Genomic DNA, 267,097 nt, shown 5'->3' with positions numbered 1-267,097 from the left:
GGGGTGGGGGTCTGTAATAGGTATCATCCAGTTTCTTATTATTAGTTTCTCTTTGTCTTCTGTGTCTCTGTGTGTTTATACAACTAGTAGTTTTCATCTCTCATGTCAGGTGGTTAATTTAAATAAAGATCCACCATCTTGTCCACCTGGCCCAATTAACCTATTTTATCAAAAAAAAAAGAAGCCCAATTAACCTAACGTTTGAATTCTACAAAATTTTAGACTTGACCAAGACCAAAGCAACCCTACCTGGACATTTGAAGTGTGGTTCTTTAATTGAGTGCCCACCAATTAACTAGCAGTGACATGTTATACTTTGAAAGAATTTGTTTAGATCTTTAGGGTTTAGAGTAGGATTGGGCCGGGTTTTTTAAAACCCCAACTCAATCCTGAGGCCCCTTAAGTGGCCTCTGGTCTTGCCCGACATTGACTTTAGAATTTAGTGTTTATTAAGGTTGCCAACTAAGTCACTTAATAGACACAAAACACACAACGAGCTGGTCCAGCCTAGACTCGAATCAGAATGGACCACCTTTTTCCCTAAATCATGGTTGGGTCAGGGTTGTGGGCTCGATAACCCAATCCATCCAAAACCTGACCACACCAAAAAACAACCAGAGCCTAGAATATTAGTAGGATTTGAAACCTTAATCTGGGTTCCACTTTGGTTACTTTGGTAAGCTATGGGTGTATCTGTCGATCCGCATTGATGTTGTCTATGTCTAATATCAATAATTGCACGATCTGGGATTTCAGTGGAATAGTTTTTGTTGAAAGTAAAACTGTTTAAATAGTAGATTTTTAATCAAAATTAAGGACAAAACCATCCCATATGGACCAAAACCTTGAGCCAAACACACCGTGAGAAGCAGAATTGGGGAGCCGGATCGAGTTGCATGAAAACCAGAATGAACCGGCGACCAAGTCACAGGTGGGTTGGTGGTTGACTGATTTCAGCTTGACGGGGAAGATTAAAAGACTTTTTTGGTATGATTGATTGGGATTTGGGAGAGAGAAATTTTGATTTATTGATCCCTTAGACTTTGTGCTTCTTGCCGGTCCTGTTTCCTTCAATTCTCTCTCTCTCTCTCTCTCTCTCTCTCTCTCACTCTCTCTCACAGAGATGCCCCAACCGTCACCTGTGTTTTTCTCATCAATGACTGGGCAAATATTTAATATTGCCATTGTATGGGAGGAATTATTTGAAAGAGAGAGAGAGAGAACGCGTGCAAAATGCCAAGTCAATCCATATCGGTTATAACTAATAACCAATACGATCTTCGATACCAAAATTGATATTGATACCTATAATTTTGATTGTCTCGGCAAAGATTGCCATTGGATAGGAGGAATTATTTGAGAGAGAGAGAGACAGAGAATGCGCACGAAATGCCAAGTCAATCTATATCAGTTATGATTAATATGATCATAAATACCAATAGCTTTTACTGGTGAGGGTAGGGGGAGTCTGTCAGTCGGTTTGATCTAGTTTCGATCGGATTGAATTGGTTTTAGTGTGAGAATGGGTGAATCCAAAACTAAATCAACAAAGAAAGGTTTGATTTCAATTCGATTTGATATATTAGTTTCTGTCTGATTTTCAATGTTTGATTAGTTTAATGCAGTCTGATTTTTCAGTTGATTCCATAATACTCCAGTCTGAAACCAAACCATAAAACCTCGATTAGGTTTGATTTGAGATTTTTCAATTGATTTGGTCCGATTTCACTGGTTTGGACTAGGTTATGACACCCTTGGGAAAGGAAGATTGAACCTGATCTCATCAGGTACGTGATGATGTTAGTTTCAGTTACACTCTTAAACTAGTGCCCAAACACAGATGCCACCTACTTGTGTTTGGCTGGGTTAGGTTGGCCCATCCCAGATCCAATTTAAAACCAGATAACTCAACCAATTGGTCCTCTATATTACCAACAACCATTACATATTGGCTGGTCTTTTACTCTTCTTTCTTTCTTTTTCTTATTATACACAAGAAAAAAAGAAAAAGTTTTCCACCACCCACAATGAATGAAACACTCAAACCCTAACGGTCATAATTAATCCCCTTTCGTATTGTACTTATTTGATAATGCCTCCCAATGTTACCTAATACCCTTTTCATGCCATATGAGGTTCTTTCTTGGTTCTTGGTGAAGAAATTCTTCATTCACCATGAATCAACAAAATGTGATACAAAACTATTTGTTTTATGAGAAATGATTTTATAAACAAATGGCTTAGAGAGCACATTAATTAGGTGTGATGGAATAATTTTGCCCATAAGATGGGAACGAGATAATTTCATATGAGAGAGAGAATATGCCAGCGTAGTAGCGTACCCTCCTGGCGGCTCAAAAAACATTTTTCCTCTATTTATATTTTTAATTGTTAGTGACCTAGATGGACTTTAGTGACTATTTGTTAACCTAATAAAAGGGGGGGGGGGGAAAGGACTAGATTTTCCCTTTGAAAGCTCATTCTAGTGGGTCAGCTTCATCTGAGCACCCTATGTCGGGATGTGATTCATTTATAGGTCAATCTTTACATCAAAAATTAAATACGCCTATAACCAATAGGTGATTTAATTAATTATGGATGGGTGAATATTAGGATGCATTAACATATATGGGAGAGTATTTGATTGGATTTTGAATAGGAAATTTGACACGCTACAATTTATCCAACTAAATGGTGGATCTTCTTGATAATCTGACTAAGACGTGATAGAACTTTTGCCTTGTTTTTAATTAAGTCGAGGGATATACCATTTGTTGTCCTTGTAATTTAAGGTTTGAAAGAACAAATCTACAACTTTTTGTCTGTGTTTTGGCTAGGGTTAATTATTTCTTAATTAATACTCCTGATTCAATCGAAGTTTTTGTTAGGTTTGTACATTTGGTCCTAATTTGTAGGTTTATTAGATTAAATGAAAACCGAAAGGGAAAAAAAATGTTGTTTGGTCGCGTAGCTGGTAGCTCTTGCGCCTAGATACAGGTGTGTGTGGGATTACCTTCCAACCCCTCCTGCATGTCCAACTAATAAAAAACTACATGTTCTAAAATTGAAATTAAATCATTTAACAATCAACTTTGAATGACACATTGACACCCCAATTTGTTTACTCTTCTCAACCATTAGGAGGTCTAAAAAAGGTGTACCAAGTGCACGAGGCTCCCGTCATTACAACTTACAAGGTTTGGGAAGGGTGATTATATACGCAACCTTATCTTTGCTTTGCAGAGAGGCTGTTTAGGGGAGGATCATTATGTAGGTGGTCTTATCACTACTTTGCAAAGAGGCATTCACTCCTTGAAATGTTAATAAAAATAGAGTCATTACTCGGTGTCGGTCTTGCCAATGCAGGAGTCTTGGGATGGATTGAGTTTGGAGTTTGGAGTTTGTCGTAGCCATTGATATTCTTATACAAAGTAGCCAATGTTAAAAAAACAATGCCCAAAAATAGGATTTGCAGAAGAAAACGAAAATAGAAGAGAAGAAACAAACGCACAAACACACAATACAGAGATTTTACGTGGTTCACCCCCAAGAAGGTAGGCTACATCCACGGCCGGCAATAAAACTTGGTTTCACTACTTCTCTGAAGAATATTACAAACGCTCAAATCTCACCTCCTTTCTCAACAAGATAAGGACACTTAATAGAAAAACCTTAACCTAAAAAAATACAAAAACACCCCTAGAAACCCAAAAATCCCACATGGTCAAGGTCGCACCTAAACCTAACATATGTCAATATACATATCAAATTGAAGATCTCGACATTGTATGCACTTTTTAGGCCATCCAAAAGCGTTTTAAGGCCGAAAAGGCCCTCTTCAGATTTCCCATAGCACTTTCTAAACTGAAAGTAGACTTCACCAATAACAACCAACCTCTAGACTCGGATTCAAACAATTCTTTCTTAGAATCCCTAACCTTTTTACTATTGCTTTAAGAACAATTAATAAAACACTATGAACACCTAAAATAGAGGGAAGGGATTTGTGTAGGATCGCTTTCAGCATCAAAGGTTTCAAGTACGACTGTACATCGTGCATGACCGTACATTAAACGTTTTGCCAATAAATAGATGTTTCTAAAATAGTTTTTTTTTTCTCGAGAATTTTCCCCCCCTAAATAGTTCGAGGGATAGAAGAAGGGTGAAGGAACTCTTGCCGTAAAACTTAATATTTTTTCAGGTCCCACGGAGGCCTGATCAATTGATATCTGCCCAAATTGGCCATTAGCTAGGCCTAGATTGTCCTTTGCAATTGTCACAAGTCAATTTCATGGGGAACCATGACTTTGACTCTAATTTTCTTCCACACACCGCGGAGGGAGTGGGTGGGGTGGGGTGGGGTGGGGTGGGGGGGAGAGAGAGAGAAAGCTTTATCCCCTCCCGATCCCTGCCCTGCTCAGTTCCCCCAGTCCTTATAATAAAGGGGGTATAATGACTACTCTATCTTTGCCCAAACATTGTGTTTGGGTGGGGTCCACCCCCCTTTATTACAGGCACTGGAGAATTAGGCCGGACAGAAAACTGCAGTACATAATTTTTCAAAGCGCAACCCAGTCCAACCTCGGCTTTTAGTTTGCCAGCCGGCCCAGCCTCATTGTGCACGTGTGGGTTTGTCACAACCAATGGAAGAATATTTACAGGCCTGAAAGACTTATATAGATATATCTGATCCAAATGTTGGTTTGGGCCGGCCTTACAAAAATGGCCTTTTTTCTACCATTCTCCCATATAGCCCAACATATGAAAAAAACCAAGCAATATGTTGGTCGTAGGATAAATTATCCCAAAATAACTAGGGAGATTATCAGGCCTTATAGACGAGGCTGGTTACGCTGCATGTGCAGTTAGTACTTGACACCTGTCTTACTCACTACCATCAAACGTTTACAAAGACGCATTTCCTGAAGTGAAAGAGACAAGTGTTGAGTGTTAACCGTTAACCATACGAGCGACTACGTCTGACTCCTCGTAGACCTTGGGTTGAACCCGAGTGTCCAATTGGTTGGACTTTGAACAATAGTTGTTCAATTTCAAATATGGGAAATGTTCTCTTGGGGTTGGGGGTGGGTCACGCCCAGACATAATGGGGGCGAAATGATCGTTGGCACCCCCATGAAAGATGGAAATCTTATATCCTAAGATGCAAATGTATACAATCTCATTGGTTTCCATGTGTGCGTAGTCCCTACGTTCCCGCACAAAGACTTGCATTTTGTTTTCGCAAAGGAGAGAATGGAAAGCTAAGTTTATCAATTGTTCACTAATTTGAGCCATATGGTAGGATGATGTAGTGATCTAACAGCTGGTTAAATCCCAACATTGGATCGACCAGTAAGCAAAAGATTTGATGTTGGGCTTAGCCCGATGATTAATTGGTCGATAATGGTGTTTGGTTGTAGTCTGATTGGACTAATTGGCATTGTTAATCGACAGCTAATAATTTTTTATTTTATTTTATTTTTTTTGTGACACAACAGCTAACAATTTGGTTAGCCAGTTTCGATCTATTAGCTTGAATTCCCTAACTTATTTATGGCGTGTTAGCATTTATGAAAATAAAAAAGACATGTGAATGTCTCTCAGATGTAAGTTCACCAACACGTACGTGCAGATGATCCATTAGGAGTTTAAAATCCTGGTCCCGATTAAGACCGATCCGGATATCGATTCCGGACGTGGAATTGTGGTATTAGAAGAGAGACGTTACTCCTCTCTCCCCGCGTCTTCTCGATTTCCTTCCATTTGGCCCAACAAGCTATTCCACGTGTTCGTCACTCACTAGTGAAATGACTAAAAATTCTCCATAACCCTTGACCAATTTATCACCTATCACAATCTGTATTGAGGCTATATTAGTCTTTCAAAACCACAGAATCAGCTTGTTTTTTTTTTTTGATAGAAACAGAATCAGCTTGTTTAGCACTCATCACTGCGTACTTTAGCAAAACTTTCCCTCTGCATCTATTTCGCCATTAAAATTTAGCTTCGTTTGCCTTCTTCTATTTTATGCCTCTCCTTCTACATTCATTTAATTTTATACTAATTTGGGTATTCTTATTAATTCATAACCTGTTCTTCTCTTCTCTGCAACAAAAAATATAGAAGATAGCGACTAAAGCTGGAACAGAATAATTCCCACATACACCTATCAATCAATCATAGGAAGAACCATGGCTCCTTCGAACACGACGACGTCAACATCGGAGAAGATCTTCTCCTTCAAAGGTTCCATTACCAAACGCACGGAGGCGACAAGATGCCCGCCCTTATTTCCGCCTCATAAGAAATATAAGTCCTTGAAGGAGATAATGGAGATGGCACCGTACGCAGTGATTGAAAGAGATTACAGTAATGTCGGGTGCGAGGAGTGTGGGTCCGATGAACGAGCTGAGGTTATGCTTCTTTGTGATAAATGCGACAAGGGATTCCATATGTTCTGCTTGAGACCCATTGTTGTTCGGATTCCCACTGGCCCTTGGTTTTGCCCTGCCTGTTCTGGCCACACTCGATTACGAAGTAGGGATTTGTTTTTGTTTTTTTTCCCCTTCACTTTCCCTCCCCCCTTCTCTTCTAAGTTGCCATTTTCCTTTGTTCGTGCATGTCTATGTGGGTCTCATCGATTGGTTAAGTCATGAACGATGAATGGTAATGGGTGTTAGAATGTATTTGTTGGTTTTAGGATTTCCGCTGAAGCAGACAAAGATTGTCGATTTCTTCCAGATTCAAAAGCGCTCTGATACTCCTGATAAATGTGCTTCTCCTCAAGGCAAGTACACTCTTTTTATATTTTTTTCAATCATAGGCAATCTTCCTTGAGCTTAAGAGAAGGGGGTTCATGTTGGGCCATGGCCTTTCCCATTGTTAACATGCTGTCCAATTTTGGGAGGACATTCACAGAGATGGGGTGCCGGGTAAGACTGTAGCAGAAATGACAAGCAAGCAGATAACACCTACGTTTAATTACCCACAAGGGTCATAAGACTTGAGTAGTAAATCTGAAGTGGAAGGAAGCACTTTTAGAGTGCCATATTCCTATGACCAATGAATATTAAATAGAGACAATTTAAGAGAAACTTCTATTAAACTGTTACAAAATTAAGTCCATCATTGCTTTCTAGTGTAGAATTTTGGGCAATCTGCATTATCAAAGAATGAACATAATCTGGTTTAGAAGCATGTTTAGGAATCAGTTAAGAGCATCCAAGCTAACCTAGGAGTGGATGCAATGGTGGACAAGATAACTAGGTGTTAATTGAAATTGTGAACCTAGAACTCTTCCAGTTAAGATTTCTCTACCACTGGTTGCAGGCTGAATTGGATTCAATTCATATGGTAAAAAAGGTTTTGAAATTTGATGCATCAATTGAAGATAAAACACCCAAATAGGATTATAAAAATCAATGCTCATTAGGGACATGAGTAATTTTTGAATCATTGTTTGCTTTTAATTTAGGATGTACAATTTTGTCTTCAAAATAGTTGTCACGGCATCTAGGCAACCCAAGGTGTTGAAGTGGGCTTGGACGCAAGGCGACAAGGTGCCCGTCTAGGCAACCAAAGTGACCCTAGTTGTCAAGGCGCCTGGACACCAAGGCACCTGCCTAGGCAATGCCTTGACAACTGTGGTCTTCAACATCTTACTTTAATGCCAAACTTTGTGCTGTTCATTTTGAACTTTTTTACTTGCATTTTGCAGTTGCAATTATTTCATGAACAGAGTTCTTTCTTCGTCTTGCTTGATTGCAGATACTAGGAAGCGTAGGAAGCGTTGTAAAACGATAGTGATGTATAAGAAAAGGAGGAGACTATTGCCATTTCATCCGACAGAAGATCCTAAGCGCATGCTACAACAAATGGCTTCCCTTGCTACTGCTTTAACAGCACTGCACATGGAGTTCAGCAATGACCTAACTTACATGCCTGGCATGGTCCCAAGGTCTGCAAATCAGGCCAGTTTTGAGAAGGGTGGCATGCAGGTTCACACATAAATCTTTTCCTTACAAATTCTCTTTTTGGTTATAGGAACATTGTATTGGAGTTTAAGTGTGTTGTACCGGTTCTCCTATTAGGTTCTTTGTAAGGAAGACATAGAAACCTTAGAGCATTGCAGAGCCATGTGCAGAAGAGGAGAATGGCCTCCACTTGTAGTAGCCTTTGATTCATGCGAAGGGTATTTGCAATTTGAATTTCTTGTCTTTGGTGGATTTGCTGGCTTCTATGCTTGTTCTAACTTAAATAAATGTTTAATATTTTGGTGTAGTTACACAGTGGAGGCCGACAGTCACATAAAAGATATGACATTGATCACAGAATACACAGGTGACATTGATTACATTAAGAACCGGGAACATGATGATTGTGATAGTATGATGACCCTCCTTTTAGCAGAAAACCCATCTAATAGTCTTGTTATCTGCCCTGATAAACGGGGAAACATTGCTCGTTTCATCAATGGCATCAACAACCATACTCCGTAAGTCTCTCCACTGTATGTAGTGGTATATAATATATTTCTTTTTGGTAGCATTTTTTTTTCCAACAGAGTTGTTCAATCCAGTGGTGCCTTAAAGCGTCTCTTCATTGCAGGGAGGGCATGAAGAAGCAGAATCTTAAATGTGTGAGGTATAATGTGAATGGTGAATGCCGTGTCCTACTGGTTGCCATTCGTGATATTGCTAAGGGGGAGAGACTATACTACAATTACAATGGATATGAGTATGAATATCCAACTCACCATTTTGTTTGAGTTTCTCTATAACTCCAGTCATTATATCAAAGGAGTCTATGGAATTGATAAGAATAAGGTAGTATAAATCTGGATCATCCACTAGGATTGATTTGGACAATGGTATCTGATTCTTAAATGGCTTACTCATTGTTGTGCTGAAACCAGCTTTCTTTCCTTTGCTGATTATATTTTACCAGGACACATTGAATATGTCACAAATATAACAACTCATTCTTGGCCATGACAGAGTAGGACTGACTAGAGGAGTTTGAGTTTTCTTCAGCACCAGTAAATGAAAGAATGACAATTATTTATCTTTCTTCCTTCTATGAAATTTTGTTCCTTTTGTCTTTTCCATGACGTAGTTGTCAATTTGAGAAATATTTTGTCAAATTGCACCCATGAACTTGCTTCCAAAATTACATTTTCCATTAAAAGCATTGCTTTCCCTTTTGCTTGTCCCATATTTCTGCAGCTCCACCAATTTGGACACTAAATTTGACCTCCCACAATAGAATTAGAGTTTGATACATGGCTCTCTACTATCTAGATGGATATTACTGTGGCAGAGATCCAATGTCAGAGCACATAGGATTCTCATTCTAAACATGCTAAAATTCAGATTCTTATTGGAGCTCTATTAGGTAAAAGTTCTTGTTTTCTCTAGTTCAAGTTTTCAATGAGCTGCAAAATCATTTTTATCTTATTATAACTATTTATTTCTTGTGCCACTTCCTGAATGTTCTGGGAAATTACTGATCAAGCTTTTATTCATCTCTATTTTCTCCCTTCAGAATGTGTTCTAGACCCAAAATCTATTCCTAGAATGCATACCATACACAGCCTTAATTGTACTTGTCCATATGATTTGCTTTCATCTTACACTTTTTTTTATGAAGATATTATAAGATCCACTAAATCAATATGTATTATTTGTGAAGGTGCTAGCTGCTTCAGCTAGTAAAGTCTGTGGCATCTTTTTGCCAAATCCTGGGAACAAGTGCCTCTTCACCTTACCACACATAAAAACTGTATATCTAGTGAGTCTTCACTTTAGCTCCTTGGCTGTACATTGCTGACCTAAAAAAATGAAACAAACAAGTAACTGACCAAGCTGCTAAAGTAGCTAATTTTTAATGAATTTCATCAATCTAATTGCTCCTATTGGAAGTCCATCAATTCCGAATATCCAATGAAAGTTAAAACTATTTATCCATTTATAGTTGTCCTCCAGTTAAATTAATGGAATTGTCAAAATTGAAATGATAAACAGTTCATGGGTCATTAGTAGACCAATTAGTAGCAAACCCAAGTATAAAAGGGGGCTTATAGTGAAGGCTACTACTCTTACTACATCATCACATATGATACTAGCTAGCAAGTTCTGAGAACCAATTAGTAGCAAACCCAAGTTGAAAATGAATAGTTCAAGGGCCTTTTTTCCAACATGAAGTCGATATACAATTATGTAGTACAACAGCCAATTAACACTTCAATGTAAAGGTTTCAGGCACAGATACAATTTCTATAATGCAGAAGGATGATCTAGTTATTTTTAACTATAGGACTGATGAGGAATTCTCTAGATAGGATGCCCTAAATAATGGACTCATACTCAAATATAGTGGCCATCAAGGTTTTAAAAAGACCTAGAACCCAAAATGAAATATTTAAAAAAAAAAAATCTCTTTTTATTTAAAAAAATTATTTCTAGCAAAATTTGGGCTGATTTTTTTTCAAGATTTGGGATGAAATTTGACAATATATATGGAATTTTTATATATTTTTCTTATATTATATTTATACCTTATTTATTAGATGAAGTACAAAATAAAAAAGGAATGGAAAACAAAGTACAGGAAAATTAAAAGAAAAAAAAAGTGTCAAAATTATGAAATCTGAAATATTTCCAAATTTTCAGTATTTCAATTTTGGCCCTTCAATCAAAACATAGGCTATTATGAAATTTTAACAATTTAAAACCTTGGTAGCAATCTCAACTAGGCACTCTCATTTGTAGGGCTCTTTGCTTATTTGGGAATGGCTTTTGTTTCTAGTATTCCTAGGAAGACAATCAAACACAGTTTAAGTGTAATCTTTCAATTAATGATCACAAAACATGACATAAACTCCAAGTGGGTTCATTAACTGTGGTGAAGAATCTTGTCCAATAAAAAGGCACTGTGAGAGCATTTTCTTGGTGGATGAGGAACCTGCACATCTTGTCTGAAGGGCAGGATTTAAAGAATCAGATCGGAATCGGCTGAGGTCGATCCCGATTCCCCAAGATCTTGATTGGGTTGATTCTGTATGAAAAAAATCCTAGATGCTTGGAATATATTGATTCTGGACTGATCCAGGGCCATTCCGATATGAATCGGACTGAAATTAGTCAGGACTTGGGACCGATCTGGATCCCAATTCCGGGTTTTTAAACCATGGTAAAGAGAGTAGGAGTAGTCGGACCATGGTTCAAGGTATCAGTATTGGTATCCTTGGTCACTAATACCGTAGTAATGGTATCAGTATAAGGGAGGGTAAAATGGTCCAAAAACAAAGGTATCGATATTTTGAGGGGCAAAATGGTTTAATCCGGCCAAATACAGTCGATCAGTGTCGGTATCGGTATCGTCCAAGACCAGTACGGGTTCTGATACTAACACCTAAGACCTTGGGTCTGACCCACCTACTTCAGATGATCAGGAGCCCTAAGAAATGCTTTAAAAAATGCTGCATGAGCTGCTCTTTCCTCATGGGCTTACCCATGGGTCTCAATTTTGAGAAACCCTTTTCCCGTGGGCCTATTCATAGGCTGCAAGTAATGGGCTACACTTGATGGACAAAAACGAAAAAAGAGGATTTGTTAGGCAACACAGACATATTAGTTTCAGCTGCTGGGGGATGGCACTGGGTACACTTGCAGTCTGCCACCTCTCTCTCTCCTCACATGAAATGACTTTTCTGCCCCTTGTTTACAAAACCATTCAATTGCCCCTCATTGGTGCGTTCCCTAATGCTGCTTGTTCAAAGAACCTTCTTCCTTGGTAAAATTACCCAAGCAAAATGGTTAAGGGTGTTAAAGTTTAGTTCAAACCAGTTGCATCGATTGAAACTGATCGATCCAGCATGGATCAAATTAAATCCTAATTGTTTTGGTTTTGGATTGGGGTTGAATAGAATCGGTAGAAATCGAAATCAAATTAAACTGATTGAATATGCATCGACTGAAACTGAAAAACGGACTAAACCAGATAAAAAATCGAGACTAGATATAGATAGATACTAACCTGATAACAAACGGAAAACCAAAAAGGAAAAAATAAATAAATAGTGACCCGATTACAATGAAACCGATTCAGTTCGATGAAACTGGACTGAATCTACGATTGACATTCATACGCATGGTTATTAAACACAGTATCTGTATCCGTATCCATATCGATCTGATTCATTATCAGAAATTCACTTATTAATCTGAAAAATCCATTTATTGGGTATGTGACAGAATATCAGTCTGGTATGTGTTTGAGAACGATGGACCCACGGCCCACGGCCCACCCATAACAAACCCCCTCCCCCCCCCTGCGGCGGGGCGGGGGTTGGTTTTGGTCGGGCCATTTTCCTGGTTCACTTCCTAGTCGGGCTCTGGACCAATTGCTTGAGCAACGTGTGGTTCACATTAATTTGGGAAGGAAAAATCAATAGTGAGATGGCTACGGTAATCCATAAAAATAGACAATACAATCCATCTTTATCAAATGGGCCCACCATGTCTGCCACATGGTAGACCATGAATGTCACAGTGAGAGAGAGAGAGAGAGTCTAACAATGGGATAGTGTTTCAGTTTATTACGCTGAAATGTTGAACAAATAATCTTGATTCAGGAGGTAATAATAACATTGGAGGGTGAGTGTTGAGTTGAGGAGGAGACGGTTGGAGTGTCTTCAGTTACTTCGTCATGCTTATGTTTGGAACGAAGCATATAAACAGCAAAGTTAATTTGAGACGTATGTAGAAGAAGCTACTTACTTACTGATGAGTCATGAGTGAGTGATGGAAAGGCATGGGCATGGCCCTCTCTCTCTCTCTCTCTCTCTTTTTTTCTCCTTAGCCAAACCCTACTACGTACTGCTTGAGGTGTTCTGATTACTTCTCAGAAGCTTCAAACAGGACACAACAACACAATCATACAACCTCACGAAAACGACGGATGCAGAACAGAACAGAACACAGAACAGAACAGGACAGAACTCACATGTTTTTGATGATTTATTAGTATTTTGGGTTTCATCATCGATCGAAAGCTAACAACCCCTACTGCTTGAGGTGTACGTACGTTGTTGTTCTCGCACTTCTCTCACAAAGCTAGCTTCTTTACACAGGACAAAACTCAATCATGAAACCTCCTCACGAAAACGACACACAACCTACAGGATTAAGAATTAATCTGGGTTTTCATCGAAACCTAACAACCATCCACACACATAGCTGGCCTTACCAAATATATATATATATATATATAGATCTTATCTACTCTCTCTCTCTTCATTAGTTCTTCTTAATTTGTTAATTAGAGTGTAGGCAGGCAAATGGGTGGACGGGAATGACAATTCTCTTCTCTTCTTTTCAGTATATAAACAATGGTCGAGTCTCTATCTCTTATTCCCTTATTACTCCTCTCGTCCAATCCCTTCCTCTCATTCAATATGGAGGATATCTATCTGGTAATGGGGTTTCTTCTACACTCATTAATTTGTTGGGTTTAGGCCATCTTTGGATGCGAGACCTAATCAAACTTACCCATGTTTAGTTGTTCGATCAAAAAATCGAAACTCTTAGCTAATCCGATAACATGAAGGTAGGGATCCATCTCCCTCATGGTTCAAAGTATTTGTACCACATCGGCATGCATGTACATCAGTATTGTTGGAGCCTGATACCAATACGATCTGTATTGTATTGATATGATATCATGCTGGTTTGACTCCGGCTCAACTACCCACGAGAGTCCTCTCCCCTTGGATCTCACACCATCCATGCGATATGGGTCCCATCTCCGACTCGGTATGGTATAGTTATATCCTTACTTCGGACTCTATCTACCTTTCCATCTTCTTAATTAGGACATAGGCACATCTATAAGAATTAGATGTTGATACGTCACAAATCTACCAGTCAATGAGAGGCTGACGCGTGTATCAGGGACGAGGTGAGGTCGTGCAGAATGAGCATGAGCTATCCCTGTCTAGAAGAGCGAGATCGAACGCATACACGAGACCCCAAAGATCGTGGGCACGGGGCCGGGCACGATCGAGCGACGAGAAGTCGTTAGACCAAGCCGTCCTAAAAGTACGACCAAACCGGGACCATGACCACCCTATGCAGGGCGAGGACGACCCGTATACTACACTTCACAAAAAAGGAGCACGATTGCCAGACAGGCCTTGATGGCCCGAGATTATTGCTCATACGCCGCCTAATAAGACGTGAGGGGTTAAAAGGATTAACCTTATCCCTATAATCACTCCTAAATTATCTCACTCCATGCCTCGGACTCTCCTTTCCTAATAGAGCACGACTCTACCCTTAAAGCTTCGCTCATCGCCTATAAATAGTTGGGTAAACCGTACTCCTTCCATGATCATCTGAATTCTACTGTTCTTATCTGTTGCTAAAGAGTACTGACTTAGGCATCAGAGTGGAGAAATCAGCTCAGCCCGACCATGTCTTGCTAATTCTATATTGCAGGAACAGCTTGCTCCAGCCCTAGTTCTTGACGCAACAGATGTATAAATGTCACATGGGCATTGTACGTTGACGGCATTTTAAGAAGGAACATTTTGTTGACTTACCTAGTTTTGCCACATATGGTAGGGTGATTTGGCAATTCTGGCACTTGAAATGTAGGAATGGTCTTGATTGGTTATCTACCATTTTTTTTTTTTCTGTTAAAGGCTAGCAAAAATATATTAGAAAAGAAGAAAGACAATACAGAATTAACATCTAGGCATTACCCAGACGCAGAAATTATAATTACAAAAAGAATAAACTGGAATATGCAATAAAAAAAATTTTAAAAAAATTTCATACACAATTTCAATCATATACTAAGTAATTTAAAAAAAAAAATTTCAATCTTAATATGCAATAAAAGTTTAAATTGATTACAAAATTAGTATTAGTAATGATGGAGTTGACATTTTCCTTTGTTAATTAGTGACCTCTAACCTATGGTAAACATGGTAACACCTTGGACAGATGTTTTGAGAATTGGATTGAACCAGCTTAGGCCGATTCTGATTCTCCATGATCTGGCTCAGACTGATCTTATATGTTTTTTTTTTTTCATGAAAGTGTAATCACAGTTTAGGGTTGTAAATGGATAACCGAAAATCCGAATTTGATCAGCATCCGTATCCGTTTCGGAGCATCCGAATTTGTTTAGAGATATCCGGAAAAAAATCCCAATACTTAAATAATGATCTTGAGGGTTTTTGAAGATTCAACAGGTTCTAGAATATGAGGAAAAGAGAATAATGATCTAAAGCTGTGGGTTGAGAGTGAATTGTATCCACTAGGGGGAGGAAGGTTCGGGTTACACAAGGCAAAGATGTAAACCGATGGTCGAAAATCCGAATTCGATTCACATACGAATCCATCCGAATCCGTTTAGAGGTGTCCGAATTCAACCAAGAAATATCCGAATCCGATTATATCCGAGCCGAATCCGATCCATCTACAGGCCTAAATCACACAAACCGACTGATCTTATATGTTAAAACCCTAGATGCATGGAATATACCGATTCTGAGGCCGATTCAGATCGGAATGAAAGGAGACCAATCCAGGCTCTAATTCCGGATTTTTAAACCCTGCTTTAGACATCACCATAAGAAAGAAATTAAAAAAAAAAAAAAAAAAAAAAAGAGGGTGGTTGGGGACTTGGTGGTGGGAACGAGAACTTGCCCCCAATGTGGGTGGTCCAGGTTTCCTATTGAACCCAACCCTAACCATAACCCGAACTACTTAGGGAGGTCAGTTCGGTCAATTGGCTTCTTTAATCAGTGCCCGGTCTAATTAGTATTGGTCCCATGAGGCCAAGACTAGAGCAGACCAAATATTTAATTGGTCCAATGTCTTAGGACCAAGATAAATTATTAATAGGTTCGGCCAAATCTGATTCTTAAATGGTCCCAGTTAAACAGTACTTAATTGATCCCCAAATCCAAAAGTGAGTAATTTTTCAGCCCATATATGCGGACCTATACTCGACCAATGGAAAATTTGGACTAAAGTCTTAGAAATTTAAGACCCATAGACCCAATGATACATTACGACATCACCTAAGAGAGTGAATATTTGACTAGTCCTAATCAATCCTATTATTTAGTTTGATTTGATTTTGATTCCAAGGTTGTGCTTGATGAGTGCTTGACCGGTACCGATCGACAGACCAACCGTTTATAGTTTGATCAACTTGTTTATGAGCCCATTAATAGCCCAATTAACCCATTTAAAGATTGATTATGACCCTGATTATGGACCGATATGCCTAGTCTACGAAGCTTGATTACCTAAACATTATCGCAACGGACTAACTGTGCAAGGCTTGAAATTGGTGGGGACCGATTAGGCCCAATTGAAACCAACCAGATACACTCCTAGTTGGCTAGATATGAACATGTAACCAGACTCGCGAGTCATCATTACACTCCTACCCCTATTAAAGAAATTGAAATTACCCTTGCCTAATGTGATTCTAATCCTAATGGTTAAGGCTTAGGACAGAAACCAGAAGAATTAATAATCAGTCGATTTTTTCTTTTTTGGGTAAAAATAATCAGTCGATTTCGATTTGGTTGGGTGGCGTCGGCCAAATTACACGGATTCGGGCCCGCATTTTCACTCCTAAACCCGCCCCACGGTCCGAAGACTACGAACCGTAGGAAGGCGCGAACTATGGGAACGTTGACGTTGACACCTAAGAGGGACGAAGTTCGAGGTGACGAGTAGCCACTAACTCACTACACTACTGGCTTACACGCCCGGCACGTACATCTTCCCAATTCCATTGCGACCTTTTCGTTCGTTGGATTATTAAACACGTGCTCTGCTACTTGAGCCCGTGTATCACGGTAACCTTTCTCTCTCTCTCTCTCTCTCTCCTTTCATTTGTAAAATTACTATAGTACCCCTCACATAACCTATATATCCAAAACATAGTAATGAATTTACAATGTTACCCAGTGTATATCCCACTGCAGCATTGTTATACTCCACAGACATGATCTGGACCCTACGAGAAGCTGATCGGGGTCTGAACCTGAAACAGAGTAGGTAGGTAGTAGAACTTGAAGAGGCCGGCTCAGGTTCATGTTCTCGTGCGCCTGGATGCGATCCAAATGGAATCGAGAGGAGTGGATTCCATCTGGATGACAACCTGAGCCTAGTCCCATTGGGAGGTAGTTTTGTCATTTTGGTAAGGCGAGTGAATGCATGAAAGAAGCCTATACGATCTAGACACGTATCAAATATGGAGTCCACCCTTTGGTTGCCTTTTATACCACACTATAACAGTATAACCCCACACCTCCCTCCCTCTTTTTTTCTCTCTCTCCGTCTTTCCCTTTCTTCAGTTCTTCGATCTCCATCTTCTTCTTGGTGAAATCGATCAGTTCATCGATCTTAATGTTCACAACAGGAGCAGGTGAGAAGTTGCTGCAATGCCCATCAAGACCCATGGTGATGGACCGAAGATGGAAGACCAGTGCGGAGATAGCTCCGAATTGCCCTCGCTGCGCCTCCCCCAACACCAAATTCTGCTACTATAACAACTATAGCCTCTCCCAACCTCGTTACTTCTGCAAAGGCTGTCGAAGGTACTGGACCAAAGGTGGTTCTCTCCGTAACGTACCCGTTGGCGGCGGTTGCCGTAAGAATCGCCGCTCCACCAAGTCTGCCACCAGGATTTCTCCGGTGAAAGACTCTGTTTCCTTCACGTTCTGTCGCTCACTCACCACTTCTAGCTCTACTAATTCTAATTCTAATTCGTATCTCTCCGATGGAAGACTAGGAAATCCCACGATGGTTCCACATCCAACCACTACTACGGATACTACTAGTTCTCACAGTACTGCCACTGCCACTGAAGCTTCGAATATTGATCTTGCGGTAGTGTTCGCCAAGTTCTTGAATCAGAATCAGAACTCTTGTTTGGATCCAGGGCTATCTGCAGAATTCCCTGGTGATGATCAGGTGGTGGAGGTGCATTCGCCTTTTAGCTTAACGGGGTCCTCTTACGACCTTCCAAGTCATGAATCCGTGCAACCCATTCAATTCCCAGAAGAACAATTATTAGCCCATCAGGAAGTTCACTTGACGGGAGATTTCGAATTCGGATTGAAGGACCAAACATGCAGGAGTCCGCAGTTCATAGATTCTGCTCCCAACTGTTACGGATTAGAAACAATATTAAGCAACGAATTCGATCAGGGCATGGCTTTATGGTCGGAAATTGCTCCGGCAGCGGCGTTGTTACAGAATTGTTCATGGCAGACGTCGCAGGTACAAGGACTGGATTCCATAGTCCCGTCACCTACAGATCATCATAATTTTGCGTGGCATCCTAATTTACCATTCAACAACGATCATTGGAGTTCCTTTGATCTGTCGAGCTCTGCTGTTTTCTCATCAAGGCCTTAATTGTGTCAAATCTAAAGACTACTCTAAACATTCAGATATTTCATTTTTTTCTTATTGATCTTACCAATTACTACTTACTGTACCGTGGGCCGGAAAAGAAAAAAACTTTGAATCTCCATGTAAGAGAGAGAGAGAGAGAGAGAGAGAGAGAGAGAGAGAGAGAGACAGATGATCTACTTTGTAATGGAAAAAAATATACTGATCTTAATAGAAAATGATAATAAAACCCATCACGGCAACTGTACGTTTCATTGCTCATCCATCATCTCCTCTTGTAGATTTCATAAACTATTGAAGAAGATCTTTGGTCAAATCATCAAAAGTCTTCTCTTCCACTATTCATTTTATTTAGTGTTTATTTTCTTTTTAATTTTAGTAACGAGTTTCACTAGTGGCATCATGGTAATTTTGAGGATTGAGTAAGCAAATGGGTTTTATCATTTATGGAAGTGAGACGTGACAGTTGAGGTCCAAGAGTAAGATCCACAGAGAGGGATGTGCGTAGGATAAGAGGTTACGCATATCATGTGCACCTTAGGCTCTCATTAGTGATTTTCATGCCAAAAATAAACAACTGGTGGGACCCAAGTGAGAGCGGTGCAATTCGCGCCCAAATACTCAATTAGATGCAGCTCCGAGTTAACCACATCCAATTATTGGCATACCCCTCGAATGCTTTTTAGCAGTTGGAGAGAGAGAGTGTGTGCACGTATGAGGTGTGATAAAACGGTATTGTATATAGGAGAGCCGAGGGCAGCATGACAAGATATGCATAGAGATGAGGTGCTAGCGCACCGCTGCACCCTGCCCTGGCGCCTTAGATAACCTTTTACCTAAACGGACAAGTGCATTACAGGCAACACATGTAAACTTCATATGTCTTAATCCAATCATGATTTAAAAAAAGGAAAATTTACACATACCCCCCTGAGGTTTGACGAAAGGATATTTTTATCCCCCAGGTTTGGAAAATTCTGCGTACCGCCTTGAGGTTTGTAAACAGTAACAAATAAGCCCATTCTGTCAATTCATACCTAAAGGTGTTAAAAGCATGGGATGAAATGACAAAATTACCCTTGCCAAAAAATAAAAAAACCTACAACCCATCTTCCCCAAATCGATTGGGGAAGATGAGTTGCAGGTTTGAAACTCCAAAGATCCCACTCAAAACGAAGAAATACAGTTTCCCTTCTCGTCCTCGTCCTCTTCCCCTTCCCTCTGCGCCTCGTCCAATGCCCTCTCTATGGCCGGACACCTGCACCCTGTCGTCCACCCGCCTCAGTTCTCTACAGCAGTCATCCAGTGACTCTTCTTCGTACTCATGGCCACTTCTGTACAGCACCCACCCTCTTCCTCCTCCTTGTCCTTGCCCTCCTCCTCTCTATAGGTATCGCTGGCAACTTCACGTAGAAAACAACAAAAACAAAATCTTGGATTCAGATTCCGATTTCAAATTCAAAATTAAGCAATGATTTTCGGTGGATTTTTTTTTTTTTTTTTTTAAAAAGAAAGAAACCTCTGGCGGCAACGCAACTCCTCACGGCACCTCCCTCTGCAGCAGTCTTCCAGTGACAGTCCAGAATTTTAAGTATAGTTGTAATAGGGAACCCGAAAATTGAACTGCCAATCTTCTTTTGTTTAGATAAAAAATTTCAAGTATAGATCAAAAAGAGAGCTTTCGATCAGTCAATCTTCTTTTGCAAAGGGGTTTTGAAGAAAACTTGGTTTTTTCCCTTTTCGGATGAGAAGCAAGGAAGAGGGGGGAGAGAGAGAGGAGTTCAAACATTAAATAACAGAGAAACTATAAGCAAAGAAAGATGCTGAAGAAGGGAGAGAGATCTTCCGCAAATCAACCTTTTTCCCATCTGCTTCCTCTTCAGCTCTACCTTTCAGCAACGATTTCATACCCTCTCAACCTCCAATCATGGCTGCCAACCCACCTCTGCCTTCCGTTCCAGTCAAATCGCCGGCACCTGAATCCATAAGCCACCCAACCCTCTTCTCCTTCCGTTTCTGAAATCCCAAATACGAGACTCATAATCACCAATTACAAAATTGAATCAATTCTAAGCAAAGCCGTAGCTTGTTGAGTTCAATATGAGAAAGCCCTAGAATTGCCCCTTTGAAAAGGAATTCTGAAGTGAGAGTTCGAAGCACGTCATGTGGTGTGATACCATCGACGATTTGAACATTTGCATCCGCAAGGTTTCTCAAGAATCAAAACAAAAATTGAACTGAAATAAACAAAAACTAGAAGCTAAGAGAATCCGACAAAACAAGAAATTGCGGGGATTTCTAACATGTTTAATGGAGAAAAAGGTAGAGAAAGGAGAGACGGGCGCCAGAGTGTTTTCAAAATCTGAGGTCTTCTGTCTCCGGTGAGGCTGCATCTCAGAAGGGGTAGGGAACCATTGTGGCGATGGAGTAACGGTGACAAGGTCAGGGCAAGCCGAGGTAGTTAGGAGATTGGGTTCGAGGAGGTGAGGAGGTTGGTTCGAGCCAAGGTGTTCGTCGGAGCGTCAAACGGCATTTGATATTCAGAGACAAAAGACAACCGAACTAATCCGGCAAGAGTGGGATGGCATCGACGCCGGTGAACGAGTTGTAAGTTTTTTGGGGAAGATGAGTAGAGGTTTTTTTTTTTTATAAGGGTAATTTTGTCATTTCATCCCATATTTTTAACACCGTTAGTCATAAATTGACGGAACGGGCTTATTTGTTACTGTTTGCAAACCTCAGGGGGGTATGCAGAATTTTCCAAACCTGGGGGGTAAAAATATCCTTTCGTCAAACCTCAGGGGGGTATGTGTAAATTACCCTTAAAAAAATTGTACCCTATTTTGAAATCAATTAAACTTCTCTTATACCTCTACCAAGATTACAAGTTTTGTGTACAAGGTTCCAATCCAAAAGTTTAAAGGACACTCGAGAGATCTCTTCAAATATATGAAGGCACAACAGACCATAACAAACGAATGTGAAACTCCCAACATCTCACATTTCCTCTCACATGTAGCTTCGACATTAAATATAAATAAAAAAACTTAGAGAAGATAACAAAGGGATTAGGATTTTGATAATATGTGAGAGGTACAATCTAAAATCTTATTGACATTAGGTGGAGAGTAATCGTGTTAGTATACAAAGGCTCCAAGGACTTGAAACAAAGAGACGTGGAACCATAACCCTCTAACTCCTAACATCTCACACTTTTGAATAAAAAAAACTCCAAAAAACCACTAGACCTATGTACATCATTACTTCTTCTTCCTTATTCCAATTTCAAAAATCCATTTCTGACTTTATTTAAATTGAAATCGATGGAAGCTGATGCCGTGAATTCTGATTCGGGTCTTTACACCTTGATTCAAAATAGCTAAATATTTGAGAGTATTGAATTAACTTTTAAGAGAATCTAAGGTGACTCTCTTAGTGCATGCATGTTTCCCAACAAGTTGATGCACATTTAAATCTAATAATGGTGAAGGGTTCACCGTAATCCAAAATCTCATGGACACCATTGCTTCCCCAATTAATTGAAGGTCTGAAATACCCTTGTTTATTTTGTAATATTCATAACCATCACAATGATGGCCATGGTGAAAGAATACCTCCTTGGCTATGGCCTATGGGTGAAGAACAGTATTAAAAAAAATATAAATAACTTGAGGAGCTACAAATATATTATAGAAAATAATTGAAAACCACGTGGCAGACCCTCCCAAACCAAACTCCCATTAAAAAAAGAAGAAGAAGAAGAAAGGTCACAAGTGACTTACTCCTTGTGTACGTGTAGAATATGACACGCAGGGGCAAGTAATTAGTCATTTTAAGATCCAAATTGGGGAAGTAGTGAGAATCATGCCAATTAGCTTTGAAGCTGCATGTGGATGCTATTAGAAACCAGCAGGGATTTTGGGTGGGGGTAGGTAGGCTGAATTGAATTGGTTGATGGTCCCCCCCCCCCCCTCCCTCCCTCCTGATTGATCTAAGCACATTGACGTTTCAGTTGGAAACTCGTCAAACACTTCATCACTGCTTGGATCGTGTTTTTGTTGGTTTTTGTGGTTTTTGGTTTGTGTCATGCAACAATCCAACAACTACCATCGTATAGTTAGCAATAGTTTTAGTGCACGGTATCGGATTGGGTATCAGTCACCTTCAAAATCGATATGATATCAATATAGATTAACTTGCATTAGACAAGTTTGCCATTGATTTTTCTATAAATTGAAGTTTTGATTATTTTACCCCTGCTCTGTAGCGTTTCACTGCTATGGTATGGTACCGGTACTGATACCGATACCTCAAAAACCATGATAGTTAGTCGTATTCGACCTTAAATCCCAGAGGCTTATGACTTTCCCAATTAGGGGCCTCAATCACTTGGTTCTTAATGGTTTGGTTGGATTGAACCAGTTTTTGGCATATACTGGGACAAGCTGAAGTCCAACCATTAAGGTGAAATCGGTTTTACATGATTCGGTTCGATCGGTTTTGGTTCAATTAGGGTGAGTTGTTTCCAAATTTCAAGAAGCTCTCTTTTATCACTCATTGGTTGGATAAGGAATAATGAATCAGAAACTTCTGATTCTTGCCTTGTCAATCATTAATTTCAGAGGAGTTGGGGTGGGTTTGTGACTTTGGATTTCATCAGTTCTTAATGTTAATTAGTCTAATAATATTAAAACACTAGTCAATTAGGAAACTGATTACACCATGCTCACGTTGTTTCTAGATGATTAGTATTTACTAAATATGTATGATGTTAATCCTTGACGTAAATCAGCTTCGCACTCTTACCAACTTAGGAAACAAGCTGGCATGGGCATGGCATGCAAGTGGCTTCATATTGAAACTGCTGACCTTCTATGTATGTATATAGATAGCCAAATAGAATGGATTGATGGGGACACCTTTTTTTGGTTTTTCCCTTGGTGGGGCCCAAGGTCTAAGGTATTGTTATCTATATCAGTGTCGGCCGATACTGATATTGATATCAATTTGGATTGATTGTGTCATGTCGTTTTGGGCCTCTTCTATATATCGATACCCCATTGCTATTGTATTTGTATCAAATTTTGACAATATCTATGTAGCAGCCGATACGATATCGATACTTTAACCCGTGGTGGGGCTTTGAGAGAGAGAGAGAGAGAGAATGAAGGCGTGTTTAGGGCCTTGAGAATTGAAGAGACCTCAAGGCTCCAAGTGGTTGTTAGGCTGGCGGTAACACCATATTAGAAAGAGAGAGAGTGTGTGACATCATCAGCGGGCCTTTGTGCACTTGGCTCGCCCACTGATTAAATTAATTAAGTACAAATAATTAATTTAATCTATTATTAGTTAATTGTGAGATTAAGGGCCCCCCCGAGTGCCAATGAGTGACTGGCTGAAACCCATGCATAAATGCATGACATTAACCGAACCCAATCAACTAAGGTCGAGCGTGAGTGAGTGGGACCCAGGTTTAAAATTTAATTCAATTCAATTTTATCTCAACTAAATAGGGATTCTGATCATCTACTGTCGGGCAGGTAACAGCCATTGTACTACCTCCACCCAAATTGGGGGCGTAATGACCACCCTATCAATTGCTCAGAACCATGTTCGGGTGGGGTCGACACCCAGGTCTGGGTATAGGCAATCATGTATTGGAGATACTTTAAATTAGATTTATTTTGTTTGTTCTTTATTTTATTTTTGTTAGTTTTACCATTCATTCATCTCAATATCTTCATTTCAACTATATTAAAATTGAAATCAGCTTGATACAGTTAGTTTTTTTTTTATTTTTTAGAGGCGCAAAAGCTCTTCGGAGGTAAATTTAACTAGCCCTATAACCAATACATTCTTTGCCCTATAAACATGATAGAAGCAACAAAACTCGAAATTGTTTGAAGGATCTTTATATCCTCAATAACTGTGGATAGATATTCCAACAATAGGAAAACACTGGTGGGGGCATCAAGCACCTAATCAATGTGAGGTAGTTAGAATGAAAAACAATATGACCGATCCATATTAGTATCGATTTCGACATCGAATATTAATGTTGGCGATGATCGATACCAATCGAATACCGTATACTATAACAGTATAACCATATTTATGATTTATGATTCATGATTCATAGTTTATGATTGATGATTTATAAATCTCACCGTGAAAACCGTTTTGAGACTAGACTACTAGTGAACCCTAGAACTCTAGAACTGAGAAGGTCGACGACATCTAATAAAAATGTAAATCAGACGGTAATCTCAATTCTCAACAACAACAAAATTAAATGGATCAAGACATCAACTAATCACATATCACATGGGTTGTTTGCGGTTTGCGTACGTAATTGAACACGCGATCGATGCTGAATCCTCGAGATCAGATCAGATCAGATGGTCCTCTTTTTATTTTGGGAATTGGGACCACTTTAAATATGAAACGTGTGATTTGGATTTTTCCAGATCCCCTCAATCCATCCATTCCATTCCATTGTAGAGACTCACTACTACTTAGAGAGCTCATGACACGGCACAAGGTGGACGTTATTAATTCTTTCTTGGGAGAATGTTCTCTGTCTGGGAGTGTGGCTTATGCCAGCACTCCCATGAGTCTATCTCCTCTCCATTTGAAAAGATACCTCTACCCCCTTATTTTGAGGAGGAGAGAGATAGACACATGGGAGTGTTGGCGTAGGCCACACTCCCGAACAGAAAACTACTTGCCTTCTTACTTTTACATGTCCTATTTATATAGTATTAAAATCCTCTACAGTACCAGCAGTCCACATTCGGCGGGACAGCAAAGGCCATTGTGTCATGTGGGCCAACTGACCTCTGCTGTGCCGTCGGATGTGCATCGTCGCCCCGTCGATACTGTAGAGTATCTTGGTCCATTTATATATGGGAAGCAATTTTTTGCTTGGGAGTTTGCTCTACGCCAGCACTCCTATGTGTCTATCTCTCTCCTCCTCAAAAGAATAGAAATGTCTTTTCATATAAGGAGAGAGATAGACTAATGGGAGTGCTGACATAGGCCACACTCCCACACAAAGTTCTTTTTCCCTTAATTCTTCACCATCTAGAAGAAAAAAAAATGATTCCTCCTATAAATCCTAAATGGTATATTGAAAGCGACTCATCACACGGTTGGAATCATTCTCATGATATTACTCCCCATCCCTAAAAGAGAACACCAACGTTGGGTTCATGGATTGGAGTGGTTGGTTTGGCTCTTTTGGGGTTTAATTCTTGCGGAAGAGAATGGAGGTGTGGGGTCCACTAATGCATTCTTACTTTCTATTCTATTTTTAGGAAAAAAGAATGATAACCGGTACTGTGTGGGCGTGTATCTGCATCCAGACAGTTCAGTGCAAATAGACCGCTGCATCCCTGAACCTTTTCACCTTTCCAGGGGATGTGGCGTGGTCTTTTCGCCCTAGGCTATGTTTGGGCACAGGTACACACCCACACACAGAACCGGTTATCGTTCTTTCTTCCTTATTTTTATTATGCATTCCAAGAATATATACCAAACACAACTTAGGAGAATAAGAAAAACATAGATTTAGCTTAGAATGAACGGATTATAGCTTTGCATATTAGGATAATTAATGGATAATTTATTTTGGTTGGAACTGAAGATTTCAAAGTCGAACCAACCCTAGAAAGACTTCAGAATTTTGAAACCAAAATCAAATTGATTTGTTTTGATTCGATCTCGATTCTAAATTGAAACCCTTAATTGGATTGAAATGGGAATAATAATTAGGACCTGTGTAATTGGGTATGGGAGTTGATAATGACAAATGAGTTTAATTACATGATGACATCACCAGTAAAGAAGTAACGGGTGACCTGTGTAATTGGATTAGTCTTTTTTCTTTGTTTTTTGATATCTTTTGGATTTCTTACATAAACTCCTCAATTTTAAGTAGTACTTTTTTAAAGAATGGGATTTTCAGTCACTATCCCACCCTCAGGCTTCAACCCTATGCGGGGTTTTGAATGCAATAATACAAAGGTACTTATAAGGTTAGCAATTTGCCACGTAATCCCTTATACAGCTATTGATATCCAGATGGTCTACGATTAGCTAGGGGCAAAACAACTTGCTTATTCTTTTCCATGCATTTACTTGAAAGGAGGGGAGGGAGGCTATGGTGAAAAGAGAATCTCTTCAACCATGGATTGGATCTAACCCTCTGATTGGACCCGGAAAAAGGTATTTTCAACTTAGCCCTGGCATAACGGTTAAGTTACACATTTGCCACTATCAGGTTGCAGATTCAAAATATGGAAACGACCCCTCCACGAGTCTGAAGTTAAGACTGCATACATTTGCCTCTCCCAGAGCGGGAGCATCATGCACAGGATACTCTTTACAATAAGAGGCAGTAGTTAATTAATGCTGAACTCAGAGTCCGATCTTAGCATCACATCACAAATAATGGGTGAAGAGAAAGTAAAGGAAAACTTAATCCTAATATATATGTTGTTTTGTCTAATAAGCTACAAGCACTTCAAACTTCTTAAAAAATTGATTTAATTAAAAATTTTCCCCTAGTAAGATTCTAAGACTAAAAAGTATTAGGATCGTCTCCAGGGAGCCTAGCGCCCAGGGGGTATCCAACTGTTGAGCTGTGCCGCACACATCTCGATGCACCCTGGGCGTGCTGGGCTCCCTGGAGACGAGCTAAATTCTAGGTATTAACATAAAGATGCAGAACATTACAAATTGCCATTACATATATAGCCCATAAGCGACAAAGCCCATATGGATAGCCTAACACATTCGAAGTTCATTCTCCAAAGGCCCGAGTTCTATTCTGGCCGGTTATAGTATAGCTTTAAGCCACTGATCTATGAGTTCATCAAGTTTAATCACTGGGCATGTTTGAGACAGCTTATCAAACTTCTGCTTCTGGAACCCAAAAGCCAAGAAGCTGGGCATAGAGCTTATGAACTTGTGGGGCTGGACTTGGAGGCAGTAAAGATTCCAATGCACAGAATGTTATTGATCACACTTTTGATTGTATCCAAAAGCCCAGCTCTGGTTCTAAAAACAGAAGCTCGATAAGCTAAGCCAAACATGCATAATTGCACATAGGGGTGTTACTTTCCAGCCCAAACCAGTCGGTTTTGGAAACTCGAACCGAATCTTTCAGTTTGGTTTAGGTTTTAGGTTTTTATGAAAATGCTATAAATGATCTTAATCGGATCAATCGAAACTGAAACCGAATTGAAACCAACAAAGTTTTGGTAAAAAAATTCCATTCTGTTCAAGACATAAGAAAAACCAAAACCTAAAAGGTAAGAATGATTAGAACCGATTAAGCTACCAGCCAGCAAAACTGATTCAGCCTGATCGAAACCGACCAATTGCTGCTCAGTGTAGTGCCACTCAAAGGTGATCAATTGCTGCTTATGTCTATTGGGGTTGCGGGGGGGGGGGGGGGAATCAGTTTTGCTGGCCGGTAGCTTAATAGGGAGGATTTCTTCTAGAAGAAACCCTCCCTAGGTCCCGGTTCATGGTTCCTTTCACTTCACATAAGTCACCAATCATTAGAGAATGAGGTCTTCAAGACTTTAGACGAGAGGCAACTTCGTGCACACATTAACTAGTGAGTGGTGAAGGGCAACAACAATCCTTCACACGAAAATGACGGGCTAGCTGTTGCTATTGATGACCAAAGAAAGGCAACCCTGCAAATCCCCAGTCCAATAGTGCATCTAAGAGGGCCTCTCTCCCTCTCTCTCTCTTTCTCACTGGCTTCTTATCTAATTTACAGCAAAAACTTTTTGAATCACAATATTTTGCGATTTCAACATAAAATTTTCATGTTTATCATTTCTTCGCTGTAATACTAATTGATAGGATCTCATTGGTAAGTGTTATTTAATTGTTTTACTATCTCATCAAATCTGCCCGGCTAAAGACTTCAACGCTCTAATTTTACATGAAAATTTTCCTAACTTTAGAGTGCGCTTGTTTGTATTTTATGTTCAACGTTAAACCAAACAGTAAAAATACTTATTGGTAAGTAGTTTTCAGGAAAAATTTTCTTTTCCATCATTTCACATTGCCAACCAATAATACACATCATCTCTCTTCCCTGAAACTCTCTGACACGCTTCCTTCCCTCCCAGACCATGTGGGCCCACTTGCATACGAATCTAGATATACTCCTTCCTGTGCACCCATTGGCTTGGTGTGGGTGGTGCTAGTATGTATAGATCCCTCCCACTTTTTCTTAATTTCAGAGTGAGAAAGAGAGATGTTTTTTATGCTTTTTTCATAGAAGAATCATGAACAGGTTGTATCGACACAACAATCCAAATGAACTTTATGCAGAATCTCCTGGGACCACCACCATTTGCGGGCCTTGCATGACCTACCTTCCATCACCTGCTCATTCCATTCTACCACTTATTATAGATCTTCTGCTAGACATCCCAATCTAAGGGACTTGACATCTAATCTCTTTTGAGCTCTCAGATTTTGAGTTGTCATTTCATTTTCTTCAATCTTTCTGTTTATTTTCTTCTTAGCTGGGTATCTCTCTAGCTTTTCCACCTCAATCCACTACTCAGCTCTCACTTGAGCAAAACTATGAGATCCTGTATATGAGTTGACAAGAGTTCTCTTGGTAAGGGTCATCTCCTTCCTCACCGTTTCTGTTCACACAATTATCTAATCGCATCATCAAGGTTGGGAGTTGGGACCCCTAAAGGATAAGAAGAACATGACAGTGGGCAAACATTATGGGTTCCACTGCAATTGTATGCTTTCTCCAGCACTTACATTGGTTGCATCACAGCTCCTCATGGATTAAGACCTAAGAAATAAGGCAGCAAAGCAGTGAAGAGGCAAGGAGTATATAGTTTGGACAAAGTACAAACACTAACCTTCATGCCACCTAATTTCCACAGCAAAAAAGCATAAGTTATCATTTAAGAAGAATATGAATCTTGGCTTTGGATTGGCTGGCAGGTTCATGCATGAGGAAGGACAAGGGCTTACTGAATCACAGATGAGGAATGGCCCAGCCATATTGGGTACAAATTATTAAATCCATCAAAATCTCCACTGTATTTACATGAACAGAAAGAGCACTTGTAGTTGTCTACCCCATAATAAAAAGCAACTTTTCATAAGAAAAGGATTTTGAGGCTTTCTCTAACCAGAATTACATATAAGAAAAGGATTTATTTTCTGTGGTGCCATTTAATTTGTCCTCTCATAATGCATTGGAATTTTCACTACCAATCACTTGGAAACTTCATGAAGAGCTTTGACACCACCTGCTCTTCTGATTATGGGGTTTAAATGGTCTATAATCTGAAGCCCACCGTTTTGATTGATTGATTGATGTCTTTTGTTTTTACAACCCAAAGTACAGGAGAATTACATGAAATTGACCTGATTAGATGATCCCCTCAAACATGCATCTTTGCAGATTTCATCCTTACTGGAGCATTGTTTTGGTTTGTATGAATAACACAAAGAATGTGAATGGTTATTTTCCTCTAATTAGGTTGATATATAGATTAGAAATTAAATCTCACCGGAATAACCAGTTCAGAAGGGGTCCCAAGTCCCAACATGTGCACATGTACTGCAATATCTTTACATCTAAATCTTTTCAGTTGTCCCTCTCAAAGTCAGGATTATGGAATTTCCACCATCCACAAGAATGTCACAGATTGGACCCATTTCATAACCCAATTAAGTGAGGATATCTGCAAATTAACTAGGTCCCATGCCCCTACAAGTATGATAGATCTGTCACACCGTGCCAACCAAATATTACCAGTAAAGACCATATTTTCAATAACATTGAGGATCACAGTTTACTGTCTTCATCCAATTATTTATCAGTTTCTAGGGGATCAAAACCCCTAGAAATCAATCAATAGGGTTGATCAAAACCAAATCATTAACTTTTATCAGATCATTACCTAGGACCTTTCAAGACAATGTAATTCATTGGATGAAAGTGTTAGGGTTCCACATGAAAGAAGCGATCCCAAATCGGATGTGAGTAGCCCCATGTGAAGGTTTATAAGAACTTCGGAACCCTCTCCTTAATTGGTAACTTTTAAGGATAAGTTCTACCCAAGTCCTATCTCAGTTCCCACGTATGCTCCCGCGTAGATGGAAAGATCGTTTGGGTTTCACACAAAACCAATGATCCCACATCAGATGTGAGTAGGATGATATGATCAGAAAGTTAATCCAATCTGAAAATAATGCACCACATTTCCTGCAATACTACATCCAGAATACCAGTGTATGTGGTTCTCATGCTACACAAACAAAACAAGAACAACAGACAACCCAAGTGCATTATCAGCATATTTATAAAATAACTTCAAAGAACACAGCCTTTTCCTCACCAACATGAATTTCAACTGCAATCTTAAGTCTCTTCATCAGTATCATTCAGTACTCAGTAATTCTCTGCATTAGAGCAATAAATGAAGTTGGACAAAAAAATGAAAAAGAAAAAGGGAAAAAACTATAAATGAATCTGTCTCTCCTGCACCTAAAATTCAACCTATTTATTTGAGCCCCACTTAAACCAGATATGTTCTGTAATTCTAGAGGAAACCAAGTTCTATTCGATAACTTATTACCCATGCAGATGAAAACATTCTGAACGACTTTGAGGGACTGATTTTGCTATAACTACTTCACATCCCATTGCTCATGTTAGAGAAAACATCCAAAAATTAGAAGTGAGGGACTGGTTTTGCCATAACTACTAACAGTACGTACTACCATAATACCAACCCCATTATGTTCAGAAATCTAGTCTATTCATTATTCTTTGTTCTAAACATTGCTGCCTATCTTCCCATCTCTGCTTTAAACCATGAAGGTCTGTCCCTCCTTTCATGGCTCTCAACCTTCAATTCCTCCTCCTCTTCTTCTTTCTTTTCTTCTTGGAACTCAACCCACCAAGATCCATGCAAGTGGGCTTATATTAAATGTTCCACAGAAGGTTTTGTAGTAGAAATCGCAATCAAGTCTGTCAACCTCCCTACCAGATTCCCCACTGAGCTCCTTTCCTTTAACTCCCTCACCACCCTTGTCCTCTCAAATGGAAATCTCACTGGAGAAATCCCAGCATCAATTGCAAATCTATCTTTGCTGACCACTCTTGATCTCAGCTTCAATACTTTCAATGGAAAAATCCCTTCTGATATTGGAAAATTGTCCAAACTACAACTGTTATCATTGAATTCCAATTCATTTGAAAGTGAGATTCCCCCTGAAATTGGCAACTGTTCAAAACTTCAGCAACTTGAACTCTTTGACAACCGGCTCACAGGACGAATTCCAGCAGAATTATGCCATTTATCAGGTCTGGAAATCCTTCGGGCAGGTGGGAATCATGGAATTTATGGAGAAATTCCAACGGAGATTTCAAACTGTAAAGGCCTAATGTTTCTTGGACTTGCAGATACTGGGGTTTCTGGGCAGATTCCATATGGTATAGGAGAACTGAAGAATCTCAGAACTCTTTCAGTCTACACAGCAAACCTCTCCGGTGAGATCCCACCAGAAATTGACAACTGCTCAGCTTTAGAAAATCTGTTTTTATATGAAAACCAATTAGTTGGTCAGATTCCTGCCGAATTAGGCCAGTTGAAATTTTTGAAAAGGATCTTGTTATGGGCAAACAATCTAAATGGGAATATACCAGTAGCTCTTGCAAACTGTTCATATTTGACAGTTATCGACCTCTCTTTGAATTCACTCAATGGTGAACTTCCTCCACTTTCTAGTTTGGTTGCATTAGAGGGGCTCTTGCTGTCTGATAACAACATTTCTGGTAACATACCTCCATTTATTGGCAACTTCTCCAACATGAAACAACTTGAATTGGATAACAACAGGTTCTCCGGTGAGATTCCAGCTGAAATTGGGCAGCTGAAGGAATTGTCTCTGTTTTATGCATGGCAGAATCAGCTCAAGGGAAACATTCCATTTGAATTAGGCAGTTGTGAGAAACTTCAAGCGTTAGATCTTTCCCATAATTTCCTATCTGGACCAGTTCCAATGTCTTTATTCAATCTGAAGAATTTAACACAGATTTTGATGATATCCAATGAATTGTCTGGTGAGATCCCAGCAACAATAGGCAGCTGCACCAGCCTAATCCGTGTACGCCTGGGATCAAACCAATTTTCAGGTCAAATTCCAGCCGCCATTGGCCTTTTAAGTCATTTGAGTTTTCTTGAGTTGTCAGAGAATCAATTCTCTGGAGAAATTCCTCCGGAAATTGGAAACTGCACTCAGCTAGAAATGGTTGATTTGCATGAAAATAAACTTGAAGGCATGATTCCCACTTCTATTGAATCTCTTAGAAATCTCAACATTTTAGATCTTTCAATGAATAGAATATCAGGATCCATTCCAGAGAACATGGGAAACCTTACTTTGTTGAATAAACTAGTTTTATGTGGAAACTGCATTACTGGTTCAATACCAAAGTCCTTGGGTCTCTGTAAGGATCTACAGTTGTTGGATATGAGCATCAACAGAATCACAGGTTCAATCCCAAATGAACTAGGTAGCTTGCAGGGATTAGATATCCTATTGAATTTGAGTTGGAATTCTCTGTCGGGCCCAATTCCAGAAGAATTTTCAAATCTTTCAAGGCTTGCAAGCTTAGATCTCTCTCACAACATGTTGACAGGAAGTCTAAGGGTATTGGGTACGCTTGAAAATCTTGTTTCCTTGGATCTCTCGTACAATAAACTCTCCGGCCATCTTCCCGATACAAAGTTTTTCAGAGAGCTCCCCACCACCTTTCTTTGCGGTAATGAAGATCTCTGCATCAATGGAAATGAATGCAAAGCTAAAAAGAACCTCTACACCAGAAATTTACTTCTTCGTGTTCTGCTCAGTACTATGGCAGTTGTTGTTATCATAATCTTTGGAGTCTTAATGGTTATCCGAACTCATAGAGCAGAGGTCAGGAGAGATGAGGAAGAATACAATGAATCGGACTGGGAGTTCACCCCTTTTCAGAAGCTGAACTTCTCCATCGATGATGTTGTTACACGGTTGTCAGATTCCAACATCATTGGAAAAGGCTACTCTGGTGTGGTTTACCGTGTTGAGATTCAAACGGGTCAGCTGATTGCAGTGAAAAAGCTATGGCATGTCGATAATGGAGATTTTCCAGAGAGGGACTCATTCTCTACGGAGGTCCAGACTCTTGGATCAATCAGGCACAAGAACATAGTGAGACTTCTGGGTTGCTGTACTAAAGGGAAAACTAGATTGCTCTTGTTTGATTACATCAGTAATGGGAGTTTGGCTGGATTGCTTCATGAGAAGAAGGTATATCTAAACTGGGATTCAAGATACAATATCATAATGGATGCAGCCCAAGGTCTGTCCTATCTTCACCATGACTGTGTCCCCTCAATTGTTCATCGTGATATCAAATCCAATAACATTTTGGTCGGGCCACAATTTGAAGCTTATCTTGCAGATTTTGGCCTTGCAAGGCTTGTAGATCCCTCAGATCATTCAAGAAATTCCTGCACCGTAGCAGGTTCTTATGGGTACATTGCGCCTGGTATATAAAGCCACTTCATTTCTTTCCTCATATGCTATTCCTGAGATTAGTATTTGCATATAACTATTGTTTGTTTTACCTAAATGCAGAGTATGGATACAGCTTGAGGATCACAGAGAAAAGTGATGTTTACAGCTATGGTGTGGTTCTTCTAGAGGTCTTAACTGGAATGGAGCCAACTGACCATCAGATACCTGATGGTACCGACATTGTCAGTTGGGTTCGAAGGGTACTTGAAGAAACAGAAGTAGAAGCTGCATCCATTCTTGATCAGCAACTTCAATGCCGGTCAGGTACTCAGATCCAACAAATGCTTCAAGTGCTTGGTGTGGCTCTCTTATGTGTGAACCCTTGCCCAGTTGAGCGACCCACCATGAAAGATGTAACAGCTCTGCTTAAGGAGATCAGGGATGAAACTGAGGACTTCACTAAAACAAATTTTGTGGGCAAGCAAGTGGCTGGCAAACCCAAAGCAGCAGTCCACTGTACTAGTTTTTCTAGATCATCAGAACCGCTTATCAGTTCATCTTCCTTGTTTCTTTGCCCAAAAGATGTATCTGGAGCGGATTGACTTCTTCTCATTGACATGTATAGATCTTCTTTTTGAAATAGGACTATTAAATTCCATTTTGGTTCTAATAATTCTGTATTTGCTTCAGCCTATTTGGCATTGGTGTAGCTTCTGCTTCCCTAATGATTATTTTCACTTCTTATGGTTTCTTTCTTACTCGTTTATTGATTTTTTTTAATCAATAAGGTTTCTCTGATTTTCAAAAACAGAGGAGGAAAGATCTAACCTGTAGATAATTAAATAAATTTCTATTTCACATTGAAAGAGATTCCTAAAGAACTAAAAAAGAGCGTCCCCAGTGCACAAAGCTCCCAAAACTGCAAAGTCTTGGGGGGGGGGGGTAAATGTACGCAACCTTACCCCCTGCTTCGCAGAAGAGGCTATTTCCAAGTTTTGAACCCACAACCCACAGGTTGCAATAGCACAATTTAACTATTGCGCCAAGGCTCGCACAGAATCCTAAAGAACAAAGATTGATAATATCTCCTCAATATTTGAAATCCTCAAACAAACTTAAGCTGTAATCTTAGCAACTCCACATCCACCCATCCTTCTCTCTCAATTGTAATTTGATCAAAAGACCCATTGAACAGCAGAAAGCAACATAAACGCCAAGTTGTTTGCCTTATCATCAAGGTCTTGTAATGGCTCAAAAGAACAAAACTGCAACAGTGAATGAGACTTCATTAGCCTAGCAGCTTTCACACTGGTCCCCCGCCACAGGCAATGGATGGTGATCCAACCTTGGTTGGCATGAATCACATAGAACATACACTCATGGGAAACAAATGGGACTACTTCCCAATAACACCCCAACTAAGACAGAAGAAAACAACTCTCAATCTTCATATTATCCAAGTGATACATTTTCTCTGGTCATGTAATACAGACCATCTCAGGCCCCACAGATGGTCCTCTTCCTTCAATCAGACTATAATCCCTGAGAATGCAATACAACATCAGGTAAACTTCTTTAGGAACTCCTACTATGAACCCTGTTTTCTCTGAAACCAGTAATTGCAACATTCAGTTCTTAACATGCTAAAACTACAAGATTAATATTGCATTCTATTCTTGGATTAGATGGATATCCATATGTCCTGGAGGTCCTAGCTCCAATTCTCCTTGCCCTAAAACAGGCAATGATATTTATTTTAAGACCCATAAATATCACAGTTCCCTTGATCATTCATCATTTTGAGTTCTTGATTCGAGGGTTACTGGATATTGTAAGATTGAACAGAAGGACTTTTGAAATTTTTATTTTTTTTTATTTTTTTTGAAATATGGCTTTCCCAAATCCAGGAGTAGAAGAAACTTCAGTTTCCACAGAATAACTGCAAAGCTCAGCATGTCAACTTGCTTCAAGCAACTACTATCTATTGGCTCAGAAACATCACAGATTCACAGTAACTTATTTGAAGACCAAGTGATATGCAACTCTTCTGATAAGAAAATATTTACCAAATAAATTAGCATTAATTGTTGTCAATTTTGTTATCAAGGCAGATAACACATCACTTCAAAGTTGCAGGTCAAGGCATAATAAATCCTCACTATTTCTAAATCATGAGGGACTCCCAAGCACAAGCCAAACTTGAAATCACCCATCAAAATTCACCATTCTTTTTCTCGCCCTTTGCATTTCTATAATCGGATAACGAAACCTATCCAAAAAACAAAAACAAAAAAACAAAAAAAAAAAAATGGGATAACGAAGAGTACATAAAAATTCAGATCTGGTTCTTACACAGTACCAAATATCATTTAAGATGGTAAATACATTTACAAAAAGAGGCATTGGAGCACAGGAATCTTCTCACACTGTTAAACAAGATGAGATTTTACACTATCCTTTCAGATTCACCATCTGAAGAATTACTGGAACATTCAGCAATTACAATTAAATTATAATAGATTAAAGGAATTAATTTGGAAAGAGTCCAGAGAAGGAATATACGAGAAAATCTGTACATAAAAAGAAGACTCACCTCAAAAAGCACAATTTTTTTTTTGTCTCTGAGGTTGTGATAATGGATAAGAAGATGAAACAAGTTGTTACAGTTTACAGGCTTTTTTTAATCTGGAATGGATGCCGTTTTATACTGCACTTCTCTACACTTTACAAGGGAATAAGATATGGACCTTCTTGTAATGGGTACAGAATTATTACTTGGTCGTGACTCGTGACTCGTGACTCAATCATCAAACTGCCTGCCTGCCTGCCTGCCCATGGACCTTGACTGGGCTTTACATATGAACTTGTGGCCCATTGTCTTTTGGTCCTTGTTCAACTCTTATGCGCGCGGCGTTAGGATCCTCAAACTCAACCCTCCCTCTATCACTCTGTGTCAAGCTTCATTTTTTGGCCATGGTTTTAAAAAACGGTAACAGATCGGGCGTATTGGCTGATCCATATCGGTATTGGCCATGCCCAATCCAGGTATCCTAATTAAGGGATAAATCTGTCCAAAAATATATATATATATTTTTTATTGTTGAAACTGAGGATAAAACTGTGTGATTCGAGCCAATACAGCCAATCCATATCTCAATACCATTTTTTTAAAGGGTACCATGTTTTAACTGGCCATACGAATGGGTGATATGATCAATCCCAATTCTTATATGTGTGAAGCTGGAATCTATGGATATGATCAAATCCCAATTACGATCTTCTTCGAATCCGAAATTCAGAATTGATTGAAGCCCATCTCGTATTTGATTCTGGGTTTTGACAGGATCGAGCTGTCTAGACATGATAAGGCATGCAATGACTGCCTTACCCTCACTTGGGCAAGGCATTTGGGCAGGGATAAGATGGTCATTACACGCCTCATCATGTCTAGGTAGCTCAATCCGGCCGAACAGGATCCAAATTGATTTTTAAACTTTGTGCTTGATAAGCTTAACTGTAGTAATTGGGTGGTTTCAGTCCTTGATGTGCCGACGGGGCTTGGATTAGTTTGAGTTTAGTAAGATCCACGGTCCTAGTCCAGCCTAGTCTCATAGTCTGTATGGGGTAGGTTGGAACCAAACGTGAAAGACCATCCAGAAGTCAAAATGTGACATAAGACACAGCAAATGGTTTGAAGTCGTCAGAAGATAAGGAGGAGGAGTTGGGTTGTGTTTGGTAATGCATACCAAACACAGCCTTAGGATAATCGCCCCATCCTTCTTTTAACTGCACTTTAGTATGTATGACCTAGTGTATTAAATCCCATATATAGTAAAACCATAGCTTTGTCAACTAAATTGGATATTAATGTTAATTTTCCTTATCCTCCAATCATCATCTTTACCCTGGAGTTATCCAAAAAAATAAAAATAATGGTTTATCCCTAGAAACTCCAAACCCCCCTCCCCCCTCCCACCTCCCACTTCCCACTCCCAATCTTTGGCCCTCCATTAGACTTTGCAGGAAATGGTTTCAAGAGCTCAGAATGATAAAATCATATCCAATAAGAACGATCTTAGAGGTACCTTCTTATGTCTGATCAGTACATGTTTTGGTGGAACTATATATTCTCAAATCTAAGAGATATAGTTTGTTAGTTATTTAGATATATATATATATATATATATATATATATATATACTAATAACCGATAACGAGTGGACAACTAAAATTAACTGCAAAGTACTGTAGAGGTCAAATATCAGGTCCCAATCAATCAACTAAAATTAACTGCAAAGTACTGTAAATGCAAATTTAATTTAATCGAAAGTTTTAATTAGATTCTTATTCTTTTTTCCTCCTTCAATTCCTTTATTAGGTGATTAATTTCAGAATGTAAAGGTAGGGTAGATACCCTTTTGTAACCTATGTCGTACGTAGGAGATCGATATATAATTAAGAAGAGGAAGAAGACTTGATCAGAGACAGGCCAGCCAAATGAAGAGGAAAAGGGAAGGGTTTGATGAGAAGAAGGGGATAATTAGGTCTGCCATTGAAGAGCTTTCCTCGGTTGTCATAGTTAAACCTGGCATTCATCATCAAGATACAACCCTCATCATCCCTTCCAAACCCTTTCTCTCCACCTGCAACTTGCTTCTTCTTCAACTTCTTGGTACGGGTTGCTCTCTGTCTCTGCAGTACTAATACCCACCAATGAAGATGAATGCATGGTGATGCTTCTTCGATCTGTTCCTTTTGCAGATAAGATCGGGCCAACCATGGTGGTATTGATACAAGACGTACACCAGAATATTCAGGTAATTTAAGATAAAAGGCAATTCAAAGACAAACCTAACTAAACTAATTATTAACCAAAAAGTTTTATTATTAATTTGGAACAAACTTTTTTACATTTTCCTTTTTTCCTTTTTTCCTTTTTTCCTGTGAAAGGTCGGATTAGGCAGTGTTAGGTTAGGTAGCCCGGCCGGCCAGGAAGCTTCTTTGTTATATGTTTATTCGTTACTGCTCCATCTACAGAGATTGGAGAAGCTGCGTGAATCAGAACCTTCAATCTATTCGAATTTGGTTCAAGTTTTGAAGAAAGAGGATAGCGAGGGTACTGCAAGAAAGCCTACCAGTTCTTCAAGAGTCTTGGTATGGCTCACTAGGTACCTCTTTATCTCTCTCTCTCTTCTTTGAGAACAAAGTAATTAATTATAGAGATCGAGGTTTCATGAGTCTCATAAAACATGATCGACTTGCTTCATTCATTGCTTGTTACTTAATTAGGTCCATGGACTTCGCAGTAGCTTTGTTAGACAAGTTAATTAACAAAAGATCCAAACCAGCCCATTGAGCAAGTGGTAGAGTCTTCTTATGATATTGCACTCAAACCATGGCACGGTTGGATTGCCTCAGCTGCTTATAGAGTAATTAATAAAACCTGCATCTTTCCTCCCCCTCCCCCTTTTCTTTTGTTATAGTTAGTTGGGTTGATGTTCTCTGTGCTGCACCCAGAGGCCCCAGACACATGAGTCTGCCATTTAGAAGGGCAGGGTGGTCATTTTGCCCACCCCCATGTGTCTGGGCACAGCCTGCATCCCGGCACAGAGAACATTTGGCCTAGTTACAATTAAGGCATCCAGTACTAATAGAGGAGGATGACCTAGCCTGTTACTCTTCCAACATGCATGACAGCTGAGTTGGCAACACGTTCTTCACATGTTGGAGATGACATGGCCAAGAATGGGGATAGATATCCCTAATAACTTCCTGTAGTAACTAAGATATATAATATCTCTCTCTATATATTTTTATTATAGGTAGCTCTCAAGTTGATCCCTAATAGAGAAGCCTTCATTTCCTTACTCATGGCTGAAGATGATGAAGACTATGACAAGCTAAAGGAAGATGTACAGTTCTTGGTTTCATTGCTTTTGCCACTTTTAGATGGCATTCACTCTGTGCTGGTGAGCTAATTAATTACAAAATACATCCCATCATCTCTTCTTGTTAATTTGATAGAAAGAAAGAGAGAAAGAAAGAAAGAAAAAAAGATGTAAAACTCACTTCAATTCGTTTCAATTTGTTTATCAATCTTTTCTTTTCTTTTCTTTATTTTTTGCAGAGAACCTTTCACTTGGACAAGTTAAAATCCACCTAAGTACTAGAGAACACATAAGAAAACGATTTGTATTTTCTTTCTCCAACATAGTTAGTTTGCATGTACAAATTAAGTGTTAATTTTGATTACTCTCGAGTATTACTTGATAGAATAACTCATGTGGAACAGTCATGGAGATCAATGAGCATACAATAAATCCAGGGGTGTTCTTGACGTACCTGGATCCATGGTTGTGAAAGCCAAACTCTTGACGATCTCTGTCACACAAGATCTGCGTTGGTCTGCTCTATCCTCTTCCACTCAACTTTTGATTTTCTCAGAGATGTCACTTAATAGGCCAGTGACAACTATTTATAGTGGTGAGGGCAGGGACCAACCCTGCATAAAAACTAAGGTTTCCTTCCCATTAAGGAAACAATACTTTAGATCCATACATAGTAACTAGACTCATATCATTAAGGTAGCTCCCATCAACACAACTAAACCGATTTTGTTAAAATAAAGTGGGACTATACCAGCCCACCTTATGGAAATCTTACACTACATACTCTTCAGTCTATTTATGTACATATACATATGTTTTTCTTAATTTACTAGTAAATTTGTAACTTCCAAGTGTGCGAAGATCTCAACCTCCGTCTCATTAAACCAATCCAAATGCTCATTATTGCTTTTGTCCATGAGATCAACTAGCTATTCTCAAAATTAAGAGGACTTCCAATGTGACATGCAAACTGCGTTGAGGCATGTGGGGGGTACAATCTCTTGTATTCCGTCACTTGCATAAGTGGATTGATTCTAAAGGACAGTTAAGAGGCCGAGGGCTCCAAGGTTGGACCGTAAAAGATGCCGAACGCAAATTCAAATTTAAAGAGAAAGATCCCAAACAGGGGCCCATAGCAACAGACATCTCTCATGGTGGTTGTTTGAAGAGATGAAGTGGTGGTAATGCAGGTCCAAACTGACAGTACTGAGTGTGGCGGGTTGAAGAGCGGCAGACAAGAGGTTGGATTTTCTGGCGCAGAGATGCGGTTCCCCATATTCATGGCTTTGATATATGTTATAATGCTTTACCCAAAAAAAAAATATATGTTATAATGTAAATAGTTGCATGTATATTTCATTACATTGAAGGGTATAAATACACAAGAGTATCATCTAATATTGCATTAATATATCTAAACTGGGAAACCAATACATACTTGAAAAATAGAATATTCACATAATATCAAATACACATTTAAAACTTGACAAATTGCCCCTTGTCTTATACCGAAGAGTATTTTAAGTTGAGGATATAAAAGGATTTTCAAAAATAATTTGAAAGCAATTTATCGTTATGTTGGTTATTTTCTTATACATTTTTTTTAGTAGACATGTGAGATTATCATATTTACCTTCGTTAAAAAAAAATAAATAAATAAAAAAACTTATTGTATTGTAATAAGGTTAATAAAAGTAAGATTACAAATTATTTGACACCTTATGGGAAAATGTGGATTCTTTAATGGTCTTTCGTTTTGAACTACACAAAGCTGAATTCAAGTGAGATTGATTGGATAGTTACACCCCTTGGAGTGCATGTTAAGTTTGCGGCTTTATATCAATCATATGACTCATCATATATTAAAAATAAATAATTATTATATTTTCCAATCGTTGTCGGTCAGTTTTGGGTTTGATCTTCTATTGCCGCCTGCTTGTCCTGAGAATGTGCTTCCTCACATAGGTAGGGGCGCAATGACGGCCCCTACCCCACTCGGGCAGTGGGTAGGGCGATCATTGCGCCCCTGCCTGTGCGAGGAAGTAGGCCCGCAGAACGAGCAAGCAATAGTAGAGGATCCAAATTGAAAATGAATAGTTTTGATTTAGATTATTTATTCAGCCCAACTTTTGACATCGTTAATATTGTTAGGAGAAATGGATTGTTACGCTGATAGGTTAGGTAGAGACACTACCCACTTGTAGCATTATAGAAATACTAATCTCACAAAAATTTGTGATGTCGTATCCCAATCATATGTCAAGTAATTATTTACTGGGAAAAAGTTGTCTGAACTGCTAGGGAAGGATACATAGCACTCTCTCTCTCTCTCATGAATAACCTTGCTGCCCTCCTATATATGAAACCATTCTGTCACATTTCATTGGTGTGTCTCTATGTTGCTTCTTCAGAGAACCATCTCCATTATTTTTTTTGGAGAAAAAACGCCACCCAGTCACGCCAGACACGGTGCCCTGACACAGGAGACATGCGAAAATGACTACCACACCCTGGTAATTTTTGTGGTTTCAAGGGGTGCAACGATCATTTCGTGCGTCCATGTTCAGGGTGTAGGGGCAATGTAAGTTGTGCAACCGGGCGTAGGGGTGATTCTAGTATTTAGTTTGGTTTCGACTCTAATTTATATAAATGTGATTTTTTTTTATCTGATAATATATTAGTATTGTAAAATCACATTTATTAATGCCGCATATCCAAGTTATTAGTATTATAAAATTATATTCACTAATACAAGTTAGAAAATAGCCTCTTTCTAAAATAAGGATACGCATATTATGACAATATGGCCCTTCCCGGACCACGGTTTTTTTACTCGGTCTGGTTTTGTTTTGATTTCGGTTTTCAATTTTAGTTATAATTTGACACTCCTTATCTAGAGGGGTATTTCTGTCAGTAGAGAGGACCATAATTGTCCTTCATATTCCAATCCTACAGTTGAAAAATCGACAGCAACGCTGCTCACTTTTTTTTTTAAACCATTATCCATTCATTTCTGTTTAACTTGATATTGTGCTTTGTTTATGCCTCCTTGAACTGTAGATGGAGTGTAGGAGTTCAGGCTATCACCTTTGGGGATCGAAAGTCTCGATATTCTACCATGGACTCAGTAATGCGTCAAATAAGTTTATTTTTCTTTTTCAAAGATTTTTAATGCTGTTTTCTATACTGTTCTTACCCTTTGGTTTTCTTGTTCATGCTTTCTGCCATGATTGTAGCTTCTGGAGATTCACAAACTCCGTAGATTTGAGTTTTACCTTAATGTTTTGTGTCATGTATCTAATTCCCAACTATCGAAAGCCTTATTTGGCTACCGCTGCTATACTGCTACTGAAGTCCTCAATGAATTGTTCTTCCAATTAAATCAACAAATTATTTTACTCTTGGTATAAATTTCTGTTTTGTTCTTCCTTTTTATCTTGGAATCCTGCTTTCTGGACTACTAAACCTGTTTTCATGGTTCAGAAACTGAAGTTTGACACCCACCCCAGTCGTTATTTGATGATTGCAACCAGTGGAGGCGTAAATCAACAAAGGACTGGAGTAAGATTCCTGAGTTTTCAGATCTTTGTTAAAAAAGATGTTGATCACTGTATCTATCAAAGATTGTAATTTTTTGTTCATTTCAATGAAAATTACTATATTACCTATCATGCTTCATTAGCTTTAGGGTATGGTTGTGAGTGCTTCAAAAGTATGCCTCCTTTTCTTTGTTAAGGAACCCAGCATGGTTTCAGTCTCTACTCTTAAATCTTTAGAAAATCTACTATACTATCCAACACTGCACTAGGTATCTGACCATCTCTTTTGGTTTCTGACATAAAAGAGCTTAAAGAGACATAAATAATGACTGATTAGTTTCTGAGTTTATTATTGTTCTTTACAAGTAAAAGAAGCAATATATCAGCTTCAGATCAAAACCATTGTTTGCCAACACCAAAGATAACTATTGATGCTCTTTTCTGGTTATTGTTGGGTCTTTGCATGTGAACTTGCTGGTTTTCTTGACCAAAATTCAGTTTTTTAGTCTTACAACTAGTAGAAATTTCCTGTCATTGGAAGATGCACATAGCTAATGTTTTTCCACTCTGTTCAAGTTGATCTGAATGAATGATCTCACGAAATGAAAATTTTAAGTTTCACCCATTATGGAGAAGGAAAATAATTTATTTAGACTCAACTCAGCTCAATTCTACTAAGGCTTTTCCCAACTAAATGGGATTCAATACATGAAACCTGGTTCACTATTCAACCCTGTTTACAACCATAATTTATTGTTGATCCTAAAGGCTTTCATATCCTTTTTCACTATTTCTCCCTTGGTAATCTTTAGCCTACCCCTAGTTTTGCTTCTCTAATTTGCACACTTCAATCATCCTTACCTGTGCATTCAATGGCGTAAAGTAGTATCCTTAGACCTGCTCCTAAATTAATCTAAAAAATGGTATTCTAACATCAACTAGTTGTGTTTGGTAAGAATTCTCTTTGTTGATGAGGTGCCTTTCGCCGAATTCATTCTCCATGAGAAATTTGAACAAAATAGAATTGAGGAATGCTAGGGATATACACACTTACATAAACCTACACACCACATACACAAATAATATATAAATGTAGTACATTGCTTTTGAAGCTCCTTTTTTACTCTAGCCACTACAACTGCTTTGTACCAGAGCAATGCCCCAAACGGTAAAAGGTTGAATGTAGCGTCCAGAGCAAAGTAGTGGAGTGTCAATATTGCCACCCTAAATTTTTATGAAATTATATTTGAATGAGGAATAGGAAAGGAATTCTGTCTGGTTGTTCTTCTTACACTCTTAACCAAATCAATGCCCTGGTTATATTCCAATAGCAGTAAGCTTTAATCTTATCTGATAGGGAGCGAAAACAGTTGGTAAGGTTCAAAACAGAGCTGTGGGTTCTAAACATACCCAGAACAGTCGCATTGATCTCCTTGCAAAACACAAAATGAATGCTATCAAGGCCCTTCAGAGCTACTTTCCCGGCAAATGTGCCTTTATCCACATGAGAAAACTGCCAACCAAGAAAAGCTCCCTTCTCTCATTCTGCAAGTCCAATGACTCTGGTTCTGAATCTTCGCCACCTGAAGGAGATCTAAAAAAACAGGAATTGTTGGCCAAAATTGCTATGCTTCAAACCCAGAAGGTCCGACTCACTGACTATTTAGATGAGCGGTCTGCTTATCTAACCCAATTTGCCGAAGATGCTAATGCTGAATTTGATGAGATTGGAGAAAATGCGCTCAAGGAACTTGATGAAGCAGGGGCCAGGGTTTGTTTCTCATCATTTTCTAATAGTGTTTGTTTCTCTAATTTTCTGTTGATGAGTTGGCCTTCCATTTGTGATTGGCAGATAATGGAAAATCTAGAGAGCCGGGCGCAGGCATTTGAGGAAAGCACAGAGTTTAATAAACAGGAGATTGAGAAAAATGACAGGGAGTTAGTGGAGTTCGAAGGTCAAATAGAGGAGGGTCGCAATGAAGGCCTCTTCTTCAAGAACCTGGGGGAGAGGGCTCCTGGAGAGCAAGCTAAAGCTAAAGAGGAAATTGAGAAGATTAAAGAAGTTAATAAAGAGAGTGCCGGATCAAAAGTTAGGAGGAACATTTACCTTGCTTTAATCGGCTTGCTTAGCATTGGGATTGCTAATGCCTTGATCTCTTCTTCACCTGATTGGCGAAAAGTTGCTATTTTGGGGGTTATTCTAGTGGCATTGTTGTCTCAATTCATATATGAGCGGACAATTCAAAAATAGAAGGGAGATAGGAAGAACTAAAATGAGGGTGAGAACTGTGAAGAAACTAGAAGCACTCCCTTATGTTTCTGCTAGATTGTTAAAGACAGCAGGACCATCATTAGTGAATTAGAGTGCGATCCAAGAAAAAGCTTGAGTTAATTCGTACTCTTTTGGGTATTCGCCATACATTAAGCCACTTTGCTTTTGTCTAATCAAAATCCGACCTTGGTGATGACTCTGTAGTTATGAATAACCATGAAACCACCATGTTGTATAGTTAATCAATTTTTACTGTTATATTGACAGAAAGGAAGGAGGGAACATAGAAGGCATACTTGGATGTTTTCATGTATTCATTTTGGCACATTCTGTGGTTGCCATCCTGCAATTTCAAATCACTTAATAGTTTCTGTCAATAGACTCGCAGGCTAACAAAATGCCATTGGGAACTACTAGTAGATCTAAGCCCATGAGAGCCTTTTGAACACTTTATGAACACCCAAGGTACTTTGTTCTCCAGCTGAAAAACAGAAAATAAATACTTGGTTCACTGTAAGCAGTCATTTAAACTAAAACAACACTAGGAGTTTCTTTTTCTTCCACCCTGGCCCCTTAGCTGGATTTCTCATTATTACTCTCTCCTACTGAACGACTGTCTGAAATTCCATTTCTACTGTTCTTAACTTTTAGAGTCTCATCCAACCATTGAAAGTGGTGGATGAGAGATTCTTCCTTCACTGTGGGTGAAGAAAAAGAAAGAAAGAAAAAAAAAAAAACCATTATGTTGGGCAAGTTAATCTGGATTGAACCTAGTGATCCACAGCCGGTTTTTGAACATTGGCTGAAACAATACACATTCCATTCAAACCCAACCCGAACTGGAATCTGGGTTTAGTGGATCACTAGGTTTCTAACAGACTCTGGGGTCATAGATCTCATGCAACATACCTCACCATATCCAATAGAATTAGCCATTTCTATACTCAGTAGGCAGGCACCAAGACCAAGGTTGGGTCCAGTTTGACCCAGGTCCCAGGCCAAGTCAAGAACGGATCCTGTCAGGTCACAGGTGTGCCCTGGATAACAGGATCACACAGACACATCAGCAAGGTATGGTAAGGGAGAGGGAACACAAATTTGATAAGGGTATTTTTGTACGGAAGACACTGCCCAGGTGGGGTCCCAAGTCCCAACCCCACACTAGGATTTGTACGGCCAGAGAACCTGAGAGGATAATTTTCCCTTCCGGCTGTTCTCAAAAAGATTCGAATCGAATGGTTTTCGCACAGTTTTCTCCAAGTTACTATACGCCCAGAGTCTATTTCATCATGCCCAGCGTATTTCCCACTTCCCAGACATCTCGTAGGCCCTCTTTCGTAATTGGAAACCCTTCCCTACCAAACTACCGCCCAATCTCTCTCTTTCTCTGTGCTCGAGCCTGTGTGTCTGTGTTGGTACGGTAACCAAAGTGATCCCTCTGGGTCGAAACTCGAAAGGCTGGTAATCGATCTTCTTCCACAGTATGCTGATTTTATTGATATATTTATATGTTTTTGGTCTGTAAGTGAAGATTCTATCTTAAACTTTAGGTGCTTCCTTTTGTTTTTTCCCATCCTTGGAGAGAAATAAATTATCTGTTGGCTCCTAAACTGGGTCTAAAAGGATTAGTTTAGACAGACTGGTAGATTCTGATTCCATCTGTAATTCGTGGATATGAGACTGGGTTTTGATGTTTGATGGACTGGTTTTCCAACTGGGTTTTTTTTTTGATAAAAATGCTCCTGAGTATTTGCTTCACATGTTGTCCTGGGTTTTGTTCAATTCAATGTGTGATCTTCATTTCTTTCTTTTGGTTATAGGATTATTAAATCCTCCCCCCCCCCCCCTGGGTAATTAAAATGATGTGTTTAATAACATAATGTGATTATATGGTTGAAATAAGACTTAGCTCCATACATCCCCTGACTTTAGGGTGCAGCTGGTGCTTAAACCTCTCTTAATCTGATCAATGACGTTGGTTCATCACACTAAAGCTATTGGCTGACAATCATTTGGAAAAAGCTCATCTTGCTTGGGGATTGGAGACACTTAGAAATATAACAATCATAGTCATTAGTGTTACATGTACTGAAAATGCTTGTGGATAATGCACGTTGCTTCACCTTTAAACATGTTCTCTTGTTCTTGGAAGAACCCAAAGAAAAACTTTTTGAGCTCGGGACCTTTGTCACTACTAAGTTTAAGAACTGCTCACTTTTTTCTCTTGGGAGTTGGGACAACCTTTTAAGCTGCACAAACCATTCCTCATTAATAAAAGCCAAATTCAAGTCTAAGAAATATGTTTACCCCAATGATCATTCATGTAATGGCTGGAAATGCAATTCACTTTACCCTTCTGAATTGTGAAAATGTGCTCCTGCTGAGTATAGAAAATGTAGTGCCATATATAAGTTATTAAGCTTTGATTTATGATATTAAAGTTTCTGTTTCTATGGAGGCTCACTCTCATGGAATTATTTTGCACCATATGGGAGGAGATGAATAATATGCTTTTTCGGGATGTAAAGCGGCCACTCTGGGAGGATTTCTGATATATTATCATGGTTTGGGTAGCATGTTGGTGATGCAGATCGTATACGGATCAAGAAGAGGAAAGGGTATGGTGCATCATTGAACCAATTATTACCCAAACCAGGACATGCATGAGATTGTGGTTATTTTATAATATTAATATTTTTTGTATGGAATTATTAGATAGGATTGGTAGATTACGTAGGGGATTTGAAAGTTACCAGTTTCCTTTTCCTTGATTGATTTAGTTTCCTATTATGGGTAAAGTTGTTATTAATTCCTATTTTTAGGGGTCTTTATTTTATTTTATTTTTTTGGTTAACTGGAGGTATCCGGCCTTTGGCCGACTAATTCCCCCAGGGCTAGTGCACGACCCTGCAACACACACGAACCGGAAGATACTGGGGGCCCCATGTTCACCAGGGAGTTTCCCCTCAGGCGGGTGGCCCCAAGGGGGGAGGCGGAGTCGAACTCAGGACCTTCAGCTTCCTTAGGTCTCGCCCCTTGCCAACTGCGCTGCCCCTTGGGGTTGGGGTCTTTATTTTTCTTTATATATGATTGTAAATCCAAGGCTACGCAGAGAGAAAATTTAGGTGGATTGAGTTTGTTAAGAGAGTTGCCTGTGTGGCATGATCCGTGGTGGCTGTGTTTCCCTTCTTTCTCCCTGTGATGTGATCCTCTTTCCTCTGGTTCCTTCCCCATCTCAGCCCCTAAGAATACTGTTCATCGTGCTCTGTTTTTGGTGGTACCCCAGCCCCTAAAGTTTATTTCAAACTCCCTCATCCTTGGTTTTTTCTTCTTGGTATTTGAGGGTTTACTTACCTACTATAAGGCAACCCAGCCTGCGCAATCTGACTTCAAAAACCAGTGTGGATTGTGAAGAGCAAATCAAAGTGCAGAACTGGTTCCCTTTTGTTCCGTCAGAGCTGTTTGCTGAGGTTAAATACTCTTATTGTCTAATCTTTGGACCTGCTAAGGCAAACTTTCCCTCCATATTCTTAACCAATATTCCCTATATTCCATAAATACCCCCTAATCTTTACCTTGTTCCAGTCCCCCCCCCCTCCCCCAACCCCACCTCTTTTATTAGTTCCCTCCAAGAAGTTTCTTACAGTTACATACTCAACTTCAGTCCTATTTGCTTGTTGGTCCTAAATTTTGTAGTATTTATGGAACTGCCATTTTTTCTTTAAAATTGAGTTATTAATTATTCTTGTAGGCCCAAAGCAAACCATTTTTAAAGGTTCTGGTTCCCAGATTGCATCAGTTGTGCTGGTATTGATAACAGCTTCAATTGCATCAGTTGGACTGCTATTCATGAAAGTTTCCATGATATTCCTTTCGTATTAGGGAGTAGGATGGGGGAGGTTGTTGGATCACACCCACATGCGGATGTTGTCCGACACAAGTGACAAGTGGCCTCCTCTCCCTTCACTAGGTCAACCTCCATCAAGCTCAACTATGGTGGAAATGATAGGGCTGGACCTGCAGGAGTTGGGGGAGTAATTTTTGGACCATGAGATCAATATTATCTTGGTTATGTCTTTCCCACTGGGTATGGCAGACTTTAAAACAGCAGAAATGAAGTAATTGATTCTAGAATGATCTATCTATTCAACTCCAAGAGTGACCCAACTTGATGGTTCAACGGGACTCTGCCTTGGTTATAAAATGAATGATCTGGAATGAGACTATCCCTTAGTGACTTCCACATCCAATCAAATGGGAAAGGCATTTGTGTTTCCAAAGAAGCAACTTGTTCATTTGGAAACCAAGATCACCCAAAAAAAATAGCAGATTCATTGGTAAAGGAACAGTGGTGATGGGATTTACTCTAACAGTATTATAGAGATCAGAAGGCTTACAAAACCAGCATGAGCACCCTGATAAACCCCAAATTACAAGTCTGATCAGCCCCATATAGGTCTCCTTATGAGCTTCAATAACTCACAAATTGATCTCAATCCAATGATGGGATGGAAAGATATTGTAAGAAAACCAAATTAGCAGTAGGTTTCAGAATTAGCAACCTAGCAGTAACTTCACATCAGCACAGCTATTTATTCCCAAACTAATAACATAACACCCACTCAACAGGAGCATTAACACATATTAGATTCAATGTAAACCAATGGGCAAAATTGAAGTTACAGCACAGACCAGAAATAGCGACTAATGAACTTCTAACAGCAGCAGCCGATTGGCTTCAGAGATGGGGTTGAAAACAAAATTGCACTCAAAGGAAGGGGGTACTGTCCTCTTAAATCACTTCAGAAAAACAGGAATGGGCTGGGTTGCCGGTAATGACTCTTGTTCAAAACAGAAACTAATCCTAACATTAAATCTAATCTTTAAAAAAAATAAAAATAGAAACAACTCTAAATAGAAACTACCTAATATGCAATACTGAAATAGAAACCATGAAAAGAAAGATCATCTAAGAACCCAATCCTCTATTATGCTATCACCAACAGGCCCCACAAAGGATCTCCTAGAGTAGAGTTTAAACCACCACGCATGCACTAGGTAATTAATGTAGTAATGGGCCTAGACCTGGCCCACAAGAAGGGACCAGTCGAAGAGGGCCTAGACAGGCAGGCTGGGTCTGATAGGGCTGGTTGTAAGATAACTGGACCATTCTCCCTTACTCCTCAATCGGCCTACATCAAGTGGATAGGAACCTTGTAGGTATTGTTGGTATATTGTAATAAGGTCTACCTTATCACTTTGTGTATTTTAGGGGTTTACTTATTGTTTTGTATCAATCCCTTTGGGGTTTTACGTATGTTTATGGCCTTAGACTATTAAAATGACAACCATCATGTATCCAAAATAGAAATTTTATTTTCTGTTTTCTATCAAAATAGAAAAATTTGTGGAAAAAGTTCCCTTCACTGCGCAGTCATGAGGGAATCTCTTGATTGTAGACCTAGTTGTGCCACGGGCAAGAGTGATGTGGCAAATCGGACCATTGGATAGCTAGGAACTGGTTTGGATTGACCTTGTGTAAAATTTCACTATGATTCAATCATATATCCTCCCATGTATTGGCATAATGCCCTTGTATGTTCAGCCATCCATTCTTTCCAGTAAGTTTCATTTTGTAATTGCATTTTTCAGAGCTTTATTTTGCCACTAGGGCAACTACTTTTGGGTTGAAACTTGACATGTAAGCAGGGACCTTGGGGTTTATCTGTGCACAAAATCTCAGCCCCATCCGACCTGCCACGTGACAGATATTTGTGACATCCTTGAATTCCTTAGTGGATATGCCATTATCTGGGTTGCATTTCCTCCAATTTTTATTGGGTTCATTCATTACGAAAGATTTGGTTCTTATGAACTTATAAAATTGTTCAACCTGGCTTTAATGGGGAATTTGCTGATAGTGGGATGGATTCTTCTAGATAAGGTCTCATGAGAACATATGTCATTGTTATCTTTTCCATTAATGGATTAAGTAGTTGGTTATGTAGACTAGATCTTGGTGTAAAGCTAGAGGCAGTTATCTTGTCAGTTGTGATACCTTGGAATTACAATTGGAACTAGAGCATGATATTTACCAATTGTTTGAAGTACAATGGTTGTTCTTGTCTTTTAACTTAGATGATTTGATTTTTTGGGCCTTTATTTATTTATTTTTAACAAGCTTGTTTTGTCTTGCAGATGGAGATTGTTTCTCTTAATAGTGAGCCATTGTCTGAGGATGAGAGCAATGAGCCTGGGATAAAAAGAGATTGTGCAACACCAGATTCTGGTGGTCAAAAAGGTGGAACACTAGGGAATAAGGAGTTTGTGCCACCTTTTGTGGGAATGGAGTTTGATTCCTATGATGATGTTTACAATTTCTACAATTGCTATGCTAAGGAACTGGGATTTGGCATCAGAGTAAAGAGTTCATGGTTTAGAGAAAAGAATAAAGATAAGTATGCTGCAGTACTTTGTTGTAGTAGAGAAGGTTTTAAAAAGAAGCGAGAAACATACAACTTAAGGCCTGAAACAAGAACTGGCTGCCCAGCAATGTTGAGGGTTAAATTAATGGACTCTGAAAAGTGGAAAGTGATGGAAGTTAGTCTTGAGCACAACCATTTAATCACTCCTGCCAGTGTGCAATTCTATAAATCACATAAGAGTACAGGTACTGGAACTAAAAGAAAATCGCGTTCAGATAGTGAGGCTGAAATACAAGTAAATAAGTTGTTGCAAACATTCACCCTAGACGTGTGGAATCATGAAAACGTAAGTTTTGATGAAAGAGATGCCTTGCGATTCTTGGATCAGGATGTGAAACTGAAGATTAGGGAAGGAGATGCAAAAAGCATTTTGAATTTCTTTTGTCGCATGCAATTGATGAGTCCAAACTTTTTTTATTTGATGGATCTCAACAATGAAGGAAATGTGAGGAATGTTTTCTGGGCTGATTCTAGGTCTCGATCTGCCTATCATTACTTTAGTGATGTTGTTGCAGTTGACACCACCTATTTGGCAAATAGATATGAGATACCATTAGTGGCATTTGTTGGGGTAAATCACCATGGACAATTTATTTTATTAGGTTGTGGTTTGCTTGCAGGTGAGACAGTAGAGTCATATTATTGGTTGTTGAAGGCATGGGTTACCTGCATGCTAGGGCGCACACCATCTGTTATAGTCACGGACCATTGTAGGGCCATACAAAGAGCAATTGATGTGATATTCCCAAGAACCCATCATCATATTTCTTTCTGGCACATTATGCAAAAAGTTCCAGAGAAACTGAAAGAATTGTGTGAATATGAATCAATTAGAAGTGCATTTAACAGAGCAGTTTACGATTCTTTGAGAGTAAATGAATTTGAAACAGCTTGGGGGGATACAATCCAGAGATATGTGATTGGGAATCATGAATGGATTCAGATGTTGCATGAAGATCGCCAAAGATGGGCTCCAGCCTATTCAAAAGATGTGTTTCTTGCCGGTATGTCCACTACCCAACGAAACGAGAGCATGCATGCATTTTTTGATGGACTTGTGAATAGACAGACTTCTTTGAAAGAGTTCCTCGACAAGTATGACTTAGCTATGCAGAAGAAGCTTCAGAAAGAAGCCAGAGCAGATTTTGAGTCAATACATTTCAATCCTGTCTTAAAGACAAAATGTTGTTTTGAATCACAGCTCTCAAAAGTGTATACAAGTGAAATTTTTAAGAAGTTCCAGGTTGAAGTTGAGGAGATGTTCTCGTGTTTTAATACAACACAAGTTCATGTTGATGGTCCAGTTACAGTGTACATTGTTAAAGAACGTGTTGATGGTGAGGGAGGTAGGAGGGAGATTAGGGATTATGAAGTTTTATATAGTGCAGCTGAAGTAGAAGTTCGTTGCATTTGCAACTTGTTCAACTTTAAAGGTTATCTTTGTAGACATGCTCTCACTGTCCTTAACTATAATGGTGTAGTGGAGATTCCTTCTCAGTATATTCTTCCGCGATGGAGAAAGGATTTGAAGCACATGCATGTTCCAGATTATGGGTCCAACAGTATTGATGCCAATAGCTCATTGCAATGGTGTGAGCATTTGTATAAACGTGCCATGCAAGTTCTGGATGAAGGGTTGAGATCTAAAGAACATTGCAGAGTTGCTCTGCAATCTTTAGAGGAGTTGTTGGACAGGATTCGTCAATTATAGCCCTATTGAGGCAAGGATTCCCAGTATAACAAAACCGGCAGGATTAAATTCTGAAATCTGCAACCATTGCAAGCTGTTCATTTGGAAGCAAAAGAAATTGAGGACAAGCCCATGAAACAAGGTTCTGTAAGAGCATTTGAAGGCCTAAATACTGGTGCTGTACTTTTACATTAATTTCACTACAAACTGTGCTATATTTGTGTCTGATATTTTCCAATCTATGTTTCATAGTTGTAAAAGAAAGAGGCTTAAAGAGCACATTGGTTTTGCTGTGGACCACTGTGCTGAGGTATCACCAAATCTTGGGAACCTCATTGGCAGATGAGAGGCATCATTATGACTGGTTAGAAGTCTAAAATGCTTTGCAATTTTTTTTATGTACTTTTAATAACTCTGTAATTGCATAGTATGCAATCAGCACCCAACTAAATTAACAATTGGATCTAGCTTTTAAAAATTTAATGGGGTTTCAAAAATTGTTATGCTGTTATTTAGTCAGTAACTCCATGAATGGAAAGGTTTTTTTCTTCTGGAGGTAGGTCTTACCAATAATATATTTGTTTTGTTTTTTGGTCATAATTACCTGACTTGCCTAGGAACCTTCTTTTCAGCCTCCCCTCCCCCTCCTCTTCTTCTTTCAAGAAAATCTTTGGTTATGTAATCCTTAACCTGGTGTAGACTTTGGGCTGTGTCTGGATGGTATTTCTGAATGAGACCTGGACTTCACCCCATTGAGCCGAATCCTGTTTGTTCAAGACAACCTATCTAAACTGACCTTCCTCCCCTCTGAATGGGGGCTTTGGTTCAGATTGGTTTGTCCCATTGTTGTTTCTAATTAATATTGTGTTTGTGATATTGCTTGGGTTTAGGTTGTTTTCGTTATTCTTTACACTGGAATATGACCTGCATCAGAGAAACTCACACGTGTGACCTATCCTGCACGGTCAGCTTGAACCTGAAGCTATCCTGGTGGGTTCACTGTGATGTAGCACCACATATTTTGGATTTTTTTTTTAATACTAAGTTGCCCATGTTTGTCTTGATTATATTTTTGTGCTTGAAGGTTGTTAACAACTGCATGTTTTCTAAATAGAAATCCTTCTATTTTTCCATTTTTTGCAGCCAGTGAACATAAAATTAGGAATTAGGGTTCCAAACAGGGATAAGCAAGGGACTGAATTAAGGACATAATGAAGAGCAGATATTTAGAGCAAACCAGAAACAGTGAAATTAATTTAAGGGTCTAAATGTGAAAATCAATAGTAATAAATTCCAGGTCAGATTAGGTTGAAATTATGGTAAACTGGTCTAGACAGGTTACTAAACCTTGAAGTGAAACCCAGACTGATTTATGATTTGTCAGTCCATTAAAGGCTGTGGTAGTGATGGGAATAAATTAAAAGGTGAAAATTCAAGAAACAGGGAAATATGGTACTGAATATTTAGGAAGACAGAATGAAAATTGAACAGAATATGATGGTCTGGTACCTGTGGAAATAATATAGCAGAATAAGAGAGATATGGAAGAAGAAGGGGGGCAGTCGAGTAGAAGAGAAAACAACTAAGCAGAACATAGATAGAAGTGGAACAAGTAAATATAAAAAGGGTAAAGTACACGTACCCCCCTATAATGCACCCAATATTCCTCGTACCCCCCTAAGCGGCTCAATATTCCACGTATCACCTTCAATATTCCACGTACCACCCCTGCTTTACGCCCCAAATGCCAGATAGGTCCAATCCGTTAAATACCACCATTAGATGCCAAAATTTTGACCATTTTACCCTTTGCTCCATTTTCTTAAATCTGAAAAGACTTAATTACCCTTACTTATTTGTTGCCCTAAACTAATTGAAAATGACCATTTTACCCTTTGTTTTATTTTTATAAATGAAAAGACCTAATTGCCCTCATTTATGTATTACCCTAACCTAATTTGAAAAGACTATTTTACCCCTAAATACTTGTTCCTAAAAACCCCAAAATGCCCTCATCTTCCCCAAATCATCATCTTCTTTTACATACCCACCACCACCACCACCACCACCGCCGCCACCGCCACCACCACCACTGCCACCCAACTCGACAATTGACAATCGACAATCGATAATCGCCGGTGCCTACGCCACCGCCGCCGCTGCCGCCGTGAACTGAAGGGAACCCTTTTTTGAATAAAATCTGGAACCCTGCAAGCCTGCTTCTCCTCGATCCGACACTTGCAACAACCGATCACTGAGACGAAGAACACCTTTGCTGAGAAGATGAATGGAGACCCACGTTCGATTGCAGAAATTTCAAGTAAGAGCGACTGAGGTTTATTACAGACATATTAATACTTAAAATAAAAAAGGGGTGAAGAATATGAGAGAAGGGAGAAGATGGGATGATGGAGTTCTGGTTATGGGATTGGGGTAATCAAAGAGAAAATAAAAAAGGTTTCCGGTGTTGGATTTGGGTTTGGTTGAGTGGAAAGAGAAAAGAGATGGGTGGGGTTTGATATGAAATAAAAACTAGAAAATAGGAATTGAAGATAATGAAGTGGGTTCGGTGGAGATTAGAAGAGGGATTTCATCTCTCGGAGATGGGTTTTTAGATGGAGAAGGGAGAATAGGGTATTGGAGATTGGGGTTTAAAGATGGGAAAACAAAAAACAAATGGATTTGGTAGGGTCTCAGAAATGCAATGGAGATGGTAAGAAAAGAAATCAAAATAAAAGGAGGAGAAGTGGAGAAGAAGAAGACGATGTCGGACGAGAGTCTTCTACCCCGGCTCAGGGAAGCTTCAAGCTTTCTCGTCTCAGTGCTCCTTTTTTCTTTTACTCCCTCACTCTGCTGCTCTCTGTTTCTCTCATTTGTCTTAGAACCCAAAGCCAATGGTGGGTGGTGGCGGTGGCGGTGGTGGTGGTGGGTATGTAAAAGAAGATGATGATTTGGGGAAGATGAGGGCATTTTGGGGTTTTTAGGAACAAATATTTAGGGGTAAAATAGTCTTTTCAAATTAGGTTAGGGTAATACATAAATGAGGGCAATTAGGTCTTTTCATTTATAAAAAATAAAACAAAGGGTAAAATGGTCATTTTCAATTAGTTTAGGGCAACAAATAAGTGAGGGTAATTAAGTCTTTTCAGATTTAAGAAAATGGAGCAAAGGGTAAAATGATCAAAATTTTGGCATCTAACGGTGGTATTTAACGGATTGGACCTATCTGGCATTTGGGGTGTAAAGCAGGGGTGGTACGTGGAATATTGAGCCGCTTAGGGGGGTACGAGGAATATTGGGTGCATTATAGGGGGGTACATGTACTTTACCCATATAAAAAAGAGACCAAAAGATAACCAGAAAAACCTGATTTCTGATAGTAATGCTTCCTGGGTCCTGCAAAACTAGTACCCTGTGATAGCAGTAGCAAGAGAGAGAAAATAGGAAAAGACGGGGAAGCCAATAGGAAGAAGAGGAGGAGAAAAAGAAGAGAGAATAGGAGAAGAAATAGGATACAAAATGATGCAAAAAGTAAGCAGTTCCAGCAGGGGAAAGAGAAGAAAACAGTTTTGTTAACATACAACAAAGTATAGGGATTTTGTGAACCTGTCCTCTTTTTCTGGGGAAGTTTGGAATCCTTAAGTGATATCCGCATGAGTCTATTTCAAAAGTCTTGGTTGCTAATATTCCCTTTAGCACTCGTGAAGACTGAAGGTTGATTTTAACCAGCCAAACATTGAGGATTTTGCATAGCCATCCTTTTATTTGGAAATCTGACAAGCTTTAGGGAAATACATCCATGTGAATTAACATTTCCTTAATCAGGGAGGTCTGTCTTTCTGTTTGACTGGTTATAATGGAAAATTATTTATAAAATCTGCTACTTGTTCATTCTGTTATGGTAGAACCCAAGGGCTTGTTATCTTTCTTGCTATGTGTACCAGAAGTTTGAAACATTTTCATTTGACGTCATAGTCCTTTTTTGTCCATGTAGGAACAAGACTTTTTATGTTATTTATATGTAGTTGCAATGTTAGATCTTGTTGGAATCCATTTATGCTGTGTTTGGTGTGTGAAATGAGAAGCAAAACAATATATTTTGCATTTTGTCTTAGCTAGCATTGTTTAGAATTTGGGTAGCTGAGCTTGTTCCACCCAGGCTTAACCAAAGTCTGAGAAGGAGCACTGACAATCTTCGCAGCACTTTCTAAGGAGTCCTATTTTTTTTTGGCAGATCTAGCATGGCATAAATCTAGTTACACAATGGTGAATGACCAAGTCTTGATGAAATCTTGGATATCTCCTTTGTCAGATTATTCTCCATTACTGTAAGCCTTTTGATTAAACATGAGTTTCAGGTGGCAGACAAATGAAGTTTTAACCACCTCCTGGACTACATTGCAATTGCATTTCCCAATGATCAATATGGACTTTTGATGCTCTGTTGTTGAGAAGAAGACCTGCATTTAGGAAGCTGACAAACAATTCATTTGTATTGGGTGCACAGGTCCATCCATTTAAACCTTCCCTAATGTTCATTTTCTGTCTTATCCGGCGTTCAGATACTCTTTAAAAGATTTGGAACCAAGATCTGGCTGGAGGACAGTGTCCGTAGATTGAACTAGTCTATAATTTTTGGGTTGTAAGTTGTAACAGCTTTATGTACCTATCTGCAACTGCGAGTTATGGTTTAGGCTTTTGCAGCTATAATTGGGAACATGGAATTTTCAGTGCAACATAAATTACCTTGCAAAGGTAGCAATTCAGAATGTAAGGCTGCGATTGGTATACATTCTTGGATCACATTGTGTCAATAACAACACATTCTCAAATGTCAAAGTGTTTTTTGTTATAAATTCCTGTTCACAGATGTTCTCAGATATTGGAATGCGTGCAAGAATGAGGCCCATTTTGGAATTTGATTTTTATCCATTCTGCGTTCATGTTCTGTCAGTCTCGTGTTCTATCTCGGATTCTCGGTCCTGTGGTTGAGGAAGTCCAATATAAGTCAAGTGCAAGGATCAGCTCTTGGCAGTACCATTAGCAAGCGTATGAACACCATGAAGACTTGGATCCTCTCAGAGGCCATGTAAAGGGTTGTTCCAAAGTTAATGCCACGGTGCCACTGTGGTGGTGCTTTTCAAACCATCACAACCAACCCAATATGCCCAATAGTTGAAGTCTTGATTGATGCCAGATTTCACTGATAATTGTATTTTCCTCCCCTTTTTTGGGGGGTTAAATACACGTACCCACCAAAATGCATTCAATATTCTTCATGCCCCTTAAGTGTCTGACAAGTCTACCCGCACCCTCTCAAATTTCCATGTAACACCCCTACTTTAACCTCCTAAAGTTATTTAAGTCTACACCGTTAATTTTAGGTGTGGATCTGAAATTGAAGAATATAATATACAATTATACCTTTGCTAGGATATAATTACCAAAATACCTTCATCTTTTGCAAATCTCATCTTACCTAAATCTCATCTTCCCCAAATCTCCCCTTTTTGAAACATCTCTCAAAACCCATATGCCTAAATACCCTTAGATAGAGACTTACCGCCCGCAGCTGCAATCGATTAAGAACCGGAGAAGAAGCAGAGGGCAGGGGCTAGGGTTTTGCTCTCTAATGGCTACCACTTAGAACGAACTGTTAGCTCATCTAAACTATTCTAAACCACCGGACTCCCAGATTCATGTTGAGGATGAAACCTCTTGAACAGAACGGAAACTACCAAACGAAGAAAAAACACAGAACTAATTGAATGACGAAACAATAGATATCGAAAATAAAACAAAAATCCAGATTTTGAGTTCCATAGCAAATTCGACAGCCGCTGAGACTTATATGTAACTGCAGCTCTCTCAGCTCCATCGACAGTCCAGTTCATCCATGTGCTTCACTATCTGGTTCGCCAATGACGGAAGAGCTGCAAGGGTTTCTGATGAAGTGCAGCCCAAAATCCCAATCGCCGTAGCATTAGGAGACTCGCTGCTGCAATCGTTGCCCGCACGGAGGAAGAATGAAATCGAGGTAAAGTTGGAAACCTAAACTCCAGAAAAGAAAGTGTCGATGGTCGATGGGTCTTGGGAAGAGATAGGTTTTGGTTGGGTTTTGTTTACAGGATTTAACAGATGGGTTTTGGGAAGTGGGAAGGTTGAAGTGACGATGAGATTTTTGGTTAGTGGAAGGGAATAGAGGAGTGGAAGAGGAGTTAAATGGGGTTTTATGATTCGGTGGTCATGGATAGAGATGGAAAGAAATGGGTTCAGAAAACGGGAAAGAAATGGAGATGGAAGTGAAGAGAGGGTAATGATTTTCGCTTGGGGAGTATGAAATAGAGAATGGGGTTGGGTGGTTTCGGCTATTGCAGGTCCAGATTGAGCTTAAAGGATAAAAACGATAAAATAAAATGAAGAAGAAGAAGAGGTGCAGCGGCTAGTCATCCCCGGCTCAGGGAAGTCTTGGCTTTGTTGTCAAATCGGATTGTTCAAAGAGGGGCTGGGTAAAAACAAATGGATTTGCAGGTTTGGGGAAGATGAGTTGCAGGTTAAACCAATTGGGGAAGATGAGGGTTGGGCAAAAAGCCTTTTCAAACTATCCCTTGTAATTTGGTCAATAAAATAAAAATTTTAGCATTTAACGGCTAAATGGTGGTACGTGGAATTTTGAGGGTACGTGTGTACTTGTTAGAACCGGGGCATGAGGAATATTGAGTGGATTTTAGAGTAATATGTATGGGAAATTATCAACGACCCCCCCTCAGTTGGACCGTGGAATTAATGCCACCCCATTAAGTGCCTATGTATCAATTTGGGCCCAAAAACAAATGTGGTTAACTGTGTGTAATGGAAATGACTAAATTACCCTCTACACTAAAATATTAAAAAACAAATGATAAAATAGAAAAAAGGGTTGGGGTTTTCAAGGGTGTCTTTTGGACCATTGGATCTGAACAAATAAATCTTAAGTGTTGATTTGGAATAAAACATAAATTTGGGAATCCACTCTTCCTCTCGAAACCCCATTCCCTCCCTGACCTGCATTGCACTCCGGCAGCTTTCGTCCCCAACTCCATGCCTCTGTCGTATTTACCCTCCAATAAATCAGTAGCCATTTGTTTGTCTGGGTATAAATAATAAAAAAAATCTACGAAGGCAGTCATGGCTGCTATTAAGGGACAGGGAGACTGGCAATGGTGGCTGCCGGGGTGAGGTCGTCCTCCCTCCTGTGACCTGTGATCGCTTTAATAAAAAAAACCTGCAGAAAAGGACAGCAGGGTGATTGGTTAAAGGGCAGTGACAGAGATGGTCGCCGGAGTGAATATCTCTCTCCGGTAACCTGTAACTGTTTAGATTTTAAAAAAAAAAAAAAAAAAAAAAAAACTGGGCAGCCAGGCTGCCATAACCGTGATGCTCTCATGGGCCAGCCCCAGCTGGACTTCCCCTTTACTAGTTTTGTTGCGGTCGCCGGCCTCTCCGGTAACCTATAGATTTGAAAAAAACAAAAACAAATTCTGCAAGTCACAGGGTGGGTTAGGTAATCGAATTTGGAAGAATGGGCATTTTTTTTGGGTTGTTTTTCCGGCAAATGGACACCGATCGAAGTTTCATTGTTGTTTGCCGTGGTTTTTGAAAACCGGAGCACCGTCGGGTGAAGCCGCAGTTGGCGGCGATTTAACTCCAAAGTATCAGGCACAAGTGTTGATTCCCATCTTTCCATTTCTTCCATGTTGAATCAAACCCTAAACGATTTTAAGATGAATGTGGAAAAAAAAAAAATAGAGAAATCAGAAGAGAGCAGAGGGAAACCCTTCTTCTTGGTTCGATTCAATTTCTTCTTCCTTTCGATCAAAGGCGAGCATGAGTCCTTGGGAAGATCCATTTGAATTTTTTTTACCTAAATCTGAATCCATTTGCAGGTTTGGGAAGATGAGTTGGAGGTTTGGGGGAAACGATTTGAGGAAGATAGAGGGCATTTTGGTCAAATGACTTGGTTCACTTGTTTTAAGGAGAAGGGCAAAATAGTCTTTTAAAAAAATCTAACCTGCTCACATCACTAATTAATCCCATATTGATATATTGGGACTTAATGGGATGGCATTAAGTCCACAGTCCAACAGAGGGGGTGTCGCCAAAAATTTCCCTTATTTTTAGACATTGTATTTTCCTTCCTAATTGGTACCATTCTCTCCTTGATGTTTTCTGTGGAGAGCGCTTGTACTTTCTTCAATTTTTCACAAGATGTCTTCCATAAATAGACATGTTTGCGGCAAAAAAAAAAAATATCCATAAACAGGTACTCAGGGCTTACCATCTCAATTGTTTCTTCCATTGCCTTAGATTGACCTAAGTTGGTTAGAACAGTGAAGGCCTTCTTGTGGAACGACTCTTTATGATGAACTTGATAAAACTGTTCTTGGTAAATTTGGAGGCCGGAACTCGAGGCTTAGCTTCTACTTCATATTTTATAGGAACTATAGGAATGCACCTGCAGGAACATGGTTGCAGCCAAATTTTTTCGGCTATAAGTTACTGTATAAAATTCCAAAGTAAACCCCATATCTTAAAATGGAAAATAAGAAAAAGGGGTTGAACTCAAATTGACACTTTAAAAGTAAGAAACTCGCTCCCCCTAATAGTGTAGAAATAGCATTTCTATGGATGGTTTGGTTTGGAAGTACATGTGATGCAGCACCGTTATGGATGCAGAACGCATGGAGAATATGTGGGGACTAATGAAATGCATCGATCGAAGATGGTCAAGTAACATTCATAAATGGTGTTTAGCCATAGAACTGATGGTCTGGTGTGATCGCCTTAACTGCTTTCAGTTATGTGCTAGCTAGGTAGATAGGGTCTTGTTGTGTTCAAATCTTTTTCCTTAACAGAAATACTTTTGTAATTCATTTCGACATGGCACTATTCATAATTTGTAGATAACAATATTTCTTGCTCGCCATCCATAAGACGAATTCCTACATTCCTTTCAAGAAAGGGCAACCAAGAGATGAATTTGGTGAGGTGTCGTCAGATTCAAATCCCTCTAAAATAGGACCTTTGAGAAGACCAGCAAGCAATTCTCCAGCATCATAGAAGAATTCCAGCTTCTCTATTCGCATTGATTCATCAACCTAAAGACACAGATCACCCATATGATTATATTCATGTAAGAAGTTCTCCACCCTATTAACACAATCAGTTAACACAAACAGCTAGTGAGGTTTAATTTCAAAGGTGGAACAAGTTAAGGAGAAGGGATATATGTACCTCAACAATGCTTACTCCATACAATTCTACTTTCACACCAGTAGGAGAATGGCCTTTGAAAGGACCCTCCATGTAACCCCAGTGTCTGAACTTGTAGGCAATCACTGGAGGACCCGAATACACCTGAAGGATTTCCAAGGCAAAACCACGAGGGAATGTTGTTCTGAATGCCTCTTCAGATGACTCAGGTGTTTCAGATTCAGTTGATGGGTCATAGCACGTAAACGGTCTGCTAAGGAGGTTTGCAATAAAGCATTATACCCACCAATTTTTCCAACCTCCTCCACAGACATGGGTCTCCCTCCTGGATTTAATCACCAATATATATTTCAAATGTTTACAAATCCATTAGTGAGTTAGATAGGATTTGAAACTTAAAAGAGAGAAGTTACGAATTGGTTTTGTTATTAGTTAATACATACCATTGATGCTAAGCCTAAACTTTTGACTGTTAATTGTTTTGTAATCATCTGCGCAAGCCTTATGGAAGAGCTTCATTTCAAATGTCTTAACTAGATTTTGCACTATCTCTTCAATGGATCCACTAGGCCACTCCTACAAGAACAAGCCAAATAGTGTCAGAACTGGGAGATCATCTCTCTCCCATGTCCTAAGCAAGACCACTAATGAACGGTAAGTGGAAATTAAACTAGAATTGATATTCACTCTTCAGACTCACAGACCAAAAACCAATGGAGAGGAAAACTGAGATGGTGAAGAAATGGAAGTTATCACCTTAGATCTGTCTTCTTCAAAGAGCTTGTTGACAACATCATACTTAGGAGGAGCACCAAATCTCCATGTAGTGTTCTTCTCTCCTTCCCCATAAATATGGGACCTGTACTTATCTCCCATCACCCCCACTGCCTCAGTACCATCTGAGGAGTCCATCTTTCAATTGATGAAATCTCAGAAAGAGAGAGAGAGAATGTGAATGACACACTCTCTTATGAAAATTGGCTCTAACATTCATCTACAGTAATGCAATAATTGGGGTGACAGTCACACTATATCCTTAATCCTTATCTGCCACTTCTCAAAGTCTCACTGGATCTCGTTATCACACCACTTACGTATGTCGGCTCTTTTTTTCTTCCTCTATGAAACGAATCCATCCAGAATCTACACTCCACACACTATAACGAGTAATAAGCAACTCTTTCTCGTCCAAAAAAAATGAGATATAGTAATGGACTGGCAGCAGTGCAGCTGGTAAGGTTCATGTTTGATGGAATAGATGTATCACCTAGTTTCTGGAATATAAAAAGTCCTTACCACCCAATTTCCAGATTAATTAGATAGGGTTAGGTAGGCGAATGTATCACCAAGATTACGACTCGGGAATTTTTTTGGATTTTGTAAATTGATTTGATTGTGACTCGTCAATTTTCATATGATCACCCTTATATCATTAGTGGACTGTAGAGTAGGTTTTTTTTTTTTTTTTTTTTTTTTGGGTGTCTTTTGCGTATAAAATTCTGGATTTTCCAGCTCCTCTCCCCAGCGCCTAGGGAGTGCACAGTGAGACATCCAATGGCGCTGGGCACACAAACCTGTGTGCTGCTGGATCAGGATCATCTCCAAGGAGCAGGGAACACCCAGGGAGTTGCCAGCCATTGGCCTGTGCCACACACATCCTTAGGCGTGCGCCGAGATGTGTGCGGCACAACTCAACTGCTGGATGCCCCCTAGCAGCACCCTAGGCGCACGCCTCCCTGGATCGTTAATAGATAGATCCGCAGAATATCAAATTTGATATCCAGTACAGGAGCTGAACTTGGACTATATTGCTGGAAGAAACAAGGACAGAGGCCAATATTAGGGCAAGAGAGCTCCCATAGGAAGAGCATTTTCCCAAATTGAAAGTGTACTATCTACACAAAAACTAAAATGAGGTATGTCAGTAATTGTACACTTTCAAGGCTTCTATACATTTTCTGAGTAAAAAAAAAAAATTGGCATTGGCTTCCCATCAACTTCAAACCTAAGAAACAGCATGCAGTGTCATCAGAAATTTTTGCATGAAACGCATTGAAAAGCTATGAGAACATATAGAAACAGAACCCACCTCCATTAAATGTTGACGCCATTGAGAATACTGTGAAAGGCATGCAAATATATCCCTTCATATCTCATTGCTGCAATCAAATTTTATGATGATAGCTAGGAACTTCATCTACCTTCTTGATATGATAAACCTGTGGCTTTGTATTTGCTGTCTCTCTTACCACCGGCCAAGCCACTGCCACTGATACTACCAGCTTCAAGAAGAGAATCATGGACTTCTGAAAATTCCCTGGTCCATGAATTCAAGGGTATAAGGTAACTATCATCCCTAGAGTTCCTTTTCCTTCTTGATATGATAAACCTGTGGCTTTGTATTTGCTGTCTCTCTTACCACCGCCAAGCCACTGCCACTGATACTACCAGCTTCAAGAAGAGAATCATGGACTTCTGAAAATTCCCTGGTCCATGAATTCAAGGGTATAAGGTAACTATCATCCCTAGAGTTCCTTTTCCTTCTTGATATGATAAACCTGTGGCTTTGTATTTGCTGTCTCTCTTACCACCGGCCAAGCCACTGCCACTGATACTACCAGCTTCAAGAAGAGAATCATGGACTTCTGAAAATTCCCTGGTCCATGAATTCAAGGGTATAAGGTAACTATCATCCCTAGAGTTCCTTTTTGCTCCTCATGCCGCTTGACATTTTCGGATATCTGATGAAAGGTTTCATTTATTTTTGCAATTCCTCGTTCAACTGGTTCCACTACATGGGAAACAGTATACTTCATGTTGTCAACAATCTACAGTCACATAAAAAATAAAAAAGAGATCAGTACTTTTTGTTATCATGAGCAGTAAAACTCTCATTATTATAAAAGAGAGCGAGAAAATGAAGAAAATACATTAGTAAAGTAGAAAAAGAAACAATGATATGAATTACTCATCACCACATAAGTCATGTACCCACTAGCAAGAGGAGGATTAACTAAAAGAACCAATCTATGAGGAATATTGATTCAGCATCACCAAATGAAATTTCAGTTTCCACCGAATGCTTCTGATTTATAACTCGTGACCAAAAACCTGCAGTCTAGGTTTAAAATTTATGTCAATAAATATTCAGATCAAATCAACTAGGACATATCCCAGCCCAAGCAAGAGAAAATAATTAATCTAATGGAATTTGAGAAATTCAATAACAACTGTTAAGGAAGATGACGTATATGCATCATAATAGCCTGGAGAAATTAGAAAAAATATTACCACAGAAAGGAATTCATCATGACAAAGCCCTTTTCCCTCTCTATTTTAACAAAAAACAGTTCAAGAACCAGCTGATATGGTTCACAAATTTCATACCATTCAATATCTCAAAGAAAGTCAACACATAGCATCTTTTAACTGGACCATGTGGGGCCATTCATTCATAAACACGCACAGCCAAGTCATGCAGCAATCTGTTTTGTTTTCAGGGAAACTTCCTTTTTATTTTTTTGGGATAAATACTCAAAAAATATATATATATGTATCAATTATGCCAAAAGATACCCCAAGACAACCAACTTCCGTTATCTTGGTTTCATTAACTAAAAGGGATCAGAGACTGAAGTGGAATTTGCCCTTGAATTATAGACTAGCAAATGACAATGAGATTCTGGAGTTGTATGGATGACTCCTACTCAAAACTGAAGAAAACATTTATCCTAACCAAGGATAAACTAGACACCATAGTTTGAATTGTGGCCATAACCTAGTCGTTAGGAGCAATACAGAGAGATATCAGCCACATATTTCATGGAGCAGAATGTGGAACAATCCTCACTCAAAAAAAAAGAAGAATGCACATAGTCCAAGGTGAAGATTTTGAGGTGAATATGTGGCAGGATAATGAAAGAACAAATTATGCATTAAGAAACTTAAAGCAGCTTCATTATGAGAACAGGTGCAGGGAAAGACATTTAAGACAGCCCAATCATGTACAGCAAAGCCCAAGGAATACACCAGTGTCAATGAGAGATCAAGTGCAAGTTACTGCTTTGAAAGGATAAATGGAAGCCCAAAAACTATGGGTTCAGAAAGAACTTGATAAGTATGATTTAGCCAAAGAAAACCCCTGAATATTGTGGTGTGTCAGAACAATATTAATGTAGCCACAAAAGACTCTCAACATAGTTGTCTGATAGTCTCATAGATTAGTCTGTAGATAACTTGTTTAGTTTCTTGGAAATTCAAACTACAAAAGGCAGTCATGTATAAATATCAGTCAGAAAAAGAAGAAAAAAAAATTGAATACAACAAAAAGTTTAGAACAAAAGATTCACAGAGTTTTAAATAATACTATATCTGGCAGCAAAAGAATTAGAATCATAAACGTATAAGCATACATTTATTCATAGCTTATTTTGTATCATAAATGAATCCAAGATATACGAGACATCCAATTCTACAGTACTTCTGTGCTATTTCCTATCATTACAACAGAAAACATACAAATACTACAATAGTATGCCATGTAGATCCAAGTTTAACCTGGGGTGATGGGATTGAAAATAATACAGGATGCTAAATTAGCATTCCGACCAGATTAGTAAACATCGATTATTTGCAAAACCAGAATCTAATTAACATCAAAAGAAGTTTGATCCGAGTCCGACACAGTTCAATGTAAAGTATCAAACCCTTCCAGATGTCGAACATAATAAGAATCTGTAGGCTATAACTTATCAGTTGTACGCTAAAAAGGTCAAACAAAAGATAAATTAAACACAAGAAGAAAAAAATGTACACCAATCTCTGTGGTACATGATCAGTTTATATTGGGCTACATTGACTGACTTGACAATTGATTCTAATGCAAACAGAAGGTAAATGTTTCAGTATAGCCTAAATACAAGGGACAAACTTACTTGCACAAAGCGTAATTGTATTGAACTCTTTACAAGCGAGATAAAAGATTTTGGTACCAACCTAGGTTTCGACCAGACAGAACCGAAATTTGGTCGAAACCTGGTATTTTGGGGTAATACTCGACATGTGATAGGCTGGTCAAAACTACCAAAATTTGTCGAAACTGATCGTAACCAATCAAAACCTGGTATGTTTTAAACTCCCTGGAAATCTCGTCTTGGACTCCTGCGAGAAACCAAGATTTGTTTCCATGTTTACAAGCCAACATTCTAATGCCATTTACTAGGCAGAGATCCACGAGGAACAGAGATTTGGGGATTTACAAAAGCAAGCAAAAACCATTACTAATAGAGTATAGCTATTATTAAGTACTTGCATTTATCAAGTTGCACCAATCCTAGTAAGATACCTGATCTTTAGTCTTTATGTAAAGTAGCACTGACTAAGTGATTTTGATATAATGCCAGTCTGAATCACCTCTAATTTGGAAATTCATACTGGCACTGATAAAATTGGTCAACTTCCAGTAATACCCATTGGGATTTAATGGTGTAACTCTCTCAGTAGCGAGATACAGCATATCCTCTACTGTTCAGTTTAGCCATCAAAAAACATCCGGAGTTTTAACAAATAAGAAGTCAAAAGGGTTGAAATAGAAGGAAACAGGAAAATACAATCGAAAAACATAATACAAGTTACAACAGCTCTCATTCACATGACCTTCAAGAGTGAGAATGAAATAGATATCCGGCTAAGTGGGTCAATGCTTAACAACTGAATGCATTAACTATACAATCACACAGTTTATGGAGCTACCAAACGGAAATTCATTGCATTCCTAATCGAAGAAACAATCATAAAGGGATGGATGAGAATTTGCGACATATTGGTCCACAAATCCCTAAATGTAGTTCTCACGCAACTCTAGAATAAATCAAAGCAAGCAGAACCGAAGATGCCAAACCCTAGAAAATCAACCACAGTTGCAAAAAATGAAGTGCCGCCCACGAGTCCTCCCTAATCAAGGATCCGAAGAAAGAAAGAACAATAGACCGGGATAATAACGAAGAAGGGAAGAAACAAATTACGAGCACATTATACAAAAGAGCAAAATTATTACCTGTTTTCTGATTTTATTTTAGAGAAAAAGAGGAGCGCGACTGGAGAAACCAAAACGAAAACACCAACTGAATTTTTTTCGCTTCGACGGTTGGAATAGATATTACGGAATTTTTAAATTCTTAAGATATCGCGCTTTTCCACGTCAGCATCATCCGGCTCCTCCCTATGGAGGCTAACGCCCAGGATGTGCTTAGGGGGCTTCGAAGGGTTGGGTCGTGCTGCACATATCTCGATGTATATCTAGGGATATATGCAGGACAACCCAACGGCATTGGCTGGATGCTCCCTGAACGTGTTGGGCTCCCTGGATAGGAGCTCAATTCCGTGTTCTTGTCGCCTGTGGGATCCAACCGATTATGAAAGTTGTGCGTTGTCACTTACTCTAGAAGTCGAAATTGAAATCCAACTCAATTTGTCGACGTGTGCGCCAAGCCCTATGGTAGTATAGTATAACTGTAACAATTTGCCAGTAACATCTTCTAGTCAATTCGTTTCATAATTCACAGTAAGTTTTTCTGTGCAAATCATAATTTATATGGAATTTTTTATAAATCATATATTATTGACCAAGTTTCCCTTTATCCATGGTGATCCTTTGATCAATGGACTAGAGAGGGCAGGAATAGGTATCGACAGAGTATTTTGGAATATACAAAAACCTTAGAAGGGATTTGAATGGTGGGTGAACCGTCCTCCATGGGTGAAAGAAAACTTTATCCATAAATTATTGTATTTTATTAATATATTTTTTCATATTTTCAATGAAAATATATAATTGGAAATTCTATTAACTTTAAAAGAGATGGAACTATTATGTTCAAGGTCATAACCTTGATTAGTTTTGTGTTTTTTTTTTTGTAAGCCTTGATTAGGGTTTCCAAATTCAAGTACAAATGTGAAGTAAACTTCAGAAATAGAAATTCAAACCTGTGGGTGTGTTTGCATAAATGAAATCCTATTAATCTAGGGCATAAGGGTTTATCAAAAAACAAAAAAATCTAGGGCATAAGGGCAATGATCTAATGGGTAGTTGTCGTGACCCTTTTCATAGCCGCATAGGCATTCGATGGGTATTTTATCTTAATACATGCGAGCAGACATTAAATATGTTAGGTTCATGGTTCCAAGTACTGGTATTCTATTGGCCGATATGTACCATTATCACTGGTATTCGATACAATACATTATCGATACGGGTTGAAAGTATCAACCAAAAAATGACTCTTTTTGAATATGCTCAATATGGGGCTGATAAGGCCTGAATCATATCGTATCAATATCGATATCAGCAATAACAACTTATACGACCATCGATACTGATACTTATAAGTTAAAGAGCATCCAAATCAATATAGCCTATGATATTATTATTTTATAATGAAAAATGTAACTTGTGAGTTGTGTGTTAGGGATAAGATCCTCAAACACAATTTAATTGAAGAAAGTTTTACAGCAATTCAAGGTTAAAAGAGAGAATAATTATCACCTCCAATTCGCTATCCGTTTTAATTTTCTTCAATTCCTCACGTAGGAGCGGAAATGACCCCCCTACCCCCACATTGGGCAATGTATTCGGGCAGGGATAGGGTGGTCATTTTTGCTCCTATGTGAAGAAATTGGAGGAAATTGAAACGGGTAACGAATTGGAAGGGATAACGATTCGAAAAGAGAACCTATTCATCCAAAGTGATTTGAGGTTATGATTAGGCTTTGAAAAAATTGAATTTTATCATTAATTTTCATCTTTGACACTCAAACCTTGTGTCATAGTATTCTGAACGTATCCTTTGTTCACTCCCTCAGGGAAGCCAATTCTATAGCAGATAATTTGGCATCGTTGGGTGCTGTTACTCAACAGAACATGTTCTGGAGGGGACCCCCTCCTCCTTGTATTTTTCTTTCTCTGTTTGCTGATTTGCCTGGAATTTCTTTCCAACGGTAATAAAGTTTCGTTACCAAAAAACAAATTTTAATTTTCATCTTCGAAAATCTGAAATATCTATTCTCAATCTAATTTGAGTGTCAGGTCCCATAAATTAAGTTCTTTCAGCGTGGGTTAAGGGAAACACGGTCTTTTTAATTGATAATGGATTGCTAGACAAGTTTGGTCATTGTCGATCACTATTCCCCCCCCCCCCCCTCTCTCTCTCTCTCTCTCTCTCCACACCAAAAATAAAAAATAAAAAAAAAATCTAGTTGTGAGGAATTGGACAACACCAGTGTCCACATTCTTTTTACAAGTGTTAGATACCAGACTAGGCTTAAATTATAGAGAAATGTACATGGAACCCAGGATCAGCCATCCAGAGGATCCCTACATTGGAGACTTGGAGTGGACTTTATGAAATCTAAAGTTCTTGAGAAAACCCAATGAAAAGGGGGGTTACCTTGTGATGCAAGTGCATTGAGGGATACTGTAACGGGTCCAAACCTTCCTAATGAGCTATCTTACCAAGTACTGATTGGCCATAAAGGAGAGTGTTGGCTATAATATTCATGGTAAAGTATCTCTAAGCGGCTGCGAAAAGTACAAAAGCACCTTTTCTTTCTATCTCTCTACTTTTCATATAAAATGACCTTTCTACCCCCACTTATGAAACCCTTCTGTCACTCTTCATTTGTTTACTCCCTCTGCCCCAATGCTCATAATCATACCACTGAGCTAATCAATCGAATAGATGTGCACATGTTAATTATATAGTTTACAAATAAAGTTAGTTACACTTTTGCATATGAATATCGAACGGTCATAATTGTAACATCATTATTTCTAATGACACAACTGTATGTTTAGATTTGATAAGTTCCATGATATGCATAAATTAGGGATTTAAAAAAAGAAAAGAAAAAGAGAGGGTTCCTTGAACAAACGGCATGAGAGAGCACAATAATAAAATATAACAAAACGATATCATACATAGAAGGACAATGGAGGTTATTTCACAAAAAGATAAAAGAGATATACAAAGATACCATTATCCCCTACCCAGCGGCTGAGAGAACCTTTCCCATCAAGGAGAAAGACAAATACACTGAACTCATGGCTTGATATATTTTCCAAACCTAAGGACCCACTCTTACGACTTAATCTACCGTCTCACAAACGCCTCCCAGGAAGTGGGGCCTACATGTTTACCTTAAAAACAAAAGTGAGGCCTACATTTGTGACGTTGACATACTATAGAACCGCCACTATTCTAGACAATACTCAGTATGTAAGTTTAATTGCTCAATGTTTATCAGCTTTGGCCTAGAAAATATGGGTCGATCTAGTGGATCAAACCATAACTTGATTATGTGGACCGCCAAATCAGAAAACTTTACAGGATTCCCACCCAGGCCCAATAATCATTTCTAATCTTACCTATCCTTCTCTTTTTTCTTTTCCTTTTTACCAATTGGAAATTCTCATAACTTAGGGATGTCAAAAGTTGGCCCGCACGGGTAGACCCACTCACCCAGGTTGAATCTATTGGTTGAAGACCAGGACTAACCCAACCGATTACAATTTGTCAAGCTCAAGCATCAATCGATTACTAATTGGGCAATTCTAGTGCAAGTAGTGGCCCAATAGTCATTAGACCATTGTACGTAACACCAATAATTTTCCCAATAATAATAATAGTGGATTCTTTCGGGCTCAAGTACAATGGAAAGTGACATTTTCAGAAATCACAATTCAAATCTTAGTCATCCATTTTTATTTTTTATTTAATCTAAACTCTTTGTTCCTGTTCAGAGTTGAGAGAGCTGACAATAATATCGAAAGTACTAATACACAGGCATAGACATACAAGGAATGCATGCCAATACAATGAGGAATATTTGATTGAATTAGACTTTAAAATTTGACATGTAGCTAATCCTGATCATGTCATATTTATCCAATTGTAAGAATGGATACATCATCTATCCACTTGGCAAAATAAAATGTCTTATGACGTTTGAATAAATTTTATTTTTTATCAAAACACTATCATGATTTATTTAAGAGAGACTCGATTAGAAGAAAAAAAATTCTATCAAGAAAGAGGTACAAACAAAGGGAAAGAAGGGGGAGGGAACAAACCATCGTACATGCAACAAGAACAAGCTTGACACCCTTACAACAAAAAAGTGAACTACAAAATTAAGACTACAAAGAACAAAGACAAACGAAACAAAACTAAACTGTTCATCTACTAAAGTGCGAGTAGCTCAATTAATCATTGAGGGTCCATGATTCAAGAAAGTGATAAACACTGAAAGTGCATTTTATGAGCAAAACAAACACCATCGTTTGGATAAGTGATAAACACTGAAAGTGCATTTTAAGAGCAAAACAAACACCATCGTTTGGATAAATAATAAACTCTTGTAGTAATAAAAATTCGCATAATAATAATAGGGAGAAAGAACGTCACAAACTCACCCTAGACATGCTGCCCCTACATCCTATCACAGGAGTGCAAGGATGGCATGCGCTGCGTGTTATACCCGCACCCCGGATCATTAATTAATTATTATTTCTTCCCCGTGACGTGTGGTTATCACGCCACGCGTCTTGGTGAGTACTGTTCTCACCGGTGGTCAAACCCGCTTACAAATTATTGATCATGATACGGCTTACCATTGACTCACCATGGCAATGGAAAAGTAAGTTCTAGCTCAAGTCTTATTAATTATTCTTCCCTGGTAACCTCAAGTGCGGTCCGGGCTTGAACCGCCGAGCTATTTCATGAGAGAAGGGAATAATTTAAGTTCGGGTCCCATGTACCTTTAGGAAGTACATTGGGGACTTATACCCATCTCTTATGAACCCATCTAAGAATGGGCTTTTCCCTAATTAAGGTTGTGGGCAGGCCCATTTAACTCTATTTGACCCAAAGATGGGTTAACCCATTCCTGTACCCTAAATAAGACCATGGGTCAACCCATTAAGCCCTCTTGACCCATTTAACTTGGGTGACCCATTTAACTTAAACTACCCATTTAGCCTAATGACCCATTTATCTTGGATCCATCCATTTAGCTATTTGACCCATTTAACTTAGAGGATCCAAGGTCCATTTTCTTTAAATAAGACAAAGGGGGGGGGGGGGGAGAAGCATTCATTTCATTTCTTCTCCCATCTAACCTAAATCGTGGAGGAGAGAAAGAGGAGAGAAAGGAGAAAGAAGAAAGAAAGAAGAAGGAAGGAGAGAAGGAGGAAGAAGGGTGGAGAAACTTGGTTGGAGGTTGGAAGAGCACTTCTTGGAGCCTCAACATGGAGCCTTCTATATTGGGGGTAGGTAAGCCATTCAATCCCATCTCTTTTCTTCTATTTTGGGTTTTGGGGTTTGGGAAATGGGAGAAATTCGACCTAGGGTTCTCTTGGAACCTAAGGAATCGATGGAACCTCTAAACCTAGACTATGGTGGAGTTATTTCACTCCATTACAAGCCCTAAGCCTAAGTAATCCCTTTCCATTTAAGAAATTTAAGGTTTCTACCATATTATGTCCTAATTTAGGTTCTCTTTGTTTTCTCTTAAATCCATGGGATTACATGGACCTAATGAGGTCTTAGAACCCTAATGGACCTAGGAGGAAGTTTTTTGAAGCCTCCCTACCTTTAAACCCCTTGGAAAATGAATCCCTAGGGAGAAACCCTTCAATTTTCGGTTCGCAGTATGTGGTTTTACACTCGGATTCGTTAAACCACATCTCGCATCCGACCTTGACTAAAACTATCCTAAGCCCCTGGTTAGCTAGGATTTACATGTGGTTTCGCACTGCAAGAAACCACTCGAAATTACCTTCCCGAGAAGGATTCTGTGAAGGTCGGATTTACACTCGGTTTCGCTTCAAACCACATCCGCATCCGACCTTGACCAAAATTGTCCCGAGCCCCTGTGAAGGTCGGATTTACACTCGGTTTCAGTTTTTTGAAACCACATCCGCATCCGACCTTGACTAAAACTGTCCCAACCCCTGGCTTCCTAGGATTTACATGTGGTTGCGAATTTGGGCATGAAACCACTCCTGCAACCACTTTGTTTCTGGAACCTCATACTTAAGTGTTTGTGGGAGACCTTTGGGGATCCTTTCCTTTCGCTCGCTTAACCTTATTCCACTCTTTGTATAGGTTAATATATTCACTTTTGTGGTTTATTGCTTGATCGAGGCGACAACCGATAATCTTGGTGCTTGGCGATACGTTGTGAGTGGGTTTGGTTGTTTGGGCTTGATATTATTATTGCATTGTATATTATGTCATCATTATAAATTATTAAGCATGCTTGCGCATATTGCATACTTTTATATATGAATGTTATGATGTTAATTGGAGATGCTTTACTTTGATGGGTCTCTTGCGGTGGTGGGTGCGGTGGGTGCCAGTGCGAAACCCCGATAAAATATATATTTATGAAGAAATTATGTTGAATGTCATGTTGAATCGTATGCGCCGTGCCGTCTAGTAACCGGGCATTAAACTAGATGAAAAGTTGATGCGCCTGGATTACCTCTCGGGACGATAGGACTTGCATGTAGTCGTGGCTAGGATTTTTACACCCTTATGCTACGACCCTTACCAACAGGGGTTTAGGTGTTGGGTAATCAGACACCGGATTCTCGTGGAGGTGGGAGAGGCCACATGGTAGTATTGGTTATCGTGGGTCCGCCACCGAGTGGTCTTGGAGGCTTCGATCGGGCGTAGGTCCCACGTGACAATTGAGGTTTCATTGTGGCGATAAGTTAAGTGACCCACAGTGTCTCTCGAGTTGTCACAAAGCATATGCCATTGACTTAGTTGTTTGTTAGGTGGAAAAATGGACTTAACATGTGCATGCATCATTGGACTATGTGAATTGCGTGTTTGTGCATCCCCATCCCCTCACCGCTCATGGAGCTAACCCCTCGTGTACACAATTTTTAGATTATGATGCAGTACGGAGGAGCCTAAGTCGCTGTTAGAGGAACATGGCAACGGGTGTCTTTGTGACAATTGCGCCTACGGGCCGTGAAAATTCTAGGACTTGTTCCCCTTTGTTTATTTTAGGGCGTAGGCCCATGTATAAACATTTATCGTTATATCCTTGTTGATCATTATTGGATGGTAATGAAAAAATGGATTAACTACAGTATTTATCATCTAGACTTTGATCATTTTGTAACTATTGATTTTATACGCTCGCAAAACTATTGATCATTTGGAATGTAATATTTTCCTTTCCGCACTCCGATATTATATTGTTTTAATATTAGTTATGATCGTAGCGTTGGGACACCGTGTCGCTGATCCTGGCAGCTTTAGTAGGATGACAAGCGTCGTCCTAGTCACCCCTTATAATGTATTTTATCCCTTGTCCGGGATGGGGCGTGACAGTGTGGTATCGGAGCAATGATGCTCGCCGACTCACGCCTTCGCGGACTCTTGATTTACTCTCCACAATTAGGTTCTAAACTAAAAATCTTCAAGAACATAAATGATTGTGTGCGACATAGGAGAAGACTGGTTGTGGTGAAACAAAAACTTAGAAGATAATAGGCAACATGGCACTTAGGACTTGAACCATAGGTCATTAAGCTACAACTTTGAAATTGCTTGGTTGAGCCTTAAGTAGGTCATAAATGAGTAACTATATGTTAAAATTCATAAACAATGATGAACCAATTATAACCAAGCATAATTATCAATAATGATTTAAGTAAGAGAGAATTAAGCAAATACATAGAGATACATATAAGATTAATTACAAATATTCAATTATTCCAAATCTTCTTGGGAGGCAATCATATCCTTCCTATTTCAACATTCATGATTTCATCTATTCCAACAAAGACATATGATTCTATCCCGCTCAATCAAAAGATACTTATCTAAACACCATGATTGTTCCGTTCTCTCCTCGCTTCGGCGTAATCGTGTCTTTCTCAACTCAAAATGCAAGATCTCATCTCTGTTCCAACTCAAAACATTTGATTCTGCTCATCTCGATTAAATATATAAGCCTACCAATTCTAAAAGTCCCGCTTGTTCATCCTAAGACAAGAACTAGAAGAACTGATCCGGATAACTTTAATTGTTGAGAGAAAGCCGAGCTAGACATTTGCACCACCGACACCACCACGACCAAGAAAGGTGTCGATGTCATCTACCCTCTCTCAATACCCTCTAGGCGCCAAGTCCGATTGGAGAGTTGCTTCGTGACCTCATCGAAGCCATCCACCACTCGCAGTTCAGCCCGATGGCCATCGAATGTCAATACCTCCCACTTGATTAAGGTATAGGGATTCCTTCTAAGTGAACAATAGGTCCTTGCTCCTCCAATGGACACGTTGATAACGCCACCAATCGTGCCGCAATGAAGGCTATAGGAACCCCTTGACACATGAAACAACCCGATAGTTTTGTGTGCTCGTGTTCTCGGATCCAGATTTGCATAGAAATGGCGAATGAGTTTCGGGTAGTATGGTTCGGAAGGTTGAGAATGTTGGTCCACCCCAATGCCTTGAATCTCGCCCACCATGTAAGCTTTGAGATCATCCAACACTACATCCCGCCCTTCCACTATATTTTTGAAGCGAAAGTAGTCTTGGTAAAGCTCTTGGTCCTCTATCTTTTGAAACCATAGTGGATCTAGGACAGTTGGTGCAACTTATTCAACGCATGCACGCCATGTTCTTGGAGCCATTGATTATTTTAACCTGCAGCCAAAAGCTAAGATTGATAGCAAATTAGTACCTTGAATGCTAAGGCCTAAGTAGATGATCAATGTAAGGTTGTGAAGTTCAAAACCTAGCCCTTGATTTTCCTTTCAAAGCAAATTGAATTACAGCAGATTCTTAGGCTAGAAAATTCTGATTTTTATCCAATTGTGATCTAAGAAGTTGGGAAAAAGGGAAGGCATGGCCATTATGTGAATGACATGATAAATAATGAAGATTCATGGTCATATTATGCCTAGGACATGATATTTTATACAAAGTAGTAAGTTCAAACAAGAAGTAGACTTGTTCGATCATGGAGCATGCCTTGGGCTTCAAAAAAAAAAAAAATTTCAGATTTTGTGATTGGAAGTTTGAATTTTGAGAAACAAGTAAAGTTGGCTTGTGACAACTCAAAGGATGTAAACTAAGCCCGATCTAGTAAGACCGATTCATACATGGCAAAAGAGAAGAGGAAAATTCGAGTAGGTTTTGGTTTTTCCAAAATCCAACCTAAATCCTTGAGTTAGATGCCAAGATCGTATGCAAGCCCTTGTATAGGTTGCTTATGGTGAGAAAATGGTTAAGATTAGATTGTGAACAATCTACTGAGCAAAAGAAAGCAAAACCCCCAAGTTTCCAAAACCTAAATTGTGTTTTGGGGTTTCTCCTTGAGAGAACTCGATGGGAGAGAGAAAGATCTTACCTAATGCGATTGGATGTTGTTGAGGAGTAATTTGGAGCACTAAAATCCACCGAGGGAAGAGAGAGCAAGAACGATCACGGCTTTTGGTTCTTCAAATGTATTAGAGTTGTGTTTTGAAGGAGGGAAATAAACCTCTAAGTCGTGGGTTTTAAAATTTTAATTTTGGGCCATGCGGTTTCATCCGTGGATTCAATTTTGTGAAACCGACTGAGAATCCGTGAATTTCTGAGAACAAAATTTGGTTCTGTAAAAGCTCGGATTTACCAGTGGTTGCAACTTACTGAAACCACACCTAAAACCGCCCAAGCCAGAAAGGGTTTTCTTACCCTGTCTTGATGAACCAACCTATGTTAGGCTTTTATTACCTCCATTTGATGTTTCCCTCGCCCCTCTTGTGGCATATCTTACCCTGGTAATTTAAGCTTTATGCTTGACAAATAAAAATATAGAAGTGAAATGCCTATAAGATGTGAAAATTGTATTGTGCCAAGAGCATGTAAGGGAAATGAGACATGATAACCATAGGAAGATGTTTGGAGTGAAGAGAAATGAATAAGATCAATGCACATGTAAAATCCATGTGAGATTCCTAATGCGTGGATGTGAATAATGAGATCAATGTGAACAACATATACTTTTGGCGACTTTACATCCCAACCAATATCAAACAAACAAGTTATTGGATGAAAATACCCCAACAAAAGACAAGAATTATTTATTTGAGGAAAAGAGGAAAGATTCTAAGGATTTTTATTAACGATCATGTATACAAGAGAATATGCTTGAAGATAAGACAATGTGATAATTTTCTATGAGATTTTATGGCATGTAAAAGAATTAGATTTGAACTTGGAGAGTTTTCCCAAAATATTGTGAATTGAGGATTTTACTATAACCAAAACCTGGGCATAATCCAAGTAAAATTCAACTAGACATGACAGCATAGTGATAATCTCTAAAATGCTTGCAAAGACTTGAAAGTTTATAAAAGATGCAATAATCAAACAAGGATCCAACAACTTAGTGCCATCGATCAAATAGGACTTGATTTACACCCAAAAACCCTAGTTCCAATCGGTTTGGCATGGATTTGGTGTACATGGTCATGGTATTACAAGCAAAGTCAAGACATGATCACAACTTGAAATGATTCATCCCAAATCCAAGAAAAGAGAAAGTAGGAATGGGAAGAAAGCCATATCTTGAACAAGTGAGAGTTAAACCTTGAGGCTTAAGATTACAAGAAAACCACCCGAGGGAAGCTTGAACGGAAGTCCTAGAGCTTTTTCTCCTCGCGGTTATGTTCCTTTCTTTGGAGCCAAAAGTGAGTTTTAAAACTCGCGGCTCGTTATGTTAAATTTCGCAAATGAACGAACGAGCGAATCCACTTATCATGAATCCGCTCCGCATAAAACTTGAAATTTTCATTATAAATCAGACGGATCAACGAACGGATCCACACTCATGCATCCGTCCGTAAATCCGCTTGACTTAAACCCTCTCGGCCATTGAGACTTTTGAGATTGGACAAACGAACGGATTCGCATTCCACATCCGCCGTTAGTCCACTCTCCCTATTTTCTGGAGGGGCCATGAATGCACCCGAGTCTTGACGTCGCTCGTGAGTCCACCCGATTTCTTTTAGGATTTTTAGCTTGTTTTGGAGACCTTTGACCACACTTATATGTGATGATTATGTGCCTATACCCTAGATCGGACACCTCCAGTGACCCATTTGTGGGAACCACCTAAGTCTAGTCAATACCTTGAATTGAAAGAGGTTAGGACTTGTACCGACCGGCCACTAATAAAAAGTAGCAGGCATTGGTAACACTGTGACTCCTCTCTTACATAAAGGAAGAAGAGTTACCTTTGAGGATAAAGACCTTCGATCCTATGAATTTAAAGACCCGAACCTTATGGATAGAGAAACCTAAACCTATACGGTAGAGACCCTCAATGGGGTGCGTAGGGAAAGGAAAGTAATAGACTGGTTTATTTGAGTAAGCCATGAAGGTCACGTGTATTTGGAAGTCATTCATAACACCTCAAGCTAGTGACGACTCTATTTGAACTTTACTTGGTCCATCCAAACCTTGTTTAGACTCATAGAGAAAGTCCTACACCGTGATTTGACTTTCCAAAAAAAAAAAAAAAGACTTAGTGAACCGTACTGAGAACTTCTTGTTACGGTGGATTGACCTAGATGACAGATATGTCCATAGGGATTTGAATGTAATTATTGAATCTATGCCTACATATTGGTGTGATAAATATATATAGATATCCCTTAGAACCCTGGACTTGTGTGACTAGAGTGATTCTCTGGTACTACAAGTATGACTTACCTCGACTTTGCTTTGTGAAACTAGTTGGAGCCCCGACCTTGGTTGACCAAACCTTAGGGAAATGAATAATGAATTTAATGATCGAGTAGGTTAAATTATTGAGACATGCTTGAAGAGTTGACTTGGACCAAAACTAGTAAAGGTTGTTGGTTCTCGAAAGAGGACTGATGTGGACTCTTTCCTGTGGGATAACTGTGTAGTAGGTTTAAAGGTTGTGAAAGCTAAAACTGAAGGATGTAACAAAACCTTCTCCAACGACAGATATGAATGGGGTAATGGATCACCAAATGCGTTCCTCCGTCATCGGGAGTGAACAATAGGAGATTCCATCAATATTCCAAATCATTCTAAAGTTGGGTTAGGTAATGAGACAACCGGATGTGAAAGCCTTCGAATGTGAACCCTATGTTGGGACATGGACAGTTAAATCCTTAACCCAAGACCACCGAGTAGTGAAGGCTAGAATGGTATCACCCGATCCGAAGATTTAGGGAACTCTGTTCCTTGAGACTTAACTTAGTAGTTGGAACCCTGTTTTCTAGGGTTATTGTGAACCACACCCCGTGGTAATGCGACCTGTAAGGAAAAGAGAATTGTGGAACTGACTTGTCGTGCCACGTAGACACCGCCTCATCTTGACCCGACCTTTGACTTAGTTCAAGATGTGGGTGACTTGGGATGTTGTTATCCAACGCCCTTCTCACTGAGACCCTAGTCGCCTCAAATTTCGGGGACGAAATTTCTTGTAAGGTGGGGAGGATGTTATACCCGCACCGGATTATAATTAATTATTATTTCTTCCCGTGGCGTGTGGTTATCACACCACGTGCCGGGTGAGTCGTTCTCACCGGTGGTCAAACCCATTACAAATTATTGATCATGATACGGGCTTACCATTGACTCACCATGGCAATGGAAAAGTAAGTTCTAGCCTCAAGTCTTATTAATTATTCTTTCCTTGGTAACCTCGGGTGCGGGTCCGGGCTTGAACCGCTCGAGCTATTTCATGAGAGAAGGGAATAATTTAAGTTCGGGTCCCATGTACCTTTAGGAAGTACATTGGGGACTTATACCCATCTCTTATGAACCCATCTAAGAATGGGCTTTTCCCTAATTAAGGTTGTGGGCAGGCCCATTTAACTCTATTTGACCCAAAGATGGGTTAACCCATTCCTGTACCCTAAATAAGACCATGGGTCAACCCATTAAGCCCTCTTGACCCATTTAACTTAAACTACCCATTTAGCCTAATGACCCATTTATCTTGGATCCATCCATTTAGCTATTTGACCCATTTAACTTAGAGGATCCAAGGTCCATTTTCTTTAAATAAGACAAAGGGGGGGGGAGAAGCATTCATTTCATTTCTTCTCCCATCTAACCTAAATCGTGGAGGAGAGCAAGAGGAGAGAAAGGAGAAAGAAGAAAGAAGAAAGAAGGAAGAAGGAAGGAGAGAAGGAGGAAGAAGGGTGGAGAAACTTGGTTGGAGGTTGGAAGAGCACTTCTTGGAGCCTCAACATGGAGCCTTCTATATTGGGGGTAGGTAAGCCATTCAATCCCATCTCTTTTCTTCTATTTTGGGTTTTGGGGTTTGGAAAATGGGAGAAATTCGACCTAGGGTTCTCTTGGAACCTAAGGAATCGATGGAACCTCTAAACCTAGACTATGGTGGAGTTATTTCACTCCATTACAAGCCCTAAGCCTAAGTAATCCCTTTCCATTTAAGAAATTTAAGGTTTCTACCATATTATGTCCTAATTTAGGTTCTCTTTGTTTTCTCTTAAATCCATGGGATTACATGGACCTAATGAGGTCTTAGAACCCTAATGGACCTAGGAGGAAGTTTTTTGAAGCCTCCCTACCTTTAAACCCCTTGGAAAATGAATCCCTAGGGAGAAACCCTTCAATTTTCGGTTCTGCAGTATGTGGTTTTACACTCGGATTCGATTTTAAAAACCACATCTCGCATCCGACCTTGACTAAAACTATCCTAAGCCCCTGGTTAGCTAGGATTTACATGTGGTTTCGTGACTGCAAGAAACCACCTCGAAATTACCTTCCCGAGAAGGATTCTGAAGGTCGGATTTACACTGGTTTGCTTTTAAAACCACATCCGCATCCGACCTTGACCAAAATTGTCCTCGAGCCCCGTGAAGGTCGGATTTACACTGGTTTCAGCTCAAAACCACATCCGCATCCGACCTTGACTAAAACCGTCCCGAACCCCTGGTTTCCTAGGATTTACATGTGGTTGCGTAGAATTTGGGCATGAAACCACTCCTGCAACCACTTTGTTTCTGGAACCTCATACTTAAGTGTTTATGGGAGACCTTTTGGGGATCCTTTCCTTTCGCTCGTTTAACCTTATTCCACTCTTTGTATAGGTTAATATATTCACTTTTGTGGCTTATTGCTTGATCGAGGCGACAACTGATAATCTTGGTGCTTGGCGTATACGTTGTGAGTGGGTTTGGTTGTTTGGGCTTGATATTATTATTGCATTGTATATTATGTCATCATTATAAATTATTAAGCATGCTTAGCATATTGCATACTTTTATATATGAATGTTATGATGTTAATTGGAGATGCTTTACTTTGATGGGTCTCGGTGGGTGCCAGGTCTAAAACCCCTGGATAAAATATATATTTATGAAGAAATTATGTTGAATGTCATGTTGAATCAGAGCGCCGTGCCGTACGTCTTGTAACCGGCACTAAACCGGATGAAAAGTTGATGCGCCGGATTACCTCTCGGGGCGATAGGACTTGCATGTAGCCGTGTGGCTAGATTTTTACACCCTTATGCTACGACCCTTACCAACAGGGGTTTAGGTGTTGGGTAATCGCACACCGGATTTCGTGGAGGTGGGAGAGGCCATCATGGTAGTATTGGTTATCGTGGGTCCGCCACCGAGTGGTCTTGGAGGCTTCGATCGGTGTAGGTCCCACGTGACAATTGAGGTTTCATTGTGGCGATAAGTTAAGTGACCCACGTGTCTCCCGAGTTGTCACAAGAAGATATGCCATTGACTTAGTTGTTTGTTAGGTGGAAAAATGGACCTAACATGTGCATGCATCATTGACTATGTGAATTGCGTGTTTGTGCATCCCCATCCCCTCACCTCGGTGGAGCTAACCCCTCGTACACAATTTTTAGATTATGATGCGTAGTGCAGGAGCCGGAAGTCGTGTTAGAGGAACATGGCAACGGTGTCTTTGTGACAATTGCGCCTACGGGTCGTGAGAATTCTTGGGACTTGTTCCCCTTTTGTTTATTTTTAGGGCGTAGGTCCATGTATAAACATTTACGTTATATCCTTGTTGATCATTATTGGATGGTAATGAAAAAATGGATTAACTACGTATTTATCATCTAGACTTTGATCATTTTGTAACTATTGATTTTATACGCTCGCAAAACTATCGATCATTTGGAATGTAATATTTTCCTTTCCGCACTCCGATATTATATTATTTTAATATTAGTTATGATCATGCGTGGGGACACCTGTCGCGTGATCCTCGGCCTTAGTAGGATGACAAGCGTCCCTAGTCACCCCTTATAATGTATTTTATCCCTTGTCTGAGATGGGGGCGTGACACTGCGAGACCGGATGGTCTTCTCTTTCCCATTATAATAATAATAATATACTAGGCGCAGTGGTTGGTCAATCGTTTCTATTAGCATAATTAATTGAAAATCTACATCATCATTGGATAAATAGGCATTGACGGGAGGACATAAACCATACATTTTCCATAATGGGAATGTTTGTATTTCAAGTTTAGGGGAAATCAGCCAATTGATTGATTATTAGTCCAAAAGAGGATGTGATGGTGATGGTAAATCCAACCAAATTTTCAACCTAAATTAAAAAGAATCTGAGTGCGTAAGCCAATGCAATTAGGCCAGGTTTTTTCTATAGATAAGATTGGTATCTTCTTTTATATATGAAGACTGCAACGTCGCTTACTTCTTTCTTTTTATAATAAGTAGATAGATTTGCTCAAAGTTGAGGTGAGGGTTACCAGTCACTTTCATTAGCAGTAGTTGCTCGCATTTGTTAATATTATTATGGGTAATTTACACATTCACCATGAGGTTTGATGAAAGGATAATTTTATCCCTCAGTTTAAGAAAATTTTACGTATCTCCCCGAGGTTTACAAACGGTAACAAATAAGCCAATTCCGACAGTTTATGACTATTACTGTTAAAAATATAATGTGAATTATCAAAATTGCCTTTGCAAAAAACCAAAAAACCAAAAACAAAAAAACAAAACCTGCAACTCATCTTCCCCAAATCGATTGGGGAAGATGAGTTCCAAGTATCCAAATACTTACCTAACATACCCCTCTCTCTCTCTCTCTCTACCTCTTCTCTTTTTTTCTTTTTCTTCCATCTTCGAATTCTTCTGTACCAGGAGATTTTATTCATAGAGTTAGCTAATCAGGTACTCTCTATCTCTGTAGTCTGAAAACTTTTCGTCTTTGCCGATTTCTATTCTTGGTTTTGAAATTTTTTTTGCGCGATTTCTGTGTATGTGGTAGCTAAAGCTTCTGATCTTAAAGTTTCCGTTCTTGTAGGCTTTTATAGTTAGTTCTTTCTTGGTTTAGGAAACCCTAGGTTTTGTCAAACCGAGGTATCCATGACAGATCTGATTGGCTATGGTTTTTTTATTGATATCTTGAGCCATTTATTGATTTCGTGAGTTGTCTCTGAGATTTCTCAAGTAATTTTTGATCGAGAGAATTTTCTGAGCTTGCTGTGCCGCTAGAGATGTTTTCCTGTTATGTTTTTATGGTTCACAGAGAAACAAAAGAAACTTTCTCCCGAGCTTTCTGCTTTTGCAGTTGGATACATAACAGAGTGTTCCGTTTTTTTGCTCCTTGATCTTTACGGTATTTAGTTTAGATAGGTTAAACAATGTAAGATCTGTTGGAGATCCTCCAAGATCTCTTCTTTATTGAATAGATTGGCATTTCTCTTTGTTAGATCTATAACCCTACCCTGGCATTTTTTTCTAGGTGTGGTGTCGTTTCGTTTCAGAGGCGCTCTCGGCTTTAGATCTGAAGCAGCTGCCCAAGATGAACCATTGCGGCTTCCAGCAGAGCTCCTTCGCAGCGTGTGAAGAGATCAGGAGTGCCGTTTCCATCTCCGATCAAGAGTGCTTGACAAGAGAGAAAGGGATGCCTGCAACTCATCTTCTTCAATCGATTTGGGGAAGATGAGTTGCAGGTTTTTTTTTTTTACAAGGGTAATTTTGTCATTTTACCTCTTATTTTTTACACTGTTAGTCATAAACTGACAAAATGGGTTTATTTATTACTGTTTGCAAACCTCAGGGGGGTACGCAGAACTTTTCAAAACTAAGATCCTTTCGTCAAACCTCAGGGTGATATATGTAAATTACCCTATTATTGTAGTTAATAAGTTTTTATCAAAAAAAAATTATATATAATAGGTTTCCCCAAACATATCTAAGTCCTAAACAATTTTCCCCAATTTTTTTTTTTAAATAAATTTAAGATTGGTTTATTTTGCCTTGCCAATGGTATTGGTGTGAGTACTCCTGATTATATATAAGTGGTTTGTATATTTAATTAAAATAAATAAATGAATAGCAAATATTTTGAAATAAATATTTTTTTTTCTCTCTCTCTCTCTCTCAATCTGTGGGCATGTTGGTGTGGGGATTGAAATCTTCCAGAAGTAGTGAGTATCATGGTGGACATCACATGAAATAATTTATAATGTTATCTAGATGAAATGATTGATGTACTCCTCTATGCTGCTTGCTCCATACTTGTATTAATGAGAAACTATATTGATGTTTGAAAAAAAATGAAATAATAAACAATAACCATATAATACAAAGATTTACATAGTTTGGCAAGAATGCTTACGTTCATGGTGAGATGAGAGTTGCACTATTATCCAATTATCAATAGAGAAAAGGATTATGATCGTTCATTGTCACGCCTCTCTTAGATAATAGAGAATGAAACATCACTATAAATTTATAGTGAAACCTACGAAGACACACATTACTAAAATGTAATCCGAAACAAGAAAATTTCCTTGGGGACTACCTACCCCTAAACCCTGTATGGACCCTTAATTTATCGAGGCCCTAGTAACAAAGATAACACACAAAGTGGGTCATTTCCTTTGGCCCTTTGAAATCATCCCACAAATTCAAAAGATGAAATACAAAACATCGAACCCCCAACAATACTATCCTTTATTTATTTCCAGTTCTGGTGGTTATAGAGAACTATATCGTTTTTTTATCTTTCAATTGTCTTTCTATTGAAAGATTCTTCAATAAAAAGGTATGCTAAAGTTGTGATTATGAATTAGGCTACATTAAGATGGGATGCTTTAATTAGAATGATTCTTGTATCACTAAATTTTGAGTACTATTTTATGAGGAAAAAAAAAACTGGGATAAAAAGGCTTCGTTTGTTTCGGTGTAAAATTTTCACTTCAAAAAAAATTAGATGTACATTTTAAATGTTGAAAAGTGTTGCAACGTTTGTCTTTTGATGGAAACAAACATTAGAAAACTTGTCAACATGTAAAATTTTACATTTACAAAATAAAATTTACTGTGAAAAAATTTTCATGTAAAATTTTACTCCGAAACAAATGAAGCCTAATTAAGGGAAAGTTGAAAGTTTCCTTCATTGGTAGGAGATATATGAAGACTGCTAACCATATAATAGGATTCTTGTCTAATTAAAAACTTCCACCTCTATTTTTTAGGATCGAAACTATCTATCCTCTTACACATTTGATGGTATCGATTTCTATGATTTCTCCTTCACCATGGGTAAAGGAAAACTCGATCCCAACAGAAACATTAGAATTACTCACCACAAACGGTGAAGGAAGTATTTACCTGAGGGTTTCCTGAGTGGCTCACCTAGAAGCTTTTCTATTCAATAGGGCTTCAAGCAAAGATTTAGTTCATGATATCGATCATCACTGATACGGATCGATCGTATCAGACCAAATTGGATGATTTCACCCCTCAAGATTCTGATTTTTTTAACACTTTTTTGCCCTCACTTGATTTTTATACCACCGATCTAGTAATGGCTAAATATCAGTGTCGGCCACAACCGATCCGATACCAATTCTTAAATCCATGGCTGCAAGTGAAACCAGATTATCCACCTTACCCATCCATCATTTGAAGGGTAAGGATAGCTTACCATTTAGGAGAGGGGGTAAGCCATGGAGATCAATGTGCTCATGTGCATATATATTTTTTTTATCTAGGCGGGTAGAACATGGGTTTGAAGTTTATTTCTACCCGCCTGACATGTTTACTCTGCCTAAATTTTGTTTTTATGTACAATACCTAACTCAAGTCGTATGGCCATTCATTCTAGTTACCAACCCAAGACCAAGGTTCATATAACAAGGTCTTATCCAAGTTTTCAGAGAGGTAAATACGATAATTAATCAGTAATTTGATATTTATTTATTTTTTTTGGTAAATAGTAATTTGATAGTTAAGTTTTGCAATTTAGGTGATGAATATTTTATGGGATCTTTAATGTTGTATTTGATTAGTTTAAAGTTATTTAATGGGTTTTATTAAGGAATATAAATGACATCCTATGTAAATTGCTATAATTATCAGTTTAAAAATAGTGCTGCCAACATAATAATTTCATTTAAATCCTGAAAAGCTTGAGATCTTTCACAATTATTGATCTTCTTTAACTCTTGGCGATAAAGATTTCAAGCAAAATTATTTTATTGAATTTATTGATTTTAATTCTAGAAGTTGGATTCTAGAAGCCTGGAATCAAAAGCCTAACGAGCTTAGCCAAATATATTTTAAGGGCAAAGATTGGGCAAGTGAGGGTTGTGCCTCTCTTCCCCTCTTGGAAAAATCCTCTCTGCCCCTCCAATCCCAATCCCCTCCTAATCACTGGTTAAGCTGCTACCTTTAGGAAAGCTAGCAGCATGCCCAACCTCCGGCCCATAGTTTAAAGAATAAAATTCTCGAAGTGGTCCTTCAAGCTGGTCATTATTTTATTGCTTAAGTGATTAGAATCTTAAAAATGGCATTAGTAGGATCTGAATTAATAATCAATTGATTAGGATCAAATCTATAAGACCATAAACATTTCATGAAATTAATATTTAATTAATAAAAATAATATAAGGTCGTTGTTGTATGAAGCGGTTGGACGGTATCATGAAAATGCCCAACAACCCCAAGCTTTTTAGTAATAATCTGAATTAGATAACTTAATTAGGAGATTGGATTCTTAACTTGCCAACTACAAGCTTCAAATGTTTGATCCCTTTCTAACAACATTTACAAACATAATTTATATTTTGCATTCATTTTCGATAGATGACCTCCCAACCAAGTGGATTCGTTTTCCACCTTACTTGACATTTTGTAACATTTTAACCAACAAACAGTCACCAGTCACCAGGTGGCACCGATTACTATAAAGGGTTGAGGGTACTATATATTGGGGTTTTTTTTCTTTAATTGATGTGCCATTACTAATTATGACTAGAAAAGAATTAAAAGAATGGGAAAAAAAAAAAAAAAAAAGGTTATTAGATTTGATTAAGAAAATATTATATCGTAAGAGTTAAAATTGTTGTATGGAGGTTAAAGACTAAACAATAATTGATAATTGATACGCCAGTTTCATATATGATTTGATATAGACTTGCATTTATAATATTCCTTTACTGTGATGTTATGTTAAAAATCATGCAATGGGAATATATGTTGGTTGAAGAAAAACAAATTTTCACCTCTCCTTTCTCCCTTGATTCCATGGTGAAAGTGATTCTCTCTCTCTTTCTCCTAAAAAGAGTGGATTAATATTAAAAATCGAAGAAAAAAAAAGATAATTACAAGGTCAATGTTTGGGTGTGCTGAGAATAAAAGATGAAATTGAAAACTTAGATGCCTCATTAACCAAATAATCCGAAATTTGATTTCATATAGTAATAAATTATTTTCCATGCTACAGAAAGTAGAGAATATTACAAATAGCTTCATCCGTGACAAACTAAAAAGCTTTATGGGATTAAACAAGAAGTAGAAGAGATTCTCTTTGCACCATAAGGTTAAAGGTATCGATATCAGAGTATCAATCTCCCATGATATTGATACTTTTTTTTGGGATAAAAGTGACATTGATACTTTCTTATTGATCTGGTATTGGATCGTATTAGTTCAAGATCAGACCAAATTTCAAAAAACAAAAAAAAAACATGAATGAGCTGATACCATTGATAAATATTGATACCATTTCAATATCAGATCGGTTATCGACAAGGATTGACCCCTATCAAATAGTTTTGCCTTGATTTTCTTTAAAAATTGGGGTTTTGACAAATTTACCCTTGATTCATACTTTATGACTGATACGATATCAAATAGATATTGGTGTCGGATTATACCAATACAGATCGCCTGACCGTATCCAATACCTAAAACCATACCTGATCCATTTGCTTCACCAATCACCATGGTTGAAGAAAAACTGGGGTCCAAAAATGAATATGTATAGAGAGATACATGGATTACACAATAATTCATAAAAGTATTGTATTTGCACAGAAGCCCCTAACTTCTTGTCGTCTTGTGGGTCATTCCGTGTAGCTCTGTGACTCTGCGCTCGCTTTAGTTTCTTTCCGGGAGAGAGAGGGAGGTGTAGTACAATAATAGTACACGTCCACAGTGTCTTTGTCATCATTCACACCAAATGAGGATGAGGATAGGATATGCCCATAAATATTCTTCTTCTCTTTCCTCTCTTATCCTTTTCTTTTTTTTTTATGAAAACTCATCCAATCCAACACCATTTTCATCATATTCACCATTTAACCACGAAACGGCAAACCCCACCTCCCTCCTGACTCCTGAGTCCTCCTCACCTCCATCTTTCCATCTTCTCTCTCTTTCTCTCTCCTTCTCCAGTCACCCTCCCAAGGTCCTCCTTATTATGACCTCATCTGTCATCATGAAACTGTAATATCACCACCACTTCAACAATTATATATGTATCTCCATAGCCCCTTTATTAGTTCAGTCTTTCAAAGCCTTCTCTTTTTTTTTTTTTTGTGTTTACTTCAACAATCCAGTCTTCTTTCTTTCTTTGCACAGACGAAGAAGAAGAAAGGCAATTAATGGGTAGTTTATGTAATGTTCTGAGCTTAGAATTAGAAGAACAAGAGTTAATGCAGATGGTTCGTGACTTTATCGAATCAGAATCAGAATCATCATCATCCCCTTCCTTTGCTTCCTCTCGAGGTTTAACCCTTTATCAGCAACCCATCAACCTCACTCTTCAGGTTAGTATCACTTGCTATCTAGCTTCCAAACCATATTTATTTATAATACTTTCTCTTCATCACCATGTCTTGTGTTGTGGGTCTAACTGTTTAATGCTAAATTGGGTTGGGTTTCTTTAATTAGGAGCTCCTTGGGGATGTTGATGTTACTGAGGCTGAGATTCATCAGAAAGTCTACAAGTATTTGAGAAAAAGGAACACTACTGCTGGGAAGACTACTAACCTCAAAAAATGGCTTGCCATGAGGTTGAGAATGGATGGATATGATGCTTCTCTGTGTAGAACTTCCTGGGTCACCACCTTCAACTGTCCAGGAGGTGGGTTTCCTCTCTCTCGCTCTCGCTCTCTCTCTCTCAATTTCTCTTCTCTTATGGGTTTTTATCAGTTTGTCATTAAATGGGTTTTCTGATATCTTTCTGGTTTGTTGTTGTTGTTGTTGCAGGTGATTATGAGTATATAGATATTATGATGCAAGATGACAAAGGGGGTTCATCAGGAAGATTGATAGTTGACATAGATTTTAAATCTCAATTTGAATTGGCTAGGCCTACTTCTTCCTACACACAGCTCGCAGACACCCTTCCCTCAATATTTGTTGGGAGTGAAACAAAGCTTGACAAGATTATCTCAATCCTTTGCACAGCTGCCAAACAGTCACTTAAGGAGAGAGGTCTCCATGTTCCTCCATGGAGAAAGACCAGTTACATGCAATCCAAGTGGCTTTCTGACTGTCAGAAAGTGTCACCCACTCCTTGCATCAAATCTAACAGAGAATCTAACAGAAATAATAGAGATGAAGGAAGCAGTGGGGATGCTGTACAAGGTTCTTCCCAGTTTAGCAAATGGGCACCTCCAGCTCCAATAGTAAAGCCCAGTAGAAGAGAATTGGGTAGAGGATCTGGTTTGTCTAGCCAATTTTCCAACTTGAGCATCAACTGTTGTTAGTTTTTAAGTTTTAGGTAGGGACCTAAATTTACTTTACCTGCAGACGATGAGGAACAGAAACACCAAGTTTTGGACAAAATCTATTGGACTTTCTGTTTTTGTTGATTACAATGACTTAAAAGTCTCTTTTTGATGTGATCACAATTAGGCATTTGTCTTCATATTAACAATTAATACAGTTACATTTTAGCTTCAAATGTTGTCATCTTCAAATCAATACCATTTTTTTGGGCTTTTGGTCCCCTCCCCTTCTCCTTCAAATTTTTTTTCTTTTTTTCTTTTTAATGATTCAACTAAAGAAAAGAAAACCTAATATTCTTTTCCCATTTTCCTTGATATACCTTAGATTTATTAATAATTTGTTATATCAGGTGCTGATTCATGCATCCAATCATTTGATAATAATAACAATAAGAGAAAGGTATCTTTAATAATTTAATTTATATTAAAAATTAGATTTTCTAGGTAGATTACTGAGCAGAGTCAGATCCAAGGAAGAAACATAAAAACTTGGGACTATATTATAATTTAGACTTGTTCATTGGATATGGTATTTATAGCCATAGGTTCCAATCGTGACCTTTGAGGATTGGATAAAAAGCAATTAGAAAAGGAAGATACGAAAGAGAGAGAGGAAAGGCTAAGAAACCATTGGCTATGTACAAAACTAGAGGTACAAAAACCATGGGAGGGAGAAGTGAACTGAACCGAACAGGTGCATGTCAAATCCCATTTTAATTTGATCTTTGCATTTCCTGGAACCTACTTGAGAGTGACAGTGTCCTCATCGCTTGGATCATTACATATTAAAATCTAGAGAATTAAGGACATGGTGTTCCCATCGATCAGAAGCGGTTGCTTTTGGCCTCTTCTAGTAATGCTTGCGTATCTGATAGCTGATCAGATATATGAGATTAGAGAAACTGCCATAAAAGAACTGTGACCCCACACCCACAAGGCCTAAGGGTGTCAATCAGTTGTGTCGGTTTGGTTTTTGGTTGGGTTTTACCGACTTTAGTCTAATATTAGCACAAACCAAAAACCAAAATCAAAAAGTTAAAACTGAAGTTCAATTCCATCAGTTTTGATGTGGTTTGATGCGGGTTTTTCGTTTTTTTTTGTTTTTTTTGTTTTTTTGCGGTTTACTCTTATTAGGTTATTAGTAATCTGTTTAATTAATATCGGTTTCGGTTCTGGTTCGGTTCAATTTCTGATTTCAATCGAATTATTTGATCATTCGATTTCTGTCAGTCAGGAACTCAGGGATCAGGTAAATAATGTCTTGGATTGGGGGCCACAGGAAGTTGAACAATGGGATCCAATGGTGTTTTGGAACCATGGCTTTCTTTATGGAGAGGAATTGAAAGCCCCACCTTTAAACAAACCTTGCTTAACATTCTGAGATTAATAGAAGTGTGTTTTTTGTATTTGTTTAGTGGAGATTAATGGAAGTAGCTGTTAGAGTGAGAATTGGTGATAATCCAATGGTTTAGAATGGTTTGGAAAGGATTTACCCTGATTTTCTTTTTTTTTTTTTAAAATTCAGAATTTTACCATTTTACCGTTTTACCCTTTTTAGTATCAATACGTTGATGATATAGGATTGGCCCAACATCGGAATCGCTGCCTGCCAAATCCTATACGAAGATCTGATACTGATTCCATGAACCATGCCTCCACCAATCAAATAATTGAAGATATTGAAGAGAAATCTTTTCCTCCATTCCCACTCCTTTTTCTGTTTTTTAATTCTTCTTAGAATAATTAGCATGTGAGATGAAAGAGGCATAGTTTTAGTTCTAGTTTTAAAACCAGTATCGATTGTAGCCACCAATACTAATACCAATATCGGTACCATTTTAAATAATAGGGCCCTATTAGTTTAGGCCCCGGTGATGTAACGTACAATTTTTAAACATAAAATGGACTAAAATAAAATAAAATAAATTATTATTATTATTATTAGGGCAAATTTCATAGACACCCCCTATAACTATTCGAAATGATAAGGACACCCTAAATTTTGCAAAAATATCAAAGATTACCCCTATTTTATGAATATATATCAACTTAGTCAACTCTGTTAGGCTTTTGCAGTTAAGTTGCTGTTAGTTTTTCAATAATGGCCAAATTGCCCTTAAGAAGTGACAAACTTACCATAATACCTTTAAGGGTAAAACCCTCAACTTAATCAAAAACAAACTGTATAGTCATCGTTTTCACCTCTTCAAACTGTCGCTGGGCTGAACGGAGAAGACGCCGGAACAGTGGGCATAACACCAGCTACCATGCTCTAAAGATTCTAATATCTAGGGTTTTGAATATGTTTGAAATCTTAGGCTGAGCACAAGATTTCGAAGATAGAAGATGCAATAGGGTGTTGGTTTGGGCATGTTTCGGTTCTGCCTCAGCCAGTGTGTTACAAAGAAGAAGAAGAACTGAGAAGGAAAGGGAAGGTGGGGGGAGTGGAGGTACGCTTTCTTCTTCCTTATCTAAAACAAGCACTTAAAGTTTAATTTGTTCTTTCTTTGCTTCTCTTTTCATATCTTGGCACTCTTGAATGGAATGCTATTTATAAATCTCAGTCTAGACAAAGTAGTCTCTTTGTTAGGAATTTTTTTTGAAGAGATAAACCCTAATTTTGTCTGCAGACACAGAGGGTTGTGAGTGGTTAGGTAGAGAATTTGACAGAGAAAATTGAAGTTATTTTTGTTGGGTTTTTGTAATTTTTTTTTCTGGTTTAATTTCCATGGCTGTTGTTGCGGAGAATGCGATTGGTTCGGATGATTCTTACTGTTGGTGATGTTCCTCCAAACTCTGATTCCAAATCTGAGTTTCAGAACGATGTGCGCAAGCTCGTTGATTTGCTATGGCCGTTGAGAAGAGGGGAAGAAATGAAATGAGAGTTTTTTGTGACCGGAATTTATTCTCTCCGATTGCAGAGAGCGTCGCCAGCGGTGCTACTACTCACCGTGTCGTACTTTCCTGTTTATGGGCTTCTGTGTGAAATCAGTGGCGGTCGGAGAGACAGTGGTGGTGATGAGGAAGTTCGATTTGGGAAGATGATGGAATCTTAGTAATTTTAATTTTAATTATTAAGAGGGTAAAATCGATATTTTAATTTTTGGGGGTAACTTTGCTTAACGTCAGGGGGAAGATTGCCATTTTGACCAAATTTAGGGTGTTCTCGTTATTTCAAATAATTATAGGGGGTGTCCGTAAAATTTACCCTTATTATTATTATTATGAAATTTTGTGAGGCTCAACATAGAGAAGGAAGTAGGTACAAATTTCAGTTGAAAAGTGAACAGAAATATATTTTTGGTATTGATTAAAATAATTTATTTTTTATTTTTAACCAGATTCTAAGAGACCTTGGAGTCCCATGCCCATCAAAGCATCCAATTAAACCATAGCAAAATCCTTTTTTTTATAAGTTGGATCATCCAACCAAAAGAGCCCCACAGTTACTTTGAAGCTTGAGCATCATTTGCCAATTATGGTTGATAAAGCATTAGAATGTGAATTAAGAATTGAGGGGTAAAACAATATTTTTTTTAAAATTAAAATTTACTATTGGATGAGTTCTAATATGTTAATCTGCAGTCATTTGACGGCATTCATATTGATGGATAAAACATTAGAATTTAGGTTTGTTTTTAGGGATTGGTTAGCTAATTTGGCATTTAAAATAACCAATTACTCTATTTTCTATAGAGGTTTCTTCGGAACTTCGTCGTGTCACTCGGGAAGACAAAGCAGATTTACCTGTGTTTAGATTGTAATTAATTTCTTTTGGCTTTGATTGTAAAGGTTCAAGTTTTGAGGAAGATCGATAGTGTTTATCTTCTTTAGGGTTGGGGTAAGGCGGTTAGGTCACCCCTTGTATTGTTTTTCCACTATCATTAATAAAATCTTAGGGACTACCTCAGGTCCTAGATAATATTCGGGTTTAAAAAAAAACAAATACCAATGAAGGATCCTAATATATTACCCTGTTATTGGGATCTATTGCAATGTTTGGAGTGTTCTCAAATTGGAAATGGTGGTAGGTAAAGCTTTGGAATACAAGCATGCAATCTAATGGTAGATAAACAATTGAGATTTTGTTAGAATCACGACTAAAATAATTAGTTATCCAAACATGGTTTAGTGATGTAGATTTGTGAAATCCAATAATTTATTCTTCATCCAAACACATTTCAGGTTCTCCAAATGCATGGATTTGATAAATTAAAAAAATTTCCAGATTCATAGTTGGAAAAATAAAGAATCCAAGAATGGTTAGTCTCTAGATTTTATTTTGATCTTAATGAACTTTAAAATCCTTAAATACACAAGTGCATGAATATAATGATATGCTCAAGTCTAGTTGACTTTAAAATTGCATTTCAGTTGTACTTCTGCTCTCTGATTCCTTGTTTTAAATCCTTGGGTTAAATCAAATATGTGATTGGTCTTACTATTGAGATGTTGAGTTTATAAAATTTTAGACAAATTAAAATGGCATGTCAAAAAGATACCCTAGTTCTAACAACTGTGATTGCCCACATTATTCCATTACTCAAATGAAGCCAACCATCTCAACTACCTTTCTAGAAGCCAAACTCAGTATTAACAAAGGAGATCTTGTGCTGCTCAAATGTATTCTATTCTATTTGCCAAACTCAGTTCATGTGAACTAATCTAAAAACTAAGTAGGTAGGTAGTAGGGACCTGCCTATGGGCTATGGAAGAACTTAATTAAACACATAAATGCAAAGAAGCAATAGTAGAAGAACAGAAGAGTAATGGGATTTCAGGATCTGACACGGGAAACAAAATAATTACTATTTTTTTTTTAAAAAGAAGATTTGATATAGGAAAGTACCCAAAGGACTAAAGATTGGAGAAGGAAGGGGATAACCAGATAACACCATGCATTTCCCAATGTTTGGCCAAGAAAAGACAGTATAAGAAATGGATAGTAGCTCTGCTTTAATCTGATCTGCTCTTCGCGTACTGGATAAAATATCTGGAAGATTTTGAATTTTTGACTACTTGGCTTGAAAGTGAAAGTAGAGAGATTAAAAAGAAGTGAAACGACGATAATTCACGGATCCCAATAACCCAAAAAGAACCCGGCCGGCCAGTTACTCTTATTTTAAAAGTGTTTCAGATTTCTTATATGGGAACTGCAGTCGATCTTAAATTTGCCCATTAAAGAGGAGTTTTGCAATTTTCTTTCAACTTTTTGCAGAAGTGGTACAATCAGAGGTGCAGAGTGAAGGGTAGTTCTCTCATCTCAAGTATAGAACTAATAATGGCAAGACAGATCGATTAGATAGGTTTTTAGATTCTTTAGTGGGTTGGTTGGCCAGCTCTTCTTTGATCCGTACGAGTGTGAACTGTGAAGTGACTGTACAAACTACTAGAATCATCATTTGCTGAGCTTCTGGGGAATAGTGGATTAGCCCATCACTTTGTGTACGAATCCCTCCATCTGTTCCCCTGGACGATGAAAGGATCGCCCCTAAAATTGGGTAAATATGAAGAACCTGCTAAATTTATCCGGATATTTAGCAAGTTTTCTATTAATGGTATCTACCAACCATACCAAGTTAAGCCAAACAGATCCAGGGATTGATTCGTACAGAAATCCTTTCCCATCCTTTCTCTTCTTCTGCTTTAGTCCTTTCTTGTTGGCTCCCAAAGCCAAAAAAACAAACTATTAATGGCCTGAGTGTGACAAATGACATTCTGACAAGGGGTGAATAGTGAGTATGAAGAAATCGTCATAGTCACACTCAAAACTACTACACCAAAAGTACTATTTATAATTTATGGGCTCGAGTCACACCAGCTGCTTGAGTTGATATGTGTGTTGCACTGCACAGTGCTGCCTTGGTTTGCTGAACGGTGCTGGACACAGCTTAACCCGGCAGCAAATTAATTGTAAATTGTGTTGAGGGTTTTAAGTTTTCTTTTCTTTTTTGGGTTGACAGTTAAGGGTTTTAAGTTTGGTAGGTGTGTAAAATTGATTACTCTGGTACATTTATATAGATTATAGTAGAATTTTTTATTGATACTCTTTTATGTGTCAAAATATCATGGATTTAAATATCGATATAGTATGGTCACTACATATCGGTCATATTAACCAATACAGCTGATACAAATTGAAATTGGTGATCAAAATCGATATAGTACTGATACGTATCGATAGGTCCAATCACAAAGATTTTATTTTTTATGTATTATTATAGATGGCTTACTTATTGAAATTGATCAGAGACAACCTATCTATCTATATTGGTATTGGTATCGATGGCAATCGATATCGGCACCCATACTACGAACTAAAACCTTGTGTCAAATAATCCTTTAAGATGTCACATAATTTTGTAATTTTTTTGTCACTTTTATATAATACATTTTTTTCTTTTAATTAGGATAAGGGAGAGGATTCTCTAAAGAACCAGCATATAGGGGGAGGACACCAAAAAAATGTGACACACCAACTATATTGTACATATGCAGTTGGCTTTTATCAGTAGTAGAATTTTTTTTTTTGGTAATAAGAATTTATTAATGAAAGTTCCATGAAGATTCAGCATACAAAGAAAAGAGAACGCAAGTGGGGGGAGAATCCTGCCAGAAAAGCCCAGATTGCTAAGAGGCACCAAAAGAGGCTAAACAGTCGGCCACAGAATTTGCTTCTCTAAGCGAATGATTAAAAATAATCTCTTCAAAAAACTGAGAGAAGATCCTGCAGTCGTTGATGATGGTTGTGATTCCCCAAGGAATGGCTTGTGATGTGCCTTTGAGAATTTTATAACCAAAAGATTATTGCTCTCAATTAAACTGATGCTAACATGCTTTTTCCCCCAAATTTCCCATAGCTTAGTATCAATGAAAATGATGGTAACGATGCTGACATGCTTTTTTCTACCGAATTGCCCCTTATCACAAGGAATTGAAGCTATGGAATTTCGTACCTAGCTCCATTTCACGAGAACATCATATTCATCAAGAAAGGGGGCTTCAAAAAGCACTTGCCATTAAAACAAAGGAGATAATTACACTCACCCTTGAGGAGATTTGTTACTTGTTCAGATGACTTGTGTTCAAAAGCACTCCGACAATAGACATATTGAGGTACAGGATAAGTTAAGGCCCCCCATGTTCAGGGTAAAACATGCCAACAAGAGCTGCATAGAGTTTTTTATGCACACACTTTATGATTTTTTGACCAATACACAGTCAAATGCCTGTGATGTTACCAAAAATTATGTTCTGCTTTTCTAAAGATGAACTTTGAAAAAAGAGAACATTTAAACACAAGGGAGGAATTTGATTGGAAAGATTGGGCAACAAAAGCCCATAAAGGAATAGCAAATTGACCGATATCTAGGAAAGGTTAAAGATAATTATGATGTTAATGACAATGAAAGTAAAATCTCAAGATTTGGTGTAGGAAACACCATACGGTTAGCAAGGTCATTAAGTTCTAATTTTTTTTTTTGGGAAATCCATCCAGTGAAATAAAAGGCATAGAACCACACTGGGGTCCAACTGTAAGCACAATAATCTGTGAAGGCAGACCTAATAATAAAATAAAATACACAAAGAACAAAGAAAATACATATACCTGCTTCCTACTTCTTCAACAAGGTGAAGAGTAATGAATTTTGACTTTCTACAGACCCAAAAAAAAAAAAAAAAACTTGAATGAAGTGCCATCAAAACCATCTGAAACAGGTGTAAGTGGGGTGATTATGATTCTCATAATATTCCATATTAGACAAAAAATGATGTAAAACCCTAGTATGGAGCCTAAACACTTACTTGAATTTCTAGAGACATTAGCTCTGACTTCAAAATTTAAACTGCATTGGTGCTCAACCGTACTATCCTCTGAGCTTCTTCTAGGTCCTTCAAGAACCTGCAATTCCCAACCAACCATAAATTTTAATGAGGACATTCCTTTTAGTCAGTCAAACAATCTGCGAAAAAATTAAAAATGTTGAGCTTTTAGTCAGTCAAACAACCTCTGATAAAAAAAAGTCACACACTTTGTTAAATACTTAGTTGTAAATTTCATTTTGGAGATCATTTCAATTTGCTTGAAAATGAAATATTTTAGCACTTTGATAATCCCAGTGAAGTGTATTCGTAAAATTTGTTAGTAATATAAAACATTTACAAATATATAAAATTATAAATAAGTAAAACATGTATTTCTTACAAATTCTTTAATTAATTATATATCATAGACGAGCTGACTAGAGATAATCAATCAGATCCCTTCGTGTATGTTTTTTGCTGATGATTGTTTTGATGGATGAAATAAAGCAGGGACCTTATCTATCCCCAAAAAAAAAAAAAGGGGATAAAATTAAGGAGATCAACCTTTGATAAAAACAATGTAAACGGTGTGTAACTTTAGTAATAATAGAACTGAAAAAGAAAGTAGTAAAAATTGATGATAGGGAGATACCGCAAAGTGAAAATTTTAGGTATCTAGGTTCATTCTTTGATTTTCCCCCCCCTACTCTAATGCCTAGGATAGCCTAGACGCCGTGTCAACTATGAATCAGAGTTTCTACAAAAAATGGGTTTAAATCAAAGAAACTCAGAGCAAACACAGACACAATGATTTCAAAATGGAACAACCGAGTTTCTCCAGCAACAATAAGCATGTCTTCTTAACTTGCCCAAGGTAAAAAAAAATGTGTGGTTGTTACCTTTTTGGTAGTGCATGTATCTATATTTGCGATACATAATTTTATTATAGATTAATTAAAAAATATATATTTACCAGATACTATAAATCTTACAATATGTGGTCTCCATATCTTTACTACTTGATTATAAGTTACTAAAAAGGGCGTACCCAGTGCACAAGGCTCCCGCCACTGCGGAGTCTGGGGAAGGTCATAATGTACACAGCCTTACCCCTGCTTTCGCAAAGAAGCTGTTTCCAGACACTTGATAATAATGTACACAGCCTTACTCAGAGCACTAAATTATATGAAAATATAACAATTTAAATACTCTTTTAATTACTTGTTTCTCTTTCTTTTTTGGGAGGGGGATGGGGAAGCAATATGAACCCTACAATGCAGGACTCAATTCATAAACCTCTTTGAGATTCTAATAATTTTATTCGCTTCTTATAATTATGTAAGAAGAATAATAAAAAACAAGTGCATACCTCTTAGAATTGAGAACAACAGAACCACCAAGTATAAAACGTGTCCCAGAATTGGAGGCATTTTGTAGAGCTACGGCACGTGCCTCCTCATATGTTGTCCCACCAACAATAAAGATCACCACATCTTGGGGCCTGCTCAAAGATGAAGAATGTATATCCTTTAAAGTCTATGGTTCATTGTAACCCAAAACAAATTTTACAGTGCAATTTGAAAAAAAAAATACACATTTTTTATTTAATGTTCTTCTATTTTTATCTATCAAGAAAATTTTAGTTCTTCTATTTTCCACGACTTCTCCAGCCAAAAATTCCCTAAAGATCATTAATCTCAATGGCTCAACCACTCAACCTAGATTTGATCCCCATAAAATAAGGTCCACACGGGTATAGTTTGTCCTTTGAGTTTTGACCCTTCCTCCAGAATACTAATTTTCATCTTTTATGGTGTTACATATACAATAAAATTTTTCAATATATTGATTAAAATACATAACATATTGTCCTTTGAATTAATAACAAGAGATTGTAAATACATAGTTAAGCAATGCTGAATGATTCTGCTTTACTGTACATAAAGCCATGATTCCTCTGTTGTATTCTTCATCTGTTCCATCATATTGGATGAATCACCCACTCAATTCAAGCAAGCTGAAAAAACATTCTCCCCCACCATTTGTCATCCCCCTGCTCATTTGGAGTCAACATCTCAAACTAGACCACAAAAGCCCCAATGACTCCATCCCAAAGTCTAATAATACACCAACACCCGATGGCACAGGTTCCCTAGAAAACATCTATCAACATTCAAATTGCCAATCCTTCTCAAGGGACTTCCATTGATGCAGTTGCAAGACCACGAAGAACGGGTCCAAACCTGGGTTATGGTCCATTATGGGATATTTACGGTATTTTGCTTTTTTAAGTTATTTTATATTTGGAATTATTGTTTTATGCTTGAATTAGCCAAATCATAGGGGATTAAGAGTTTGAGTTAAATTTTATTTCTAGTTTCAGGATATGATTAGGAGATAAAAAAATTAGGAGTCATTTTCCTCTTTCATCGATTAATTAGATAGAATTGAATGAAATTTATTGAGATTAAGCTGGTTACTGGCTACTGTGAGAGTCGAAGTTTTTTCTTCCTTTCTGGTTGGATTCTCTCCTTCTGACCCATCTTCTCCTTGGTCTGATTTCTCTCGTCTTTTTTTTTTTAATTATTATTCCTCTTATTTGTTCCTTGGACTTTCTTTCTTTCTTAGTCTTATTCTTCTTATTTCTCCTTTTCCAGCAACTGTCAACTAAGCTTTTAGTGAAGATTACCCTTCCATAGGCGATCAAAACCCAAGGACCCTTCTCCTTGAGACCTCTTCTGTTATGAAATAGAAATCTGCGATCAAACCTGGTTCTTCCTCTTCCACTAGAACCAGCTGCAGAATAAAATATTTTATTCTGTAATCTGTTGGAACTTTTATGGTTTGCATTCAATAGGATAGAGATTACTAACTCGATTCTAAAATTTCACAGGATTTAGAGGTGTGAGGAAAGTGTTTTCTCTCTCAAACTGAATTCTGTATCACCATTACCGTATGTTCAAAAGGTTGGGGATGACCAGCTTTGTAATTTACAAATAACGACAAGTCCCATGATATTTATTAAAGGCTCCTAGTTTACTGTTTTTGTTCTATCTTGTTCCCACTTTCTTTAGAATTCCAAACTGGTCCTTGCTCTTTAAGTTTATTTACGATTCCATCCCAAATTCTGTTTTGTTACCAAAAGAAGTCCTAAACTGCTCCAAAAATTACAAAATTGTCACTGCTTCTCCATATTTGTCTTTTAATAACTTTTGCCGGCATAGCGACTCTAAATCAGGGTTTTGTGACCAGGCTTGCATTATAACATCTTGTCTACAGCCTCTATTGACAAAAAACAAAGGTCCCAAATCCCTGAAAAGCTAACCAGTAGGGATATCCTTAAAGGTGTCATCAACTGCCACTGAATTGCAACCCTTGCTTTGATTTGTTTGTCAATCACCAAATCTACATCTGTAAATTGATCTTGGAATTCTTGATTTCTTCTGATTCCATATACACCAAAATGAAGCAAACAGTACTCCTTTCTCTAAGAAATGCCCTGGCTTACCCAATGGGGCCCAATGCCAAAATCAAGAGAGCTTCTTCACAACTTCAGGAAATGCCCAAGACATTTGAAACAGGGTTAAGAAGGTGAATCCAACTTTGTCCTACAAAGGAGCAATAAAGAATATATGGCCAAAGGACAAATCATCTCTGATGCACACGCAAAATAAATGAGAAAGAGAATGCCCTAGCTTTTCTTCTGATTCATAATCACAATTGAGCACATTTTAATGATTGATCTCCCATCCCAATAAGGCCCTGCATCTCACTGGAACCTCTAATTTCCATGATAACTTAAGAATAATATAAATAGTGTAAGATAAGATTCATGCAGATTGATCCAGGTTGGACTTAAAGTAACTATCTATTTCATGTCATCATCAAGGTTTCATATGAGCAAATAACCTTATAGTCCAAGGTCAAATCCAAATCTCGACAATGATCTGAAATGGAGACAAATTACCCAAGTACATTTACGTATTTCCAGTCCACCTCATCCTAATGCTACAACAGATCCTGAATACAATTAATCATTCTCTTACGCCAGTAGTAATTTTTGTCATATGAGAACTCTCAAGGGTCTTGTCTCGGACACCCAAATTTTCTGTCAAACACAAACATAATCAACAACCACCAAAGATTAAAAAGTTCCTTAAAAATGATGTTTGCCCAGTTCATAGGTTAATAGAAGATCATTTTCATGTCCAAGATCCAGGTTGGCAGAGGAAAATTAAATCAAATTTAACTGATGCACATCAATCGATCTGATGGATCTGGATTCTGGCTGGCCTGCAGGTAGTGGACATACTGATGAGATAGGGGGAGAAGATTCAGGTCTGATGGTTCAGATTTCTCGGATCTGATCTTTGATCTAATAGATGGTATGGCCAGATCTGAATCTAGATCTAGTGGTTCAGAATTTAAAGCAATAATTATCACATCTGAATAACTGATTTCCAGAATAAAATAGTCTAGTATTTGAATTTGATGAGGTGGAATGGAGCAGAGGAAAAAGGGGACCAATGGGTGTCATGAAGGATATAAAATAGGGAAAAAGCAACCTAAGATTTACAAACAGAAAACTAGATATTGATGAGAGAAAAAAAAAAGATAAGAAATAAGCATTTGTCGGGTGGACTGATGAAAGGGAAGAGAAAATATTTCCTAGAAATAAGGATCTCAAACTGAAACAAATCAATAGAAGAGAAAGGGAGAACAAGTAGGACAGAAAGGAGATGAAGAAACCTTCTCACCGTGGGGGATGAGCATGGTTTATCTCAGTTTCTTGCGAAATTGAGATGAAACTGATATGCGGTACCAATTTGTACCTGGTTTCAACAGGTTTCAACATGTTTCGGCCATATTGCGGTAGTTTCGCAAGTTTTGACATGAACCACCCATTTAAATTCACTTATTCCCATCGAAACTTGATAGATCTGAACCTGGTTGAACCACCTTATTTATGCCAAATATCATTTAAGTAAATGATTTTCATTTCATAAGATAGTAAGAAACTACTCATAAATATGCAAATCCCCACCCCCTATTTGAATCCAATAAAACTAGTTAGAAAATCAAATTCCAAAAGGATAAAAAATCAACCCCCACCCCACCCTCCAGTTCAAGAACAAAAACTGGATTTTCGGCGGCAAGTGAAATTCCTAATGTTGAGGTTTTTCTCAAATCTAAAATTCCACAAATCTTAGTACAGTAAAACATTGTTAAAAACCAAAGGAGCGGTAAAATAGTATAGTATTTTAAAATCTAAAAACTCCTAACCAACTTTCTTAATACGGACCCTAGTTGCCTAACATTACTAACAATAAGATATGATGACTAGCCATGAGACCCACTAATAGAACATTAATTTTCATGCACCCCTTAAGACCCCCATTTTTGGGCTTTATATTTCAGTCCATTACAATAATAAAGATAAAAAAAAAAACTAAGGTCACCCAAATTACTAAAACCTAGCCAAAGTTAAACTGGGTCTGCACTAGTAACTGCCATGGGTGGATTCTACCGGCAATAGAAGTATTAATTCATGTGGCAGTAAAAGACCACGTAATGAGAAAGGCCAGCTACAATATTATAACAGACATGCTTCTCAGGGAGTCCAAGGAAATAACCTGCCCTGCTGGAAGTGATTCCCAATAAATGGGTAGTCCACATCTCTGAGCCGTCCCTTGGTAATGCTTTCCATGGTTTGGAACAGAAGAGGCTGGTGCTGGGTGTATACATTCTCAATACCCTGTAGCAAACACCTTAAATCAAAATTTAGGAATCTAAAAAACCTGGGACCCCTAAGTAGAAATTATATTTTGGCATCACAAACCTTAAGCCCACGAGCCATATTACGAGCAATGTTCAGGAGATCTCGGTTTCCATATAGATCACCAGTTCGCTTATCAACACCCGCTTGCTTCAACAGAAATTGGACAAGCTGTAATTCCATGATATGCAAAATAATCAGTTGTATTTAGAGGAAACCAGGCCCAGTGCACACAGTATGCTCCTAAACTACTTGCCTGGCCTGTTGAGCTTTTAAAGCCTTCAAAAGCAAGCAAAATACCACTAAACCTCATATTAGACTGAACTCACTGAAGTGAATAGAAATTATTAGAATATTGACCTAAGATCATCCAAAAGGGCTTCTACCTTTCCAACAAATGATGCATATGGAAAAGGGAGGACGAAGGAGTCTGTTCCCATCCTTCTTACTTTCTGGGTTGGCTAAAATAATTTGGGGTTACACCCTTGGATTAAGTGCTGGAAACAGCCTCTCTGCAAAAGCAGGGATAAGACTGTGTACATTATGACCCTCCCCAGACCCAGCAGTGGCGGGAGCCTTGTGCACTGGGTACGCCCTTTTTTACCCTTGGATTAAGTGGGCCTCGGCATACAAGAGGAAATTCACATCCTGTTTGGGGAAATCGTTTTTTTAAGGAAGCTCATTCCACACACTAGGAGATCCAAGGGAAGAGAGAAACAGACATATTCTTTAGAAAAATCATGGGCAGCCACAAGGGTATATGCAGACAATGAGACTTATTTATTGGACTAGGCATGTGCCCTGAAAGATTTTGCTGGAATTGATATAGTAGCTGATGCAGCAGCATCGATGATAGCTCCATATGTGCTCCACACAGCTGAGGCATTAGCAATTTGCCAAAAAGGGACCCCTTCAGGTTCTATCCAACTGAGGAAGATGCCTCAAAAACATTAGTTATTAGAGTTCTCTTTATCTATTTAACTGCGTGGATATAATTATTGAAGGGGATTCGGTATCAGTGTCTAGATGGTCCCAAGGTTTGGCAGGTGATCCTCGGCAATACATTCATTTGATTACAAAAGTTAGTTCTTTTTTTTTAACAAGAAACTTTTTCTTTCTCTTGGAGAGCAAAGTCTGCCAATCCTGTGGCTAATGAGCTGGCCAATGAAAAGCTAATTGAGTATCACTGTGTTTGGTCCCTTTCTCACTGATTAGTCTTATTTTATTAGTCAATAAATTTTCTGAGAGTGGGTTTTAAATTGAAAGTAGGCTTCGTTATCTGGCTCATTACTCAACCCAAATAAACTAAGCCTTCTTCCAACCAAATGTGGTTGGCTGCATGTGTTTTATTTTGCCGTTTAAAGCCATACTAATTGTTAAACCTAAGGAATCTGGATCTTTTTTCATCACTTCTTCTGATGCAATCTTCAGCCTATTCCTTTTAGTTCTTCTACTTTGCACACACTCATTCCTTACCAGTGTATTCAATGGCCTCCAGTGTACATGCCCTAACCATCTCAAACGGCTCTCGGCTCTACAACTTGTCACCTATCAGACCCACTCTTAAATTGCCTCTAATCTATTCATTTCTCGTCTTCTCATTCACCTCAACATCCTCATCCCAGAACACTTTCTTTATTTATGTGTTCTTCTTTGTTGCCCAACACTCGCTCCATTAGTGGGTTTAATAAAAGTCCTCTTACTAAGTAGTAGGCAGTCTACTTGATGTTTGTTAGTCTTCTAAGTAGTTCAGTTAGGAGAGGAATTTATTCCCACATCTCAACATGTTTAATTTGTTTTCTTTTAGTTCTTTTAAGTCTCTTCATCAAATCTTCCATTTATCTGGGAAGTAGGAGGTCAGAACTGATCTGCTGCTGCTGTTTCTTTTCTAGCTATTACGATAGTCAGTCTCGGTTCTGTTCTTTGGTGTAGCCAGCATAATCTCCAACCTGGTAAGGCCATTCATTCTCTGATTTTATCACTGTTCTGTAGGGTCAACTTCCGATTCAGTTGCAACTTAATTTTCATTTTTGCAGTTCATATTTGATTGAGATTTCAATTAAAAACTTTATTTATTTTTTTTTGGGGGGGGGGGGGGGCAATGGGGAAAAGTAACTGAAATCTCATAGTTTCAATCTGGGTTGTACTTAAGGTCTATTAGTGACACCTTCTATTCATTCTTAGAAAGATCTAATGTTTAGAAACTCTGGAAGTTGAATCTACAATCAGAAGAGATTCCAGAATTACTGGAATGGGAGTCTAGCTGGGATCTGAATCTGAGATTTATTGCTCGATCTGGATTATGTCGGAACTTGTACCAGCAAACTTTTGGGACTTTAATTAATTTCTGGGAAAATATCATCCCCCTCCCCTCTAAGTATCCATAATATCAAACCCCTCCCCCAAGTTTTGAAAAATGATAATGCCCTCCCCTACTTTTGAAAGATTCTATCAACCGTACCCTAAGTGGCTAACCAAAGGTCCAGCCCAGCAAAACAAGGGTGGTTTTGGTCATTTCACAGGTGGAACCCAAGTGGGGCCTCCTATGAAATGACCAAACCCCACCCCCCTTGTTTTTGGGTGGCTGGGGAGGCCCACTTGGGTCCCACCTGTGAAATGACCAAAACTACCCTTGTTTTGCAGGGCTGGAGGAGAGCCAAATTGGTATTTGTAAAGCCAAAAAGAACAGGCAAGTATATCAGAGCAAAGAACATGGAATGGGGTTGCTGGTTTAGTTACGTTACACCAGGCTTGTACTTGGCAGACCGAGAGGCTAGTTTGTTGAAAAGCTGCATCAGTTGAACTGGGCTCTCCTTCTCATAGCGCAAAGCATACAACATCACTAGACGTAAACGATCAATGTCAGAGATGCTTTCATCATTTAAAAGATTCGTCACAGCCTGCAGAAGAGTACAGAATCAGAATTTCGTACTGTGAAATATCCAAGATTTTCTTCACTCAACCAATATCCCAAAACACAGAAAACTCACCAACAGTTGCACACAATTACCATTCAGATCAAAGAAGATGTAAACATTTTAACAAGTAAAAAAAAATCTTGAAATAACACAATTGACAGGTGATCTTGTTGGGATGAATACATTTGATTGCTGCCATACTTTCCAGGTAGCAAACATTGTTTATCTGTTATTATTAGCAAATAAGATAGAGGGGTCGCAGAGAAACAGGGAAAAAAAACATTGTCCATCTGACATCTGTTCAGATGGTTCCTCATGAATTTTACTGTAATGGGCGGTGACAGAGCATGGATTCAGCATGGATCTTTGACTCTTGATTAACCTGATCCAACCTCATTAACCGTAGCCTCAACAAGAACTTGACCTGCGAAGGCAAATGAAAGGAAGAGCAGGGCCAAGTTGGGCCAGTGCATGAGACAATGTTAAAAAAAATCAATGAGAATTGAAAAGTCCCCCCTAGCCGCCTACATACTAGTGCTCATAGCTCATAGCTCGATCGGAGGTCAAGAGCGTGGTCTGCCTGCCCATCTATGAACCTTCCCCAGGTGCCTTACATAAGCTAATAGGCCTAAAATGGGAAAAAGAAACTGGACACCCTATTTTAGCAAATTTGTCCATATTTCTGATTGAATCCTCTTGTTCTTGAACAACATAAGAGCCACCTATTTTTCAATAGAGTACAGATACAGGCCATGAATGCTCAATAAAGTGGGAAGGAGTTTTCTGTCCAGTAGTGTGGCTTACGCCAGCACTCCCATGTGTCTATCTCTCTCCTCCTTAAAACAAGGGGCAGAGCTGTCTTTTCATATGGGGAGGAGAGAGATAGACTCATGGGAGTGCTGACGTAGGCCACACTCCCGGACAGAGTTCTTTTTCCCTAAATAAATTTTCATTTCCATGGATACCAAGTAGAGGTTGGCAAGTGAGAGGTAACTTTTCAGCCCAGAAACATAGGATTAGACTAGTTTCCTGGAACATTGGATCCTTAATGGGTAAGAGCCTAGAATTGGTTGATGTCTTGAGGAGACGAAGGATTAATATCACTTGTATCCAAGAGACAAGATGGAAGGGTAACAAAGCTAAGATGTTGGATGACTTCAAACTTTGATATTCGGGGGAGACCATAGTAATAGAAGTGGTGTGGGTATAATAGTGGACAAAGACCTAAAGAATGCTGAGTTGAGGTCAAAAGACTGGGAGACAGGATTATATCCATCAAACTAGTATTGGAGAAAGAGGTCGTCAATATTGTTTGTGCGTATGCACCCCAAGTAGGCTTGGATGAACATAGTAAGCATCTTTTCTAGGATCTCATGGATGATTTAATGCAGGGTTTTGAGCGTAAAGGCATTCAAGCCTCTTCTAAACTAAATGTTGGGTAAGGGTGGTCGTAGATCAGTTGTAGATACGCCCAGGATGAATCAATTATTATTGGAGGTGACTTGAACGGACATGTTGGGAGGGACCGTAGAGGTTATGAAGGGGTCCATGGCAGTTTCGGGGTTGAGGAGAGGAACGAGGAGGGGACCTCAATCCTAGACTTTGTGGTAGCTTATGATCTTCCCATTATGAACACCTTCTTTGAGAAAAGAAAGGAGCACTTAGTTACCTATAAAAGTGGGAACCATACCAGCCAAATAGACTTCTTCCTTACAAGAAGGGTAGATAAAACAGTGTGTAAGGACTGTAAGGTTATCCCTGGGGATAACTTAACCACCCAACATAGACTAATGGTCCTGGATTTGTACCTAAGTGCACAGAAGCATAGGAGGGAACCAATGTATCCTAAGATAAGGTGGTGGAGATTAAAAGGGGAGTCTCTAAGGACATTTACTGATATTGTAAGCAAACAAGGAAAGTGGAACTTTAAGGGAGACACCAATGCGATGTGGAATGAGATGAGGACTTGTATTAAGAGGGCTGCCAAAGATGTGCTAGGGGAAGCAAAGGGTAGTTGTTAGGCCCCTAGGGAGACTTGGTGGTAGAACGATGACTCGATGAGGTCTAAGCAGCCAATAAGACCAGGAAAGATTGTTTTAAGACATGGCAAAGGATTAAAGAAACAAAGGAAAAAGAGATATTGGTGTTAGAAACAAAGCTAAGAAGATTGTAGGGTTGGATAGGGCGAGGAAATATGAGGATTTTTATACCAACCTAAACACTAAGGAAGGGGGAAAAGCTATTTATAGGATAGCTAAGACGAGAGAATGGAAGAGTAGAGATTTCGACCGGGTGAGGTGCATCAAGAGTGGTGACAGAAGAGTGTTTGTAAGGGATGATTGTGAAGAGATGGGATGAGTATATTTGTGACCTACTAAATGGAGATGGGTCGAGTAGACATGACCCGAACGAGTACATTTTTCAGCAAGACACCATACGCCATAGATATGTAAGGAAGATTAGTGAGGTGGAAGTTAAAGAAGCCTTAAGAAAGATGAAAGCAGGTAAGACTCCAGGCCCAGATGAGATTCCAATTGAAGTATGGAAAACCCTTTGAGGTTGTGGGGTTTATTGGTTAACCAATCTGTTTAACAAAATTATGAGACAAAAAATATGCCAAATGAATGGAGGAGAAGCATTGTAGTCCCGATCTACAAAAATAAAGGTAATATACAAAGCTGCAATAACTAAAGAAGCATAAAGCTTATGAGTCGCACAATAAAACTTTGGGAGAAGGTTATTATAGCTCGTTTGAGAAGAGAGACTCATATCTCGATGAACCAATTTGGCTTTATGCCAGATGGATCCACTACAAAAGCCATCTACTTATTGAGGAAGCTCATGGAAAGATATAGAGATAGCAAGAAGGACCTCCATATGGCTTATATCGACCTGGAAAAAGCCAATGATCGAGTCCCTAGAGATTTAATCCGGCATGTTCAATGAAGAGAAGAGTATCGAGTAAATATGTGGATGTAATTCAAAGATATGTATGAGGGCATGGTGACTAGTGTGAGATCTGTGGGAGGTTAGGGCAAGCCGGCAAGGAATTCCCAATTACGATTGGGTTACATCAGGGATCAGCCTTAAGCCCTTATCTATTTGCGATTATCATGTACGACCTAACCAAGAGCATTCAAGACAAGGTCCCATGATGTATGCTCTTTGCCGATGATATCGTTTTAGTAGATGAGACAAAAGCAGAGATTAACGCTAAGTTAGAGTTTTGGAGATCAACCTTGGAAACAAGAGGCTTTAAGATTAGTAGAACGAAGATGGAGTATATGATATATAATTTTAGTCACACTATGATGGATACCGACGTGGTGTGAATTGAGGAAAGAGAGATACCGTAAAGTGACTATTTTAGATATTTGAGGTCAATCATAAATAAAGGGGACATAGAGGATGATGTTTCACAGAGAATTAAAGTGGGATGAATGACGTAGAGAGGTGCGTCCAGAGTGTTGTGTGACCAACATATTCGTTTAAAGCTTAAAAGAAAGTTCTATAGGATTGTTGTACAACCGGCAATTATGTATGGGGCAGAATGTTGGCTAGTTAAGAAGTGTCATATTGAGAAGCTATGTGTGGCAGAGATGAGGATGTTAAGATGGATGTGCAGAAAAACTAGGAAGGATAAAATAAGGAAAGAACGTTTCAATGCTGACTTTGGAGTTGCCCCGATCAATGACAAGCTCCGGGAGAGTCGTTTAAGGTTGTATGGTCATGTTTAACAGAAGCCTAGGGATGCCCTAGTAAGGAGGAGTGATATGATCTTGATTAAAGGAGCTAAAAGAGCTAGGAGCAAGCCTAAAATGACCATAGGAGAAGTTGCGAGGAAGGACATGCATAGTCTAGGTCTTGTACCAAGTATAACCTCGGATAGACCCTCTTGGAGGGCAAGGATCAATGTATCAGACCCCATTTAGTTGAGATTCTCCTAACTTACTGTGTTGTACCTCTTTCCTCTTACTGTCACCTTTCTATTTATTTTTATTTTCCATCTTTCATTAGTCATTCGTCATTTTCCATTTTTCATTTCTCATCCCATTTCCCATCCCTCTTTCATCTTTGTTTTAGACCTCAGTTTTCCCTACTTTGTTTTGTTTGGATCCATGTAGCCGACCCCATTGGGTTGGGATAAGGCTGAGTTTGTTGTTGTTGTTGTTGTTGTTGTTGAAGGAGCTAAAAGAGATAAGGGTAGACCTAAAATGACTCTAGGAGAAGTGGTAAGAAAAGACATACATAGCATAGGACTAGTAACAAGTATGGCTTTGAATAGAGCTGATTAGAGAAAAAGGATCCATGTCGCCAAACCCATTTAGTCGGATAAGGCTGAGTTGAGTTGAGTATAATAACTACCACTACCTGTGTCCAGCGTTCCAGCATCCAATGCACTTTATAGTGTTGCTAAATATGAATTATTAGAAAACATATAATGATATTATTCATAAATTTATCAACTGACTGTCTAAGCCAAGGTTTAAAATCTCGTTTCGTTTCGGTGTTTCGGTCAGACTGAAATTTTCGAGATACCGAAATTTCGTTGAAATATGATATTTTTTCTATGAGTTTTGCTTGGCCATTTGTGGGTGTAAAATGCCGAAATAATCGAAATTTCCTAAACAAAATGACCAAAATTACCGAGATTTTCAAATTTTTCAAAATTTTCGAAATATTGCATTTTTTCAATTCGAACTTGCGTTTCGTTTCAACTCGACCGAAATACTCGAAATATTCGAGATTTCGACCGAGAGTAAACGAGTTTTTGAACTATGGTCTAAGCTAGATAAACAGTAAAGCATTGTTCATTAGTAATTCCACATAGATAAGTAAGGAAATGATGACCATAGACTACTGCTACCAATAAATTACCTCAAATGCAGCCACCTGCCCACCATTGCAAGCCAACTCTTGTTCCGTTTGTGAAACTAGCATGAGTTTCTGCTCCTCAACTATCTTGCTCATTTCTGTTACCATTGTGACATGCTTCGAGACATTTCCTTGCATTTTTCGGTACTCAGGGTAGTTATCAACAAATTTGGCCATGTCTTCTGTAGAACATCAAAAATAAAAAATACGTGATTAGAAGTCATGAACTTTTAAGAGGTATGTTCTCAACAAATAGGCTTTAAATTTCTTTAGCATATATGCACCTATTGTTTGAATGCTCTGGTTACTCTTCGCAACCTGCTGGAATTCATCTACCATCCGCTTGATGTTCATTCCCAGATCTCCAAAATTTTCATACATGTTGGCTTTAAAGAAAGCATCTTGTTCTGATGACAGCACTACCTCCTATAACCAGCATTAACTTTACAGTATGTTCCATCGCCCAAAAAAGCATTTAAAACAAATTTTTTTTTAAAAAATGCAGGGAAAGGAGAGGTTTAACTCCACCTGCTGGTCCTTGGAAATTTTGCCGATGTTTCTCAAGTCTACTTTATTATCTTGAATGCCTATCAACTCATGGACCATAGCCTATTGAAAGTGACACAATCAATTAATTTCCCAATGCCCTAAGTAGCAAAAATTTCAAGAAGTTGAGTGATGGGCCAGGGATATGGTAAGTAGTACCTGATATGTCCATTGATTTAGTAATGGTGTAACAGGGTCATCCCTCCTATCAACTATAAGCAACAGTGGAGAAATTCCTGATCGTCTAAAATCAAAAAGACCACTTTCCTGCTGGTACATAAGCTTCTGCGGTATCAATCCCACACCACCACCCACCCCAAAAGAAAAGGAAGGAAAAAAAAGCTCTAGTGAAACCCATGCCTGAAACAATAATAATTGATGAAATATATAAATGCAAGTTAAATCTACGTGAAACGACCACAGTAATATGCTCACAGCTGATTCCTGTGCAATCCTTTTTGCAATATCTGATGCCTGCTGATATCTAATAACAGGTCGACGTTTCAGTGCTAAGAATATAGCAGCAATACCATCAACCAGCCGATCACAGTAGTTCTGCAAGCTCGAAGGATCCACAACTGCTGGAAGCATGTAAGCGTGATTGAATGGTATATTCACAGTGAAATGATAAGGATCAATGGCTACAAAATCTGCATAGAATTCCTGCAATATCAAATTGACAAACATTTACGGATGTTTATTTTAGAAAAAATCTAAACTCCAAGGACAAAAAGACAAGCAGATCCCGATTCAGCATAGAATTACACCAACAGGAGGGTGAGGTTCACCTGAACTTGCTTAACGACTTCATGTTCATCTGAATCAGCCAGGATATGAATCTGGGTATCCTTCAAGATGTTAGAGAAAACTGTACAAGACAAATGTCAACGTTTACAACACGGGGATGAATTTTATTATTATTATTGGTATTTTTAAGTAGTAAAATTAATCAGTCAGGATTCGGGGACTGGTAATTGGAGAATTCGTTAGGGAGAGCTTACAGAGGTGATACTCCCCGAATCTAGGACGAGCTAACTGCCGCCTCAAATGCTGGATGTTCTCAGATGTTGGGCGTAGAAAGTAAACTGCTTTGAGGTGTGACATGGATTCCTTGGATGTGGAGTCCACCAATTCTACCAAGAACACTTCCTTCTGAAGAAGCTCTGACTGAGAAAATGCCACGCTTACAACACTAACCTGCGACCAAATTGGGGAAATTCTTGAGTATCAAAATAAAAGTTGAATTCTTCTTGCTAATTTTCATTGGTTTTGTAATGAAATAGTAGAAGAGAATGACCATACCGTCTGAGAATCAAGGATGAGAACCTTCATGCCAGAGATGTCCTGCAACATCCGTGTGATGTAATCTCGAGCGGCAGAAATCAGCACCATTTTATGTACTCTGATATGATAGAACCTCGAACGCGTAGGGTTTCGCTTCTTCTTTCTTCCGCCTCTTGGTTTGGTTTTTTAGATCTACCAATTGAAGCAACCGTATTTGATTTCTGTAAATAAGGTGGTTGAGTTTCGGACCTCCAAACTTCAGATCTGCCGCGTTTCGTTTTCTTCGGTTGGGCAGGGTAATATACAAAGTACGCTGAATCTTCGATCATTTTATTTTCTCTCTCTCTCTCTGCTAAACGGTAGCATCGGTCCCAATACAAAATGGGGGAAGTGTTTTCATGCGGGGACAGTGGCCCCTGCCCTGAAGATGTGCAGGGAATGTTCACGTACGTGAACAACTCATAATCGTTCAGATCAAATCTATTCTATGGGAATATTTCATCTGAACGGTTGTAAGTCGTTCACATATGCTCACATACGTGAACATTCACCCCTCTCTGAGTGAAGGGCCAATGTTCCATCTAAACAGCTGTAAGCCTCAATGAAGGCGTCATTTCCCATTTCATGGGGTTGGGACAGTCATTTTACCTGTTGGATGTAGGTGCCACACTCACCGGCCTAAACCATTTTCTTACAAAAAGTAGGGAATAGGCTCACTGAGCCTAGGGCGTTATTAGGCCATGCCACATAAGAGTTGGCGCTGAGTGTTCATGTATTCATATGTACCTGTTTAGGTATTGGTGTAGTTTTTTCTCTTCTTAAAACAATAAACAAAATATTACAATGTGTCAGCATAGGATACCTTGGGCTTAAAAAACATTTTCCCAAAAAACTTAAGACAAAGTAGGATCCGGCTCCTCTCCAGGGGTCCCAGTGCCCAAAGGCATCCATGGGCTGGGCTGAGTCGCCCCACATCCCGACGTATGCCCAGTTAGCCATTGGAATGTGTGTGGCATAGCCCAACAGTTGGATGGCCCCTAAGCATTACCTGGGTGTTGGGCTCCCCGGAGAGGAGCTCAATGCAACAAAATAACTTTGTATCCCATGGTCTTCTTAATTATGTGAGAGGACGTGGGAAACACCACAAGCTCACATAACTCTTTTAATTTACCTATGGACCTCGTGTTCACATATAAATATTGCCAATACAATAATGAATATAGGGAAAATTATGCGTACATCCCTTGTATTTGTACACCTCCTCTATTTTTTAAAAATAAACTAACAATCCGTAAGGAATTGACTGTTAAGTGATGACGTGGGATATAACTTAGACTTGAAATAACTCTTATACCCTCGCCTTTCCCAAACCTATTTTCTGTTATACCCAAACCCAAATTTCTCCTACGTTCTTCCTCAACCCCCATCCAGCTCTTCTCTCACGGATTGCACACCAACAGCACAAAAGTAATCCCCGTGCCTAAACAGAGTTTTCCGTTGTATGGAATAAAATGCAATAGAATGGCTGACCTTTTGAACTTAAGGTTTAAGTGAAAAGATGTTTAGAAGATTGAAGAAGTATTTGATTGGAGGACTAGAAGAAGAAGAAGAAGGTGAAGGTGGGATTCGATCCCCAGATGTTTAAAAGAATTAGACTTAGAATTTTTGTAGGCTCTACATATTACTGTCTACCTCAATTAAACATTTAAACCAGTCTGCTTGCTTGCAATTTCTCTTTGAGCTCTCAAGTGTTGAGGAATCGATATGTTTTGTACAACTACTAAACCCATGGTTCTCTGAGACAGACAGCTCTAACTATTTGTATTATAAGCATGAAGCAGTGATTAGAATCAAAATATGGAAATTTTTAGTAAACGAAATTGAATTCTACAAAAATCAAGAAACCCAATTTTTTTTCCAAGTCCCCTAACAAAATTAATTAATGCAACAAAACCGAAAGCCTTCCAGTTTCAGGCAATATCAGAAGCACAATCCGATGCCACAACAACTACACTGCTAAAACCCCAATTCAGATTTGGAAAACACAAAACGAATCCAAACATAAGTACGATAAATCCCAAGCGTAAAAGAGTGTGTTTGAGAAGATTGATGATAGTAGTAAGAAAGACGCTAATTTATACTAAAATGATTTTTTTTTGGTAAGATACTAAAATGAAATAGCCATTCAAGGGAAGGGCTCAACATGATGGCTTGGTGTCCCAGACTAAGTCATTCTCTAAAGAGAGGTAGGAATTTCAGACTTCAGATGATTCAAATTTATGAATCAATCCTAGAATATATATTATTATTAAAAAGACTATATATTTACATTTATTTCTATGATGAGTAAACACATTCATACATTTGGATCCTTGCGGATTGGGGTTGTGCGATTATCGTGTAATGCGTAACTCCCTGGTCATCACCTCAGCACATATGTCTATCCAATGGTTGGACATTGAGTCTGATTCAAATTTGATTTTTTTATTTTTATTTTATGAAAGTATAATCACACAAACCACACACCAATCTCAAAAGATTCAAATTTGAATTTTGAACAGCATTTTAAAGGAGCTTGATGTGCAACCATTGGATGGGCATAAACGCACATAAATACATCTTAACGAAAATACGATCACACATCAAAATCTAGAATAAATTACATGGACCTACCTTGACCTAAACCATAATTAGATTAACCTCCCTTGCATTTAAGATAATTACTCCCATCTTCCTCATGCTAACGGTGTTAGAAAAAAAGATGTGTTGACAATTTTACCCTTAATATTGCTTCAAACTCCTTACTGTGCACCCCACCGCTGCAACCTTCGACCACCCCTGCGCAGCCTGATGCACCCATCGACCACCATTGTACCCCGTCACACCCTCTACTGTGCATACGACCACCGCTGCATCCTTCGACCACCCTGCGCAGCCTAATGCACCCATTGACCACCGCTGCACCCCATCACATCCTCCACTGTGCACCCCACTGCCCCATCCTCTGCAATCTCTAAACGAGCAGAAGTACCATAAACGAATACAGAATGAATTGGCTTCCACAGATTGAATCAAATTACTCACATTACTAGTCTTGATATCTCGGAGGATGATTTGTGTCTCCAATTTCTCATGTAAATAGAACAAAGCAGCCGCTAATTATCTCTGTTATGGTATAGGCATTTTCTGGCTTTCTTGTTTACCAGTACCGTGTTTGGGCCTCCCTAGTTAAAGATGCCGCGGAGCAGATGGCTGATGAAGGTGAGAAGCTCGCATTCCTTGGTAGACGATTGGTGACAGGGAGAAGACCGAAGAGGTCTTGAGGGAATTAATGGGTTTATTTAATGGAAATTTTCGGGGACAACCCCTCCGATGGACCGTGGAATTAATGCTACCCCATTAAGGGTCAATATATCAATTTTTGGCCCAAAATCTAATGGGGTTAACTGAAATAAATGCAAATGACTAAATTACCCTTTACCTACTAATATCTTTTAGGCCGTTGGATGAAATGGAAGGCATCACAATCATTCAATCAATCTGCAAGTGTATCTCCCTCCCTTTGCCGCCACTCCTGGTCTCTCTCTCTCAACCTACCCACCCTTGTGCCCACCTGCTGCAAGCCTGCAACTGAGCGGAGAACAGGCTTTGGCAACCGCCACCATCCCCCACTTCTTCCCCTAGCTTGTTAGAACAGAGCCTGCAATCGATCTCTGCCGAAACCTTTTGATCCCAATAATATTCACATGCCACAACCATAAGTCCCCCTCCGATGACAGAATGCTTGGAGAATGGTGGAACAACGATTTGATCATGGACAGAACACCCGAGACAGAGCTGATGTCGGAGGTCAATCGTAAAAATGACGATAAAGTTCTTGAAAAGAACACTTTACAGTGCCTTCATAGGAATTGGATTGGAGGAGTACTTGGTGGAGAGAGGGATAAAGGAGGTTATAATTACAGGGGTTATGACGAATTTGTGTTGTGAAACGACGGTGAGGGAGGCGTTTGTGAGAGGGTTTAGGGTTTTCTTTTCAATGGATGCGATGGCGACTTCGGCAAGGGAGTTGCATGTGGCTACGCTTAAGAATATGGCTTATGGGTTTGCTTATTTGGTTGATTGTAAGAGGCTTAAGGAGGGTTTCTCTAAAAAGTGATGAGTGATTGAGGTAAATAAGGTCTTGGCGTGGCTCTTTGGGGGGTTTTGAGGGCTTGGGCCGAGAGAGTTGTAGAGAGAGAAAGAGAGAGAGAGAGAGAGAGAGAGAGATTTGGGCATATCTGTGAACTGTAATCTGTGTTGTATTTAAGGTGAAAGATGTATTTATACTTCTTAGTTTCAAATTTCTATGTTTTACACCTTCTCTTTCTCTCTCGATGTGTCTTCCCTTTTTTTTGTTAGTTTATTTCATTACTATCTTTGCGGCAGATCTTCTTCTTTTTCTTTCTATTTTTTGTGTGTTAATTTTGTGGTCGTATTTTTTCTTGGGTTTTTACTTGGTTATGAATGTGGAGGAAGATGCGGGACGAAGAATTAAACTGAACTGTCAAGTGTCAGTTTCACTGGTGGTTGCATATCAATCCCACATCTGAAATTCCAGTGGCTCTGTTTTCTTCCGCGATCCACCGCCATTGTAACCGCGATCTACCACCAAGAGCTCTAAGAGGGTTAGGGTTTTTCTGAGTTAACATCCTTTAGAGCATGGTGGGGTGGGAGAGACTGGAGAGGGTGGTGGTGGGGTTGCAGGGGAGCAAGAGAAGGAGGGTTGGAGGGGGGTATCGGCAGCGGCGAGGCAATGTATTACATCGAAATATACAGCAAAAGGAGAAGAAGAAAGCAAGAAAATGAATAAAAAAATAATAAGAGTAAAATTGTCTTTAAAAAAAAATTAACATGCTGACATCACTAATTTACCGTTAAAAGACTTTTTCCGTTAGTTTTTGAGTCAAAATTGATATATTGTCCTTTAGTGGGATGGCATTACTTTCACGGTCCATCAGAGGGGCTGTTGCCGAAAATTTCCCTTTATTTAAATGAGGAGCACGTATCACTATGGGACAAATTCTGGATGTCCTCAATTATGGATTCCATGTCACTGTGAGGGGATTTATCCATTTATCCATTTGTTCCCTGCAAAATTAAACCCTCAGCGACAGTAGAGCCTAGAGAGGCGGTATGTTGAAGAAACCTAACAAGTCGCGGCGTTATGTGCAGTGGTATATCTTTCTCTGTGGCACCGACTGCAACAATGTCTCCTTTCTATTCCACCAAATCGATCTCTTTGAGGGTGAAGTGAATCTGCAAGAAATTTTCGAAAACACATATATAAAACCAATTTCTCTTGATCTTCTCCCCTTCCTCGGCTAGCCAAACATCCATGGCGGCCACTGCTACCTGCAATTCCCTCTTCTTGTTTTTTTTTTCCATTCTAACCCAGTGATCTCGTTAGAGGGAGAAGATGATGGCCAGCTTCTCTTCCTACTTCTCTCTTCTCTGGTGTTCAATCAATTTTTTCATTCTCTGTATAACTTTTTTTCTATTCGTTTCTTGAAGAAACTCTGATTTCAGAGGCCATTATCAAATCTGGAACTGCGGCGATCTGATTTGCAGGTTGTTAGGGTTTTTTTTGGGAGATGTAGGTGACTTCATTAAGGGCAAAACGGTAACATAATCCCATATAATATGGTCAATTTTCAAGTTAAGTCGTCGACTAACCTTTAAATCACTAACGGACAGGGCTGTCTGTAATAAGGTTTGGAAAGTAGGGATAGTCTGAGTAATTGTCGAAAACGCAGGGAGGTAAATATAAGTAAGGTTAGGCCCGTATAATTATAAAAAATACAGGGAGGCTAATGTAATTAAGGCTTAGGTCAGTGGAGGTTTGCACCAAAAAAAAAAAAAAAAAAAAAAAAAAAAAGAAGGCGGTGGGGGTGGGGAGGGAGTGATGTAGGGCCGTCTAATTGTCGAATGTTTTTTTAGGTAAACGATCAATTCATCTAAATCGTTATGCCAATTATCTATCTCTCCTTTGACCAAAAAAAAAATAAAATTATCTATCTGTCCTTCGATTCTCAGTGATGGAAATTCCACTCCCATCTGGGACCTCCATAGATTTGCAGCAGCGGACAAACCTAAAATCACACTGGCACCTCTTCTTCTCTATTGTCGACATGACGAAGTTTCGGAAGCTTGGCCGTCCCACCGGCCATCGAATTTCGATGCTCAGGTTTGGTTACTTAATTATCTCATTAATTCTGTCAATTTTAAATTTCATTCAGATGCTTAAGGTTTTGATTTCCATCGTGTTTTTTTTTGGGGGGGGGGTGTTTCTCTTAATTTTCCCCCTTTCTGTTTAGGATTTAGGACGATGGTTTCACAGTTGGTGAAGCTCGAGCATATTGAAACTACGGCCGCAAAGGTTGGTTCCCACTCGAGGTTTTAGGTGTTCTAGTTCATTGATCTGTGTCTATGACGTTTTTCCATTACTTGGATGATAAATATTCTCTTACAGACGAAGGAAATCCGGCGACTGGCTGATAACACGGTGCAGCTCGGGAAAGAGGTCCGTATGCCTCACAGGATTATAAATTCGTTTTGATTTATATGATGCTACTTTCGAACTTATGTTTTAATCTATAGTGCCATTTATTTATGTGATGCTATTTTTTAATTTCACGAATTTTACTCTGTTGTTTCATTCCAGTCCCTTGCATTTTTTCACTGTTCTGTTTCTTTCAAGTCAGAACATTGGATTGGGGGAATTTTTACAAGCACAAGCTTGGGTTTTCTCACGTTGAAAATGTTTATGATGTCTTCACTGTACTTAATTAGTTGGAGGAAGCGAATGTTGTAGAAAATGTACTACCAAATTAAAATTTTAAAACTTTGATCTAGCCTCATGCATCATTAGGGTATTCATTCTATCTAATAGAAAAGCTTAGGGTTACCTGATAGTCTACAATTGTAGACTCCCCAAAGGAATATAACACTTGATCAATCCGGCCATCAATCGGGGAAGAGAAGTACACCTCGAACAACCCTTTCACGATCAAAGCAGCAAAGATTCTCTCTACAGTAACTAGGGTTCAAAATCCTAATCTCTCTCTCTCTCTCTCTCTCTCTCACACACACACACACACACACACACATATATAGATAGATAGATAGAGAAGAAATGTCAAAACGCAAGGGAGTCAGACAAACTATTCCCTGCACAGGTTAGGGCTCTTTCTCTCTTATCCACTATTACATATTTTTGTTATTTACTTAGATTGCCAAGTGATGGGATCCTATGGGGTCATCCCACTGAGCTTTCTTTTATATCAATTAAACTTTATTTATTAAATAAAGTTATTTACTCTTAAGGATGACTTAAAGGTGGAAATAACAATTAACCTTAAATTATTAGTTACATTACTGTTTAGTTCCTCCACTTTACAATATCGCATAATTGACCTATGCGTATGGAAATAATTACTGTTACCATCTTAGTTTGCCGGAACATCATTATGAAGAATCTTAATCACTGATTGGACATAAAACACTATTTCGAAACATTTGACATTATAAGTATCAATAAAGTATTTATATTCTTTTGCAAACTATTTACAAAGCATGTCACTGAGCTCGGAATTTTTGTCCAATCATAACCATATGTGAGAAGTGGATTATTTATTGAGCTTCTTCTTCATTCACACGTAAACATCATGAATCAAGTGCATCGATTTATAGCCAGGGAAGCGTCAACCGTTACTACACTAAAATCAATAATACTCAACTACAATGATAAAGATTTCTCAGGTCGGGAGACCAATTATAATCTATTATTGAGAAAATATTATTCTTAAACAATTGATAGTAATCCATACAAGATTTTCAAGGGATCCGTTTTGATATACATAAATATATACGCTTGAACTTGCGCACCATTCCTGAGAACACACAATGCGACAACCATATGAATAGAATGTCAAGTTCTATTCCTAGTTGCGAGCAATATAAGGTATTAACCTAGGGACAGATCCACACCCAATATTTCATGTAAATCAATCATTAATATATGATTGAAAATTGAGTTAACAGATATACAAATCCAACAGAGAGGATACCTGTGAAATTTTATAGGTTGAACCACGGAAGCGAATACTATTTTGGGAGAAATGCTTGATTGCTTAGTTGACACTGAAGGGTTATGTCTGCTTAATAAATAAATGATATTTTCTCCAATGGTTGGTTTATATGGCAGCAACGGAGATGGGCAAGTTGGGACTTCATTTTAGAAGGATCATTTTCCAAATTATATTGTTTCTTTATTTGACCCAAAAATTCTCAAAATGTTATGACTTTAAATATCAAAACTTGTGGTTACAATATGCTTCCCGGTTATATTCCCACAGTAATAATTTATAGAATTCATTACAAAGTTATGACCACAACAATAGAACCTTGAACTTTGTTAGAAAGTCCAAAAGGTGAAACAATTTTATTCCAAATAAATTGTCAAAGATTAAACGTTAACATTCAAGAACTATCAGATGGGTAAAGTAGAGCTCCCTGAATCATGGACTTTCGAGATGGAAGTTCCCTTTTAAAACAGATTTCAAAACAGAATAATTCTAGTCCTGAAAAAATCATCAAAAAACCAGATGGTTATGTAGAAATTTACTTTTATTGCTTCAGAAAAACAAAAGAATTTAGTTATGGAAGAGCTTCTTGTTCCTTGCTCCCTGACAAACCTGTAACTAGGTTACATGAAGTAGAAATAAAATCTCAAATCCCAATATCGTTTTACGCAGTTTGAACCCAACTACTGTCCATGACTATGTATCTGTTAATCAAACAGTTGGAACATCTGATGCACTAAATTATTCACCAATTAGGTCTTCCTTCCGAGACCCACACTTAAATGTTCTTCTTTAAAAATTCCAAACGTGATGCCAAGAGAAAGGCGATGAAGGCCGCGGAAAGAAAGGCTAGAGAGGCTGCTGAGCAAGAAGCAAAGATGGCTGCGGAGAAAGAAACTGTGAAACCAGTTGCTCAGGAGCAAACCATCCATGTGCATGATGCTCATTTATAATGGAGGGAGTTCCACGATCTGACCAACAACTTGCGCTGAAGAGATGGATATTGGAACAATCTCACTCAATAACACATATCCCTGCCTGTCTTCCCCCACTTCCTCGGTTCCATGACAAGATGATTCTTTCATGGGAGTTGATGCAGATTCATCAGTGGGTGTGTAATAAAGGATTGCAGAGGTCCCCTTTTTGGGGGTACTCGAACACCGGAAGAGGGATTGAACCCCGGGCTGGGAGCCGTGCCGTGCACCTTACTCAAATAGAGGCTCAGCCGTTGCTTCTTTGGTGGTTGATCAGCTAGCGCTTAATCCGTTGCTTGGTGGGACTCGGTCTACCTCTAAAAACTCAAAACCTAGACATCAACACTCGACTAAAAACACACTTGCTCAGAAAACAAAGACAGAAAAAAAAAAAAAGGAAGAAAACAAGAGTGAGAAAAACCCACTTATCAAGACAAGGCAGATCACCCATTCCATTTAGTATAATGATTTTTCGGATCTACTTTGCAATACCATGCTCCGATCTTGCCCTCACCATAGATACGGATTAATTTGTGCGTACTCATCTCCCCCACAGTAGAGGCTTCAGCCCAGCCTGCATGTGCCTATTTTTGACTTTTTTTTCCGTCTAACTACGGTTCTAAAGCTGTAGCTCGTTTTGTACTGGTCAACTTTGGGCTGGAGATTGACGATTGACTGAGGGTGCTTTGGCAGCTCGTGGTGGAGTACTCTATTACAGATTCGCTCTATTATTGCCTCCTATTCTTTAGGGAAGGAAAAAAGATTCATGAAAAGCCAGGGAAATGATCCATGTTACGGAACGGGTGTTGGGCCTCCAATGCCTATAAATAGAAGTGGATTATGAGTTTCTCAAACAAAATTTTTTATTTCAAAGAAAATGAACTTAAAAGTCAAAATTTCTTTGCAAAATATATGAAAAGGGTGACACAATTAAGAAAATATGGTTTAAAGACATAAATATGTTTCAACAAAATATTACATTTGTTGGTTGGGTCCATCTTCCAGTGATTCCTCTTTGTAGCAAAGATGTTGTTTGTTGAAGCTTGTTCAGAGATTTTGATTACTTCATCGTGTCCCTTTTTTGTTGGTCTTAATTTCATAATGTCATAAAGGCAGAAATATCTTTGTGCCTTGAGGACCTCATCTGCAAACCTCAATTCTGTGGGGTCCATTGAAATAAAGATCCTCGTAGAAAATTTGTATACGATTTCTTCAAATTCTTCTAAGCTGGAGGACTTTTTTTCGAGTTCGATGAAAGTTCCATATTAGAAATTTCAATGGGATTTTTTCAGGAGGTGAGAGTGCTGTCATGTGCTTGTGTGCAAGTTGTCATTGTAGTGTGTGCTCATTTTAAAAAAAAAATTTTATTTTTTGAAAGGACTAGTAGTAATGATCTGCTAGGAAAAAGGAGATGCCATAGCAATCATCGTCATTGCTTTGTAGATAGTTGGTATTGCCTTAGTTGTCTGCCATGTGCTCTGTATGAGCACTGCGGCTACTTTCTGTAGTTGTGTCTTTGTCTTTGTCATCTGTCCAGTCTTGTTTCTCCTTGAGATATTCACTATATTGTGACCTTGTTGTAAAATGACTACTTTGTAATAAGTAAAGGGGCAATGAAGGATATAGTTGCTGGGTTAACTTAGACATTTCATATCTGTGTGAAGAATTCTCTTAAAACATTAAAATGGGGACATTACTGTCAATTCATTACAGGAAGTTGCAGGGATTAGTAAAACCACAATTTTTCTCTTCTTGTCTCTCTCCTTTTGGACTGCACACAATGTCCTCTTGAACTGCCCGGTGATGGCTGCACCGTTCTCTTTGCCAGAAAATTTCACTGCTTAATAGATGGTTTCTCTACAAGTTTTGTCTCAAGGAAGGAGATCAATTGATGCATCATGCATCGTGCTTTCTCTTTTCCATTCTGCAACCGTCTTCCTTGTCGCTACTAACGATTTTGGTGATATTGGCAGACTCCATTTCTTGTTCCTGAGGTAAGCTCTCTCTCTCTCTCACTCTTGAATGGATGAAAGAATCCAAAATGAGGGGGGGGGGGGGCCGGAGCCGCTGTAAAAGGGATTCAGAACCAAGGTGGGTCTTTTCTTGATCCCTTCTTTTGGGTTGAGGTCGATTCTGGCTAAGTTGTATGTATGTATTTTACCAAATAGTGCTCAAGAACCAAGATTCTTCAGACTCCATTTCTTGGTGCAACGGTAAGGTTGCTCCATTGTGACCAAGTGATCACGGGTTCGAGTCTTGAAACAGCCTCTCTGCGAAAGCAGAGGTAAGGCTGTGTACATTATGACCCTCCCCAGACCCCACAGTGGTGGGAGCCTCATGCACTGGGTACGCCCTTTGTTTTTGCTCAAGAACCAAGATGCTGCTTTCCAACCTGTGAATGGTTGGTGCAGGGGATCTGGATTTTGATTCTTCTTCAGCTTGATAGTCTACTTGAATATTTAGTTCAATGAGATGGTGCAGAGCCCATGACTTTAATAATAAGGCATGTAAGCAACTACTTTTGGTTTTAATCTTTTTCTGAAAGCCTTTTCCTGCATGTTCTGATTAATAGGCACTAATGTGTCTTGGCCGAGAAACATAACCCCATCTCGAACAAAAAAAGTCATGGTTTGATCTTTGATGTAAGGCTCCTAGCGAATGTGGCCCTCCTACCACCACTACTATGGGACTGAATTAGTAAGCCAAAAACTTAAAATTGTGTGAATGGAAGTAGGAGGAGGTCCCTTCTGAAGTATTTGACTGTATGCCTATAGCCTTAACTGCAAATGCTGCATAAAGGTGAGGTGACAGTGGCAACGCATACAACAGCAATGCCACACTATAAAAGGGATTCCAAAAGGTTGGAATAGAAATATCATCCGAGCAAATCAGCAAATCAATTCGCCTGGAATTCCCTTTTATTTCGTTCTTCCCCTTACCTTCTCGCTCTTTCTACTGATGTGCTTCGAAACCATTGGATTCTGCCCGAAAAACCTGAAAACTTTGACTTGTGAGTGATGTTTTAAGTATCTTTCCGTATGAATTGCACACTGGATTCTCGATGTATGCGCCCCAATCCAAGGAAAGGGGATACTAATCAAAGATCAAAGATCCACTCCTTCTGTTTTGGGGAGGGATATAGAATGAAAAAAAAAAGATGATGAGACTATGGAAGTACCGAGCATTTATTGCTACTGCACTGTTTATTCTAGTTCCTGCTGCTTAAGAACTTTCATTTACGTAAAAACAGTAAGTTCTCATGATGCATTTGAATGAAACTTGAAACTTGAGTTATTTTTTAGTTCTTGTCAATGATTGAAGAAATGAAAGGGATTACAAAGTCTTAAATAAAATGAGTGGACTGGATTGAATCAGCGGCATATAGATCCAAAACAATAGGTAGTATGGTAGAAAGAACTAGCTGCACCTTTCTACCACACTATCTATTGTATGAAGATATGGGATTGATATAGATCAATCTATAATTATTTTCCAAAATTGTATATGTACATGTAAATAGCACTCCAATTCTATTTCTTCATTACACCCAGCAAAGAAGAAGCTCCTGAGTGCTACCCGATCTACGACCAAAGAAGCAAGGGTGCTCGTAGATCAGCTCACAAACTTATTATTAAGACGCGGTAGCATGCTTTGACGCGTTAGCACGCCCGTTTATAGTTGGGGCGTTAGTACTTTTCTTGCTGCGTTAGTGCAACGGTGCTCTACGATCTGCTAGCCGTTGACTTGTGAGTGATGTTTTAAGTATCTTTCCGTATCTGCCAAATCTAACTGATAAGTATCGTATCTTTAAGGTATCGATACAATACCTAAAACAAATTTGGTATTAGTACGTGTAAGATATCTTATCCTTTATATATAATCAATTGTATGCACTTGTTTCATCGTACTTTGTTCTCCTTTTTATACATTATATATTTTACGTATTATTTATTTATACTTGTCTTGTAGTTCTTTGTTCTCCTTTTTATATATGATGGAATTAGAAGGTCATGCTTGGCGCGTTGGTCAAGTGCTCACTTGTTGAACACTTGGTCACGGGTTCAAGTCCTGGAAACAGCCTCTCTGGAAACAGGGGTAAGGCTGCGTACATTTGACCCTCCCTGGCTAAACGTGGGAGCCTTGTGCATTGGATATGGCCTTTGTTGTTGTTTGTTTGTATTTTACATTACTTATTTGGGAAAAAGAACTCTGTCCGGGAGTATAGCCTACGCCAGCACTCCCATGAGTCTATCTCTCTCCTCCCCATTTGAAAAGACACCTCTGCCCCCTTGTTTTGAGGAGGAGAGAGATAGACACATGGGAGTGCTGGCATAGGCCTCACTTCCGGACAGAAAACTACTTCCCTACTTATTTATAGTGTTTTATGGTTCAAAACTGTATTGTGCATTTATCCTAAGCATTTCCGTATGTTTCTTGACCATTTCCGCATGTACCTAACGTATCTTGCGTCTCTCGGATACGATACATCTCTTAAAACCACCCTTTCGATACGATACCCAGTACCGATACTTTAAACCTTGCCTGTGACATTTGGTTTCATGGGAAAGTTCAGATTTTTCGGGTGGAATTGCTGATTTCAGGCCTAATTCGCTGAATTTCATGCGAGGTTTACTGAACAATGAGATCGGTGCATCCATTGGTGGTTTATTCTACTGGAAGTTCAAGTTTAATGCTGGTATCTTGAATTTTGAATTAAAATCTAAATTTTTGGTTACCTAGAAAACATGATGGCTCAGTAGTGAAAGAAATGAACTGAAATAAATTTTCAGAGAATATTGATTCATGCTACTATTAAGCTACAATAAAGGTTGGAAAAGTCCTGTTTCTGTGGTTATTAAGCTACCTATTTTGCTGTAACACCTTAGCTGCCAATCCTGCTTGTGGGTTGGGAATATTACTTGCTGTTTGCTGATATTTTAGCTGCCTTTTTCTCTTGGGTAGGCTTCAAATGGCTGGTGATGGCGATACTGGAGCAAAACGAAGGTGGGATTCACTCCCAAGTCTGGGAAACCACAGCCGGCAAACTTAACTTGTGAAGTATACTGCAATGTTGAAAAACTTCTTTGAAAAAAAAAAAGGATTAAAACGATGTGGTGTATGTAATTTATCGGGGGAGGGGGGTTAGGGGACAATGTGCTGCATGTATAGATAAATTTTCAGCATCACTGGCATTTTTATCTAATAAAAGAGAGATGCTAGCACTACAAGAAAGTGCAGCTATGAACTCTACAAACCAGAAACGTTTACATTGAAGAGGAAAAATTTTATGTTTACATGTAAGTAGGGAGCAGCGGTTTATAGAGTTCATAGCTCTAACTTGTTTATAGTGCTGGCATTCCTCTTAACAGAACAGACTATTAAAGTATAGATGTTTTAACCCTACTTTGCACCATTTCTGTGTTGTTTCGATTCAAACTTTTAACTTTTTGGACTCAAAAAGTTCATTGGTGGGAGTTGTTATACCTATTTGAAACTTCGGATCCCTTTGTAAGTTTGGGGTTATCTTACTCTTCTCTTATTGATTGATTGCAGGGTTCTTTGTCTGCAGCAAAGTGTGCTGCTGTTTTTGTGTGAGGTGTTCACAAAGTATTTACCGAGCTGCCATTCACAAGTAATTTTTCTTTTTCCACCCTCATTTCCAACTTCTTTCTTTCCTTTCTGGTGTTTTATCAAAGCAAGGGTAAGTGCATGTTTTTGTGTTGGCAGAGATGGATCTGGTTGATATACGAGATTACTTTGAACTCGCATACGAGTTGGTGCCTATATTGAGTAAGCTCCTCTGCAGTTCGCCATTACTAACAGCTTCCCTCTCCCCCTCTCTTTCCATGTGAACCAGGAAAATTTTCTATTAGAGAATGGTTACATTATAGTATCTTCGTAAGGTAGGATCATTGCCTAGTGATTGGTTCTTTCTTATTAAGGGTCAATCCATCCTTGCAAGTTGAGAGGAGGATATTTTCCAATATTTTCCTGATGGATTAAAATGGTTCTAACAAAAATAAAATGAAATTTTTTTTCTAATCATTACCAATGATAGTTGTGTAACCACTAGCCAACTGGGCAACGTAATGTAGTAATTAAATTTTACTTTACTTTTCAATCTAATTACGTAACTTTCATAAGAAAAGTATTCTATTGGAGAGAATTTACTTCACTTTTCAACCACTTTCTTAAATAATATCTAATTTCTGCTATCTTATTGGTCGTTTCTTTTTAGAGGTGATGTGCTAAGATTGTGGGCTGGTGCTAGATCTTTACATCGGTTAGATATGGGATCACTATGGCATTTATGTCAAATACTTGGGAGGAAGGAATCGAGTTGCATGTGCATGCAACGGGTCAGACCTTGATAGCATTATATCAACTAGCCTTTTTTTTATTTTAAATATTGTTAATTACTGTTCATCATTTTATATCCAACCTGTGGGAGCCTATATGTCATCCGTCCAAATATTCTTAGATTAGTTACTACAATGACTTTTACCATGACCCTATTGGTCTGGTTCTCTGCAGATTTGTTGACACAGTGAATAAACTTCGGCAGTCAAAACCAGAAATCCCTTAACCACCGGCAAGAGTGCCCTTGGATCCTTGGAAAAGGACTTGCCTTACCCAGCAGTTACACCTCCTAAAGAGGATGAGATGTCTTCCTGATCTGAAATTTAAAGTAGATGTTTGCGTTTGAATCCTACAACCGGTGGTGTTTGTGTGTTTATTTTTGGGGGGGGAATCAGTGAGGCTACACTGCCAGTGGCCTTTATACTGCCAAATTTTTTAAGCCGCTGGTCCCAATCCTGCATAAAGAAAAGTCGGTGCATCAGGTCGGCAGCAGATATTGTAAAACCTTAGTCAAATCTTTTAGCATGAAATGGATTAACATGGTAACTTTTGGATTGTCTAGTTGTCAAACTTCAAAGCCAAATTCTATCAGCATTTTTCAGGTCTATTTTCAACCATATTTCCAAAGCTTCATATTTAACTACTTTCCAAAATATTTTCAAAGCTTTATTCCTCATATGGTCCAACTTCTTTCTCACTTAAGCTTGACATTTGAGTAGGGACTTGAGCTCTACTTGCTCTCAAACTTTAATTGTTTTGTAATTAATCTTATTATCTCGTAGATCTGTAGATCTAACCAGTTTCCCTTATAATTTTTATTATATGAAACACTAATGTGGGAAGGGACACGAGGGAGAAGGGGCACAAGATGGTGATGGTATTTTCAGGAAGCTCCAGCGTTTGGTTCTTGATTAGAAAACAGGAGCGTGTCCCCCCCCCCCCCCCCCCCCAAAAAAAAAAATAATTCTGACACCCCTAAAGGTGTCAAATAATTTATGACGTTCTTTTCCCTTCCATTCAGGGGGGGTTAAAATTTATCATTTTACATGTGTACTCGAAAAGTTTGCAGTCTCTTGAAAATGATTTTTATTTGATAGATAGGTCCCACGGAAATTTGAACTCATGACCTCTTAATTATGAAGTGTTGGATTTTGTCAATTGAAATCGATGTTAATGGTATGTTACTCTCAAATAATTTTGAAAATAGGAATATCATTGTTTGGGCAGACAAGCATGAACGTTGTTAGATAGCTTCTCCTAATTTTTTGATAGATCATATTATGAGGACGATGCAAGTGGAGATGTGGACTTGGATGGTGCTTCTGATTCCATTTGTTTCGGGATTTTTTAAAACGCCGCTGCGATTACAGGTTGGATGTCTAATTGTTCAGGCGGTAATGATAGTATCTTGTACCTGAACCGGTGGCTCATTTTTCTAAGTAATGGAGAAGAGGACCGAAACATGCCACTCAAAGACTCTACTAAGACAAATGGGCTGTCAAGAATGTAGAGGAGGTAGGAACTCCTAATTTGAAGAACTTCTGGAAATATGATAAGGAACAATTAAAAGAAGGTTACATGGATATTCCAAATACAAGTGTCACGAAGACAATCTAGAAAAGAAAAAAAAAAAGGATATATTTGATGGTTTTTTTTTGGGAGGGAGAGGAGGGGGGGGGGGGGAGAGGAATAAGCCGGAAAAACTTAACAAAAAAAAAATGGGAGAAAGTTCTTTGCCCGGGAGTGTGGTCTACGTCAGCACTCCCCATGAGTCTATCTCTCTCCTCCTTATATGAAAAGACATCTTTGCCCCTTTGTTTTGAGGAGGAGAGAGATAGACACATGGGAGTACTGGCGTACGCCACACTGTCGGACAGAAAATGACTTCCCAAAAAAAAAATATTGTTGTTACATCAAGATGCTGCCTATTACGTCTTGCAAAAATAACAAGACCATTGGCTACAAAGATAGTACAAATAAATCCCCATAATGTGTGTTAGTTTAATTAGGAGGATAAGTAGAAACACCCATAATTCAAGAGTATCAAGGAGAGAGAGAGAGGCATTCGTTGCTTTATCTTGAATATTTTTTCAAATGTGATCAACTTAGTTTTATGCCTTTTTCATGTAACATAATGCTCTAATGTGCACATGCCTAAAATATATATTGTAGTTGGGACCTTAGGTTCCCTCTTCTCATGAATAGCCTACGCTTGATTTACGAAATTTATTTATGGATTCACTTTGAATGGAACTAAGAATGTGGACTATTGGTGTAATGTATTTAACAATGGTATTTTGACCATCCTCTATCACCAATTTTTTGAAAATGAAATGCTAATATCATGGCTTCCTTGATGGCACTATCCAATCATATACCATACCAAAATTTTTATTCACTTATTTTATATCATGTATTTGATTTCATAAAGAACAGCGGGAAAAAAAAAGTGAGTCGGCTTCCTCTTATGTTTTCACTGTAAATCGATTAATAGTTTTGTTTTTCATTTTATTTAAAAAATGAAATGAATTTCCTCTCATCTACAGTGAAGAGAGAAGCCATGGCTCTGGATTAGAGTGGAGAATGGTGTTTTCGATTTCATATAATATTGGACAGGAATTAATGATGAAATTCATCTTCCCAAGAGTCCAATGTCACATCATGGTAGATGAAGAGATTCTCTTTACATCCTCGTAACGATAAACTTTTTTTTAAAGTAAAATAAAATAATATTAATTATCGGCTGCATTATTGGTTTGATAACAAAATTCTAAATAATTTGTGTAAACAATTAGAGTAGGTATGTATAAAATCATAATTGACATTTGTCAGATGCTTCAATCATTGACTATTTCATTGACTTATCTCATGGACTAGTATCAGACATGTACTTTTCAATGTAGACAAAAAAAAAAGAAAACCAATAACACGTACACTCATCTACTATGAAGGAAAAAAGAGAAAACTAAAAATCATTATCACCGTAAAAGAGTGGGAGAGATGGAAAAGGAAATATAATAGTGGAAGCATGACCATGCCACAACAACCATCAAAGATAAAGGCTTTGCTTTGCTTTGAATACAATTACGTAGGTATCTTCAGGTTGTCATGTTTCATACGCTTCGCTGTACTGTGTGTCCTTTTCTTATTGCCTACTATAGTATAGAGACTATATAAAGTATAAATTTTTCCTACTCTAACAGACATTGCTTGAAAGTAACAGATACATATAACATATATAGATATATAGATAGACATATATAAATTAACAAAGCACATGCATGCAGTAGCAGGGACGTAGCGATAGGTGCAAGGCTTCCATCGTATGTATAAGGATTTCCAACCACGCCCTTCACTCTTTGACATCTGTCCAGATTCCAATTTGTTTAAAAATATTTGATATTATCATCATTAATATCAATACAAGTACAGAACCTTACTTTGAAGTTTTCTGTTGTTTTCTCTAAGCAATCTCTTATGGGTTTTCCAAAAAAAATATATATATAAGAATTATGGTTAATTAACTATTAATCTTCCTCTACCTCCAAACCAGAAATAAAAAAAAAAAGATGGATTTGCAAGAAAGAATAAAATTTCTGATTGAGCTGCAAAGTACAAACTCCAAAGTCAAAAACTTATTCAAGAGGTTTTACTTACTTATCTTCTAGTTTTAACTTTTTAATACATATGATAACTTATAAGTCTATTGATCTCTCTCTTTGTCTCCCACCTTCTACCTTAGGATGAGATTACGAGAATCACCATATATTTATAATTTTTTAATAGGTCCTATTTTATTCTATTCTATGGGGGAGCGGAAGATATGAACACATACCACATGCTACCAAGTGCGCTAGGCACAAGAATCATCATGTTAATTAGTCAACAATTATATGAATAACTAATCTAATTGTTGCAACTTGAAAGCATTTGTTGTTTTGGGTTTGGTAATGTTTTCTTAGGACCATTAAGCTATTTAATACTTATAAAATAAGAAATAGTAGTACAGATTTTTCTTTCTTTAATTTTCTGCCCTCTCCGACAAAAAACATAAAATAAAGTTAGTTTTCTTTTGAAGACAATTAATTAAAAGAAAAACGAAACAAAAACAAAAACCAAATAAGTTAATTTGTTCAAATATATCATTCCACATGAAAAAAACAAATTGAAATATATCTTATGAACTTGATACTTATTAGAATCACTACTTCTTATGTGGTCAAAGAAACAACTAATTTGTGCAACGAAAGGGATGTATAAGAAAGAATGAAGTAGGTGACTAAACCATCAAAGTGATCTAACTTGGTGATATGATACATAATTTCTTACCTAACACTGATTAGCTTTGTAGTAGGTATTATATGTGAAATAGTTCAACCTAGTAATAATTTTTGTTTGATTGAATAATCTAGTAATAATTTTAATTCAAAAATCCAACTTTTTTTTTTTAATTTATAAAGGGGTGCAGTCCAAAGCACTGTGGCCACGTTGACGTACATGAGAGAGTTCTTGGTTATGTGCCTCCACATGTTATCGAAATATTAAAATCATCTACACATACGTACGTTCACCTACACATATGCTTTAGGTGCCAACACCTGTCTCATTTATTGCCATTTAAAAGGTGAAGAGGGGTATTTATAGAAACAAAAGTGACAGGTGCTACCACTTGAAGTGTAAATACAGATGAACGTACATGCAGAGTATTTTAACTCCATGTTATCTACAGTTCAGGCGTGCATAGCTTAGGAGTGTGAGAATTTTGAGAGTCGAAGTATTTATTATGTCAACCTGTTAATTAATGAACCTTATACATTTGGAAGAAACTGGGACCAACCAACAACCTATAGGTTGTTAACTATTACTCACTGTTTGGATTGAGTGAGTTCAAACTCCCATCATTTAGGTTAACTAGTAACAATTTCATCTAGAATTCATGCTAAGCTGTCAAATTAGGTATTTTCCTACAATAATAACAGACTCCTTTGTTTCTTTAGGTTTTATTTGAAATCAATTTTGAAAAGAAAATGAGATTTTTTTTTTTTTTGTAATCATGATTTTGTAACTTTCTTAAACTCTTAATAAATATGGTAATCAAACTTTTCAAATGGAATCTATATTTTCCTTATTAAAAAACCAGGGAAGTTGATTGTAAAAGAAAATAAAATTTAAGGGAGAGGGGGTTCCCCATGACGACAATATAGGGGAATCTTTCACGTAAGATCAATGGGAATAGTATCATTCATATGCGGTCCACATGGTTAGGATACGTATAAAGAAAAAAAACAATAGAAAAAATACCCATGTGAGAGGGCGATAGTACACTAACTAGCTACCGGTATATTGCCATATTTCAATTGAGAGTGCAAGTTCTTTGAGACCTAAGAATGGATATGCATAAGCTTCCTCTGTTACCCCTAACTGGGGAGGAGATTTAGATGATTAGCTTAGAAAAGTTCTTGATATGCCCATAAGATATATGAGCTAGAAATTTGATCAGATGCCCAAATCTTCAAATTCTTGATGGTGGGTGGGGTCACAGATGCCATAATAAAATAATTTACAAACAAGATGATTACCCTTGTAAAATATGGTAAAAGAATCATCTTATTCGAAATCTAAAAGTGTAAAGTTATTTCCTTTATTAGGCTTCTTAACAACCAATTATATGAAGATATATATATTGACACTTATTAATCATTATAGTTTGTTAAGTGTTAATGTGATGCTTATTATTTTTAATGGAGATGTGATTGCCTCTACTCCTTACCATAAACGTCAAAATTATATTTTATTGAAAATTTTATATTCTAACTCCAACCTGACATTTGCCTAGCTCAAATCTGATTCACTTTCACAGAATCTCATTAAAAAATTAAAACACATAATTATTCTCCAATGCAAGTTTATATTCCTCCACGTTAAGGGAGGTTTTCTTTATGGCATATATGGAATTGCCACATGGTATTTTCAATAGAGCTGAAATTTTTAATGGACACGTAGGCCTAAAGTCACTCTATTCCTATATCAAGTTTCAGTTTAAATGGTGGTGGTCATATGGCGAAATAAATATTAAAAAAATCTAAGATTAGAGTTAAAATATATGGACATAAATGGAAAGGTATATGATTGAAGTTAATTTAAAACTTCATAAGTTGTCAATTTAGCCATTCCCTAAATGTTTACTGGTTATATTTACCACATCATCCATGGCATAACTAGATATATTTTAAAAAAAAAAATGACATATGCAGTCTATGAGACTCCCACCATTGTAGGGTTTGGGAGGCTTCGTGCCACTTTGTCAAGAGGGTGTTCTTGATTCGAACTCAACCACTAAGTTGCAATGAAGCAACCTTCCCTATTGTAATTGCACAATAGGGTATGTAGTCAAGAATTTTTTTGTTCTTGACTCTACAACCCAGGGTTAAAATTATGATGGTTCTTAACTTTTCATTTCTACATAGTTAGCAAATTTGTGAATAATTAGGTTCCATATAGACAAAATTCAGTCCCTAAGAAAAATTTGAGAATGATTTAATACCAAGCAATTTGGTTTGAAAATTAAAAAATCTTTACAAAATTTCAATAAAATAAAGAAAAAATATATGAAACTGTTTAATATTTCTCAAAAAATGAATCGGATTTTTTAATTCTAAAAAATTCAAATGTAATAGATACTACTTTTTCCCATAATCTATTTTTTTTTCAAAGCTTTAAATTGTCGAAAAGGATTAAATTTTAATTATTTTCGAATCTGTATTTGTCAACTATAACCATGTTTCAAACAAAAATTCTATTAAACATTCGATGAAATTAATAAACCTTACAGAAATTAAACATTGGATGAAGATTCTCATCTTTCATAATTCTGACATTGTTAATAATGAATGATGAACATAGGTCGACACCTTATTATATTTTTTAATGAAAGATGACATTGAAGGTGGGTGCAGATGATCAAATTTTCTCCTTTTTTTAAAAAAATTAATATTTTTACTATCTCTAATTTTACAACATTTTGAATGTATTTGGTTGGCAAGAAATATAAATATAAAAAAATAAGACAAAAATAATAACAATTGATTCTATCCATTTCTTGGCCACCAAACACACTTACACACACCCATGCGAATAAGACAGCTAACAAATTCAGTATTTTTTGGTCAATCAGACAGGAGAGAGAAATTAGCTTTCATTTCCTTCTTACTTCTTCTCTGCTTACAAAAATATTGACTCTGGTCCAACTCGTGATTTGTGAATGAGCTGCAGTCCTCTGACACTTAACCGCCTTCTCAGAACTATCTTTATTCGATTTACGCTTCACAGATTTAGGGGAAGAAAAACTTCCAAATCCCATTTCGACCTCTCACTGAAACTCTTTCTGTTGAGAGGTCAGTGAGAGAGAGAGAGAAGCAGAGTGACAGGAGGAGAAGGGGAGAGATCAAGAATTCACAGGTTTGCTTTTAAACGTTTCTATTGAAGTTTGTCTCCAATCTGGGTATCTTCTAGATCTCATATTTCTGGCGTGTGGGTCGATGGGTTCTTCCTGGCACCTTCAGTGTTTCCTCCCTCACCGATGGCAGCTTCTTCGTTTGATGCTGGGTTCTCCTTAGTTCATTTCCTTTGAAGTTGTCTTGATTGTTTACTCGTAACTTCTTATTCACCTCATTTAATTTGGGTTCTGTATGACTTTATTGACTTTGTTCTTCTGATATTCCAATCTTCCAATTTGGCGTTCTTCTCATTTATTATATTCTTGTTGTGCGTTTGTCTCTCTCTCTATCTCTTTATTCTTCCCTGGCCAGCTTCTTCAGGACACTTTCCTAAGTTGAATATTTGTGCTTCCCAATTCTCTCTGATTCTTTATTTTTTCTTTTTCCATCAAGAGGATTTGTTTTATTTTCAGATGTTGCCTGCCCCTGCTGCAAATTAGTCGAGATGAGAGGAGCAATTGGTACCTCGCCTAGTCCGATTGAGGCGAGACACAGACTATCCGGGACAACGTGAGTTTATCTATTCATTCTTTTGTCCCGTCAAAAACTAAAATAAGTCTTTTTTGGTTCTGTTGTTTTTGGTCTCTGTGTCTCTGTTCATATGAATCATCGAACTGGTTGTATTATGGTGGAAATATCTAACTTAATAGTTTTAATTTTCCTTTGCTTTTCTTTTGGGCTTTATTACTGAGTAGCAAAGCTGAATGTTATGATCTATTTATCTAATGGAGGGCTCACTCAGGTCTTCCTGATATTGATATTTACTGGCATTCATCTGTGTTTTCCACCAAGTCATTGGTATTAGGGGTTTTCATTGTTTTTGACATAACTGTGGATGAGTGGTTTATCAGAGCATGCCTTTGTGGTGATCTTGTACCTTTTTCATCATTTTTTGCCTTCCAGATCCTGGGGCTTCAGTCCAAGTAGTTTCTTCAGTATTTCCCTTCTTTGATTTCAGAGCCACAGCTTGTTCAGGCTGCTTTTGGACCAAGAAATTTATTGAAGTGATAAACTAACATATCAAAATGGTGCGCAGAAGGTGATAGAAACACAGATGGAACTTTTCATATTAGAATGAGGGGAGAGGGTTTCTGACACCACCATTGTGGGTGGAATCTCCCATGGCACACCTATCAGGGTGCTAGAAACAATTTCATTGATACGGGGGACCCACATGATCAGGGAGGAGAGAGAGCATCAGTGATGTGAGAGAGCAGGGGAATGCATCCCCATACTGACGGCAAGGGGATCTTTGTCCCTAAATTGAATAAGTTGTGTGAGAAAGTGTTCAAAGCATACCAATTATAGATAAAGATGTCTTGCAATAGTCCTCAGTTTGGATCTTAGTTTGTAATAGACACTTCAATCTCACGATGCAATTGTTTAGATAAACTTATTACTTTGGAGACCCATTCAAAGAGGAAAACAGAACTTCGAATAAACTTACCTCCAAAATTTGTTATCTTTCAGTATGCATCTTTCTTGTTCAAGAATATTTCAGTTACTTCAACCCCCACCACCATTCTGTTCCTCGTGAGTGGAGCAACGTGTAAAGAAGGTTTACATTAACATTGCCACCGCAATGTTTTTTTTTTTGTTTTTTTTGCTGTCAAAATTAGTTTGCAATGAAATATCTTGGAAGTTAAGAGCTTTGGCTTCCTTCTTCTAAAGAAAATTGTTTTGTTTGTGTCCTCATGAATGGATAAGTTAAGAAGGGAAATGCATCATCAGCAAAAGAAACCATAACCTGAAAACATTGGGCCTACATGTTTAACCGATTCATTATAACCATTGGGATATCTAATGATGTTAAAAAGCATGGATGAATTATGAAGACTGGACTTTCTGGTAATAGTGGAGCAAGTTTGATGTATTTTGGCTAACATGTTCCTGATCTCATTGACCATAACCCTGACTCCAAGACCACGCCTGGTTGTGTTCGAGCAGGAAATACCAGGATGGTCCCTATATGAATCTAGACCATAAATAATCAAATTCCTTAATGGAATTATAATGGGATTCTAACCTGAACACCATATGGTTCAACCAAATGGAACTTGAACTTTACCTAAAATTTGATCCGGTCATAATTAGAGTGGTCACTCATTTAACCTGCCCAGTTTTCCTCCCTACTTTCTGGTAATGTCAAAAAAAAATGGCGTATCCAGTGCACGAGGCTCCCGCCACTGCGGGGTCTGGGGAGGGTCATAATGTACGCAGCCTTACCCCCGCTTCATGGAGAGGCTGTTTCTGGTAATGTCCGTAAGATAATAATATGGGTAAATGTAGAACTGTCTTACCTTGGAGAGGCATAGAAACGCAAGAACATGGTAAATGTTATATTTCAAGAATTGGTCGATTCAGGAAAAATAAAAAATCTTACTGAGATATCTTAACACTACAGTGAGAAACAATATCAAGAGAGCCCAATTGAACTCCTCAGATAGGAAAACATTAACTTTGCCTTTGGCACAAATAGAACTGTTGAAAATTGTTTGAAAGGGGTTGGAAGTTATCAATTCATTTCCAATGTGGTTTGTTATACTTAAGTCAAGCGCGAAGATAGACGCCCAAAAACACTTTGGGTTAAAGAACTTGGTATGAAAGATCATCTTCAAGGATGGATGGTTGACTGTAAAAAATTAAGTCAGGATTTTTAATCAAATAGTTGCTGCTCAAGGAATTCCAGAAAGGTTGATTAGGAGAAAAATTTGTGGAAAAAGGTAGAAAATTAGGTTTATAATGGGTGGAAGGAGTGTTTATTAATCTATTTTGGGTTGAGTGGTTGATCAAAGATGGAGTTCAATGATAATCTGCAGTTTCTCTTGATGTGTTATTGGCCGGCCGAGGAGAAGTTTTGATTCTAGGCTGGTTATGGGGGGTGGGAGGTTTGAGAATTTGAAGAAAGGAACCAGGTCTGATTGTAGGAGAGGAATTTCTGAAGCAACAAAGCAATTTAAGAGTGGCTCGGATAGGTGATCAGTTGAGAGAAAATTGCTTGAGGTTGTTTCAGCATGTACAACAAAGGCCATTGGGAACTCCTGTGAGGAGGCATATGGTGCATATTAGAGGAGCTAGAAGAACAAGGGTAGACTGAAAATTACCTGGGGTGAAGTGGTGGGAGAAGATATTGATTGCTATTAACCACTACTATGACTTCAAATAGAGTTGAACAGAAAAACAGGATTCCTGTAGCATTTATCCGGGATAAGGCTTAGTTGAGTTGGTTGGGTTGAGAACTATTCTGTATGTTGTGCTGAAAACCCTGTACCATAGAGGGTTTCCTTTGTATCTCTACATTCATCCCTTTGACTTTTCTTCATGTAAAGACCATTGCAATGGAAATTACAGGCTATTATTTTATATGCCCAAAATGACTTCCCTTCTCATTTTATGTTCCGTGGGCCATCCTAAAGGCAATTCTTTTATGTGGACTACTTATCAAGATAAGACCCTAGTGGTTGACCATCTTATTTGTAGGAGTCATACTTAGCTCAATGTTTCTCTTTTTTTTGTCAAGACTCTGAATCTGTTTATCATGTGTTTTACAACTGTCCTATTGCTGAAGAAATTGGGGAGGGCATTTTCACTTCTACATGGTTTGGCTGGGTTCCTCCAGAAGATCCTCTCACTCTTTAGATTGTGGGATACTCAACTTTTTTGGTCAGGGTTTGGAAATAGTGGACCTTTGATTTTTTGTAAAGCCATTGCTGTTTTCACTCCTTGTACTATATTGGAGGCCTCTTATTTGTCCATATCAATAAAGAACTTCTGATTTACCCAAGAAGAATTACAGGGGAGAGGTTCTAAGGAGAGGCTGATACCTACTGCACATTTCTGCAAACAGGTATCCACAAATAATTGTTTCCAGTAATCCTTTCCTGCGAACTGGCTGATTCTTTTATTTTCACATCAGTTCGAGGGGTAGTCCTAGAGATTATAATTTACTGGCATAGCAAGGTATCCCCCGATACTTGAAGACATGGTTGAGGTGGTAGAGATAGATTTAAAGGTTCAATTTATAAAAACACCACGTGGTCCAAGTTAGACTTGAATCTGTTAGTAGGATTCCTCTGGCGATTTCAAATAGTAAGGATAAGGAAATGATGACTATGAATGTATTATACCAGTTCATGGCAAAATTATGTTACTGTTCCCTCCCCCGTCCCTAAACCAAGGTCTTTTGGATTAAAACATGTGGACATAATTTTTGAATTTGTTTTGGTTTTCTTTAGTTTTCAGTGTCTCGGCATTTTGCAGGTTGATTAAATATTTCATCTTGTATATTTTACTGTAAGATTTCTTCTTGTGACAGATAGGAAGGCTTTTTGCCAAATGTTATATCTTGATATGCCCTTGCAATGTCCTTGATAATAACTGATTGAAATGTTCATTTTTATATATGAATCTTTAATCTTCTCATAAGCTTTCCTGCATTACACATCATTGTTATCAATCTTCCGCCCCCCCCCCCCCTCCCTTTCTCCTATTGCCCTTTTGCCTCATTAGCCACTGATTTCTATTTGAATGCTTGTTTGATACAGTGATGACACAAATAAGAGAAGGTCTATAAGAAATAAGGATTTTAAAGACATTGAGAAGCCCTTCCACATTCCTGTCCAAGATTGGAGTTTGAACTGCAAGTTTTTATCTTTGAAACTTCTCCTTGTTCTCATTATATGTGGCACTTTTTTAACTCTCCTCCTCTCTCCGGCAATATATAGTGTTGATCATCTGTCAAACTCTGGTTCTCGGTATGTTTTATTTCCTTTTCTCCCTGCTCACACTTCTTAATTCTGACTGGTGTTTTGGATTTGTTTCTCTTTCTTCCAAAAGAAGAGGAAAAGGCATTGTGAGGCCATGTAGCATGTTGGGATGAATACAATGGATCTTGACCATGGTTTCAAGGATCAGTCTTTGATCTGTCAAATCACCAATATATCTCATTGTGGGATGGGACTAATCCGATTTGTCTCATGTAGTGTATCGACCAATCTGGTAGCAATGTGTAGCTCAAGCCTTTGCTCAGTGGATTGGCCAATCCACTCCGATGCAGACAACTAGGGTTTCAATACTGATCTTTAAATCCTTCGGTTTCCATAGGATCTGCATTGATCTCCTCGGTCATTATAGTTGACATTATTGGATAATTGTGACCATCCAATCATTGGTAGATTTGTTTTTTGATGTCGATGCTTTTTGATTTTTTACTGAGAGAACATCATATGTGGGATCCAACAAATGCTCAAGTGCATTATGCTACTGTCTTTTGAAGTTTTTTAGCTTCTGTTTTCTTCCTTAAAGTGACCAAAATACATGGCTTCATAAAAATTTAGTTACAAGCCTTCCCACTATTAACAGAGGCATGCTTAGATTTTGGATCTGATGTAATTCCATGGAGGCAATTTAGCACTAAAACAGTAAAGCATTATTTCTGACTGTTTAAAGATATTGAAGGCTAATACTTTTAGTGCAGGCCAAGTATTGTAGACAGGTGGATGTGGGAGAGGCCCATTGCAGATCCACGTTATGTATCGCATATACATGCTAACTGGAACCAGATCTCAAAAACCATTGGGAAACTAGCTGGCAAAAAAGATCTTCAAGGAATAGGCCTATTAAACTTCAATGACAGTGAGGTAGATCATTGGAAGCAACTTCTACTACGCGCTGAGCATTTTGTTGTGAACCTGGATTATATTGGGAAGAATGTCACTTGGGAGACCTTATACCCAGAATGGATTGATGAGGAAGAGGAATCAGAAGTTCCTGTTTGTCCATCTCTACCTGAACCCAAGGTTCCCAAAAATCCACGGCTTGATCTCATTGCTGTCAAGCTTCCCTGCCGCAAGTCTAGTAACTGGTCGAGAGATGTTGCTCGGTTGCATTTGCAGCTTGCAGCCGCAAGGCTTGCTGTCTCTGCTAAAGCCTACCATCCTGTATATGTGCTCTTTGTGACTGACTGCTTCCCAATCCCAAACCTCTTCAGCTGCAAGGAGCTTGTGGTACGTGAAGGGAATGCATGGCTATATAAGCCTAATTGGGGTACATTGAGACAGAAGCTCCAGCTCCCTGTTGGGTCATGCGAACTTGCGGTTCCACTCAAGGCCAAAGGTCAGTTTTAATCTAGTATCATGTTTGTGAATTCTATTAGGTGCAATGGGATCCAGTAGGTCTCCATCCTTGAGTGAATGCATGTTTTCCAGTCGACTTCATACATAGACCTAGTTATGGGGATTGGTTTGTACTTTAAAAACAATATAATTTTATTTATATCAGAGCATTAACAACCAGCAATCATACAAGTGGGAGAGAGAGAAGAAGAGAAGAATCATGGAGGAAGAAGAAGGGATGACTGCTGAGAAGATTAGCAATCGTTAGTTCTCAGCAGTATCCCCATGATTCTTATTAATAATCAGTTACAGTAGCTTACAACTTAAGAAAGAATCCTCACTAGATTAAAAAACAATTAAGCAGAATCCTAGCTAAACTAGGAAACATTAAAACAAGGTAACAGCTAACAATTAACCATGATAGGGACACTCCCCCTATCGTGGTGGACCTAAACTTGTACCCCACGATAATGTATTTGCTTTAACACTCCCCCTCAAGCTGGAGCATACAGATCACCCATGCCCAGCTTGGAACAAACTCTTCTGGTTTTTTGTTTTATTTTGCTCCTTTATTATTTGGTACCAAAAAGCTTGTCTTTGTCACAGCCTATTGTTAGAGTTATGTGATAAGATACTAGACTAGTACCCAAACTACCCTTATTACATAACTCTACACCTATAGACTCCTGATTTGACTTCTCTACTCTGCCCGAGTATAATCCAGTCCCTACAGCAACAAATCTAGTCTTAGTGATAAGTACAAGTATGCATGACTGTGCTGAGTCAAGTGCCCGAGTCGTTTGACTCCCAATTCTATGGACTACATTGAGTTTGAGTCTTAGGAATTGAGTCCTGTATTATTTAGTGAAAGAAGGAAATGTTTAAGAATAATTAAAGTTTGATAGATCCTTCTCTCCAACGGGTTACTATGACTCTTTTGAGAGTCTACCCTCAACCTTAAGCAGTCCCCTATCTGGAACCCTACATGAAAGAATCACAGGGTTGCAGTATCTAGGTTAGCTATTACCAAAATCTGAATTTAGTTTCATTGTTCTGCCTGAATTTATCTTTACTCCAAACCTTGAATTATTTCTTATTTTGTACCCCAGATATTTAGGGTTCTTGCATGCCGGGCTGTGATGGTAATTTCAAAGTCTTGGTCAAGTACATATAAAAAGGTTGGCCATTTGGTTTGCTCATATTTAGATGAAATAAATGATTTTAATCTTAGGAAGACATTGATGCTCAAGAAACTATTGAATTATAACTAGGTTGTCTTCTTTTAAAATTTATTATTATTATTATTATTATTTTTTTGTGATTAGTACGCACATAAATTTGAGGAAATCTTGTCGTCATCACACAGTGACAAATCATTGTAACCATGGGTCTCATTCTGCCACATGGAAGAGTGATGGGAGAAATCCGACCATTGGATTCGGAAATTGTATGGATCAACCACATGCTAAATTTCAGTCTCAAATTCAATCGTTTCTCGTTCCATTTAATGGCATACCCTTCCATATATATATCTATGCACCCTCTTAGTAGCCCTATTTTTTAATGGTTTATTTTGCAATGTGGACAACTCCGATTGGGTTGAAACTTGACATTTGAATAGGGGAGTATGGGATCTTCTCATCCACAAAATTTCAGCCCCATCTAGGTGGCCATGTGGCGGAAATGATACATGGTTACAAAAATCAAATGTCACCAATATGGCAATTACAAGTTAAACGCAATTTATTAAACAATGATTAAGATTTATACGAAACAACAACAACATAGTACCTTGGTAGTAGTGCACTTAATATTTTAGGTGAAACAAAGGGCAAACCTCAACTTCACCTAATTAAAATTTATTTAGTTTTATAACATAGAAATTATACACTCATTTACCTGGCTTCTAAATTTATTACACTTGTGGGCCCTCCAAGTCAAGCCAGGCAATTTGAATCTGAGAGCTGTGCCTCAGAAGATTGATATGTTTTCCAGGTCATGCATCAGAAGATTTTTGTGCACATATACATGCAAACAGCATATGTTTGGAATTTGAACATATTCTGCTAATTTTGGTTGAAGTGACTTAAATCCTGAAAGGTTATAGCGAATTTGGTTCTAATCACTGAAGCCAAAATTGAAATTCAAGTTATTTCAGTTTTGACTGCAACTCAGATCAAAATTCAATTTCTTTGCATGTGTACGCAACAGTGCGTTCTCTCTTTCTTCGACTCTGCGCATGTGTGTGTCAGAGAGAGACTGATTAGCTTATTTTACCAAGTTACCAGGAATTGAATTTGTTATTGATTTCTAGGAATTCAATTTGTTAGGGATTTATAGTTACGAATGATTTCCAAAATATTTCTGCAAAAACAGAGCGGGTTTACACAGGAACAATGCACCGGGAAGCATATGCAACAATCTTGCATTCAGCTCATGTATATGTATGTGGTGCCATTACCGCAGCCCAGAGCATTCGCATGGTTGGTTCAACCAGGGACTTGGTGATACTTGTTGATGAGACAATCAGTGACTATCACAGAGGGGGCCTTGAGGCGGCAGGCTGGAAGATCCGGACAATCCAGAGGATCAGGAATCCAAAAGCAGAACCTGAAGCCTACAATGAGTGGAATTACAGCAAGTTCCGTCTCTGGCAGCTGACAGACTATGACAAGATTATCTTCATTGATGCAGACCTGCTTATACTAAGGAACATCGATTTCTTATTTGGGATGCCAGAGATTACTGCAATTGGAAACAATGCTACCCTGTTCAACTCTGGTGTGATGGTCATTGAGCCATCAAATTGCACATTCAATCTGCTGATGGATCACATCAATGAGATTGAGTCCTATAATGGCGGGGATCAAGGGTACCTAAATGAAATCTTTACATGGTGGCACCGCATCCCGAAACACATGAACTTCTTGAAGCATTTCTGGATAGGCGATGAGGAGGAGAAGAAACAGATGAAGACCCATCTTTTTGGGGCTGATCCCCCAATCCTGTATGTCCTCCATTATCTGGGTCTTAAGCCATGGCTATGTTTTCGGGACTATGACTGCAACTGGAATGTGGACATACTACAGGAATTTGCAACTGATGTTGCACACAAGCGGTGGTGGAAGGTGCACGATGCAATGCCAGAGAACTTGCAGAAATTTTGCTTGCTGAGGTCCAAGCAGAAGGCAGGATTGGAGTGGGACCGGAGGCAAGCTGAGAAGAGGAACTTCAGTGATGGGCATTGGAAGATTAAGATACAGGATCCCCGTCTAAAAACATGCTTTGAGGATTTTTGCTTCTGGGAGAGTATGCTATGGCACTGGGGTGAGAAAAACTGGACAGACAATGCAACTGTCACCCCAACAACTCCTGCAGTAACCAAAGCATCCCTCCCTAGTAAGTCTCTGTAAACTATACCAAGTTTTTGGCTTTTTAGGGTGTTGCAGAGTCTCATGTCCTCAATTTTTTTTTTGATGGAAGTCTCATGTCTTCAATTTGATCAGCTTATTATGGTATACTAGATTTGCCAAAAGAGGGCAACCCTCCCTCCCTTCCCTCCCACCAACTTTTTTCTCTTTCTCTGCTCACATTGTATACTAGAGCAACAGCAAACACAGCCTTATCCCAACTTAATTGGGTCGGCTAAATGGATCCAAACAAAAGAAGAAGGGAAAATTGAGGTCTAAACAAAGAAAGGGTGGGGGGGGGGGGGGAGATGATGCTGACATTGTATCCATGTCAAAAACTTACAATGTCAAAAACTTTCAAGCCTTTCATATTTGTTTCATAATCAGGGTATTAAGAATTTTTTTTCTTTGTTAATTTTGTACTTGTAGTTTGCATGTTATTGGTAGTTTTTTCATAAGAGGCACTGGGGAATTGTCAAATATCTGAGAACTCTTCCTCGATGAACAATCATCTTTTTAACACTTAATACTGATACTGTTTCTGGAGTTCATCACTCTCCCTAACACCCTCACCCCATCCTCTCCTGAAAAAAAGAATGGATATCCTTTCTGGGATTCGTCAACTCCAATATAAGTGAATGGTGGTGACAGTGGGTGTGGTGGTTGATGGAAACACTCTGGAGATTTGATTATTGGGTCGGTGCACCTGCAAGAATGAAACAATTAGAATAAGTGGACAGGCAAACTGCAACTTTCATAAGCAGTGGAAATGCCACTGAGATGTTCTGTTGAGGACATCCACTTTTGGTAGAGGCAGAAAGCCTGGGATGCGTTTTATCTTAAACGGGGAGTATTTGATTATTGGGTCGGTGCGCCTGCAAGGTTGACACAATTAGAATAAGTGGACGGTCAAACTGCAACTTTCACAAGCAGTGGAAATGCCACTGAGATGTTCTGTTTAGGACTTGCAAAAACATCCACTTTTGCAAGAGGCAGAAAGCCTGGGATGCTTTTTATCTTAAATGGGGAGTCGGTGATGCAAACTGCTCTGACATTAGTCTATGTTGGTTAGGCTTAAATTTGTTCAACTCAACTGAGCTGCTGCTGTTGTGCCTATTTTGTTTATGGAAAAAGGCTGGCATGCTACCATGGTGTACATGCCCCCTCACAGGGTCTCTCATCCCTCATTTAATGATATGAGACCCTTGTACAAGAAAAATAAAAACCCATCAAAACTCTTCTTCCCCTCTGGGTATGTATGATGTGGGAGTAACATGTCAATCCCTCTCCTTTTGTTGATTATGGTACTCTACTAGGAGGAAAACCATTATCCTAGCAAAACATTCTTCCCACAATGAGTAGGAAAAAAAAAAACCTGTTTTGGATAAGAGTACTTTTAACCTATTATTCTCTTGAGCCAGGATAGATTAGCTCTGTCATCTCCTTGGTTCATGTGGTGTGGCTTTCATAGACGAGGAAAATCCAGATAAGCAGCTTAGGCACTCTTTGTGAATCATGGGAAGGCCCTATTCTCCTAGTCTCCTTGTGTCTTAAGAGGGGGGGGAGGATCCATGTCCATCCATCCATATTTAGCATAGCTTCATGTGAACTGAAGTATTCATTTTTTCTGATAATGGAAGCTGACATCAAACAGTGAAGTCCCCGTGAACACAAAAAGCTGATCACAAAATAGATAAGAGTAATAGGGCAAACAGACTCGTGTTGACTTGGGGTTAGATTAAAAAAACAATACCCTTGGCATGAGAAGTGAAAATTGTTAACTATCACCCGTGACCCATCACTAGCAAGAGCATCTCTTTAGTGGAGGCGACAAGGGACTCAATGGACACATCCGAAAGCTGATTTGCCCCACCATTAAGTTTGATTATTACTTGATGTGTGTGACATATGTGCTTTTTCTTTCCCACTTTATTGACCTGCGCGAGCTTTCACCTGTATTAACGTAGAGTTGTAGACCAAAAAAATGTAAAAAAAAAGATCCACATGCCAAAGAGAGGATTTCTTCTTACTTCCACTCAAACATAGAGTCATGGGTTCACATTAACATTCTCTCTCCTCACACAAATATGAGCTCCCTAGTCTATTATCTCTGTCTCTTTCCCTCTGATCAGGAAGACGTAGGGATCCACTGATCCCCTTGAATGAAATTCTGGGGAGAATAGGCATGGACATGTTTATCGGGTATCTGACTACTCCAGTTCACCCTACCAGTCACATTTGTACCAGCACCGGAATTCTCAAACTCGCCGTAATAGAGCGTCGAGAGTGCAAAGTCGCCGCTCCATGGCAACCACCCCAGTGGACTAATGAGGGCTTCCAGATAACAATGTATGAAAACTGTTCTTGAGTACTCCTTCCATGGCCTCCCCAAGAAGTTCTTGTGAACCTTGGGCTTGCTGTAGTACAAGCCCATGTATTCATCCGTTCCATTGATGACGCAGTTTTGGAAAACGAACCCTGTGGACTGGGCCGGGTCGGTCCGGCCATGAGCTGTCACTGCATTGGTCTCACCTTTCTCCGGGTTGACCTGTCGAGGCCGGACCAGGATGAGCGAGTCCTCGAACACTGCAGCCGAGTTGCCGAAGATGAAGTCAACGTTGCCTTCGATGCGGCAGCCCTTGTAGTACTGACGCAGGGAGTGGGCGTAGAGAGTGTCTTGGTTGCCCAGGAGCTCACAGTTCTCTATGATCGATAGGTCACTATCCAACCGGAGTGCCACGGCTTGGTGCGCATCCGGTCCGGCCGTATTCTGTATCGTTAGGTCTCGAGCCATAAAACCGTCTCCTAAAACTCCTGCATCCATATACCATTAATTATGGCCTACAAAACCAACAAATTCGTAGCTCGTACTTCGTAGGTAGTGGTGTGGTGATGTGGCCCCTATATTATTTAATATCTCATGCGGCTATAGGACACTTCACATGCAGTGGACCCCATGGGAATGGGGCTGATGTTGATAGTACCGACAGTTGGATCGGTTCCAGGGAGTCCAGCGCCCAGGGTGATGTAAGCGGACATCCAATAGTTGAGGATCGGTTCCAGGGAGTCCAGCGCCCAGGGTGATGTAAGGGGACATCCAATAGTTGAGGTGTGCCGCACACATGTTGGCACACGCCGGGATGTGTGCGACACAATCCAACGATCAATAGCACTGGGCATGCTGGGCTTCTTGGAGGCAAGCTAAATTCTTATCTGTTAATGTGTTCCGTCGTATGGAATTGAAAACGCTTTTTATTTTATAAAAAATTAAGGAGTCTAGCACGCCAAGGGTACCACCAATCGTTGGGCTGTGCCACACACATTCCTAGGCATGCATCAAGATATGTGTAATACAACTCAACTACTGAATATCCCCTGACAACACCCTGGGCGCTGGACTCCCTAGAAACGATCCTAATCCAAAATTGAAAACCCAATTTGTTACTTACCGACGGTTGCTGTGTTATAAGTTGTAATGCCAGACTGGCCCGCATTCCAGGAGCCCGTAATGACGGTTTTGCCCATGCCATCACCTATAAAGACGAGGTTCTTCTTCTCAAGTGGGACCCGTACGATCTCATCGTACACACCGGTCTTGATACAGATGACAAACTTACGAGCTAACTGGTTATCGGGGGCAGCGTCCACCGCGGCCTGCACCGTCTTGTAACAGCCGGAACCCTCCTCCTTACAGACGGTAATGTCCGCTGACAAACCCGACGGAAAACCGCCCTTGAACCCGGAACCTGACCCGCCGACCCCACCGTCCTCCCAGAAACCGTTTCTCTCCGTCATTGGGGGTCTCCAAGACTCGAGCTTGTCCTGGAAGAGATCGTAGGAGATCATCATACTGAGTGCATTGCTGGTCAGCCCAATCAACGAGTCCATGAAAGCCATGGTTTGGTTGACCCTTTGACTATCGTTGACGTACTTTAGGCCCGACCAGCAATCGTACTGGTAACAAAGGGCCGCGCTCATCCAAGCCCGGGCGTCCTTGATCCTGCCACCTGGCAACACGTCAGCCGCCGATGAGAGCCGGTATTCTGAGTTGTGTAGAACCTCCAGGCAGGTCATGGCCGCCTTGGAGCGGTTCAGGTTGTCGGAAGAGGTGTCTCGGATGGTTTTCACCATAGACTGGGCGGTCTTGAGGTTCTGAGCGGATATGGACATGGCCGCTTGGACGATCTCGATGGGTTTTGCATTCTGGGTCAGATTGGAGGACTGAATCAAAGCGCCCTCGCATGAATCTGGAAACCGGGTTGCTTTGCAGGCTTGGTGGATGATCTCGGGAGAGGCGGAAGAAAATGTTGGACTAGGTTTATGGCTTGGTGATGGATGATGTGATTTTGCAGAGGAAATGGAAAAGATGACGAGGAGGGAGAGGAGGGTGAGAGAGATAAGGCAGGCCATGGCGATGAAGATGAAAATGGAGGGTTTTGAGGATTTAATCTGTTTTCTCTGCATGATGAGATCACCTGAATTTATATCTAAAGGAGAGAGGGCGGGGGGGAAATGGTGGGATTGTGGGGCGGTTTTGGAAAGTAATGTTTGTCGTCGTTACCGAATTAAAACGTCGCTACCAATTGGGAAATCTGTGATTCGAGGGAGGGAGTCACGGGATTCGCAGTGTGGTGAGGACTGAGGATCAGTGGATTTCGACGGCGTGGCCACTGCCTGTCCCTTTACTTAGCTCTCAAGTTTAAATTCTTACCACTCAAGTATGAACCAATTAACTGGACCGGATCCGACCGACCAAACTTAATAATAATTGGTCGGTTCTGATCCTAGCCAAAAGTGATGTATTTTAAAATCAAAATCGGACCAAATCCTATTAGTTAGGGTTTCCAATCACTATTCAGTATTCACTCTCTAGGGCAAATGTACTCGTTTTAAAATCGACCATTGAACCTACGGAGAGCAATTTTGGCATATCCGCATATGTATTCACTGCCAATACTGATATTGATGGGCCATATCGGACTAGATCGTCAGGTTAGATCGGATCATTTTGCCCCCTTCAAATATTGTTACGGTTTTCCTTTTATCATTTTGCCCTCCCCTATTCTAGTACCATCAATAGTTCAATGCAATATTGGTTAGGCATCGGTATCAGCCATGGTAAATCTGGATGAAATTTTCCTGTTACAAGGTTGGCAGCCAATGAAATGGGATCTTAAAAGGTATTTTAGAAAATACGAAAACCTAGGAGAGTATTTATGAACCTAAAGGGGAAGTGAATTATTCCATTTCCTTGACTGCTAGTCTTGTAGTAGGAATGCAGCAAGAACATTCCTACTAGAAGTGTAGCAGCAAATTTTTTCCGATAGATCCAATTCTGATACCTAAAACCATGCTATAGATCTTTGTCTAACTTTATCATAAATTGTTTATGAAGGCTAAAATATTCAAATGGCTTAAAGAACCATGATTGATTAGTAAGACTTCATGGTTCCTGTGTTAGGACCAATTGGTCACTCGATTCGCTTCTAGTTTTTTTTGGTAAGAACTCGCTTCTAGTCTTGGCTTTCAAATGGTGAAAGCAACTAGTAATTTTTTTTGGTTCCAAAGGATAGGACTGATTAGTAAATGTTCCTGGCTCCAAGGTATATGATCGATTAGTTAATTGATCCAGTACTAATCCTAGCCATAAAATGTATGAACTGACTCAGGCACGGACCAATTGAAATCCCCAGAATCTAGATCAAAGATTGTAAGCATTATCTATCTAACACCTTACACCATAAGCTTGTCCACCTTGAAAAATTAGCCTGGACCCCAGACAGGTTGGGGCGTGTCCAAGACCAAAGTAAACCCAGACCTCGGCTCAAGGTAGGCTAAGGCCTGGAAATAGCCAAAGGATTGAGAGTCCAGCCCACCTGTTTTTCATGGGCCTTAGCTAGGTTTGGGCCAATACAAGGCACATGATAAGAATCATAGTACACATGGTTTGCATTACCGACATGGCAATTTTCTGAGCTCAATTCAATTTGATGGGTTTCAATTCATATATAAGGAGACCCACATCATTAAATTAGGAAGAGGAGAAAGAGCTTCTGAGGGGGCAAGTACATGTTCACAAACCCACCATTTTACAACAACTCAGCCTTATCCCAATTAAATGGGGTCAGGTACATGATCCCAGTATAAACAAAAAATTAATAATAAGAAGTAGAAGAAGGATCTTTGTTTAGGTCAGCTACATGTTTCACGCACCTTTTTCCCTACAGTAAATTTTAGACTCAAATATTTTCACTTACCCTATTCAGAGATTCTAGAATTTCAAAGTTTTACTTTCTACCACTAAACATGTGAGTAAAGGATCTTTGTTTGGGTTGAAATTTATACATAGTTGGGATATTGAGTTATAACCGTCTACAAATTTCAGGATCCACACAAACTAGTTGCCATCGTCCATGAAACCTAACTGACATAGATCAACTTCTTCTTCTCCTTCTGTTCTGGAACGACTCAAATCCTTCAATCTCCTGGAATTGATGACCTATCAGACAATAGAGCAACCGGCACAGATTAAAGAGCCTGTTCACAACCATCAGATTGTCCGATGAAACTCATACACGAAAGTGGCGTCCGGCGACAAGCTGGTGAAGCTACTCCAAAAGGTAAAGTTGACGGGTTGATATATGATTTAGGGCTTTGTACGTGTTGATTTGGGGGAATTTCTTCACCTTACGGTTTTGTGTTGATTTGGAAATGAAGCTGGGTGATGAGAGGTATCTTCACCTACCACTAAAAATTATTTACATATAACTACTTTCCAAATGATTTCTCATTCTACTATTATGTCTAATAGTCACCAAACAGTTTTCATTTTTTTTTTAAATAAAAAAGTTTTTATTAATGCTTTTTTTTTAAATACATCATAAACAAAATGAGAAATAATACCAAAAAGACCCTTAAATCTATGAGTTGCGAAGGAAATTAACAACTCATCTAGCACTAAATTGGGTCCACTACATGGATCCTTTTTTTCCCATTCAATTCTATTCAAAGTCAAACTTGTACTAATCTTATGTTATGCATGTCTTTCTTCATCATTTCTCCAATAGTCATTTTAGGTCTACACCCGACTCTTTTAACTTTTCAAGCTTAACCAAATTACCTTTTGGTATTAGAGCATTACAGCATTCAAAGGTCCATATTACATGGAAAATCAACGGCAATCAAATAAAATATAGAGAGTGGATATTCTAATTGGATTTGATTTTGGATACTAGTGTGCTTGCCTCAAATTTGCTTGTTTACAACCCTATATTTTTGCTATTGGATGTATGGGAAATTCATGTCACATGTTGAATTTAGTGGCATTTTCCCTTTTTATTCCAATGATCCTATGGTTGTATTTGTCACGAGACTTGAATTTTTAAAATATGAATCAATATGTGGTAACATTGATTAATACAAAAAAATGTAACACATTATTAGATGATGAGATGAATAACATGTTCACAAAGCCTATGTGCCAATAGACATCACCAAGTGGTAAAAATAATGTTTGTGCTAAAATGGTTATGCGCGAAGATCCCCTTCCCTTGGAAAAACAACTTAAATTTGTTTCCTTATTGAATATATAACATATAGTTTCATATAATGGGGGGATAGTTCATATAACCCTATGCATACCTCAAGCACAATATGGTTTCTTCATATGAGAAATTGCCTAGATCTACTAGGTAATAAAAAAAGATCTAGTAAATGTAAATTTTGTTTTACAATTACTAGTTACAATGTTAAAAAGATTTATCAAAATCCCATATGAGTAAGAAAAATTAATTGAACAACCAAAAACACCCCTCTCCTCAGTGTTAATCTCTCACCCCTCCTTTTTGTTTCTTTATTCAATTTTTCACCCCTCCTTTTTGTTTCTTTATTCAATTTTTCTTCTTTTTTTTTAAATTTTTTATTGACCCACCCTTCATGTTCTTCTTCCTCCTCGATGACGAACACCTCTGCAACCACTCCCTCTCTCTCCTGCTCATTCAAGTTTTCCCCCCTCCCCTGCAAACCTGCCCCACCGTATTCCCTCTCCGGCCCTCCACGCTCCCTTGCCCCAGCTCCCGCCTCCAACCAGCTTACTCCGCTCTCTCTGTAAATCCCCACGACTGTAGCACTAAACTGTCAAATTTTCTTTTCCCCTAAGACTTACCTAATGATGATGGGCCTATCGTACTAAATCTCAATGGGGACCCACAAAATTTCAACCCTATCGGAGAAATTTCGATGACCAAAGAACAATTAGATTAGTGTAAAGTAGAAAAGATGGCAATTTTAACGCACACCCTTTGTCATTACCTTCACCCGTCAGCGTTTAATGAAATCATTATCCTTGAAAGATCATGGACTCTTTAGCATAACTCACTGGGGAAAGAGGAGAGATATAAACGCCGCTCAATACTGTCGGGTATTTGTCGCAATCGACTCAAATGTTATTCCATCAGGAAATGTTTGAAGTGAAAATAGATTTTCCATTTCATATTACTGAAATAAGAAAAGTTGCAGATCGGAGAAACACCTTGAGTTTGTTTTGTTCTTTTATTTAAAACCCTAAACAGATTTTCCATTTCATGTACGGCTACTCTGTTCCTCTATATTTTTATTCTCTGGTCCTCTGTATTTTTGTTTAGCTTTTGTTTTCCTACCATTTTATTAATTAAAAAAAACAATTTTTCAGTGAATTTTGGGGGTAAAAATGGTTTGGCTGGGCTTGGCGGGGTATGTTGTGCAGAGAAGATAAGGGGAGGGAGGGGGGGGGGGAGGTGACAAGGGAGGGAGAAAAACTGAGTGAGGGTGGGAGCGAATGGCGGTGGCGGTTGTGTTGGTGGTGCGGGCCGATTTGTTTGGAAGAGGTGAGACAGGGTTGCAGGGGGAGGGGAGAGGGAGTGGTTGCAAATGTGATCGTTCAACAGAAGAGGATGAAGAGGAAGGAGAAGGAGAACAAGACGAAGAAAAAAGGGTGGGGTCAATAAAAAAATAGAGAAGGGTAATATGGGTATTTTTTGGTTGTTTAATTCACTTTTTTTACTCATATGAGAATTTGGTGAATCTTTTTCGGTGATTGTAAAACATAATTTACATCTACTAGTTTTGTAAATCTTTTTTCTATTTCGTAGATCTAGGCAATTTCCCCTTCTTCGTAACATAGCAAATGAATATAATACGTGCATTTTATGCAAATTTTAATAATTTAGTAATTAATAATCAAACATAAACATTTTAATTAAATTAATATTTTAATAATAGCCACTCTTTGCTGTTCCCTCCCCCCCCCCCCCCCAAAGAAGAAGAATTGAAAAAAAAATATAATGGTATTGGCATAACTTAATATATAGAGAAATTTAAATTTTGATTACATTTTAGTAATCATCAGAGAGATAAAGGGAGGTGATTTTAGTGGCATGTATGCATTTTCTCTATCACTTACTTTCATTCCTTGATAATGACTATAATTTGATTAATAGGATGGGTGTAATGTACCCTATCACATAATTAAAAATTTATTCATCTCTATGTTAGTGATGTGACGTTATGATTGGATTTTGAGTTCATCGTTGACTTCAACCCTTTATGGTTTTTTATTCGAAACTTTTTTTTTTTTTTTTTGAGACAGGAGGGGTATTCGACTTTAGGCCGAGTAAATCCCCCTGGGCTCGTACATGACCCCCATGCCATGCACAAACCGGGAGCTTCTAGGCCCTAGTGAGCCTTAGACGGGTGGCCCCAAGAAATTATGCAACGGCGAAGATTTGATCACGAGACCTCGCTTCGTGAGGCATTTATTCGAAACTTTCTTTTGCAGTTTAATTAAAGAATCAAATGAAATGGAGGAAAAAATTATTTCTTCATCATGGGTGCAGAAAAATTAGGTTCACAAAAGAAAAAGAAAAATAACTGAAATAATTTGAGAAATTGTGAAGTGAGCTCCAGGATAGAATTGTTTAATTGAGATTGGCAATAAATGGACACAATGCACTATTTACTCCAACGGTTACATCACCACATCACTCTCTCACATGGGAATGAGATGGTACTAAACTAGACTTGGACCAGGTCCAAACCAATTGAAAATTAACTATTAGGCCCCCTCCCTAGTATATATAAAGAAAATCCAAACACACCCTTAACTTTTTTTTTCTTTTGGTATAACACAATCTTAACTAATAAGACCTGTCCCTATTTGCGCACAGGTCAGCCTTGTTCCTGCTCAAGCATTCTCTTTTGATGCCATTAAACAGGCAGTGTCATGTGTTGGCAAAGTGATCGATCTATACTTGAAGACCGATCTGGATCTCCCCCCTACTATGGCTAGGTGAAGTTATTGATCAAGTGGCGACGCCCTCTCTGCATGCACTCAAAAACCAGAACTTGCAGAGGTGAATTGCTCCCATTTGTTTTAAAGTACGAAGCATTTAAAATTTGTGGACGTTGTGGCCGAATCTGTCATGACATCAGTTCTTGCCCCACCATTTTTGGACCTTCGAGCTCTTCTACTGTTGACTCTTCTGCGGGTCTGTTTGACCAAGCTCTCACAATCCCCCTCCACGTGAACTTCACAAACTACCAGGTGGATAATCAGCCTAATGAACCATAGATTGATACAGTGCTTCTAGTTGACTCGGGGTCCTCTCCCGATTCGTTGGTTCGGAGGCCTGTGAGAGAAGGCCCAGTGGATTGTGATAGTAATGCCTCTATGGACTGGGAGGGAATTGATTGTTTAAACCCTGTGACCTCGCATTTGGGCCTTAATGCTGGCTGCTTCTAGGACCTTTTGACCGATCCTCCCCTGAACCCATATGTGTCATTTCCTGTGGCACACTCTGAGCCTTTATCCATCACCTCACCTACAGAATCCTATGATGACTCATTTATGAATGCCCTTTTGACTGAACTAAAACCTGACTCACTTTCAGTTGATGTTTTACCCAAGGAAAGAGAACAACTGGACACCTTGGAAACTGGTGGATCTTCTACTCATTCTCCCCCCCTCTACCCTTGGACCTGGACTCTCACTTTGGCATTACCTCTGACCCTGTGCTTGTTACTTCTCATCCCCCCCCACCTTCGGAGTTCTCTGTGGGCATCCCCCTAGGACAATTTAATATCAAAAAAAGAAAAATCTCTTTCTCTCCTTTTCCCTCTTCTATCTCTTTTGAAACTATTTCTCGACCATTATCTTGCTTCCACGCGTGACCCTACCCCACGTTTTCAATTTCTTCATGCCTGGATTGATGAGGTTTCTTTCTCACCATACATTTGGTTCTTCGAGCTTCACTGATGATATCAACATCCCACCTAGCTTAGCAACTGGCATCTCTCGGGGATCTCGGTCACTGAATCCGAAATCAGACTCCAGGAGTAAGACTGAGAGGCTGGTCATACATTTTTTTGTTGGATGGAAGGTTTTTGTTGTTTGCTGCAGGGAATATTTTATCTTCTACGGTTTGGGAACTAGAATTGTACAGCACCAGGACTGGTCTAAATTTTGCAGCGCATATAGGTTTGGAGCGCATATAGGTTTGGAGGTCAAGGAGATTTGGTGCTCAAATCAAATGATTGCTAATGCTCTTCCATCCCCTACTACCTATCCATGGCCTTGGCTATACATTAAAGATCTAATGTATATAAGTGATAGATCTCTAGATATTACCTTTACTAAGTCTAAAGATAACTTTTGTTTAGCTATAGTCCTTAACCTTGCGACTTATGCGCAAGACAAACAATATGTATTCTATCAAAATCCTTAAGTATTCTCCTTTTTATTTTCATCACCAAAAAAAAAAAAAAAAAAAAAACAAAGAAAAGAAGAAGAAGAAGAAGATCATGAGAGAAGAATGCTTAAATAGAGTTTAGTAATGTCATTGAATTGAGGGTTGGCCCTTTTGGTCTATTCAAACGTGGGCTCGAATAGGGAAGATGATGAGAGAAGAATGCTTAAATAGAGTTTAGTAATGCCATTGAATTGAGGGTTGACCCTTTTGGTCTATTCAAATGTGGGCTCGAATAGGGTTGGGCTTGGGACCATTGTCCCATTGTTAGTCCCCCAGGGTGGACCAGGCCATGGTTGAGGTTTATCATAATTAGAAAACTGAATCGGCCAAAGTAACCGAACAAAACGAACCGAAGCAAATTCCTATTTGACAAAATTGGTTGAAAATCAGACTGTATCAGATAGGGCAAATTAATTGACCAAACAAAACCAGACTAAACCCAATACAAACTGGATCAATCTGATAATACTCAAAACTGAATTTGGCTCAGTCCAACTAGATCAAAACCGGATCGAACCAAACCGACCGTTTGACATCACTTAATTCTTAATGTGTGCAAGTGTGCAATCCATCCCGGGTTATTATACCTAATAGTCTATGCTCGGGAGGAAACTTCAATGCTTTCTTGGAGAGCACGGTTCTGACTTACACAAATCTAAAACCATCTGGGACGTTAGTTTCATGGGACAGCACTGTAACTACTTCTGAACACCGTCGATTTTTAGACCCACAAGATGGAAAAGGTAGATCGTGCAGGAACACCAGATATTTTTTTCTCCGACTGCATAATAAAGATGCCCGTGCCCCCGTCGGATGGCATAACAGGGTATGAATTCGCTGTGTCTCACTCTCTCTCTCTCTCTCTCTCTCTCCCTCTATAGCTCTCCTCTGCGCAACAATGGCGGAACGTCTAAGTCTAAACTCTTCACAGCTTCATATCGATTCACTTGAAGGTTCCTTACTTTCGTGTTCAAGAACGGCTTTCTTTGATCATTGGTGAGTTTTTCTTATATTTATACATATTTTTCGCTTTTCATTCTTCGATTTCGTCCTTTTAGGGTTTTTCATTATGATGGTTTATTGTTTACCTTACCTGTAGTCTGAGCTAAGTTCCGTGCTATCGATCTCTATGAAATTTCCCATTGGGTTGGTTGTGTTTTTCTTGATAGGGTTCGTTGATTCCCGAGCATATTTGTTTGGATTTCTGATGTTTCGATGTTTCTTGGGTATGATTGATAGCTTGGGATGAGCTCCGTATTCGTTATTGTCCCCTTTTTCTGTTACAACGCCCAACATATGGGGAGATAATGTGGTTGAATTGGAACCAAAGAAAATTGATGCTCATCGGTAGTGGAAGAGTTTGACAGTGTTTCCCTTTAAAAAATGTTTCTTCTTCTTTGAAATCTTGTATTTTTTTGGTTGTTCTTCATTCAGAAAGATTTTAAGTTATGCCCTGATGTTCTTTTCGATGGTTTATGCACTTTTTATTAGGTTCTGCATTTTTTTTCCTTCTATTTTTCTTTCTGTTCTGGTGGTTTCTTGTGTTTGTGATCTCCTGTGCTTATATTTTTTATCATCCACTTTACTAATTTAGCCTATAGGGTGAATGGGTGGACGGGAAAAAAGGGTTTTGCTCCGTGTAACTACAATTTGTTATACTGAGTCTGTCACCAAATTTGCCCTCCTCTCGTACAGTAAAGGATGGTCTTCCTTGTCGTGCAGGGAGGGCAAAAAATGGTAGTGCAGGAAAATAATAATAATGACTTTTTTTTCTCTTTCTTATATGGTCGGTGTAACAAGTAGAATGTTGAGAGAATAATTCGTATGTATCTTCTTATTGATCTTCAGTATATATATACAACAAGCTATACAACAAATCCCACGATCAGCTCCACAATCATGGGAGCAGTTACAACCGAATGATGGCTAGAATGGCTATACAACAAATCCCACATCCAGCTCCTCAATCATAAGAACTGTTAGCATTGAATGATAGCTAGAGTTGACTTAGTTCAATTGGAGGTGACCATATTGATGAAGACTCGCTTGGTAATTTCAGCTCATGCTTGGATGACATTGGGTAACGGACTTACAGTGGACAAGAATGAAGTACACTTGGAACAACAGAAGAACTGGAGACCATAGTTGCCTGCAAGCTGGATGGAGTATTGGTTAATGAATGGTGATTGTCTTTGTTCAATTCTGCTGAGGTTTCTTTTGATTCCCCAGATATTTCTGACCATAGTCTGGTTGTTCTCCATATCAAGCCGTATGTCTCCTTCGGCTCCAAACCATCAAGGTTTTTGACATGTGGACTACCTCAAAATAGTTTAAGATGTGTGGGGCAAGTCAGTGAAAGAAAAAGTCTCTCCTTTGATCATTTTTGCCCCAAAACTGAGAGAAGTTAAAAACTCTTTGAAGATATGGAGCTCCTCTACTTTTGGTAACATTAGGTCTGCAGTGCAAAAGTACAAATCTGATTTAGATACTATTCAGCAAAGGCTTCAGGTTGGTGTTAGACTCTAGTTTGGCAGACGAGGAGAAGGTCCTTTTTAAGAGATATGACCTCCTTGCCAGGGAATAGAGCTTTCTTAGACAAAAGTCCAGAATTACATGGCTCAAGCTAGGTGACTCCAATTCAGGCTTGTTCCATGAAGCCCTAAAATCTCGGCACAATGCTGGCACCATTTCCAAACTAGTTACAAGGGATGGTATTGAGATGTTATAGGCAGAGGAGATTAAGAAGGAATCACTTGACTATTCCTTTGGGCAGTTCAAACCGTCCTACCTTCCTATCAGAGTGAGGATTCCTGAATCAATTTCTCTCTGAGGAGCACCAGGACATGGTTGGGGCTGTTCCCACTAAATATGAGATTTTCACAGCTATTAAATCAACATGAATTTCTTCACATCACCTTGGGATATTGAAAGGTGATCTTGTTCGTGTTGTGAAAGCTTCTTTATGAATCTGAGTCAAATTAAGGAGGTACACCGAACTTTCCTGTGCTCAATTCCTAAGGTGTAGGGGGCATAATCTATCACAGAGTTTTGGCCTATAGTTCTTTGTAATTTCCTTTACAAACTCACTGCCAAGCTCCTTGCCAACAAACTTAAAAAAGAGGTGGATTTGGTTAGTGAAAACCAATCGGCCTTTACTGGAGGAAGGTATTTTTGACAACATCCTCCTATGTAATGAGCTTGTTAAGGGGTTTAAACCGAAACTCCTACTTCCCGTCTGCCATGATGAAGTTGGATATCCATAAGGCTTATGACTCTTTGAGGTGGGATTCCAGGTTGCCATGATGAAGTTGGATATCCACAAGGGTTATGACTCTTTGAGGTGGGAGTTGCTTAACGGTGCTTAACGGTGTTTTAGTTATGATGTGCTTTCCCCCTGGGTTTATTACATGGGTATATCATTACATCTCCTCAGCCACTCATCTATTTTGGTGAATGGAAGCCTGATTGGTTTGTCTACAAGCATTCAGTGTAAGGTGGACCAAAAGCTTGTTGATCTCTTTCTTAAGTGTAAGGACACTTAGTTATCTCACTTAGCCTTTGCAGATGACCTTATGGTTTTCACGAAGTGCTAACCATTCTTGCTTGGCTTCAGTGATGGGCATCCTATCCTCCTTTACTGCTATATAGGGCCTTCAGGTTAACAGGCATAATCTTCGATATTCTTGGCGGGCATCTCAAATGAGGAAAAGGATAGATTGAGAAGCATCTTAGGTTTCTCTTTGGGTCACCTTCCTGTTTAGTACCTCGCTCTTCCCTTGATCTCTTCAAAGTTGTCAGCTCTCCATTGCTCCCCTATCTTGGACAACCTCAGGAAAGGACTCCATTTTTCAAAAGTAAAACGTCTGTCATATGCGGGTCATCTGAGATTGGTTCGATCAGTCATGCAAAGCTCCTACATATATTGGACCTGGGGTCTTTGGTTTGCCTCAATCCATCATGCATAGGTGGAATCCTTGAGTGCTTTTCTATGGTAAGGCATCGGCAACAAGAGGTTCCTTCATATAGAGGTTGGGTTTATGCTTGCCTCCTTAAAGGGGAGGGAGGGCTGGGTTTGAGGAGGTTAATCAGACAGGAATTGTCAAGTTGGTATGGAAGCTGGTTTATAAGGGAAGAAGCATCTGGGTTGAGTGGTTCTACTCTCGCAACCTCGCTTAGTACTCTCTATGGATTGTCTCTTGCCCATCTGAATCTTCCTAGTCTTGGAGAAAAATCCTAAAGCACTTGATCTTTGTCGTTGATGTAATCAAGTCCAGGATTGATGATGGGTCCTCTACCCTCCTTAGGTTGGACAATTGGCACTCGCATGGTGTGTTGATCTATACATATGGTGACGGAATCAGGTATGACTTGGGGATGGACAAATTGGCTAAAGGTTTCCTCCATTAGCCTTGAAGGTGCTTGGAGGCCAGTACCTTCGTCTTCACCTAGCTTGTTCGAGTCCTGGGGTGTTCTGCTAGTGATAAGCTAGAAGATCCCGTGGGAGTGGTGGTTAGTAACTTGGACAGAAACAGGCTTGGACATGTTCTCTTCTTCCTCGGCGTGAAATCTGGTGAGATCTTCGGCAATAAAGGTTCCTTGGCAGTTGGTATGATGTTGTTTGGTTCGAAAGTCACATACCCCACCACAATTTCATTTTGTGGAGAGCTCTTCTCAAGTCGCTCTCAACGTAGAATTTTCTCTAATAGAAACAGGTTCTTTCCCCACTTCTTGCTGCTTTTGTTGGAATGCTTTGGAGGGCATTCATCACTTGTTCTTTGCATGCCCCTTCTCTCATATCCGGGACGGGCTTCTTCGTAATTGGTGGCCAGGTAGAAGAAGGATCCTTGATTTTGACAAGGAATGGAAGTAGCCCAGGAGAAGTTTCAACGAGAAAACATGCATTTTCACGGTGGGTAAGATTGTCTTTTGTGTAGCTATCTATTACATTTGGATGGAAAGGAACCTAAGAAGTTGGGCTAGGTGACAAGAACTTTCCAATAGATTTGGGACTCTTTATCTCCTTTGATGTTTGGGGCATGATTGATCTTCATGCTGACTCTTGCTTCAATATCCCCAAGAATAGGCATATTGCTTCTTCTTGGGATCTCCCAATCTGGTTTAGGGTGATGCAGATAGGCGTTGGATAAGTTAGGAATTATTTTATTTATTTTCTTTTCTTTATTTCAGCCGTAGATAGTAGTGTTTGAGTCGAAGTTTGTTCAGTTGAGTCCATAATAGAGTCTAACTCTATTTCTGTTTCAATTAGGATTTTTTTAAAAAAAAAATTTCAGTTTCAAAGTAGGAATAGGATTTCTTTTCTTTAAATTCTATAAAAGAGCATGTACTCCCAGGATGGAGATTAGTTTTTTGGAATGATTTTATTTGGATTAGTTTGATGGCTGCCATGAGCTGTGTTACCTCCCCTTCTGCCTCTGTGTTGTTCTTTTTCCTTCTTCACCTTCTTCTTATCCCTATTCTCATCTGCTTCCCCCTGTTCAAGGCTTAACACTGTTTCTGGGTTTTCTATTTTGTTGAAGGTTGAAGAAGAAGACAAGTTCTTTAATTTGCAAGTAATGGCCTATTACCTTAATCACACAAAACCCCCTTATTTTCAGATGTTATTCTGTTTATCCCCATTTAAGTGTTTCAATTCCAAAAATACCCCTCCCATTAACACGTTATAGCCCCATGCACTTGTTTCTATTTTTCTAGTTGATTCCATTAAATTACTGTTCTGCCACTCCTTTACAACTTCAGATTAATTACAATTCTGCCATTCCTCTTACAAATCTTCAAATTATTTACTATTTTGCCATCAATCCTTTTGTTTGAGTCTTCGAGTATTCGGGTGGGCCCATAGCAAACCCATATAGGGTTTCCAACCCCTCGGATTGCACCATAGGGCAGCCCTTGAGGATGTGGGCCTTGGGTTATATTTTCTTCTTCCTTTTTTCTTGCTTCTTTGAATATATTTTTAGGGGAGCTAGCCCTGTATTCTTTGCGCTTCTTTGAATATATTTTTCCATCCATAATTTTTTTTTATTCAAATATACAATTACATTGTAATACTCCCCCTCAATTTGGAGATATTTAATGGTGAAGCAACTTGCCAATAAGGGAATGAAAAAGACCTTGAACCAGTGGCTTGGCGAAGATTTCTGCCACTTGCAAGTTTGATGGTAGTATGGTACATGGGTAGTCTTGATTAACCGGATTGAATCTTCTCACGTATGAGATGATAGTCGAGCTTGATATGTTTAGTGCTCATGGAAGATTGGGTTGAAAGCAATATGAATGTTAGCTTGATTATCACAATATAATGTGGCAGTATGGCGCCGAAGATCGGATAGAAGATATGAGGGCTACTGAATTTCACATTAAGCAGAGGCCATGGCCTTATATTCCAAGTCTGCGGATAAATTAGAGATATTTTTTTTTTTGGTTGATTTCCATTGTATTGGACTATTACCAAGGAAAGTGTAATATTATATAATAATATAATGAATCCCCTAGATGTGGAGCAACCTCCCTGATCGGAATCTGAATATGCATGCAGGATTAGTGGATTATTGGAGGAAAATAAACTGCCTTTGCCTAGTGAATATTTGATAAAATGAACAATTTGGAGATCATCTTGCAAATGTGGGTCCCACTGTTGACTCATCAACTGGCTGAGGATAACCATTGAGTAAGCAACGTCAGGCCGTGAGATGCTGAGGTAAAGAAGACGACCAATGAGTCCACAGTACTTGGATGGATTGGCTCTGAGCGGACTTTCTTAAGGTTTCAGTTTCACGTTTTGCCCCATTGGAAAATAGCATGGTTGTCCACCAAGTTGTCCCTTGTCATTTAGAATATCCAATGCATACTTCCGTTGGGGGAGGTAAATACCTACCTTAGAATGAGTGAACCTTAATCCCGAGAAAGCATTTGAGATAGCCTAAACGCTTGATCAGCTCCACAATCATGGGAGCGGTTACAACTGGGTGATGGCTAGAATGGCCATACAACAAATCCCACAACCAGCTTCTCAATCATAGGTACTGTTACAATCAAAAGATATCTAGAGTTGACTTATTCAAAACTCAAATAAACAATTATACATTGTAATAGTTGATGACAGCTTAGTATAACCATGCATGGTTATATGGAGAATATCCCAAAAAAAATAAGAGGGGTAGATATTTGCCTTGCTGTTTGAATGGGGACTAGGAGCATAGCTCATCTTCATACTTTTGTACCAATTGAAGATGGACCAAGTTAGCGGAATTAAAAATTTAGTAGGAATTAAACAAAAGCAGGAATAAATGCAAAGTTGGAATTATGGAGATAAACCTTGGAATCAAAAGGCTTCAAGATAAGTGGGACAAAAACAGAGTATATGGTGTGTAACTTAACAATAGGACTAAAAGTGTGGTGGTGAAAGTTGATGATAGAGAGATACCACAAAGTGAAAATTTTAGGTACTGTGGTTCAATCATAAATAAATAAAGGAGGAGAAATAGATGATGATGTTGCCATAGAATTAGAATAGGGGGGATGAAGTGGAGGGATGTATCCACAGTGTTGTTTGATTGATGTATTCCTTTAAAACTCAAAAGAAAATTTTATTGGACAGTCATATGACCAACAATGATGTATGGAGCTAAATGTTGGGCAGTGAAGAAGTGACATAAAGAAACTTAGTGTAGCTGAAATGAGAATGTTGAGATGGATGAGTGGTAAAACTAGAAAAGATAAAATAAAGAATGAACAAATTAGAGCTAATTTAGGAATAGCTACGATACATGATAAGTTTGAGAAAGTCGTTTGAGCTGGCATGGACATGCGGAGGCCTTTAAATGCTCCAGTACGGAGGGTTGATTTGAGTCAAATTGAAGGAGCTAAAATAGTCAGGGGTAGGCCTAAAATGACTCGAGGAGAAGTGGTGAGGAAAGACATGCATGGCTTAGGACTAGTAACAAGTATGGCTTTGAATAGAGCTGATTGGAGAAAAAGCATCCATGTATAGAGCTGATTGGAGAAAAAACATCCATGTATAGAGCTGATTGTAGAAAAAGCATCCATGTATAGAGCTGATTGGAGAAAAAGCATCCATGTAGCCAACCCCGTTGAGTTGGGATATGGTTGAGTTGAGTTGATTGATAATGAATGTTAATCTGCACATCAGAATGGTTGAGGACATGGTTCGAGAACTCGACTCAACTCAATCTCGGTTTGTTTGAGAAAGCGAGTCGAGTTCCAATACGATATTAAAAAGTACACTATCTCGGCGAGATCTTGGATCTCGGGTCGACCTAGAACTCGACCCATCTACCTCTTATTTTACTTACCTAACTTGACAAAACTCGACATATCTCGGTCAAGTTCTGTCCAAAGCTCCCAACACTACTCTCTTCTTTCCCATTTGAAGCTCCTCCTTCATTTTACTTGTGGATTTCAAGACCTGACCTTCGGGAGAGGTGATTCAGCTGCACATTTGAAGGATTCAATTACACATCTTCAAGATTCATCACAAATTTGAAGGATTTTTCAAAGGTAAACTATTTTTCCCCAAATCTATTTTTTTCAACACATGAGCTTGACAATCAACACATGAGTTTGACTATCAAAGCACTGGGTCTGGTTTTGGGCCCATATTCTCAGTCCCAAACCAGCCATACATGCCTCAATATGACGGTAGCAGTGGATCTCACGCCTCATGGCAACCGCCTCTTCCATACCCTAGGATAGGGGACTTGGCATATGTTGATGACAACACTTATATGAGTGCTGTGCAAACTATGTGCAAAACTACAACAACACTATGACATTGGAATTCTTTGTGGATCGTGGTGGGACTGAATACATTAACATATCACATTTTATGTAACATTTGTTTAAAGATTGATGTATTGTACACTTTAAGTCTTTAACATTTCTAATGCTTATTTAAGTTGTTTTACATTAATTGAATGTTTTGATTGCTTTCTATTACTAAATTATGTGTAGAGTAGGGTATTTTAGTACGTCGTTGCCTATCAACCTATGGTCTGAAGTGAAACTCATATTTGGACTTTGTTTTTGCAAAATCTGATAGTGCCATTGTGTTTAAATGACCTAAAATATAGGCTGAATACCAAGTTTCAGACCCAAACTAGGTCTAAAACCCACTGAGTTGAGGCTTCGAGTCGAAAAAAAAATGCACCAACTCGGCGAGATCTCGACTTGACTTGATTTTTCCAAGGGTCGGGTTGGTACCGAGTTCCGAGTTTTAGTACCTTGGTTGAGGATTTTGAGTTGCAACCCAAGTCAATGTCACAAGAATTATACATGTGAGGAGCACCACTCAGTGGGTAATGTTTATGCCCATAAGAACTTGGTTAACAGAACCTACCATTTTTTTTAAACATCCTATGGATTTTCTAGATGTTAAGCTCAGTTGTGAATTTCATTCAGTAGCCATTTTGTTTTGGTGACCAAAGTGAAATCTTCGGATGTTTTGGTCATTTTGTATGGGAATTTCACTCCAATTTTTCTGTGAGCTATAGTGAAATTGTGCAAGAGACGCTGTTTCCATAATAATGCTATAGACCCTTCAACATTTGCAGAACTAGGTGCTCCCATCCGTAGCTTCCTTTTTTTTGAACAGCCGTCCTGGAATCCCTTTGCCTTTTCTTTTTTCCTGTGTGTGTGTAGCTTTGGCTACTAATGGAGTATTTTCATCTCCTTTACTTGTATCACTATTTCATGGGTATTGAAGCATTGACTAGGTGTCACGTAGGCGACTGACTGGGCTTCTGGGTTAGTCTCCAACTGATTAGTTCATGTATTAGGTTGTACTGTCTAGTAAGTCATTAGGGGTGACTGATTGACTTACTAGAGCCAGTTGACCAGGGTGTACATTGAGAAAATCTCGTATGCATTATTAAGTGTTGTCACCACTTATTCTCTTTTCTACCTTATAGCATGAATCCTAAACAATCGCTTATTGAGGATTTTGATTAGCAATAAATATGATTCTAAATATAGTTGAATGGTGAAACAGTATTCATGTAGAAAATGCATTTAGTTGAGATTAGGCTTAGCTGAATATGTTGAATGACATGAGAGTAATTATTGTTTGTTATTGGTATTTTGCCGTTCGGGCCTCTTTGGTAGAGGGTGGGGCCTTGGTGCAACTATTAAGGTTGCTCCATTGTGACCAAGAGGTCACGGGTTCAAGTCTGGAAACAGCCTCTCTGTGAAAGCATGGGTAAGGCTACGTACATTATGACCCTCCCCAGACCCCGTAGTGGCGGGAGCCTTGTGCACTGGGTATGCCCTTTGGGCCTCTTTGGTAATTTATTAGAAAAATACTTCTTGGTCATTGAGCGACCAAACATTTGATTGTTACTATTCAGTATTAACTCATTTGACCCTAATAGTGGGTTGTCTCATTGTTTCATCAGTAGTTTTGATTTCTTTTAGGGTGTGTTTGGTTGCTTAAATCCACAGATGGTAATTTCGTGGAATCGTGATTCTCAATTATTAAAACTGTTTGGTTGTGTAATTCCACATAATTAAGAGAACCACCTGATTCCACTTTTTGTACTATAGTTGCTTCATTCCTGAGTTCACCTTAAGAGGTGAACTCACATATGGACCACCTGATTCCATAGGACATTTAAATATTATGATTCAACCTGGAAGCAACATTTTTAATAATTAATATTTTATTTAAAAATAAAACACTGATATTTAATTAAAATAAAACACTAATAGTTAACAAAATAAAATCTTATTTTTTATTAAATAAAATAACATTTTATAGTTAAATATTTTGCTTATATTTTCTTTTTTAAAATAAAACACATAATAAAGTAAATAAAAAACTAATATTTAAATAAATAAAAAACCAATATTTCATTTAAAAACTAATATTTAATTAAAAAACTAATATTTAATTAAAAAACTAATATTAATTAAAAAGCTAATATTAATTAAAAAATTAATATTTAATCAAAAAGCTAATATTTTATCAACTGATAGACTTAGGGTAACCAAACAGTTTTTCAGGAAGATTCACGTCAAAGAATCATGATAACCAAACAGTTTATTTTCCAGAATAACGAATCCATAGATGGTAACTCTGTGGATAACCATCCAGAATCAATACAGGCTCCAACAGATTTACGCAACCAAACACACCCTCTAGGGAATGGTTTCTCTTGTGTACGTAGTATATAGAGTATTTCTGGACTGCTCATGAATATTACCACATGGCAGATCAGATGGGGCTGAAATTTTGTGGATAGGTAGACCCAGGGTCCCCTACTGACATTTCAAGTTTCAGCCAAAGCAGAGTTGGCCGAGTGGCAAAACATAGGATTGAAAAATCCAGGACTACAAAGAGGGTGCACAGACTACAGAGGATGCATACCAAATCCATGGGTGGGTATAAGATTGAATTTGAGTTTGAAATTTGACATGTGGCCAATCCAAACCATATATCTGAAAGGTCAGATGTGACTTCACTCTGCCACATGGCACAACTAGGTGACCCAGAAATACCCCTCTAGACTGTATTTTGCCTCTGTTTGTCATGTATTTGAGTGATTAGAATTGATATTTGATATAATCAATTGTTATGGAAAACAATTGAGTGGAAGGTTCCAAGCACCAAGAAAGCTAGATAGTTTTGGGCAAAAAATGCTATTTCTGCAACGTGGAGGGGTTACTTGGTTAATATTTGTCTCTTTCTTCTGGTTTACTTTACTTCAATGTCTCTTTAACGTCCATGGATTTTTCCTTGATTTTGTAGTGTACCAATAAAATTTCATTGAAGTTTTCATAAGGACCTTGGGTAAAAACTTTTACATGCTGAAATCCTAGGGAATTAATTTTACTACCTGATGGCCTGGGTTTCCCATTATGCGTCATGGAGTTCCTTGGTGATTCAGGAATGGGTTAGGGATTTTATAACCGGGGAGCTCTGTTTTATTCTGTGATTCTGCAGTATGAATTTGGGGCTGTATAATTCGGTTCAGAACTACGGTTTTTTTCCTTTTAAAGCAAGTGTTCTGACTTACTGGAGGTTTTGATTTTGATTCAAATGGGGTTAATATGTGGATTGGGATTCACCTCCTGAGAATGCCTTCATGACTGATTCTTCTTATGGTGTAAAAGAAATAGGTCGCTGTGCATCATACAATTTTGGCTATGATGATAGTTGTGGGAGGGGAGATCATTTCCTCTTTGTTGGATTTCACCAGACACAGGTAAAGGGTGGATTTATTGATGACTTCTTTTGACCATGAACATAGTTGTTGCAGTGTCTAGGCAACCCAAGGTGTTGGAGGGGGCCTGGATGTCAGACGACACCAACAAGGCGCCCTTCCAGCAAAGGGTGCGTGGACGCCTGGGCGACACCTTGACAATGACCATGAACCCATTAGGAATAGGTTAGGAATGACCATAATCACCCAAGAATTGAGCCTACTTGCATCTGAGATCCTTAATCTGGATTTTCAGATTGCATCACTCTTGCTGCAACCTTCGCCTCTATCTCTACGTCTCGTAAAATCCTATTGCTAAGCAACATAAATAAGAAGCATAATAATAAAAGGAAACCTTCTCACGCAATGTGAGGGAATTCAAATCCTATTAAACAACTTAAAATTAAAAAGAACTAATTAAGCCTGATCCCGTATGCCTACCTTCTATCTATTTTTTAGGCCCATTAAAGTAGCCCATTACAATGGAAACACATAGGATCAAAGGCCCAACACTTACATAACCCAACCCAAGGTTTGTTTCTAAAAAAATAAGTCCATTTGTGTGAGTTATCTGCATTGGTTTTCTTATATGTTTTAATGTTACTTTCATGGATTTTCCGCAACTTGATGCATGAAACATTTCTTACACTATATCTCATATAGGGACTTTGCGGTGGGGGGTTGATTCCCCTAATGTTTCTGCATACAGTTGTTTGTAGGATGTAATTAATATGCATTCCGTCCCCTTAAATTAATTGAATCTACTCCAATATTTAGTTCATTAGTTAGTTCTCATTTATGTTGTTAGTTCACTGGTTTGAGACAAATATTGCTGTATGGTACTTGATGTGTTCAATCTTTTATGCAAAGTTTTTGCATGAATGTATTTTGTTATGTCAGATTCATTTGTCTAATAGCTGGGAAATGTACGTGCTGTTTTTCATTATTATATGTCTTGTAACAATATTTTCTATAAATAAGTACTTAATCTTTTGTGGGTCTGTCATTATGTCCTTGCTTAGATTTTTCCCTTGATGAATAAGATGTCACTAGAGAAGAAAGCCAAAAATTGGGCCTAATCAGTTGTAAAACACGCATAAAAGTAACACATACAAATATAGGTAATGCCTAGACACCGAGTGGCTCCATCGCCTTGACATTTTGAATATGATTTTGGTTCTGTCTATACGAGTTTCATGGCTCATATGGCTAATATGAAATATACTTTGTTGCAGTCAAGGAATTAAGTATCGGAGCGTATCGTATCGTCTCGGCCGACACGTCTCGGTATCGGTCATGGCCGAGACGAGACAGGTCGAGACGTATCTTTTTTTTTAAAATGTAAATGTCTCGAATGTATCGGTATGTATCGACCGATACATATCGATACGATACGATACGGTCGATACGTATCGATACAGACGAGACATGATTTAAACCATTATTTTATTATTTTTGAAATAACGATACATATCGAGACGTCTCGGTAATTATCGATATGTATCGACCGATACATATCGATACATACCGAGACGTCTCGATACGTCTCGATACGTATCGGCAACTTAAAAACCACATGGGCCCAAGTCTTCTCAAAACAGAAAACTCGAGCAGGAGCAGGCTGGCGGAAAAAAAACAGTTCCAGCTTTGAGAAACCATAAAAAAACATCTTTAAACTTGGTTTTTGCCAAAGATTTGTTGAGGGCTTTGATTCCTTTGCCAAAAACGATCCTAAAGGAGGTGAAATCTCATCATTTGCTGCATCTAACAGCCCACATTCGAAATCAAAAGGTGTTCTTGAAGGGCAAGGTAGGTTTTTTGAAAAAAACTTGATTCTTTTGTTTAAATCTTTGATTTTTGGTATTTTTTTTGCTATGATTCAAAGGGAATATGTTAAACTAACTTAGTATTGCATTCTTTGTATACATTTACAAAGATTTGAGTTCAAAATCCATGTTTCTTTGCATTTTTTACCCAAAACCGAAAATTGCTTCTTTAAAATGATTTTTTTAAAAAATTTTCTTCTAAAATTTAAAACAAATGCTAATGTATATAATATATGTACTATATTATGTATAGATCTATCACATTCCAAGAAAATTATATATTTACCCTAAAATCTATCACAATAGTCACTCCTATTGTTGAAGACCCTTACAGACATGACTTTGATCCACCCCGAAATTCTTCATGGCAATTGAGTGGCTTTATATGTAAGAAATTTCATCTTTTAATCTTTTATAACAATTTCAATGTGCCGCACTTGTCTGGTTATTGATTATTCACAATTCTTAGTATATATGCATGATATATGACACAAATTGCTTGTTTATATTGTTTTTATTGTCCAAAAGTGTATTTCCGTGTGTATTTTGATCATTTTCATGCGTTTCTGCACCGATCGATACGTATCTCCGATACGATACGATACGTCTCTTAAAATCACCCGACCGATACGATACCCGATACCGATACTTAAATCCTTGGTTGCAGTACTTCCCTCGGGGTTGCTTGTGAGTGTTTTTTTTTTGTGTGTGTTGTGGGGGGGGGGGATGGTATCAAGTACATCCAAAGTAGCTGTGCACTTTTTAGACCACCATTAGATATTCATGTGTAAGATTGGATTATTATTGGGCAAGTGTTATTAGTCTATGTAGCGAGATGATATTTCTGAAGGTGTCATAAGAGCTACACCGAACTTGTCATATTTTGAGCCCTAAAAGGAAAGCTGGGTCTAAAATTGACTCATATGAACCAAAATTGTTTACTAGAGATCATTTGGTGTAAAAGATCTCTGATCAGGTGTTTTAATGCTTGTAAGTAACTCTTGAAATCTCAGTTGGTCTTATTTTGGGTCTCTAATGTAGATGCGGCTGCTTTCATTGAGATGACAGGCTTCTCCCTTGGACGCCTTCCGGTTAAGTACCTGGGGTTGCCTTTGATTCTTGCTAGATTGATGGCTCATCACTTCACTCCCATGTTGGATCTGATTAGCAAGAGACTTCAGCTTTGGAAGGGCAAACTAGTCTCTTATGCCGGTCGTTTTGAAATTGATCAGGCTAGTTCTTCAGTCCTCTCACATCTACTGGTCTGTTGTTATCGGGCTGCCCCGGTCTTCTATCAAGGTGATGGAGTACCTCATGTGTTCCTTTCTTTGGGAAGGTTCAAGTACTTCGATTTCTCCATCCTATCAGTAGGGCTGTTGTTTGCCTTCCCAAGGATGAGGGTGGGTTGGGCTTGAGAAGAATCAAGGAGGTTAATTTTGCAGGTATTCTCAAATTGATTTGGAAGCTTGTGACGAAGAAGAAAAGCGTCGGAGTCGATTGAGTCTACGTTTAAAAAGAAACCATCGTTGAAGGATGGTTTAATTTTTCAGATCCTTCAGGTTATATCCCCATCTATAAGGATGAGGGTGCCCATTTCAGTGTACTGGTGCCTGCCTTTTAATGTTGCTAAACTAAATGTTGATGGAGCGAGTAAAGGAAATCCCGGTATTATTGGAGGTGGTGGGATTCTTCTAGATCAGAATTGTAGGTTGATTATGGCGTTCGCCAAGTATTACTGGTCCTGCTCAAACACAGAAGCTAAATGAAGGCCCTTCTGGACAGGCTTCCCATTTGTGCAGAGTTAGGTTATTCGGGCTGCCATGTCAACTCAGATTCCAGGTCGATTGCGAACTTTGTTTCTCAAAGGGCGTGACCTATTTGGAAATGTTAGTATTGGTTCCAGGAAGTGTTGGCTTTAATTGATTCACTTGGGATCAATCTTTATTTCTCGTTCAGGGAAAGCAACAGGGCTGCAGAATTTTTGGCTAACTTAGCTTGTGAGAACTTGAGTGATTCAACTTTCTTTGCAGGCCAAAATCTTCCTCTCACTCTAGGGCGGATCTTGCGGGAAGATTCAGCTGGCTTACCAGTTGTCAGATTGTAATTCTTTCTTTTTGTAAGTGGGTTATGTCTCTTGTTTCGGTTAGTTTGAGAGTTTACTTTGCTTCTTGGACTGGAGTAAGAAGGCGGGTTATGTCCACCCCATTGTACTTTGACTTCTTTTCATCATTAATAAAATTTTAGGGGCTTCCTCGGGTCCTTGATAATATTCGGGAAAAAAAAAGATTGGGTCTACGCAGGTCTTCTTTACAATGATTTCATATGGATGACTAATATATCCTCCGATGCTTCTTGGGTTTGGCGTAAGATCTTGAACCTCTGACCTATAGCTCTTGGGTCCATTTCCACTTTTATTGATGATGGTGTTTCAACCTCTCTTTGGCTTGACATTTGGCATCCTATGGGCGTTCTCCTTCCTTTAGTTGGTGCAAGAGCCATTTACAACTTAGGCATCAGTACGCACTCCGCAGTTGCTTCCATTATTTAGGATGATGAGTGGGCTCCTCCCCCCTGTTTCTTCCCCTCTTTTATCAACTGTCTGGAATGCCTAGAAGGCCTTGTGGTGGAGGTGATATTATTGTTTGGTTTGCCTCTTCAATTGGCCTCTTTAGTGCAAAATCAGCTTGGGACTTAATCAGATTTCGTGGCCCCTTGTCTCCATGGTGCAAGATCGTGTGCTTTAAGGGCTACATCTCTTATCACAGCTTCACTGTTTGGCGGGCCCTCTCTAATTGCCTCCCAACACAGTATTTGCTCATCTATCGTTAGATTTTGGCCTCCCCTTCTTGTTGCCTCTGTTGGAATGCTATGGAAGACGTGGACCATCTCTTTTTTGCATGCCCCTTCTCCTCTGTGGTTTGTCAAGGTCTCTTGGGCAAATGCTGGCCAAGTAGAAGAAGATTTTTTCCTCTTCCTACAGAGTGGATTTGGGTAGACATGACTTATGCTGGCAAGACTATTTGTGATGTTGAGCAAGTTTGCCTTTGGTGCCACCACTAATCACATTTGGATGAAGCATAATCTGAGAAAATGGACCGCTTCATTTAGATACTTAGAGCAGATTTGGAAGTCTCCTCTCGTACTGTTGTGGATTCTCCAAGGAACAGGCTGATTTGTCTCCAATCTCCTTTTTGCATGCCTCTGTCGTCTCTCCTTGACGGTTGGGTTTTGCCTCGCTTCTATGGCTCTCCTGTAATGTTTTTTCTTTTTGTATCATGGTGGTGTCCGCTATGCTTTTGAGCTTCATGGACTTCCTTGATCTATTTCCAAAACCTAAAAATATATGTAATGAGATTATTCAACAGTTCAAGAAATTGGGATTAAGGTGAGGAGAATTCTGAGAATCCAACACAGAAATTAATTATGGAGAGGCTGTTCTCATGGCAAGGCTGTGAAGTCGAAAAGAGATGCACTTCTTTTAAGTTGAACTCAAGCTATATGAGGTTTCAGGTCTTCCTTGGCATTCCTTCAGGCTTCCCAACTTTCTAATTATACGAGATAGAAAAGTTGGAGGGAGGTTTCTAATGGGAATCTTATCACCTAAGGGCTAGGATTTAAATCACCAAATAACTTCCAGAATCACAGGAAAGTAGGAACCAGATTTGCGAGATTTCAAACATCAGAATATCAGATCTGGCAAATATGCTGAGTGAAGGGTCTATTTAAGGGGGTGAACAGAATATTAATATTTGAGTACAATCCAAGGGTCAAATTCTGAGGTATGAGAAAATCCTACTGAGGATAGGAGTTTAAGACACTCGAGAACAGAACTCTGGAATATAAAATCGATCTCAGAAACAAACATCCAGAACAGATGTTTTAAAGAGATCAATATGCTGGAATATCAGTAACAAAGTATAAACAAGTAACTGAAATCCGAATTCACGAATTGAACTCAGAAATCCGAAACTTGATGCGATCCCAGGGTTCAAAAACCCTAAATTCGGGTTTGCTATGGGCCCACACAAGTATTAAATTGCTCAACAATTAAATGTAATGGAAAACTTGTAAAATATTAAAGCTTATGAAGGAAGAGTGACAGTTTAGTAAATGAAGGGTATCTTAAAGGACAGGTTGGTAGTTAGATAAGAGGAGAATATAAAGGTGATTAGAATTATAGATGGATGATAGACTTGGTACTTATAAAGGGTAGGAAATAATAAATGAGAGAGGGAGAGGTAATAAGGAAAGTGGGGAAATTAAGTTAAAGAAGCAAATATCGTAGAGGGGAAGTTGTCCCTAACCTCATGCAACCTACAACTGGTGGAAGAACCAGTCTCAAACAAATTGACAGTCCTCTTCCAATACAAGTCCAATCTGGTCAAACTCTAGGGTTAGATTCTACACTACTAGGTCTCTCAAATACTATGAATAGAAGCTTGAGAAATCTAACAGCAAGAGCATACTATCAACCTGCAACCAAGCCTTGTGGCACTGAAGAGACCAGCGGGGGTTGCTGGTTTCTATCTCACAGATTAGGGGGTATCTGGTGGATGGGAACCTAGGGTTCAGATCGCCTTAGGGTGGTGATCTTATGCCCAGAATGAAGAGGAAAGAAGAGATATGAGGGAGAACAGTCCACAATTGTGAGGGACTGTTTGTGCACCGGAGCAGGGGATGGAGAAAAGAAAACTAGAAAAGAAGAAGAAGAATATTGGGCCCAAGAAAGAAGAAGAAGAAGAAGACGAGAATTAAAGGAAGAAGAAGAAAGAACAGGAGAATGGATTAGAGAGTGATCAACACTTCTCCACTCTATGTTATTGATACTTAAAAACCAAATTACATGTATGCCCTTAAATTCTAATTTTTATTTTTTAGCATATATGCGCATATGACACTATTACATACTATTTCCCATTATACCCTTACAATAGTATTCCAATACTCTCCTTGAAGCTGGGGAGCTGATATCATACATGCCCAACTTGCTTAAGAGGGTATGCAATTGTGGAGTATTGATCCCTTTGGTTAACATATCAGCCGACTGATCACCTATCTTCACGAAAGGTGTGCAGATACATTTAAAATGGATCTTCTCCTTTGTGAAATGACGGTCCACCTCAACATGTTTTGTGTGATCATGTTGCATAGGATTGTGGGAAATATTGATGGAAAACTTGTTGTCACAGCTCACAATACAATCTCATGGAACTATTAATTTCAAATTCCAACTCATGAACTGATTTCTTCAACTTTAGATTGTTTTTAAATTCTTCTTCTGCATTTAATCTTGCAACAATAGATTGTTTCCATAGTTCGAGAACTCTCGAGATCTCTCCGAGTTTCTCGGTTTTTGGAAAAGCCGAGATGAGACTGCCTACGAGTCTCAAAAGTGCAATATCTCGGCGAGATCTTGGATCTCGGTTTTGACCCATTGTTTTAACCTACCTACCACTTAAATACCTTACCCAATTGGACAAAACTCGACATATCTCGGCGAGATCTTGGATCTCGGGTCCAGATCTCGGGTTGACCCAAAGTTGAGGCTTCGAGTTGAAAAAAAAAAAATGCACCAACTCGGCGAGATCTCGACTCGTCTCAATTTTTCCAAGAGTTGAGTTGGTACCGAGACCCGAGTTTTAGTACCTTGATTGTTTCTTGCTTCTCCGAGTAACTAAGTTCCCACCTACATATCACCTATTCTTCACTTGCCCCTTTGCCTCCTCCATATGGTCCAGTGTTCTTCGCCATTGTTGGCCCGGTCGGCGCACTCCTCTTCCTCCCAGCAGGGAATGGATTTGGATTGACATGACTTTCGGAGGGAAATCGACTTGTGATTCGGTTGGCAAACTAGCCTTTTGTACCACTATCTCCCACTTTTGGATGGAACGCAACCTTAGAAGATGGACATCCAACTCCCGCTCTTTCGACACGATTTGGAAGGCCATCTTTTTTGATGTTTCATCTAAAGTTAGATCCCTCCCCCTTTGTGATGTGAAGGATTCCCCAAGGAACAGGCTTATTGTTGTCTCCTGGGGCCTCCCTACATCTATTTTGCGCCGTAGCTAGTCCCTAGCTTCGGCTTGTTGCCCTCGGGCTTGTATATTCCCTCAATTTTCTTCGTAATTAAATTTTTATTCTTCCAAAAAAAAAAAAAAGTTCTCACCTACAAAGGTGTAGTAACATGATGTAGACCATAGTTGTCATGGCGTTTAGACGACCGTTGGAGTTGGAGGAGGGGGGAAAAACAAGGCACCTAGGCATCAACTATGATGTGGACCTTAAACAAGTCACAAACCGGCCCAATTAACATCAGTGTAAGCTCAATTCTCAGGTGATTATGTTTGGTGTACAACTATCCCTTTCTTTGGCTGGATTGCAAGTACTTGAGAATACGACATACAACTTTCATATGACCATTTTGGTGGTCAAACGATCATGTTTTGGGCTGAGACTTGGTGGAGACCCTAATTAAGCAGCCCTAAACATAATGGAACCTGTAGATTGTTGAAAAACACTCTCAAAATGTTAGTTTGGTTTCTGTACCCTAGTTGGCAGTATACGCTGTACCTTGCATGTATGTTTCTCAAAGAGAATACAAAAGTAAATGAATCCAACTAAAATAGATATACTACCTCATCAAACTCTTCCTTTGCACTCTTGTCTAACTTCCTCTTTATCCCTCCCTTCATGAGTGTAGCCATGGCCTTTTGCACCTCAAGAGGAACCTTGGGAATTTTGCCACATCCCTATATCTACTTTGCTAAATGCCACTTCGGTCTAGTGGCCCCACCTCCCATGAATTTTACAAGCTTCCAACAAGTTGTTCCACTAAGAGTTGCAAGTGGAATGACCAAATTCAAGCAAAAATCCAACTTTGGAGTCGAAATGCCAGGTTTCAGTCGAAACTTGTCAATATCGGTTTGAAATGGGTCGATAAAAGGGACCCATTTCGAATGAAATATAGACTTGATAAAAAGGCTATGTAACGTTTTGGCGAACTGAAATGGAGTTTCCGAAGCCTAATGAGATTTTGACCTAAACATGTTCCTTTCGGTCAAACTTGGAATGCCTATTGAGTTACATTAAATTGTGTTTTGAGCCAATAATTCAGTAAATTTCGGTCGACTCCACTGAATTTTCGAACCATGCCCAGAAAGAGTGAGCTTATGTACGGATAAAAGGGCGTACCCAGTGCACGAGGCGCCCACCACTGTAGGGTCGAGGAAGGTCAAAATGTATGCAACCTTACTGCTGCTTCGCAGAGAGGCTGTTTCCCAACTCAAACCCGCAACCACTATTTCGCAATGGAGCAACCTTACAGTTGCGACGAGGTCCGCCCTCAGTATGGATCTGTTTGCTAATTGATCTGTCTTATTTCAGTATTGTAGATGGATGATGTAATCAAGCTGGATTATCCATCGGATTGACAACATGTCAGTGTTTTTTAAGCTCCTTTTTAACTGTGTGGCTTACTTCATTATACCCTTACACTTGTAATTTCTGATGGTACATGGCCAAAGAGAGGACTGCTAGCTTGTCACATGGTGCAGTCCTTTGGGAACCATGAGTAGAGGACCATGTGGTCCCTTTTGTTCTACTAATTAAACAGGCTAATGGAAGATTCCATGGTTAACTATATTTCTTTGTTATGAGATTTACCTAGCAATTCAATCATACAAATGCATGGGCAGATAGTACAGAAGAATCAAGATTCTTGTAATAGAAAAGTTGATATTCAAGGGGGAAATATATGCAAAATCTGCTGCCTATTTAAAGCAAGTGATGAGATCATTACCTGTCACTTACTTTATTATGGTCTCACCTATCTCTTGTTCTTGTGGTGTTTCAGATTTTTTTAGGCTCTATTACTTTCTGAAGCTCATAATTGCTGGTGGACGATTGAGTAACAAGGATTCAAAAGTCAGGATTGGTTGTGGGTTGAACCTTTTCAATACCGAGTTGACTCAGCTGATCTGGCCCAAAATTCACAGAGTCTGAAGATAGTGGCACATATGGGGGTATCAGGTGTGTTGGATGCTGCTTATCCTGAGTCAATGCCTTATAATCGTGTTGAGTACATTGAGGCCATTGGGAAAAATTTGGAGCATGCTCCCTTGTAATGTGAATTGGATCATTATATCATTTGAAGGGTGGATACTGCAGAAGCATGATCACTGTTCTGGTTTTGGGTCAATTTTCTGGAAACAGCCTCTTTGCGAAAGCAGGGGTAAGGCTGCGTACATTATGACCCTCCTCAGACCCCGCGGTGATGGGAGCCTCGTGCGCTGGGTACGCCTTTTTTTTTTTTTTTTTTTTAAAACAATTGCGTGGGTGAGCCTTGGCGCAACTGTTAAGTTGCGGTAGTGCAACCATCAGGTTGTGGGTTTGCACACGGAAACAGCCTCCCCATGAAGCGGGGGTAAGGTTGCGTACATTTGCCCCTCCCAGACCCTGCAGTAGTGGGAGCCTCGTGCACTGGACCTTTTTTTCCGCCCCTCTCTGGTTCACAATTGAGCCCATGGTTCAGATCTGGTTCTGTGAACCAGATAAGGTTTATTCAACTTGTTGGGTCCTGTGTGAAAACTTTTTCAAAACATTGTGCACCAGAATTTCCAAATTTTCTGGAATCTCTTGTATCTAGCAAGTCGTTGCTAGATTTTAGGAGGCTTGTCACCATCTAAATCATGGACGGCACTTAGATTCTTTATTTTTTAGTTTTAATCAAGTTGTCATAATTCAGTTTGTGTTTTGAGCCAACTTAGGACTCCTTTATAACCTGCAGATGGAAGAGTATTAGTTGATTGGTCTTTTATTTCTTTATTATTCAATTAGTGGATCAGCAAGGGACTTTTCCTACAGCCCTTGCATGGAGTGTCCTTAATAGTTTCTGTTTTGTTTTTATTTATTTATTTTAAAGTCTATCACTTAGTTATAAATACATTGTGAGAGGCATAGCCTCTCCCCACGATTGAATGAATGGAATAGAGTTAATTTGGTTTTGAAATTGAGGTTGGAACCTCCTTTCTCTCCGTCCCTCCACACGATTTGGGTCTCTCTCTCTCTCTCCACACAATCTGCTTTCCCACTTCTCCCTCATCCTATGATCTCTCTCTTCTCTTCGTCATTCTGTCTCTTTCCCACCACCAGCAGATTCTTGTGTTTGATCTGCTTAGTGGAAGCTGATACAGATGATCAAAGGATTTTTATTTTCTCATTGAAAAAATCAGTATGATTGGGTATGGTTGGATCACATTTGTATTGGACTCTCAAGAACCATTGGTGTGTTCTATGTTAAAAACTGTATGTATTAAAATTCCACTATTTTGATGCCGTGTATGAAGAATGGCTTCATTGTTTGGATTGAAATCTGGAATCTGATGGATGTTACAATTCGTGATATGTGATTGTGTTACACTTGAAACTAAAATGCGGACCCATGAAGTTAGGTGTTCACCTACCCCAGGACTCAGCATCCAAATGGGTCCCTTTTGATTTTTATCATAACATTGAAGAAAGTGTTGTAAGTAATTGCTGTTTTTTAATTTTTGTGGAGTTCTGATCTTTACTTATTTTTCTAATCTTTATGATTAGCCAGGTTGTCCATTCCAACAATGACTCTTTGTTTTCTGAAAACCATTGACTGGTTAATGGACCATTCGGTCTGAATGATCCGGGCCGTTTCGATCGTTCAGATCAGATGGTTGGATCATTGAACCATCCAAGTCTTCAGGAGCAGCCTGTTTTATAAAAATATCTCTGTCTGCACCTTGGTAGAGTTGAACCAACGACCTCTCTATTAAAGCACCAACAGTAACCACTGTGCTGCTGCATGCTTTTTTACTTTTATCACAAAGTACTCTATATCGTGTGGAAAAATATGTTTCTCCAGAGAATCATTTGAACCATTGACCTTTTTGCCTGAACCATCTGATGACCAGTACGGTTTTAAAAACATTGGCATAACATGCACACACACACACACACACATATCACACAACATATGCAATATATGCAGGTATATGCTCCCACCTCAGTAAAAGGAAGGAAATATAAGGAAAGTAGAACATAGAAAGCATAATTCTTATGGGATTGTGGTTCATATATATTTTCTTTTTTTCGTCTTCTCAGATTATGCTTAATCTCAGTGGAGACAAGGCTGGTATAGTTACTGACCCAAAAATATAAGAAATAGGAAAGCGAGCTGGATATTCACCTTTCTAGAGGAAAACAATGACTGAACGTGTCAAGAAACGCAATTCTAAGTGGGATTTGGTAGCAGAAACTGACGTCCCTGCTGAAAGACATGAAAATATTTGGCCTGACAAAGCTGGCGAGTCCATTCATAATAAAGAATCAAGCTCAGAATGGAATTCTCTGAAGGTTGCTATTAGTCAACATCCAAGGTGGTCTAACATGGAGGCAAACAAAATTGGGGAGCAATTACCTGGAAAAGGAAATGCAGAGCAGGATGAGAGTCCAGACAGAGACCCTAATGAAATATCGCGAAGCACGACAAGATGGGGTCGGGATAAAAGTTATAGCTCTAGCGTATCTCCTGGTCTTGATGCTTGGAGAGACCATAATCAAAGCCACTCTCCAAAGAGTAATTGGAGGTTGCACAGGTGTGTGAACGGTTGGCTGAACCTAAACATATCACATGTCTCCCTCTCTATGAATGTTCTGTTTCTTCTTCCCCTTGTTTTCATTTCAAACAAGATACTATTGGAAAATAGGGTAGACCATGCTTTTTTGTTGTAATTATTTACATTGGCTTCTTTGTATTGCCCGTTCTTTTGGTGCAATATGCAGGAGCAGGAGTAGGAGCAGGAGCAGGAGCAGGAGCAGGAGCCCGCTCCATGATTTTAAGTGGGAATCAGAGCACTGGAGAGACAGAAGCAGAAGTGGATCAGGAGTATCCGCTCCGACATGTAATGATTTTGCTGCAGGGAGGTGTAGGAGAGGTAGTCAGTGCAGGTATCTTCATCAGGACAACCATGACTATGGGGGTAGGGGGCATTCAGAACGTGGTCGAGTGGAAAGATGTAGAGGTAGGCGTGAGAATGGTCCAATTTCAGAAAGTGGGGGTAGCTGGGGAAGCAGGCATGAGAGAGGATCATTTTCAAGGCATTCTAATGATGAAGAGCCAAGAGATTACTCCCGGGATATGATTGCACAGGGTTATCGAGACAGGGAGCATGAGCTGCCCAGGAACAACAGATCTGCCAATCTCTGTAATGATTTTCTGAAAGGAAAGTGTTCCAGGGGATCATCATGTAAATATGCACATTATGATGTCTTAGGTGATGGTCATGGTGGATGGTCTCCAAAAGATGTGACAAGAGAGAGAGTACATGACAGAATGGAGGTACGTGAGTATGATCATGGACGTGAACCCTCTAGAAATAATGGTATTCCTTGCAAGTTTTTCGCTGTTGGAAAATGCAACAAGGGGTCAAATTGCCGGTTCTCTCATGATGGTCCAGGACGTTGCAGTCCTGAAGGCAGGTGTCAGGGTGATAGGTGGGGCCAGAATTTGGATAATGACAAGTCATGGGGAGATCCAAAATGGGGTGATACCACAGTGGCCCCACATGTTACCAAGGATGATAGATTGGGGCTCATGACGGATAACGAAGATTCATGGGGAGGTCCAAAACGGAATGATACAGCACCCAGCTATGATGTTGCCAAGGATGATAAGTGGGGCCATAATTTGGGTAATGAACCCGATTCGTGGGGAGGTCCAAAATGGAGCGACACTGCAGCTGGGACTGATGTTGTGAAGTCTCCTCACTGTAGGACTGACAATGGGGATGGAAAAGTTGGTTTTAATGAAACATGTCCTACTAAGAGGTCTGCAGATGACCAGTGGGGCCATAGTTCCGATAATAAGAAGGGACCATGGGGAGGTCCAAGATGGATTGACAAAGCAGCTGGACAAGAGGGGTGTAGATCTCCACATCAGAGTGAAAATGATGGTGCAACCGTGAATGTTCCTGAATCTATTGGTGGTAGCAAACCACTTGTTTCTGCTACTTCAGCCGCAGCGGATATCATGGAGCAACATCCTTTCTACATTGCTAAAGTAGAACAGGGACAGGTTCCGCAAGATTCACAATCTCAAACTCCAAATGGGTCTTTATTCACCTGTGAACAGAACACGACTCAAGTAAGTTTACACCAACACCAACATTCTAATTTGAAAGGGGATGCTGCTATTGCATTCCCCTGCACAGAGAGCAATATTCTGCCTATGGTTCCCATGCCTCAAAGCTTCAATCATGATGGCCAGAATGGAAGGGGTTCAGGCTTTAACCTGATTCGGCAGAGTGAGCAAATAGACCCTCCACACCCTCCAAGTGGACGAACTTTGGACCTTAGCGGGAAAACACAAACATTAATCTCTGGTTCACCTTCAAATCGACAAGGTCATACACCTTTTCATATGGGTGAGCCTATTACTAAATCAGAAACAGTGGATGCGAAAACATCAAACATAACTTCTGTAGGTCCGCTTAATCATAACGTAGTGACTAGTGAGCGGGTTGCTCACATAACTACTAACCTTTCAGCATCATTGGCTCAGATTTTTGGAAATGGGCAGCAGCTTCCACAATTATATGCTGCTTTAAACCCCCTGAATTCTATAGGCATGGTCCCTTCCCAGCCAAATCCTGCAGGAACAAGCACAACAGTTACTTTACCATCCAATGATCCTAATCAAACCACCTGGTCTCAAAAGCCATATGATCCTATGGGTGCTAGCATTGAATCAAACAGGCCTGACATCAATGATCAACCCCCATTGTTCTCATCAAGTCCTGTTGAACGGAATGAAGTAGCTGATCAAATGCCTTTAAAAAGTTCTGCTCCATTATCTCTTAAGAATGACTTTTCAGAGGAAACACTTAAGAATGAGTCTCATGAGTCAAAGCAGCTGGAGCCACTTGCAGCAGGTGAGGTTGCGGAAAAGAATGAGGTAACTGATCAGAGAAAGAAAGAGCAGGTAAATGGTTATCCAGAGGACATGGATGTCGATGGTCGGGTTGATGAAGAATGCAAAAGTAGCAAGGATGTGAAGGGTATGCGTATGTTTAAGTTTGCACTAGTGGAGTTTGTTAAGGAGATTCTAAAGCCCACATGGAAGGAAGGACAAATGAGCAAGGAGGCTCACAAGACCATAGTGAAAAAGGTTGTTGATAAAGTGACTGGGACTATTCAAGGGGTTCATGTCCCTCAGACACAAGAGAAAATTGATCAATATCTGTCATATTCTAAGCCAAAGCTTACTAAACTTGTACAGGTCAGTACCAATTCATTTTGTATTTTAAATCTTGCTGAAATTACAATTATCATTTGTCCCATCGAGTAATTCTGGTCATGTAATCTTTTCTCTCCCCCTGCAGGCATATGTGGAGAAGTATCTGAAGAGTTAAGACTGCTTGAAAACCTTAATTTTTATTAGTTCTTTATTTCAAACATGTTAATCTGTCAAATGGTTGGAAACTTTCTTGTATATTTTGGTCTTAACCTCTTTGAATGTAGAGGTGTGATTTTGTATATCCCCATTTTATATATGTGCTCCCTGAATTAAGTTGGCCCTATTTTTCTGCATGTAGTTATTATGCAATGCTGATTCTTATTGTTCAAGGAATTATTTGGGGTTCTTTTTTTGGATAATGTTACTGCTTTCAGTGAATGGGGATTCTTGTTTTAGTCTATGTTACCTCACATTCAAATGGCATATCGAGACTTTTATGTCTACTAGTTCAAAGGATTATGATCTCCCCCCCTCCCCTTTCTGTGTTGATAATAAATTCTTTTGGTCTATGTTAGTTCACATTCAATTTGCATATCGAGACTTTTATGTCTGCTATTTCAATGGATTATGATTCCCCCCTCCCGCATCTGGGTAGACAAGAAATTGTTATAAGCTGATTGGTGAGTAATCAGTACGACATTGTTTTTCTATCCTGTACTAGAACTTTTCTTTTGATGGCTCTTTACAGATTATTCTCCCATATTATTCATTTATGGAATTAAAACTAGTCCCTTCCATTGGGGCTAAAATCTTTGGTCTGCAACTGATCAGCACAACTGACATGAGTTTTTGACATTTGGGTAAAACTGATATATCCTGCCCTATCCATTCCATCAGACTCAGCTCTTTTTTGGTCTGTTATAGTGCATATCACTGCTCATATGTGTGTGGTTTTTTGAGAATGGTTTTTTCTTCCACATACTTGAAACTAGGATTGAGCAGCTGCTCTCTTAATGGTGGCACAAAGATGGTTTCACTTATCATGCCTCCTCCATTCTGTTCATTTATCGAGATCTCTTTAATACCATGTCTTGAAGCATCACTTTGTTGTGTCAGTCATTTTTCCCAGATTGCTTCTTTTTTACATGCTTGAAACTAGAATTTGAACTGCTCAGGATTGGAAGTATGTCTTGATATCAGCAGTTGCTGGTTCTTCTTTAAATATATTTTTCTTACAAAACGTGAAAGCATGGATTGTTTTTGCTTGAATTATTGGCATATTTTGATGTGTTTTTTGATAAGCTTTTACTGGCATACATGGATTGCTCATAGAAGTAGAGCCAAAACGACCTTGGATCAGGTGTTGGTGTGGGGTGATTGTCAATACCAAGTTGGCATTGATGAATATAACCCTTGTCCTCGAAAACATTCTTTATTGTTCGGCTTGAACCTCTTGACTGTAGCAATTTCTGTGTCCAATTTGTGTGGGTTGATGTGAGGTAATCCTAAGAACACCGCTTAGAATATTGCAATGAAGAATGTTGAATTTTTTTTGATGCACACAATGAAGATGGATTGGTTTGTAAATTGTGCGACTTGGTTTGTGTTTGCTTGATCTTGATTTGCATTATTCAATGTGGGCACCTCGAGCTGAATTTTCGGCCTTTTTGGATTGGTAAGATATCTTTTTCAATTTTTTTCCATCTTCCCTTGCTTTCCCCAGACCCCTATAAAAGTTAGAGGAGGCAGGGGATTGATATTGCTTTGGTATTGGTGGCGAACAATACCATTTTGTGAAGTAAAAACAGGTTTGTCTAACTATATATATCATTTTGTGAAGCAAACCCTTTTGATTCTGTTGCAGGAAAACACTTCTGCCTTTCGGAAAAACCGAAATAAAAGAAAATGGTTTACCCTTTCAGAATCTGGAATTACTTCCACCAGAAATATGTTCCTAAATGTAGTTTTTTTTTAGATGGATACAATAGTTTCCCTACCCAGGTCAAAATAAAGCAGGAGGAAATGAACATCTATCATCAACAAATACTGGACATAATATTGTAATTTTGGCTTCAGAAACTACCTTCCCCACCCCCCCCCCCCCACCAAAAAAAAAAATAAAAAAAAATTGCTACATCCATTGAATAGTGGAAATCTAGATGGTTGCAAATCCCACAAAAGCACATAATTTGGAGCAATATCATGCACCATTAGTTTTTTATTTTTTTGATGGAAAAAGAAAATATATTAGAAAACGACATTAATTTCCATTGTGAGTGTTAGACGACTCCCCAATGGATTAAACATCATGCACCATTAGTTATTAGTCTGGTCGTTATTGGTTCGATTTATTCACTTGATTTTCTACTAAGAAAATGACTTCATAAAAAAAAAATCTTCTAATCTTCTCAATTCTGTGGTTGTCAGGTTGTACTGTACTTACCTTTGTTTCATCTTAATAAAAATTCATTAAAAAATAATGGCCATTCAAATCTAGAAAAAGAATTAAAGAGCACTTACACTAAACCTAGCTTGGTCTTGTATTAAACACAGGCTCGGCAAAGCCCTGTCCGGGCTCAGGGTGGGCTTGGGTTGGCCGGGTTTTTTTTGACCCCCGTAATCAAAACGACAAGAGACCCTTTTTGTTGGTAATGCTTGGATCACACCTCAAACACAAATATAAACCAAACCAGAACAACTAAAAGAAGAATCTGGTGGGGTGTCTCAGAATTTGTTGAACAACTATTAAGTATGCAACATATCCCAATTGACTAAGTTATCCTCACCTTCCCATAAAAAAAATAGTTATCCTTCACCTATAGAGAAGGGAGAATTAAGTCGAATTTGACGTGATTTTTTAGAAGTCCACGTGCTACTATCCATAGTAAAATAAGAAAATTATATGCATATAATTCACATTTTCTTATTTTTGTTAGAATAAAACATTAATTTTATGTATGGTTCTATAAAGTCGAACAAAAAAGAAAATTACAAGATTACTCAAAATTAGGGAGAAGAATCATCACATTAGGTTTATCCCTTATTTTTTTCGCTTAGCTGATTGGAAAATTTGATGCCCTTTGAAAGATCGTAGTGTGAACTCGTCATTGTTGCTATTTGTGGCAATCCAACTTTGATTCTAAAATAGTTCTTAGGTTGATGTTTACTTCTTATTGTTTTCTCTTTGTTTGTTAGGAACCTAATGTCTCTTAGTGGCATCTGTCTTGTAATATTATTTTTCTCTCTCTCTCTCTCACACACACACATAGATCTTTATCCTCTGCCCCGGTTGCCTGCCTGGTTCAGTTCTTACAATTCCTCTCTTAGGGGGCGAAAATGACCACCTTACCCCTTGCTTGAACACATTGTCCGGGTGGGGTCTACCCTCCTCTTATTAGAGGCACTAGGGAACTGTACCAGGCAGGGAATCACAGGAGATAGTTTTCTGCCATTTTAATCAATAGTTTTGGTACTTCCATTGGTTAACTTTTTTTCTCTCACAATGTTGGAACAACCTTGCCCCTACTTCGCAATGAGGCTATTCCCTTACTCAAACTCATGACCACTAAGTTGCAATGGAACAACCTTTACCCGAGGCGCTCTCCCCCCATTTCTGTTAACATGTAGACCAATAATTCTGAAACTTGAGTTAAAGCTCACGACACTTGTTCTGTTTTATTTTCTTGAACTTGCAACACACACACACACACACACACACTCTTCTAAGTGGGCACTGTCTTACACACACACACACAGGGGTGCAAATTTGCCTCTCTCAGCCTGAACCCGCCCTGAGCCCCAACAAGGCCTGGGTTGAGATATCTGGCCTTGAGGGTGGGTCAAGGTAGAAAAATTCTGGCCCTGAGTCAAGGTCGGGTCGGGTAAGGCTAGGGTTGAGGCCTCGGGCTTAGCTCAGCCTTGCCCGACCCTATTTTAAGTTATGCTATAAATTATATATTGATGTACTACATGTATTATAAACTTTAAATGTTACACATGTTTTGTTATATAATATATTATAGGGTAAATTACATATGCCTCCGCTGTACTTTGTCCTAATTACACATTCCTCCCCTTGATTTTCCCACCTTACATACGATTCCCCTATAGTTTTCAAAAAATTACTAATTCCTCCCCTGTCGTTAGCATCCGTCTGTTAAGTGCTGACATGGCATAATTAGATTTTTTATAATGCCCAAACTAACCCTTGGTCATTGTGAGATGACCCATTTACCCTTTTGATAAAAACCAAAATAAGAAGGAAAAATTTGCCCTTTCTCCTCTCCCAACTTCATCTTCAACCTCTGAACCTTGTAATCGCCGGCAACGATACCCCTACCAGTGCCGAGTATTTATGCTCCACAAGTGACCATTCTTGTCATTGATTGTTTCGGGTTCTAAAACAGATTCCTTCCCAAACCGGTTTCTTTTTCTTTCTTTTACAATTATTAGAAGCCCTTCTCCATTCTTGTATTATAGGATTCAGTTTCTAGTTTTAAGTTTCAGGGCAGCCAGCCCCCATTCTTGTATTTGTGGCTTGTTAACGCAGGAGAGAGAGAGAGAGAGAGAGAGAGAGAGAGAGAGAGAGAGAATGGAGTTACTTCTTCTTCTGCTATCGAAACCCATTCCCACCTTCAGGCCTCAATTGCACCAACTTCTCTTCATTCCATACGGTTCTCTGCTACAAGGTATGCTCTCTTTGTGTGTGATTTCTGTACACCTTGAAAAAGCCTGGATTTATGAATTACAGATAAAGGAAACAAAAATTCCATTGAAAAGAGTGATAAAAAAACTACCAATTATGTTGGTGGAAGTGAATCTTTGGTGCTATTTTGGATGAGAAGGGAATCAAACAATGAAAATGCCTGTTAGAATTCAAGAAGGAAAGACATAAAAGCACCGCCGAAATAAGAAGCGAGAAAGAAAATAATCGGATCTTTCATCTTATCTCATCTATTGACAGATAAAAATTCAAAAGCTGATAAACAAATAAAACAAAAAGAAAATTTAAATACGAGAATCTCTGCAATCGCATTGAATTCCGTCTTCTCCTTCAATCTCTCTCTTTCTCTCTAGTCTCTCCTTCCCGAAATTGATTGCCCTCGGTCGGGAGAAACCAAAGGGCTCCTTCGCCTCTCTTTTCTTCTTCTTTCTTATTTTTCTCCTGGCAATTATGGAGAAGATGATTTAGATGAAAGACATAAATATAAAACGTGGGTAGAACCAGGAGGTTCACGGTGTTTTTTCTTATGTGCGCGGGACGAGAGGTTGCGCTACGGTTCGCCGAATGTTTTAGTCCTACTCGCAAGCAACCTTCGGTGATCTTTTACCAATCGGTATCCCTTCTTTCTCCTCTAATCTCTTCTTATTTGTTTGTGGTGGAGGCGGCGCTGCGGTGGTGGCGGTGATGGAGGCGTGGCGGCGCAGTGGTGGCGGTGGTGGTGGTGCTGGCAATGGAGTAGGAAAGATATGAGTGTTTTAGGTTGAAGATGATGAGAAAGGTAGAATTGAAAATGCAGTTTTAATTTGTTATTCTGTGATTCCTACGTGATAGAACAAGAGATGCTCCAGCGTGTTCAAGCAGAGCACTGGAAGATTGAAATCAACACCTTCTGCTGTGCTTTTCACGCGGTAATGGAAGCTATGATGATGAACCCATCTGCTGGTCAGTCTTTGCAGTGCGTGAATTTAAAGTTTTAGGGAATAAGAGTCCGAGGAGGAGGAGGCGGCAGCGACAGTGGTGGTGGTGGAGAAGGAGGCAGCGGCTGTGGTGGTGGTGGTGGTGGTGGTGGTGGCGGCGGTGGAGGAGGAAAGAAATGAATGTTTTAAGGTTGAAGATGATGAAAAGGGTGTCATTGTAATTCAACTTGTGTTGTTTTAGAACAAGGGTAATATTGTCTTTTCAAATCATTAACTTACAGCAAACTAACACCGTCAGCCATAAGGGATCAAAATGTAAGGTGGAAAAACCAAGGGGAGAAACGTGTAATTAGGGCAAAGTACAGGGGAGGCATATGTAATTTACCCTATATTATATATGAAAATAGTAAGTGATAAAATATTTTATTATAGTGTTATCTTATGTACAATTGATAATTTTCTCTCCGATCCAACCCAACTCAGGTCAGTCCATGCATCTCTCCCTTCCCCCACTCCATAATCACGACCAATCAAGGTCAACCCGGTCCGACCTTGAGGGTGGGTCAGGGTTTGATTTTCCAAGCCCGGAGTAAGAGTCGGGCCGGGCTTGGGCCCAGCTAAGGGGACTCAAGGTTGGGGTAGAATTTTAAAAAGCCCAACCCAACCTGACCCTGTTCCAGCCCTACACACACACACACACCTTTTCTAAATGGGCAGTGGGCACTGTCTTACTTACTTACCCTCACTAGGGTGTTTGGAAGTATTTCCAGAGGAGCCTCATCTTTTTTTGATGAAAGTGTAATCACACAAACCACACACCAATCCCAAAAAGTTAACCGATTTTTAGAACAGTAGAATGACGGATATGCACAACACATACCACACTTAGACACCCAACGTAGAACTAAACCCACACCCCTTTTTCTTTTTTTGATGAAAAGCGGAGCTCCATCTTGGATCTCGAGCTTTTACTGTTTCATGTTGATTGCCTAACTAATTAATTCTAAGGGGCGGCACAACCTAATTGAATCACAATTTGTTTGTTTGTCAGCCTTTTGGTTAAAGATAAGTCTCTCTCTCTCATATTGGTTAACAGGTAGAAAGAACAGTTTCCACGCTCAGGAACAAGTTACCACCCAATGTAGCTGGTGTTAGAAAAGAAAAGAGAACGTTGGTAAGTCGAAAGTGAAAAATGACCCAAGTAGCTGCCATTTCTTTGTCTTGCGTGCTCAGGAATTGTGTCACTCCCTCGGCAATCTCTCAAGCAAAGCAAATCCATGCTCAAATCCTTGCCCGTGGTTTCCTTCCTAACGTCACTCTACAAACCGATCTCTTGCTGGCCTACTCCAAATGCGGCAACATCGAAGATGCATTTTCCGTCTTTAATGGGATGATCGAAAGAAATATGCATTCATGGAACATTATTATATATTCACACGTCCAAAATTCTCTCTTTAATGAAGCTCTTGCCGTTTTTAATGGGTTTCTGAAGGTAGGTCTTTGTCCAGACCACTTCACGCTCCCTTCCATCTTTAAAGCTTGTACAGGACTTGGAGATTTTCGTTTGGGTAAGAATCTCCATACTTGGGTATTTAAACTTGGGTTAGGAGACCATGTTGTTGTGGGGAATTCAGTACTGGATTTGTATGCTAAATGTGGGAACCTAATCGATGCCCATCGGTTGTTCGTCAAAATGTCTCGCACGGATGTCGTTGTCTGGAATTCAATGATTTCAGGATTTGGAAGAGCCGGAGATCTGGCAGAAGTGTTTGGTTGTTTTAGGGAAATGCAGCGTGAAGGTGTGAAGATTGATTTGAGAACGGTTGCGAGCATCCTAAATGCCTGTGGAAGAGGAGGAGACCTGAAGAGAGGGAAAGAGATACATGGGCAAGTAATTAAGAGTGTAGCTTTTAATGGAGATGTTGTCATTGGGAATTCTTTGATTGATATGTATGCAAAATGTGGGTTCTTGTGCAGTTCAGAAAAAGTTTTTGACAGCATGCAAGATTTGAATTTGTTTACCTGGACTACATTGATATCTTGCTATGGGTTTCATGGAAAAGGGAAACAATCGTTGAATCTTTTTGAGAAAATGAAAGCCTGTGGATTTAAACCTAACTCTGTTACGTTCACTGCAGTTCTGGCTAGTTGTAGTCACTCAGGGCTTGTAGATCACGGTTGGAGGATTTTTGAATCAATGACATCAAATTATGGCATGGAACCCATGGTAGAACATTATGCATGTATGGTAGACCTCTTAGGACGTTTTGGGTATCTAAAAGAAGCACTAGAATTGATCGCAAAAATGCCAGAACAAGGTGCACCAAGTGTTTGGGGTGCGCTTCTTGGTGCTTGCAGGATGCACAAGAATGTGGACATAGGAGAGATTGCTGCTCATCGGCTTTTTGAAGTGGAGCCTAAAAATCCTAGTAATTACATTGCATTGTGTAGTATCTATGATTCTGTTGGTCGAATGGATGAAGTTCTAAGGATAAGATCAAGGATGAGAGAACTAGGGTTAGTTAAAACACCTGGCTGTAGCTGGATTACCGTTAAAAGTAAAGTTCATAGATTCTACCAAGGGGACATATCAGACACACGAGCAAAGATGATGTGTGAAACATTAGACAAGATGATTATGACAGTGATGTTACCTGATGGTTATGGATAATTGCTCTGCTACTTTGGATGAGGAAAGCTTCAGTTGCATGATGCATGAACAGATGGGTCTTTACTGTGAACAGAACATGACTCAAGTAGTTTTACATCAACAGCAACATTCTAATTTGAGAGGGGAGGCTGCTATTGCATTACCCTGCAGAAAGAGCAATATTCTGCCTATAGTTCCCATGCCTGGACAAAGCTTCAATCATGATGACCAGAGTGGAAGGGGTTCAGGCTTTAACATTATTCAGCAGAGCAAATAGACCCTCTACATCCTCCAAGTGGACGAACTTTAAACCTTAGCTGGAGAACACAAACAGTTATCTCTGGTTTGCCTTCAAATCGACAGGTCAATCACTTTTTCATATGGGTGAGCTTGTTACTAAATCAGAAACAGTGGATGCGAAAACATCAAACATAACTTCTGTAGTTCCACTGAATCATAATGTAGTGACTGGTGAGCAGGTTGCTCACATAACCACCCTTTCAGCACTCAGATATTTGGAAATGGGCAGCAGCTTCCACAAATATATAATAGTTTAAAGGGCGTACCCAGTGCACGAGGCTCCCGCTATAAACGTCCTTAATTCTATAGGCATAGTCCCTTCCCAGCCAAATCCTGCAGCAATGAGCACAACAGTTACTTTACCATCCAATGATCCTAGTCAAACCACCTGGTCTCAAAAGCCATATGATCCTATGGGTGCTAGCATTGAATCAAGCAGTCCTGACATCAATGATCAACCCCCAGTGTTCTCATCAAGTCTTGTGGAACAGAATGAAGTAGCTGAACAAATGCCTTTAAAAAGTTCAGCTCCATCATCTCTTAAGAATGACTTTTCAGAGGAAACAGTTAAGAATAAGGCTCATGAGTCAAAGCATCTGGAGCTGGTTGTGGAAAAGAATGTCGCAACTGATCAGAGAAAGAAAGAGCAGGCAAATGGTTATCCAGAGGACATGGGTGTCGCTTGTCGGGTTGATGAAGAATGCAAAAGCATTAAGGATGTGAATGGTATGTTCATGTTTAAGTTTGCACTCGAGGGGTTTGTTTAGGAGATTCTAAAGCCCACATGGAAGGAAGGACAAATGAGCAAAGAGGCTCACAAGACCATAGTGAAAAAGGTAGCTTTTGCTTTTTTTATTTGTTTGGGTTGAAGAAAAAGGTAGTTGATAAAGTGGCTGGGACTCCTCAAGGGGCTCATGTCCCTCAGACTCCAGAGAAAATTGATCAATATCTGTCATATTCTAAGCCAAGCTTACTAAATTTGTACAGGCCAGTACCAATTCATTTATATTTTAAATCTGGCGGAAATTACTATTCTCATTTGTCCCATTGAGTAATACTGGAAAAGTATCTGAAGATTTAAACTGTGCTTGAAAACCTTAATTTTTATTCGTTCTTTATGTCAAACATGATAATCTGTTAAATTGTTGGAAACTTTCTTGTATATTTTGGTCTGAGCCTCCTAGAATGTAGAGGTATGATTTTGTTTATCCCCATTTTATACATGTGCTCCCTGAATTAAGTTGGCTCTCTTTTTCTGCATGTAGATATTATCCAATGCTGATCCTTATTGTTCAACGAATTATTTGGGGCTCATCTTTTTTTAGATAATGCTACTTCTTTCAGTGAATGGAGAGTCTTGTTTTAGTCTATGTTACATTGTTACCTCACATTCAATGCTAGTTCAATGGATTATGATCTCCCCCTCCCCCCCTTTCTGGGTTGACAATAAATTGTTTTGGTCTATGTTAGCTCACATTCAATTTGCATATCGAGACTTTTAGGTCTGCTGGTTCAATGGATTATGATTCCTCCCCCTAACCCCCCCCCCCCCTTCCCTTTTTCTGGGTTGATAAAAATTGGTAAAGCTGCTTGGTGAGAGTAATCAGTACTGCATTGGTTTTCCATCCTGTGCTAGAACTTTTCATGTGATGCCTCTTTAAAGATCATTCTCACATTATTCTGTCAATTTATCTTGCAGATACTTGTGGAACTAAAACTAGTCCCTTCCATTGGGGCTAAAGTGTTTGGTCTGCACGCTGATCAGCACAACTGACATGATTTTTTGACGTTTGGATAAACTGATATATCCTGCCCCATCCATTCTATCAAACTGAGCTCTTTTTTTTGTCTGTTATAGTGCATATCGCTACTCATGTGTGGTTTTTTGAGAATGTCTTTTTCTTCCACATACTTGAAACTAGGATTAAGCTGCTCGCTTAATGGTGGCACAAAGATGGTTTCATTTATCATGCCTCCTCCATTCTGTTCATCTATCGAACTTTGATCTCTTTCATACCATGTCTTGGAGCTTCACTTTGTTTAGTCATAGTCATTTTTTCCTAGATTGGTTATTTTTTCTACATGCTTGAAACTAGGATTTGAAGCGCTCAGGATTGTTAAGTATGTCTTCATATCAGGCACCTGTTGGTTCTTCTTTAAAACTCCAATTTGGATTGTCTGACCAACTTGAAACTGTTAGTGAACTGCAGAGGTTGGAAGTATCATCTTTATATTGGTGCCTGCTGCCTGCTGGTTCTGTCTTTTAAGTGGTTTCCTATCTACTGATAATGATTTATCAGTATGGTTGCAGTCATCACTTCTGTTGCTGCATTTGCATGCCACCATTTGGCCCTCCACGGATTGGGTTTTTGTCGGGTTTATGTCTGTTCAGTTACTTCATGTGGCATTGCTCCAAATGGTGCTTACGTTGATGGATTTGCAACCGTCTTACTTTCACTATTCTATAATGTAGGTTATCTTATTTTATTTTTTGTTTTCTGACCAAAACTACAATGTTGTGCTTGGTATTAATTGATGTATGTTCTTTTCCTCTGCTTTATTGTGATCTGAGTGGGGAAACTAGTGCGTCGATTAGAAAAATCTAATTAGGAACCCATTGCTGGTGGAAGTAAATTCCAGATTTTGAAATACAGGGACAACACCCCCCCACCTTTAAGGATCATTGATGGAGCTTCCAACGCTGTGCATGAATCCCTTCTCCATGCTAAATTATCTTATGAATACTTATTTTTCAAGTCTCCCAGTAAAATAAGCTTCCATTTCTCTTTCTCCACTAGTATTTTAAACTTCTATTAGACTGGTTTCCAACTTCTCTCTTTCTCATTTTAATGCAGGCAGCGGATGCGTGAGACCGGGTGAGTGAATTGCACAAACACAAAGTGTGCAAATGTGGACAAAACAATAAAATGAACAACAAAATAAAAAAATAAAAAGGATAGATATGGGTTAAAATACTTCTCTTCAAGGATGTGTAGCAATACCTAGGGGTTGCAATTTCTCCAAGGATACAATGAGGAAAGTTCTAACTTTTCTAAGTTTTCAAAAGAGAAAACATCAAACTTTTATAGGCTTTTATAGGGGATGAACTCTTCAAGGTTTAAGAACACATCTTGGTTCAAGGAAAATGTTTATAGCAACTTTCATTCGTAAATCTCTAGTTACAAACAAGATAGGTATGCCTTTTATAAGCAAAACAAAGCTAAAATCTAAAAGCTCCTACGATATCTTGATTGTTCACTTATAGTAAAATTCCAAGATTGAGATTACACCTTGATTTGAAAAAACTCTAAAGCTTCTCCACTTTCTTGTTGGTTGTTCCAAGTAACAAGTACAATGTCTTAGTTCTTGTTTCAAGGTGTTGATACTTGTTTCAAAGAACCTTGGTTATTGTTTTGAGAAATCGTACTGCTATTTTCCAGAGAAGAATCAAGAGTAGAAGAATTAGCCAAATACAATATGAAAATGGGTGCCACATCATCAAGTACTAAGAAATTCAAGAGGCATTGTAGAGATTCTCCACTAATAAGGCTTTAATTGATCTTAGGTTGGATTTTTGGAATTGGTCGGGACCGGCCATGTATGGGTTGGTTCTTGGTTCTAACTAGGCGTCGGACCTTGTGGACTTGATGGGCTTGGATCTGCATCACATTTTGATTGCTTTGGTTCAATTAAATTAAACCAACCTTGGATATGATTTTAAAACTCGGATCATAATTTACTGAATTGGTCTAGTCGATCGGAATTGACTCGGGTTGAATTTATGAATACTAAGTCTGGTCTAGTTATGTCGAATCTAGACGAGTCTGGTCGATTCTTGGACAAAACCCTAACAATAAAATAGCATTTAGTTTTGTGAGAGGGTTGGACATGCCGTCAGCTTTTGCTGAGTTAACTCATATACCAATCACAAGGTTGGAGACTGGAGGGCAAGGGGGGAGGAGATAGAATGACACATGCTGGGCACTCTAGCGGCTTGCCCAGCTTTTGTCCTCTAGATTTTTAGAATTGTCTGTTTCCTCTGTTTTTATTAGATCTAACAGTAAAGGTTCAAAGGATCAGTAGTTTTATTAGAGCAATTCATTGTTACTGGGGCTCCAAGTGTAGCTGTTTGGAATCTTGCGTTGTGGCTTTTATTGTTGCTGCGTATTTGATTTATCTATTTTAATGTTGTTAATTTAAGGGAAATTATCAGTGCCACCCCCTGACGTTTGCCTATATTTTAAGGCATATCCATTAACTATCATAATATCAACCATTACCCATTTTTTAACGGTGTTAACATATGAAATTTCTTTGACCAATATACCCTTTATATTAAAAAAAATAAAAAATCTATTCTTAAACAAATTTCCTATTTTACCCTCTCCATCTCATCCTCTACCTCCACCTCAACTTCCACCCCCACCTCATTTTCAGGCACCACGGCCCCACTGTGTAACCCCCACTCCCACTCCCCACTGCTCTCCCCCACCACCGGCCGTCCCTGCCAATCACTCCCATCCCTAAACTTTCGCACTTGCAAGTCTATCGGTATAGAGAACAATAGGAGCAAAAACAGTAATGACCAGCAAGAACAAAATGGACTTTCTTAACATCATATTTTCTCTTGCCGCAACCAAAAGCAAAACCATAAAACCACTTCCACGATTCTGGTTCTAGACCAGACAACTTTCTTAGAAGGTTTCTGCTTAGGCATTAATGAAAAAAGTAAAACTTTGAATTGATCTTCCATTCAAAACCAGAAAAAAAAATTAAAAAATTTGTCATCACAGACTCGATAAAAATCCCATCTTGAAACATTGTATTATACAAATTAATAATAAACAAAAACGAAAGAAAAAGAATGCACTACCTGGGCTTTGTTAAAGAAGACTTCGTTTTTGGCGTGCATAAGAATCTCTGTTTCTCCTTCTTTGATGAGAAGCAGGGCGGCGATTGGCACTGCGGTTCTGGTAGTGCTGCTTATATCTCTCTCTCAGATCAAATCCAAAGAAAGAAATTTCTTTTTCCTTTTTTCTTACTCTTCCTGACGCATCATGATTTCCTCCAATTACTGTTCCTCCGTCTTTCCTGTCCACCTTTCCCGCTTTGAATCTTCCCTTCCCTTTGCCTAATCAAAAACAATTTAACGCACAAAAAACGCCAGAGATAATAATCAGGAAATTTTAAATTGCTATATGGAAAGTGAGAGAAGAGGAAGGGGGCTCAATCGGGATCAGACGAGAAGAGGAAGGGGGCTCGCTGCTGCAACTCGAGCTTGTGATCAATTGAGAGTGAGACTTGGAGAGAGAACTTGCCTCTGCAACTCGAGCTTGGTCGGAAAACTGAAGGATGTGCAACCCGGTGTGAGGAAGATGGTCGCCGGAGTGAGGAAAATGGTGGTCGATTGATGCCGGGCTGCTTTATCGCCGGAGTAGGTCACAGTAGGTTGCAGTGGATTCTCCAAGGTTGTCGATGAGTGTGAGAAAGAAGAAGGGTTTGTGGGTGTTTTAATTGAAAGGGTAGATTAGGTACTTTGCCCACTAAGAAGGTTACAATTGTCTTTTAAAAAATATGTAATTGTTGACATCATCACTTAACAGCTCTTAACTAACGGTAGGGGGTCTATGTGAAATTACATTGGTAAAGCAGGGGGCGACGCTGATATCATGGTAGTTATTGGGTGTGCCTTAAAATATAGGCAAACGTCAAGGGTGGCATTGATAATTTCCCTAAATTTAAAGTTCTTTTCTCCCCTATACAAGTTAACTTGGGTCTGTTTTGCTTCAGTTAAGTCGAGTCTGTTGTTTAAAATAATTATGTAATATTATCTAGTCTAGTAATCTTAATTAATGCCCACTTAATTTGAAGGCACAACGTAATTGAACAGTTCCATGTTGTACTCTTAACACCTTTCACTCGTAAAATCAAATCAACCCTCTTGTTGGGTTACCCCCCATATGTGTTACACAATGTGAAAACCACATTACCAAAATAAAGAAACTCAATAAATTACAGATTGCATTTGTTTGTCAAACTTAATTAATTAACATGATCTAAATACTACTTTTTATAATTTTGAGTTATCCATTCGAACCTGCTGGAAAAAGTTCATTATTATTGAAATGGGTTTGATTAAATACAAAGCACCAGTACGTGAGTAGGAACAAAAGAAAGGGGAATGTCTCAATTGATTCAGGGAGCCATTTCACAAAAAATTTAAACAAAATTTCCTTCAAATGGACAAAATTTTACCTTAATTACTGTTTGATTTGTTCTAGCTCAGTCTGTCTATTCAATATTTCCGCCAGCTATTAATTCTTGGGTGTGTAAGGGATGGTTTCAACACTAATAAATGAAAATATGGGTAAGATGCATTTGATTTCGCCATTAATAGGAGGTAGTAGTTAGAAGGATATCATCCGTCGTATCTGTACATCCTTTCATTGAATTAAATTTTGGTTGGAGTATTCTATAAACCTTGGAGCTCTTTTTAAGGCAAAAAACGTAGCCTCTGTGATATCATGGGGGTGCCTCTGCTTTCCCAAATGCTAAAATATCTTGGTGTGAAGGAGTTCTCTCATCTAATCTAAAAGCCATTTTAGGTCCCAGCAACAGAGACTTTACTTTTTCCACCCTTTTTCCCAATTAGAAAGTTGAAAGTCTTCCTCCCCCCACCCCCTCTCCAGTATACTTCCTTTTCAGTGGGACACACACAGAGAGGAGCCTAGATTGAAGTTTTATTAGAGTATCTTTTTCTTTTTCATGATCTCTTCCCCAACCCCAACGGTGAGAAGATATGAGAGGTAAGGTCTGATCCAATCCATCTCTCGAACTGTTTTTCCCCCCATTAAGTAAAGTCTTTTTGTGATTAGAGATGAAAATGAGAAAAAGAAAGTTGACGGTGAGGGCTGGAAATGTAAATCTACCTCTTCAAGAGCCACATGACACTAATCCTTCTTGTTAGTTTTTTTAAGGTAAAAGGTTGTGTGCACGGTTGTCCACAGTCGTCGGATGGAGTCGAGAGAGGTGTATCCATCGTAGACATCATCCCCATCTAACGGTTTTTGTATGCACGACCGTGTACAAAACCCTTCCCCTTTTTTGTTTATAAGAAACTGAAATTGTATTAAAGGATCCAAGAGTAGTTGCCAATTCATATCCTTCATATATCATTTCATTTTAAAACATTGGAAGAATATGAAATAAGGTTGAAAACGGCTCTTTAGATTTTGTTCATAAAGAAATGTATTGAAGAGCAAGAATTTAATAATGTATTAATTTTTAAGATCAAACTATATATTACAAGGACAAAAAACAAAAAAAGAAAAAGACTTCCAGGAGAACACCAGTTTGTTTATTTCGGTAAACAAAATTAAAATATTATAGTTACAGTACTGTTACAGAAAGTATATATGTGGAAGAGTATATATATATATACGTATCCAACTACATGCATGAGAAATGGAAATGGAAACATCCCCAATTGGATATATATAGTTCCCAGAAAGTCAGAAACTGTGATGTCACCTCTCAGTAAAATCTTCTTTCCTAATTTTTATCCATCATCCTATTTTACAGGCTTTAATTGAATTCCTTTTTGCTTCAATTCCTTAGTTTTAAGTTCTTAGTGAGTGAGATGATGGAGAGCTTCTCATATATATATATATATATATATATATATATATTTTATGAATGAGATATCTTATAAGTGCATGGAATTGAAGAAGAGACAAGCATACATGATTCCTGAACCATAGAAGAAAATTCTTGCCCGCCCGGCCCCTAGCTTGTTTGTTTCATGGATATCAGGGCTCACAACAGCAGCACAGCAGGTAACCACAGTCGTTGTGGCCTCGATGATGATGATATTATGACGACGACCATGGAAGATCTAATAATCCTAGACGATCATCAACTTCCTTATAATGACTTGGTAATTAATCCAGCTGCGCGCTACTTATGATCCTCTTCATCAGATACCTTTCTCCATCCCTTTACTCAGCTGCGGCTCAGGTTTCTCCAGTGATGATCATCATCAAGTGGCGGGGACACAGAGAGATCAGGAACAGCAAGATCAAGATCAAGAGACATAAGAAGAAGAAGAAGAAGAAGAAGAAGAAGAAGAGGAAGAGGTAGGAGGCATGAAAGAGATGATGTACAAGATTGCAGCAATGCAACCTGTGGACATCGATCCAGCCACCATTCAAAAGCCGAAAAGGCGTCGTAATGTCCGGATTAGCAATGATCCCCAGAGTGTAGTTGCACGCCATAGAAGAGAGAGGCTAAGTGAGAAGTTAAGGATTCTCCAGAGGTTGGTTCCTGGAGGTACACAGATGCACACAGCTACCATGTTGGACGAAGCCATCTCCTACCTCAAGTTCTTAAAGAGACAACTTCACCACCTACACCTACACACCAATCAATCTATGCCGCATCTCTTCCCTTCTTCTTCTTCTTCTTCTTCCTCCTCGGTGCAACCAGCTGTAGAGGCCGCCGGTGGTGGATTCACCATTATTGGCGGCACCGGCCGGCCACATCCCATGTCATCATGAATCATGATACCTAGCTTGTGCTTTAACGATCATCATGAGGTAATTAATTAAGATCAATTAATATTAATACTCAAGTAATTAATTATATCCTATATTACATGCATATATCATTCATTCATTCATTCATTATAACTCACCATCCCTGTAAGTGTTATATATATATATATATATATATATATATATATATGGATAGATTATAGATAGATAAGAAAAATCATGCAATTAGTGACGTTATCTAGGAGGAGGAGAGTCCCTTCTCTTCTTTGTGTTTTTGTTTTTTTTTTTAAATTTTAGTTTTGGTTTATTGGGGGATATGTGAAGTAAGTTTGTTAGGATCTGTTTGACAAATTGGCAATTTAATAATGAGAACCGTTACTTGAGACTTGGAGTTACGTAATTACGTATACATCCATCCATCCATCCATATATCATTAATTAATTATAACATATTATATACTTATATTGCTTGCTTGTGAAGTCTTCAAGCACCAAGTTGGCCGGAAATTTTGTTGGGCCGGTGCCGAAAAAGATCTTGTGAATCCCGGCTGCATGTGCAGCGCCAGGCTTAAGGCGGTGCGTTTTGACCGCCTTATCTCTGTTCTGGCAAGGCGCTTGGGCAAGGGTAAGGTGGTCAAAATGCACCGCCTTGAGTTTGGTGCTACACATGCAGCCAGGTTGCCCAGATGCACAGGAGCCAGATCCGGGCCGGGGCTGTCTTCTCTTCCCGGAAGAATACTGTGACGTGTCACTCCTATATGTAAATCTCGCTGATGCCACAATTTTGCTGCTATGCCCATAACAGGAATGTTCCTGTTACAAGGCTAGCAGTCAAGGAAATGGAATAACTCACTTCCCCTTTGGATTCATAAATATCCTCCTAGGTTTTTGTCTTTTCTAAAATACCCCTTAAGATTTCCTTTCCTTGACTGCCAGCCTTGTAGCAAGAACTAGTGTAGCAGCAAAATTTCGTCCTTGCTTGACCCTGATGTTAGACATGGGTTAACTTAGGTTTTCGTCTGGTTCTTTTTTTTTTTTTAATATTTTATACAAAAATTCTATGGGACAAAGATTGCTACCTGGTCGCATGCGGTGCACGGTTACTGCACCTAGCCACAGGTTTGCAGGAAATGACTGTTGCGAAAATCCTTGAGGGCACGACAGTCATTTTATATGGCCTTGTGTCTTGGCACAGGGGCAACGCACCACAAGTGACTAGGTAGCGTTCTCTTTCCCAATGTTTATTTATTGCATTTTTTACAAATGCCCCCTTGAAACTGCCCATTTGTCTAAATGCCCCCTTACAACTTTTCTAATTGTAAACTCCCCCCTACTTTCAAAACATTGTAGCATTTTGGTCTAGTCCGTTAGTCTGGGACGTTAGAGGTTAGTTTTAATCGATTTAATGACCAAAATGCCCTTCTGATAAAAACCCACCAAAATTAAAGACTAAAATGACCAAATTGCCCTAATCTTCTCCAAATGTTTGAAACTGAAATTTTTTCCCCCAAATCGTTTAGGGTTTGAAACTGATAGGATCAGAAAAGAAAAAAAAAAAAAAAAACTCAATCAAGTGACCTGCTCTTACCAAGTTGATCACTGGCGGGGTTTAAAAGATTGAAAGATTTTGAATATCCACACGGAAGGTTAAGGAAAAAACAAAAACCCAGCACTGTATACGATTTGGTTCTTTGGAACCTTGCTATGGACCCTAGAGTATGTATGATTTGATTTTTCAAACTATAATAGGAATACTTTTAATTATATATAACAAATAAAATGATCGAGAACAGGTTTGCAGTTTGCCTCTATATTTTTTTCCTTGTAATTGAAAACCTGGACCTTTAAAGTTGCTGTTTATAAGAATTAAGTAGATCTATAAAAATCACTTCCATTAAAATGGAAATTAATCACCGAACCATAGCTTCCATCTTCTTCTTTTTTCTGTTTTCCCTCCTTCCACTTACTTGAATTCTCATCTTTTTGCAACTAAGAAGTGAAAAACGATTCTTTCATCCAATTTGTGAAATTTCTCTCATGAGGAAAATTGAAAGTCCAATTGTGCTTATACTTCATCATCTTGGAAAAGATCTGTCCGCATTGTTTCAGTATATCAGAACAATCTTTGTATAAATGAATAAAGAATAATGGGTTGTTTTAGAGGGCATTAATGCCTCCTAATGCCTCCTAAGTTACAAAAACGGAGGATTGTAGAGAGAGCTTGCAGGTGGAGGTGGAGGCAGGGGATAATGGGCTATAGAGCGATGGGTTGCAGTGGTGAACGGAGGATAGAGAAAGGGGGAGATGCAAAGCACTGGGTGTAGTGGCGGTGGTGGGAGAGAGATACAACTGTGTAGATGGATTGAATGGTTGAGATGCTTTCTATCTGCAAATCAAATTAGTTGTTTTGTGCGACTGTTAAGCAATCAAATCAGCTGTTTGAGGGGTTCTCACTAAAAACTCTTACCCATCTCGGAAAGAGTCCATTCCTTCTGTAAGAAGCTGCCACCACCTGCGGTTGCACTACTAACTGATAAATAGATCCTGTAGTAGAATGTATGGAACAATTGGTCCCTTTGGAAGGTATTGAAACCAGGATCTTTCCATGATTTTCCGAACTTTGTGAGAAGTAATGGCTTTCGAAGAACGTTCTAAGCATCTTGGATGTGGGTAGTGAGCCATTGTAAAATTTTCGTGGTTCCTTGATGGAGTTTTTTTTTCTCCCTAATTCTATCAGTTTCAAACCCTAAATGATTTGGGGAAAAAAATTTCAGTTTCAAACATTTGGAGAAGATGAGGGCAATTTGGTCATTTTAGTCTTTAATTTTGGTGGGTTTTTATTAGAAGGGCGTTTTGGTCATTAAATCCCCTAAAACTAACCTCTAACGTCCCAGACTAATGGGTTGGACCAAAATGCTACAATATTTTGAAAATAATGGGGAGTTTACAATTAGAAAAGTTGTAAGGAGGCATTTGAACAAATGGGCATTTTCAGGGGGGCATTTATTTTGTAAAAGAGGGGAGGAAATGTACAAGACTCACAGACACATGAGCCACACGTTCTATGTCATTGACCAAACCTTGAGAGATGAGCAAACTGTAGAAAAAACGAGAAATATAAATATAGAAAGAAAATCATGTCGCTACAAATATATAGTGAAACCCGACATAGGTACATATTATTGAAATGCCAATATAGTCCTAAAATACTTTCATGCTTTACCGTTTCTTAACAGTCTTTTAGAATCAATTCACAAATGCAAGCGACGGAATACAAGACACCATAACCCTCACACAAACAAGTAAAGAAAAGATCCCACCAGCACCCACCATAACAGAAGAAAAATCACACCCGAACAACGAGCTCTCCCAATGGGATAGCCCAAGAACACACTCAACTATGATGAAGCCAAAAGACATTCACTCCCCAACTGGATCTTCTTCCTACCGAGTTATCTCGATTCCATGGAGAGGAAGATTACTTAATTATATTTTTTGCGAGGCTAATGTTATTGCTGATTCTCTTGCAGTGAAAAAGCAACACATCTTAGTTATCTACCACTTGGGATCTTCTCCCTTCCTTTGTAGGTTCTGATGTATTATGGGATTTTCATTGGAAAACCAGATTTAGGTTTGTGGACTAAAGGCTCCTATCCTTTGGATTTATTTTTTTTTGTCCTTGTTGGGTTTGTATTAATTGCATCTGCTGATGGCTAAGGTGGATATTGTAAAAACAAAAAAACGAATACCTAAAACAACGTAGAAAACAAATGGAAATCGCAAGCAAATAATTTATCCAATGCAAGAATTTAGGTGGTTTGACAAAATTAATTGTCAATGTCTACTTCACTATCAATGGAAAATAAGATTACAATGACTTGTCCTCATGCCTCTCTCATATTACAGAGAATTTAAGTCGATGCAATGTTATATAGATGTACTTTTTCTACCAAATATATATATATATATATAGATGTATTTTAATTATTGAAATACTCATAACGAAAATGACGGAATACAAAACATCACGTCTCTAAACATATATTCTAATCTGTTATGTGTATCAATTTTCCTTCTTCGTCTGAAAATGTCCAACTATTAATTCTGTAATTTATTTTTCCGGACTAGGATCCTCTACCGTATTGCAAGGTGTGTAATACATGTTTTGCAACACAACAGAGGCCACATGGCACACATGGCCTCTATTGTACCGCGGCAGGATGTGCACCACACTCCTTGCAATATAGCAGAGGATTTTATTTCTATTTTTACCCCTTTTTATATATTTCTTGCTGACTCTTATGATGAAGATAAAAACAATGTTGGAAAATTTGTTCCAATATACATGACTAGGTACTGACTGATGACACACCATTGGATGTATATGGATTGAGCCATTGGATGGTCCACGAACCAGGATGACATGGTTAGCCTGTCATATTGGTATTATATTGCACGATGATGTATAAAAAATAAAATATCAAACTAAGCTAGCTAGCTAGCATCAGGCCTTAGAAGTTGAGAGCGACATGAACATCGGAAACAGGAGCCTTCAACCATGCATGCCGCCTTTAATGCAAGAGAGCTGTTGTTGCTGTCAATTACATCGAGTCGACATGCTCCCCTCAATCCGGGCAGTTGGGCTGCATGTGCAGCGTCAGAGGTGATGCGGTGTGGATTTAGCGCCTTACTTTAGATGTTTTGGCAAAGATAAGGCGATAAATTCGTACCGCCTCAACTCTGGCGCTGCACATGTACCCCAACTGCCCGGATTTACTAGATCTTTTTCATGAAAGTACTCCATTGAATGAGAATAAATAAAGGCAAGGCCACCTGCCAATGTGTGGGATGGGGTGGGGCCTCATTAATAGTTAGTAGGATGGGATGCATGGATTGATTAGCTTTGGAAGTGGTTAATGGTTATCTTTCAATTTTACAATTAATTCACTCTCTCCAACCACATTTTTCAGTTTCCATTTTCCATGTTCTTTCTATGACCTCCTGCAAATGCAGATATAGGACTCGACAGTTTCTGTTCATGATGCCATTCATTTATCACCTCATTAATTATTTATAGGGAGAGACAAGGTTTTTAGTCTGCGCGTGTAAGTTGTAACCTTATAGATTTTTTTTTAATTGGTGATCTATCGATTGTTGTGATGTGAATAATTTCAACTATTGTAAAAAAGAGATAAAAAAGGGTTAATGATACTCCCTACATCCACTAATGTAATGTTTAGTGATGAGGCATAAAACACCCCACCTATCAGAGACTGCCACAGGGTCGACCCGACCTCAGTTTGAGAACCGAGTTGGGCCGAGCAGAAAATTGGGCTGACCCCATCTCCACTATAAGTCACTTGATAGAGTCAGACTTGCGCAAGCTAGTTGGTGGCTGAGGCCGAGCTCATACAGGTTAGCCATAAACTCCTGGCCGAGCTTACTGCCGAGACAGACCTCTCGGGCCGACCTCCTAGGTTAAGGTGACGGCCAAGGCCGACCCATCAGGCCGCCCTCCTAAGCCGACCTCCTATGCCGAGCCCTCCTCTGAAGCTGCCATAACGCCCCATCGGGGATCTCCCGGCCACGTCAGCACATCCCGAGAATCACGGGATAAGGATCAAGCCACGATCCCAGCGCAACACGGAATCGCACTCTACATGGACTCTTACCTTAATAAGAGTCCGACCCCGAAAATAGCTCTCCACTCCGCTCTACGCGAGAGAACCTTCCGAAAGAAGGACTCCTACCATACTAGGACTCTCCCAACCGCCTCATCTCCTCCTCACTCTATAAATACCCAGGTATGGAGCACCATTCCTCATCTTGCTTTTACTACGCAGTTACGCTGTTGCATTGGAGACCTGACTTGAGCATCGGAGAGTCCTAGGCCGGAGCCACACCGGCTCTCTTGTGCTCATCGCTTGGGTTTTTGCAGGCTCATCCGTGGGCGAACCGGGCTTCGGAGGTTTTCACCCGCAACAGATTTGGCGTCGTCTGTGGGAACAACATCAGCAAGCATCGTCATTTCGACCAACTTCAAGAGCAACAGTAATGGTGCACACGAGATCAGGGCAGCATGGCTCGACTTCCCGCACGGACGAGCCACAACCCGTTGGGCAGACGAGGCGATCACCACCCCCCGAAGCCTCTCGGCAGGGGATAAACAGAAGACCCCCTCGGGCAGGGGGTGTGCAACCCATCACGGGCACCATTCCCCCCACCAGAGGGTGGGAATGGGGGAGGTGTGCTAACCACGACCGCGGCTGGCCGGGTACAGGCCGAGCCAAGCTTGGACGGGATGGGCCTACCAGCGCAGCCAACCTTGCCGGAGAGTTTGGACCCCGAAGCCCCGGTAAATAATCGACAGGTTATGGACTTGCAGTTGCAGATGCTCCACACCAACGAGATGCTACGCACCTTCATGAACCAGATGGCCCGAGGCGGGCTGATGGGCCAACCACTGGTCGTGCCCCCTCCAGCTCCGGTCTGCGCAGAGAGAAACTTACAGCAAAATGGTGGCCGGCGTAGGGCCGAGCTGAGCCGAGCCGCGTCCTCACACCCGTCTCGTCAGAAGACTCCATCTCCGCGCCCTAGTAGAGGTGCTCGGCGGGATGAGCAAGAGCATCGCCAAAGCCCGCGAACAGGGCAGGAAATCGAACCAGCCGGCTCAAGAGCGAGGAGGTCGGTATTTTCTGGACGGCTCGGAGAGGACGAACAGCTGAGGAGAGTCCGAGAACAAAGGAAAGAGCCGATTAAAAGGCGCACGGTGAGATAAGGAGAAGGATCTCGTCATACCCCCCGGCGTCAAAGCTCGCCTCCCAGAGAAGAACAACAGGGGAGCCCCCGTGGGTCCAAATTCCAGGAGGAAAGAAGAACAAGGAAGGATGTTGTGGACCGAGCTGACCAGAATGGCCAACCACAACAGGATGATCGACCCTACCGACTCCTGGCCGAGGAGCCGGTTGGCCGAGCACCTAAAATTGAGCTGGAGAGGCGGCTACGAGACTTGGTGGAGCAAGTGAAGGGGTTGAAGAAACAAGCGACCCCGGACACCTACTTGTTGGTCGGGCGTCACCCATATCCTCCTGAGATCATGACCGCGCCGCTACCAAACGGGTTCAAACCTCCCCCGTTTGATCGATATGACGGGACGACCGACCCGACAGATCACATCAACTACTTTAATGCGATGATGACCATGTACGGAGGAACCGAGATCGTTTCTTGTCGAGCCTTCCCTGCATCCCTCAAGGGCGCGGCGACCTCAGTGTTCTCCTGGTTGCCGCCGAACTCTATAACAAGCTTCGTTCAACTCTGTCGAGCATTCGTCACGCGCTTCCAGAGTAGTATGAAACACAAGAAGACAATGGTCAGCTTCCTCAGCATGAAGCAAAGGCCCGATGAGTCAATCCGAGCATTCGTCTCCCGCTTTAACAAGGAATCCCTAGACATCAAGGATTTGGATGAGGCCACGGCCCATACTGCTACGAGCAACGGGCTTGCCGACATGGACCTCATCAAGGACTTAGCCAGGAAGCCAACCAGAAACCTGGCCGAGCTCTTAGAGAGATGCAATGAATTTGCAAATATGGCCGAGGTCCTCCAGGCCCGGAAGGGAAACGAAGGCCGACCCGACAAGAAAAGGCCGACAACAGACGACCGTAGGGAAGACAAATGGCCCAGGACGGATTGTCGAGCTGACAAGTCGGATCGAGCTCGGAGCCCCGACTACACTCCACTGAATACCTCGCGTAAGGAGATCTTGATGCAAATACAAGATGGTTGGTACATCCGCCGACCCCGCCCGATGCAAGAGGGGTCATCTCGAAATCCCAACAAATATTGTCAGTTCCACAAGGACACCAGTCACGACACCGAGGATTGCTATCAGCTGAAAAGAGAAATCGAAGAGCTGATAAAAGCGGGCCATTTGAAGCGATATGTCAAAGGAGGCCGAGAAGATCGTGGGGGTCGGCGGCCTGAAGAGTGGGATCAAAGAAGAGCCGAGCCGACGCTGGAAAATAGGCGAGTCGAACGAGAGGAAGATAAAGTCCGAGCTGAGAAGAAAGAGGACGGGTTCGGGCCGAGCAGTGACAAGGGAGTCCCCATATACACTATCCTTGGAGGGCCCGGACAAGAGACTACTCGAAAGGCTAAGGCAAACGTGCGGTTCATCGGAGTTGCCGAGATGCCCACCAAGAAACTCAAGCCAGCGGCGATGATCTCCTTCATCGAGGTCGACCTCGAAGGTATAAGTTTACCTCATGATGACGCTTTAGTGGTGCAGGTAGAAATTGCGAAGAGACCCGTCCACCGTGTATTGGTCGATACCGGCGCATCCGTGGACCTTATGTCACTAGAGGCGTACCGATAATTTGGCTTTGGAGACGAAGCGCTCAAGCCGGAAGGCACCTCACTTCACGGGTTCTCGGGAGCTACCACGACCATCAAGGGCTCAATCGACCTACCGTGGCATCGATCAAGAGGTCGATTCGAGGTAGTGGGTACTCATCTTTTGGACAAGCCTTCTTGAGGTCGATGTAGTCGACACACATTCTCCACTTCCCATTCGATTTAGGGACCATGACGACGTTAGCAAGCCAAGTCGAGAATTTTTCTTCTCGGATGAACCCTGAGCGGCAAAGCTTCTCCACCTCTTGTTTGATCGCGGTTTGTCGATCAAGTGCGTAGTTCCTTCTTTTCTGCCGCATTGGTTTTTGACCTGGATCTACGTGGAGCCGATGTTCAGCTATATGCCTGGGTATGCCCGTCATGTCGGCAGCCGACCAGGCAAAGACATCGGCGTTCGCCTTTAAGAAAGCTCTGAGCTGATTCCTTTGATCTTCACTCAGTAATGATCCGAGCTGGACCACCTTTGCTGGGTCATCTTCGCTGAGATGAAATGGGGTCAGGTCGTCCTCTCCTCTTGATAAGCTCATCCCGATGATCCTCGGGTAGGTGTTCGACGCACATTGCCATTCCTCGGATATTACCTTTGTTTTGCTTGATAAAAGTAGCATAGCACTCCCGCGCCTTCTTCTGGTCGCCTTGGACCTCGCCGACACCGTTCTCGATGGGGAACTTCATCTTTAAGTATGTCGGGGAGATGATGGCTTGGAGAGCGATCAATGAAGGACGGCCGAGTATGGCGTTGAAAGCCACTACCGATAGTACCACCATGAATTTGACTTGGATCATCGCCTGGCCGACCTGGAAGAAGCCTTTGGCGTATTGAGGAAGAACCAAATGAAGCTGAACCCTGCCAAGTGTGCATTCGGCGTGACCTCTAGAAATTTCCTCGGCTTCATGGTCTCTGTCAGAGGTATCGAAGCCAATCCGACAAAAATCAGGGCCATCCAAGAGACGAGCCCTCCAAGGACGATCCGAGAAGTACAGAGGCTAAACGGACGAGTAGCGGCGTTGGCACGATTCATGTCGAGATCGGGAGACAAGTGCCTACTGTTCTTTAAAGCCCTCAAGAATATCCGGAACCCAAAGGACTTTATCTGGTCGGACGAATGCCAGGAAGCTTTTGAAGAGCTGAAGAAATATTTGGAGAACCCGCCTCTTCTCAGTCGACCCGAACCAAAAGAGGAGCTTCAAGTTTACTTAGCCGCTACCCCTGTAGCGGTCAGCGCGGTGTTGATTAGGGAAGAAAGTTGAACTCAAAGACCCATATACTACATCAGCCACGTTCTTGTCGATGCCGAGACGAGGTACTTTGGGTTCAAGAAAGTAGCATTCGCTCTTGTTACGACCACAAGGAAACTAAGGCCGTACTTCCAAGCTCATCCAATCGCGGTACTGACCGACCAGCCACTCAAGAAGATATTGCACAAACCCGACGTTTTGGGACGGCTGATCACCTGGGCGGTTGAGCTGAGTGAATACGATATAAGCTATCATCCGAGGACGGTGATAAAAGGACAAGCTCTTGCCGACTTCATCGTCGAATGTACAGGGCCCGACCTTGAGGTCGGGGAAGAAAAGACAGTAGAAGAGGTCGGGGCTACAGCCGACCCGACTTGGACCATGAATGTCGATGGCTCAAGTAACTCCGGAGGAAGCGGGGCCGGCCTGATACTGGTAAGCCCCGAAGGGTTTCTGATCCAATATGCCCTGAGGTTTAAGTTTCCCGCCTCGAACAACGAGGCTGAGTATGAAGCCCTCCTAGCTGGACTTCGAGTCAGCAAAGCAATGGGCATAAAGCGGTTGAAGGTGCGAGGAGACTCCCAACTCGTGGTCAACCAGATCAATGGAGACTATGAGGCGAAAGACGAAAGGATGATAGCTTACCTGAGCCGAGCCCGAGATCTGATTTCCGAACTCGAGCACTTTGAGATGACTCGAATACCGAGAAAAGAGAATGTCGCGGCTGACTCCTTGTCTAGGTTGGCTGAGGCCGACCTCCAATATCTGAGCCGATCAGTATACATAGAAATCTTGGACAAACCCTCCTTATAAGAAGAAAGCGTAAAGCACATTGAAGAGGACGGGCCGACCTGGTTAGACCCCATTGTCAACTACTTAGAGAATAACCTACTCCCTGAGAACCGAGACGAAGAAAGAAAGGTCAAGATCCGAGCTACCAAGTACACCATGATCGACGGAGTGCTCTATAAAAGAGCAATCTCGGCCCCTCTTCTCCGATGCCTTGGACCGAAAGGAGCCGAGTATGCCTTGGTCGAGGTGCATAAGGGAATATGCGGGAGTCACATGGGTGACCGAGCTCTTGCATACAAGATACTTCGGCAAGGATTCTATTGGCCAAGAATGCAAGAAGAGGCCATGAGGTATGTGAAGACGTGCGAGAAGTATCAACTGTTCGCACCAATCCCAGGCCGACCAGCAACAAAGTTGACCTCAATGATGAGCCCAATCCCTTTCGCTATGTGGGAAATGGACATTCTCGGAGATTTCACCCCGACATCGGGAAACAGAAAGTACATGGTAGTGGCGATCGATTACTTCACCAAGTGGGTCGAGGCTGAGCCCCTTGCAACCATCACCGAGAAGAACATGGAGAAATTCTTCTGAGATAAGGTCATCTATCGATTCGGGCTATCGAAAGTGCTCATCACAGATAATGGCACACAATTCAATAACCCAGCCTTCCGAGAATTCTACGAACACTTCTACATTGACTTTCGACCAGTCTCAGTAGCTCATCCACAAGCAAATGGACAAGTAGAAGTGTCCAACCGAACATTACTCGTCGGCATTAAGAGAAGATTAGACGAGGCTAAAGGGAGATGGGTAGAAGAGCTCCCAAGTGTCCTATGGGCATATAGGACGACAGTAAGAACACCAACCGGGGAGAGTCCTTTTCGCCTCGCTTATGGGACCGAGGCCCTCGCCCCGGTCAAAATTATGGCATCGTCGTACCGAGTGCTCAACTTCGATGAGAAGACCTATGAAGATGGACTGAGAGCCAACATGGACTTCCTTGACGAAGTTCGAGAAAATGCCCTACTCCGGAACATGGCATACCAACAGAGGACGGCAAAGTACTATGACTCAAGAGTTAAAGAGCGGCACTTCCGTCAAGGGGACCTTGTCCTCAGAAAACTCAGCGCATCCCAGCCGAGGCAGCAAGGAAAGTTAGCACCAAATTGGGAAGACCCGTACATAGTCTCCAAGCAAATTCGCCCTGGCACGTATTGCTTGCAGACTCCGAGGGGCAAGAAGGTACCGAGACCTTGGAACTCGGAAAATTTGAAGAAGTTTTTTCAATAACTGAGCATGCTTGTATTCGGCTTCAGCTCCGACATTTGATTCAATAAAATAAAGTCTTTCTCCACCACTTAACGTATTTGCAAGCTCCTAAATCAAAGTCGTAAGATCGATCCTCATAGACCTGGCCGACCTCGAAGACCGACCCTCATAGGTCGACAGCCAAGTCGTAAGACCGGTCCTCATAGACCTGGCCGACCTCAAAGACTGACCCTCATAGGTCGGCAGCCAAGTCGTAAGACCGGTCCTCATAGACCTGGTCGACCTCGAAGACCGACCCTCATAGGTTGGTAGCCAAGTCGTAAGATCGATCATCATAGACCTGGTCGACCTCGAAGACCGACCCTCATAGGTCGGCAACCAAGTCATAAGACCAGTCCTCATAGACCTGGCCGACCTCGAAGACCGACCCTCATAGGTCGGCAACCAAGTCGCAAGATTAGTCCTCATAGACCTGGCCGACCTCGAAGACCGACCCTCATAGGTCGGCAACCAAGTCATAAGACCGGTCCTCATAGACCTGGCCAACCTCTCAAGAGCAAACTCCCCCTTTGGCTGAGCCTAACAAAGTTTGAAACTAAGCCAAGGCATTACGCACGGCCAGGAAGAATGCTCGGCCACGTGTCCACTTATATGATAGCCTGTCCAATCTGACCGATGGGAACGGCGAATTAACCAACCAAAGCGAGGATCACATTGACCTCGGGCATGGCATGGCCGAGCCATCGACCACGTGAAGCATGGGTAAAAAAGAGACAAGTTCCTAAGCTCGGCTAGCGGAACGACTCGGCAGTTCGGCCACAACCTCAAATAGAACAGCGTACATAAGGAAGAGAAGGTTAAGAGCTCTGAGCTAAAACACTTGGACAAATTCTGGCAAAAATAGATTTTTTCATTCATTATAAGCTGACTGCTCGGCACGGTTACAAGTTGGGCAGTTCGGCCCCCAAAAAAAAAAAAAAAAAAAAAAAACAACGACAACAATAAACAAAATTTTACATCTCGTTCTCCTCGGCGTTGGACTTGGAGGCGACCTCGGCGGTATCCACAACAGTAGGCTCGACAGGGGGGTCTTTTGGTCCAGCATCAAGAGGGAGGACGTCGGCCTGAGTAGGTTCCTCAAGGGGCAGAGCCTGGGTGACCTCGGCTCCCTCCTCATCTCCCAACTCCCCGACAAAGGTAGTCGTGTCATCATCAAAACGGGAGAGATTGAGATCGGGGTAGACCGCCTTGATCTCGACCAAGAGCTCAGCCCGGCCTGCCTCAAAACCTTCGGCATAGGGAGGCTTTCTGATCTCATGACACACATCAGCATATTCCTCCGATTGGAGATAGTCGCTGATCGCCTCGTCCCGAGCCATGGTCAGGTCTTCCTTGGCCTTCTCCCTCGTCTCGGCAAGCTGAGCCTGAGGCCGGACCTTCTCCTTCTGCCTGATCACCTCGGCCTGAGAGCTCTCCACTTCGGCCTCGGCGACAGTAAGCCTCTCTTAGGTCTCCCGACGCCTCTGAACCGCTTCCTGGTAGGCCTTCTTGCACTGGACACCCAAGGAGTGGTTCTCGGTCAGGAGTCTCTCAAAGAGAAGCATGGTCTCCACTGCCTTGGCGAAGCCCTACAAAAAAGCATGAGAACAAAAATCAAGACAGACTACACAGATCAGATCTAATCATAAGAGCCGACCAGGAAACTTACCATGTTGAAATCCTGAAACAGGGTGGAGAGGAGCTCGGGGTCAGACAGCGCCTCAAGTTTCTCCCTGTCGGTTGGAAGCCGACCTGCATCCAGCCATTCCTTGGCGTGTGCGGCAGACGTCAATGCCGAGTCCCCTGGGAAGAGGCGCCAGGTCGGCCTCACAGGAACTTTGCTAGCCGAGGCCCTCCCCAAGATGTATCGGGAGATGTTGGGGGGTGAAGCCACGGGCGAAAGACCACCACTCGTCAGATTGACCGAGAGCTTCTGACGCTTGGTGTCGTTCGACGGGCTTCTCTCCCCTTTTCGGCCTTTCCCCTTCCTCGGAGACCCCACTGGGCCCATACTCTTCTCGGCCTCAAGGCCGACCACAGCGTCCGATGGGCCCAACATCACGGCCTTACCCTTGGGGGCCTTGGAGGACTCGCCCCTGGACTTCTTCTCTGCATTCTTCTTCCTTCGGTCCACGAGGGTCTCAGCCCTTAGCCGAGCTGTATCCATAGGGGGAATGTGGCCAACCACTGCAAGAGAAACCGAGAACATAAAAAATAAGTCGAAAAAGAAAAGAAGACTAAGTAAAGGGGTCAGCTCGAACAACAGAGACGGGCTCGGCTCGGGGCTCCTACCAGGGGTCATATGCCACCTCTGAAGAAACCCCTCGTCCTGAAGCTGGAGGACATCGAAGGGCGGATGCTGGAGGATTAAGTCAAGCGAGGTCATCTCGTTCTCGGTCAGGGGTAGTACCCTATTGACATAATTCAAATGGATCTCCTTCCACTCGGCTCGGAGAGGGCTGTTCGGGATCGAAGCAAAGAAGAAGCGGGGCTTCCACTGCTTATTGAAGCTCGACGTGTCAACCAAAAACTTGTGGCTTCCCAGGGACACACTCTTCCCAGATCGGCGGATGAAATAATACCACCCCTTTTCTGGAGACTTCTTCAAGAAGAAGAGCCGAGAGAAGAGCGCTACGCTTGCACCTCGGCCCATCTCGCAAAATAGGGCGTAGAAGCCGTACACTGCCAGCCAGGAGTTTGGCACCAGCTGACCCGGGGACAGATGGAAGTGGTCCAAGATTTGGTCCACCAGGCTGAGGACGGGGAGCCTGAACACATACTTGAAGGGCAGCTCGTATAAAGCCACCTCGCCAGGCCTAATGTAGCAGGCCATCTCCCCTGGGTTAGGAGCTCAGAGCTGGATGTCCTCGGGGATGGCGTAGGTCGTCCTCAAATAGTCGAGGTCGGCATCCATGATAGTGCTCGGAACGGTGCCGACACTCCCTTCTTCGAGCTCAGGGGCGTCAGTGGACGAGCTGACCGAGCCAACCCCCACTTCGGACGAATCTCCCTCACTTGACTCCTCAGCGGATGAGGACAACCCAGAGTTCTTGGCTCGGTCCGTGGCAATTAGCTAGGCCACGTGGTAGAACTCCAGGAGCAACGGAGGTTCAGCCACCTCGGCCTGACGAGGCTCTACTACATTGGGCTCATCTGAAGTCGAGCCCAACAAGTCTATGGTGGGAGAACGAGCAGGGAGCTCTCGGCTTGGACTAGCGCCCTCTGTCGCCCTGACGAACAGCTCGCCCATGAGACTACTACCAACTGACATACTGGGCGGAGAAGACTTACTAGTTGAAGAAGAGCTGAGGGTGAGCTGAGCGCGGACGAAGCAAAGGCCGAGCTGATTACGAACCAGTAAAGGCCAAGCGCTACAGAGCTAAAGAATTCGAGCTTGCCGAGGAGTCAATAGTTTAGAGCAGTGAAGAATGAATAGTTAGGAGTCGCCTATTTATAATTCTTGGCTTGAACTAATCTAACGGCCGAGCAGAACTCAGCATAATTCAACGGCCCAGATCAAAGGACATTTCGAATTCCCGAGCCTACCATAATGACTTCGCTGACGTGGCATTGACACCCAACCGGCAGACCGTGCAACGTCAAATCCACGGTAAAAAATAAGCTCGTCTCGACCACAAAAATCTTCCAGACAAGCATACTAGGAAATTTCACTCATCAGTGCCGAGCCGACCCCTGATGAGTGGGGGAGCCTGTGATGAGGCATAAAACACCCCACCTATCAGAGGCTGCCACAGGGCCGACCCGACCTCAGTCCGAGAATCGAGTTGGGCCGAGCAGGAAGCCGGGCCGACCCCATCTCCACTATAAGTTACTTGACAGAGCCAGACTCGCGCAAGCTAGCCGGTGGCTGAGGCCGAGCTCATACAGGTCAGCCATAAACTCCTGGTCGAGCTTACTGCCGAGATAGACCTCTCGGGCCGACTTCCTAGGCCGAGGTGACGGCCAAGGCCGACCTCCCAGGCTGAGATGACGGCCAAGGCCGACCCATTAGGCCGCCCTCCTAAGCCGAGCTCCGAGGCTGAGCCCTCCTCCTCTGAAGCCGCCATAACGCCCCATCGGGGATCTCCTAGCCACGTCAGCACATCCCGAGAATCACGGGATAAGGATCAAGCCACGATCCCAGCGCAACACGGAATCGCACTCTACATGGACTCTTACCTTAATAAGAGTCCGACCCCGAAAATAGCTCTCCACTCCGCTCTACGCGAGAGAATCTTCCGAAAGAAGGACTCCTACCATACTAGGACTCTCCCAACCGCCTCATCTCCTCACTCTATAAATACCCAGGTATGGAGCACCATTCCTCATCTTGCTTTTACTACGCAGTTACGCTATTGCATTGGAGACCTGACTTGAGCATCGGAGAGTCCTAGGCCGGAGCCACACCGGCTCTCTTGTGCTCATCGCTTGGTTTTTACAGGCTCATCCGTGGGCGAACCGGGCATCGGAGGTTTTCACCCGCAACATTTAGGGACAACGGAAGTTCACTACTTATATAGATTGAGATTGAGATTGAGATTGAGATTGAGATTGAGATTGAGATACATACAACCTCATCAAGAGAGTAGATATACAACGTGGCGAGGATCCGGCCGTTTAGATTTGAGGATATGTGGTTTTCCCATCCCGATTGTGGCAATGTGGCGAGGGAAGGCTGGTCCATCTCTTCAGGAGAGTCGCCCGCAAATAGAATGGCGAAGAAACTGGAAAATACAAAGATTACCTTTAAGAAGTGGAATCGGAGGAGCTTTAGTAATATTCATGTCAAAATCCAACAGCTCAAGGAGGAGTTGGAGAAATTGCAATCTCAGTCGCAGGATGAAGATTTTCAAGAGAAAGAAGAAATGATTATCACTCAATTGGAAGCAGAGTTGTTGAAAGAAGAGCTTTTTTGGAAACAGAAATCCAAAATTGATTGGCTAAAAGGGGGAGATTTAAATACAAAGTTTTTCCATGTGGTTACACTCAGAAGGCGCCAAAATAATAAAATTTTCAAACTTAAATAAGCTGATGGCTCATGGACCAAATCTGAAGCGGATGTTTATCTCCTTCTTCAGGAGTACTTCAAGGAGATTTATAAGGAAGGGTGCACGAATGAGGCTGCAATTGAGGAGGTGATTTCTGAAATTCAATCAGTGGTCACTGAAGATGTTAATGCAAATCTGTGTAGAATACCGGATTTGGAGGAGGTAAAATCAGCTCTTTTTTCTCTTGCCCCTCTAAAATCTCCCGACTTTGAGACGTTAGAGAAGATATCTATCAATTTGTTATTGATTTCTTTAAAAATGGATCTCTCTCAACTTGGCATAACCGTACCCTCATCTGCCTAATCCCAAAGTCTAAAGATGCTGACTCTGCAGATAAGTTTCGTCCTATTAGTCTATGCTCGGTGGCAGTGAAGATTATCTCCAAGTTATTGGCTACTAGACTCAAGATGGTCTTGGACTCTATTATTGATAGCTCCCAATCGGCTTTTGTTCCGGGTAGGTATATTTTCGATAATATCCTCATAGCTCATGAACTATTTCATTTTATTAAAAAAAGGAGAAAGAAAAGCCAATCCCAATTCATGGCTATTAAACTGGATATGCGCAAAGCATATGATAGAGTCAATTGGAATTTTATTGAGAGGATGTTTCTTAAATTGGGTTTCTCAGAAGTGTGGGTTAAACTTGTGATGTCTTGCATCAAGTCGGTTTCATATACTCTTTTGATTAATGGATCGGAAAGCGGGGATATCATCCCTACAAGGGGAATTAGACAGGGAGATCCCCTATCTCCGGCTATTTTTATTATTTGTGCTCAAGCTTTATCTTCCATCCTTAATGCGGCAATTTCAAAAGGAGAGATTCATGGTATTAAAATTAGAAATCGAGGCAGTGTCTTCTCCCATCTTCTCTTTGCTGACGATTGTCTTCTCTTTGGTAAAGCTCATATTAAAGAGGTAATTGAAGTGAAGAAATGTCTGGATCGTAACTGTCAAGCTTCCGGTCAAGAGATCAATCTTAAGAAGTCCTGCATTACCTTCAACAAAAATACTCATGCAAAATTTAGAAGATGGTTCTCTAGAGTGCTTAAGATTCCTTATGGAGATGGTCCGGCTAGATATCTTGGTCTTCCCACAGATTTTGGCATTTCCAAAAAATTGCTCTTTGAAAATATTAAGGACAGAACTATCTCCAAATTGCAGGGGTGGAAGAAGTCTCTCCTATCAGCAGTAGGTAAAGAGGTCTTATTGAAATCTGCAGCCCTCCCAATGACAAATTATGCAGGTGCAAATTTTAAGCTTCCAAAATCTTCTCTGGAGGAGATTAAAAGGGCCTCTGCAAAATTTTTTTGGGATGACAATTCTGAGAAACAGAAGCTACAGTGGGTTTCTTGGAATAGAATGTGTAATTCAAAGCATTCTGGAGGTTTGAGATTTAGAGATCCGTATCTTAACAACCAAGCTTTACTTGCTAAAAATGCTTGGCGCATGATTTCAAAACCGGATTCTCTTTGGGCAGTGATGATGAAGAATATTTACTTTCCTAGTGGAGATTTTTTAAATGCTAAACTGGGGCATCAACCTTCGTGGGGTTGGCGGAGTCTCCTTGAAGGTAGGGATGCTTTATCCATTGGTCTGTTATGGTTGGTGGGGAAGGGTGATAAAATTTCAATATGGGAGGATAATTGGATACCCTCGGCCAAGAACTTCAAAGTTATCTCCCAAAAACCGGATGATTGCCCTGTTGAGAGAGTTTCAGATCTTATTCATGCTCCAACCAGATCATGGAAGGTGGATCTACTAGATGCTTATTTTTTGCCAGCTGATAAGAGGGTGATCCTAAAAATTAGCTTGAGCTTGTTTCCCAGTGAAGATAAGATGGTTTGGGGTGGAGCGAAGTCAGGCATTTTCTCGGTCAAGTCCATGTATCACTTGTTGAACAATAGGAAGGAGATTAAGATATCTAACCAATCCTCCTCTTCATCAGTTGCTCATAAGAATCATATGTCCATGACAGATCAATTGTGGAAAAGAATATGGAATGCTAAAACCCAGCCGAAAGTCAAGCTTTTTTTGTGGAGATGCTGTGCAGATGGAATTGCGATTGGAGAAGGTTTCATGGCCAGGAAAATTCCTATTAATCCGGCTTGCTTCAGATGTGGGGAAAGTTTGGAAACAGTTGGTCACATGCTCCTTACATGTCCCTTTGCTAGAGCCGTTTGGTTGGGCTCATCCTTATCTCACTTAACCTCTATGCCTACTTTCAATAAGATGAGCGATTGGTTGCAGTGCTGAATCCTATTTTCAGCAGGGATAAAAAGTCGGCTCAAGAACGATTCTCCCGGCCTCTTTCTTACTTTGGTTCATTTGGAAGGCGCGTAACGATTTGATTTTCAACAATAAGCAATGGTCACCACAAAGAAGTTATTTCCATGGTGAGAAAGCTCATCAAGAATTCTCTTCGGTGGTTTGCAAACCTCCCTCGATCTCGTTGAAGTTGAAGAGCGAAATTTTCCTTCCTCCCATTCTTGGACTCCCCTAATGAGCCTTTCCTTAAAATTAACTGTGATGCAGCATGGGTTAAAAATTCTGGTAAAGGAGGTTTAGGGGTCATCATCAGGGATCATCGGGGGATTCTTATACATGCATTTTCTTCAGGTACCTCCTGTGATTCTAGTCTTTACGCTGAAGCGCTTGCTATCAGAACGGGTCTTCTTCAAGCGGCTAAACTCCATTTATCTCATATTGTGGTGGAGTCGGATTGCTTAAGCCTGATTCAACAACTGAATTCAAGAAGCTTCGACTATGAGATTGATGCTGTGGGCTTTGATATTCTTCAGCTTCAAAGCTCTTTTGTTGCCTGTCTTTTTTGCTTTATTCCAAGGTCGTCTAATGTGGTTGCAGACTCCTTGGCCCGGTCGGCCCTGTCGATTGAGTCACCGATGGATTGGCCAGTTTCCACTCTGTGGCTTCTAAATCTCTGTGAGAAAGAGGCCACTGCCTGTAATGACTCTGGTATTCAATGAATCTTCTTTCAACCAAAAAAAAAAAAAAAAAAAAGATATACAACGTACCAAGATAGTAAACATGTTACGCGTGCATCAATCATTGTACTTCCTCTCTTTCTGAAAAGAAAAAGAAAAATCTTTGTAATTATGATTTTGTAACTGATGACTAAAATAAAAATCATAATTAGGACAGAAAACATTTGGCCGGCCAAAATCTATATATAAATTACTTAAGGGTGCTTCTTGTAGTCACCAGCATGGTGAACTTTGAAACTGTAACCCTTGTGATTGCCTTATTAATGCATTATTTCCTAAAGTTAGAATTTCTTTTTCAACAAGCTTGCTTAGAACAAGATTTTTTCCATTACCTAAACTCAATGTTTAAAAATTCCACAATTCCATCAAGGTCGAGTCCACTACTCAGACTCTACTCCATTCAATCACAGCCACTATTTCAAAAAATCAGAAGCAGATCAGTCGAATGAATCGGTCTAATCAGATTGGAATCGGAGCCATGAAAAATCCCGATTCCAGTCCTCTTTCCGGATCAGAGAGTAGGTGTTTTAATTAGGTGAAAAGGTAGAGTGTATCCCATCAACGTACGTATCTTAAGGAGCTGGGCGGGAAGAAAAGCGTTCTTGAAGGGAAACCCGGAAATTTTGAGAACGTACATTTTAATCCAATCAATGACAACGCTTCAATATCATCATTATCTTAGAATGAGAATCAAGTCATGTACGTACTCAAAACTTATACAAGTAAAAATGAATGAAACCTAGCTCAAAGCTTCGGTTCCCCCCAATCCCTCCATCCACTACCCGCATCCCTCTCGATCTCTTTTACTACAAATACACCTACACACTCTTCTCTCTTCTCCATCTCTCATTCTCGATCTGCTCTACCTACTAATCCCAACTTCTTCTATCCATCCTGGCCACCCATTATCTTTGATAGCTAACCCACTACGTACCAACATGCCTCATCCCGTTAACCGTATTACCTATCCTTTCCCTTATTATTCACCACCACCATCTCATCCAATGGTTCCACCACCTCCTCATATTGTTCCGACGCCACCTCCACCTCCACCATCACCGCCGGGGCACCACACTATCATTATAATAATCGTGTTTGTATTACTTGGTCTCTTCTTCCTTGCCGGCCTCTTAGCTGCTTTGTATTGTTTCTTCATAAAGAATAAGAAGAAGAAGAAGAAGGTTGTAGAAACTGAGATCATAAATATGGATGAACACATCAAGGGCCAGGAAGACATCGTACCAGGCCCACATGGAACGCAAGTTAAGGTACTATCTGTGGAGGAGGACGTGCATATACAAGAAGAGATTAAGAAGAAAGAGAAGGTTGGTGGTTAAGGATCCCACACCCACATTAGCAGTGCAGATGGAGGAGAAGGAGAGAGCATTAATTCTCGAACAATAATTGAGATTGAACCAGCATCCTCTCACACTTCCATGGAATCCCATCTTCAGCAGAATTGAAGCTCTGATATTACTAGTTATTTACGGGCAGGCATACAAATGGCATTGGAGAAGGCTGCCATTCAGTTCTTCCACTACTTACCTACTTCTTCTTTCAACTTTTACTTTAATATTTCTTGTGATTTCTTATTGCTTCTCTATCTTCACTCTCAAAGAAATAATTTAATGTAAAAAATGATTTATTTTTCACCCAAAGTCCCAACAATTTAATAGTCGTCATAAAAGGGTGTGGTTGGCAGCAATTTGCATTCCACATATTTCCATCAACAACTTTAACCTTATGGAGAGAATAGATCGATAACCCTGTCAAGGTAGACCTCAAACCCAAATAGGAACCAAACCGGAAGGACTAAGAACAAGCAGCTTAGAGGGCTTTCCATGAATTTTGAGATTCATGCATCCCCCTACGTACCCCTATACCACCCCGATTACTCAAATGCCACTACAATTAAGAATCATCATGGGAGCCTATTTGTGATGCATCCCTACAAACTCATACCTCTAATGCAGGTCTTGGGTTTATTATCTGTGACAATAGTGGTAGACCAATACATGCATGTTATGGCAAATTGCATAATCTAACAACAAAGTACTAATTTCACTTCTCACTGGTGACTGCATCGATACACTAATTACAATTATCCCCATATCTAGGATATCACTTATTTGGCATCGAGTTCAGAATCATGTAATTTTACTTTTATTCCAAGGGAGGAAAATAGTTTGCTCGACTCCCTAGTTAGGAAGGCCCGATCCTTAATCTGTAGTAGGACTGATTGGCCAATTTCCACTGCATGACTTCTAGAAACTTGTAAATCAAAATCCATGTGTACTATACATTTTTATGGAAACACTATGGGGGAGGGCAAGGGCCATACGCACGTGACAACCAATAAGAACACACGCAGTGGCATCTCAGGGGTGGAATTTCGATCTTTCATCTTCAACCCCCAGAAAATATGCATGAATTGCGAAAGCATTTACCTTTTTTTTTATTGGGATTTAAAAGGTCAAATATTAATATCCATGAAACGTAAGAAAATGTACATGAAATTTGGAACCTAGTGGATTTAAAAAAGTATTCGTGTTTAAAAAAATAAAAACGCGCACTCCAAAAATATTAAAAGTAGACTAGCACACAACACAACATCGACAACATCGACGGTTCAAGTGGTAGAACTATAAATACACGATTCTTCCTCCCCATTTGGCCATCTCTCTCAATCCAGCCTCCTCTACAACAGACAGACACGAGAGTTGTACCCGGCCCCCTCTCTCTCTCTCTCTCTCTCTCTCTGTGCGAGTTATAAAGAGTAAGAAGGTCTTGCTATAATACCCTCTTCCCTTCCAGAGTTATAAAGCTTCAAAGTCCTTTCCTTCTTCTTTAGGAGGAAATTAAGCAAATATGCTGCAGCACTCACAGAGTAGTCTTTTTTGCTACCCACGGCAACTCTCCTCCCTTGGGATTAACAGTACCCTGATCCATTTCACACATTATAACCTCCAAACCATAACCCCTGCCACCCGCGTCGTCAAACTCCGGCGACAGTCGGTTTCCTCTGTAGCAGCACCACCTCAGCCGCGTTCGGCAGTGCCAGGTCCGTCGAGGACACACTCGATGCCACCTCAGAAGGTGGAGATCTTCAAGTCTCTTAACGAGTGGGCTGAGGAAAATATACTCCCTCTATTAAAACCAGTAGAGCAGTGCTGGCAGCCGCACGATTTCTTACCGGATTCATCCTTGCCCTTGGATGTGTTCCAAGGGCAAGTACGTGAACTACGTGAGAGAACGTCGGAATTGCCCGACGACTACCTGGTGGTTTTGGTGGGTGATATGATCACCGAAGAGGCCCTACCCACGTACCAGTCTTTCGTCAACCGCCTCGATGGGGTTAACGATGAGACCGGAGCCAGCCCAGATTCTTGGGCCACCTGGAACCGTGGTTGGACAGCCGAAGAGAACCGGCACGGGGATCTGCTCAGGACCTACCTGTATCTCTCCGGACGTGTCAATATGCACAAGATCGAGACCACCATCCAGTACCTTATCGGCGGTGGCATGGTGAGTAGTATTAATATTCGTAAGGCTTAACCTCACCTCTACAATTTTTCAGCATTTAATAGGATGCATATATATTTAAGTTTGGAAGGTACACATACGTATATACATACATTGAATGCAATAGACGGATGACCGACAAAAGAACTACTACTTAAAAACAAAGACAAAATGACCAACACGTGGTTAATTTTAATTGGGCAGGACACGGGAACGGAGAACAACCCTTACTTGGGATACGTGTACACATCGTTCCAAGAGAGGGCCACGTTTGTATCGCATGGCAACACGGCCCGGCTGGCAAAGGAGCATGGAGACATAGTGTTGGCACGCATCTGCGGAAGCATTGCTGCAGACGAGAAGCGGCACGAGAATGCATACGTGAAGATGGTGGAGAAGCTACTGGAGATAGACCCCTCCGACGCCATGTTAGGGATCTCCGATATGATGCGAAAGAAAATCGCCATGCCTGCTTACCTCATGTACGACGGTCAAGATCCCAATCTCTTTGACCACTTCGCCACCGTCGCACAGAGGATCGGAGTCTATACAGCCGGAGATTATGCAGACATATTGGATTTTCTGGTTGGGCGGTGGAAATTGGAGAAGCTAGAGGGTCTCAACAGCGCTGCCAACGAAGCCCAGGATTTTGTGTGTAGATTGGCTCCCAGGTTCCGAAAGCTGCATCAACGAGCGGAAGAGCGAGGACGTAAAACGAAGCCACGCACCGTGCGCTTCAGTTGGATCTTCGACAAGGAGGTTGCCTTTTAGTTTTGTAGTTAATTAGTTCTTTCTGTCGTACCACTAATTCCTTCCTTCCTACGTTGTTAACTGTCAAAACGATGCGATGGGTGTTATGGGTTATGACAACCTCTATAACTCATTAATGGATCGATGTAAAATATATAATTTCTACGTTTCCATTGGGATCCCATCAGGTTCTCGTCGTCGGTGAACCATTCTTGTACGCTCTGAGGCAGAGGCGAACAGATGGAATGGTTCTCGTATGAGAAAGAACCTGAACCATTTTCACGTTTCCATGTTTCCATTGCTATTAATTAATTAATAATAAGACACTATGTTGTATGTTAAATTTCTACCAAACAAAAATTAAATATTGTATATTAAATGTATTTAATAAAATAAAAGGTTTCATGAAAATGAGTAGTGTTGAAGCGATGCGAGGTGGAGCTCGGTGTGCTGTGATTTATTTTTTATACATTTTTGAACGCTAAACGGTCGTTGGTGTACCGCGGGCACAGCCTAGCACGAAAAGACTGGCACAAACCTGCAAAAGTGGAAAGAATTAGGAGTGTATCGGTCTTTTTATGCTGGATTGTAATGTTCTTACACATTTTTTTAGTTCATGGTTTTATTTATTTATTTTGCCAAGATATCTATATTATTAGATTAGATTTACTGTTTTCCTTACATGTGGTAGTTAGTAGGATTATTTAGTAAAGTTAGGAATAACCTTGAACTTACCCAAAGATTTAAGTAGAAATAACTTTTGTTTTATCCACTAGAATCAATTCTCTCCACTCAAAAACGAGAGATATTTTTATAAGTCTTTAAACGTTATTTATGTGGCGACTACAAAAGAATAGAGACGATTTATTATCCCTAGGGTAGTTATCGGAAACTATCCTTGGGGTCAACTTATATAAACATGTCAACTGTTCTACCAGTATATTTTGAAGTTCATCTTTATCCCTCAAAACATCATCATCATACATACATCATATTTAAAAACCATATATATAACAAAATATCTAATGAAACTATCCCTATCCCTTGTTCATCCCTCAAATTAAGGGGTGGATATCATCGGTTCCTCTGTTTCTGTTTCAGAAATTGCACTGTAGGTGCTGTGAATTTGTAAAATAATCAATTAAATTGTAAGGGTAAGCTCAAATAACTCGTGAGAAAAACACATGTGACATAAATGAACTAAATGGGATTCTTGATCAAACAGCTAAATTATATGATAGCGATGCTACTACACCCACACACATGTCAACAGCATCATCACCGGCCCATATATGCAACAACAACAACAACACACTAATACATTAATACGTGTGTGTGTGTGTGTGTAAAGGAGATGGATGTTGAAACCAATGCAGATTGTCTACGGCCAAGCTGCTTGTAGTAGTCTGTGCGATGCAGATTGGGCCGTGCATGCAATGACCGTCTTATTCTCTGCCCAGTGCCTTGCCCGAGTGGGAGAAGACGATCATTGCGATGTGTAGCCCTGTCACGTTGCACAGACTGCTATTGACAGTTAAGCCATAGGAGATCTGGATCCTATTGAAACCCACTTATTAAAGATGTTCCTATTTATAGAATTGAGTTCTTTTCTCTCGCCGGACAATGTTCAATGCACATTATCCGACTAGGGAGTCTTTGATCCACATGCCATTGCACCGAGATGCATGCGGTGGTGTGGATCGGAACCCCCCAGCCGCACGATGTGCGCTGGAGAGGAACCAGATCCCTATTTATAAACCCCATAGTCCCCAGTCCCAACGTCCCAAGTGACTGACACAGTACTCTGTAATGTACGTGTAAAACAGCAGCACATGTTTGACAAAGGGTAAGTGGAGCATAAAGACGAATGCTGCAATTGAGTGGCTAGGATACTTCCACTGTAAATGGCGGCCACAGCTATGCACTTCCCTTTTGGCCAATCCAAAGGAAAGGGCGTTGCTCCAATCAAAACAAATCGGTAAATACATACCCGAGAAAAACAACCCTGTAAAGGAGGTTGATCGAAAGTGAAAATCCACCCTGGAGGAGGAGGAGGTTGCAGCACCGGTCGATTCATCTTGAATGGGGAAGTTGCAGCACAGATCGATCCCTTGGTTTCTTCCCTTGTTGATCCTTCAGAGGTAGAGGTTTCCTCCTCTCAAACTTCTGAAACCTGGAGAGATCTTCTCCAAAATCCAAATCCAAATCCAAATCGTGAAGAACCACCTCCCTCTTAAGTCATTCTCGTAGCTTCTCTTGTTACTCCTACAAAACATGGACAGACTCCTTGCTGCTCTCCATATTCTTCTTCTTTGATTTTCTCTTTATTAGGGCGTTTGCAGATCCTTGCAGCCTCTAAAACCATCCAGCCTTCTTGAAAACGTGAAGAGTTAATTCCCCCTCCCCCCTCCAACGTGAAAGTGAGCGTGAAAGGGCCTGCCTCTCCATCCTTGAAACCTGGGAGCAGTGGGAGTGAGTGAGTGAGTGAGTAAGAGACCTCAAACTCTTTTTATAATTCCTCCGACCCACGAATCCGGATCTTCTGGAATTATAATACATCCAAACGCGGCCACCATAAATTGATAACCTAACCTAAACCCAGTTTTTATTCATCTCCTCCTTTTTCTCAGAATGGATGATTCGGAAAACACCGAAGAGGCCCGTCCGATCCAATACCGATTCTGATCTCATCCCAAAATCAATCAAATACCAATTCGGATGATCCGATATCAATTCCATTAATTGCCATAGAGCTATAGCGCTATGAAGATTGTCATCGCCATAGCAAGAATTTTTATCCTCTCCTGTTATAGCACGGTGCTGTAACGCATCGTGCAGTACTGCAGAGGCCATGTGACACAGGGGGCCTCACATGGTGCACATGACCTCTGCAGCCACCACGCGATGCGTTACAGCACCGTGCTGTAATAGGAGAGGATAGAAATTCCCATAGCAATAGCTTGCGATACAACGCCATAGCACTAGATCGTGTCATAGTGGGGACCTGGCTCCTGTGCATCCGGGCAGCCCGGTTGCCGACTCAAGGCTGCATGTTTTGACCACCTTACCTCTACCCAAACGCCTTGTCCGAGCAGGGGTAAGATCCTGTGCATCCGGGTGCATGTGCAGTGCCAGACTCGAGGCGGCGCATTTTGACCGTCTTAACCCTACTCGGTCAAGGTGCTTGGGCAGGGGTAAGGCAGTCAAAATGCACCGCCTTGAGTCTGACGCTATACATGCAACCGGGCTGTCCGGATGCACAGGAGCCAAGTCCCATAGTGGTCCATAGCATCATAGTGATAGATCACGCTATAGCAGTAACTTAATTGCCCTAGCCCCATAGCAATCCATAAAGGTAGATCACGCTATAGTGCTAGAAACCATAGCGGTAGCGATAGATCATGTCATAGCGCTTGAGATCACTATATCACCATAGCGGTAGATCCCGCCATAGTGATATGTATCAGCCAGTATCGACAAAGATCGGCTTTTATTTACTTTTTTATCGTTGATCTGTATCGATAAAACCATACAGATTAACAAGAAAGAAGGCTTGAAAGAAGGCCTATACCAATACGGATTGTCCAAATCGGTATTGATATCGGTATCGATCGATATCATTAGTCTGAAAGCGAAAGACTTAGTGGATAAAATAAAGAAAAAGAAGAGATATTGTAGGGGCTTGAGGAGCGGTGGGTGGGAATTTAAAAAATTTGAAAAAAAAAAAAACTGCGGGTTTGGGGAGAGAGAGAAATGAGAGTTCAAGTTGCCTCTAGGTGTAGTAGATGTAGATCTATAAGAGGATCCGAAATCCGGACTCGACTTCCCAGTTCCCACTAATTTCCTTTCTTAGTGATCATGATTCATGATGAGATCCTCTAGATCTCTTTTTTAAAGTCTCCAATGCCAATCATTTCCATATAAAAATCTCTAACCCTTTTTCCCTAAATCGTGAGAGAAGTTTCCTTTCTTATTTCATGAGATCTTCTGGATCTCTTTTTTAAAGTCTCCAGTGTACAATCATTTCCATATAAAAATCTCTAACCCCTTTTTAGGGAAATAAAAATCTCTAACCTTTTTTTTTGTCCAAAATCGTGAGAAAAGGTTTCCTTTCTTATTTCATGAGATCTTCTATATCTTTTTTTTTATTTCCTAAAAATCAATCCCTCTCAAAAAGGAATCTCCAATATAAAAAATCTTCGCAAAAATACGGACAACTTGACCTTCCTATTTAACAATACGAGAGATTTGTCCTTGGCTAAATCATGGGATAATATAGATCATTCTTCTTTAATCGATTGTAATGACTTGGAGGATTCTGTGGGTGATATAAACGATGATTTGGCTTAATTTCATTCCATAGATTCTGGAGATATGTTCTTTTATTTCCATATGTTTTACATGTTAATTATGATTTTTCTACAAAAAAAAAAAACAAGAGGTAATTGATGGATGAATCCCTCTCACTTCAAAAAACCGTGGGATCATGGGTGACTGGTGTTCCTCCCATAAATAAAGGGGCCAACTTGTTGCTTCCGAATTGAGTAACCCAATGGTACCGCCCATGTGCGGTTTGGATTCGAACTTGACTGGGCCAATGTGGGCCAATGTGAGATTAATGGGTCTTGCTTTACCTAACCCTCTCCCATTTCTTGTTGACTCTTGGGAAGAATATAATGTTAGAAAATTTATTCCAATATCCATGACAAGGTACTGAGTCTACTGACGGATGACACCATTGAGCCATTGGATGGTCGAACCAGGACGACATGGTTGCCCGGTCTTGATTCAAATATTAGTATTGCATGGTGTGATGTAGCATACACTAGCAAGAGTGCTGTTGTTGCTGGAAATTGCTTTGCAATTCAAAGATTTGTGTGTGTGCATCAATCATTGTATCTCTCTCTCTCTTTCTCTCTCTCACACACACACACACACATATATGCACACACTTGTTCGGCCATTAAAATGTTCTTATCTCTTTAGAATTTTGTTACATGATATATATATGATTTGATATCCAATGAATTTAATATTGGGTTCCCTCCCCTTGTAGACCGGTTTATGAGGGTGAGTTCTTCCAATCGTATTAATTAGTGCTTTCATTGAGAGAACCGGTCTACAAGGGGAGGGAACCCAATATTATATTTGCCCACATCTAATCCCTTATGGGAACGATGTGGGACTATTGCACATAACACTAGCATTCTCTGTTTTTCTCTCCCCCTCCCTTTCTTTCAAAGAAATAAATTTAGCTCTGATTGCAATGGTTCCTAGCTATTTCGGTCTTATTTAGTTGAATTAATGGAATCCTTACTAATTCATATGTGACGAGCCAGGCAAGCTAGTACCCTTTTCCTTTTGCTTCATATCCAATGGATTAGACCCATGAATCGAATACTGGTGATATGAGTATTGAAAATAGAGTTCCAAAATTAACTTGGCGTTACTGGTGCAACTCAGACCAAGATGCATTGCATGGGCACTAATTATTTTGAGTAGGGCTTGAGACCTGCCTTGTTAATGAAATTTACATGTTACAATTGAAGTCTACTTCTTTAATGATGGTTGATGCATATATGGTGATGAGGATTCTTAATATTTTAGACTTTTAGTCCTTGCCTTGGACCTCATGATTTTTATTTTTTTTTGGATTTGTTAACAATAGCTCTTATCTATATATATATATTTTTTTGGTAATAAAAGTCTTTTTTAAAATCAACGTGAAACACAAATGGAAGGAACAGAGCAAATCTCCTGGAACCATGGGATGGAATTGGACCAAATCGTTGTATATATCACCTACAGTACGCGCCCTCCAAGCCAGGGAGTCAGCAAAGCTGATTGTCTCCCATAGAACAAAGTTGAAAAATACAACAAACATAATATGAATCAATATTTAATTTAGAATTATCAAACATATTATTAAATAACAATGGAGAAAAAAAAAAGCTAGAAAAAAAGTTCTCAATTATGATTGCATTCTTTAAACGAAAGACAATCCAGCACGCCGCCGGATAATTACATCAGGGCCCATCGTTATTGGGTGGGCCAAATATTCCTATGTGGGCTTTACAAAAGATGATAACAACCGATGAGCTGATGACCTCAACGAATCCGTTTAGTTGCAAGGCAAGTGAAATCACTTCTGAACATAAAATGAAAGTTTTTGTAATCATGATCAGGTAATTGACTTAATTCTTTAACCAAATTTGGTAAATATGATTTTAATATAAATTTGGGTCACCGTTTAGTTGCAAGGCAAGTGAAATCACTTCTGAACATAAAATGAAAGTTTTTGTAATCATGATCAGGTAATTGACTTAATTCTTTAACCATATTTGGTAAATATGATTTTAATATAAATTTGGGAGAAAGAACCTTGTTTGGTTGGGTGGGTAGTGTATATTTAATGCAGCTGTTTTTAAAGCCATTGAATTGGGATATTTTGATAACTAGCATTGGATCTAATGCAAGCATTAATTTAATAATAAAAAAATACTAAAAAGAGGTAAATTTTGAATCAAATATGTATAATATTCATATAGAAACATTGGTTTAACAACCAATATGGTGGGGCCCATATCAGCTGCCCTTTCTTCTTCGTCGTCGTTGTGAACACCACCGCCCCAATCCCTTCTTCCTCTCAATATTTCCCCATCCCTGTCCTCTGCAGCCCTGCCCAACTCCCTTCTCCCCAATCCAATCCATCTTCTACAAATATGTATAATATTCATATAGACTTTGGATTGTGGGATTGATCTCTGCCTAAAGTATTAAGGTTTTGGATTGAATCGCCAAGTGGCACTTCATAGGGTTTCTGTACTATATTCAATATGGTATCAAAGAAAGATTTATTTGTCATCCTCTTTAAGACATGTAATTGTATATCCCACATAAAGGGAGTGTTGAGATGTTAGGAGTTACAGATGAATAGCTTCAAATCAATTATCTCAGACTTTGGATATGTCGTAATATATATATCCTTGGGTCATTTCTACCGGATTGAACCCCATATGATATTAATTTTATAAGTTTTTCCACTTTATTTAACGACTCAACCTAATCTCATGTTCCGTTTTTTCCACGTAAGCCCAACATCAACCTAAGGTCAGAAAAATTCATCTCCCACCCTTTTTTTTTTTTTGTTAAATTGTTTCCGGTCAAACATGCCCAAGTGGTCACATAGATAAGATTATGGTATTGCGTGGTCATGATATGGAAATCGATACTAATTTTTCTAAACTACATATGATTCGATACTGATTTTCGTAAACTACATATGATTCAACTCATTACATCGAATACATTGGATATCTCATTTCTGATTTTAGAACTTTGCTTTTGGGTTTAAGCTAAAATATCTGAACCAAAAAAATCTGTAAATTACTTAAGGGTGCTTATTTTTTTGGTCACCAAAGTCGTGAAATTTGAAATTGTAACTTTGTTTTAATTTATTGTCTCTAGTCTTCTTTCCTAAAATTCTAGTCTTATTTACCCTTATATGAAAAGTTAAAAAAGATGTTTACTATTATGTTACAACCTGGAAATGCCATTATTTGGCATATATGTTTTTCAAGTTGACATGTGGAATAACATGATTTTATCCTTATTAAAACAATGTGTTATGCTAAAAGGACAAAAATTATTACCGAAAATTTGAATTCGATTTGCATCTCTATCCGTTTAGGGACATCCGTATTCGGGAAAAAAAAATCCGAATACTCCTACAAAAAATATGTCTAAAAAAAATCCAAATATTTAATAATAAAAAGATAAATAAATATGATCTTGAGGGTTTTTTAAGATTTGACAGATTCTAGAATATGAGGAAATGAGAATCAAGATCTAAGAGATATGGATTAAGAGTGAATTGTATCCGCTAGGGGGAGAAAGGTCCGTGTTACACAAGGTAGAGATGTAAACGGATGGTTGAAAATCTGAATTCGATTCGCATCCATGTAGAGGTATCCGTATTCGTATTCGGCCAAGGAATATCCAGATCCGATCACATCCAATTCGTATCTGATCCGTTTACAACCAGATTTGTAGGTTATATACATTCTATTAACTCCTTGGAACTAGACCTTTGTAGTATTCGGAAAGGCCTTGACCATGCTGCTAGTATGAAGTTGAAGATTAAAGAAGTGTGGTGTTCAAACAAACAGATCATTGATATTCTTCCATCTCCAACCAAGTTCCCTTAGCCTTGGCTCTTATATATGATTTAGCCTATATATCTGATATGTCACAGGAAATATGTTTTGATACTCAAGGAGATACTCTATGTTTAGCTTTAACCGTGAACCTAGCTAAGTATGCCCAATCTAAGAACACTGTATATTTCTCTAATGTTTAATATTATCTTTCATATTTTACCATAAAAAAAAAAAAAAAAAAAAAAAACTACAATTGTTTCAAAAATTCGGTTCGGATCCGATTCGGCCATGAACAATTAATCCCAAATCTGGACATTCTGGAGTAGCCGATTCTAAGGTCTTTGGGGACCAAATCACTGAATTTTCAGATCTATAGGTCCTACTCCAGGAATTTTGAGACCCATTCCGTTCAATTCTATCCGGATCAGAATCGCCACGGATGGAATTGAACCCTGGTTCCAAGCTTAAATCCTTGATCGCAACAATTTTGGTTAAAAGGTAGACTGGGCATCCCCATCAACGTATCTTAAGGAGCTGGGAAGAAAAGCTTTCTTTAAAGGAAAGCTCGGAAATTTTGAGAACGTGCATTTTAATCCAATCAACGACAAAGCTTCAGTATCTTAGCGTTTTCCTTAGATCATATCCATCCATAAAATAATGGGAAATGAAACCAAAACGTTCCCCCAATCTCTCTCTCTCTCTCTCTCTCTCTTTCACTACATATAGACCTACACACTGCTCTCTCTTCTCCATCTCTTATTCTCTGCTACTAATTACCTTTGATAGCTAACCCACTAGCTATCAATATGGCTCCTATTAAGCGTATTACCTATGCTTTCCCTTATTATTCGCCACCTCCACCACCATCTCCATCATCACCCGTTGCAACACCGCCACCACCTCCGGCACCGAAGCCACCTCGTCCCTCAATTCCTCCTCCATCTCCAATAGTTAAACCACCACCACCACCACCATCTCATCCAATGGTTCCACCACCTCCTCATATTGTTCCAACGCCACCTCCACCACCCCCGGGGAACCACACTACCATTATAATAGTCGTGTTTGTATCACTTGGTAGTCTTTTCTTCCTTGCTTGCCTCTCAGCAGCTTTGTGTTGTTTCTTCATGAAGAAGAAGAAGAAGAAGAAGAAGAAGAAGAAGAAGATGGTTGAAGAAACTGAGATCATAAATATGGATGAACACATCAAATTCCAGGAAGCCATCGTTCAGGGTCCCCATGGTACGCAAGTTAAGGTACTATCTGTGGAGGAGGACGTGCATATACAAGAAAAGATTAAGAAGAAAGAAGAGGTTGGTGAAGGATCCCACACCCATACCCACGTCAGCAGTGGAGATGGAGAAGGAGAGAGCATTATTAATTCTCGAGCAATTGAGGTTGGGCCATCCTCTCACACTTCCAATCCAATCCAATCCCATCTTCAGTAGAAGCCCTGATTATTAGTTATTTACGTGCATGCAAGGGCATTGGACAAGGCTGCCAGTGGGTTCTTACCCTCCTTTACCTGCTTTAATTTCATTTTTTACTTGAATATTTCTTGTGATTTTTTATTGCATTGCTTCTCTATGTTCACTTTCAAAGAAATAATTTAATCTAAGAAATAAATAATTTCTCACCCAAAGTCGTTCCCCAAAATCCAATAGTCATAAAAGGAAAGGGTGTGGTTGATTAGCTGCTAGTTTCAATTTATTGCATTAATTCCACAATTCCATCAAGCCAACCCAATTTTAAATTCTTACCTCAGCATGTTTATTTTATTGAAGTGAGTGTTTGATGATTTGGCATTGGTCAACGGTCAACCTAGTTTTTGTGACCTTTCAATTTAAAAAATAAAAAATAAAAATATTAAGATGCTAGAATTTTAAGGAATATTAGAGTGTGAGAAGAAAATTGTCCCTAAAAATTATGGACACACCATCACCATGTTTTAGATCCATGGCATGCACCCTCTAAGAATTCTAATGAAACATTTGGTTTTAACCTCAAAAAAAATAAAAAATGAAACATTTGGTGAGGGAAGGCATAAGGTATTATTGACTTATTGGGATATCCAATCCACGAAGAGTGCCTTTTTGTGTCTGGCTTTCTTTTAGAATATATATATATATATATATATATATATGATCAAATGTTCTTTGTGCGGGGGCACAGACTCTGTCTAGGTATATGGGAAAAGGCGAAATGACCACCCTATCTCCTGAATATGCGTGCTGTATATCCATTTGGCCCGATTTTTTCGATCTTATTCAGGGTAGCTAGAGACTCTGAAATGGACTGATATTGTCTTGTATTGTATGGTCTCCCTCTATATGATAACATTACTATCATCTCAACACACACGTTCAACTTGTGCATTACGTTGGACTATTTCAGAATTATGGGAGCATATATTTTCTTTGATTGCTCATGATCTGATCCGAACTGAACTCATTCTATATATGGGTTCAATGATTCCAAATGAGCTTCTGAAGTGGAAATTTTTTGTTCAAAGCATAGTAAGGTTGTTCCGTTTTCTGTTTTCAATAGTCATATTAGGTGTCAGTACTGGAGCTTCATATAAGGTGCGACGTCCTTTAAGATCCCTGTGTTTGTTGCTTGTCTTCTAAGAGGAGATTTAAATAAATAAATAAATAAATAGGACATGACTTGTTGTTGTATGAATATTGTTCTTTTCTATTCTAATAAATTTAATTATTTATAAATATAAAAAGAAATAGAAATCAACAAACGAAAAAACCCATTATGATCAAATCTATTTTCGTTTTTCTCTTTGTGGAGTTGTATGAAAGTGAGAGACGTGAAAGAGAGGGATGGGAAGGAAGAAACGTACGCGTGAAGACAAAATTGAAAAAGATCTGTAAAACAAAACAAAGATGGAAAGAGGGGGAGAGAGAGAGAGAGAGAGAGAGAGAGAGAGCATCTTGGCAGTTGGCAAAGCCTGGATGCTCTCCGCCCGGTATTAGTAAATAAATTCTTTCCCCTTCTAATAATAATTTTTTTTTTTTAAAAAAAAAAAAAAAAAAAACTCTAATAATAATAGTATCACCTCTGTCTGTCTGTCTGTCTGTCGTAACTCGTAACCACCGGGAAACTTCGAGCCTGAGATTCTGCATGTACGCAAAGTATAAATACTCATTGTGTATACTGGCAATTAAAATTCATGGGGTTTTTTGTTTTCATGAACAGCCGGAGACAATTCCAACTCTCTTTCTGCATCTCTTCTATTAATATCTGGACGGACAAATAATTTGTTCCTATTTTAAGGGGTGTGGACAGTGAATACCGGTGAGAACGACAGAGCCCTACACGAGTTTCTGGACAACTGTATACCATGCAGTACTTTCGAATTTTGAGTCTTTTTTTCCTCTTTAGTGAAAAATCGGGGTGCAATTCACCGTAGCTCATGTTCATGTCATCGATCCAATAAGAAATAACAACAGAATTCCTTTTTTAATAATAATAATTAAGGCAAATTGTTTTTTTATAGTTTACATCAGGATCTTCTATTAGTGTCTTATTAATAATAATAATAATAATAATAATAGCAATGGAAACGCAGAAAGCATTTAGTTTACATCCATTAATGATTATCTCTTTCAATTCTCTGTCTTCTTCAATTCTTCCAATTATTCAGATGGGGGTTAAAATGATCACCCTATCCCCTGCCCAAGATGAAACACTGCCCAACATGAGGTTAATTTCACTCCCCCAATTAGAGGAACTGTAGGTACCAGCGGCGAATTGAAGGTGATAATTAATTATTCCCAGATTCTTATAACCCATCGTTTTCACACGTAACAACGTACGAAGGAATTAGGTGGTAAGAAAGAACAAACTAGAAGGCAACCTCCTTGTCAAATATCCAACTGAACCGTACGCTGCGTGGCTTCGACTTACGTCCCCGCTCTTCCGATCGTTGATGCAGCTTTCGGAACCTGGGAGCCAACCCACACACGAAATCCTGGGCTTCGTTGGCAGCGCTGTTGAGACCCTCTAGCTTCTCCAACTTCCACCGACCAACCAGAAAATCCAATATGTCTGCATAATCTCCTGCAGTATAGACGCCGGTTCTCTGTGCGACGGCGGCGAAGTGGTCGAAGAGATTGGGATCTTGGCCGTCGTACATGAGGTAAGCAGGCATGGCGATCTTCTTTCGCATCATATCGGAGATCCCTAACATGGCGTCGGAGGGGTCTATCTCCAGTAGCTTCTCCACCATCTTCACGTATGCATTCTCGTGCCGCTTCTCGTCTGCAGCAATGCTACCGCAGATGCGTGCCAACACTGTGTCACCGTGCTCCTTTGCCAGCCTGGCAGTGTTGCCATGCGATACAAATGTGGCCCTCTCTTGAAACGACGTGTACACGTACCCCAAGTATGGGTTGTTCTCTGTTCCAGTGTCCTATCCAATTAAAATTAACCACGTATTGTCAGAAGACATGCATCATCGTCATAATATTGAATGAAAATCAAAATCAAAATCAAAATCAAAATAAAAAGGGAATCTAGAGGTTACGATCCATCGATCGAACAGTGTACTACTACTACTACTACTACTCACCATGCCACCGCCGATAAGGTACTGGATGGTGGTCTCGATCTTGGGCATATTGACCCGTCCGGACAGATACAGGTAGGTCTTGAGGAGATCCCCGTGCCGGTTCTCTTCGGCGGTCCAACCACGGTTCCAGGTGGCCCAAGGATCCGGGCTGGCTCCGGTCTCATCATTAACCCCATCGAGGCGGTTGACGAAAGACTGGTAAGTGGGCAGGGCCTCTTCGGTGATCATGTCACCCACCAAAACTACCAAATAGTCGTCGGGCAAATCCGACGATCTCTCACGCAGCTCACGAACTTGCCCCTCGAACACATCCAACGGCAAGGATGAGTCAGGTAAGAAATCGTGCGGCTGCCAGCACTGCTCCACTGGTTTTAGTAGTGGGAGTATATTTTCCTCAGCCCACCCGTTAAGAGACTTGAAGATATCCACCTTCTCAGGTGGCATCGAGTGTGTCTTCGACGGGCCTGGAACTGCCGGACGCGGCTGAGGTGGTGCCGCTACAGCGGAAATCGACTGTCGGCGGAGTTTGACGACGCGGGTGGCTGGGGTTATGGTTGTGACACTGTAATGTTGTGTAAGAATATTCCTGGAGTTCATCCCGAGGGAGGAGAGTTGGCCTGGGTGGCAGTAAATACCCTGTGAGTGCAGCATATTATCTTAATTTCCTCCCAAAGGAAAATGAAAAGGAATTTTGAAGCTTTATTATAACTCTGTAAGATGTTATAGAAAGACCTTCGTTAAATCTCTGTTACTCAGAGTGATTTACAGAGAGATCGATCGGGTGCGACTCTTGTGTACGAGGCTGGGGGAGGAGGAGGAGGCTTGAGATGGCCAAATGGGGAGGAAGAATCATCTATTTATAGGAGCTCGTTGTGATATTCAACTACGAACTTACAATTAATTTCAGTTCTACCACTTGAACCGACGATGTTGTATACCACTCTACTTCCTATACTACCCTGGTGTGTGAAAGATTTTTCTTTTTTAATTTTAATGGGGGATATTTTCATACGACCGTGTAAGCATGCACGGTCTGCCCCCTCGGATCGTGATCCTTTACTGCACGCTGCCCGTAACACGGCCATAGCAGCACACATACAAGGCATGGTGCAATGACCCGCCTTACCCCCGCACGGGCAAGGCGATCAGGATCGTTATTGCCCCCAGTACTGGGGGTGTTGTGCGCATCGTGCAGCACAACATCGCCCACATGTGCACGGTGGGGCCCACTGTGCACACATGGGTGGTGCTACACCACACGATGCGCACAACACCGCCCCCAATACTGGGGGCGATAATTTTTCCCTTGTGTGTGCGCTGCTATAGCCGCTACAGGCAGGCAGGCCGTAGACGATCTGGATTTCTGTCCCCCTCTCACAAAGAATTGAAAAAGTCATAAGTCCTCACTCTTTAATTAATGGCTTGAAACTCCCACCCTCTCACATACACAGACTTTCCCCTTAATTTTATGTTCAGTTCAGTACGTTTCTTTGGATACATGAATTTTTAATTCAAAGGAATTTGTCATGGTGAACATGTGATAAAATAAAATAGAAAACAGGGCTCATGTTCTCTATGCCGCAATGCAGGCTGTGCCCAGACATATGGGCTTGTCACACAAGGGGGCAAGGTGGTCATTGCACCCACCCCCATGTGTCTGGGTGCAACTTGTGCCCCCGACACAAAAAACATTCTCTCTAGAAAAACTTTAAAAACATTATTGAGGGTTTGTGGACCACTAAAAGGATTAAAAAAAAAGAGGCAAATCCAGCTCCCACAAAATTCGCAGAGAGATTGTTTGTAGACTCAATCCCATGATCACTTGATCACAATGGAGCAATCTTTACCATTGCACCAATAAAATTGCATACATATATTTTAGAAATAAGCTCATTGTAAGAGAGGGTACATGATCAAATGGTATTCTAGACCATTTCTTACATATTCAATGGTTAATATCACAAAATCACAAGAGGGTTGATGGCTTGTATTCTATGGACTATATTGTGAGCTTCTTATTTTGTTTTCCCTTTAAATTGTTGTAATGATCGAGGGGTTATCTCGAGGATTGAGATATCGGTATAAGTCTCTATCGATGCCGATCCTGATTGATTGATATCGACTTTAATCGCATATTTTTACCCCTACTCTTCATTAAAAATTAGGTTTTTTTATGATATTACCCTTGATCCGATACTAATCCCCAATCCAAGATCGCCCACATATCGGTATAGGTCTTGATTGAATACTAATACGATCCGGCCAATCTGATAATAATACCTCATTCCATGGGTTATTAAAAATTCTTTGTAAATACAGAGAGACCGGAGGAAAAAAACTTGTAACTCTTTCTCCATTGCTACTGAAACGTCTCTCATCCCGTGAATATTGACATCTTTCGAACAACGTATACCCTTTGTCCATTGTTTCTACACTTTCTATACGGTAAAATTACCTATACTTGCCTAGAAAACTCTTTAAATAATCTGTCCATAGATACTTTTGTCATAGTATAAGAGATTGGCTTTATGGTCACCCACATATCCCTGTTGATGGCAATGTTGAATGTGGGGTTCGATCTTCCATGCAACCTTTATGTATTAGTTCTTTTCTTGTTTGTGCCAGGATGAAGGTTGAATTTCAATTTTACACTTTATTATGTTTCTGCTTCAATAGCTGGGACCACAGTTGTTTTTTTTTCTGTATGTGAGTAATCGAAAATTTGATTACACAAAATATAAGCAAAATGATTTACGGACAACCCTGTAGCGAGATCCTCGTGCGCTAAGTACTCCTTTTTTTTATCCACTAATATAAATAACCAAAAAAGTTCAAATAATCCGGGAAGATTACTACGAATCTATTTGTTTTTCTTTATATACTAATTTCTCCCAAAGAAAATTCAGAATTGCTTGTTTCAAATAAAAGAAAATAAAAGAAACAATGGAACAGGATCACCAGGGTATTACAAAATTAATTGATTTTTTCTGAAACCATAACTAGGTTCACAATCCATTTTCCTACACTTGCTTCATATCCTATCCAACATGAGTCTGATTTGGAACCAATTGCACTTTTTATGAAAACTAAAGGGGCATTAATTGGCAGAAACTTGATAAACATTTCGAACCAAATTTAACCAGGATCTTTTTTTAATAACCATGTTTCCTCTGCATAATGAGTGCCGTCTTTTCTGAACAGTGATTTGATATCCTTAGTGAATTTTTTATTTATTTATTTTTTGGGTAGAAATATCCTCAGTGAAATTTTAATCTCGCAATATTCTCCTTGTAAAATATTCAACTTAATTAGGATGTGAGTGGTCCTATGATTTCTATTAGGTTTTTGCTTCTAGGTAATCAACAAGATATAAGCAAAATGATTTACAATATCGTAGTGGCGTGAGCTTCGTACATTGGATACGTCTTTTTTATCCATTGATGTTAACAATTAATAGACATTGAATAATTTGGAAAGACTACTGTTAATCTTGTTTTGTATACAAAAATATAGTACCATTTTTCAGTTTTCAGTACTGATGAGGCATAAAACACCCCACCTATCAGAGGCTGCCACGTGGTCGACCCGATCTCGGGCCGGGAATCGATTTGGGCCGAGCAGGAGATTGGGCCGACCCCATCTCCGATAAGTCAGCTGACAAGGCCAGATTTGAGCGAGCTAACCGGTGGCTGAGGCCGAGCTCATACTCCTAGCCGAGATCATGGCCGAGACCAACCTCTCGGGCCGACCTCCCTTGCCGACCTCCGAGGCCGAGCCCTCCTCCATTGAAGCTCCCATAGCACCCCACCGGGGATCTCCGGGCCACGTCAGCACATCCCGAGAATCACGGGATAGGGATCGAGCCATGATCCCAGCGCAATACGGAATCGCACTCTACATGGACTCTTACCTTAATAAGAGTCCGACCCCGAAAATAACTCTCCACTCCGCTCTACGTGAGAGAACCTTCCGAAAGAAGGACTCCTACCATACTAGGACTCTTCCAACCGTCTCATCTCCTCCTCACACTATAAATACCCAGGTATGGAGCACAATTCCTCATCTTGCTTTTTACTACGCAGTTACGCTGTCGCGTTGGAGACCTGACTTGAGCATCGGAGAGTCCTAGGCCGGAGCCACACCGGCCCTCTTGTGCTCATTGCTTGGTTTTTGCAGGCTCATCTACGAGCGAACCAAGCACCGGAGGTTTTCACGCGCAACAAGTACAAAATAACGACATAAAGTCAGAGTCTTGAAACATCGTTATAAGATTTCATTTCTACGTACACCTTCTACATGGATTGTGGAAATGCGTCAGTCTCCATCCATGAGTGATTCACGTTGATCTCAATAATACTAAAAAAAAAAAATACATGATAAATTTACCTATGCTTATGTAGAAAACTCTTTAGACATACTCGATCGTCCTGAGATACTTTTTCATAATACAAGAGATTGGGTGTGTGATCACCCACATATCCCTCGTAGAATAACAACTCTTTTTCTTTGTGTCACGTGAAAAGATGATATAATAGTTTTAAATGGTGAATATTAAAGAAATGGTCTGAATTGATTGCGTGCCACATTTTTGGTAGGCTTTCATGCACGTCCTATTAATAATTTACATGCATTCTCTTGATAGTTTTATTTTATTTTAATTTATCGCATAGCCAACTCATTAAGACTGAAACTTTAAATCTCTTGTTTTGAACCATCCACTTACATAGTATGTCAATCTTTGGTAATATCGAACAAGACGACTTATTAATTACCAAAAACAAAAAAAAAGATAACCAAGACGACTTATTTGATTGGATCGAGTAGTTCGTTCGAGTGATGATGGAAAACGGTACAATTTTTAAAAGAAAAGTCCATAAGGACTTGCTTGGCCAACAGATGAAGAACAAAGCCATTAATTATTGTTAGAATCATGAAACCGGAGAAAATTAATAGAACCGGCAGCATATATGCATCTGTCACAAAGCTCAAGAAGTCCACCTCTTAATACAATATTGACTGAGTAGGTAAAACCCTAAAAAGACAAGACTATATACTTTGTTTGAAGGCAAAGTCCACTTAATTGGTCTTCTTTGAGGGCTGGAAGACAAACGATCGTGTGCGATATGAGAGAAAATATTAAAATTTCGAGGACTTCCATGTTCCTGTAAACTGCAACTCAATTACAAATAAGAAGATCGATCAAACCCTAATCAAGATGATTCAGTCAATTGCATGTGAGATTGGATCAGTTTCCACTCCTTGATTTTAGATACCAATTATCCATATCTTGTGTTTATCATGTTTTCTATTAGTGTTATGTATTGTAATTTTCTTTGTTTGGCGTTGGACACGCATGAATAAATAGTCTTTTTTTTTTATAAAAAAAAAAAAATAAAACCTAAAAATTTAAAATTATAGATTTCAAATATGATTTTATTCTATAAAAATTATGTTAGAGGATTGAGTCTTTTCTAATAAACACCTAAATAAACAATAAGTATAACAATTGGAAGATTTGTTTGAATGGTCAACAAACAAGCTTTGTAGGCAAAAACATGATTTTTTGGGTATGTCATTTGGAGACACCCCTTAATGGTGTCTCTTTCTTTCTTCTATAAAGAGAGGAGGTCTTGCCCATTTCTCTAACATTTTTTAGAAGCAATCCCAAATATTGTTTTCTTCTCCATCATAGTCTGGCAGTGTCAATGATTTAGTGAGTATAACTTTCGAAAACTCTACGTAATCACATTTAGGAGCACATCCATCTTATGTGATTAGAGGATTGTTTTATCTTGAAGGTATAACGCATGATCATCCCAAATTGCAATAATTAAGGCACTTAAAACCTTAAACATAGTATCGTTTGATTCAACTTAACTCTATTGTCTCCTAATATTCTCTTCTATTCCAATGATACAAGAAGACATAAATTGGTGCTATTAATTTCTACTCCAACTTTTACAAAGATATTATGGGAACATACAAACTCTCATACAAAATAAATTCTGCTCTCCCTTGTATTATATTTCTGAATGATGTTATGGTTTTTAAATAACGTCGACACAAAGTATTATAACGAAAAACCGTTAAGGATATATCGACACTAAAGGGTTTCTCTTTCTCATTGGACGAAGGTTACTTGTTTTCGCATGGGAGAGAGACAAAGGGTCCCAAGTGTAGTAAATGTAATGTGAAAAAAAAAAAAAAAAAAAAAAAGTCAGGAAATGGGATTTTTGGATTATCCATTGACTTCAAACAAAGAAACGAGGAACAATAATTAAAAACAAAACAAACAAAATAGAGTGAGTCCAATCGATATGATCTCCAGGCACTTTGAGGGGAGAAAAGGGCGTGTTAGTTTTTGAGCAGCCATTGAAAAGGTTACAGCTCAATTGATGTGACCCACCTACTCTATTCTTTTTCTTCCCTGACATTTCACTTTTTAATTGAAAGTTTCAAAATATGGAATGGGCATATACTATTATAGCCAGTCTCCGTGTGGAAAGAGAGTGTTCTCCCGTATATAACAAAAAATGAATAGAAACAAGGAAGGAGGGAGCAGTCAATGATGGTGGGCTAGCTACAAGCCTACTATATACCTACCTAGGTGAAGGAAGACTACAACCCTACTATTTGGGTGAGAGGAAGAAACAGAGGCATTAGGGTAAATGACATGCATCAATCAATTTTACTGGGTGAGGACCACCCTTTACGATACACGATACTGGTTAATCGGGCCGGGTAGAAAACTAGAGAAGATAATTTTCCTGTATCACAAAGATAGAATCGATCTTTATCATCTTCAGTTTCCAGTTCGGCTCGGTTCTCTAATTCCTCTTACAATGGAAAAGTGGAATGATCACTCTACCCTTGTTCGAACACTCTATTTGAGTGGGATCTATCACCCCGTTATTAGAAGAATTAGAAAATTGAGCCGGACAAGGAACTAGAGATGATAATTTTTCCAATTAAAACAGGACCTAGCAGGCTAGCATTCTGAAAAATTATCTACTCCATTCTTGCCTGGTCCGATGCCCCAAGTCCCTCTAATAAGGTGGATCCCACTCGGGTGGTGTGTTTAGTAGGGGTATAGTGGTCATTTCCACCCCCTATTAGAGGGACTTGATTGCTTCACGCTCTTATCAATGAATTTGTTCTTTACCAAAAAAAACTATTGATAGTTAGTTAACCGATATTTCTTTCTACGAATGATTTATTTGGTTGGTGTTTTTGGTTTTACAATCGTTCAACCTTTAAGGTGGGTATATTTGGTCTTTTCGACCATTGGATGAAACCCACAAATCACCTTTAAAATTAACCAAGCTAACAACTTATAAGCCTATATTAACTAAATTTAGAGACATAAAAAATTATAGGGAAATTTACGAAACACCCCCTGAAAATGGGTCAAAACACAGATCATCCCTCGAAATTTGAAAATACTCAGATCACCCCCTCTACACTAACGGTGTTAGTCTGCTGTTAGTTATTGATGTAAAAGGACTATTTTACCCTTGTATTAAATCATTAGAATTAAATTTACAATACTACCCTTTCCTTCATCTTCAACCTAAAATACCACATTGCCTCTGCTTCGCTCAGGCAGCACCGCCGCTGCCGCCTCTGCTTCCTCACACCTGCAACTCAATCCCGGCAGCCACCGGTCTGAATCAAGAATAGTAAGAAGCAGTTGAGGAATGATACAAGACTTGGGATAGGTTCGGATGTCGAATCGGAGGGTGAAGGTGGAGCACATGCATATGATGATGAAGAATCTGAGAAAGTGGGAGAGGAAGAAGAAGCAGTCGAACAAGCAGAGGAGGGAGAAGGGGAATTTCCAGCGTGGTTGTAGGATTCTTTCCAATGGAAACCCTCTTTCGATTCAATTTATAAAACTCATTACAAATCAGAAATCAAGTTTTATTTCAACTGAAACCTGAAACCTAAGAGATCTAAGTGTTACGAATCTACCTAAAAGCTTAGATCGAGTTTTATAAATTGAATCGAAAACCTGAAACCTTTGTAATCGAGTTTTATAAATTTCTCTTAGGGATGGGCAATAACAATATCATAAATCAAGTTTTATTTCAAGGAAATATGACTAAAACTAGTTATAGCGGTAGGTTTAGATTCAGATTTGAAAGTGGTTTTGAAACCCACTATTCCAGCCAGCTTTGGAGCTTAGGTTCAGCAGGATGGGTTGCCCAAAGGTAAGGCCGCAACCCCCTAAATTTGAGTAGAAACGGAGGATCAAGGGAGATTGATCCAACTTTGTGGCTGTCGGTGTTACGTGGAAATCAAAGTAACAGTGTAGGTTTAATAGAAACAGAAATAAAAAAGAGAAAAGGGAAGATGAAGAAATAAAGAGAACAGAAGAGAAACGTTAACTGGGATGGGAGAGAGAATATTAGAGAGGAGATAGAGAAGAGGAACGGAGAGTATGCTCCCACCGGTGCAATCGATCAGGAACGGAGACAGAGAAGATGAAAGGAGCAGGGGTAATATTGAGATTTGGCTGTACAGGATTTTCCCTTCAAGCTGGTTCGTTGAATCTTCACCTTTCTCCACGAGGTACGCCGACAGCGGCAGCGGCGGCGGCGGCGGCGGTGCTGCAAACAGAGTTGTAAGAAAAGGGTGGAGTATTTTAGGTTGAAGATGAAGGAAGGGTAGTATTGTAAATTTAATTGTACATGTTAAGTTTTTAGATCTAAGGGTAAAATAGTAATTTACTCTTCTCAAGGGTAGTTTAGGGTGTTTAAAAAATTTAACTAGCTGATTTCATCAATTAACTAACGGTAGGGTCTAATTTGAGTATAGGGCTCTAATGCAGGGGGTGATCTGATTATTCTCAAATTTTAGGAGGTGATCCGATTTTCGACCCAAGGGGGTGTTTCATAAATTTCCCAAAATTATACTTGGAAAGAATATAGAAAATACGAACGTTAACACCGTATGGGTCCTACCAGTTAAGAGCTTAAATTGACTCAATAAATGGGCCTGATTATAGACTTAACAATAGTTGGGTCATGGCTTGGTTGTGGGTTTTATCATTACTTGGGCTTATTGGAAAGCGTCAGCCCATCTTTGGGATTAATGTAGTGATTCTATTTTAGTTTTTGAGTCAAATTATTTTTAGAGCTCAATTTTTGAATTGTTTCTTTGAGCATGATACATGACTGATGATCATATTGAATGTTCTACGTTTGGACTAGAAACTCGGTTGTGGCTGAATTGTTTGGATTTAGTAACTCGGTTGTGGCTAAAATTAGACGGCACTTGATGGTAGTTCAAGCAATGTAATATTATTACTTGATTGTCTCTTCAAGTGGGCCAATTTGTTAGGCCACATGCCCTAATTTACTCCAATGATAGTTGTGTGATGCAATGGTTTTATCCATTGTTTCAAATATTATTTTTATGGTAAAGAGAATGCAATTTAGGCGTGTGCGGTACGCTGCCCCTGTGCCGAGACACAAGGATGAGCAAAATTATCGCCATACCCCTGAAAAAGTTCCCTTTTCTATGGGGGTGCGGTGGCTATTTTGCCGGTCACTATGTCTGGGCGTAAGGGCAGCACATCGTACATACCCAGGTAGCATTTTTTCTAAAATGATTTTAGAAAAGATATCTAAAACAATTTATATATTATTAAAACCTAAGTCGGTACCTCTGTATAAAGGCCAGGACTAAAGATCATTAAAGTGTCTTTATCTGGTTTCTGCCTTTCAATCCTTTCAATCCCTACCCAAATCATGGCATGAGTATACTATAAATCTTTGCATTCTGGGGCAACATATCCATACAAAGGTTTGGGGTCCACATATATCGTGCATGATAGATCTGATCCATGCATAATATCTTGAAAAGTAGATAAAATTTATGATTGCTATTTAGTATCGGCAATAAATCTGAAAAATTATCTTAAAAGGCTGAAATTTAAATATTTATTTCGAAGTAAGGAACCTTTTTAGGTGTTGGATATTGAATGCCCACTTAGATTCTCAAGCATCAAGAGGTTTCAACCAATGAGGGGACAACCCCCTATCTTCAAGTGAATAATTTTGGCATACTGTTCTGGAAGTGTAAGGCTTAACAAAGCAATAATGACTTCAAATTCTGATAAAGACTACAACTCATCAATAAAGAAAGCAATATCAGTATTTCCTTCAGCCTGGATCTGATCTGTGGACAAGATCAAACCAACATTCACTCATAGATAATGTACAATTCAAAGAAATTCTCAAAAAGAATTGGAGGTAAAAAATAAAAAAAAAAAAGTTCCTAAATACAAACTTCAATCCAAGGCCAAAACCTTTTAGTTTAATCTCTTCTTGATGCTTGATATGATTATCTGCTGATTTGAGAATCAAGTACAGAGATTCAACAATTAAGGAACAGAACATAAGATAAACATTAGGATGGTGACCTGAAAAAAACTTACCTGTCGAAATATATAATTCTTAAATGAATGGTATCAAAATGAACCATTTGGATCTTCCATTAGCTAAATGGATGTATAATTCTTACACAATCGGATCTGTCCTTGAATATGAGTGAATGTATAATTCTTAAACAAAATCATCTGTTCTTGAAGCTCTATGAATGTATCATTCTTAATATAACATTAATTCTGAGTACTTTCTTCATTCAATGTTGGTTTTTTCTTCTTCTAATATACACTGATAACATCATAACAAATCTGAACCTTAAGCTCTAAAGTTAGAACTAATCTCCCAATAGGAGAGAAAAAAGTAGGGGGTTTGATGGAGCAGATTATGGAGACTTGTTGAAAAATTCAGATTAAAGAAAGAATATAAATTCTGTAACCTTAGAACAGAGTATTAACTAGACAAACTAGCCCAATTTTATGTGGATAAAATATTCAGATTACACGGGGTACTCGTTACCATAGTATCAGCTACATATCCTAGATTCACTACGTAATTCTGGCAGAGTTTGCAGAGGGCTATGGGTACTCAATTGAATTTTAGTACAACTTTCCATCCATAGACAAATGGTCCGATAAAGAAGACCATCCAAACTTCTGTATAACTTTCCATCCACGGACAAATGGTCAGACAGAGAAGACCATCCACACTTTATAGGACATGATGAGGGCAGGTACTATTGACCTCAAGCACAGTTGGGATGAGCACTTGCATGGCACCCTATGAGGCACTTTACGATAGAAAATGCAGATCCCCAGTGCGTTGGGATGAGGTAGGAGAGAAGACATTGTTGGTGCCTGAGATCATTCAGAGGACCTGTGATGGGGTCAAGTTGATTCAGAAGAGAATCACGACAACTCAGAGCCGACAGAAGAGCTATGCTGACATCTGGAGGAAAGTGCTAAACTTTGCAGAGGGTGATATAGTTTTCCTCAAGGTGGCTCTTATTCAGGAGTGATGAGGTTTTGGAAAAAGGGTAAGTTGAACCCTAGTTATGTGGGGTCATTTAAGATTCTTGATAGAGTTTCTTTAAAATCAACGACGAATTTGGATTTGATGAAAATGAATGGCAGCCACTACCCCTGTTTATGGATGTGGAGGTCCCCTTCAAGCGTGTGTGACCTCACAATGAATGGTCAAGATTCAATCTCCCTTGTTGATTCCAAATTCATTAATCTTGGCTTTCCCTGCGTATGGGTGGGTGTGTCTCTATGAAAACACACGACCCATATGAAAGGGTATGTATCTTAAGGCAATGAATTTACCAATTCGTATTGGGCCTAAATGGTAAGCCTGTGACTTAGAAACAAATGGGCCTAAAATATTTAGAGTCTTTTTGCAAAAAGTATAATGGACTTAGACTCAAGCCCATTTAACCACACTGGTCACGCTTGATGTGCGCATAGTAGAAAGCATCTTGGATCCACTTCCGAACATCTGCAAGAACTAAGCAGTGGTACTCTCCAATATAGTTCTTGTCTCTTCTTATAATTCCTATAAACACATTTATACTAACCAAAGTGTTTTTTCACTTTCCATGTGAGACTAAGGAATTACAAAACCCCTTTTGTTTTAGACAAGGAAAAGCTTATGTAGATAAGACCTAAAGACAACAACAAAAAAAAAAATTTATATATTTGTCATGTGACAATAATCGTTGGTTAAGTACAATGTTGAGGTGTTTAGCCCGTGCGCCCAGACACAAAATGGGACAAAAATGCTGAAATTTCAAAACGACAAATGTATAGATGATGTAATCCAGGAAGAAGAAAAAAAATTCCAATGACACAAATTAATCTGTTATTGAATGGGAATAGGGCACATGTTCTTTACATCATCTAAATGCATACAGCGGTCAACTTTGGCTCAAAATGTCTTTTCATTCCATTTAATTAAACAACGGTCAACTTTGTCTTAAAATATGACATATAAAATAGCTCATCACTTGGGCCCAAGTTATGATTCAAACCTTTCCAAGTCATTTTTCACCTAAAATTTAGTCCATTAGGGGTGATCCATAAGGGACCTGGCTCTCCTCCAGCCATGGCGGGAGCTGGAGGGTCTAGCACTCGAACCCCCACTCCCCCTCCCCTCCCAAAAAAAAAAAAAGGGGTTGGTCATTTCACAGGTGAGGCCCACTTAGAACCCACCCCTATTTTGGTTAGGCTAGTTGGACCTTCATAATTGGAGGAAATCTTTTTCCATCCATAAGGGGCCCTTTTGGGACAGATCCACAAGGGGTCAAGAGAGGCCTTCAAAGGACCAACATTGATTCCAAAAAAGACATGATTTGCTGCCAAAGATAGGAGAGTTGGGGTCTCTAACTCAAGAGCAACATACCCCAGACACCACTACAACCAACAGTCCCAACCATTGGTCCAAGTCCGATGTCCCTAACCTTTTCAAGTCATTAGCCATTGATACTTTGGGCCCAAGATAACCTATCACAAGGATTTTACATTTTCGAATTCCATAATTTCTTACAAATTTTTATTTTATTTTATGGTAAAAGGGTGGCAACCAGCAATTGGGCACATTGCTGGGGTGTCAGCATGTGTCATCTTCTCTTTTTTAATTTGAAAAAGACTCATTAATTCGACTTCTTGATCGAACCCTGTGATTGGTGTATATCGTCAGTTTACCAAAAACTGGTGACATGTCCAACCCACTTTTTTATTTTATTATTATTATTATTTATTTTTAATTTCACATGCATCGAATAGGACCATCCGAAGCCTCTACATGATCGAAGAAGAAAAAGAAGATACTAGATGCCCTCTCAAGTCTCATCTGAGTTCCATTCAGAGCCCACCGTCGGATCCATCTGATGATTCGACGGTGAAGATATTTTTTTTCATTTTCTAAACAAACACAGCCTCGTACATTTTGAAAGAGAATGAAGGGCTCTATTGTTTATTGATTAGGGAATGAAACAAGGAGAAATATTATAATTTGAGCATCCGGTCAATTTCTCTGACTAATTAAGTTAAAGAATCAAAGTCTTCTTGTTCGATATTACCAACGAGGCAACGATTGATATACTTAAGTTGGAATTAGACGTTCCACCCCCAGGGGAAAAAAAAAAACAAGTTGGAATTACATGTAAGTGGATGTTTTCTAACACACACACTTAAGACCCAAACTTAATTGTGCCATGTGGTTTGTTTGGATGGTGCTGAATTTTAGTGATATTAAGGGTTGACGTTTTGTATTTTGTAGTTTTGATTGTGAGCTGTTTTCAAAGAGCCATTAAAAATTCGTACAGCTTGAGGCCCAGAGCTGGCGCAGGCCACGCTGAGTTTGGGGGTCTTGCGGGGGTTTGGGGCAGCCGGCCGGGAGCCCCAAGGAAAAATTTTAAGGATCTACATGGAGTTAAATTTGGAAAATTATATCTCTTTGTATTTTCTGTAAATTGATAGTGATGTGAGTTATTAAGGTTATTGGAAATTCTTTGTAAATACAAAGAGGATTGCGGAAGGGAGCTTGTAATCCTTTCTTCATTGCCAATGAAACTGCTCATCGCTTCGTTAACTTAAGTAATTTGTCAAACAATGTATATCCCGCTACTTTTGATGCTTTCACGTGTACTCTCATTAACCCCTCCACTGGCGCAAATGCATTGTTACCTTTCAGAAAACCCTCTCCCTCAAATAAAAGAAGATTACCAAAAGAGTGCATTTATGTAGTATGGAAATATAGAATTTAGCATGGTTAATTAACCATTCCTTATATATTAATCAATCAAAATTACTCTGCCATCCTTCAATGTGAGGGGGGAAAAAAAAAGTTTCAGCCTAATAGGGAAGCTCTGAGTGTAACCATGTAGCCAATCTCTTATAGGCATAATTTATCTATATAACAACAATAATAAATATTCTTATCCCAACTAAATGGAATCGCCTATATGAATCCTTGCAAAGACAACATGATAATAATAATAAGGGTGATTGTTCTCTACCTTGGACCTTGGAGCGCAGGCTCCGCCTTGACACATGGGATGGTCATTTCGGCCATTTAAGGGGGCGGAGAGGTTGCTTTGCCCACCCCCATGTGTCTAGACGCATCCTTCGCTACGATAAGAGAACATTTGGCCTAATAATAATAATAAAAAGAAAAGAACACAACAACGCAAACAACAGACTTATCATAACTACATGGTGTCGTCTATATGAACCTCCGTATCATACTTGAAACAACATCTAAGTTATGCATGTCTTTCTTGACCACTTCGATCTCCTAAGTTTTATTGCATTTAATCTAAATCAAGTAATAAAATTCACAAGTTTCTACCAAAAAACAAAAAAAAAAATTCTAAATCAAGTACTAAAAACAATGATGGACAAACCTAAAATGATTATAGCTTATAGCTTACGAAATCCATCCCTCTCCCTTAACTGATTAACTAACATTCAACTAACATTCAAATATACTAGTGTGACCGAAAACCCTCAGCTCTCTGATATCCACGGGGAGGATTGATGCAGTCCAAATGGGGCAACTAGGACGACTGACTTTATTGCTAAACCAAAGCAAACCCACAGGAAGTTAAAACTTCTAAACCAGAGCAGACCCACAGGAACCCTCTCTCTCTCTCTCTCTCTCTCTCTCTCTCTCTCTCTCTCTCTCTCTTAAAAACTCATATAAATAGAGGAGATCCTGCCATCACAATCACAACCCAAGTTCAGTAGTGCAATCGAGAATTCGGAAGGCGAAGACTGGAGAGAAAATATGCAGGGATCACAGATGCTGTGCCACCAACAGCACCTCTTATTTCCCGGAAGCACCGGGAATATGAAACATCACAATGTCAGAGCTAAAATCCCGGCAACCGGCACCATCAGAGTCCGGCGACAAACAATCTCTTCAGTAGCGGCGGCGCCACATAAGCCTGATCAGGTTACGCACTCAATGCCACCACAGAAGGCGGAGGTATTCAAGTCGCTCAACGGGTGGGCCACGGAAACGCTCCTCCCGTTTCTGAAGCCAGTGGAGCAAATCTGGCAGCCGCACGATTTCTTGCCGGACTCGTCCTTGTCGTCGGATGAGTTCGAAGAGCAAGTGAGGGAGCTACGGAAGCGAACGTCTGAATTGCCGGACGAGTACTTGGTAGTGTTGGTGGGTGACATGATCACGGAAGAGGCACTGCCCACGTACCAATCCATGATTAACCGGCTTGATGGGGTCAAAGACGAGACCGGATCCAGCCCTGACCCATGGTCCGTCTGGACTCGTAGTTGGACCGCCGAAGAGTGCAGGCACGGCGATCTGCTCAAGACCTACCTCTTCCTCTCCGGTCGCGTCAATATGCTTTCGATCGAGCGCACCATTCAATACCTCATCGGTGCTGGCATGGTAAGTTAGGATTTAACACTAGTTCCGATGTTGCTGACTCAGTGAGTCAAGTAATCCCCCAGAGACATTCAGGGTTTTTGAATTTTTTGTGCATCGTATCGTCACTGTCATCATAGTATTTTCTTTTGACAAGCTTGCATGGCAATTTGGCAAATCATGTAGGTACCGGGTTTAGAGAACAACCCATATTTGGGATTCGTGTACACGTCATTCCAAGAGCGAGCCACGTTCGTATCGCACGGCAACACGGCCCGCTTGGCAAAGGAACGTGGGGATACCGTGTTGGCACGTATCTGCGGCACGATTGCATCGGACGAGAAGCGACACGAGAACGCTTACATCAAGATAGTGGAAAAGTTGCTGGAGGTGGACCCCTCAGATGCCATGTTGGGAATCGCAGATATGATGCAGAAGAAGATTACGATGCCGGCACATCTGATGTACGATGGGAAGGAGCCGCGTCTTTTTGACCACTTCTCCGCCGTTGCACAGAGGATCGGTGTATACACAGCTGGGGATTACGCAGACATATTGGAATTCCTGGTTGGGAGGTGGAAGCTAGAGAAGCTAGAGGGCCTGAACAGTGAGGCGTGTAAGGCTCAGGATTTCGTGTGTGGGTTGGCACCCAGGTACCGGAAGCTGCAGGAAAGAGCCCAGGAGCGAGCTCGGAAGATGGATCCGCAGACTGCGCGCTTCTCCTGGATCTTTGACAAGGAGATCACTTTGTAGTTTCTCTACCTTTCCAACTCTAGTCAGGAAAGAATGAAAGGCCTAATTGTCTTAAGAGAAAAGGAAACCAAGAAGAGAGAGAGAGAGAGAGAGAGAGTGAAACTTATAGTATTAAGAAGAGCGAGAGACAGAGAGAGAAACTAATAGTATTCAGAAGAAAGAGAGACTAATAGTAATAAGAAGACAGTAGATATATATATTCAGTACACGTAAAGAGAGTGAGAGTGTGTGTGTGTGTCTTGTAAATTCTGCTGGGAATAATAGGGCCATAAAAGGCCAATATTGCTTCTCTTGTCTCCCCCCACCACCCAAAAAAATAAAATAAAATAAAATTTTTATGTTTAGAATTTGCAGCTCTCCATCACTCAATACAATTATAGTCTTTAAATTGGTTTCTCCGACCCTATGTTTAAGATCTTTTTGATAGTTTAAGGAATCACAGACATGTTTAATTGCATCTTCAAGGTCTCAATTCAAAAACCCAAGAATTCTGTTTTACAAAAAACACAATTAATCTAAGAGAATTTGGGGGGCGCCAAGGTTCCCCACTCTGTTTTAGAGGAAAATGGTGAAAATTGCTGGGAAAGTGGGATGGAGGAAAAACAAAAAGAAAAGAAGACAATGGATACAAGTGCACCACACAGAATCTGTCAGAACACACAAGCGAATCCTGCTTAATGCCTCATTTCTGATGATGTCCATTAGAATTAGGTCGATTCTGGCTCTAGAATGCATTCTAAAGCAAAAATAAAAATGTAAAGAATCGAGTTTCAGAATGTTTTTTAGACCCAAAATCCAAAATATAATATTCATCAATGCAATTCGTGCAGTCAGTGATTGAGTCATGCTAAAAACAGCAAATCCATTCATTCAAACTTCTAGTCTTGCTAGTAGTCTTATGTCCTTTCAAAATCTTCACACTGAGTAGCCTCAACCACCAAACAAATTCATTGACTTTCCAAGATGACAAAACTCCAGAAGTAAAGCCCTTGGTACTGTTTGTATCTTCTGTCATTATCAGTCTGAATTGTAGTTTTTCAATAGATAGGTTGGAAGTTTCTATTTATCTATTAAACTTTGATTAGTATATACCCTCGTCCAAATTCATCTGTTCATGCATCATGCAACTGAAGCTTTCCTAATCCAAATTAGCAGAGCAACCATCCATAACCATCAGGCAACATCACTGTCTAATGTTTCACAGATCATCTTTGCCTGTGGGTCTGATATGTCACCTTGGTAGAATCTATGAACTTTATTTTAATGGTAATCCAGCTACAGCCAGGTGTTTTAACTAACCTTAGTTCTCTCATCCTTGATCTTATCCGTAGAACTCCATCCAGTCGATCAACAGAATCATAGATACCACACAATGCAACGTAATTAATAGGATTTTTAGGCTCCAATTCAAAAAGCCGATAAGCAGCAATTTCTCCCATGTCCACATTATTATGCATCCTGCAAGCACCAAGAAGGGCACCCCAAACACTTGGAGCACGTTGTTCAGGCATTTTGTCGATCAATTCCAGTGCTTCTTTCAGATACCCAAGATGGCCTAAGAAGTCCACCATACAAGCATAATGTCCTACCATGGGTTCCACCCTATAATTTGATCTCATTGATTCAAAAATCCTCCAACCATCATCTACAAGCCCCGAGTGACTGCAACTAGCCAGAACCGTAGTGAATGTTACAGAGTTGGGTTTAATTCCAAAAACTCTCATTTTTTCAAAAAGATTCATAGACTGTTTCCCTTTGCCATGAAAGATATCAATGTGGTCCAGGTAACAAAATTCAAAATCTCGCTTGCTGACAAAAACATTTTCTGAACTGCACTCCACAAGAACTCACACTTCGCATACATATCAATCAAAGAATTCCCAATGACAACATCTCCATTGAAAGCTAGATTCTTAATTATTTGCCCATTTATCTCTTTCCCTTTCATCAGGTCCCCTTCACTCTTTCACGTTGCATTTCCCTGAAACAATCGAACTCTTCTGCCAGATCTCCAGTCCTATCAAATCCTGAAATCATAGAATTCGAGACGACTAAATCCCTGCGAGACATTTTGACGAACAACCGATGGGCATCGATTAGGTTCCCACATTTTGCGTACAAATCCAGTGCAGAACACCCCACAATAAAATTGATCGCATAACCCAAGTTTAAATACCCACGTATGGAGCTCCTTTTCCAAACGAGAATTTCCAAGCCCTGTACAAGCTTTAAGGAAAGAAGAGAGCGTGTAGTGGTTTGGACAGAGACTATCTTAAAACCATTAATAACCTATTCCACACAATCTTTAATATGTAATAGGAATGAAAAAACATCAAATTATGAATTATTTCATAAATCATACGTACATTTAACTTTATTTATTATATCGATTCAAATATTTTTGAGTAACATTTAACAATACAAGCAAACAACTTCCAAGTATCAAGTCACCCTTATCCTTATATGCTCATCCTAATATTGAACGGGTGTCGGGCATTCAAGTTTAAATATTCTTCAAAGAAGGCTGTTGGGCAGCAAATCTCCTCCAAATATAGTTTTTGAACATCAAATTCTAGTGTTCCAAGTTTTTTTGGTATGATTTGGAGTTGTTTTCTTCATAACCTAACGAAACCAGTCGAGTTTACCGAGAATATGTTGAATTTTTTTTATTTTTTGGTAAAAAGAAAAGAAATACTATAATGATAACTTGTAATTCCCAAGGATGTGGAAGAAACCATTTGCACAATCCAAGGATCTGAAATAGGCCAAACAGTCATCCAAGTCAACGACAAGGCTCTCCTCGCCAAGGAGTCAATTAAACATGCTATTGTGCTCTCTTGGAACATAATAGTAAACACAAGCCCTAAAAACAAGAAGATAACTGCAAAATATCTTCCAAAATAGGATTAACCACCATACACCCATGCATGAGATAGTTGATGATGCTCTTGTTATCGAATTCCACTATTATAGCACTAAAACCCATCAAACTAGCCTCCAATAGTGCTGGTCAAATAGACTATGTTTTCCCAACCATTATATCATCAAGCAACACAAGTTAAAAAGCCGCAAGCTAGAAGGCTTGCTTCACAACTAACATGAACATAATCAGAGGTAGAGTCATCCCATCTATGCATATCTAGTACATTTACATCCACCGAATGATGAGTAACCGTGGAGGGGATAGAATTCTATAACTCCTCAAATGCTTTTGTAGCTATCTGAATAACCTCCACAGGACCCCTATCACACGCCCAAAAACATTATCCCACCACGCCAACTAGAGATGCCATAGTATAAAAGAAAGTGACAAAGCCATTACTTGGAGCCAAAATCGATACATGATATTTATTTAACTGACTTTGTGTCATATCAACGAGATACCAAAATTTTGGCCAAAATGTTACACTTATGTTGACTCATACGTGGGACAAAAAAAAAAAAGAGTCCATTAGCAAGAACTCGAACCTTGCCATAAGTAGAAGTTTATAATAGTCTTACTCTTCTTTCATCCTACCGCTGCCCAATGTGGGACTAAGGCACTTGTGAACATGATTCTAAGTATCGGTATCGTATTGCCTATATCGGGCAATACATACCAGTTTTGCTAGTCATCGATATCGATACTGTGCCGATACTGTATCAGTAGCACAGTATGGACAGGGGTAAAATGATAAAAAAAAAAAAAAAAAACTCATTTTTTTAAAAAAATTCAGAAATAATTTTATCCGATACAGCCATTCTAGGCCGATACCATATCAGTATCATATCGATTTTGCATATTACCGATACCCGTTCCAATACCATGTAATAAAACCATGCTTGGGAAACATTAACCCCTTGTATCGTATGGAACCGAGGACTTCACCCAACCTTTGAACACAATAGCATTCGGTGTAGGGATGTAAATGAATAGCCGAAATCCGTTTCCGTATCCGTGTCCGTATCCATTTAGCACTATCCGAATCCGTCCGAAAGCTAAACGGATGCGGATACGGATAGGCTATAGCTATCCGAAAAGCTATATTTACATGTAAACGGATAAAATATCCGATCCGTATCCGTGTCCGTATCTGTTTAGCACTATCCGAATCCGTCCGATAGCTAATCGGATGCGGATGCGGATATAGCACTATCCGAGCCGAATCCGATCCGTTTACATCCCTAATTCGGTGTGAGGACACAGGTACACAGCTCATGCAAAAGCATGTCTCATGTCTCATGTCCCAAGTCCCAAGTCCCAAGTCCCAAGACTCCCAACCCAACTCCACATAGTCATTTGGATGGCAAATTTAAAATTTAGTGTTAAAATGGACAAATTTTCTTTTATTTCTTTTGTCTCTTCTCTTTCGTTCTATTCCTCTTCTTATTAATTTATTCTTTTGCTTTCTTGAGCTTCAATCCTAAGAAAGTGACAAGGCCATTACTTTGAGCCAGCCCATATAAATAATCACATTGGGCTAACGATGATTCTCAGTCGCTGAATCTTCAAGTTTGTGACTGCCTATGTTTGTAGAGATAAAAATTGTCTATGTTTATGAGATTGCCAAGTGGCCACTCTCTTAAGCTAAGCTTGCATATTGGTATCCAGATCTTCTACGGTGCACTGTCTATAGCAGTTTGAGCGGTATACAAATAGGGCGTGAGCACAATGATCATCTTACTCTTGTCCAAGCACTTTGCTCTAGTGGGGGATAAGACGAACATTGCACCGCACCTGATTTGTGCACCGCTCAAACTGCTATAGACAGCGCATGCACCGTAGAAGATCACGATCCAGCATATTGAGATTGTACTCGTATCCAGAGGAATCTATTCCTTTTGTACAAAACTTTTTAACTCTTGAAGATGAATAAAATTACATTTGGAAGTTTACACCCCAAAAAAAAGGAAACCATTCACATATTAACCGATATCGATATCGATATCATATCTCGAATGAATCTTTTTGATGTGATAGGTACTTAAAAAAAATAAACGAACGTTATGTAATGCCCGCTCATGTAGTAATAGGGTTTGAAAATTTTGGATCTGATTGCTCAATTCAAGCCGATCTCAATTCCAATAAAAAAAACTAGGGTTCAGGCGATTTTCACCAGTTTCCACTAATATTGGACCAATTCTGGTCTAATCTAATCTAATCTAGATCACGATTCCTGGTTTTTAAACTCTGCGTAGTAGTCAATAAGGCTAAAATTTCTAGATGAGTAGGTATAACAACCAGCACAAAACATTGACTTGTGTACATGCTTTTAGTTCTTAATGCATTTCGTTTAATATAAAAAAAGGAAAATATCTTTCTCCACCTCATATAAAAAGATATCTCCGACCCTTTGTTTTGACGGTGAAAATTATCTCTTCCAATTCTCCAGTCCCTCTAATAAGAGGGGTTGGATCCCACCGGATAAGGGTAGAGTGGTCATTGCACCTCCCTTGTTAGGGGTACTGGGAAATTAGGCCGGGCAGAAAACTCTAGGGGATAAAGATCAAGAGAGATAGACACCGGAATACAAAAGAGAATGGAGCGATCATCTGCACGTACTGGTACGTGAACGTATGTCTAAGAAACATCCACATGTCCTTTTTATTTTCATAAGTATCCCTCCTCAACTTGTAAATGGTAAAAATGGGACATGTGGGTTGCCCCTCACATGCATGTCCGTGCTTGCAGTGGAACTGAACTCGATAAAAATTTGTTTTTCTCCCAAAAAAAAAAAATTTAAGATAGAAAATTTGATATTTGGAATTCTGCTCTCATATACCAAACCCAACATAGGTCGTCTATGGCACACGTAGCGGCTTGTGCTGTGTAGATGGGACCACGTGCACAATGATTACTTTACCCCCCATTCAGACAAGGCGTTTGGATAGGGGTAAGGCAGTTTTTGTCCGCACGGTTCAGTCTGCACTGCTCAGACCGCTACGGGTAACGCACCGTAGAGGATCTGGATCCTACCAAACCATATATTATACTCCATCATCACCCTCATCAATGTAATAACTGCCATTATAACGATTAATTAACAAATTTACAATAAGGGGAAGAAAAAAAAAAAAAAAAAAAAAAAGAAACAAATTAAAGCAACACCCATCGTTTAATTATTCCTGCGCAAGAAGAAGATCGATAATCCCTAGAGCCACATCACAGATATGCTTCAAAGCGTCTTCTCTACGCGCAAGCTCTGCCGGATACGCCAGAGCAGGAGGAGGAGGAGGAGGAGGAGAGCTTAGTGATCTAAAGGCGTTGTGACAAGCGTTGGAGTAGTCGGAGGCAGCAGTGAGATGAATAGACGCATAATCGAAGGAGGCCAAACCCAAGTCCCGCAGAGACGCCTGTAGAGAGTCGTAGGCGTAAGAATACTTGTCGGAGCAGAGCTTGAGGAGTTTCTTAGTGGCCGCATCGTTGGCACTGCTCAACAACTGAGACGACAGGTAGGAGTAGGTGTTTGTAGCGTTCGCCATTCCAATGCCAACTATTATGACGGCCAAGCCCTTGGTGTCGGCTTTGAGGCTGGTGGGATCGGATCTCAGGTACGACACGCAGAGGTCGTAGTATTTGGTGCTCTTGCAGGTCTGTTGGATCAATGTGACGTCCCCCTTCACAAGCTTTAACGTCGTGGGTTTGAGGACTTCTTGGAATGAGATCAAGTACATAATAAAAATGAAAAAAGCAACAACTGAACCCATCTCGATCAGTAGAACGGCAAATTGATCGAAGTAGCTAGCAGCCTAGAGGAGAGAGGATTTGGATTTCCTCCTGACGGCCAGACACAGACCTTGGAAGTTTGAACAACAAATTAAGTTATATGGTGAGGCTTGAGATCTTCTATTGACGAACTATATCTATCTAATTAATTCGCTTCCCATTATAACAACAAAGAAATCCATCTTTGGGGCGAATACTGCCCAACCTTCTCTGTCTGTGATATATCACTTTTTTTTTTGTTTTTTTTTGTATTCCTTGAGTGAGAACTGAGAGAAGGGAAAGGACCCTTTCTGGGACCTTGGTCCTTGGTCGGTAGCTATAGCTGTTACTACCGACCATATCGATGCCTATTAATTATTGGGGTCACGGGTTCCACGTAAAAACGACATGGGTGGACCCTTAATCCATAATCCATCTATATTACATTCATTCAACGACTGGATCTCCCAGGTTTTGGATGCATTGTGTTGTTGTTTTCTATTAATTAGGGTGACGGGGTAGGGTGGCCCTTACATTCGTATAGGGGCCAAATTAGATTGTAAACAAAAGCATCATGGGGGCAAAATTTTCACTTTTCATACGAGACGGGGCGGTCATTTTCCTCCCCCTAATTGTATTTGGGCATAGATAATACACTCCCTTATAGAGAACTTTTCTCCTTTTTATTAATTACCGGATCTTACTACCAAGGAGCATAGGCCATTAGAGGTGACAACCCAAGAGGTCTACCAAGGTGGCATCCCAACTCTAAGAGGAGAGGACGGAAAGGCAAAAGGAGGGGGGAGGTGGAAGAACATGAATCATCATCTGCATGTACGTGAACGTATATCTTAGAGCCAATCACATGATTATTTTGTTTTCATAAATACCCATCCTCCTCTTGTAAATGAAAAAATAGGACAGGTGGTTGCCTCTCACAAGAACGTGCAAAGGAACCGAACTCGAGGGGGAAGGAGGTGGAAATATGGATGTCAAACATCCGATGGGAGAAGAGTCAAACCAACGATCTCTCCCTTTGACTTAAACCAGGACCCCATTGCATCGGCAGCCATCCAGTTTCTATCTACAAAAAGGGGGGGGGGGGGGAAAGAGACCAAAACCTGGTTATGTATGGCGCGTGGCCCTTGCGCCTAGACACAGGACCGCATGAAATGATTGTCACGCCCTCATGAAAAGACGGAAATTCGAGAGAACATAGCGATCATTTCGTGTGATCCTATTTTAAAATCTCATTTTGAATAAGAATAAAGTATATGTGATTGAACCCATTAGATAAGTTTATTTGGTTGATTAAAAAACTGTCACGTGGCATGTTCAATAAAGCCCAAATTCTGCATGTAGACAAGTTAACCCCGAAGTCTCCTACTTGTATGTTGAGTTTTAGGCTTACAGCCTAAACGGAGTTTGTGAAGTTTAAAAAAAAAACAGAAACTTTGAAAATCCAGTACCATAGAAAAATGTACATTAGTGGTCAGAGTATCATCACTTTCATGGTTGAGTTGGAACCTGAAATTTGAAGAATGATACCAAAGTCTTTAAGCGGGTTCACATACATCAACGTCACCGGCCACATTCTTATGAAACGCGTGGTAAACCAGTTATCAGATCGTTAAGGTTAAAGCTTACAGGTGTGAGATTATTATAACATCCATTAGCAGGGAATATTACAAAAATGAAAAATTAATTTGAATGAAGAGTAAAGTGAACAAGTGCCTAGCGCACTTGGTAGCTTGTGATGTATGAAAACCCATTGCTGTCAGTAATTTAATATCTTACCAGATATATATAGGAACTTAAAATATGAACTTCAACTAAGGATGTAAACGGATCGAATTCGGTCGGATAGTGACATTATCATATTCGTATCCGATTATATTCGGACGGATTCGGTTAATATCTTATCGGTTTTCGGACGGATTCGGATAATTTCCAGATAGTGATTTTTTGAATACAGGTTCTCCTAAATAGATATGTATACGGATCGAATACGATTTTTTGACTATTCGTTGACATATTTACCGTTTTTATGATGAGGATCAGGGTTGAGAGTTGAGAGTTCAGTAACTACCCTTTCTTCTACTCTTCTTAGTCTTTTATTCTCTTACTTTTTTTACTTTTGATTTTTAATAGATATGTAATTCCATGTATCAAATTGCATAAAACAATATATATAAACCAATAGCAAATCTAAAAAAAGAATCGCATTATCTTAACTTATAAATTTATAAAAATAAAATAACAAAATCCAGTAAGGTAACTTCAAAGGATAGACAAACATAGAGTTATATTTCAGATATTTTATTACTATCGGACTGCTAAACGAATCGGATAATAATCGATCGAATAGGGGGATTATTATATTCGTATCCAATTAGTTTCGAACGGATTCAGATTCTCCTAAACGGATACGAACGCGGATCGAATACGAATTTACGAATATCCATTTATATCCCTAACTTCAACCGAGAAAAAAAATCCAAACATGAGGCAAACCGAAAGGAGCCTAACTCGGTGATCCTTGATATTAAATCCTAACCGTTCAACCGTTTTACCAAGTCCAAAGTGTATCGCCTTAATATAGGAATTTCAACCGTCGAAAAAAGTGTGAAACTCAGTCAAAGTGAAAGGAGCCTAACTCCAATAAGTCAAGGGAAAAAGCGGGTTGACCACGATCGAGTTTGGGCATTTCTAAATATGGTTAAGTTTTCAAGAATCTTGATCAAATTTTATGATTTTTTGACTCAACTTGGGTGATTTACTTAAGTCAAAACTTAATTTTCAACTATGATTGTTATCATTCAATTTTTTATTTTTTATTTTGAATAGAAATGGGAAAGAGAACACCACCCAATCATGTAGCGCACG

General features: G+C 39.6%; 18 protein-coding genes and 3 pseudogenes across 20 annotated transcripts; 15 read left to right on the top strand and 6 right to left on the bottom strand.

The window, feature by feature from the left end:
- Window positions 1-6,160: 6,160 nt before the first annotated feature.
- LOC122659036 (probable Histone-lysine N-methyltransferase ATXR5) lies at window positions 6,161-8,861 on the top strand. The gene is made up of 6 exons (XM_043854197.1): window positions 6,161-6,537; window positions 6,701-6,787; window positions 7,768-7,997; window positions 8,091-8,191; window positions 8,282-8,494; window positions 8,608-8,861. The coding sequence occupies exons 1-6, from the start codon at window positions 6,192-6,194 to the stop codon at window positions 8,765-8,767; spliced, it is 1,137 nt and encodes a 378-aa protein (XP_043710132.1). The 5' UTR covers window positions 6,161-6,191; the 3' UTR covers window positions 8,768-8,861.
- Window positions 8,862-30,974: 22,113 nt separating this feature from the next.
- On the top strand, window positions 30,975-34,689 carry LOC122639342 (LRR receptor-like serine/threonine-protein kinase RGI2). Its single transcript, XM_043832174.1, has 2 exons — window positions 30,975-34,050; window positions 34,140-34,689. Exons 1-2 carry the CDS (start codon window positions 31,254-31,256, stop codon window positions 34,619-34,621), a joined length of 3,279 nt encoding a protein of 1,092 aa, XP_043688109.1. The 5' UTR covers window positions 30,975-31,253; the 3' UTR covers window positions 34,622-34,689.
- Window positions 34,690-35,893: 1,204 nt separating this feature from the next.
- Window positions 35,894-64,095, bottom strand: LOC122639374 (annotated as a pseudogene).
- LOC122639316 lies at window positions 38,517-40,182 on the top strand (annotated as a pseudogene).
- Window positions 42,954-45,843, top strand: LOC122639359. Of its 2 annotated transcripts, XM_043832203.1 has the most exons (4): window positions 42,954-43,034; window positions 43,394-43,468; window positions 44,804-45,217; window positions 45,299-45,843. In XM_043832203.1, the coding sequence occupies exons 1-4, from the start codon at window positions 43,026-43,028 to the stop codon at window positions 45,695-45,697; spliced, it is 897 nt and encodes a 298-aa protein (XP_043688138.1). In that variant the 5' UTR covers window positions 42,954-43,025; the 3' UTR covers window positions 45,698-45,843. The 2 variants fall into 2 exon arrangements, with proteins under 2 accessions (XP_043688138.1, XP_043688133.1); XM_043832198.1 differs by lacking the exon at window positions 42,954-43,034 and having other exon boundaries at window positions 43,245-43,468.
- On the top strand, window positions 47,073-54,369 carry LOC122639354 (protein FAR1-RELATED SEQUENCE 6-like). Its single transcript, XM_043832184.1, has 2 exons — window positions 47,073-47,179; window positions 51,917-54,369. The coding sequence occupies exon 2, from the start codon at window positions 51,917-51,919 to the stop codon at window positions 53,912-53,914; it is 1,998 nt and encodes a 665-aa protein (XP_043688119.1). The 5' UTR covers window positions 47,073-47,179; the 3' UTR covers window positions 53,915-54,369.
- Window positions 64,096-91,393: 27,298 nt separating the features above from the next.
- On the top strand, window positions 91,394-92,225 carry LOC122645448. The gene is made up of 2 exons (XM_043838753.1): window positions 91,394-91,594; window positions 91,720-92,225. The coding sequence occupies exons 1-2, from the start codon at window positions 91,519-91,521 to the stop codon at window positions 92,220-92,222; spliced, it is 579 nt and encodes a 192-aa protein (XP_043694688.1). The 5' UTR covers window positions 91,394-91,518; the 3' UTR covers window positions 92,223-92,225.
- A 7,601-nt stretch (window positions 92,226-99,826) lies between these two features.
- LOC122643128 (vacuolar protein sorting-associated protein 45 homolog) lies at window positions 99,827-115,784 on the bottom strand. The gene is made up of 13 exons (XM_043836774.1): window positions 115,467-115,784; window positions 115,166-115,361; window positions 114,953-115,032; window positions 114,600-114,827; window positions 114,324-114,449; window positions 114,147-114,227; window positions 113,903-114,044; window positions 113,622-113,800; window positions 108,570-108,725; window positions 105,889-105,996; window positions 105,683-105,804; window positions 101,419-101,550; window positions 99,827-100,146 (listed from the first exon to the last, which is right to left on the bottom strand). The coding sequence occupies exons 1-13, from the start codon at window positions 115,554-115,556 to the stop codon at window positions 100,086-100,088; spliced, it is 1,701 nt and encodes a 566-aa protein (XP_043692709.1). The 5' UTR covers window positions 115,557-115,784; the 3' UTR covers window positions 99,827-100,085.
- Window positions 115,785-121,561: 5,777 nt separating this feature from the next.
- On the top strand, window positions 121,562-131,220 carry LOC122639186 (annotated as a pseudogene).
- Window positions 131,221-138,094: 6,874 nt separating this feature from the next.
- Window positions 138,095-148,021, top strand: LOC122643876 (putative UDP-glucuronate:xylan alpha-glucuronosyltransferase 3). Its single transcript, XM_043837450.1, has 5 exons — window positions 138,095-138,363; window positions 138,815-138,911; window positions 142,946-143,155; window positions 143,878-144,515; window positions 146,891-148,021. Exons 2-5 carry the CDS (start codon window positions 138,847-138,849, stop codon window positions 147,925-147,927), a joined length of 1,950 nt encoding a protein of 649 aa, XP_043693385.1. The 5' UTR covers window positions 138,095-138,363; window positions 138,815-138,846; the 3' UTR covers window positions 147,928-148,021.
- Window positions 148,022-150,051: 2,030 nt separating this feature from the next.
- LOC122648674 (probable pectinesterase/pectinesterase inhibitor 51) lies at window positions 150,052-152,432 on the bottom strand. The gene is made up of 2 exons (XM_043841891.1): window positions 151,374-152,432; window positions 150,052-150,738 (listed from the first exon to the last, which is right to left on the bottom strand). The coding sequence occupies exons 1-2, from the start codon at window positions 152,386-152,388 to the stop codon at window positions 150,053-150,055; spliced, it is 1,701 nt and encodes a 566-aa protein (XP_043697826.1). The 5' UTR covers window positions 152,389-152,432; the 3' UTR covers window position 150,052.
- An 8,131-nt stretch (window positions 152,433-160,563) lies between these two features.
- On the top strand, window positions 160,564-196,987 carry LOC122663722 (zinc finger CCCH domain-containing protein 55-like). Its single transcript, XM_043859359.1, has 5 exons — window positions 160,564-160,703; window positions 183,901-184,394; window positions 184,594-187,075; window positions 187,179-187,209; window positions 196,705-196,987. The coding sequence occupies exons 2-4, from the start codon at window positions 184,003-184,005 to the stop codon at window positions 187,206-187,208; spliced, it is 2,904 nt and encodes a 967-aa protein (XP_043715294.1). The 5' UTR covers window positions 160,564-160,703; window positions 183,901-184,002; the 3' UTR covers window position 187,209; window positions 196,705-196,987.
- Window positions 193,674-195,397, top strand: LOC122663729 (pentatricopeptide repeat-containing protein At5g04780, mitochondrial-like). The gene has a single exon (XM_043859371.1). The coding sequence runs from the start codon at window positions 193,866-193,868 to the stop codon at window positions 195,342-195,344; it is 1,479 nt and encodes a 492-aa protein (XP_043715306.1). The 5' UTR covers window positions 193,674-193,865; the 3' UTR covers window positions 195,345-195,397.
- Window positions 196,988-203,767: 6,780 nt separating the features above from the next.
- LOC122639088 (transcription factor HEC3-like) lies at window positions 203,768-204,178 on the top strand. Its single transcript, XM_043831926.1, has one exon. The coding sequence runs from the start codon at window positions 203,768-203,770 to the stop codon at window positions 204,176-204,178; it is 411 nt and encodes a 136-aa protein (XP_043687861.1).
- A 20,744-nt stretch (window positions 204,179-224,922) lies between these two features.
- Window positions 224,923-225,321, top strand: LOC122639001 (protein TRACHEARY ELEMENT DIFFERENTIATION-RELATED 7A-like). Its single transcript, XM_043831845.1, has one exon. It carries the CDS (start codon window positions 224,923-224,925, stop codon window positions 225,319-225,321), a length of 399 nt encoding a protein of 132 aa, XP_043687780.1.
- Window positions 225,322-226,937: 1,616 nt separating this feature from the next.
- On the top strand, window positions 226,938-228,278 carry LOC122648853 (stearoyl-[acyl-carrier-protein] 9-desaturase 6, chloroplastic-like). The gene is made up of 2 exons (XM_043842128.1): window positions 226,938-227,509; window positions 227,711-228,278. The coding sequence occupies exons 1-2, from the start codon at window positions 227,066-227,068 to the stop codon at window positions 228,275-228,277; spliced, it is 1,011 nt and encodes a 336-aa protein (XP_043698063.1). The 5' UTR covers window positions 226,938-227,065; the 3' UTR covers window position 228,278.
- Window positions 228,279-233,154: 4,876 nt separating this feature from the next.
- Window positions 233,155-241,598, bottom strand: LOC122648852 (stearoyl-[acyl-carrier-protein] 9-desaturase 6, chloroplastic-like). 2 transcript variants are annotated; one of them, XM_043842127.1, is made up of 4 exons: window positions 240,998-241,598; window positions 240,269-240,838; window positions 236,339-236,343; window positions 233,155-233,169 (listed from the first exon to the last, which is right to left on the bottom strand). In XM_043842127.1, the coding sequence occupies exons 1-2, from the start codon at window positions 241,592-241,594 to the stop codon at window positions 240,272-240,274; spliced, it is 1,164 nt and encodes a 387-aa protein (XP_043698062.1). In that variant the 5' UTR covers window positions 241,595-241,598; the 3' UTR covers window positions 233,155-233,169; window positions 236,339-236,343; window positions 240,269-240,271. The 2 variants fall into 2 exon arrangements, with proteins under 2 accessions (XP_043698062.1, XP_043698061.1); XM_043842126.1 differs by lacking the exons at window positions 233,155-233,169; window positions 236,339-236,343 and having other exon boundaries at window positions 240,267-240,838.
- On the top strand, window positions 237,194-237,924 carry LOC122648854 (protein TRACHEARY ELEMENT DIFFERENTIATION-RELATED 7A-like). The gene has a single exon (XM_043842130.1). It carries the CDS (start codon window positions 237,222-237,224, stop codon window positions 237,861-237,863), a length of 642 nt encoding a protein of 213 aa, XP_043698065.1. The 5' UTR covers window positions 237,194-237,221; the 3' UTR covers window positions 237,864-237,924.
- Window positions 241,599-256,148: 14,550 nt separating the features above from the next.
- LOC122665581 (stearoyl-[acyl-carrier-protein] 9-desaturase 6, chloroplastic-like) lies at window positions 256,149-257,575 on the top strand. The gene is made up of 2 exons (XM_043861738.1): window positions 256,149-256,797; window positions 256,960-257,575. Exons 1-2 carry the CDS (start codon window positions 256,174-256,176, stop codon window positions 257,524-257,526), a joined length of 1,191 nt encoding a protein of 396 aa, XP_043717673.1. The 5' UTR covers window positions 256,149-256,173; the 3' UTR covers window positions 257,527-257,575.
- Window positions 257,576-258,645: 1,070 nt separating this feature from the next.
- Window positions 258,646-259,474, bottom strand: LOC122638896 (pentatricopeptide repeat-containing protein At3g46790, chloroplastic-like). Its single transcript, XM_043831750.1, has 3 exons — window positions 259,378-259,474; window positions 258,826-259,279; window positions 258,646-258,664 (listed from the first exon to the last, which is right to left on the bottom strand). The coding sequence occupies exons 1-3, from the start codon at window positions 259,472-259,474 to the stop codon at window positions 258,646-258,648; spliced, it is 570 nt and encodes a 189-aa protein (XP_043687685.1).
- Window positions 259,475-263,595: 4,121 nt separating this feature from the next.
- LOC122665586 (cell wall / vacuolar inhibitor of fructosidase 2) lies at window positions 263,596-264,213 on the bottom strand. The gene has a single exon (XM_043861743.1). It carries the CDS (start codon window positions 264,211-264,213, stop codon window positions 263,626-263,628), a length of 588 nt encoding a protein of 195 aa, XP_043717678.1. The 3' UTR covers window positions 263,596-263,625.
- Window positions 264,214-267,097: the final 2,884 nt, after the last annotated feature.

This window comes from Telopea speciosissima, chromosome 1 (genome assembly GCF_018873765.1).
Source record: "Telopea speciosissima isolate NSW1024214 ecotype Mountain lineage chromosome 1, Tspe_v1, whole genome shotgun sequence".
NCBI classification, from domain to species: Eukaryota; Viridiplantae; Streptophyta; class Magnoliopsida; order Proteales; family Proteaceae; genus Telopea; species Telopea speciosissima.
This window is presented reverse-complemented; position numbering and strand designations above follow the sequence as displayed.

Excerpts from the sequence above, each read along its gene's own strand:
- LOC122648674 (XM_043841891.1), bottom strand. The coding sequence starts at position 152,388 with ATGCAGAGAAAACAGATTAAATCCTCAAAACCCTCCATTTTCATCTTC. Across the intron at positions 150,739-151,373 it reads TTATAACACAGCAACCGTCG|GAGTTTTAGGAGACGGTTTT; the intron begins GTAAGTAACAAA and ends ATATGGATGCAG.
- LOC122638896 (XM_043831750.1), bottom strand. The coding sequence starts at position 259,474 with ATGAAAGGGAAAGAGATAAATGGGCAAATAATTAAGAATCTAGCTTTC. Across the intron at positions 259,280-259,377 it reads GATTGATATGTATGCGAAGT|GGAAACAGTCTATGAATCTT; the intron begins GTGAGTTCTTGT and ends TTCATGGCAAAG.
- LOC122659036 (XM_043854197.1), top strand. The coding sequence starts at position 6,192 with ATGGCTCCTTCGAACACGACGACGTCAACATCGGAGAAGATCTTCTCC. Across the intron at positions 6,538-6,700 it reads TGGCCACACTCGATTACGAA|GATTTCCGCTGAAGCAGACA; the intron begins GTAGGGATTTGT and ends TGTTGGTTTTAG. Across the intron at positions 6,788-7,767 it reads TAAATGTGCTTCTCCTCAAG|ATACTAGGAAGCGTAGGAAG; the intron begins GCAAGTACACTC and ends GCTTGATTGCAG.
- LOC122639088 (XM_043831926.1), top strand. The coding sequence starts at position 203,768 with ATGAAAGAGATGATGTACAAGATTGCAGCAATGCAACCTGTGGACATC.
- LOC122645448 (XM_043838753.1), top strand. The coding sequence starts at position 91,519 with ATGAGGTTGAGAATGGATGGATATGATGCTTCTCTGTGTAGAACTTCC. Across the intron at positions 91,595-91,719 it reads CACCTTCAACTGTCCAGGAG|GTGATTATGAGTATATAGAT; the intron begins GTGGGTTTCCTC and ends TTGTTGTTGCAG.
- LOC122648854 (XM_043842130.1), top strand. The coding sequence starts at position 237,222 with ATGGCTCCTATTAAGCGTATTACCTATGCTTTCCCTTATTATTCGCCA.
- LOC122663722 (XM_043859359.1), top strand. The coding sequence starts at position 184,003 with ATGACTGAACGTGTCAAGAAACGCAATTCTAAGTGGGATTTGGTAGCA. Across the intron at positions 184,395-184,593 it reads AGTAATTGGAGGTTGCACAG|GAGCAGGAGCAGGAGCAGGA; the intron begins GTGTGTGAACGG and ends GAGCAGGAGTAG. Across the intron at positions 187,076-187,178 it reads AGCTTACTAAACTTGTACAG|GCATATGTGGAGAAGTATCT; the intron begins GTCAGTACCAAT and ends CTCCCCCTGCAG.
- LOC122639001 (XM_043831845.1), top strand. The coding sequence starts at position 224,923 with ATGCCTCATCCCGTTAACCGTATTACCTATCCTTTCCCTTATTATTCA.
- LOC122643876 (XM_043837450.1), top strand. The coding sequence starts at position 138,847 with ATGAGAGGAGCAATTGGTACCTCGCCTAGTCCGATTGAGGCGAGACAC. Across the intron at positions 138,912-142,945 it reads CACAGACTATCCGGGACAAC|TGATGACACAAATAAGAGAA; the intron begins GTGAGTTTATCT and ends TGTTTGATACAG. Across the intron at positions 143,156-143,877 it reads CTGTCAAACTCTGGTTCTCG|GCCAAGTATTGTAGACAGGT; the intron begins GTATGTTTTATT and ends CTTTTAGTGCAG.
- LOC122643128 (XM_043836774.1), bottom strand. The coding sequence starts at position 115,556 with ATGGTGCTGATTTCTGCCGCTCGAGATTACATCACACGGATGTTGCAG. Across the intron at positions 108,726-113,621 it reads GGCAGGTGGCTGCATTTGAG|GCTGTGACGAATCTTTTAAA; the intron begins GTAATTTATTGG and ends ACTCTTCTGCAG. Across the intron at positions 101,551-105,682 it reads AATCACTTCCAGCAGGGCAG|GCCCCAAGATGTGGTGATCT; the intron begins GTTATTTCCTTG and ends ATCTTTGAGCAG.
- LOC122663729 (XM_043859371.1), top strand. The coding sequence starts at position 193,866 with ATGACCCAAGTAGCTGCCATTTCTTTGTCTTGCGTGCTCAGGAATTGT.
- LOC122665586 (XM_043861743.1), bottom strand. The coding sequence starts at position 264,213 with ATGGGTTCAGTTGTTGCTTTTTTCATTTTTATTATGTACTTGATCTCA.
- LOC122639359 (XM_043832198.1), top strand. The coding sequence starts at position 43,382 with ATGGTTCAGAAACTGAAGTTTGACACCCACCCCAGTCGTTATTTGATG. Across the intron at positions 43,469-44,803 it reads TAAATCAACAAAGGACTGGA|GGAGCGAAAACAGTTGGTAA; the intron begins GTAAGATTCCTG and ends CTTATCTGATAG. Across the intron at positions 45,218-45,298 it reads TTGATGAAGCAGGGGCCAGG|ATAATGGAAAATCTAGAGAG; the intron begins GTTTGTTTCTCA and ends TGTGATTGGCAG.
- LOC122665581 (XM_043861738.1), top strand. The coding sequence starts at position 256,174 with ATGCAGGGATCACAGATGCTGTGCCACCAACAGCACCTCTTATTTCCC. Across the intron at positions 256,798-256,959 it reads ACCTCATCGGTGCTGGCATG|GTACCGGGTTTAGAGAACAA; the intron begins GTAAGTTAGGAT and ends CAAATCATGTAG.
- LOC122648852 (XM_043842127.1), bottom strand. The coding sequence starts at position 241,594 with ATGAACTCCAGGAATATTCTTACACAACATTACAGTGTCACAACCATA. Across the intron at positions 240,839-240,997 it reads ACCTTATCGGCGGTGGCATG|GACACTGGAACAGAGAACAA; the intron begins GTGAGTAGTAGT and ends TTAATTGGATAG.
- LOC122639342 (XM_043832174.1), top strand. The coding sequence starts at position 31,254 with ATGTTCAGAAATCTAGTCTATTCATTATTCTTTGTTCTAAACATTGCT. Across the intron at positions 34,051-34,139 it reads TTATGGGTACATTGCGCCTG|AGTATGGATACAGCTTGAGG; the intron begins GTATATAAAGCC and ends ACCTAAATGCAG.
- LOC122648853 (XM_043842128.1), top strand. The coding sequence starts at position 227,066 with ATGCCACCTCAGAAGGTGGAGATCTTCAAGTCTCTTAACGAGTGGGCT. Across the intron at positions 227,510-227,710 it reads ACCTTATCGGCGGTGGCATG|GACACGGGAACGGAGAACAA; the intron begins GTGAGTAGTATT and ends TTAATTGGGCAG.
- LOC122639354 (XM_043832184.1), top strand. The coding sequence starts at position 51,917 with ATGGAGATTGTTTCTCTTAATAGTGAGCCATTGTCTGAGGATGAGAGC.